Below are 243,793 nucleotides of genomic sequence, written 5' to 3' on the forward strand. Positions count from 1 at the left end.
GGGATGACATTCTAAGGAAAGTCCTATCCTGTTGAAGCAATTGTGTCCCATAGAATTACAGTACTTGAGGGGGAAAACTTTCTGAAGTCTTCTCAGTTCCTCTTTTAACTTCACTTACTATGAAGGAATAGTTTCAAATGAATTAACCTAAACACAGAAAATAATCATTCTAATTCTATGTAAGATTTTAAGATTTCCTAGTTCCCTGTCTTCTTTATCACATATGCTTTTGCTTCCCAATCTATATTAAAATAGAAAAAGTGAAAACAATGTAGTGAGGTGGTTTTTTTTTTTTTTTTCATAAAGATCTGCTCTTTAGTTTGAGATTATTTCCTATTTATTATTTTGGTGTTCAAACACCCTTCCTTTTTTGAAGTTATGGGTGCAATAGATGGAAGGGTTTTGTTTATTGCCCTCACTTGACAAAATGAAAAACTGACTCTTCCATATTGGGCCCAAAATTTAAGTGTAAAATTTTACTTTTTAAGGAAACTCAAAACTCCTGAAATCAGCACTATGCCTTTTAGACTTCACGACAGAGCACTGCTAAATGCCTCAATTTGGGGCTGCAATAAGCCAGACCACGAAGGGATGGCTGCTGGAGACTTAGCTGTTATAACTTTAGAAATAGATTAGGTGACTGTTGCTGGTATCCCAGGGGTCATAATTCTTCCTCAGATATTTCAAAAGGATAAGGTAATTAAGTTAATAATCCCTGTTGTTACAAATACTAGTTGTGGCATTGTTCATTTATTGCCTTCTTACAGCCATGATATCGATTTACACAAGAATTACTTGGGGGAAGTCCTGGTATTGAAGACTCCAGAAAGAAACTAGGATCAAAGACTCCTAGATTAAAGGGTTGATTTAGGATAAATGTTAAAAGGCATAATGTGAACAACACACTTATTACAAACAAGAAATCCCAGTCTTACCTACTGTTCTATATGGTGACAGGCATTTCACTTCCTGTGAAAATAAAGCAAAAATGGAAACATAAATGAGTGAAGTAAATTGTTACTTGGGCAATTAACATAAAAGCACTTGTATTTAGATACCTTTAATTTGCATTTCAAATGAAGTTTAGTAGTTAAAGTAGGTAAGGCCACACAGGAAGAAAAATTTGACTTCTAAATATGTACATATTTGAATAGTATATAAAATAAATGTGTACATAGGTTTTTTACAAGCCCAAAAAGTTCATGTATCTGTCTGTTGTATTTTGAGATCATAATATTTAGAGTTTTTATCTGGCCTCTTTTAAGAAACTCAGAATGCACAATTTAAATAGCTAGATGATCCCACTTCATAAACCACAGACATCCAATTTAGCATAGTCTCATAGGCTCAAAGAGATAAATCAGTGTGTGGTAAAAGAAGAATTTTAATAAAACGTGAAAATACAACCTATACCAACTATTCAGTATTTCTGCAGACTACTGCTTCTCAGTATCATCTCCTGCATGACAACTACTCTGGCCAAGGGCTGGTGAAAAAACTTTGGGGAAAAACTCAAAACCTATGCAAAATGGTAGCATTTCAAATCTATCTGCCAAGTTGACCAGAAAGACCATTTCATAGAAAATTTGCGTAAATTAAGTTTGGTTTTCCCACTTACATTGTACTCCTGGGCAATCTGCCAGGCTACTACCTGTTTTCAGAAGCCCTGGGTAGGATTTTTTGTTCACCATCTGGTGATCAAGAAGGATATATCCTCATACCTCTGTGGTTCACCTTGCCCTCTTAGGTAAATAACACTCTCTTCTTTTCCACATTCAACTTTTTTTTTTCTGGCCATTCGTTTCACATATGATATTTTACATGTTTCAGTGCCATTCTCCCATATCATCCCTCTCTTGCCCTCTCCCACAGAGACCAAAAGACTGTTCAATACATCTGTGTCTCTTTTGCTGTCTCGCATACAGGGTTATCATTACCTTCTTTCTAAATTCCATATATATGCATTAGTATACTGCATTGGTGTTTTTCTTTCTGGCTTACTTCACTCTGTATAATAGGCTCCAGTTTCATCCACCTCATTAGAACTGATTCAGATGTATTCTTTGTAATGGCTGAGTAATATTCTATTGTGTTTTTGTACTACAGCTTTCTTATTCATTAATCTGCTGATGGACATCTAGGTTGCTTCCATGTCCTGGCTATTATAAACAGTGCTGCGATGAACATTGGGGTACACATATCTCTTTTGATTCTGGTTTCCTCGGTGTGTATGCCCACCAGTGGGATTGCTGGGTCATATGGCAGTTCTATTTCCTGTTTTTTAAGGAATCTTCACACTGTTCTCCATAGCGGCTGTACTAGTTTGCATTCCCACCAACAGTGGAAGAGGGTTCCCTTTTCTCCACACCCTCTCCATCATTTATTGCTTGTAGACTTTTGGATTGCAGCCATTCTGACTGGCGTGAAATGGTACCTCATAGTGGTTTTGATTTGCATTTCTCTGATAATGAGTGATGCTGAGCATCTTTTCATGTGTTTGTTAGCCATCTGTATGTCTTCTTTGGAGAAATGTCTGTTTATTTCTTTGGCCCACTTTTTGATTGGGTCTTTTATTTTTCTGGAATTGAGCTGCAGGAGTTGCTTGTATATTTATGAAATCAATTCTTTGTGAGTTGCTTCGTTTGCTATTATTTTCTCCCATTCTGAAGGCTGTCTTTTCACCTTGCTTATTTTTTCTTTGTTGTGAAGAAGCTTTTAATTTTAATTAGGTCCCAATTGTTTATTTTTGCTTTTATTTCCAAAATTCTAGGAAGTGGGTCATAGAGGATCCTGCTGTGGTTTATGTCAGAGAGTGTTTTGCCTATGTTTTCCTCTAGGAGTTTAATAGTTTCTGGTCTTACATTTAGATCTTTAATCCATTCTGAGTTTAATTTTGTGTATGGTGTTAGAAAGTGTTCTAGTTTCATTCTTTTACAAGTGGTTGACCAGTTTCCCCAGCACCACTTGTTAAAGAGATTGTCTTTAATCCATTGTATATTCTTGCCTCCTTTGTCAAAGATAAGGTGTCCATATGTGCGTGGATTTATCTCTGGGCTTTCTATTTTGTTCCATTGATCTATATTTCTGTCCTTGTGCCAGTACCATACTGTCTTGATGACTGCAGCTTTGTAGTAGAGCCTGAAGTCAGGCAGGTTGATTCCTCCAGTTCCATTCTTCTTTCTCAAGATAGCTTTGGCTATTCGAGGTTTTTTGTATTTCCATACAAATTGTGAAATTATTTGTTCTAGTTCTCTGAAAAATGCCATTGGTAGCTTGATAGGTATTGACTATGCCAAAGCCTGACTGTATGGATCACAATAAACTGTGGAAAATTCTGAAAGAGATGGGAATACCTCCAGACCACCTGGCCTGCCTCTTGAGAAACCTATATACAGGTCAGGAAAGCAACAGTTAGAACTGGACATGGAACAATAGACTGGTTCCAAATAGGAAAAGGAGTATGTCAAGGCTGTATATTGTCACCCTGCTTATTTAACTTACATGCAGAGTACATCATGAGAAACGCAGGACTGGAAGAAACACAAGCTGGAATCAAGATTGCTGGGAGAAATATCAATAACCTCAGATATGCAGATGACACCACCCTTATGGCAGAAAGTGAGGAGGAACTAAAAAGCCTCTTGATGAAAGTGAAAGAAGAGAGTGAAAAAGTTGGCTTAAAGCTCAACATGCAGAAAACAAAGATCATGGCATCTGGTCCCATCACTTCATGGGAAATATATGGGAAACAGTGTCAGACTTTATTTTTATGGGCTCCAAAATCACTGCAGATGGTGATTGCAGCCATGAAATTAAAAAATGCTTACTAGGGTGGGATGATTTGGGAGAATGGCATTGAAACATGTATAATATCATATATGAAATGAATCACCAGTCCAGGTTCCATGCATGATATGGGATGCTTGGGGCTGGTGCACTGGGATGACCCAGAGAGATGGTATAGGGAGGGAGGTGGGAGGGGGGTTCAGGATGGGGAACACGTATATACCCGTGGTGCATTCATGTTGATGTATGGCAAAACCAATACAATATTGTAAAGTAATTAACCTCTGATTAAAATAAAGAAATTTATATTAAAAATAATATTAATAAATAAAAGACGCTTACTCCTTGGAAGGAAAGTTATGACCAACCTAGATAGCATATTCAAAAGCAGAGACATTACTTTGCCAACAAAGGTCCATCTAGTCAAGGCTATGGTTTTTCCAGGAGTCATATATGGATGTGGGAGTTGGACTGTGAAGACTTCTGAGTACCGAAGAACTGATACTTTTGAACTGTGGTGTTGGATAAGACTCTTGAGAGTCTCTTGGACTGCAAGGAGATCCAGTCAGTCCATTCTAAAGGAGATCAGCCCTGGGATTTCTTTGGAGGGAATGATGCTAAAGCTGAAACTCCAGTACTTTGGCCACCTCATGCGAAGAGTTGACTCATTGGAAAAGACTCTGATGCTGGGAGGGATTGGGGGCAGGAGGAGAAGGGGACAAAAGAGGATAAGATGGCTGTATGGCATCACCAACTCGATGGACGTGAGTTTGAGTGAACTCCAGGAGTTGGTGATGGACAGGGAGGCCTAGCGTGCTGCAATTCATGGGGTCACAAAGAGTTGGACACAACTGAGTGACTGAACTGACTGAACTGAGCTTGATAGGGATTGCATTGAATCTATAGATTGCTTTGGGTAGTATACTCATTCTCACTATATTGATTCTTCTGATTCACGAACATGGTATATTTCTCAACTTTTATTTTTGATTCATTAACATGTAAGGTTTGTCCAAACGGGGTCACAGACTATAGCTCATGGGCCAAATCAGTCTCTCACCTGATTTAATATATAAGGTTTTATGGGGCCACATCCATGGCCATTTGTTTTGAACTGTCTATGGATGCCACAACAGTTGAATGGCTGCTACAGATATGGCATGGACCACAAAGCTTAAAATATTTACTATCTGGCCCTTTCATAGAAAATGTTTGCTGACTCTGGTCTTGTATGAGGGGATTATCAATCCATATGGGTTTGGGTGCTAATTCTCTATCTTGGAAACATTTCAAAAGAATTTTTTTATTTAAAGTCATTGCTTTCAACTTACTAAGGAAAAAAATTGTCTGCAAAGATAATTTGCAGATATCTTTCAGGTTTAACAGATATACCTGCCCACTTTTCCTACCATTTTGGTTTTTATTTTGGTCTTCATATAGATTCATAGTATTTGCTGAGAGAAGGGGAATTATTTGAGGGCAAGTGTGATCAATACTGAAACAGGCAGGCTTTGGCAAAATTCAAGGAAGGAGAAGCTACCCTTGCCTTTCCACCATCCCTTCTCTCCGGCCCTGTCCTCTATTTCTTTTCTTCCTTGCTCTGCTTTAGATCATTCCCAGATTCCTGCTTTATTTGAGTCAGCCCTCAAGTAAGTTCTTCTGGACTCTATTTTTTAAAATTTATTTATATTTATCTGGCCAGGCTGGGTCTTATTAATAGTTGCAGCACAAGGGATCCTTTAGTTTTGGCATACAGGATCTATTTCCCTTATCTGGGGTTGAACCCAGGTCCCCTGCATTGGGAACTTACCCACTGGACCACCAGGGAAGTCCCCTCCACTTGACTTTTAACTGATAGTGACATTAGTGCTACTTTTCCAAATATAAACATCTTCACCATTTATATTTTAAGGTGAATCTCTGAAGCTGAGAAATTATAGCAAAATCAGAGCTTGCCAATAAGGGGGCTGAGTGTATGGATTACTTTCATGTCAAGGTTTGGGTCTCCATTCCAAACATTCTGGGCCAGTTTCTTTCCGATGGCCAGTAGCGACTCAAGAGGCAAGAAGCTTCCCCTAGGGTGATATACCAACATTGTGTTTTTCTATTATGTCACGAATTGAAAAAGATTGGAAATCACTCAACCCTAGGAACAAATCAGTATGTGCTTCACTTGTCCCAAAAGGGGAACAAATCTTGAGAAATCAGAGTTAATGATGATCACTTTATGGTTCCTGGAGAGTTACAAGTTATAAGACTCTGCTTGTAAGTGAATTAGTAATCTTACTTAGATAAAATTATATGAAGTCCAAATTTAGATCAATCTCAAACAAGAACAAAATCAAGCTTTACAAATTAGCTAATTAGGATTGTATTACTGGTTACAAGGATGTAAAATACATCTCTTTCCTCTTTCTCTGCCTCCTTATTACTTCTCCAATGCCTGGTCCATAGGAGCCCAAAATTCTAGTTGTGCTACCTTTAGTGTGATCCATAGACCTGTAGTATTGTCATAACCTGAGAACTTGTTAGATGTGCAGAGTCTCAGCCTACACCAATCTCCTGAACCAGACTGTGCTCTTTAACAAAATTCACCAAATGATTCATATGCACTAAAGTTTGAGAAGCACTGGGTAAGATACCAAGGGAGATGAGAAATATGGTTATACCATCTAAAATTTGGAAGATTTGGAGTTAAAAATAAGTATTTCAGGAAAGATGGAAAATAATATAATGCAAAGGAAAAATGTGTTTTCTCTTAAATAAAAATCCATGAGTGGAGAATGCCATTTTATAAACTCAGTCAGCCCTGGAACTGGACTTCCTTTACCACAAAACAGTCCAGCCCACAGAGGATTAAGCAGAAGTCCTGATGTGTGGTCCCCAACTTCTACCATTTCTTTTAACCTGCTGTGGAGGAGTGAAACTCTGATGTGTTGAGCTTAGTCTAGACTCCTTTTTTCCTAGAAGGAAATCCCATCAGCTTCTTGTTCACATGGAGAGCTCTGGGCTCATAGCGGAAAGGCTCACCAGGACACGGAGCTGATTTAATGGGCCGTGCAAATCTCCAAACTGGAGCCTATTCCCAGAATAGAAACAAGCACCTGGGATTCTTGGAGTGCATTGTCATGGAGTGAGAAAGAAGGAGATTTGGGGATGCTTTCTGTTGGGCCACTCTGACTTCTAGAAGAAGGAATTCAAAAAGCCATAACACAGCCAAAATGGAAAGTGGACTTGCCTAATATTTGGGGGAAAAGAATCATATTGGCAAATCTATATAGAACAGGAGATATAACGACATGCTTGGCTTTGATCCCTGGTTCTCAGTTTAGTCACTCAGTCGTGTCCTACTCCTTGTGACCCCATAGACTGCAACATGCCAGGCTTCCCTGTCCATCACCAACTCCTGGAGTTTACTTAAACTCATGTCCATTGAGTCGGTGATGCCATCCAACCATCTCATCCTCTGTCATCCCCTTCTCCTCCTGCCTTCAATCTTTCCCAGCATCAGAATCTTTTCCAATGAGTCAGTTCTTCACATCAGATGGCCAAAATATTGGAGCTTCAGCTTCAGCATCATTCCTTCCAATGAATATTCAGGACTGGTTTCCTTTGGGATTGACTGATTTGATCACCTTGCAGTCCAAGGGATTCTCAAGTCTTCTCCAACACCACAGTTCAAAAGCATGAATTCTTTGGCACTCAGCTTTCTTTATAGTCCAACTCTCACATCCATACATGACTACTAGAAAAACCATAGCTTTGACTAGATGGACCTTTGTTGTCAAAGTAATGTCTCTGCTTTTTAATATGCTGTCTAGGTTGGTCATGGCTTTTCTTCTAAGGAGCAAGTGTCTTTTAATTTCATGGCTACAGACACCATCTGCAGTGATTTTAGTGCCCCCCAAAATAAAATCTCTCACTATTTCCATTGTTTCCCCATCTATTTGCCATGAAGTGATGGGACCAGATGCCATGATCTTAGTTTTCTGAATGTTGAGTTTTAAGCCAACTTTTTCACTCTCCTCTTTCACTTTAGTTCTTCTTCACTTTCTGCCATAAGGGTGGTGTCATTTGCATATCTGAGGTTGATATTTCTCCCGGGAATCTTGATTCCAACATGTGCTTCATCCAGACCAGCATTTTGCGTTATGTACTCTGCACATAAGTTAAATAACCAGTGTGTTATGACCAGCGTGTTCTCTTGGCAAAACTTTGTTAGCCTTTGCCCTGCTTCATTCTGTACTCCAAGGCCAGATTTGCCTGTTACTCCAGGTATCTCTTGACTTCCTACTTTTTCATTTCAGTCCCCTATAATGAAAAGGACATCTTTTTTGGACATCTTATCCTCCTTAGCAAGGCACTTCACAGCCTGTCCTTAACCTTCCTGTCCAGCATGGATGTGTACTGTGTTTTTTCCGGATACAAATCTTCCTCCTGCAATTTCCTCTCTGATACTTTCTCTTCCCAGTACAGGGAACAAAAGGTCAACTTTCAAGACTCAGCTCTCACAATTTTTCCTAACAGATATCTTCCCACTCCTGTCATGGACAAAAAGGTGGTTTTTAACACCTGTCCACTGGGTTCTTATAGCACTTGTTATATATTTCTGCTTTAGAATTTACTGCATAGTTTTTAATTTCTTATTTATAACCCCAGCACACCATTGTGGTGCTCCGAAGGGGACATTGTGTCTTTCTCATTCATTTCACATCCTTTATTCTTGGCAGTAAAACATGGCACAAAGCAGGCAGTCAGTATTTGTCAAATTTGAACAAAATTCTCATTTCATTCTCTCAGCCCTTTTGAACTTTTTTTTTTGGTAAGATGAGAGTGATATATCTAGTGTAGAATTATTTGAAAAACTCATTTGGAAAAGCATGAAGTGAATTAATGGGCAAAGTCCATCTCAAGTCCTTCCTTTTCTGTAAGTTTTTTGCTCACCCTGGTTGGTCCCTAATGCAATCTCCTTTATCCACAAGCCCGTTGAAATGATATAGAGACACCAAAGTGTGTTGTCTTTTATTGCTCTTTAATTGTTTCATATCTATAAATCTTATCTCCCCAGATACACTGTAGTCCAATTCAAACAGCTTCAAATCAGCAAATGGTTATTGGGTGACCAATGCATGTGAGGATCTGTGCTACTTGAACACTGGCCCCAGTTCTGGCTTTAACTTTACTTGTTTTTATTCTTTCAACACATTTATTGAGCATCTACTTACACATATGATCACTGCTCTGAGACAGATTATATTTCCTTCTAGAACTCTGTGTTTCCAAGAAAATTACCAGTACTGCACAAAGTCGAGGGCAAACTGACCAGGCTGTGGTGAGTGATTCTGGATGGAGCAGCCAATGGTCCCAAGCTCAGAGTAATCCACATGGTTGTTCACATGAGATTCAGGGAACCCTTGGCATCAGAGATCTCACACAGGGGATAAAACCTGGCAGAAAGGAACTCTGAACTCCAGTCCAAGTCAGGAGTCACATGGCCCATCAGTTATAGGACTCCTGCTCTGGAGGAAGGGAATAAAGTGGCCTCAATCTTTTTTTTTTTTTTTTTTAATGGTCTCAATCTTGAAGAACACCTAGAAAGTACTAAGGAGGGTAACTTAGTCAACACTTGGGACTTTTAACTAAACCTTCTTAGACTCTATGAACCTCTGATGAAATTGCTGGCAACAAGCCACCTCATACCTAAAACCCCAGTATCCCAGAACCCCAGAACTTATACCTTCTAGGCTACAAAGGAGGCTTAGGAGCCCAGGAGTAACAACTGAGTCACTGAGTTTCAGATCTGGGGAATAGAACTCAATTATAAACTCTTGCAGATGGTGACCTGAGGCTGCTGACCTCCCATCCTCCCTTCTGCCTTCACTCAGGGTGGGAGTGAGCCTGCTAGCAAAGGACTCAGAGGACCCAGCATCAGCTGAACAGGGGAGAGACAAAGGGGACCAGCTGGGGGCAGTAGCAGGAAGCATTGAAAGGACTCTGGATTGTGAATTTAACTACCAGGTATTATATACAGATCCTTGTGTCACTGCACTGATTACCCTGCATTTAAATTGACTTTTTCTTTGTTCATCTCCTCCACTAGGCACCAAGGGAAGAGCCTGGGTCTTGTCTTGTTCACTATTTTATTCTTAGCACAAAACACAATGCCTGCCATAAAGTGGGCTCTCAATCTATTTGTCTAATAAAGGAAAAAGTGAATTTGTGTCAGCCTTCGGGTTGAGTAAAGTCAGTCAAGTGAAGAAAAGTCAGCACGCTGAAGGCAAAGATGGACTGTGGGATAGGCAAACGAGGGGGGTCAAGTTGAGAAGCCAACTGAAGCACTATTGAAGAGCAGTTACATGTCCGGGCTTTGGGGTCAATCCTGGCTTTGAATTCTGGCTCTGGCTCTGCTAGTTTCTTCTTTGTGAGCTTGGGCAAGTTGTTAAACTGCTCTGAACCTCAGTTTCTACTCCATGTAATAGCAACTTATGAAAGTGAAAGTTGCTCAGTCACGTCTGACTCTTTGTGACCTCATGGACTATACAGTCCATGGAATTCTCTAGGCCAGAATATTGGAGTGGATAGCCTTTCCCTTCTCCAGGGGATCTTCCCAACCCAGGGATCTAACCCAGGTCTCCCACACTGCAAGAGGATTTTTTAGCAGCTGAGTCACAAGGGAAGCCCAAGAATACTGGAGTCGTAGCCTATCCCTTCTCCAGAGGATCTTCCCAACTCAGGAATCAAACCAGGGTCTCCTGCACTGCAGGGAGATGCTTTACCAACTGAGCTATCAGGGAAGCCCTATAGCAACTTATACTACAAGTTAATTGTGAGGATTTAATAAAGGAGACCCTGGTTCAATTCCTGGGTTGAGAAGATCCCCTGGAGAAGGCATAGGCTATCCACTCCAGTATTCTTGGGCTTCCCTGGTGGCTCAGAAGGTAAAGAATCAACCTGCAATGCAGGACCTGGGTTCAATCCCTTGGTTGGGAAGATCCCCTGGAGGAGGGTATGGAAACCCACTCCAGTATTCTTACCTGGAGAATCCGCATGGACAGAGGATTCTAGCAGGCTACAGTCCATGGTATCACAAAGAGTCAGACATGATTGAGTGACTAAGTACAGCACACAGATTAAAAAGATCAACTCAATGCTAGATCCTGTACTCAACAGACAGGAAGAAGCAAATCTTGTCCTTCCAGTAGCTAATAAGCCTCATCCAGAGTTTGGTATTGGAGCCCAGAGATAAATACTCTAGTATCTGAGACTAAACAAATAAACAGGGAGGGACTCAAATGGAGACTAAACACACAGGCTGGAGATTGAGGTAATAAGGAACAAGATCCAGGCAAGGGATTTTTTTTTTTCATTTTTATATTGCAGGAACATGAGTTGTTTTAATATTAGTTAATCCATTAATGGCTTCCTAGATGGCACTAGTGGTAAAGAATCTGCCCACCAATGCAGGAGATGTAAGAGATGTGGGTTTGATCTTTGGGTGGGGAAGATCCCCTGGAGGAGGAAATGGAAACCCATTCCAGTATTTTTGCCTGGAGTATCCCATGGATTAAAAAGCCTGGTGGGCTACAGACCATAGGGTCTCAAAGAGTCAGACACAACTGAAGCAACTTAGCATGCACACATGAATCCCTTAGTATCATATGCCATATTAATAAGTGTAGGAGAAAGGTCATATGGCTGTATTTAGAGATACTTAACAAGATTTTCGGAGAAGGCAATGGCACCCCACTCCAGTACTCTTGCCTGGAAAATCCCATGGATGGAGGAGCCTGGTAGGCTACAGTCCATGGGGTCGCTAACAGTCGGATATCACTGAGTGATTTCACTTTCACTTTTCATTTTCATGCATTGGAGAAGGAAATGGCAACCCACTCCAGTGTTCTTGCCTGGAAAGTCCCAGGGACGGGAAAGCCTGGTGGGCTGCTGTCTATGGGGTCACACAGAGTTGGACACGACTGAAGTGACTTAGCAGCAGCAGCAGCAACAAGACTTTGACCAAATTCAATATCCATTATGATCAAAATATTCAAGAAAATTGGACATGGGGAACATGAGAAATACTTAATATGATAGCTAGTGTATCAGTTCAGTTCAATCGCTCAGTCATGTCTGACTCTTTGCGACCCCATGGACTGCAGAACACCAGGCCTCCCTGTCCATCACCAACTCCCAGAGTTTACTCAAACTCATGTCCACTGAGACAGTGATGCCATCCAAACATCTCATCCTCTGTCATCCCCTTCTTCTCCTGCCTTCAATCTTTCCCGGAATCAGGGTCTTTTCAAATGAGTCAGCTCTTCGAATCAGGTGGCCAAACTATGGGAGTTTCCGTTTCATCAGTCCTTTCAATGAACACTCAGGACTGATCTCCTTTAGGATGGACTGGTTGGATTTCCTTGCAGTTCAAGGCACTCTCAAGAGTCTTCTCTAACACCACAGTTCAAAAACAACAATTCTTCAGCACTCAGCTTTCTTTATAGTCCAACTCTCACATCCATACCTGACTACTGGAAAAACCATAGCCTTGACTAGACAGACTTTGTTGGCAAATAATGTCTCTGCTTTCTAATATGCTGTCTAGGATGGTCATAACTTTCCTTCTAAGGAGTAAGCATCTTTTAATTTCATGGCTGCAGTCACCATCTGGAATGATTTTGGAGCCCAAAAAATTAAAGTCTGACACTGTTTCCCCATCTATTTGCCATGAAGTGATGGAATCAGATGCCATGATCTTAGTTTTCTGAATGTTGAGCTTTAAGCCAACTTTTTCACTATCCTCTTTCACTTTCATCAAGAGGCTTTTCTGTTCTTCTTCACTTTCTGCCAGAAGGGTGGTGTCATCTGATTATCTTAGGTTTTTTATATTTCTCATGGAAATCTTGATTCCAGCTGTGTTTCATCCAGCCCAGCATTTCTCATGGTGTACTCTGCATATAAGTTAAATAATCAGGGTGACAATATACAGCCTTGACATACTCCTTTTCCTATTTGGAACCAGTCTGTTGTTCCATGTCCAGTTCTAACTGTTGCTTCCTGACCTACATACAGATTTCTCAAGAGGCAGGTCAGGTGGTCTGGTATTCCCATCTCTTGAAGACTTTTCCACAGTTTATTGTGATCCACACAGTCAAAGGCTTTGGCATAGTCAATAAAGCAGAAGTAGATGTTTCTCTGGAAATCTCTTGCTTTTCTGATGATCTAGCAGATGTTGGCAATTTGATCTCTGGTTCCTCTGCCTTTTCTAAAACCAGCTTGAACATCTGGAAGTTCACGGCTTCACATGTTGAAGCCTGGCGTGGAGAATTTTGAGCATTACTTTGCTAGCATGTGAGATGAGTGTAATTGTGCAGTAATTTGAGTATTCTTCGGCATTTCCTTTCTTTGGGATTGAAATGAAAACTGACATTTTCCAGTCCTGTGGCCACTGCTGAGTATTCCAAATTTGCTGGCACATTGAGTGCAGCATTTTCACAGCATCATCTTTTAGGATTTGAAATAGCTCAATTGGAATTCCATCACCTCTACTAGCTTTGTTCATAGTGATGCTTCTTCCTAAGACCCACTTAACTTCACATTCCAGGATGTCTGGCTCTAGGTGAGTAATCACACCATCATGATTATCTGGGTCATGAAGATCTTTTCTGTACAGTTCTTCTGTGTATCTTGCCACCTCTTCTTAATATCTTCTGCTTCTGTTAGGTCCATACCATTTCTGTCCTTTATTGAGCCCATCTTTGCATGAAATGTTCCCTTGGTATCTCTAATTTTCTTGATGAGATCTCTATTCTTTCCCATTCTATTGTTTTCCTCTATTTCTTTGCACTGATCACTGTCCATAAGTGCATAAGCTTCTTTATAAGTATATTAAGTGCACAAGCTAGTGTATATTAACCTAGTGTATAAGTGTGTATATATATATATATATAAGAAGAAATGTAGGCAGCTTCTTAATAATTGTAAAACACTGGAAGCATCAGGTAAAGGATCTTATCTATCAGGTGTTGAGGGAGGAGAGGAAAGGGTGTAGCTTGAACCTGCTCTAACAGCGTTCTAAGGCCAGGGATCCTTCTATGTCTTAGAGCAGGGCTGGTCACAGCAAGTGGGCAGGTATGAGCTCATCAGAGAAGCTCTTGAGTGTATTTGGCAAGAGCAGGGATGACAAAGGGCATGAAGTCAGGCAGTTCATGACAGCCAGGTACAGAGAAGATGGTCACTGTGTAGTTGCTGATGATTTACTTTCATCATTAGCACAACTATTCCAAAGGTGGGGTGCATAAGTCCTCATTTTGACTGTGAAACTCCCAAACTAGGCCAAGTGAAGAATCTTATTTGCAAAAATTCTGGTGAAAATGATGTTTTCTAAACAATCCCCACTGTTCCATTTGTGAAATTTCTGGTGTATTTTATGGGATGTTCGGCCATTTGTCAGTTATCTACGTCTGACAATAGAGGAAGCATCACCTCTGCCAGCAAGGAAACAAGATTTCTTGGCTGAAATGTAAGTGAAACAAAATGAGGGCTGTTAGAAGGGATCTGGCACATTTACCACTCTCTCTCCAGCCACCCTCTCTTGCTAAAGTTATGTTATGATTTTGCTTACAGAGACAGTTGTGATTTTGAAATTCTCCAGCTTCTTCAAGCTCTTCCTCAAGCATGTGGCCTTTGGGGGTTGGTTAGGGCCATTTTTTTTCTACATAATGAATCTGTTTCTGAGCATAAGAGCAACAAGCATCACACAGAATGCAAAGTTTTCTTGTAAAAATGTCAGTTGCAATCAAAGGAATCTGGAGCCAGCCTGGCAGCCTGGGAGTTGTTACAAGATGAAGTCAGAGCTTCAGCTTGTGTCTACATGACACCAAACATCTAGTGAAAAAGTGAAAAACTTAAGCAGTCATCCAGATGTTTTGTCTGCTTGATGCCAAACATCCTGATGTTTTCAGCTATACAGATGTTTGGAATCAGGCAGACTTACATCCAAAATCTGGATATAGCTAGGTGTTTGCTTTCTTATAGACATAGCCTTGGACCACTGGGCAAGGAAAACAGAACCTGAGTGTTATTTATCCTGACAGTGAGTAGGAACTGGGAATCTTGTAAGACCTTCATGAGGTTAAGGCGATTCAGTTTAAAAAGTGAAAAGAGCCTGAGTCAAACAGAGTTTTAATAGGGCTTTGCCAGAGGAATTGCTTCAAAGAAAAGCACAATACAGCTCACTGCAGTTCAAGTGACTCTGCAAGCTCTTACCAGTCAGTGGACCTCGTTATATGGAAATGGGTTGCGGGGAGCTGAGTTCTGAAGGAAGTCAATGTTTGAATCTAGTCTTATATTGATATCAGACATTGTCTGTTAAACTGAACTCTCTCTTTCCCAAAAGTGAATCTGATCTTCTAGACTGACTTCAGAACTCTTTCTATGACCAGCCTGGTCATGCTGAAGTTATTTAACATTTCAGTTCAGTTCAGTCGCTCAGTCGTGTCCGACTCTTTGCGACTCCATGAATCGCAGCACGCCAGGCCTCCCTGTCCATCACCAACTCCTGGAGTTCACCCAAACTCATGTCCATCGAGTCAGTGATGCCATCCAGCCATCTCATCCTCTGTTGTCCCCTTCTCCTCCTGCCCCCAATCCCTCCCAGCATCAGAGTCTTTTCCAATGAGTCAACTCTTCACATGAGGTGGCCAAAGTATTGGAGTTTCAGCTTCAGCATCAGTCCTTCCAATGAACACCCAGGACTGGTCTCATTTAACATTTAAGTTGACCTGTATCTAAATATCCCCTTACTATGAATCTAAATATGGACGGAATTGGCTTCTAAGGAGACAGAATCAACTGAGCGTTGGCAGGACGTCATCCATCCTCTTTTTAGACAGCCACTCTTCACTTCACCCTCCTCCTCTTGACTCCAGCTCATAGTCTATGCCTAACTCTCCTCTCCCTCCTTTCCCAATAATCCTGATAAGAGAAAAGCAGAAGAAAAGAAGAAAGAGAAGAGGGCAGGGAGAAGAATGAAGGAAAGGAAGAAAGAGAGAAAGAAAGGAATCTAAAGGTCCTGAGGACAACATGTGCAGGAGAGTTTAAAAACAACAACATAAAAGGAACAATAAGAGCAAGCTAATAAAAGGATGAAACACAGTCATGCGACAGAGAAGAGGATCTGAACATCTGCACTTTTTCTTATTTATAACCATGTCAGGAAAACAGGAAAAACAATGTGCAAAACCTCAAGCGGAATTTTCTCTCACTCCCAATTTTGCTAGTATAACCCACTAGGAAGAAAGTAACCATTTTGATTGTCCTCTATAGGTTTGAAATATACAATTCATCATTGTCTCATGCATCCTATGATTGTGAGTTAACCGTTATTACTCATTGTTATGTGGGGGAATTCCTCTCCTACCCACATCTGGACTTTTGCTGTAATAGCAAAGGCTGGAAGCAGAGTCCATCTGACCCTTTCTCATTTCTGGATGCGAGGCATCCTCTTCTCCTTTCGGGTGGCTCCTCAGCTATTGCTTCGTTGTCTCTGTCATTTGTTACTAGTTGGTTGAATCAATTTTTAAATTTTATTGTGACAATGGTAACAGCAATGATTGTACTCAGCCCAAACTAGTTCATCAATGCCATCATTGTTAAGTCAATCAGGAGATTAGCAATTGCTAATATACACACAGTTTGGGATCTGTAAAAGAGACAGACATCTGTTTTCCTTGGCAGCAGTCTGTTTCCAGGCCCTTACTTGATACCATGTGCGTGCCTAACTCCTGTTCACAACAATAGCTTTTATCCTTAGGGTTTGGTAATATACTTAATTGATGCCTTTATCTTTTCATGAGACATGCCAGCTCACATCAAAAAAAAAAAAAGAGAGAGAGGAAAGAAATAAAACGAAAACACACTACAAAAGCTTGGCTTTATATCTGGTGGAAATAGTGAACCTCAAAGCTGGACTGAGAGAAAAATAAAGATTGCTTTCATCCATGTTGCTGAAAAATTTGCCTGTGTCCTCTAATTTGTCCTGCCCTTATTGAGAATTCAATGAATATTCAGGTCTGAATATTAAAATCTGGTTTTTGCCTTTGAGAATCACAAGTGTCAGTCAGAGTAGAACAGAGGAGGCATAAGGTATGTGTTTTCTGGTTGGAAGCCAGTGATGTTAAACAATATGGAGGGACCGTTTCTCCTTGTGCTGGGAGGGTGACTAGGAGGCAGCTGGAAGGATGTATTTTAGAAACTCTGGAATAAATGATCAGGTTGTTTGGTTGGTTCATCGTAGTGGTTCTCCTGGGATACCTGTGTATTGGGAAAAGAAGTCTCCTATCCTACTCCCTGGAGAAAAATCCAATTTTTTAGTAGGTAAATAATTCTGCTGTGCTCTGAGGAGTGCCTAGGATACTTACACAAGAGAAATCAATACATTAAAATTATAATTATATATTCATCACCTCAAGGAGCAGTTATTGAGTAAGGAAAGCAGAGTGCTGTTGACTGGAAGGATTCAGGCTGAAAACTGGATGATCAGGGTTTAGTTCAGTTCTATTAGGAGGATAAGCATATGAATTCAGTTCTATGAACATTTAAAAGAAAATAAAAAATAGTACACAGTTGTATTAATAGATATTTGATAAACTAAAATTTAACTAAAGGAAAATAATGCTTTACGCTTCCATGATGTAGAGTAAAAAATGCTTTTCAAAATGTGTCATCTTAATTATTTTCAGTACTATTCATTATAAGTGGTGATACTTAGCCTCAAAATCTAATCCAGGTATTTTTCTTATGTGAACACAAAGACAAGCATCAAGACTTAGGTTCTGAGAGAGAACTCCATTTGGAAAATGTACATGCACCCCAATGTTCATAGCAGTACTATTTACAATAGCCAAGACATGAAAGCAGCCTAAGTGTCCATCAACAGATGGACAGATAAAGAAGATGTGCTGTATATATGTATGTGTATGTGTATATATACACACACACACATATACCCAATGGAATACTACTCAGCCATAAAAAAGAATGAGCTAATGCCGTTTGCAGCAACATGGACGGACCTAGAGATTGTCATACTGAGCAAAATAAGTCAGAATTAGTAAGACAAAAGCCATATGACACCACTTTTTTGTGAAACCTAAAATGTGCTACAAATAAACTTATTTACAAAATAGAAGCAGACTCACTCACAAACATAGAAAACAAATGAACTTATTTACAAAACAGACTCTCTGACATAGAAAACAAGCATATGGTTACCAAAGGGGAAAGGGGTGGGAAAGGAATAAACTAGCAGTTTTGAATTAACAGATACAAACTACTATATATAAAATACATAAACACCAGAGTCCTACTATATAGCACAGGGAACTATATTCAATATCTTGTAATAAACTATAGTAAAAAAGATATATATACATGTATACATGAAAAAATGTATTTTGTATATATATATATATATATATATATATAAAAATAAAACAATCACTTTGCTATACACCAGAAACTAACATGATTTTAGTTGAGTAAAAAAAAAATTTTTTTAAGACAGGTTTTAGCCATTTCACTCGTAGCTTAAATTATCTGCTTTCTTTCAAATCCAGCTGTTAATATTTACAGGTATATTTTAATTCAGTTCAGTTCAGTCGCTCAGTAGTGTCCGACTCTTTGCAACCCCATGGACTGCAGCACACCAGGCCTCCCTGTCCATCACCAACTCCCGGAGTTCACTCAAACTCATGTCCATCAAGTTGGTGATGCCATCCAGCCATCTCATCCTCTGTCGTCCCCTTCTCCTCCTGCCAGCATCAGAGTCTTTTCCAATGAGTCAACTCTTCGCATGAGGTGGCCAAAGCACTGGAGTTTCAGCTTTAGCATCATTCCTTCCAAAGAAATCCCAGGGCTGATCTCCTTCAGAATGGACTGGTTGGATCTCCTTGCAGTCCAAGGGACTCTCAAGAGTCTTCTCTAACACCACAATTCAGAAGCATCAATTCTTCGGCACTCAGCTTTCTTCACAGTCCAACTCTCACATCCATACATGAACACTGGAAAAACTATAGCTTTGACTAGACAGACCTTTGTTGGCAAAGTAATGTCTCTGCTTTTGAATATGCTATCTAGGTTGGTCATAACTTTCCTTCCAAGGAGTAAGCGTCTTTTAATTTCATGGCTGCAGTCACCATCTGCAGTGATTTTGGAGCCCAGAAAAATAAAGTCTGACGATGTTTCCACTGTTTCCGCTGTTTGCCCATCTATTTCCCATAAAGTGATAGGACCAGATGCCATGATCTTAGTTTCTGAATGTTTAGCTTTAAGCCAACTTTTTCATTCTCCTCTTTCACTTTCATCAAGTGGCTTTTTAGTTCTTTTTCACTTTCTGCCATAAGGGTGGTGTCATCTGCATATCTGAGGTTATTGATGTTTCTCCCGGCAATCTTGATTCCAGCTTGTGCTTCATCCAGCCCAGCATTCCTCATGATTTAATAGTCATGTTTTATTTTCTTATTAATTAATACAAGCATACAAAAAAATAGACTATTAATAAGCACTGGTGTATATATCCAGCTTTGTTAAATCTTAATATTTTGCCTGTTTTCTTTCAAATCCTTTGTAAGGAAAAAAAAAAAAGACATTCTATATTCAGTTTAAGTTCCTTATATACCCATCTCCTAATTCTACTCCCTTCCCTTCACCCCTCCTAGAGTTAACCACTATTCTGAATTCAACATTTCCCATGCATGTTGTTATATGTTTACATTATATATTCATACCCATAACCTATATGTTACATGTTTTAACTTTATCTTACAGGTATTATACTATATTATGATTATACAATTTTTTTTTCACTGAATATAATGTTTTTAAGATTTGTCCATGTTGCTATTTGTATAGTTGTAGCTCACTAATCTTAATGGTTGTATATAAATATACTATATTTATTTATTCCTTCTATTCATAGGCACTTGTGTTGCTTCAAATTTTGTTATGAGAAACAATGTTCCCATGAATATTCTTGAACAAGCCTCTTAGTACATATTTGTTTAGAGTCAGAATTTCTGGATCATACAATATATGCATTTTTACTTTCCTAGCTCTTTTCTAATCATTCTCCAAAGAGGCTGTCCTGATGAATATACCTATGACGCGTACAGGAGAATTTCTATGTAACCACATCCTTGACAATGCTTGGTATTTCTGGTGTACATTTGAATAAAGTATTACCACTCTTTCTACACTCAAAATGCTTGAAATATTACCAAGAATAAACATACAAGTGCTGCAAATAACATACCACTGATGCCATAAAAGAATCTCCAATGTGTACAAAGTTTCCCACTGGCAAAAAGTTAGCAATAGCCAAAGATTCTGTCTCTTCCTGGGATTTTTCAGTGTCTTCATCCAAGTCATGATCAAATTTTAGAACTAGAAAACACTAGAAACCATTTTGTCCAGCAGCTTCATTTAAATTTAAAGAGTTATGCCCAAAATCACACAACTGTGATAATGATCATTTTATTACAATTTATTTAGAACCTACTTTGTGTCAGGTACTATTCTGGGTGCTTCACACATACTCTTAATTCTCATGACAGTAGCCAGATGGTATTACAAAGAGTTTATTCTCCAAAACACAGCTATTCTCACATGGCAACTGAGAGCAGGACACCATGCAGTTTAATCTGAGTGGAACAAAATTGAACCAGACAGTCTGGCATTCAATCTGGGAGGAAAGGTAAAACCACAGTATAAACTAGGATAGGAGGAAAGCTGGGTAAAGGCTCAGACCAAGACAGCCTACTGCAAAAGAATCGTTTTTCCCACCAGGATCATTTAGGAATACATCCTAAAGTCACTGGTATGGGAATCAGGCTTTGGAGAACAGGTAGACCTTGGTTGGGCACCATCTCACCTTGAATGTGCTAAGTGGGTATTGCCCACTTAATGCCCATGAGCAATGAGTGGAATTAAAGAGTCTGTAACCATACACTGCCATCAAAGAAGGGCCCATCTGGGGTCAGGGAGAAGGTCAGCCTAACAAACAGTATAGAAGATTTGGAGAGCCAGGCAACTAATAAACCTACCTCTCAAGAACATGGAAACACGGCCTCTATGCTTTGGCCTCTGCTCAGCTCCTTTGTTATCACTCTCCTCTCCTTCGCTCTGCTCTGTTGGTTTCTGTTCTGTTTTTGGAGCACACTAGGCTGATGGCCCCTGTAGGGTCTTTCATCTGCAGTCTTCTCTGTTTGGAACACATTCTCCAATTTTACACACAGATGGCTCCTTCTTATCATTCAAGCCTTGCCTGAAACACTTTCCCTGCACATCTCATCTAAGCCAGGCTTCTCCCTCCCCCTCCTCCAGCTCAGCAGCCCATTTTATTTTCTTCATCATCTTTCTCAGTCTGAAATTATCTTGCCTCTTCATTTAATCACTGACAGAGTGAGCACCATGAGGACAGGATATTGTCATTCTTGTTATGCGTTGTGTAGCCAGTACACAGAAGAGCTTCAGTAAACCGTTAATGGTTATTGAACAAACAAACCATGGTATTCTAGCTTCCAAAGAGGAAGGTGGGCTATCAGGAAGTACAACGTCTTGGGGGAAGTTGGTTCTCACAGGGGTGGGGTTTAGAGGCATGGCTATATTAAGGGGACAGTGAGTTAGATTCACGGAGTAGGAGGTTAATAAAAAGGACTCAGAAAACAGTAATGTGGCGTAAATTCAGGAGCCGAGGCTGAGCATGAAGGTATTAAAATCAAAGCAGAAACTGGGGAGGGTGAACAGGCTAAATGACCACAAAGGGACTTTCTACCACAGTCCAAGTGCTGGGCTAGAGCTCCTTGCATGTGTGTTTGCTAAGTTGCTTCAATCGTGTGCCACCCTATGGACTGTAGCCCACCAGGCTCCGTTGCCATGCCCTCCTCCAGGGAATCTTCCTGACCCAGGGATTGAATTTATGTCTCTTATGTCTCCTGCATTGGCAGGTGGTTTCTTTATCCCCAGCACCATCTGGAAAGCCCAGAGCTCTTTAAATTCAACCTACATCAGGTCAAGGGAAAGCGATGTGGATACAAAGATCTCAGTCACTGGCAGTGGCTGCTAAAAGCAGAAATACTGGAGAGGGGGAGAATGAGGATGGATATTTCAAGCAGAAAGGACCACAAGTACAAGGCAGAGAGGTGATATGTCTCTAGTTTAGAACAGTGCCTGGAACAGCATAGAGTACAAAAAACTTTTGTTAGAGGATTGACTCCCAGTGACTATCTTGAGGACAGAAAGCCTGAACATGGGCAAATTGGTGGAAATTTATCCCCAAATCTGGTTTTAGAAGCTTGGTTCATTGCAGTAGAGCTCGGTATGGACAGATAGGGCAAAGAGAATCCACAGGACTTGATGACAAATTGATTGTGCACTCTCAGAGGGGGTTGAGGCAGGAGACACTATAGGAAAGAGGGAAATAAAACTTACCTTGAGTTTCAGAGTCTTAGCGACTGGGTAATACTATTACAGAGAGAGAAAAGTCCAACTGAAGAGTTGTTTAGGGAGAGTCTGGAAAATTCAGTGTAGATATTTGAGGTGCCTGAAGACATGCACTCAGCAGGGATATTTAGAAGGTGGTTGAAACAAGGTTGGAGTCCTGTTGAGCCTGGAATAAGGATATACATGTGTGTGTAAGCTACTTCAATCATTTTCAGAAAGAGTTAAGTTGGGAATAAAACTAAAAGAATTGCAAGAGCATAGCAGGACTCAACTTGTCTGGTCTTATTATTCAGCAGCAGAATGTTATCAGGATTCATCAAAAACTAAACATTCTGTGCTTCTTTGGACCAAATATCAACTTCTATTCACCATCAATCCCTAACATCATTTAACCTAGGCAATTTACTTTTCTTGGGAAGCAATTCTGTTAAGTAGTTAAGAGTATGGAAATGACATGACTAGGCCACTCACTAGCCATGTGGCTTGAGGCATATTGCTTAACCTCTCTGTTTCCTTATCTGTACAGTAAGAATAAGAGTACCTATGCTCATAATATTGTTGTGAAGATCAAATGAACTCATGCATGTAATGCACGTTGCCTAGAAGCTGGTACACAATAAATGCTCACTGACGATCCCTGAAATGTTGTGTTGAGGACTGGAATATGAACTCTTATTTTCACTTATGATCAGAGTTTGCCTTAGCCTGAGTGTCCTTTAATTCCTGGAAAATTGTAGAATGTTTTCAGCAAAATAGGAAAAAATAAAAACTTGCAATATTCATCCAGCAAAGGAGGCCACCACAAAAATACAGCATTTGGGCACATTGCCACTCTCTCGAGTCCTCTGCCTCACCACTATGCAGCCATTCAGGTGCTCTAAGTTCTCACAATTGAAACAGCCCTGGGAGAATTTCAATGCTATTGTTTTGGAGACTTCCTTTCATCCTGCTTTGAATTTGTCCCAGTTCCAGTTTTAGACAATAAATTATAAGCCTTTAAAAAGGGAATTTCATTCACTATTGAAAAAAGGGAAAATGAATCCCTGAACTGGATAACTGGATGTCAGTTACCAGTCCCTGACTCTGGCAAAGTTTGACCTCTTCAGCTCAGTAAATTCAACTGTAAGGTGTTTTTTCTTTTTTTGTTTTCCTTTTTTGCCGGGGGGTGGGGGTGCTGTTTGTCTGTTTAGTATATTATTTGAAGCAAGAAGATTTGTTTAAAATGAGCCTATCTTTCTGTTTTGTTCTTAGTTGTTAGACCATCACGAGCAATGAGGCTGAGGAATTTATGTGAATTGCCAGTCTTCACTACCTTTACAAAATGAAACCTGACAATAGTAACTTTTACAAGGATAATCTACCAGCAAACATCAGTAGGCCAGACATACTGGCAGCCCCTAGTCAATCTGTAACTGAAAATTAAAAGTGTAGCAGGAAACCCTAATAATGAAACTTGCAGGGTTATAGAGCTGATGAAGCAGAAAACAAAAAGTAGGTGATAACTGCTAAGAAGTGCAACCTTGACAGTTGTCGTGTCTTTGAGGATTTTCTTAAAGTGTGGGCAGATCTTCATCTATATTTGAATTCCCTTTAACCATCCAAAACAACTCTCGGCTCTGAGTTCTTTTCCATCTTCTTCCCAGATAACACCTCCTAGCTATCATCAACAGAGCTATTCCAACTAGCATTTTTGCTCAGTAGTCTTTCCCAAGTTAATAGAGTGTTCAGGTTATCATATCTTAGTGTCATGTGGTACTAAATCACACTTCAAGGAGAGATAACAAGGCTACCCAAGGTGGGGTGGGTGTGGTGGGTGTGGACTATGTCCCATCTAAGGTCCTTTTCTCTCCAGAAGGGCTAAAGGTGTCAAGATTAAGTGTTGAGAAGAAATATCATAGCTGGTTGGGGGTGGGGTGTAATTGTTGGGTTGGGTGGGAGTATGGAAGGCTCTACCATTGGCTCAGAGCATTACTGAGCCCATCTGGATCCCACAGTCAGAAACCAGGTGAGTTATTTTGTTTTGTCAGTGGATCATAAAGGGGCCGTGAGTGGTCACAACCTCCCCAAGTGTCCCAGGCTTGTCTCCTCTAAGATAGATGCCTTTATGCGATCTGCTACGTGTAGTGTCAGGGGATTTGTCAGGAAGGCTCAATCTCCATGGTGTTCATACCAAGTCTATTTGCTGGTTTTCTGCAGTGGGTCGGTGGGACCCCTGTTCACCTCCCCTGGTCACAGGCTCCCAGGTTTGGCATTTGGCCCCATGTAGGCTCTGGCTGCAGAATCAAAAAGTCAAATAGAGACTGGACCACAACACACTCCCTACATCTGCTAACTTACCCTGTGTTGCCCTCACCTCACCTCACACTGACTGCTGCCCATGGGCCTGGAGACCCTACTGGTCTCTTACTCACCAAAACCACCCAGAGACCATGACTTCGAACAACAATTCCTCTAAGCCCCCTTTGGGAACATAGAAGGCAGCCGACTTATCTACAGCACCTTCTAAAGGCCAAAGAGAATCCAGCTGATGATTCAGTGAAGACTCTCAATTCAGTAAAGACGCTACAGGGACCAAACACAAAATAGCTCTTTTAAAAGAATATGAACTCATTTATGTACAATAAGAATCTACTCTCACCCACTTGCCCGCCATGTACACATTTGAAGTTGCGTAAATGTGGCAATAATTTTTTGAAAATATTTCTAAGATCACAAACTATTTTATTGTTATATCTTATTCAATATACAGAGCTTTGTAGTCATTGAATTAAGAATATGGTATGTAAGAAGACAGAAATCAGAGCCTAGAAAATGCCTTTGCAGCCTCTTGACATTGTCACCTCCCAGAGAAAGGTAAGCACACCTTTTGACTGAGAGAAAAACTCATTTAAAAATAGACTGTAATGGTGATGCAGTCTATCAGGACTCGGACTACTCTCTACTGCTCAGGCTTCTGACAGTTGTAAGGCAAAACCAGTATATGCACTTGATACATGGAAATCCATCCCATCTTTAGCGCCCATAGCATCTGGGACCCTGCGGCTGTCATGGAGCCAAGTCATATTTCCTCTCTATTGGGGTTCAGGTTAACCCTGGAGGCAAGCCAAAAAGAATCACTGGTTCGGCCTCCAAGCACCACCAGCTGGACTCCTAAGGGTCCCTTCAGATGAGCCAATTGGCCTTGTTTACTACAACTTAGAGAAATCTGAAAGTCTGCCAGAATATTTACTATATTCATTCATGTAGGGAAAACCCTCTCAAGTAAGCTGTTTACCTCTGGTCTTCTCTTGAAATAAAGACCTGGAATTCAGAACATCATATGAAACATATTTGAGCTTCTCCATGGCTCAGTGGTAAAGAATCTGCCTTCCAGTACAGGAGACACGAGTTCGATCCCTGAGTTGGAAGATGTTTTGGAGTAGGAAATTCGGCAACCCACTCTAGTAATCTTGCCTGGAAAATTCCATGGACAAAAGAGATTGGTGGGCTGCAATTCATTCAGTCACAAAGAGTCAGACACAACTGAACGACTGAGTACACAGACACATACACACACGAAACATATTAGAAAGCACTGCTATCTGTAGTACCTACATACACAATGCAAAATATATCATATTCTCCAACCTAATTTACATTTTTGTTCATGTGATTTGAATGATTTTTAAGTATTCTAAGTAATGTTATTCTATATCTGTTTTTTTTCCCTTCCCACCACATGCATTTATTTGTGGGGTTCCCCTGCTTAGAAGATAAATTTCACATTGAACATCATGTCATTACTCATTTTATGTCTTTCTCTAAACTCTGTTGAAGATACCATGTAATTCTGGAATACGTGCTTCACTTACACTTGTCAGCAGATCATTTCATAAAAGCCTGTTACAGAAGATAATCCAAAGCAGGACTTGATTCTTCAGATCATCAAAAGGTTAAACCTTGGTTTCTTTAGTAACACTTATGCCTACAATACTGTCTCTGAAACCAATGGGGGGAAAATTATTCTTTTGATGTCCCTAATGTGCTAGTGTTAATTGAAACTCTGCACATTAGCCCACTGGGTGCACCTTGATGTATGTTTAGATTATACTAAGAATGTGACCATTTGTCCAGTCAGAGAAGAGAGTCTACTTTGGCCTTTCAAAAGGTAGGCACGCTCATAGTGACTAGAGTGAGTAAATGATTGTTATAAAGGACATTTCGGAATAGCTATTTATGGTCTTGATTCACAAATCAGCTATGTTAATATATGGTTCAGAAAAGTCTCATGGTCATTCATCTGTCTACCCTCAGTAGCAGGATCTTTATAATCAACTATATTTCTCTGCATGTGACCTCTACATATGTATGTGTATTTGTATATGCGTGTGTGTGTATATATTTATGTGTGTGTGTGTCCAGTTGCTCAGTTGTGTCTGACTCTGCAACCTCACAGACTGTAGTCCACCAGGCTCCTCTGTCCATGGGATTTCCCAGGCGAGAATACTGGAGTGGTTGCCATTTCCTCTTACAGGAGATCTTCCCCACTGAGGGATCAAACCCATGTCTCCTGCATTGGCAGGTGGATTCTTTACCACTGAGCCACCTGGTAATCATACATACGTACATAGGGATACAAACAACATGTGCCTGACTTGATCCATGTGTTAGACATAATCCAGCCTCAGTATGACATAATTTCAGGAGCACTTGGATGACGTTTTGCTCCAAGCAAAAGTATCATAAGTTCCACCATTGGTATCATAAGTTCCACCATTAGAGACTCATTCCTTTACTGTAAATTTCTTCTGTTATGATACAAATAATCCTGAATGGTGGTGGTTTAGATGCTAAGTCATGTCCAACTCTTGTGACCCCATGGACTATAGCCCTTCAGATTTCTCTGTCCATGGGATTCTCCAGGCAAGAATACTGGAGTGGGTTGCTATTTCCTTCTCCAGGGGATCTTCCCAACCCAAGAATGGAACCCCGGTGTCCTGCACTGTAGGCAGATTCTTTACTGACTGAGCTACAAGGGAAGCCTGGAATGGTGGAAGTATTTAAAGTCATACCCCAAGTACAATTAAGTTATCTGATTCTCATACAAGAGTTGGGTTTGATTACTAGAAAAACAGAAAGGATAGATGACCCTGATTGTCCCAGGGAACCCAAAGTGAAGGGAACCCAAAGTGAAGACAACCCAAGCTGTCCTAGCAGGGAGGATGAGGTTGCTTCAAGATATTCTTCACAATTATCCCTAGGGTCAGAATGGTAAACATGTTCAAAACAGAGATGAATTAAGTAGTGAAATTTAAAGAGGCCTTTAGCCTCAGAAACAAGAGAGAAGGAAAAAAGAAATAGAAATATCAGTAAACCAAGGAAAGTTACACGTCTCTTTTAAGGAACCTGCCCCATCCCTTTAAAAGACTTCTGTGTTTCTCTGATTTATTCTTGTTGGTGAGTCCCCAGAAAGATCTGGTTGCCTTTTAACCCTTCAGATTAGGAAAAGGAACTAATCCCTGATTGCCAAACATTTATAAACAAATTACTTTAGAGTTACTTTTCAAAACAAACTTTTGTGACAATTATAGATGATCAAGATGGTAAAAGTGAAACCAAACAAGGCAGGGAGAATAACAGGGTGGAATAGAGGTCAAGCCTCTAGACCTTAGCCACAGGTCCTAGAATACTGGTTACCAAAGAGAAAACACTGATGTGCCATGCCTAGATCTGGCTGAAGCTTCACCACAGAATGACAAATCTCGTCATATGCAGGGTTGATGAGAATGAAGGTGATCTCAGTGTCTCCTTTTATAGCTTAAGGAGTTGGGCAAAATCACTTGATGTATCATATCCTGGCCTCTCAGAATCCTTTTCAAGCCCTAGTGAGAGACAGACCAGAAGGTTTTAGATGTAAAAGTTGGATAGACAATGCTGCGTCCAGGAAAAGCTGGCTACTGTGGGCCCATTGTTGTCATGAGGACCATTCTTCTTCCACCAACATCTTTCATTGCCTCTCCATGTTTTCGTGAGACAAAAGACCCAGCTGAGACTTCAACAAAGGAGAATGCAGGGAAAGGGGAGAGAATACCTTGAGCAAGAATAGCTTGGAAGGAGCCAAAAGTGGAAAAGGAAGTCTAATTCTGTCCTAGTCCGGGGGAAAAAAAGTTTTTTGAGAAATGTAAACAAATCAGGAAATCCTGGCACTTACTCCAGTTCCGATCCAGGGAAAAGCACCGGTCCTTTCCCTAGGACTGGGCTGCTGTTTGTGAATGAAATCCAGACTAAATTATTCATTGAGTCCTGCCAGCCCCGCAGTCTCCAGCTTTCTTTTTGCCTATGGCACAGCTTAAACCTTAAAATAATAATAATAAAAAAAAAACATATGCATGTTGTTAACTATCCATATTCAAATGGAAATTCAATGCTATCATAAATCTCTCTTTTCTAATGTAAATTCCTTTCCCTAGCGTGAAGCTGCAGGAAAGCCATTGTATCTGAGCAATCTAAACTTAAAAGAGAATTTTTGTTAAACCAGTTATGATAGGGGAAACATGTTTTTCACTGAGTCGAAAGATTAAAGTTGGTTGTAAAAAGGGGTGGGGGACTGAGGGAGAATTATTGGTTGCTCAGCTAATGATTAGATACAGAACTTCAAGGACAAATTAAGAGGCACAAAAGAAAGAGTCACGCAGATAAGTGAAAACAGTTCCCGTGATATTAAAGAATAGACACACTGTTTATCTAATCTCCATTTCCATATTCATCTCCATCTCGGCAGCCCCCTCCACCCCATTAGCCGCCCCCCAGTGAATTCCAAACTCCACTGAAAGGCACATCTGCAGATCAGAGTACCTCTAGGATCCAGGGTTCTCTTTCTCGCTTCCAGATCCACCCTCTCTCTTTCCTTAGTTGTCTGGGTGCCTCTTTTAATGAGGCTTTGACCGAGAAGAATGTGGGCATGAGATGAAGAGAATGAGTCTCTTTATTTTTAATTTATTTTTTGGAAACATGTTGTCAATCCTTTGGGTGACTTCAAAAAATTCTTACTAAATACCACACCTCCCTTTTTTCAGATCGACTGCACTAGTTTGTTCTGATTTGTCACCCTTTCCCCATCCTGCCACTCCTCTTTCTCCTCTCATGTCCACAAACCTGGCTTGTCATTTCAGAAGTTTTTCTCTCTCTTGTAAACTTGGTCTGGACAGGCAGCAACAAATATACATCCGTTTATTACAGAGCTGTAAGGAGCAAGTGTAACGGGCTTCCTTAAGCGGTGAAGTCGGTAAGAGCTCACAGACAAGGAACAGATTCCTCTTGGATGGAGGAGCTAGTGAAGCTGAGAAGGACATAGGCCCTGTACCGGCCTCTCCTCCACCTAGGGCCCTGGCCCCCTCACTGTGTGTTTTTGCAGGGGAACCTCCAAAGTGGTGTGGCTACAGGGTTTCCTTCTTCAATGCAAAAGCTTTCTCCATTGACTCCTAGGAACACAGTACAAAGATATACAAAGAAAATAGATCCCTCTGTATAAACACAAAGTGTGAACTCTGACCCAAAAGGGCATTCATGCATGACAATAAGTAACACTGTAATTGGAAATAAAAATATTAACAGCAGGAAGGAACTTAACCCATAGGATTTGAATACACATGCCTGTAGCCAATTTGTTACTAATATTTAGAACTGAAATGATATAACTTAGACTCAGCTTAATAAAAATACCAGAGCCAGCTTCTCAGGCAAGCAGTGTTAGAGCAAAGTCACATCCCCACAAGGACCAGTTTCTCCCTGATCTCTTATCTGATGATCCACATTCAAGATAGAAAACTAAATGTTCTTTCTGGACTGTTCAGAAATTGATGGCACTTATAAAAATATTCATTAAATCTGAGGCTGCACATGGCTTTTGGCATCATGTTATCAGAACCATAAAAATCATCACCCTCTTGTCCGTGGCCAGCCTTGTCTGTCTAGATAATATAATCCAGAGAAAAATTAAGCTGCCGCTGAGTGTCTGTTTCTAGTAAATGTTGTTGTCAAGCGTGTGTGTTGAGAGGATGCTGCTGTCAGATTAGAGAGGGGAAGAACACAAATCAGGCTATATGTGTTTGAGGACTTAGAGGGAGAATTTCATGAAGCTATTTCTAGGGCAACTCATTTGATCTGTTAAGAGGATGCTGTGGTATTTTCATCCTTTTCTTCAGCCTGGTTCTCTGGCCTCTGTTACCCAGAAGCGGTGGTCTCTGGAGTGTAGACAGAGAAGGGAAGCAGGTGCTTCAACTCCCAGCATCTGGTTTAGATGACCACAATGCCAGCACACCTGCAGCCTGCATTGCAGCCAAGTCTGGCCTCCCATTGTATTCGATTGGACTTTCTGCCTTGAGCAAGAAAAAAAGCATTGTTTATCAGATTTGCCAAAGGATCTCCGGGGAGGTGGAGAGAGACAGGATAAACAAACCTAAAACAAAACGCAAGTGTAAGCAAAGTGCTGGGAGACCTTGATTGTATGTGACTACCCAAGGTAATCTTTCAACCTGACACAAAGTAATTAAAACTGATTGAGAGCAACAAACCTAGAGTTAGCACAGACCAAGACAGTTTCCTCAAGGTCTTCCCAAGGAACTGATGCTACATGATGTTATCCAAACTCTGGTTCTTAGGCAGAGGCAGAAATCAGACCACTTTTATTAAGGGTCTAATTTGTGCCAGACTTTGTGCCATGTGGGTTAAAAGATGAGTGGTTACTTCCCTGTCCTAGAAAAAACTTACAAAGATGATCTTGCTACTTATGAACCCAATGTTCCAAATGTTATGGATGTCATAATTTCACATTTTGTAATAGTTTTTGCACTGGGTGAACTGGATTCCTACGAATCATACCGAAAGCAGTAAACTAGCCTTCTCTAACCAAAGAAAGCAAGGCAAGCACAACTGATCCAACAATACATCAACACAACTTCATGATCAATACATTGGACAGCAATAAAATTAATGAGCATCTTTCCAGAGACTCGGATAGTAGTTTAGAGATATCATATAAAATGTTTTGTTAGTATTAATGAATAATTCTGGAGGCCCTTTTTTCCCTTTCCTTTGTACAGAGCCCCAACTAGTGGAAAACTGGAGAACTGCACTTAAAGAGAAACTAAAAAGACAACCACTGGTCTTCCCACAGGTAAGAGTCCGTAGGGTCTTACAGATGCTGCTCTTTTGGGGGTGTGGAGATAAGGATAAGGTGTGAAAAGGAAAGAGAGGTGTGAAACTGGCTTAGACTTAGCTTTTTCAAGGGGTAAAGGGCAAACTGGGACTGATGAAAACATGTACGATCTCTTAACATTTGAAATGACTCAATGCACTGTTTATCTATAGCTAACTTGAGAAAGGAAAATATTTCTTGGGTTCAGAACTTATTCTTCTTGAAGAAGTCTTTTCAAAAGAAAGGGGAAGATACTCTGTGACACAAAGTTGCATACATAGGAGGAAAAAGACCTGGTTTCACAAATAAAATGAGTTACGGTTGTGTCACACTAGTTCAGAACAGAACAGATAAGAATGTGTCCACACTAGGGTGGGGGGCGGGGAGCAGAGGAGAAGAGAGGGCGGAGGCACAAAGGGAAGGAAAAGATGGGAGTTGAATCTTTGGTGGTGTTGGATTTTTAGTTTTGTTTGTTACCTCTCCATTTCAAGGAATCTTATTTTTGTGTTGACATGTAAAGGAGTTTTGGCTCCCTTACCAAAACATACTAATAAAACGCAGGCAACCCTGAAAGATTATAAAAACGCAAGATGAATTCATCAATCAGAGTGTAGTCTGTGCAACAGAGGTTTGTGGACAAGCTTTAGGGATTTCATGGAACTCCCTAACAGGATATGCAACTTCTTTGTGTGTGTGTGTGTGTCCATGTGTGTGTGTTCTCTGGATTTTATAGCCTTTACTGATTCTCAAAGGGGTCCATAAGGCAAAGGAGAATAAGGAACATCACTATTCAGCTATCTGCACATCCACAAAAACAGTCATATTTTAATGGATGCCCTTCAGAGTGATCTCAGCCTTCATAAAAGTCTGTTCTTAAGAGAGGCCAAACAGAGAGAATGAAATCCTCTAGTATATCTCAAGAGCAGGCTGCAGCCTTCTTGTTTTTCATGCACTGACTCTGACAGAAAGTGACAAGAAGTTTCCTATTGTATTTTGAACTGGTGTGATGGCAGAGGGTACCTCCTCAAACCTCAACGTGACGTGCGTCCTCGAGCAGTTTCTGAGATGCTTGATTTCTGCTAACCAGCTTATTTCAGTTTGCATTAAGCAACATGGTTTACACTTGAAAATCTAAAAACAGTAGCAACCATTTTTTTCAGTAGATTAAGTGGTGGAAAGTAAGTGGGGGGAGGGAGGTGAATGTTTCAGTTTAGGACTTGGAGGCTTACTCAGCACATTGTTATCAAAATTAAGTCAAGAAAGCAGAATTTTTATACCACTTACTTAATGTTTGTGGTGGTTATTAAATAAACTCTCCAGTCCTTGATTTCGTTTGAAAAGGGATTTGCTGAAATAACGACTTATTTGAAGATCATTAAGTCTCCAGAGGTCAAGGATAACAAGGGTAATAACACCAGGGTAATGCTATCTAACTTCTTTTATGGCATCAGCTTTCCCATAGATTTTATTTAACTAATGACTTAGTTGTGAAGAAAAGTGATTGTATTAATGTGTCTGTCCCAGCCTTCACCTCTCAATCAGACAGTTAATCGTACCAGGGGAGTCTCAGGGATAACTCCAAACACATATCATCTACAAGTAATCCCCTCCCTCATCAAGTGGCATGTGGTCCTAGGTTACTAAGGTTTTCCTTCTGAGCTAAGTCATTCCCCTGTTCTTTCCACCTTGGGCAGGCATAGTTGTGTTTCTAAAATTTATGAAAACCCAGATGAACAGCTCACCTAAAAAATAATGCAAAACTTGCCCACTTTTTTTTTTTTTTTGGCTTTTATTGCTTCTGAGACTCTAAGAAACTTGCATAATTGATTTAAGTTTTTGTGTCCTTATTGGAACAATTAGGCAGAGGTCTTCAGGAAAAAAGTTTTCAAAAATTGAGGTTTGGTGGTTTTTGTTTTTTTTTTTTTTACTTCTTTACCCTCTTACCAAGATCATTTTAAAAGGTTATTTAAAATATTATAACCACAAACTGTTCAACCAGACGAAAATGAAAGTAGGCCACTTAGAGGTTTTTGTCTAAAGCAAAATGTCTGAAGCTAATAATTTAACCATTGGGAGTTCACTGGCTACTAAAAGCAGTTACTTTGAAATTAAGAAGGAAGTATTTTCAATATTATATCTGAATTTGTAATTTTTCTCTCACAGGATATACAGAGTATAGTATTTTCTTTTCCTTCCCCTTAGGACTAAACTGACCTTCCTGCCAGAGCAGTGAAACCCCAGACTTGGACTTGAGCCAGCTGCCTTTCAGCACCAAGTCATTAAGAACTCTTGGAGGTGCTGTTTAAATGTGAATTTTTCCAGGACTGCTTCACTGGACAGATAGGCAATGCTAATTCAGTCAGGGCATGTTGAACACATCCAATTTTAAAATGGAAGAGAAGGGGGAAAGCTTTCAAAACTAGGGATATCAAAGTGAAAGTTAGTAAAAATGAGGCCACTCATATTATGTAGGGGTGTCAAAGAGTCAGACAGCCATACACCTTAAATGGCTTCCTAAATTAAAGCAAATCTGTGAGTCAGTTTCAAGAAGGATGAACAAGGCTGCAAATAAAGAAGTTTTCATGCTTTTTCCAGAAGGCAAGCAGCCCGGAAATAAAAGGAAGGCACTCATATTCCCAGAGTTTTAAGGACTTAGGATACCCTCATGCATTGTCAAGATCCAGTGTGAAGACTAGATAATCCAAAGAGATGATAGTTCACATGCACCCAAAAAACACAAGGAAAGAAATAGTGGAGGGCGCGGAGAGAAAGGAAAAAAGAAAAGTCTATACTTCCTTTTGGTTGATAGTCACATTTTAAGATCAAGAGAGGTTAAGACATGCAGGTGAAGATAGCGATGTCAGCTCAAAGAGGGATTTTGGAGGTGAACCATCCGGCTAGAGGAGGCCAAGCTGCACAAACGCCAGCAAGCCTAGACTTCATCAAATAATATCATCTCCCCACTGTTGTAACTTGTGTCAACTGAATATCCAGCCAGAAAAATAAAGCCAAAGCAGCCAGATAATCTACAGATTTCTCCCTCATCTCCAGAACTGCCTCAACATGTATAAAAGCACAAGTGTCTGAGCACATACATGTCCACGGTCAGTTCTCGGTCGCCGGCAATTCTGTTCTCACTGCCACTGATAACCCACAGGAATTTCTAGTTGATTGTGGAGTGCATTTCAAATGGCTATACTTTCTGATATGTGTTTAGTTTAATCTCATAATACTATTTTAGCATGCTCTGGTAGGATCTGGGGACTAAATGATAATGAATGATAATGCTGAAAAAGTGGCCTGAAATGTTTAATTTACCAATTAGATGCTCAATACGAAGATAAGGAGACCTTGTAAACATTTTCTTTTTACTGTCTTCTTTAGTTTTAATTAATTTCTTCCTAATGACTGTTTAAACTTATTCGCAATTTCAAATAGCTTTCCACTGTGATTTTTCTTATTGATTTCCGCAATGACTAAATGTGCTAAGTATTCATTCTTAATTTCTCTTGTGGCAGAAATATGTACCTTGGGAGTATTATTATTTCTTTTTAAATAAAACCAGGGTTGAAATGATGACAATTTTGAAAGAAATTGATTTTTCACATAGTACAAGTTGTCTTAATTCATCTTTTCAATATAGTTGGCCCTTGAGACGTTGGTGACAGACAGGGAGGCCTGGCACGCTGCAATTCATGGGGTCGCAAAGAGTCAGACACGACTGAGCGACTGAACTGAACTGAACTGAGACTTCTTAAATATATGTATCCATACTTATTAGAATTAGTAAGATAATTTGTAGTCCTCTCTTGCAACATGTATAAAATCTAGAAAGAAAATAAAAGTTGGCTCTGAAAACAAGTCCCATCACCTGAAGTTGAGTTTTAGCTGGACTCTTTTGTCAGTAGCTGTCTTTTAGCAAATCAATTCCAGCATACAAAGAAAATATACAATTGGTTTACACAAGTTATCAAAAGTACAAGTATAGAAGTACAAGTTTCATCTCCAAAAATACATTTATCTTGGGCTTTGTAAGTTTCTGTGTCAAGCTCACAGCAGGTAGAAATAGCAGTAATGTTTTGCTAAAGTCAAAGTTCCAGCTCATGAATGTTTGCCACCTGTCCTGTATCTCTTATACCTATTTTTAAAGGAATATTGCCATTATTATCTGGCCCACAGGCTACATATTTTTTCAATTTAAATGTTTATGATGTAATTTTTTTATAATATCCTTGGGAAGGATACCAAACATTAACATTGGTATCAATTAAAAAAAAAATGAACCCTTTAAAGGAAAGAGTGAGAGAAAAGAAGGAAGAGAAATTATTTCATGTTTATAACCACATTATTGTGATCATTAAGCAAAGTTACATTAATAGAAAAAAGAATGGTTTTCATGTGTATCTAGTCACATTTACCTCCAAAAATATGCCAAATCTCCATTTTCAATTTCATGTTATTTATTATTTTGAAGCCATCTAAAATTGCTTCTTACTTGAGGTTTTTGAATTACATATATTAGACAATGTAATCTGAGTAGTGGGCATTTATTTGTTTAATATAGAATTTTCAGCTATTAGTAGTTATAATTTCTTACAATTTTCACTAAAATCTATAAAGTTTGATATTTTTCTGTAACCATAGAATTAGGCTCTATGTCAATTGTAATGTGAGGAATTCTTTAAAATAATTTTTTTTATTACTGAAGTCTTTCTTATACTTTGAGAGCCATTTAAATATGTATTGGGCTGAAATTGGTTTGACAAAGACCAGTCTCGTATTTTTTACAGACTTTTATGTTATAAAGGTGAATAGAGTTCCCAAAGAAAATAAGTAGTCATTAGAAATCTACTCCATATTCCTTCAAATAATATTGAAAAGAAATATTATTGTGGGAACTGAGCAAGAGGAACTCTTCTATTCATCTACTTCTCCAATTTCTAGAGTCAGAAAAAAGTTGTTAATAATATCAATCTTTCATTTGAGTACTGGTAAACCAATGTCAGGAGAAGGCAATGGCACCCGACTCCAGTACTCTTGCCTGGAAAATCCCATGGATGGAGAAGCCTGGTAGGCTGCAGTCCATGGGGTGGTGAAGAGTTGAACACAACTGAGCAACTTCACTTTCACTTTTCACTTTCATGCATTGAAGAAGGAAATGGGAACCCACTCCAGTGTTCTTGCCTGGAGAATCCCAGGGACGGGGGAGCCTGGTGGGCTGCCGTCTATGGGTCACACAGAGTCGGACATGACTGATGTGACTTAGTAGTAGTAGTAAACCATTGTCAAGTGCATATGCCAGCAGATTTTTACAAAGTACCAAAAACCAGGAGGCCTAAAACATCAGAAATGTATTCTCTTGTAATTCTGAAAGCTGAAGTCAAGGTGTCATCCGTGTCATGTTCTCACTGGCAGCCCTAAGGCAGGTGCAATCTTTGACATTCCTGGTCTTGTAGCTGCATCACTGCAGTCGCCTGGCCGTCTTCTCTCTGTGTGTCATCACACTGTCTTCCTTCCATGCTTGTCTCATGTCCAAATTTCCCCTTTTCATAAGGCCACCAGCCATACTAAATTGGGTCCATGCTAATGACCCCATTTTAATTTGATGATTTCTGTAAAGACTATTTCCAAATTCATATTCTAAGGTACTAGAAGTTAGGACATGAACATTTCTCTTGTTTATGGCAGTGGTGGAGGGCACAGCTCAGTCCCTAACAACTGACATATTTCAGTCAAACAGCTAGCTTGTTTGTCTGAGGGAGAGTTTCATCAAGATACAGATAAAAATAGAATCCATTTATAAAGATTATGATGAGAAGAAGAACCCAGAATTTGAAGTTTAAAAATTATAAAATTTCCTTTAAAAAGTACATTGTGTTAGGTTGAACTATATGAAATTACTAAAAAGTTCAACCACTTTTACCTTTACCTTTTAAAAAATGCTAAGTTCATATGTCCCAAATTAATAAATTATTGAATGAAAAGAGAATAAAGAAGTATCCAAAAAAAAGCTGGAGAACAAAGAAAAGATAGGTGACAAAACTATATAGGAGCTAGACTTAAAGAGAAAATAAAATTTTAAGTGCAACAAGTTCCTTGTTAACATTATTATTTTAATTTTTAGAATTTGTTAATAATATAGTGATAACATCTAAAGGCATTTTTATCACAAGAGAATTATGCTATCATTTGTTCTTATTCATTTGATTTTTAAATCATCCTATCTACTAAAATATTTAGACATAAGAAATCATATTTGTTTTTTTTTTAAAGAAAAACAGTATTGCAAGCCTACTGCAGATTTGTTTGAAAAGATCCTTGTTAACCACCATTGAGAGGGAGGCAAAATAAATCTTTCATTTAAGGATAAATTCAAAAGTTCAAAATTTCATATTCTTACAAGGAAAATAAATCTTTCAGGTCATATCTCTGTTGCTAAAAGCTAATCTAATATTAAGCAACAAATAATAAGCAAGAAAATAGATTAAAATTTTATATAACTTTATTCTAAAAACTCATCATTTGTATAAATATTATATCCTAATCCTCACAGGAGTGTCCATGGATAGATACAGATGTATTTTTACTTTTTCTCAGCTTGAATTTTGCAGCAGGAATGCATCCAATACTTTTATATCCAATATACCTGATAAAGAAATGGGAGCTGCTTAAATAAACATTGTAATCATTTTCCCACAGAGGCAAACTATGTGTTTACATATGAATAAAGAAAAGGTTTTCAGGAACAAATAAATGGCTTTTATATTTTTAGACATGCTAACAATAGCAAATGGAGAAGGAAATGGCAACCCACTTCAGTATTCTTGCCTAGGAAATCCCATGGACAGAGGAGCCTGGCAGGCTACAGTCCATGGGGTCGCAAAACAGCCCGACATGACTTAACGACTAAACAACAACAATAGGCAAAAGTTCCACACCCTTGATTTCTGAAAGAGTACTAGAAAGTGCTTAAATTCAAGGACTTGGTACTTAATCAATACAAGTACCACACTCTCACAGGTATCATTAAACCTTTGGATTTGAACAATATCTGAACTTTCAGTATCATTATAATGCTATCATCATAACAATTATTATCCCTTTAGTTTCCAGAGACAAAAACCCAAATCAAGAGCACTAAACTAGGGGATTTAGTGCCTTATGTCACTAAACCATCCAGAAAGACTCAATTCAGGACTCAAACTATGTCACCAGGAACCAGTTTTTCATTTCCCAGTAAATCCATGTCTCAGTTTTGGCTCTATTCTTTAGGTCACAAATGGCCACAAATTACTGATAGCAGGTTCCAGGACTATATTCTTCTGGGTTTAAATCTATCTAAAGGAGCCAACATATTTGTCCCAGCATTCCTAGCAAAACTCCAAAATGTTCTCTACCTGATCCATTTTAGAGCATAGATTCACCCCGAACCAATAGTCATTGGAATAAAATTTAAATACATGAATAAAATTAAAAGGAATTTAAAGTTTTTTAAAGGAATAAATTTTAAATCTGGCTAATCCCATGGACAGAGGAGCCTGGCAGGCTACAGTCCATGCGGTCACAAAGAATTGGACACAATTTAGCAACAAAACCACCTCCACCAATATGCTCTACTTTTAGGACCCTACCACACAACTGAGAGAGAAGTATTCTAAACCGGAAAGACTGTATGTTGCCAGAAGAACAAAATGCAGTGTGGTGAGGTAAAGCTTAGACTATTGATTTATTTGAACTACTAATCAAATGTGTTGAAATTATAAGACTATCTATCAGAAAGAGAAATTGTGTTCAAATCAGTTTGATTCTTTTCACCTAGATAGTACTTTGACTTTGCTTTTGATTGTGAAGATGGTTTAAAAAAAAAAATCAGTCAAAATTGAAGTGGGCTATTTTGGAAATCCTAAAGATTACATTCTCAAACTATGTTGGAGCTGTTGCATAGACATAGTTCTGTCATATCCAAGATACCATTTGAATGCATAATGTACACAGCCTTCCAGCGCCTTTGGACTACATGGGAAGAGGTTTATAACATAGCCAGGGCCTTAGGAGAACCCATAAATGAGGCTATTGATGCAAAGCTGTATGGATTAAGTTCAACACCTTGAATTACATGGGAAATGAACAGGAGCTGGGGGGCAGCTAAGGGAACACAGGTGTGGCACGTTCAGGGGCGCCCACATTCTTAAGTCAACAGGCAGCCATATTCTATTCAAGCTGTGTTCCCCGGGTGGTCCAGCTAACAAAGCTTCCTGTCATAAAGTTATCGCTCAGTACAAGGCAAGTGTATTGTGAATGCCAGGTTCAAAACAGCTCATTGAAAACTTCTTGGTTAAGTAATTAAAGCAGGCTGAGCTTTGGGAAATCCTCCAAGAGGGAGCTCATTTTGAGAACAGCTTTCCAATTCACATGTTTCATAAGCCAAGGGTAAGCTGAGTTCATATGAATAACACACACACATATACACACTCCACAAATTGTGGGATTAAAATGTAGAGTTGAGGTCAGGGCTAGACCACAGCAGAAGTGAACTGGTTTAAAGAAAACTAGATATTTTGTCTCCAAAACCATCTGTTTATTGGATTGCTATGCTTGATTGCTACTACTTTGTATCTTCAGATTCCAATCTGTATCAGAAAGATTGCAGGTGAAGTTGCCTGCCTATCAGCCACACAGCTCACCTTTTTTCTTCTTTGGGTAAAAACCAAATAATAAGTTATATATGCTTCACATGCATAAAAGGCAAACAGAATTTTATCTTCTTCCAGTCTGGAAAAAAAAAACAAAATATAGTTATTGTTCCTAGAGATCATTAAAAATGCTATGGAGAAACATCCACCATCTATCCTGAAGACAATCTTTTGCCTCAGGCGAGGTGATCTGAAAGGATAATTTTTTAGTCTCTTCAGTGTGTATGTCAAGCGTGTGGTATATGTTTTCCTTTCTTCAGTCTGTAGAAATTGCCACTGTGTACTTATATCAGTCTCGTATGATTCTGCTGTAACAAAGTAGCACAGATTTACTCTTTCGAAGTTGTGGAGGCCAGAAGCCGAAAATAATTTTACTAGGCTAACGTCAAGGTGTTGGAAGGGTTGATATCTTCTAGAGGCTCTGAAGGATAAATCTGTTTCCTTGCCTTTTTCAGCTTCTCTGGGCACCACCTCCCTCCATCTGTAAAGCACATCACTCTTCTCCAGGTTTCCATTATCACATCCTCTTCTCTTCTGTCTCTGACTTCTCTTGTCTCTGATCCCTCTTGTAAGGACTGTTACGATTACAGTGGACCTACCTGCATGACCCAAGTCAAGACCCTTAATCCTATCAGCAAAGTTCCTTTTAGACATGTTTGGAATTCCATGCCTCAGCCTACCATAGTACTTCTTCAAAAAATTGTGTTGATGTCATTCTATGAGATTATTCTGTGTTTGCAATTTTTCAAAAAGCCTATGTGTGCTAAATACTGCTAGCAACTATACTATCTTCGAAATAGTGTATGCCCTTGAGGAACTTTAATCAAGTTGGGAGACATACTCATCAGCCCATTAGACAAGTTTTAAATAATAAATAGTGTGATACCCAATGTTATCAAGCCCTCACTATGTGTCTATAGTGGGGATTTGATATTCAGGAACTATATCAGATGCTAGGATGAAAAGATGAACAAGTTATGGTCCTTACCCTGATTGAACAGGGGTCCAGAGTAGAGAGAGAACATATAGGAGAAAAGTTTATGTTTATAAATACTAGAGTTTCACACACAGAAATTATAGACTGGGACGGTCCAAAAATCTGGATTTTCCAATATCTTGGCAAAAAATTAGTTATATATCCTTGGGAAGTTCAGGTTGCTTCTCTAATTGCTCTGAGTTTTAGCAGCTTGCTAATTTTATTAGTCTGTGAGTTTTCTGAATATCTTTCAGAATCTTAATGAAAACCTGTTGTCAGTACCAGAATTGATGGAAAATACAGCCCAAGAAATTAAAGGATTGAAGACTATTCCAAAAAATAATAAAAAAAAAATAATAAAGGAAGACAATGAGAACTGACGGGGGAGCCTGTTGGGCTGCCGTCTATGGGGTTGCACAGAGTCGGACACGACTGAAGCGACTTAGCAGCAGCAGTAAAGAGCTACTACGGAAAGAACTGCTAGTCCCTAGGAAAGGACTTCCCTTTTTAGAATGACCAGCATATAAATATGTCCAGTTTGGCTTTGCATGGCTGCTGTCATAATCCACAGTGCAAGACTTAATCTTTATTAATTCAGCACCCTCAATTGTTAAGCTAACTAAAGAACATAAGAAGCCAGTTGCTCCCTGGAGGTAAAAGTTAACTCCTGCCTAAAACCTGCGACTTTCTGGCACTAGGTACAAAGTTTTCTAGCTAAAACCTGCATATGCCAGAACACTGATGAGAAAAAAAAATCATTTCAATTTATATACTTGAATTTCTTTCAAAACTAGTCTCTCAAGAGGGCTGTGGGAAAATATATCTTGATCTATTCTGACGTGAAAAGCTTTCACTTGGTGTTGCCAGTGCTTATTGTACAATTTGATATTTTTTAAATTTTCTGATAGCCCAACTTTAAGATGTTCCTGAGCCCTGAAATAAGGTTAGGGGTGAATATCAGTGAATGGCCCTAAAAGTAAAAACAGAAAATCCTTTCTCACAGACAGCCTGAGGTGAAACCTGTTGGCTGCCACCGCTGCAGAGTTGTGGCTGGCCCTTTTGAGTCTTGCTTTCTGAGTCTGAAAAGCGCTCTTGTTGGTTGGTAGTATTACTGTGCTTCAGGAGGAAAATAAACAGCTTTCTACTGAAATGTTGATATTTATTGAAAAGTGGAGTGGCCTTCTTCTCAGCCCCTAGAGTGAAAAAGGAGAAAAAAAATGACACATTGGAGGGAAATGATATAACTTGTAAAAGGTGTTTTCAGGAAGTTTCTGAGGTGGCCAACAGACTTGGTATGTCAACTTACAATTTTTTTTATCCCAGTGGTAGAAATTAAGAAAGTACAAATTTTACTGGAAAAATAAATAAAAGTTTAATTGTAATGGCTGACCTGGGGAACGTGTCTTTTTCCATTCCTCTCCTGAGAACAAACTGCTAGGCATTAGGTGAGATATAAACACAAAGCTGCCCAGTTCCCAGTGTAAAGAGAGGCGGAATAAGCACACAGACAATTTGCTGGTTTCTTATAATGCCTATTGCAAACCTGGAATCGACGATCCTTAAACACAAGGCTATTTTTTGTTGTCGCACAGTTGAGGTCTGTTTAAAAACAGCCTTGGAGTACGATAAATTCCCCCTACTTTCCCTAATGATTTATTCTCCTTTAAATTCTTTATGTAAGAAACGTTACACCATTTGAACCTATGACATGAAACTGTTGAAGAGATTTTTTTTCACTTCGCAGGTTAATTCCTGAAAGTGTGGGTCTAATTGTTGCATTTGGCAAGTGGAAATACAACATTTGGACAGCTACTCATTTCCTTTCTCAACAGCAGGTTAAAGCAGATTGAGATTTTGTAACCCCACGTTTCATTTCATGAGATTTACACCCTGTTCCTAGAGCAATCAACAGCCTGTGATTGATGGTGGTGCCAATTAATTCAAGTAATCTTTTCCCATGAGCTCATGGAAAGTATCATTACTGTGTATACAATTTACATTTACACTGTGGACTTTTTTCCTTCATTTCTTTCATTGATATATCTTAAGGTATTTCTAAGGCTGCTGCTGCTGCTAAGTCGCTTCAGTCATGTCCAACTCTGCGCGACCCCATAGACGGAAGCCCACCAGGCTCCCCCGTGCCTGGGATTCTCCAGGCAAGAACACTGGAGTGGGTTGCCATTTCCTTCTCCAGTACGTGAAAGTGAAAAGTGAAAGTGAAGTCGCTCAGTCTTGTCCAACTCTTAGGACCCTGTCGACTGCAGCCTACCAGGCTCCGCCGTCCATGGGATTTTCCAGGCATACAAATGGGACTTCCCCTTGCTACCCTTAGATGGTTAGTAAAATTGACATTGTCTTGCTTATATACACTAAAAAGATAATCTATTTCACTATTCTTATGCATATTCTACTTCAAAACTACTAGAGCCACAAAAAGGTTTTAAAGGGGCACTTTTAGTTATCCTGGATTCCAAAGATCTGTATACATCAACAAATATTTATTATTCTAAAGTGCAATGAGGCATTTTTCATGTTTATAATGATCTTTACCATTTGTAAAGCAGTTTTGTATCCATTATGTCATTTGATACTAACAACTACCCTGAAAATTGGAAAGGGAAATTATGATTATCCTCATTTTATCAGTGGAAAAGGATAGAGGTTAAATGTCTTTTTCAAGGTTGAACAATTTAGGACTAGCAGGACCAAATCTCCAACATAAGTCTTCTGGTTCCCAGGTCAGAGTCCTCCCACTCCACCAGGGTTGTTCAAATTATGTCCTAAGGAAACTTCTCTGTGGCCTCCTAAAAGAAGCATTGCAGAAGAGCAAAAGAGGAATGCCAAACCTCATTCAGAATTCCCTCAGAAAAAAACAAAATCCTTGCTTTTTTTTTTTCTTTCTGTTTTATGTGTTGAGAAACTGGTACATTTCTATTTGAACAAGATTGATAGGGAAAAAAAAAAAGAAAACCACTACAGTTACCCTACACACAACATTGCCTTAAAATGGTTAGTCAACATTGGTGTGGTGATAATATTAGTTCACTATTTTTTTCCAGTACTAATAACTGATTTCAGAGAGGGCGATGGCACCCCACTCCAGTACTCTTGCCTAGAAAATCCCATGGATGGAGGAGCCTGGTAGGCTGCAGTCCATGGGGTCGCACAGAGTCGGACACGACTGAAGTGACTTACCTTACCTTAATAACTGATTTAATCAGTTTGAGAAGAAGAAAGGCCAATTATAGCAAACAAAAATATCATTATCATCCTTAAAGCATTAAGAACCAGGTTGTCTGTTAATAACATAGTAGATAATTTTTAAATAATTCTATGTGGACCTTCTAGATACCTGTCAATTAATAATAGCAAAATGGTGATTTGAGTGAATACAGAAATCTGGCAGTAGACATGAGTAGCTGGATGAAGGCAAGCAGGACTGGATGAACCTCCACCTTTGTCTTTGTTTAGGGTACCATACTGGCCACCAATCACCCAGGCCAGTGCTGTTCCTCTTTAACAGGCTGGATCCTAAAGACTTGTGAATAGTTTGCTTCCCTTTCCATAAGAGAGATGGGTCGTGATGCATATTCAGTCAGCTGACAGATGAGATTTAAGAGATGATACTTCTATGGGGGCCTCCCCAGGCATGAAGGAGAAGGAATTTGAGAGTGGGGCTGCTGCTGATAGCTCTGCCTCTCTCTCTCATCTCTCTCTCCCCTCACCCGTCCCAACACAAACACAGAGAAAAGCTCTCTTTAAAAGGAGAAAACAGAACCTGAATAGAGAAAGCAGTGACAGCCTAGGTTGGCAGCCTCCTCTCCCTAGTTCCCATTGCCAATGTTTCCAAAACAGCTCTGGATTCTGCAGACCTTCCTATTCTTTCCTGATTCTTCCAATAAAAACCTTCTTTTAGCCCAAGCTAGATGAAGTTGTTTTTCATCACCTGTGCTTGAAAAAACAAACAAACAAAATCTGTTCAGAGTGATGGAAAGAGCAAAGACCTGAGAAGCAAACAGCTCTGAACTTGAATCATGATGATTCCAGCCATACAAACTTGCTGCTGCCGCTGCTAAGTCGCTTCAGTCATGTCCGACTCTGTGCGACCCCATACACGGCAGCCCACCAGGCTCTGCTGTCCCTGGGATTCTCCAGGCAAACTTAGGCATTACTTAATTTCTCGAAGCTTCTGGTTCTTCCAATGTTACGTGGTAACATTAATAATACCTCAGTCACAGAATCATAGTGATGACTCAATGAAATTACGTGTGCAAAAGTGTTCAGCCACTTTTTCCTAATGCTGTCTTCAATGGTTAGGAGTATTTCCAAGCCCCCTGTGTATTAGTCATTCATTCGACACGTATTTGTTAGTCAAGCACCAACTGTGGCCTAGTATTATACCTAGTGTCAAGGTAAGAAAGTTAGAAACAAAAAAAAAAATAGAGTCTTTGACTTCAAGAAGTTTGTGGTTCAGTTAGAGAAACATATAAATTATGCGGTGAATTGATGTCACTAAAGTTTTTGGCACAAATATGAATCAGTACCACAAAAGGGAGTGACCAGGGAGGGGTACAATGTGTCAGGGAAGTTTCTTAGGGGGAAGTAGAATCTGAGCCAAGGTTTGATGAAACAGATTGCCAGAGACATTCTTTTAAAATGAAATGATCTTCCTTATCTGTCAAAATTTTAGGTTCTTGATCCTTTTGAATGAAAATTTAATCAAATGGTGATCTTAAATTGTGTTTGACGACAGTCCCCAGGGAGTTAGTTATCTGACCATGCAAGGAAAATTGAATTCATACCCAAGCACTTATATGGTTTTTATTTTCTGTTCTAAATTTCTCCACAGTTCCTTACTTTCTAAAAATATCTTGCCTGGGTTAAATAAAAACATTTGTCTCAGGGAAATACAAACAAAAGTGTTGTTTAGAAGACTACAAGGAGAAGCTGTACTTTTATTTTATCTCTGTGATAATAGTAATTTTTAAAGGGTAGATATATACTAAGTACAAAATATTTTTTTCAGATTTCCTCTAACAGCACTTGGGCACAACTTTTCTTTCTATTGGTTCTATCAGACTATTTATTGTTATTGATACAGTGAAATCTTTGTTTATACTTGTAAGTTTTAAGTATACAATCTTATAATGTGACCTCTGTATACACCAAAAACTGATCACCCCCAAAAGTCTAGTTATGATCCATCATCATACAATTGAATCCCTTCACTTCTTTTACCCAGCCCCCAGTGCTTTTCCCACTGGTAACAAACCGTCTGTGGTCTGTATCTGAGTTTGCTTTTGTTTTTCTTAATTACACTTATGGGTAAAATCATATGATGTTTATCTTTTTCCTTCTGACATTTCATTTAGCATAATTCCTTCCAGGTCTATCCATACTGTCTCATATGACAACATTTCATTCTTTTTATGGCTGAGTAGTATTTCTTTTTTATATTGTTCATGGGGTTTTCGTGTTAAGAATATTGGAGTGGTCTGCCATGTCCTCCTCCATTGGACCACGTTTAGTCAGAACTCTGCACCGCGACCCGTCCATCTTGGGTGGCCTTTCATGGCATGGCTCATAGCTTCATTGAGTTAGGCAAGCCCCTTTGCCACAAGGTCGTGATCCATTTGTGTGATTTGTGTGTATAGATCACATCTTTTTTATTCTTTCACCCATCAGTGGACACTTAGGTTGTCTCTATGTCTTGGCTATTGTAAATAATTCCTCAGTGAACATATGGGTGCATATATATTTTCAAATTAGCGTTTTTGTTTTCTTCAGATAATACCCAGAAGTGGAATAGTTGGATTATAAGCTAGTTCTATTAATGTTTTGAGGAATCACCATACCGTTTTCCATCATAGTTTCCATCATAGACCAGTTTACAATCCCACAAACTGGATGAGGGTTTCCTTTTCTCCACATCCTCACCAGAACTTATTTCTTGTCCTTTTGATAATAGTCATTCTAACAGTTGTGAAGTGATAACTCAATGTGTTTTTGATTTGCATCTTCCTAATAATTAGTAATGTTGACCATCTTTTCATGTGTCTGTTGGCCATTTGCAGTCTTCTTTGGAAATATGGCTATTCAGACACTCTGTCCATTTTCTAATCAGGTTGTTTTGTTGTTGTTGTTGAGTTGTTTGAGTTCTTTATATATTTTTTATGTTAACCCGTTATCAGATATGTATGTGCTCAGTCTCTCAGTCATGTCCAACTCTTTGTGACCCTATGGACTGTAGCTTGCTAGGCTCCTCTTCTCATGGAATTTTCCAGGCAAGAATACTGAGTGGGTTGCCATTTCCTCCTCTAGGGGATCTTCCCAACCCAGGGATCAAACCCACATCTCTTATATTTCCGTATTGGCAGGCAGATTCTTTACCACTGCCCACATGGGAAGCCCTTATCAAATCTGATATGATTGGCAAGTATATTCTCCCATTCAGCAAGTTGCTCTTTTTATTTTTGTATGATGGTTTCCTTCGCTATGCGGAAGTTTTTCAATTTAGTCTAGTCCCATTTGTTTATTTTTGCTTTTGTTTTCCTTGCCTTTGAAGTCAGATCAACAAAAAGACCAATGTCGATAAGGTTATAACCAATGTTTTCTTCTAGAAACTTTATGGTTTCAGGTCTTATATTCAAGTCCTTAATCCATTTTGAGTTAATTTTTTTGTGTATGGTGTAATATAATGGTCTATTTTCATTCTTTGGAATGTGGCTGTCCAGTTTTCCCAGCACCATTTACTGAAAAGATTGTCCTTTCTCCATTGTATGTTCTTTGCACATTTGTCATAAATTAATTGTCCATATGTGTGTGTTTATTTCTGGACTTTTGATTCTGTTCCACTTGATCTGTTTGTCTTTCTCTCAGTATCATACTGTTTTGATTACTATAACTTTGTAGTTTGAAATCAAGGAGCATGATATCTCCACCTTTGTCCTCCTATCTCAGATTGTTTTTTTGACTATTCAGGATATTTTGTGGTTCTATACAGACTTTAGAATTATTTGTTCTAGTTCTATGAAATATGCTATTGGAATTTTGATAGTGATTGCACTGAATCCATAGATTGTTTTGTGTTACTACATTGTGAACATTTTAACAATAATTCTTCCAATCTGTGAGTGTGATATATCTTTCCATTTATGTCTTCCTTAATTGCTTTCATTAATGTCTCATAGTTTTCAATGTACAGGTCTTTCACTTATTTGGTTAAATTTATTACTAATTATTTTGTTCTTTTTAATGCAATTTTAAACAGGATTGTTTTAATTTTTCTTTCAGATAGTTCTTTTTAAAATTTTTTAAATAATTTTATTAAAATTTTTGGTCTGTGCTGGGTCTTTGCTGCTGCCCAGGCTTTTCTCTGGTTGCAGCACGTGAGGGCTACTCTCTAGTTGTGGTATGCAGGCTTTTCGTTGCAGTGGCTTCTATTGTTGCTGGGCATAGACTAGGCTGGGAATGCAGTAGTTGTGATTCACAGGCTTTAGAGCACAGGCTCTGTAATTGCGGCATACAGACTTGGTTGTTCCACAGCATGTGGGATCTTCCCAGACCAGGGATCAAACCTGTGACTCCTGCACCGGCAGGCAAATTCTTTACCAGTGAGCCAGCGACCAGGGAAGTCCTCTGATAATTCTTTATTTGTGTATAGGAATGCCACAAATTTCTGTAATTTGGGCTTGTATCCTGCAGATTTGCTGAATTTACTTGTTAGCTCCAACAGAGTTTTGATGGAGATCTCAGGGTTTTCTAAACCCTGAGGCACAGTTTGTATGCATGTATGTGAGGTGGGGGTATTTTTGTTACTCCCAGAGTCCCTTCTAATTTGGTTCAAACTCCATGAAGTTTGAACTAATAAGGAAGTAATGTCAGCTGCTCATAAAGCAAATTTTATCTAAAGAAATAATACCACATGATCAATATGCATAAACACTTTCTTAAGAAGCAGAATTAAACTTATAAGAATTTTTATAGCACATTATTCTACATGAAACTCACATATTTGCTAGAAATAGAAATTAGATTAAAAGTATGGCTTCAGTGTCAAGTGAACTCTGGGTAACCTCTGTGCCTCAGTTTCCTCATCTGTGAAAAAGAGGTAATAATAGATGTCTCATAGAATTCGGTGAGTATGAAGTAAAGGAATATGAGTAAAGATTTAGAATAATTCTTGGTACATCTTGTGGTAGGTACTTCTTTTTGTTGTTATTATTATTTTTTATTTTGTTGAAGTAAAATGGATTTATAATGTTGTATTTAATTTCTGCTGTACAGAAAAGTGACTCAGTTATACATGTGTATATATGTATCCTTTTTCATATTCTTTTCCATTATGGTTTATCACAGGGTATTGAATATAGTCCCCTGTGCTATACAGTAGGACCTTGTTGTTTATCCTTCTTATGTATAATAGTTTGCCTCTGTTAATCCCAAACTCCCATTCTTCCCTCCCCACCTTCTTCCCCAGCAACCGCAAGTCTGTTCTCTATATCTGTGAGTCTGTTTTTGTTTCCTAGATATGTTCATTTGTATTTTAGATTCTACATATAGGTGATACCACAAAGTATTTATCTTTCCCTTTCTGACTTGCTTCGCTTAGTATGATAACCTCTAGGTCCATCCATGTTTCTGCAAATGGCATTATTTCATTCTTTTTAAGGACTAATAGTCCATTGTGTGTGTGTGTGTGTGTGTGTGTGTGTGTGTGTGTTTATCTAACATCTTTATCCATTCATCTGTCAGTGGACATCCAACATTTTATACTAAGGTGACGTTTTTGTCTTGTGTTATGTGAACCATCCACCCATGCTAACTTGTTCCTTATCGTTGACTAAAGCTCTTATTACCTTTGCCCAATTTAAAAAATTTAAGGTATAAAACATGTTCATTACAGACAACCCAGTACATATAATTACAGAAGAAAAGAAATTAAAATGCTTAGAATCACATTCATCCAAATCAAGTCTCACACATTGTTAAATACTGTTTCTCTTCTAATTGTAGATATTTTCTTTTTTAAAGTATAAAAATTGGGGAAACATCCATGCCGCAGGTGTCACCAGCTCTAAAATTTTTATTCATTCAAGAAATATCTGCTGAATATTTACTAAGTGCTAGCTACTCTTCTTGACAATGGAACAACTATGAATAAAAAAGAGACAAATCCCAGCTCTCATGGAGCTTGCCTTTCGTAGAGGTAGGAAGTGAGATCTCAACTATTCTACATACAAATCGTATAATTTCTATAGAGAAAGATAAAGCAGGAAATGAGGACAAAGCCAGGGATGTTTGAGCAACTTCAGAAAAAAAAAAATCTAGAAAAGCATCACTGAAAGTGTGTTTTTAAGTATAGAAAGAGATTAGAGGGCAGGCATCAGAATATTTAGGAGAAAAGCATTCAAGCAGAAGCTAGTATAAAAGTCCTGTCACCTGCTTGGAGTTTCTGAGAAATTCACAGTGGCTCATGTGGAGCCAGAAAGGGGAGAGATGAGGTCAGAGAGGTGGGGTATGGGATGGAGTGCAGATTTTTTTAGGTCCCTGTAAGAACTCTGACTTTGAGTGAGATCGAAGATATTGGAGGCTTTGAGTGATGGAGTGACATGGTCTGACTCACATTTTAACAGGGTCACTTCAGATACTGTATTGAGAAAGGACTATAGGAAAATAAGAAGACCAGTTAGGAAGCTGTTGCACCAATCCATCAAGAGATGATGGCTTGATATGCAAACTATTACATATAGGATGATAACCAACAGATCCTACTGTATAGCACAGGGAACCATATTCAATATCCTGTGATAAACCATAATGGAAAAGAATATGAAAAGAATATACATATATATTCAATTTTATATATAAGAATATGAGTTTATTTTTGTGTATGGTATTAGAAAGTGTTCTAGTTTCATTCTTTTACAAGTGGTTGACCAGTTTTCCCATCAACACTTGTTAAAGAGATTGTCTTTAATCCATTGTTTATTCTTGCCTCCTTTGTCAAAGATAAGGTGTCCGTAGGTGCATGGATTTTCTATTTTGTTCCATTGATCTATATTTCTGTCTTTGTGCCAGTACCATACTGTCTTGATGACTGTGGCTTTGTAGTAGAGCCTGAAGTCAGGTAGGTTGATTCCTCCAGTTCCATTCTTCTTTCTCAAGATTGCTTTGGCTATTCGAGGTTTTTTGTATTTCCGTACAAATTGTGAAATTATTTGTTCTAGCTCTGTGAAAAATACCATTGGTAGCTTGATAGGGATGGCATTGAATCTATAGATTGCTTTGGGTAGTATACTCATTTTCACTATATTGATTCTTCCAATCCATGAACATGGTATATTTCTCCATCAGTGTTCTCTTTGATTTCTTTCACCAGTGTTTTATAGTTTTCTATATATAGGTCTTTAGTTTCTTTAAGCAGATATATTCCCAAGTATTTTATTCATTTTGTTGCAATGGTGAATGGAATTGTTTCCTTAATTTCTCTTTCTGTTTTCTCATTATTAGTGTATAGGAATGCAAGGGATTTCTGTGTGTTGATTTTATATCCTGCAACTTTACTATATTCATTGATTAGCTCTAGTAATTTTCTGGTGGAGTCTTTAGGTGAAGTAAGCCAGAAAGAAAAACACCAATACAGTATACAAACACATATATATGGAATTTAGAAAGATGGTAATGATAACCCTGTATGCAAGAGAGCAAAAGAGACACAGATGTATAGAACAGTCTTTTGGACTCTGTGGGAGAGAGAGAGGGTGGGATGATTTGGGAGAATGGCATTGAAACATGTATAATATCATATATGAAACGGATCACCAGTCCAAGTTTGATGCATGATACAGGATGCTTGGGGCTGGTGCACTGGGACGACCCAGAGGGATGGTATGGGGAGGGAGGAGGGAGGGGGGTTCGGGATGGGGAACATGTGTACACCCGTGGTGGATTCATGTTGATGTATGGCAAAACCAATACAATATTGTAAAGTAATTAACCTCCAATTAAAATAAATAAATTTATATTTAAAAAAAATATGGAAAAGAATATATGTGTGTGTGTGTGTATATATATATAACTGAATCACTTTGCTTTACCCCAGAAACGAATACAACGTTGTAAAACAACTATGTTGTTGTTGTCGCTGTTTAGTCACTAAGTTGTGTCTGACTCTTTGCGACCCCATGGGCTGTAGCCCACCAGGCTCCTCTGTCCATGGGATTTCCCAGGCAAGAATTCCAGAGTGGGTTGCCATTTCCTTTTCCAAGCAATCTTCCCGACTCAGGGATTGAACCCACATCATTTTGAACCCAAAATCAGCTGAAAACCCAAATTCAGCTATAATTTTTAAAAAATTAATAACTGCATCTAATTACAAGGGAAAGTTGAGCATTAATAATGTTTACAGATTTTTTTAAAATAACAGTAAGTGATTGCAAAGGAGAACTTTGGCAACACTGAAAATGATTGAGTGGACTAGACACAACATTTTTGAAAAGGTGGCTTGTATAATTACTGATTACATTTGATCTCATTTCTATCCAGTTGAAGGAAGAGAGACAGGCAGTCCTGAGACTGGTCAGAGGTAACCTCACTCTTCTAGGCAAAGGGCAACCAGTGCCTAGATTTGAGTGATGGCAGTGGGGATAGGAGGAAAAGAATAGAGCTCATAAAAGTTAGGAAGGAAGTGGATAAGACCTACTGATTCATTAGCATAAAGAACAATGGCAGAGAAAAGCCAAAGTGTGATGTAATAGAAAAAAACATTAATTATCTTCTTGGTTTTGCCATGACCCAGATATGGATCCTCAAGACAGTCATTTAAAGTTCTCTTGGCTTCATTTTTCTCATCCCTACAATAAATGTGTAGTTATAACTTCTGAGATCCCTTCCAGATCTAATATCTTGAGGCTGCATGACCAGATTAATAACAGTAGTATGAACAGAGACACCAGGAATTTCATTCCAAAGGCTAGGATTTAGATTCTGAGGTTGCCACTGTTGTATGACCTTGAACAAATGACTTAACCCCTCCATGCATCACTTTCTGCTATAAAATGCAAATAATAATAAAGAAAAAAAAACTAAGTCACTTCAGTCGTGTCCGACTCTGTGTGACCCCGTAGACGGCAGCCCACCAGGCTCCCCCGTCCCTGGGATTCTCCAGGCAAGAACACTGGAGTGGGTTGCCATTTCCTTCTCCAATGCATGAAAGTGAAAAGTGAAAGTGAAGTCTCTCAGTCGTGTCCGACCCTTAGCGACCCCATGGACTGAAGCCCACCAGGCTCCTCCGTCCATGGGATTTTCCAGGCAAGAGTACTGGAGTGGGGTGCCATTGCCTTCTCTGAAATGCAAATAATAATAGTGCCTAAATCACAGAGCTATTCCACATAAACCTAAAGTGCCTGGCGTATAATGTTTCAATAAAGCTGAGAAATTAACAACAGTGCCATCCATACTTATCTACAGAATTGATCACAAGTGTGGCTCATGAGCCCAGCACTGGGTCTCTTTGGACACCAAGACTTTTGCCATCAAATTCAACTTTTATTATGTCTATAACCACGTAATATATTATGGCGGGGGGGAATATCGGGTGTTTTTATAGGACTGTGCCACGTAGGTACCTGGGCATTGGGTGGCTGAGTCATCAGGCTTGAAGAGTTATAGCCTTCAGATGCTACTTCCCGAAAGTGAATGCTAGTTGTCACGTCCACTCTTTCTAGCCCTGCACCATCATGTTCTAATATTTGTCATAGGTATTACCCTAAAGCAACAGAACATAAAGATCTGAGTCATTTAGAAAAAAAAATAAGTGTTGATCCAGCAGCTGAAACTGTCAGAAGCAAACCACTCTGAGAACACTGGGTGCCCATGCACCAGATGGAGCAAGTGTGCCTGATCTTCCGGGTCTCAAGGGTGGATAAAGTAAGAACAGGACGAGATGGTGAATGTATACACACCCACTGATTCCCTCCTGCCCAAGCCTGCCTTCACCTGAGTCTTAGTATAAGGATGGCAGTTCAGATAATGTCCGTCAACTGAAAAACAAATAATTAAGATTTGCCTAGGACGGTAGGAGGAAAACCAAGTACAAGAGGGCCAAATTTTGCAGAAGGTCCCAGTGAGGAAACCATATTGGTACATATGCCTTAATAGTAAAATCATAGAAGACACCTAAATTTTTAAAAAGCAGAGAAAATTTGCATTCTCATTTAAAATTCAATCTCTGAAAAAAAAAGATTCAATTTTCTGGATTTTGTAAAATGAGTTATTTCAGAGCCAACTTTCAATTTCAGCTTATGTGAGGCTGCACGCATCAGGAACTCTAAGCCACCATCTATAACAGGACTAAGGGTACTTTCCAGTCTCAAGTCCAGGTAATTATCTTGAAGTTCCCTCAAACTTCACTTTAAAGGCCACCCAAAAAAAAATAAATAAATAAAGGCCACCCAAATTGCTGTTTTGGAAATTTATAATGTATAGGAGAAATGGTAGTAAAATAATTCTTTCTTTGTTTTTCTCCCTAGTGCCAAAGAATATTTTTGTTTTATCTCTGTTTCTAAAATTGTTTTCATTATTCTTAAAATTATGCACTGGATAGTCAGAATGATTATATCACACTTGATAGTCTCTCATTAAAAAAATTCATAAATGAAGACAATGACTCTGTCTTCCCAACCACCCAGAACACCCAATCTTACAATCAGGCTCAGGGAGGAAAAACCAACCATCACAAGCATGGCCCCTGTGGCCCCTGAACACTTGCTGTTAGTAACTAACACATTGAAATTTCTTACCGGCTATCTTTTTCTTTACAAATGTTAGTGGACATGGGTCTGTAGTTGTGATTTTTTTTCCTGCTGACAAGCAAAGCTGTCAACAGGAGACGGGTGTTGAAGAGTCTGCTGATGTAGAAGCAGTGTGCTCTTGAGCTCAGCCATTTCAGTGGTCACCTCCAGCCCTTCTAGCAATTTTTGAAGAGCCTATTTCTCTGTATTAAACCTTTCTTCTTTATATATCTGGAGGTATTTCTATTTCCAGCTCTGAACTTGGACTGATAATTAATATAACTTGTCTAGGACAGACGACCTCTAGGGATAGTACCAATATAGCATTACAAAATTAATTTTTTCTGATGTATAAAGATACATGTCAGAATTGGTTTTCTGGCTGCTTTACTTTTTCTAAGTGGAGTTATTTTTATTGGTGCTTCCATTATTCCGGTTTTCCTAATTATTAAAATAGCAGTGGAATAAACATAAGCCGCACAGTCAGGAATTCTTGACTCAAGAAATGGAATTTTTCTTTCTGTTCATTTTCTTGGCTACTCAGTACTTGAAAGGAGATGACATTTGTGAATCTTGGTAGGATTATGGAAATATTTAGCTGAGAGCTGTAAAGTCAATGGTCAAATGTTTCTTAATAATGAATAACTTACATAGCTGTTACAGACTACATGTTGTCACTTCTGTCTTATAATGTTGGTTTTAAATATGAGAAAACTGGGACTCAGAAAACTTTAGTCAAAGTAAACATCAAGTGGCCAAGCCAGGACTCAAACCTGGGATATTCTAGTTCCAGACACCATGCCCTATCCTAGAGCAGTTTTCTATCCCACACTGCTCTCCTTGCTTTAGAGATCAGGCCTAAAAAATTTAAGTATATATATAGGGGTGTGTGTGTGTGTGTGTGTGTGTGTGTGTGTGTGTGTAGGTGTGTGTGTATAGCAAGTGATACAAATCTCTTATCCTTAATCATGCAAGGTCCTTACTTTTTCAGCTGTATTCTTTGCTATTCAATTTTTTAAAAATCAGGGTATATTTTAATCTTGATCCTTTACAATGCTTTATATATGTTTATGATGTTATTAACTATAACATTATAATTATATAACGTTTAATTTATGTATAAAACATTATTTATCTATGCATCTACAAGTGTGTATGTATGTGTTTCTTGATTAACCCCTGTGGTTTTATTAAATACTGACCTTCACTTTTAGAAGTTTCAAGGAGGAAGGGGCATATTGGAGCTTCATGTGCCAATTCTATTTTCTATCTTTAGATCATCTACATATAAATCGAACCACTTTAAGCCTGATGCTTGTCTGGTGGTTCACAGTTCTCTTTATAGGTCTCTCTCCTCTTTGAGAAATCGGTTTCTTCTTTCTCCGTTCTTGTCTATCCTGCACTTGGGCAGTGTTCTCTGGTATCAGGTGGTATCAAAAGTCTTCCTGAAATAATGCAAGTAAACTTTTTCTTCCTTCAGGGTATCTCAAATCTCTTGATAGTCTTCATTTTCTGTATAGTATTGTCATCCTTAATCATTTGGAAGATCTCCTAACAGCCTTTGGTGAATTTCTTGTACTTTTCTGTTTTACTGTATCTGCAGATTTAGTACAGACGTGAACAACGACTGGAAGCAGAGCCAGAGGTGGAGGCTGGGGAGGCAGATTACTAAATTCAGTGTGCCTTAAACATGAGAGAAAGTGGATGAACAACTCTTGTTCCTTTATTTCTCTTCTGCTACTTGAGAATCTTTACTCTGTAATGGAAGACCAGCTATGGGGATTGGGTTCTATTGTTTTAACTTGCTACATGTGTTTAAAAAATGATTAAAGAAGACAACTTAGGTGGTACAAACATGCTTTTACTTAACACTTCCTGAAGCAGATAGTCTGCTTCACCAGAACCACAAAATAGGGCAGAAGGCAGGAAGCTTTAAAAGGATAAAGAATAAAGATTAAGGAAGACAAAAATAGAAAATATCTGATTGGCTGGGGCCACATAGTCACCCTTGTTTGGGGTGAGAAGGCCCAGAGGTGGCTTGGCCTTTGGGGACTGGCCACCCAGATAGACTGTGTCTATAGCCAAGTGGAGGATTTGCAGGGACAGAAAAGCCATCCCACTTTCAGTTTGCTGATGTGGCACCCGAGGCAGGAGTAGCTCCATCTGTGGCCTAGAAAGTTATTTCAACACATGTAATTTTTAGAAAATCATTAAATGACATTTTAGAATAATTTTTAACCACATGGCACTCTGTTACACAGAGCCAACTGTCTCCCACTTGGTTTGAACATGGAAAAAGGTAGGAAAATGCTGTCCAGAAGTCAGTCGGCAAATCAGAAACATACAGACCTGGAAAAAACAACGAAGTTGGCTGGGTGATAGACCCTGCACCAGAAACATCACAGCAGGCTTGATGAGGTGATGAGGTGATGAGGTGAGGATAGTAACAGTTCAGGATAGAGCCGCTGCTGAGGCTGGAAGAGGCTAACATCCGCTGAGTATCTTCTTGGTATTGTGTCCTCCCCAGCGTGCTTTTTGCTTGAGTCATCTTGTAAATGACAGTCAAATCACACCCTTGGAGTAGAATTTTACCTAGTGGGGTAGGATAATGCAAGGTTAATGAGGACGGCGCTGGGTGGAGCTGACCGTATTCTGTGTTCATTCACATTGAGTGGGTGCATCATCTTTGAGTTTTATTGTGCATGTTTACAGATGCAGGCTTTTGGTTTTCAGTAAGCTTGGTGCTGCTGAGGTGCTGTGTATGTAGAACTATAGCATCTAGAACTGATAAGATGAAAACTGCTGCTTCTGCTGAGAACACAGGGGGTGTACTGCTTCAAGTTCTAAAGTGAAAGAAGGGCAAACTGAACCACCTCCAGAACAGAATTCAGTTGCCTTCTCGTTGGGGTGTAAGTTCTAAAGTCACCACACTATAAATCACATGGAGTCAACTTTATCTTTGGAAATTCCTTAAGTAGATTTTTATTTTGCCACTAGAAAGCTCAAAAGCTACAAATGATGTCCTTTTGTTTCTCTGTGTATGCTCCCTATAGGTTCCCCTTCCTGGGTTCACTGTGAATCCTGTGGGAATGGTGAGCGTAAATAAGGAGGATAGCATAAAGGGATTTCTTGCCAATGCTTTTGTCATTGTTGTTTGGTGTAACACAGATATCATTGAATTGCTGTATGTTAAATGAGCTTTTGATGCAGCTCTTCTATTACCAGGAGAGTAAAGGAGGCTCAAATCTATGTCATATATCTCAGAACTTAGAGATACTCAGCCTTAGAGTGACACACTCACTGTGTAGACCTCATAGCCACCATAAAATATTTGGAGGAATGTTCAGTGAAAGAGGAATTGGAACAAAATTGGCCATTTTCAAACAACTGGTAATGGCTGTCTGGAGTACTGTATTAAAAAGAATGTCAGGCAACATCCAAGGTTAGTGGAGAAGAATTCTGCTTAACAATGAGCTCAGAGGCCAGTGTCCAGGTGTTACACATGTTGGAACCGAATGGATCCAGTTGGAATATACTGAGCACTTCAAAATGGAGTTCTTGTGGGACTGGGAATGCTGTTTTCTGTCATGTACGCTGAGGAGTCAAAAAAGTCAGTCTATAACATGGTGTCTTAGGTCAATTACACTTCAACAAAACAAAAAAATTTTAAAGTCAGCCTGGAAAAAGAGGAAAATCAGAGAGAGAGAATAGAGCAATCTTTCAGAAATGAGAGAACTAACCACCCTAAAGAGCATTCTCCTTCATTCCTGATGAGTTTCTGCTTTCAGGCATTCTCTCAAAGAATTCCTCATATCCTCCCAATGAATTCCCTTTTTATTTTTATTTTTTTTACTTTAGCTGGTCATTTAGGTTTCTGACTTTTGCAACCAAATAATCCCTAAGAAGTCTGTACCTCAGTGGGGGCATTTTTCAATCCATTTAATTCAGTTTAACCAATATTTACTGAATGTTTTTCATGCTTCTTACATATACTCATTTGGGTCCAGTTGTGAGCCTGACCTATGACTGGAGTCTATGGATGATTCAAAGAGAACAGCAGGCATAGATGATGAGGAAACATAAATAAATGAAACAAGACAGACCATAATGTGAGTCCTTAGTTCTTCCCAGCCAGGTCATATGTTCTGAGCAGTCTTTGACATTCCTTACAATGGGTGCTAGTGGGTAGGAGGTGTGGGTGGCGGTGGCGAGACCCGGCCCTTCTAATTGTCATAAGCGCAAACCTGAGGGATGAGGGGGAAGTTTGACACAGGAAATAGCAGCCAGAAGCACATCTCTCTGATGATGAAGAACACAATCCAGTGAAGCTCTCTAATTAATCAGATCTTTTTTTAAAAATTTCTTCAGAAACTTCTGCCTTAATCTCTGAAGATAATAAACCTCACTTGAAGTCTTGAATTGACTCACTGTCCGTAATGACTGAGATACAAGTAGAGCTTTTATCCCACAAAAACCATTACCAAGACACAACCAATTAAAAAGCTAACCAAAATCTCTGTCCCAAGTTAGAGCACTTAGCTCTAGGAAAAACCTGAGGAGAATAATAAACACACAGTTTCTTTGTGTATTCTGACTGCAAGGTCAAAAGCAAAGGAAACCCAAACCAAGTCAAAAATTGGAAAGTAAGCTCTTTTATGATATGTGTGTATATGTATGTATGTTGTTGTTTAGTTGCTAAATCATGTCTGACTCTTTTGTGACCCCATGGACCGTAGCTCGCCAGGCTCCTCTGTCAATGGGATTTCCCAGGCAAGAATGTTGAAGTGGGTTGCCATTTCCTTCTCGAGAGGATCTTCCTGACCCAGGGATCAAAACTGCATCTCCTGCATTGGCAGGCATATTCTTTACCACTGAGCCATCTGGGAAACCTGTGTGTATGTATATGTTTGTTCAAATATATAGCCTGTATATTCCCAAAATATGTGACTTGTTTAGGAGGAATGATTACAAAGATGGGATGCTTAGTTTACATGTGAATTCTTTAGAAAAAAAAATCTTCCTGTAATCTTTCAATGGACCCTAGCCAAGAAAACTGATGAGTTTTCCATCCAAAGGGGAAGGAAAAAATGCACCTTGCTTAGATAAAGCTAATAGCAAAAGGAAGTTTCACAGCATCACAGGGAGGACATGATTCTGGGCGAATGGGAGAGTGGGAAGTTTCAGAGTTAAGGAGAGTGAGAATGAGAGGAACTATCAAAGGACAGAAGACACAGCTTCTAGCCCTGACTGTACTGTAATTGTCTGTGAATCTGTCCAGTACCCTCATTAGGTGGAACATCCATCTTCCATTCATTCATTACTTTAGTGATGTCTACTAAGCACCAATCATGTACCAGATGCAGTAGGAAGCACTAAAAACACATCTATGAAGGAAGCAACAGAAGGTGTATAAAGAAAATTAAAGCAGGGAAAGGAGATAATGAGTGACAGAAGTGTTCTCAGATAAGACAATGAGGGAGGCTTTCTGAGGAGGGGAAATCTGAACAGAGACCTGAGTGAAGTGAGGAGGGAGCCCTGCAGGTCTGTATCTGGGAGTGCCAGGCAGTCGGAGTATTTGGGACAAAGGCTGTGAGCAAGGCTGACTTGCAAAGTTACAGGAACAGAGACGAGACCAGTGTTGTGGGAGTGCAGCAAATCAGGAGGAAAGTCAATGAAGATGTGGCAGAGAGGGAGGTGGAGCCTGGATGACAACAGCCTTGGACGTTACAGTGAAGGACCCGGCTTCCATGCTCTCAGAGTAGTTCCCGGTTCCTGACCCAGGGCTTGGGTCTCACTCACCCCAAGGTCCTGGCAGTGCTTTCACACTGTAGACACTATGCAAAGACACTAGTTAATAACTGTGATTAGGTGCCCCAGCCATGCCAAATACCTGTGTCAGGTTTACTTAGAGATGTTGGCCAATTCTCTGCACAAATGACCTTGTCTTTGGCAATCAGCTAGTCACATTTGCTACAGTAACATATTAATCATTTTTATTTCCACATAATTGCTGATCTTGGAGCTTGGCAGGTAACTGCTCGAGATAATAAATGCCTGAAATGTCGAGAGACCTGGAGCCACAGTGGCACACGTTTTAGTCATCATTTTGGCAGACTCCTTAGAAGTATTTGTTGAATAATCTGCTTTCATATTTTAGAAAAACTGAGTCTTGAGCCAATGACCCAAGAAATGCAAAGGAACGCTGCTGGCATGACAGATTCTATGAGTTGATAGAAACATTTTTCACTCCAGGATTCTCTTAGGAAATTATGAAATGACATTGCTTCATATAGAAATTTTCTTCAGTATATATTCATTTAGCATTTAGTTTAAAACTACATCCTCTTCTTTTTTAAGGAAGACACAATTAGGGAATTTTCTTTTCTTTTTTTGAAGCAAGAATGGCCTTTGACTCCAGGTTAGATGAAGATACCCCACACAGGACACTAAGGGCTTTGTGATGGCAACAGGAAAAGCCCAGGAAAAAAGAGAACCTTGCTGAAGGACACATGCCCGAAAGGGAAGGGTGGGTGCTGCCGGGGGAAGGGGGAGGAAGGCAAAGAGCTAAGAAGATGAAGGAGACAGGGAAGTGACTGCTATTTCAGGAGATGCCCTGATAAGCTTATTGCAGAGTGTGGAGCACAGTCAGTGACCTTTAACTGGACTCAGATTACATTCGCTGTCAATGTTCAGTCGTCACAGAAATGGTCCCATACTTTTGAAAGAACATACAAAGTAGAGCTAGACTGAAACCCCATCTGTAATGCTGTTAGGTTTTCCCCAGTTCTGGTGTGACATCCACATAGATACTGAAAGCCACTCTACATTCTCGACACTGACCACTTACTAAGCCATGTAGGGTGCTGTGGTCCCAGTCTCAGCATAAGAATGATGGGAGTTCAGATAGTGTGATTGTTGCAGGAGGTGGGGGAGGCCATCCAAGGGGGGAAAGAGAAGGGATCTATGTGGGATGGTTTTAATTTTATTGAGACCATTTCTTGGAGACTTTATTATCTTTAAATAAGTTTTTATGGTAGTCTGCAATATGTATTCTTGAATAGTTCTATTTTTAATAGTTTCTTCATTTTGTTTTCCCTTCTTCCACAGAAGAGATGCCATCTCTTATATTTAAATCTCTTTTAAAGGATTTAATTTTATAGTGCTATTAAGACCAAAAATATGTCAATTTAGTGAGGGAAGAGATTTAATTGCTTCAGAACATCCACATTTTGAAATATAAACATGTTTCTTTTTCTCTTTGGTCAATTTGGCAGCATGAAGTCACTTATTTGTGGCTGTTATTTGTCTCCACAATTTCCCTTAATAGTAGGTTTCACAGTCTCTATATTCATGAAGCATTTCCTTATGTCTGGACCAAATCCCTTTTTGCTCTAATTTGAGGCCAGAGACTCTGTGGAGCGGCTCACAATTGTCTATTGAATAGACAAACACTGGAGTTTGTTTTGAAAACTCACTTCTCTTTACCAGGGTAGAAAATCCTGATCTCACAGGCATCCTCAATGGCAGTATAATGCCTTCATAATAATGTGCTCACATATAAAACTGGTCCATAGTTCTGCAGTCTCAGGACTAATTCAGGAAATGTAACACAAAATTTATTTGACAATATTACTTGATAATACTATTATCCATACTATTAGCCCTCATATTGGAATGGTCCTTTAATTTACAAAATACTTTTATAAGCAAGAGCTCATTTTATCTCGATCACAAATCTGTGAAATAAATATGACTTTTTTTCTTTTCTTTTAGCTTCTTATTTACAGATGAGGTCGCTGAATCTCCAGCCACACTACTAGTAAGGGGAAAAGCAGATTCAAGCCTGGCTCTTCTGAGACAAAGACCAGGGGCATTTCCACTCTCCAGCTGCTGCCTACTATGTGCAAAGCCCTGAGCTGAATGTTGCAAAGGATACAACGATGGTTACTCATCTCCTGCAGATCTGCTTGTGAGGTAAGGAGAAAGGTCTTAGGGAGGAAACTGAAAGATTTGGGCTCTGACTGTTAAGTAGGGTATGGGCAGGTGGAGAAGAAAGTTAGAAATACTCCTGGTATGAGGGGACCTGCCTATATGAATGTATGTTGTGCAAAATCATTGCATGTTAAGCCTATCTCATGTAAAGTGCATCCTTCAAGGCATGATAAAGTTCCATGATTAAGAACTAGGGCTATGAATTCCCAGAGATCTGATCCACCAAGTACTAACTGTACCCTTCTTGGCAATTTTCTTCATCATTTTTTGTTTCATTTTTCTCATCTTTAATACAAGAGGATTAAATGTAACTATTTGTGTAAACACACTATAAACATTAGCTATCAAAGCACCAAAAAATGCTAAAGAGACAAAAACTATGCAGCATTTAGTAAGAATAAAGGATGGACGGGGATATTCCTGACTCATATCTCAGTTTCTTACTTCCCAAAGACATAATTCAAAACCATTCATAGCCTCACCGACAGTTCCTAGTGCTAAAGCATAAGATTGTTCTAATGTCACTCTAATTTTATGGAAAGGAAACTGAGTAATAATTTGGTGGATAAACCCCTTATCCCTTCCATAGAGATAACTTTTAGTTCTCACTGTTAACTATTAGTGAGTTCAAGGAACCTAAACTGCTCGCATACAAACTAGTACGAGAATAAATCATCTTCTTAATTGGCCTCAACTGCCATTTACTTTCTGTCTTAAAATGCAGGTTTGGGGTATTTGTTGTGCATGATTTGTATTTTGTTTAAATTAGAATAGCTGTTTCTGTAAAACTCACTTCTTACTCTGTCCCCAATCCTGAATTAAACATAAGGAATATGACCGGATTTGCCATGCACTTACAGGGACTTGAGCTTAACTCTGAGTATCCCCAGCAAAATATATTGTTTGTGAAAACTTGGGACAAAAAGAAAGATGAAATCATGATTTAAGGGACAGTGAGGAGGGCTTTTGCTGGAGAGATGAGAGAGGGGAGCATATCGTGCTATGAGGTTGATCAGTGTTTCTATTTTGCAAGGGAGAATAGAGCATCACAAATAGGTCTTCATGGCCATGCATGAGTGGTACATGAGTACAAGCCACTAACTAACCGTGGTTCTGGTTTTCTTCCTTCTAAGAACTGCTTCGTAAGATGGGAGGAATGTCATTGGGAATTTCAGCATAGGTGTATTAGTTTGTTATGGCTGCAGTAACAAATTACCACTAGCTTAGTGGCTTGAAACAATGCAAATCTGATTATTTTGCTCTTCTGTAGAGTGGAAGTCCAACATGGGTCTCATTGGGGCTTAATCAAGATGTTGGCAGGGCTGCATCCCTTGGTGAAAGCTCTAGGGCAACACTCAATTCCTTGCCTTTTCAGCATCTAAAGACTGCCCACATTGTTGGCTTTGGTCCTCTGCCTCTCTCCACAGTGCCAGCAAAAGTAGGTTCAGTCGGTCTCATACCACATCCCTCTTACCTATTCTACTGCTTGTCTCTTCCGTTTATAAGAACCCAGCTGGATAATCTCTCTAATTTAAGGTCAGCAGATTAGCAGCCTCAATTTACCTTTGTCATGTAAGATAACATATTCATAGGATTTGGTGATTAGGACAAGGACATCTTTGGGGGACCATAATCCTGCCTACCAGAGTAGACAGTGGTGCCAAAAGACATCTTCAAAACTATTTGTTCAACAGATCCATTGAGTAGTTAGGTTATATGCCTCTTTTTAAAATTGTTTTAAATTTATTTTTAATCAGAGGATAATTGTTTTACAATATTGTGTTGGCTTCTGCCATACAACAATGTCAATCAGTCATAAGTACACATGTCCCCTTCCTCTTGAACCTCCCCTCAACCTTCACTTCACCCCTGCCCTCTGAGTGTCCCAGGGTACCAGTTGAGGTGCCTGTGTTATGCAATAGCTTCCCATTAGTTATCTGTTTTGCATGTGGTGTGTATATGTTTCAATGCTGCTCTCTCGATTTGTCCCACCCTCTCCTTCCCCCATTGTGCCCAGAGTCTGTTGTTTGTCTTCATCTCTCTTCCTGCCCTGCAATTATGTTCCTCAGTACCATTTTTCTTGATTCTTTATACAAATATATATACACGTTAATATACGATATTTGTTTTTCTCTTTCTGACTTACTTCACTCTATATAACAGGCTCTAGGTTCATCAACACCACTAGAATTGACTCCAATAAGCCTCCTTTTTGTCCAAAGATATCTACTAAAATTGCTAAGCCTACCCGACATGGGACCGTGGGATTGGTACTTATCGGTACAGCATCTTGCCTGCTAAGTTGGAGAGGGGCAAGGAAGGAAGACAAAGAGAGTCAAGATGTTAGGTCCTAAGCTCAGTTCCTATCACCCAACCTCTGTTCTTTGTCTTTACTACATGCACTGAGGGCTTCCCCTGCTCAGCAGGACCATCATCTCACACTTCAATGATCACACACCAGGAGCTTCTGTACAAAGTTCTATAGAGCTCTACTGTATCCATCTGCCATCTGCCTACTCAGCTAAAGTGGGTAATAATAACCCCAGGTTCATCTCTTGTTGGCCTTCCCTCCTTCCTAGGTATTGAACTTTCATTTCCAGATGCCTCAGGGCAACAGAACTCCAACTCCGATCTGATTAAAAGAAAAGACATATATTCAGTTGTACTTTTAAAGTTCAGGTCGTAACATGACTCAGTCTATCCAGTTGAGCTTGGATCATCAGAAAGGAGTAGTTAAAAGAAGGTATTAGGAATATTTAAGGGAAATTAAATTTAATTTTGAAGTTACACATTATAATATTTTTAAAGTTTCAAGAGATCATGAATGATTTTTCTTCATTCATTTCTCTTTTGTACCAGAGTAAGGATAGAACCACTTACATCAAAGAAAATGATCTTGTGTTGTTTTTAAGATCTTCCTTCCATCAGAGGATACAACTCCACAAATTTTCTCAGCAGTATATTAAAGTTTAACAGTTTTTCTATCCAGTATGTATTCCTGGTCTAGCTTACTTTAAAATGACTTATTTTTATATTCTTAGTGGAAGTGTAAAAAATCTGGTTTTCAACTTTATGTAGAAAATATTTAGATACTTAAAGACCCTTATCAATGTTCATCCTTGCCAGGTTTACCAGGTTTAAAGCTGGAGAATATGGTACATATTTTGACAAGACTTATGCTAACACTGTGCTGTCTAATCTGGACTGAAACATCGTGTATGTAATGTATGTGAATAACTTGTATGTGTTGTATGTGTATTGTGTGTGTTCTTTCAAAAACAGAATTACCAGAAAACCCCAGACATATGGGACATCTGGAAACCCTACCAAATCCCCCTTTTTTCCAGATCAACTAATGTCAATCCCATTTAATTTTATTCAAATATTCAAATGTATAAATATTTAAATAAGCCATTAAAGGAAGCAGGAACCACACTGTAGCTAAACATCTAGGATGGCTTAAAGCCAAGCTTTCCTAGAAGCAAGAGAATAGCTAAGTGACTTTTTCACTTATTCCCTTTTAGCATAAAAAATCTTTGAAACAAAACCACATATCTCAACAGATATTTGAGTGTCCGGTAGATGTTCTGCACTGACATAGGCTCTGTGAACCAGATAAGTAATGTGACTCTTGTGACCTGTTTGGATTATGCTCACACAGGACCCATTACAGGGCAGCCAGGGGAGTCCTTGACATGCAACTAACTCAGCCTGTTCATTCACCCAGGGCTTCAAATGTGTACTTTGGGTTCCTCCTCCCTAAGGGAGGTCTTTGATTGACTGAAGATGTTTATCATTCAAATTTAAGCTTCTGTCCCATTACTAGTACACTTCAAATTAAATATTATTTATAAATCCTGTAATTATCTTATGAAAAGCCCAGTTATACTGCACTGTTCTTGTATGAATAGCATTAATTTATTAATCATAAATATTTAGAATATGCCACAATTATTTATAATCCTGTTAAAAAATTGAGAAGTAGCTTCTCTCAACCTCTGGGGGGCCCTGTGCATATAAAATCCTGTCTTTGTGTCTGAGCCTTCCAGTAATAACCCATAGGCTTCCAAGTGTGGCACTATGCCAATATCCTCAAAAACAGGATCTACCTTTATTGGCCTGATGCTTTGATGGCCTTTGATCAGGCCATTGTACCAGAGCAGCCAAGATACAGGGCAAGATGTGGCCTTTTGGTAACCTTCCTTCTTTGTGTGAGAGTAAGACAAGTTAATTGGGCTTGACAGTACAGATGACCCTTTCAAGTCAGGTAAAATGAGACTGTTGTGCTTATCACAGGTAGGTAACCATTAATATTGCTTGTACTGTCTAGGGAAGAGAAAGGGGCTTGTTTGTTTTAAATGTTTTTCAAGGAAGGCAACAAAGATTCCCCGGGGGGCAGAAGGTTCTCTGGCTAACTCCTCCTAAGGAAACAATGGTACCATTTGAAGGGTTCAGGACACAATGAAAGGTAGAGAACACACTCCCATTGATAAATTATTATTATCGATAACCCTTTCTTTGTCCTTTATTTTGCATAATTGTCAAAGTTCAGACTGTAGGATGCAGTGTTCACTTCAGAACTCCCTTCAGAAAGCTGCATCTGAAAAGGAAGCGTTCTTGTATTTTAGTAGCAAAGGAGTGTCCCAGGCAATCTGAGCCTATATTGTTGATACTTTATTAAGAAATTTGTTTTGTTTACCATATATTCTGGAACTTCATTTTTCCTTTTGTATTAGTTTGATTCTCTCTGTGAGCAACACTGATGATTGTACATGTTCCCTTGAGGGAGAGGGAGATCAAATGGGAGATGTCCCAGGAGAGCATCATTCATTCTGGTCACTAAGCAAGGTTTCCAGGGTTAGAAGATGGCACCACTGTCCTCTTTCTGCAGAAAAACCCCAATCTACAGGCTACTCTCAAGGAGTCAGAGACTGTTTGAGGTCGTGTGACTTTGGTGCTCACTATTCTAGTTCATTTGTGTTGGTCCCATTCCCATGTCAGCAGTTCAGAATCTAGTTTAGGAAGAAAGAAAGAATGAGAGGCAGAGAGAGAGAGAGGGGGAAACAGGCCCAGTCTCAGTGGAGATGCTCAGGTGGCCTAGAGTAGGGCTCTACTCTCTGTGAACAGTCCTGAGTTAGGAGCATGATCAATTGATGTCTGTGTCTCTCTTTACATTAGTAAAGAGAGATTTCCAAAGAACCCCAAGATTTACTGGTAAAGTCAGAAATAAATTTGAGTTTTATTAATTAGTGGTGGCTCAGTGGTAAAGAATCTGTCTGCAGTACAGGAGACCCAGATTTGATCCCTGGGTCAGGAAGATCCCCTGGAGAAGGAAATGGCAACCCACCCCAGTATATTTGCCTGGAGAATTCCATGGACAGAGGAGCCTGGTGGGCTACAATCCATGGGGTTGCAAGAGTTGGACACAACTGAGCACATAGCACAGTGGGATTTTATTTTTATAGTATTGGCAGGGCTGCAGAAAGGAATTGTGTACATTTATTGTTTTAGACTTTGTGAGTAGATAGCATTTGTTTTGGAGAACAACTTGACAAGGCATATCAAATGCCAGACAATATATTATCCTATTTTTGGAAACAAATCTTAAAAAAACAATTTAAGAGGAGAAAAGCATATTAATGGAAAGTATCGCTAACTACAGAAATATGCTTAGAACAGCATTACATATACAATCCCAAACTGGAAAGACTTTAAATTTCTAACTAAAGAGGCTAAATAACAAAATATCAATACTGTGGATATTAGCCAACCATGAAAATAATAAGTGTGATGGACAGGCATGGAACAATACGTATGAAACAAAGAGTAAAAACTAATGTAAAATCCTATGCATACAAAAGACAACAATTATGAAATAAATTTTTTATATGTTAAAAGGGTCTGTAAATGGATGGAAATTAATTCTATGGGATTTTTTTTTTTTTTTTTGGCTTTTAGAATTTCCTGATGTAATACTTCAAAGCTGATTTAATCAACAATTACATTTTATTACAGTACCATACATTTTAATATAATATTTTGATAAAATAAGATTAATTTGTGTTTAGTGAATTTAACTATTGCCAGGAATGCATTTTCTTACATCATTATAGACAAGGGGCTATTAAGAGATTAGTTACTGTTGAAGTTCATAGAAATTCTTTTGTCATCAAAAGTTTTAAGTGTGGTGTATACAATATGCTTGAAAAGAGTAAAATGTTGGATTCATCATCCTCCCTTCATGGCATGATCAGTGGAAAATATAATTTCTCATTGTCTTAAAAAAATAAAAAGCAAACAGAATTACTCCATATAGTTACAGGAAAACAGTGAAAGTGTCTTTATAGTTGAACAGAATCAATTCTCACCCATTTTTAAAATTAGCTCAAGGGCTTTTAATAATGTTCCATATTCAACAAACTAAATAAATATATTTTAAGTAGAGCATGACTTTATTAACAAAGCAAAACTTAGTTTCTTAAAGTTCTCTGTGTGACAAATGTGCTTACATGAAGACATTTGTTGACTTCTTTGTTGATTTTGGAAGTCTGCCCCTCTCTCTTGGTTGGAAGTAACTTTAAGGATAGATAATTTCTTTTCACATCATTTATACCCCCACAGACGTGTTAGCACCTTGTACGTGATTGGTGTTCAATAAATACTTGCTTCCCCTTCATGGATCACAGCCTTGTCATGGAGAAGGGGTTGCATAACTCAGTGAAGCTATGAGCCTTGCCACGTAGGGCCACCCAAGACAAATGGGACATAGTGAAGAGTTCTGATAAAATGTGGTCCACTGGAGTAGGAAAAGGCAACCCACTCCAATATTCTTGCCTGGAGAACCCATATACAGTATGAAAGGCAAAAAGATATGATACCAGAAGATGAACCCCTGTAGGTCAAAGTGTCCAATATGCTATGGGGGAAGAGCAGAGGACAATTACAAATAGCTCCAGAAAGAATGAAATAGCTGGGTCAAAACAGAAACAATGTTCAGCAGTGGATGTATTTGGTGGTGAAAGTAAAGTCTGATGCTGTAAAAACAGTGCTGCATAGAAACCTGAAATATTGGGTCTGTGTATGAAGATAAGTTGAATGTGGTCAGACAGGAGATGCTTAGAAATGTCGTGTTGGAGAAGGCTCTTGAGAGTCCCTTGAACAGCAACAAGACCAAACCAGTCAATCCTAAAGGAGATCAGTCCTGAATATTCATTGGAAGGTCTGATGCAGAAGCTGAAGCTCCAATACTTTAGCCACCTGATGTGGAGAACTGACTCATTGGAAAAAACCCTGATGCCGGGAAAAATTGAAGGCAGAAGAAGGGGGCAACAGAGGATAGTTGGATGGCATCACTGACTCAATGTACATAAATTTGAGCAAATTTCAGGAGATGGTAAAAGATAGGGAAGCCTGGTGTGCTGCAGTCCATAGAGTTGCAAAGAGTTGGACACCACTTAGCAACTGAACAACAAGCAGGAGATGGCAAGATTGAACATTGACGTTTTAGGAATCAGTGAACTAAAATGGACAGAAATGGGTGAATTTAATTCAGATGACCATTATATCTACTATTGTGGGCAAGAATCCCCTTAGAAGAAACGGAGTAGCCCTCATAGTCAACAAAACACTCCAAATTGTACTACTTGGGTGCGATCTCAAAAATGACTTCTGTTTGTTTCCAGGCAAACCATTCAACATCACAATAATCCAAGTCTATGCCCCAACCACTGATGCTGAAGAGGCTGAAGTTGACAGGTTCTATGAAGACTACAACACCCAAAAAAAGATGTTCTTTTCTTCATAGGGGATTAGAATGCAAAAGTAGGAAGTCAAGAGATACCAGAATAACAAGCAAATTTGGCCTTGAAGTATAAAATGAAGCAAGGCAAAGGTTAACAGAGTTTTGTCAAGAGAACACATTGGTCATAGCAAATACCCTTTCCCAGCAACCCAAGAGATAACTCTACACACAGACATCAGCAGGGACTCAATACTGAAATCAGACTGATTATATTCTTTGCAGCCAAAGATGGAGAAGCTCTATACAGTCAGCAAAAACAAGACCTGGAGATGACTATGGCTCAGATCATGAACTCCGTGTCACAAAATTCAGGCTTAAATTGAAGAAAGTAGGGAAAACCACTGGGCCACTCAGGTATGACCTAAATCAAATCCCTTATGATTATACAGAGGAGGTGATGAATAGATTCAAGGGATTAGATCTGGTACACAAAGTACCTGAAGAACTATGGATGGAGGTTGGTAACATTGTACAAGAGGCAGTGACAAAAACTATCCCCAAGAAAAAGAAATGCAAGAAGGCAAAGTGGTTGTCTGAGGAGGCTTTAAAAATAGCTGAGAAAAGAAGAGAAGCAAAAGGTAAAGGACAAGATAAACCCAACTAAATACAAAGTTCCAGAGAATAGCAAGGAGAGATAAGAAGGCTTTCTTAAGTGAACACTTCAAAGAAATAGAGGAAAACAATAGAATGGGAAAGACTAAAGATCTCTTTTAGAAAAGTGAAGATGCCAAGGGAACATTTCATGCAAGGATGGGCATGATAAAGGACAGAAACAGTTTAATCTCTTTCAACAGAAGCAGAGGAGATTAAGAAGAGATGGCAAGAATACACAGAAAAGCTATACAAAAAAGGTCTTAATGACCTGGATAACCATGATGGTGTGGTCACTCACCTAGACCCAGACATCCTAGTGTGTAAAGTCAAGTGAGCCTTAGGAACCATCACTGTGAACAAAGCTAGTGGAGGTGATGGAATTCCAGCTGAGCTATTTCAAGTCCTAAAAGATGATGCTATCCAAGTCCTGCACTCAGTATGCCAGCAAATTTGAAAAACTCAGCAGTGGCCACAGGTCTAGATAACATCAGTTTTTATTCCAGTCTGCAAGAAGAGCAATGCCAAAGAATATTCAAACTACTGTACAGTTGAGCTCGTTTCACATGCCAGCAAGGTTATGCTCAAAAATCCTTCAAGCTAGGCTTCAGCAGTATGTGAACCAAGAACTTCTAGATGTACAAGCTGTGTTTCAAAGAGGCAGAAGAGAGATCAAATTTCTAATATTCATTGGATCATAGAGAAAGCAAAGGAGTTCCAGAAAAATATCTACCTCTGCTTCATTGACCACACTAAAACCTTTAACTGTGTGTATTAGTCATTCGGTTGTGTCCAGCTCTTTGTGATCCCATGGACTGTAGCCCCCCAGGCTCCTCTGACCATGGAATTTTCCAGGCAAGAATACTGGAGCAACTTGCCATTTCTTTCTCCAGGGGATCTTCCCAACCCAGGTATTGAACCCAGGTCTCCTGCATTGCAGGCAGATTCTTTACTGTCTGAGTTACCAGGGAAGCCCAAGAATACTGAAGTGAGTAGCCTATGCCTTCTCCAGGGGATCTTCCTGACCCAGGAATTGAACTGGGGTCTCCTGAGTTGCATGCAGATTCTTTGCTATCTGAGCTACCAGGGAAGCCCCCTTTTAACTGTCTGGATCACAACAAACTGTAGAAAATTCTTAAAGAGGTGGGAGTACTAGACCACCTTACCTGTCTCCTGAAAAACCTGTATGCATATTAAGAAGAAACAGTTAGAACTGGACATGGAAAAATGGACTGGTCCAAACTTGGGAAAGGAGTACATCAAAGCTGTATATTGTCACCCTGCTTATTTAACTTCTATGCCGAGTACATCGTGCTAAATGCCAGACTGGCTGAATAACAAGCTGGAATCAAGATTGCTAGGAAAAATATCAACAACCTCAGATATGCAGATGATACCACTCTAATGGCAGAAAGTGAAGAGGATCTGAAGAGCTTCTTGATGAAAGTGAAAGAGGAGAATAAAAAAGCTGACTTGGAACTCAGCATTAAAAAATCTAAGATCATGGCATCCAGTCCCATCACTGCATGGCAAATAGAAGGGGAAAAAGTAGAAGTAATGACAGATTTCAATTTCTTGGTCCCCAAAGTCACTGTGAACAGTGACTGCAGCCTACAAAAATGCTTGCTCCCTGGAAGAAAAGCTATGACAAAACTAGATAGTGTATTAAAAAGCAGAGACGTCACTTTGATGAAAAAAGCCCACATAGTCAAAGCTATGGTTTTTCCAGTAGTCATGTACAGGTGTGAGAGTTGGACCATAAGGAAGGTTGAGCACTGAAGAATTGATGCTTTTGAATTGTGCTGCTGGAGAAGACACCTGAGAGTCCCTTGGACTGCAAGGAGATCAAACCAGGCAATCCTAAAGGAAATCAGTCCTGAATATTCATTGGAAGGTCTGTTGCTGAAGCTCCAACACTTTGGCCACCTGATGTGAGAAGCTGACTCATTGGAAAAGACCCTGTTCCTGGGAAAGATTGAAAGCAAAAGGAGAAGGAAGTGGCAGAGGATGAGATGGTTAGATAGCATCACCGACTCAATGGGCATGAATTAGAGCAAACTCCAGAAGATAGTGAAGGACAGGGAAGCCTGGCACGCTTGGGGTCGTAAGTCCATAGGGTTGCAAAAAGTCGGACATGGCTTAGCGACTGAACAACAACAACTAATTCTTGCTTAAATAAGTAACAAAAGAACAGGCCAAGCCAAATTTTAAACAAAGCTTTTTCCTCGTTTGTCTATATACTGTTTGATTGTAGGCTTTATATAATAAAAAAGTACCAACATATTTGATTAAAAGCCAAAAAGAATTCAAATTTATTAATAGAATAAATTCTACCATATGCAAATTCCAGGACCTCTACTTTTATATTTTATATATCTCTGAATTGTTTTAATTTTTTATTAAGAAAAACATATATTACTTCTGTAACATAAAAAATGGTAGGCTGAAAATGTTTGGTTTGGGCATGGACATTCACACTTCAAGAATTTGTTATTCCTGAAGGGGTGGGGACAAAAGGAAGTATCAAAGCCACTGAAGCACAGACACTCTTCATTGTCAGTGTTAAGATTCGTACAGCTAGACCTTGGAAGAATGTTGCTCACCCAGATCTCCCCAATCCTTTGGTAAAGCAATGAAAAAGAAGTATTTTTTCCTCCACCTTTAAAGTGATATTTTTTTTTCACTAGACCTTGTTGGGGAAGGAGGCAGGAACCGTGTTGTTTTGCAATTCTTGAGAGTGAGTACAACTTCCTTTAGGAGAAGGGAGAAAAAAATATTAAAGGACAAGTCCTAGCCCTTCTCTCTGCACCACCCCCCAATAGTTCTGTTCAGGGTTCGTAAAAACTTACCAAACCGTTGGCTATGAAACATCATCTCAGAACTCTGGCTAAACATTGAGGAGATTTTTCTCTAAAATTCAGTTTATGATGACTTGAAACTGAGTTAAATCCTGTTACTTGTGGGCTGAGCAAAGTGATTTTCTTCTAAAGAGTTTGGAATGGATGGCGAAAAAGACTAACTTTATAATCGAGACATCCTGCAAACATTACCTCACCAAGGTGATCAAGGTCAATAGCAACTATAAGTCTGTGGTCCTTCTCCCTATAACCCCAAATTCCAATCTTTTTCTTTTTTCTTTTTTTTTTGCTGTAACTGCACAGCATGCAGGATCTTACTTCTCTGACCAGTAATCGAACCCCTGCCTCCTTGCAGTGGAAGCAAGGATTCTTAACAACTGGGCCACCAGGGCAGGCCTCCTTAATTCCAGACTAATCAGGAGAAAACATCAGACAAGTCTCAGTTTAGGAACATTCTACAAAATATTTCACTAGTACTTCACAAATTTGTCAAGATTATTAGAAGCAAGGAAAGTCTAAGAAACTTACAACCAAGAGTTGCCAAAGGAGACATGACAACTAAATGTAATGTATTTAGTATCCTGGATTGGATCTTTCCTAGAAAAGAGAAAGTCATTAGGTAAAAGCTAAGGAAATCTGAATATGATATGAGCTTTAGTGAACGGCAATATAGTAAAACTGGCTCATTAGTTATGACAAATATAAGATGGTAACAATAGGGGAAAGTACATGGGCTCTCTCTGTAGTATCTTCACAACTTTTCTATAAATTTAAAACTATTCTAAAATAAAATATTTAATTTTGAAAATAAATGAAATAGAGATAAGGAAGAAACAATTTAATATACCAATGTTAGAAATTAAAGATGTCTTCAAACACGAAAGTTCTGATTGTCTGAGATATATATATGGCAGTCTTTGTGGGTTAGCATTAATCTAAAAATGTTCTTTGATGACATACTCGTTCAATGTATTTGAATAAAACAAAAAAGATTTATATCTGAAAGTTGGAAAAGATCTTGGAAATATTCTCACCCATACTCTTTTATGAATTAGCTAGTACAGATCTAAGAGTCAGAAGGTAAACCCAGAAGGCAAGTGCCCTAACTCCAAGCCCCCAAATTTTGAAGACTTACTGCAACAAAATGCCAACTGAATACAAGTGTTCTGATCTGCTCCCAATCAGCTCCTGCCGTTGATCAGTTAGTTCCTATGGAAAGATTAGGAATTTCAGACTCACAGGCTGAAATCTGGTATAACCCCCCAATATTTCCCAATAACTTAAAATTTAAAGTGATCTAGATATTGGTATACCTGAATATAGTACTTTAAAAATCACTGGTATTTCTTGATTCTTTGCTTTAAAGCTGCTTTATAGCCCTGGAGTGTTAGAGCTGGTGTATTCAGACTTCTGCTAGCTCAAAGTCTGAGCAGGTTTTCCACTTACACCCGAAAACATCCCAGGGAGAGAAAGAACTTACCATACCTTTCAGCCACGTATGCCCCACCTCAGTGACCCCATAGGGATGTGAGACACTAGAGTCAGGAAAAAAAAAAAAATGCTCTTCTGTATTCTCCTATCATCTCTTGGAGTGGCTGAGGATCTCTCATATGTAACTAAAATGCATTCATCGAGGCCACTTGTTATGATTGTATAGATTGTCCACTGTACAATGAGCACAGTCACACATGATTCCCCTGCTTAGGACTGACATCAAGCCAATCAGAGTTGATATTTCAAATGAGAAGTCAAGGTTTTTATATTTTCTTTAACTCTTACGATGGCTAAAGCTCTTTTTCAATATGTAGTTAACACTCTGTTAGATGGTGATTGTTTTTATACGTTTATTATTATTTGAAAAAATACAGGCAGGAAGTATGCTTTAATATTCCTTCTTTATTTTGAATGTCCAGCAAGCTTTTAAACCCCTCCTGCTTTCCCAAACGAAGGAGCTTGGGTATCCTGGTGCATAGGCTAGGTTACTTGATTTAATAGCACCTCAGCCTGAGAGTCCAGTGAATCCACGCTAGAGATAAGTCAGATTTCTTGATTCCCCATCCAGTATCCTAGATACTAAATTGTAATAATTTAGAATTGATGGGATCTATTTTTATTATTTAATATAATGCTGGAAACGAATTATACAGCCAGCCATTGTGAGTTGTCATTTAAAAATACATACAGTGTCAAGTACTGGATTCAAAGATTCTCTCTGAATATGCTCACCATGAACTATATCTGAAATAGTAGAACTATTCTGCCTTCCAGTAAAAATGTATTCATCCTTACTGAGAGCCTCTCTCTGAGTTATTTTCACCTGGAGAAGGGGGACAATACTGTTCTGAAGTATTCTAAAATATCATGCCAACCCAAAATAACATGGTAGATACTTCTAGGGGAGAGAACACTTCAATTTAACAGTTTCCACAACCCCAGGTCTCAAAGGAGGATAAGTAGCTGTTTGAGTTGGCCATCTTAGCACAACTCTTCTTTTTTTTTAAATTTCTTTTATTGAAGTATAGTTGATTTATAATGTTGTGGTACTTTCTTCTGTACGGCAAAGTGATTCATATATATATATGAATATTTATTTATATATATATATATGCATTCTTTTTTGTGTTCTTTTCCATTATAGTTTATCACAGGATATTGAATATAGTTCCCTGTGCTATACAATAGGTCCTTGTTGTTTATGCATCCTGTGTATAATAGCTTGCATCTGCTAGTCCCAGTTCATTCCCCTCCCACCCCCTCCCCCTTGGCAACCACAAGTCTGTTCCCTATAACACAATTATTCTAAAGTAGAATAAGCAGTCACATTGATAAGATTCACTCATAGATCAAGAACTAGATTATCACAGCATCTGCTGTAATTAAATGTCCTGGGCTTGCACTTCTGAAATGCAGACAGCCAAGACAGTCCCAGATGAAGTGGGTCAAAGAGCAATATATTCAACTACTGCCTAACTTTTCTATTTGGTGGCACAACTGTTCAGTAACCGCTAGATAGATAGAGTTTACCAGATCCAAAAGAGAAGACCTTCTAGATAGAAGGAAAAAAATCTCCTATCTTAGATAATGTAAACTTCCTTAGAAGAGGATTTCATTCAGGGACATTTACTTTCAAAAATGTCATGATATTTTATTTCTTGTGACACACTCCAGTCAAGCAATAATTAACATCAACTTTTGAGGAGAGGAATTTCCAAGCAAGTATGTCATTTCCTTTCAAGATATACTTCATATTCTGCCAATTGTAAATGTTGAGCATTGTATACAGGAAAGATGGCACCTACGCAGGTAGAGGATCACAGTTTCCCATTCTAGATCGGTGCTGTCCAGCAGAGCTTTCTGTACTGATGGAAACATACTCTAGTTGTTCTATATTGTCCAATCTGGTAACCACTAGCCAGATATGGATACTGGGCACTTATAATGTGGCTGGTGTGACTGAGGAACTCAATTTTAATTGTACTTAATTTACATAAAGTATCCACATGTACCTAGAGGGTACCTCATTGGGCAATGCAGCAACAGACACCACGTTATATCCTCTCTCGAAGAAGGGAGAATATCATATCACATGGATCAAAGTAAGCACTAGTGTTTGAAGCGTATGGGGCTTTGTGCCCATCATTTCTTCATTAAGTCTCTCCAGCTGTAAGACAGAAACTTATGACTCATCAGAGAAGGATGAGTTTCAATAGAAGTTTGAGTATTTTTCAGAATTTTATGTGAATCATGTATTCGTAATCCTACAAATTTCTGTATTTATGCCATTTGATTCCATTTCATTTAATGTTAATAAAACAATGACATATGGAACTGGGTAAAATGCTATGGAAAAAAACTCTTGAAAATAGAGGCTAGGAGGTAGACAGTCTCTTAAAGGAATTTATAATTTTAATAATATGAATGTTTAGATAGTATGTTACTCTTTGAAAATTAAAGAGAAGATATACAAGCTATAGTCTTCAGCACTTTCTGAATTATAGACTTGTTCATTCAGCTGCCCACTTGACACCTCTTCTTAGGCTTAGGATGGACAAAAGAGAATTTTATGTGACCATGTAACTTCAAGTGACTTAGTTTATCAGGTATACCTTGATTTGGAGATTTAATTACATTATATATTAGCAGTATTTGAATCTTTATAAAATTCTCTATATTAAAAGAATATATTAGTTTTAATTAACCATCATCAAGTTGATCATCAAGATTACAGGGCAACCAATAGAGGAAGACTGAAAAAAATATATAGGGTACAATCCTTGTTGGGATTAGGAATTTTTGATTCATATAAAATTCTGAAAAAATTCTAACTTTTGTTGAAATCCATCCTTCTCTGATGTATAAATTTATAGCTGAAGAAATTTAATGGTGACATTATGACACAAAGCCCCATGCTCTCCAAACATCACATTTACTTTTTTATTCTTACCCTGGTGCTTACCCTGATCCAATCACTTTGAATGGTTAAGATCAGCAAAATTTTAATAAATAAATAAGGCTTTACATTTTTAATAGTTCTTTGGGATACATTTTAATGAGATCTGAGCTACGATAAAATGTAAAATGTAATGACATTGCATATTGTCATGTATATTAACTTTCTTCCAAAACATTTAATACAAAAATGCCAAACTTGTATAACATGCAAAAAAAACCTCCTAAAGATGTTACTCCATGCTTCTGTATCTAAGTTTAAAATAAAGATATGAAAGACCCATCTGAATATTACTTTACATGGCAGTTTAGTATCCTAAGACCTTTAGCCACAGCCAGATTCAAAATGACTGGAAGAAAATGCTAAATTCAATTGTTTATAAGACATACTCATTTTTAAAGCCTTACTTTTCAGTTCCTGTTACATACATATTTTCTTTCTATCCCAGAGTCTTTTAATGTGAAGCTTTAGTTTTCTCATCAGGTTTAAAATGATCAAAACCAACCAAATGTTCTCTGAAATTCTAAGTCAAAGGCAGTTCGCTTTCTCTTCACTTACTAAAGATTGGATTTTTGCTGCCACCTGTTGACAATAATTGTGAATAATAAATCTTGTCACCACAAATCACAAACTTGGATAGTTGAATAGCTCATTGGAAATCCATCCCTATTATTTCTTTTATTTTATGAATGATAAAGGCTTCCCTGATGGCTTAGCAGATAAAGAATCTGCCTGCAGTGCAGGAGATGCAAAAGAGGAGGGTTCAATCCCTGGCCGGAAGGAGGAAATGGTAACCCACTCCAGTATTCTTGCTTGAGAAATCCCATGAGCAGAGGAGCCTGGTGGGTTACAGTCCACAGAGTCACAAAGAATCAGACATGACTGAGTGACTGAAAACACAAGTGAACAGTAAAAGGATTCAGAAGGGCTAAGTGACTTTCCCAAGGTTACTCAAAAGGGGCAAACCTAAGAGCAGACTGCAGGTCTGGGCCTGGGAGTAGAGTGTTGATTTTCCTGTATCAGTTCTTCTCACTTGTAGAGATAGCAGAACACCTGAAATGCATGGTGCTCTGTGCGAATCCAGAGATACTGATGTTTCAATCCATTACATTAACTAGTTGTATTTTTGCCATATGGAAGACCAAGTCTATGCCTCTCTAAATATTGCAGCAAGTAGGTCTACTTGGTCTGATGTTCAAGCCAAAACAAACGTGTCTGAGTGGGGTGGGAAGGTGTCCACAGGAGTGACTGAAGGGCCTTCTGGGAAAGAGTTCTTCTTTCTGAGAGATGAGAGCTGAGGTTCACAAGTCTGACCAAAGAGGACCTGAGACCCTGGGTGTGACATGAAGTGGCTAAAGGCTTTATGTGAGTCTGAAAGAGAAAGAGCTTAAAATAAAAGAGTCGGTAAAACCTGAGAGTGCTTCACACTGTGGGCCCTGGCTTCCTCAGCAAAAGGAGACAGCTCCTCTGAGGCTTTAGCCCATTTCACAGGCACCATCCCTTCTTGGGGGTGAGGGAGGGAGAGGTCCATATCCTTCAACTTGGGCATCATGTGCTTGCAGGAGGCACACAGAGAGTCAGAGCAAAGGCAGAGGACTGCATGATGTCCCTGCCTGACCAGATTGATTAGCAACTCCTAGAATTAGTTGAGAGAGGAGCTCTGCAGGACTTGGAGTTCTCTTGATTACTGCCAGTAGCATGGCTAGAGAGATGTTGTTTGGCTTCTTGTACTTTGAGCACCCTCATATCCTCAGGGCTTCGCTGATAGCTAGGTTGGTAAAGAATCCTCCCGCAGTGCAGGAGACCCTGGTTCAATTCCTGGGTCTAGAAGATCTGCCAGAGAAGGGATAGGCTACCCACTCCAGTAGTCTTGGGCTTCCCTTGTGGCTCAGCTGGTAAAGAATCCGCTTGGAATGTGGGAGACCTAGGTTCAATCCCTGGGTTGGGAAGATCCTCTGGAGGGGGGAACAGCTACCTGCTCCAGTATTCTGGGCTGGAGAATTCAATGGTTGCAAAGAGGCAGATACAACTAAGCAACGTTCACTTCACTTCACTTCACTTCACTCTGAACACCAGGTTGGTGCCATAGCACCGGTATTTGTTCATTCACACATTACAAATATAATGTTGAAAAATTGTGGATAATTAATTAAAAAAAGAAAACCTAGCAATCATGATAATCTAAAGAAAAGTTGTTAGATCTTAATTTAATCTCTCTAAGCCTTGGTTTCCTCATATGTAAAATGAAAACGTTTTTAACATACCCTTTCTACCTGCCTGAGATATTTGAGAAAGTGCCTTAAAGTTGTAAGACTTACTCAGAAGTTTTAAAAGCCAGTGTTTGTTTCACTACATTTTTATCACCCTAACATGATGACTGGAGAAGGCAATGGCACCCCACTCCAGTACTCTTGCCTGGAAAATCCCATGGACAGAGGAGCCTGGTGGGCTGCAGACCACGGGGTCGAGAGGAGTCGGAAACGACAGAGCGACTTCACTTTCACTTTTCACTTTCATGCATTGGAGAAGGAAATGGCAACCCACTCCAGTGTTCTTGCCTGGAGAGTCCCAGGGACGGGGGAGCCTGGTGGGCTGCCGTCTATGGGGTCGCACAGAGTCGGACATGACTGATGTGACTTAGAAGCAGCAGCAGCAGCAACATAATGACTAGGGAACACGTTAGGATGGAGCCTCTGTCAATGTGGATGGCGTCCATGAGTATCTACACATGAACAGAGCCCCCTACTGGTCTATACTGGACATGGCGTGAGAGCAAGAAAACATCTGATGATTTAAACCACTGAGATTTAGGGATTATTACCTTAACAGGTGCACAGTGGTAAAGAGTCTACCTGCCAGTGTAGGAGGCATAAGAGATACGGGTTCAATCCCTGGGTCAGGAAGATTCCCTGAAGGAGGAAATGGCAATACTCCAGTATTCTTGCCTGGAGAATTCCACAGACAGCAGAGCCTGGTGGGCTGCAATCCATGGTGTCACAAAAAGTAGTACACAGCTGAGCACACACACACCTCAACATTACCTGGGCATCCTTACTGATCCACCATCCTAGCCACATCTGGGATACAGATGTAAAATACAGAGAAACAATACCAGTCAAGTGGAAGTGATTGAAGGAGAGCTTCTTGGAAGAGATGGTTTAGGGAAAGGTTTTTTTAAAAAAGTCTGAAAGAGTAAGAGATGAGCATTACTAATGAAAGAATTATTATGTGCATATGGCTAGCTTAATTTGAAATAAAGATAAGAATCAAAAAAACTTAAGAATCAGATGATCAATAATAACTATGTGATGTTTTTAGACAATATCCCATACTAATCTCTGATACAATATCATACCTAAAAAACTGGCTTTTTTGTTATTGTTTAGTCACTCGGTTGTGTCCAACTCTGTGACATTATGGACTATAGCCCACCAGACTCCTCTGTCCATGGTATTTTTCAGGTAAGAATACTGGAGTAGGTTGCCATTTTGTTCTCCAGAAACTGGCTTTAAGGAGAATCAATTCTTTGCCTGCATTTCTATGAGGCTTCTATATTAAATGAAAAGAAAAATTAAAAGCCCAACATGCAGACATCCCTTTGCTTGGTGGTTGTTGTTGGGCAGTCGCTAAGTCACGTCTGACTCTTTGTGACCCCATGGACTGCAGCAAGCCAGGCCTCCCTGTCCCTCACTATCTCCCAGAGTTTGCCCAAGTTCATGACCATTGAGTCAGTGATACTATCCAACCACCTCATCCTCTGTCACCCCCTCCTCCTTTTGCCTTCAATCTTTCCCAGCATTAGGGTCTTCTAGGTAGTACCTTGCTTATTTATCATGCCAGTGGAGGTCTCTATGAATAAAAACACAGATTTTTCAATATCTGAATTTGGACAAAAATGGAGACAGATCCAAGGACATAAACAGATAAAAAATTCTTCATGAACAAAATTTCCATCCCTGGTTTTCTCTGCTGATGTCAACTTTAAACTCTCGGTGGGGACAGGTATCTCCAAATCTCTGTTTTGCCACTTTGACCCACACCTTCGCAGTGTTATGAAAATGACCCAGAAGACATCTATCGCTGAGTGAAAGGATACTTTACCAGGATGACACAAGTGAAAGAAAGAACCCAACAATGAGACTTTTGATGGAGAGCCCGAGGGTTTCCTAATAGCAAATAGGACTAATCAGTGGTTATGAAAGCAGCAACTCCTACTCCCATTAAATCAACACACACACCTCTTTCTCTGCCTCCCTAAGGAACCACAGGGAGAGCAGTGCACCGCGTTCTCCAAACCAGACAGGTCGAACTTCTCTGCCCTCCCTGAGCACAAGAGGAAGAAAGCCTCCACACAAAAGAAATGTTTTTATTGGCTGTCAGTTCAGAGCATGTTGACATCCCTGTTTGTATGAATTCACCGGTCAGTCTGGGTGTGGTTGCTCCTTTTGAAAGCTGAGTCTTGAGGAAGAAGGTCAAATGAGCCACTGCTGTTGTGCTCTTCTGAGCGTGATTGCATCCTTGCCCTCATTGCGTGTGTGGCCTTGGAATTGGTGTCTTGCTAACCCAGAGCACCACCTACTGATTCACCAACCAGCATTTCTGGTTACCCCCACTGACCAGCAGGGCCAGACTCTTTCCTTAAAACAGATGGAGTTGGGCAAGCAAATGGCCAACCATGCTGAGAGTCAGAGGCGATTGATCAAAGGATGGGATATAGTTGAGGAAAGACTGGTGGTGAGCAATGACATAAATAGTCCAAGGGGACCTATATACAACCGCAGGAGGGAATTAGGGAATGAAAGAAGACAAGGACTGTGAGATAATCAGAGGCAAGCAGACAAAGGGCTTTGAGGGAAAGTGTGAGCAATTTTGGTTCTGATTCACAGTCCACCAGCTTGTCCCCCCAGATCCTCAAATCCTCTTCTTACCTGCATGTCACTGAGCTCCACGGTTTCCCAGTTCCTTGCCTTTGGTGTAGCCATGTGACTGGGCTCTGATTAATGGCAGGTAAGAGGAAGTACCATAAAAGCCACCTGTTCACTCTTCCCATGTCCCCTTCTCACTGGCTGTGGTGGTGACGTTGGAAACCATGTGTCAGTAACAGATCGCTGCCATCAGCCTGGATCTCTGCCAGGAAGAGAGCCCACTGTCTCTTTCCTACCTGTAACTGCTAATCTGAAACCTCTCCATTCTATAAAGTGAGAGAGAGAGAAACTTCTCGTTCTCTAAGCCACTGACTATTTAGGGTTTCTTTGTACTGCAGCAAAACTTACCCTGGCTCTTATCATTCTTTATCACATCCCTGACATTGCCTGACTCACAAACTATCATTTACTATCAGTCTAGTGCATGACTCTCCTAGTTCCCTATTACAGTGAATATAGGTGACCTGTCTGGCTTGACCAGTTTCCTTCTCCAGCTTCATCTGTCCTTGCTACCCTCATAGTCATACGCACTCCAAATGTACCGAACATTTGTGCTTCCTCACACGCATCTTGGCCCCTCAGCTCTCGGCATTTCCAGAGGATGCTCCCTGAGACACTCCCCTTCCCCTCCCACTTCACTTCCTCCCTCCTGATCTGTACCTGGTTAAGTCCTACCCAATCTTCCAGTTGCAACTTGGCCATTGCTACCCTGGAGAACTCTTCTCTACCCCTCCAGGACTGACTTAAGTGACCTCTTCACACTCATAGCACCTGATCCTATAGGTCCTACTGCACTCATTTCCCTCCAGAATCTAGGATCCAGGAGCACATGAACTGTATAATATTCATTTCTGAATCTCCAGATTCTTGCATGGTGCCCAGAATGTGGCATGCAGTCAACAACTATTTATCAAATGAAAAACTTGTGAAGTGGCCATCAAAATCCTAATGTACAATCTGAAATAATGTTTGAGAATAAGACAACATATTTGATAATTTTTATAATTCCATTGCTTAATTCAGTTGCCTGCACATATCTAACTGATTATCTTATTTGAGAAAGGTTTATGTTTTATTATTTGAGGGAGAAATGTCAGCAGAAATTTGATGCCTGACCCAATATTTGCATTTTATCCTAAAAGTGACTTTTATCCATTTTCCTAGTTGTACTTCTGTATGCGTAAGAAGTAAAATTTTTCCTAAGTGATAACTGGAAAAATTCCAGCAAGATCGATGCAAAAATGGAAACAAATATGTGTGAGGAATGGATGTCCCTAATAACTGACACAAACACAAAAGAAATACTTTAATTAAATATAGCAACAAGTTTAGAATTGTGGCTAAGGTGTTAATTTGAAACATGGAAGATTTTAGTGGCTTGTCAAATCCTATAGACTGACAAATAAAAATCTGATCAGGAATTCTTAGACTTGTGAAAATCTGTTAGAAGCTGATTTCAGTGATGGAATGGGTATATACACACACAAACACACACACACACGCACACACACACACACACACTCAAATATTTCAAGAGAATGGATTCTGAAGAGCTAAGGATAGGAAACAAACAAAAAAATCCTGTTAAGGTTTTTTATTATTACGGCAAATCTTGAGTTTCCAGGTAAACTTTCAGAAACACACCATGTGTTTGCACATATTGTGACATGAGATAGTCTTATAATGTTGTGCTGTGCTTAGTTGCTCGGTCATGGCGAACTCCTTGTGATCCCATGGACTGTAGCCTGCCAGGCTCCTCTGTCCATGGGAATTCTCTAGGCAAGAATACTGGAGTGGGTTGCCATGCCCTCCTCCAGGGGATCTTCCCAACCCAGGGATTGAACCTGGGTCTCCCGCATTGCACTCACTCCAGCGTTCTTGCCTGGAGAATCCCAGGGACTGGGGAGCCTGGTGGGCTGCCGTCTATGGGGTCGCACAGAGTCAGACACGACTGATGTGACTTAGCAGCAGCAGCAGCAGCTCCCGCATTGCAGATGGATTCTTTACTGTCTGAGCCACAAGGGAAGCCCAAGAATACTAGAATGGGTAGCCTAGCCCTTCTCCAAGGAATCTTCCCAACCTAGGGATCAAACTGGGGTCTCCTGCATTGCAGGCAGATTCTTTACCAGCTGAGCTACCTAGGAAGCCCAGTCTTATACTAAATAATATATTTTTTTAAATAGTTGTACATTCTTTCTAGAGCAGATTGCAGGTGGGCAGTCCTGGGCTAGATACACAGGATGAATGATGAGTGCTCTTGGCAGTTGTGGGTGGTATGCACATGCATTTTCATGGAAATCGTCTTAATCAGGATAGACCTGAAGCAATTGGTATCACTGCAAACTTCCAGGGTTTAGTACGTCAGGGAAGGGACATCTAACTTCACTTGAGGATCCGGGTAAAACTATTGGACAATGTACTTGAGAATCAAGCGGGGATCGATAGCTTAAAATATAGTCTCAGAAGTTGGCCTTAGAAGAAAATGTCCCCAGAGGGTTTTAACCCACGAGCAAGTGAGCAGATTTAAGAAGGGAAATATCCCAAGAGCCTCATGCAACATTTTTAGAGACTGTACCATAGTATAAGCATTTCCAAGTTCTCTATGAATTGGAAACGTCCCCAGATAATGCTTACTCTTAAGAGCTTGAAAAGCAGAGCTACCAATTCTGAGTCAGGCCAGCAGAGGGCAGAGTAGTGAACTTTGAAACACCGGTGGCTGAGGCTTAGGAGAGTTTCGTAGATAGTATGAATCAGAGCCTGTTTGTGAATAAGGAGTAGGGGATTGCCGGTGAAATCGGGGCTACCTTGATGAGGTAAAGAAACCATCAGGATTGAGTCCAGACTACTGATGAGTAGACTGTAGAGTGTGACAATTAGAATTGGTCTCTACTTAAAGAATATGGACAGTTAGCTCGTTTCTAATGCCAGAGACAGGAGAAAAGGACAGCAAATGGTGCCCAGACATCCTTCCAAGAATCTGCAACTGGCACCCCAGGTCCTTCTGGCCCAAGTGAGAATCTGACACTCTGCTCTCTCCTGCACATTCCTTCTAGACATAGGCATGGCAGGAGATTGGTCTTGGACCTGAGAAAACCCTTAGCCATCGCTTACTGCCAGCCACCTGGATGGGAGAATATCCTCCCTTGCCCCAAGCTGGGAAGAGATATTGCTTCCTTCTTTACCCACTGGATTCCATATCATTAGGCTTCTACCCAAAAGAAGTTCATGCGTTACCAGAGATTCATGTGGTTTGAGCCCCCATAGGTAGATTGGAAAGGGAAGACAAGTGAGCTCTATGTACTATGAAAGCTTATTTTTGAGCTCGGTACGCAGTCTAAGATGTGAAAAGAGGTCCTGGGAGCATCCAGACTTGCTGTCATTGGACTCCGTGGATAGAAAGCTTTGAGAGGGGCCACAGGACCTCCAGCATAAACTCAGAAGCTTCCCTGGACTGCTACTAGCTCTTAAAAAGAAATGCAGAAAGATATCCTGAGGCTCTGAGCCACTGCTCCATAGCTTTCCTACTGACTGCTTACTGAATACTGTTTATAAAAATCTGCAATCAGCGTGCTTACTAGTGCTTCACCCTTGAACTTTTACATCTTGTGGAGACATCCCTGCCCTACTTTCTTGCTGGCCCTTAAATAAACCACACAGCTGGTTGTGAATTCTCCAGGTGCCATGAGCAGTGATCCATCATGCAGGAACTTCTTCAAGGCCCTCCTGCCCCTCTTTATCCTCTTCTAACAGTTCAGACTCAGACAAGCTCTGATTTCCCTGGCCCCAGACTCTGGGTGTCTGTTGCTGTGCACAGCCCTCACTTTGATGTCTGCCTTTAGATCGCTCAGACTTGGCAGGCTTCAAATTCAAAACCTACTGTTGGATCTTGATCCCATAGAGTGGCTTTGCAGTTTGAGCACCACTCAATCCCACCTGAGGGGTACCTACTGGCCCAGAGGAGGGCTCCACTCCTTCTCTGTGCTTACGTGACAGTCAGGTCAGTCTCTGGTCCCCAAAGCTCAACAAAGGAAACTGAGCTGGCAGCAGCTTAGCAGGCTATCTGGTGAAGAGATTCCCTCTGCTGACAAGAAAGTTGACAAAACAACCTCAAAGAGTGGCCTTGGGCCATTTGTGTCTTTGATGCCAGGGTTATGCCAGGAAATTCAAGATCAGTTAACTATGAGTTTAAAACCATCAGTTTCCATCGTGACTTTCAGTTGAATGGATGGAGAATAAAAAAATCAATAAATATTGTCTGAGATTTACTCTTGCAATTAAGAACACACATGTGCGTGTGTGTAATGTCTCTTTAGTCATGTCCGACTCTTTGTGACCTCATGGACTGTAGCCGACCAGACTCCTCTGTCCGCTGGATTCTCCAGGAAAGAATACCAGAGTGGATTGCCATTTCCTCCTCCAGGGGATCTTCCCAACCCAGGGATTGAACCCAGGTCTCTTACGTCTCCTGCATTGACGACAGGCAGATTCTTTACCACTGACTCACCAAGGAAGCCCCCCACCCTTACCCCCGCCACACACACACTCTATAAAAGGCTATGGCATCTTGATTTTTCAAAGTGCAATGGGTTATTTATTCAAATATTGCCACTACAAAAGTGATAGGAAAGGAAATGTGCAGGTCCTTTCATTTTTTTTATATTACCCCCTTAATTTCAAAGGGCTCTTTGAGAACTAATACCTCTCATTTTAAAGAAATGTCTACCTGTGTTCCCACAATCCCATCAGTTTTACTTCAACTTTTTTCCTTTTGTGAAAGTCAAATATTAATTTTTTAAAATTTAATTTTATTTTACTTTTGGCTACGCTGAGTCTTTGTTCCTGAAGGTGGGCTTTTCTCCAGTTGTAGCAAGTGGGGGCTACTCTCTAGTTGTGGTGTTAAATTTATTTTAAAATAATATTATATAAGCCACTGTATGTGTACACCAAAGTTTATTCAATCTATTGGTAATGGACATATTATGCTCAAATACCACTATAAACATTCTTATACATGTATCCTGGTATATATGTATACATTTCTCTAAAGAATGGAGAACATTATTGGAAATTTAATGGAATCGCCAGTGGTAGTGCATTTGTGTGTTCACCTTTACCAGGAAAAGCAGGACTGTTTTCCAAAATGTTTTTATAAATCTGTGCTCTGCCCCGCCACCACCCCCAACCCCTCTATGGTATCAGTAGTACCTGAGCGGCATTTCCTTTGCTCTTCATTCTCTCTCATAGTTGATAATTTCAGAATTAATTTTTCTAATCTATTGGGCTTTTCATAGTTATTTGCATTTATGTGATTACTAGTAAAGCACCATTCCATGTGTTAATAGGTGATTTGGCTTTCTTCCTTTATGAAGGGCCTATTTAAATCTTTTGCCCATTTTCCACTGAGCTGATAAATGAGCTCTTGTTGATTTGTCAGAATTTTAAAAATATATTCAGCATGCTAGATGTTGATAGTTGCATGTGATATAGATATGATTGTCTTTAATGTAGACTTTTCCTTTCACTCTGTTTATGATGTATTTTGATGAATGAGGTTCTTAATGTAGCTAGAATTATCATTCTTTTCCTTTATGGTTTCTGTTTAAGAAATCCATCTCCATTCTAAAACTCCCAAGAGGATTTTTTTCCCCTGTTCTGTCTTAAAAGTTTACTGCTCTTTCTTTGTGGTAGCTTTTTAATCTACCTGGCTTACCTGGTAGCTCAGCTAGTAAAGAATCTGCCTACATACAGGAGACCTCCGGTTCAGATTTCAGGGTTGGGAAGATCTCCGGAAAAGGGATAGGCTACCCACTCCATCATTCTTGTGCTTCTCTGGTTGCTCAGATGGTAAAGAAGCCGCCTGCATTGTAGGACACCTGGGTTCGATCCCTGGGTTGGAAAGATCCCCTGGAAAAGGGAATGGCTACCTGCTCCAATACCTTGCCTAGAGAATTCCATGAACAGAGGAGCCTAGCGGGCTACAGTCCACAGCATCACAGAGTCAGATACAACTGAGTGACCTACTTCCTTTAATCTACCTGCAATTTATTTCTATGTTCAATATGAGCTATACGTCCACATTAAACATTTCTATATTGACATAATTTTTGTTGTTGTTATTCAGTCACTCAGTTGTGTCTGACTCATTGTGACCCCATGGACTGCAGCATGCCAGGCTTCCCTGTCCTTCTCTATCTCCCAGAGTTTGCTCAAACTCATGTCCATTGAGTCAATGGTGCCACCCAATCATTTCATCCTCTGTCACCTCTTCTCTTCCTGTCCTCAATCTTTCCCAGCATCAGGGTCTTTTCCAATGAGTCAGTTCTTTGCATCAGGTGACCAAATTATTGGAGCTTCAGCTTCAGCATTAGTCCTTCCAGTGAATATTTAGGGTTGGTTTCCTTTAGGATGGACTGGTTAGATCTCCTTGCAGTCCAAGGGACTCCCAAGAGTCTTCTCCAGCACCACAATTCAAAAGCATCAATTCTTTGGTGCTCTGCCTTCTTTATGGTTCAACTCTCACATCTGCATATGACTACTGCAAAAACCATAGCTTTAACTATATAGACCACTGTTGGCAAAGTGATGTCTCTGCTTTTTAATATGCTATCTAGCTTTGTCATAGCTTTTCTTTCAAGGAGTAAGTGTCTTTGAATTTCATGGCTGCAGTCACTGTCCACAGTGATTTTGAAGCCCAAGAAAATAAAGTCTGTCACTGTTTCCATTTTCTCCCCATCCGTTTGCCATGAAGTGATTGGGACTGGATGCCATGGTCTTAGTTTTTTGAATGTTGAGTTTTAAACCAGTTTTTTCACCCTCCTCTTCACCTTCATCAAGAGGCTCTTTAGTTCCTCTTCTCTTTATGTCATTAGAGTGGTGTCATCTGCATATCTGAGGTTGTTGATATTTCTCCCAGCAATCTTGCTTCCAGTATGTGATACAACCAGCCCAGCATTTCATATGATGTACTCTGCATACAAATTAAATAAGCAGGATGACAATATTCACTCTTGTCATACTCCTTTCTCAATTTGGAACCAGTCTGTTATTCCATGTCTGGTTCTAACTATTGCTTCTTGACCCGCATACAGGTTTCTCAGGAGGCAGGTTAGGTGGTCTCGTATTCCTATTTCTTTAAAAATTTTCCACAGTTTGTTGTGATCCACACAGTCAAAGGGTTTAGTGTAGTCACTGAAGCAGAAGTAAATGTTTTTTCTGGTATTCTCTTGTTTTTTCTATCATCCAACAGATGTTGGCAATTTGATCCCTGGTTCCTATGGCTTTTCTAAATTGAGCTTGAACGTCTGGAAGTTCTCAGTTCACATACTGTTGAAGCCTAATTTGAAGGATTTTGAGCATTACCTTGCTAGCATGTGAAGTGAGTGCAATTGTGCAGTAGTTTGAACATTCTTTGGCACTGCCCTTCTTTGGGATTGGAATGAAAACTGACCTTTTCCAGTCCTGTGGCCACTGCTGAATTTTCCAAATTTGCTGGCATATTGAGTGCAGCACTTGAACAGCATCATCTTTTAGGATTTGAAATAGCTCAACTAGAATTCCATCACCTTCACTAGCTTTGTTTGTAGTAATGCTTCCTAAGGCCCTCTTGACTTCATTTATAAAGTCAAGTTTTGAACTTCATTCCTTAAATGCTGTTTTAGCAGCATTTACTATGCTTCATGTTCTAGCACCATTTATTATATAAAAGGGCTTCCCAGGTAACTCAGTAATAAAAAAGTTCATCTGCCATTGCAGTAGACACAGGTTCCATCTTTGGGTCAGAAAGATCCCCTGGAGAAGGAAACAGCAACCCACTCTCATTTTCTTGCCTCGGAAATCCCATGGACAGAGGAACCTGGTGGGCTACAGTCAATGGGATCACAAAGAGTCAGATAGAGCTGAGCAACTAAACAACAACAACAAATATATACAAAAATCTATCTGTTCCTCTGTATCATATAATTTCCTGTTGATTCCTTCTAGTATATTTTTAATTTCAGTTATTGTATTCTTCAGCTCTTCTTTGTATTTTCTAACTCTGTTAAACTTCTCACTGTATTTATCCTTTCTTATCCCAAGTTCATTGAGCAGCTTTATGATCATTACCTTGAACTCTTTATTGTGTAAATTGCTCATCTCCACTTCACTTAGTTCTTCATCTGGTTTTATCTTGCTTCTTAATTTAGAATATATTCCTCTGTCTCCTCATTTTGCCTAACTCTGTTTTTATTTCTGTGTATTACGTAGGTTGGTTATGTTTCCCAATCTTGGGGTAGTGGCCTTATATAGATGTCCTGCAAGGACCATCAGCACACTCCTTTCTACCCCACCAGAGCTCCATGCTATAGGGCTTTCCCCTACGTGGGCTACATGGGCTCTTCTGTTGTGATGGGGCTGTCTGCTGTGGGTATGCTGGAAGGTGGGATTGGCCACTTGGCTGCCAGGTTCTGCTTCATGCAAAGGCTACCAGCATCCTGGCAGGCAGGGGTGGGTCCTTGGACATTGCTTGGCTGGGGCAGAGGGAGCCCAGTGCTGGTACTGGTCCACTGGTGTGTGGGATGGGTCCCCACACAACTGGCTGCTTGACTTGAGGCATCCCAGAACTGATGCTGATTGGCTAGTTGGGCAAGTAATCCCCCAGGGCTAATAGGCTCTCAAAGGACTGAAAATTCATCATTACTGATTAATTTCCACTGAGTATAAAATTTACATTCTGGAGAAAAGCAGTATGTCAGGTGTGTTAATCATTGTGTTCAATTCTTTTGTGCTTTACTTACTCTGCTTACTAATTACTAAGAAATTTTTTAAAAATTCCTGTCTTGATTGTGAATTTGTTCCTGTTCATAATGCTATTACTGTTTGCTTTATACTTTATGGTAATATGAGGTTTTTATTATGTGGGCATTCCACCAGCATTGCTTAAGAATTGACATAGACTTCTATATTTAGTACTGTCACAATTCTTATATTTTGATAATTGCTGCTAAGTCACTTCAGTCGTGTCCGACTCTGTGTGACCCCAGATACGGCAGCCCACCAGGCTCCCCCGTCCCTGGGATTCTCCAGGCAAGAACACTGGAGTGGGTTGCCATTTCCTTCTCCAACGCATGAAAGTGAAAAGTGAAAGTGAAGTCACTCAGTCATGTCTGACTCGTAACGACCCCGTGGACTGCAGCTTACCAGGCTCCTCCACCCATGGGATTTTCCAGGCAAGAGTACTGGAGTGGCTTGCCATTGCCTTCGGGTGTAAAATGAGACTTCATTGTGGATTTCTATTTCTCTGATTATTAATGTTATTGTTCAGCTCGGGTGTTTATTGACTGAGTGTGTTTCCATTCAGTCCCTAATCTTCTGACTTTTGTCTTTTATCCTTTCTTCTGTTGGGTTGTTTGTTCATTTTTCAGTCCAAGAGGAAGTTATTTTTATGTATAGCAAATATCTTTTCTCTGTTTGTGTCTTGGTTTTTCACTCTCTTCAGAGAGTCCTTTGATGTCAAGAAGCTTTTTATTTTAACACAGTCAAATTAATGACTGTGTCCTTTATGATGACCTTTTAGTGTGCCATCTTTAAGAAAACGTTTTCTGGCCCCAGTTAAGAAAGAAATTAATTTGTGTATTTGTTTATAAGTCTTAACATTTTACTTTTGAAATCTAAGTTTTAATCCTTTTGGAGTTTATTTTGGGGTGCTTTTATTGTTTGGTTTATTTTTGGAGTTTATTTTGGTATGATATGGGGTAGGAAGGCAATTTTATTTTTTCCTCACAGATAAACATTTATTCTGACTCTCTTTATTACATACAGTTGACCCTTGAACAACATAAAGGCTATGGACATTGATCCCCAAGAATAAAAAATCCACATATAACTTTTGACCCCCCAAATCTTTACTAACATCCCACTGCTGATGAAGGAGAAGGCAATGGCACCCCACTCCAGTACTCTTGCCTGGAAAATCCCATGGATGGAGGAGCCTGGTGGGCTGAAGTCCATGGGGTCACTAAGAGGTCGGACATGACTGAGTGACTTCACTTTCACTCTTCACTTTCATGCATTGGAGAAGGAAATGGCAACCCACTCCAGTGTTCTTGCCTTGAGAATCCCAGGAATGGGGGAGCCTGATGAGCTGCCGTCTATGGGGTCGCACAGAATCGGACACGACTGAAGCGACTTAGCAGCAGCAGCAGCAGCAGCTAGCTGATGAAACCTTACAATTAATAGATAGTTGATTAACACATATTTTGTGTTATATGTATGATATACTGTATTCTTACAATGAAGTTAGAGCAAAGAAAATGTTATTAAGAAAATCATAAGGAAGAGGAAATACATTTACAGTACTGTAGTGTATTTATACCAATAAATTTGCATCATCTGTTTGCAAGATGAATTACCTGTTCGTCAGTACCTACATCAATATTGTCTTATAGAATACAAAATACTGTAAATAGTATAAGTACTACTAATACTAGACATTACAAATGAAAAGATAATGTGATAAAGAAATTCATACTTATTTACAGGTATAATAATTTATGCACCACTAATAAAAAAGCTGCAATGTGGCAGCCTAGTATAAGCAGTAAGATTGCTTGAAGGTAGCCTAGCCTATACATTAATGAATGAATATTTATAAAAGTTTTATGGCTTATGGTATTGCAGTCATATTAATAATAGAGTGTTGGAAACATGGTTTCATCTTTTAAAAAACCACTTACTTGTGATAATAGACTGACAGGAAGTTTCTCCAGCTATGACACAACAAGAGGCATACTAAACGGTAATGTAATTCTTTGAAAGCAAAGTTAAAAAACGGTAAGAAAACTAACACATTATTAATATTATTTTAAATATTACCTTATGCCTATGTAAAGATAGAATACTACCTGCAATATTTTATGAATTCATGACATACTTTTTAATTTTTTTTTAATATTTTTAGGCTATATGGTTCATCTGGAAGTTTTTCCAAAATGTCACAAATATCCCACATTTTTTCCAATATGTTTACTGAAAAACATTCAAATATAAGTGAACCTGTGCAGGGCACAACCATGTCATTCAGGGGTCGATGTAGTTCCTCCATTCTCGGCTAATGTACACTAACAATAGCACCAGGGTCAGTTCAGTTCAGTCGCGCAGTCGTGTCCGAATCTTTGCAACCCCCTGAATCGCAGCACGCCAGGCCTCCCTGTCCATCACCAACTCCCGGAGTTCACTCAGACTCACGTCCATCGAGTCAGTAATGCCATCCAGCCATCTCATCCTCTGTCATCCCCTTCTCCTCCTGCCCCCCCAATCCCTCCCAGCATCACAGTATTTTCCAATGAGTCAACTCTTCGCATAAGGTGGCCAAAGTATTGGAGTTTCAGCTTTAGCATCAGTCCTTCCAAAGAAATCCCAGGGCTGATCTCCTTGCAGTCCAAGGGACTCTCAAGAATCTTCTCCAACACCACAGTTCAAAAGCATCAATTCTTCGGTACTCAGCTTTCTTCACAGTCCAACTCTCACATCCATACATGACCATTGGAAAAACCATAGCCTTGACTAGATGGACCTCTGTTGGCAAAGTAATGTCTCTGCTTTTGAATATGCTATCTAGGTTGGTCATAACTTTCCTTCCAAGGAGTAAGCGTCTTTTAATTTCATGGCTGAAGTCACCATCTGCGGTGATTTTGGAGCCCAAAAAAATAAAGTCTGACACTGTTTCCACTCTTTCCCCACCTATTTCCCATGAAGTGATAGAACCAGATGCCATGATCTTCGTTTTCTGAATGTTGAGCTTTAAGCCAACTTTTTCACTCTCCTCTTTCACTCTCATCAAGAGGCTTTTGAGTTCCTCTTCCCATAAGGGAAGTTCTGCCATAACGGTGGTGTCATCTGCATATCTGAGGTTATTGATATTTCTCCCGGCAATCTTGATTCCAGCTTGTGCTTCTTCCAGCCCAGCGTTTCTCATGATGTATTCTGCATATAACTTAAATAAGCAGGGTGACAATATACAGCCTCGACGTACTCCTTTTCCTATTTGGAACCAGTCTGTTGTTCCATGTCCAGTTCTAACTGTTGCTTCCTGACCTACATACAGGTTTCTGAAGAGGCAGGTCAGGTGGTCTGGTATTCCCATCTCTTTCATAATTTTCCACAATTTATTGTGATCCACACAGTCAAAGGCTTTGGCATAGTCAATAAAGCAGAAATAGATGTTTTTCTGGAACTCTCTTGCTTTTTCCATGATCCAGCAGATGTTGGCAATTTGATCTCTGGTTCCTGTGCCTTTTCTAAATCCAGCTTGAACATCTGGAAGTTCACGGTTCACGTACTGCTGAAGCCTGGCTTGGAGAATTTTGAGCATTACTTTACTGGCGTGTGAGATGAGTGCAATTGTGCGGTAGTTTGAGCATTCTTTGGCATTGCCTTTCTTTGGGATTGGAATGAAAATTGACCTTTTCCAGTCCTGTGGCCACTGCTGAGTTTTCCAAATTTGCTGGCATATTGAGTGCAGCACTTTCACAGCATCATCTTTCAGGATTTGAAATAGCTCAACTGGAATTCCATCACCTCCACTAGCTTTGTTCGTAGTGATGCTTTCTAAGGCCCACTTGACTTCACATTCCAGGATGTCTGGCTCTAGGTGAGTGATCACACCATTGTGATTATCTGGGTCGTGAAGATCTTTTTTGTACAGTTCTTCTGTGTATTCTTGCGACCTCTTCTTAATATCTACTGCTTCTGTTAGGTCCATACCATTTCTGTCCTTTATCGAGCCCATCTTTGCATGAAATGTTCCCTTGGTATCTCTAATTTTCTTGAAGAGATCTCTAGTCTTTACCATTCTGTTGTTTTCCTCTATTTCTAACATATCACAGTTCCCTGTATTTGTCAACTAACACCCAAAAAAGATGTCCTTTTCATTATAGGGGACTGGAATGCAAAAGTAGGAAGTCAAGAAACACTGGGAGTAACAGGCAAATTTGGCCTTGGAGTACAGAATGAAGCAGGGCAAAGGCTAATAGAGTTTTGCCAAGAGAATGTACTGGTCATAGCAAACACTGTCTTCCAACAACATAAGAGAAGACTCTACACATGGACATCACCAGATGGTCAACACCGAAATCAGATTGATTATATTCTTTGCAGCCAAAGATGGAGAAGCTCTATACAGTCAGGAAAAACAAGACCGGGAGCTGATTGTGGCTCAGATCCTGATCTCCTTTTTGCCAAATTCAGACTTAAATTGAAGAGAGTAGGGAAAACCACTAGACCATTCAGTTATGACCTAAAACGAATCCTTCTGATTATACAGTGGGAGTGAGAAATAGATTTAAGGGACTAGATCTGATAGACAGAGTGCCTGATGAACTATGGACGGAGGTTCATGACATTGTAAAGGAGACAGGGATCAAGACCATCCACATGGAAAAGAAATACAAAAAAGCAAAATGGCTGACTGAGGAGGCCTTACAAATAGCTATGGAAAAAAGAGAAGTGAAAAGAAAAGGAGAAAAGGAAAGATATAAGTATCTGAATGCAGAGTTCCAAAGAATAGCTAAGAGAGATAAGAAAGCCTTCCACAGCAATCAATGCAAAGAAATAGAGGAAAACAACAGAATGGGAAAGTGTTCCTGAGTGTTCATTGGAAGGACTGATGCTAAAGCTGAAACTCCAATACTTTGGCCACCTCATGCGAACAGTTGACCCATTGGAAAAGACCCTGATGCTGGGAGGCATTGGGGGCAGGAGGAGAAAGGGACGACAGAGGATGAGATGGCTGGATGGCATCACTGACTTGATGGACATGAGTTTGGGCAGACTCCAGGAGTTGGTGATGGACAGGGAGGCCTGGCGTGCTGTGATTCATGGGGTCACAAAGAGCTGGACACGACTAAGCTACTGAACTGAAGTGAACATATCACAGTTCCCAGTATTTGTGCAATTATTTCTGGCTATTCTACTCTATTCCATTTTTCTATCCCTGTTCATATACCATACCATCTCACTTTGTTGCTGTTCAATTACTCAGTCATGTTCAACTCTTTGCGAGCCCATAGACTGCAGCATGCCAGGCTTTCCTGTCCTTCATCATCTCCCAGAGCTTGCTCAAACTCATGGTCATTGAGTGGTGATGCCATCCAACCATCCCATCCTCTGCTGCCCTCTTTTCCACCTGCCTTCAGTCTTTCCCAGCATCAGGGTGTTTTCTAATGAATCGGCTCTTTGCATCAGGTGGTCAAAGTATTGGAGCTTCAGCTTCAGCATCAGTGTTGGCAATGAATATTCAGGATTGATTTCCTTAGGATGGACTGGTTTGATCTCCTTTCAGTCCAAGGGATTCTTAAGACTACAGTTCAAAAGCATCAATTCTTCAGTGCTCAGCCTTCTTTATGGTCCAACTCTTACATCCATATATGACTACTGGAAAAATCATAGCTTTGAGTACGTGGACCTTTGCTGGCAAAGTGATGTCTCTGCTTTTCAACATGCTGTCTAGGTTTGTCATAGCTTTTCTTCCAAAGAGCAAGTGTCTTTTAATTTCATGTCTGCAGTCACCATCTGCAGTGATTTTGGAGCCCAAGAAAAATAAAATCTGTCACTGTTTGCATTTTCTCCCCATCCATTTGCCATGAAGTGATTGGGACCAGATGCCACGGTCTTAGTTTTTTGAATGTTGAGTTTTAACCCAGCCTTTTCACTTTCCTCTTTCACTTTCGAGAGTCTCTTTAGTTCCTCTTCACTTTTTGCCATAAGGGTGGTGTCATCTGCATATCTTAGGTTATTGATATTTCTCCCAGCAATCTTGATTCCAGCTTGTGTTTCATCCAGCCCAGCATTTCACATGATGTACTCTGCATATAAGTTAAATAAGCAGGGTGACAATGTACATCCTTGATGTACTCCTTTCCCAATTTGGAACCAGTCTGTTGTTCCATGTCCAGTTCTAACTGTTGCTTCTTGGCCTGCATACAGATTTCTTAGGAGTCAGGTAAGATGGTCTGGTATTGCCATCTCTAAGAATTTTCCAGTTTGTTGTTATTCACACAAAGACTTTAGCATAGTCAACGAAGCAGAAGTAAATGGTTTTCTGGAATTCTCGTGCTTTTTTGACGATCCATGGATGTTGGCAATTTGATCTCTTTGTCCTCTGTATTTTCCAAATCCAGATTGAACATTTAGAAGTTATTGGTTCATGTACTGTTGAAGCCTAGCTTGGAGAATTTTGATCATTTCTTTGCTAGCCTATAAGATGAAAGCAATTGTGCAGTAGTTTGAACATTCTTTGGCACTGCCCTTCTTTGGGATTGGAATGAAAACTGACCTTTTCCAGTCCTGTGGCCACTGCTGAGTTTTCCAAATTTGCTGGCATACTGAGTGCAGCACTTGAACAGCATCCTCTTTAAAGACTTGAAATAACTCAGCTGAAATGCCATCACCTCCACCAGCTTTGTTCATAGTGATGCTTCCTAAGACCCACTTAACTTCACACTCCAGGATGTCTGGCTCTAGGTGAGTGACCACACCATCATGGTTATCCAGGTCATTAAGACCTTTATTGTATAGTTCTTCTGTGTATTCTTGCAACCTCTTCTTAATATCTTCTGCTTCTATTAAGTCCATACCATTTCTGTCCTTTATTTTGCACATCTTTGCATGAAATGTTCCCTTGGAATCTCTAATTTTCTTGAAGAGATCTCTAATTTTTCCCAATTCTATTGCTTTCCTCTATTTCTTTGCATTGTTCACTTAGGAAGGCTTTCTTATCTCTCCTTGCTATTCTTTAGAACTCTGCATTCCAAAGATGGATATATCTGTCTTCTCTTCTTTTCTTAGCTATTTGAAGCCCTCCTCAGACAACCATTTTGCCTTTTTGCCTTTCTTTTTCTTGGGGATGGTTTTGATCACTGCCTTCTGTACAGTGTTACAAACCTCTGTCCACAGATCTTCAAGCACTCTGTCTATCTGATCTAATCCCTTAAATCTATTTCTCACCTCCACTGTATAATTGTAAGGGATTTGATTTAGGTCATACCTGAATGGCCTAGTGGTTTTCACTACTTTCTTCAATTTAAGTCTGAATTTGCCAATGAGAAAGTCATGATCTGAGCCACAGTCAGATCCTGGTCCTGTTTTTGGTGACTGTATAGAGTTTCTCCATCTTCAGTTGCAAAGAATATAATCAATCTGATTTTGGTATTGACCATCTCACTTACTATAGCTTTATATTAGTTTTCATAGGAAAAGCTCTCCTTACTTCCTCAGAAGTGTTTTGACATTTCTTACCTTTTTCACTCTTCTCTTTACACTATAAAACCAGCTTGTCAGGTTCCACCAAGATATAAATAAGTATTGAGATTTTAACTACAGTTGCATTGTATCTACAAATCAACATGAAGAAAGTTGACATCTTTTCAGTATTAAATGTAGCAAGCCATGAACATGAGATATTTCTCCATTTATTTAGGTTTTCTCTCCTGTCTTTCCTAAAGAAAGTATTCTAATTTTCTATGGTCCAAACTTACACATCTCTTTTCAGATTTATTCCCAGCTACTTTATACTTTCTGTTGCTAGTGTGAGTCTTGCTTTTTTAAAAAAAAAAGAAAAAGAAAATTATTTATTTGGCTGTGTTGTGTCTTAATTGCAGTGCAAGGGACCAGTAGCTGTGCAGCATGTGGATGTCAATTCCTTCACCAGGGATCAAACCCGTATCCCCTGCATTGCAAGGCAGATTCCCAACCACTGGACCACCAGGGAAATGCCCTAGCGTGAGTCTTTTTAAAACTAATTTTTCCATTTGTTTGTTCACGTATCTAGAAACACAGTTGACTCTGGCACATGGGTCATATATCCAGCCACAGTGAGCAACTCTCTTATTATTTTAAATAATTTCTTGGCAGAATTTTTGTTGTCTAAGAAGCAATTATATCATGTAAAAAGGAAGTAAACAATTATATCGTGTAAAAAGGACAGTTGTGTTTTCTCTTCTCTAATTCCCTAGTGCAATGCAGGATAGAAGTGGTGATTGTAACATGTTTACCCTTGTTTTGAGATTATACAGGGAATGATTCTAACGCTTCCATATTTTAAATGATTGTAGCTTAGGGGGTTAGAGAAGGCAATGGCACCCCACTCCAGCACTCTTGCCTGGAAAATCCCAGGGACCGAGAAGCCTGGTAGGCTGTAGTCCATGGGCTCGCAAAGAGTCGGACACGACTGAAGTGACTTAGCAGCAGCAGCAGCAGCAGCAGCTTGGGGGGTTGGGGTTTTGGGTTTCTTTTTATTTTTTATAGTTACTGAAATCTGCTTATGGCCATTCTCTTCTATGCCTACTTTTCCTTGATCTTTTTTCATGAATGAGTATGGAATTTTGTTCTCTTAACACATAAAGATCAAATGGCTTTTCTTCTTTCTCTATATTTAATATTTGTCCTTTTCTTTCATATTTTCTACCTCTTTGTCTCTCTGTGTTGCATTCAGTGTCATTTCTTCAGAACTACCTTTCAGTTCATTAACTCTCTAATTCGATATTTAGTATATGTCTTTTTAATTTCACCAAATCATTTTTAATTTCTGTAAGTTATATTTTATTTTTTCCAAATCCAGTTGGTCATTTTAATATTTGCTTACAACTTACTATTCCAGGGATGGCATTTTTTTTTCTGGAAGCACTTCATATCTTGGCATTCTATATTATGTATTTGATCTTTCCAACACCTAAAACCCTCAGAGTCTAAACATCACTTGTTAATTATTCTTACACTTCATTTAAAAAATGTCTAGGTAGAAAAAATAAATCATGCTAGATACTTCAAATGGGGAGTTTAATACAAGCAATTTGTTATACAAGTAGGTTGGGCCTGGAAGATTGAAAAGGAAAGGTGGTGTTACCTAGAGATTAATCACTGTCCTGAGCCACTCTTTCTCCTAAGGTTGGCGGAACAAAGGGTGAAGTGGTGGCAGACCCCATGATGCTACCTATACCAGCCATACCAGCACCCACCCTTCCACTCCTCCATAGGAAGCCCACAGCCTGCACTCCTACAGATGACACAGAGCCTGGAGTCCACAGTGTGTTTGAAATAAACAAATTTGCTGCCGACCCTTTAGGTGAAGGTTCCCTTCCTCAGATCCAACTGTGCTGTGGCTGTGACCTGCAGGTGCCTGCTGTTGCCAGCATCTAGATAAAAAGAGAAAAGTAGTCCCTCCCCTTCTACCTCTTTAGAACCTAGCCAGAACCAGTTGACAAGGACATTTTGGAAATATAGTTTTTAGACTCACAGCCTCTCGCAATGCAGAGGATTTCAGAGGAGTGTGAAAATGTTCCAGAATGCTAACAGATTAAACCCAATATTGTTTCCTTGCATGATCTGTGATTGTGCATTAAGCTGTGGTTAGATTAATCAGTAGAAAACCTCTGGGCCTACATTAGGATGTTGTTGTTAGTTGCCAACTAACTTGGCACCAAGTCATGTCTGACTCATTTGAGACCCCATGGACTGTAGCCTGCCAGGCTCCTCTGTCCGCAGGATTTCTCAGGCAAGAACACTGGAGTAGGTTGCCATTTGCTGTTTCCTCTTCCAGGGGATCTTTCCAACCCATGGATCAAACCTGAGTCTCCGGCATTGGCAGGTAGACTCTTTACCACTGAGCCACCTTGGAAGCCCCTACATTAGGATGCTTTCCTTCAAAGATGACCCGTTGTAACAGACAACTCAGATATAGTTATCGGTTTTGAGGGCAGTCTTCCTGGAGTGTGTACATGGAAACTAAGTTGCACAAATCCAGAGGGTAACATATACACAGAATGCAATGTACATGATGCCCCTTGGAGGTCTTTATCCTGGTGACTCTATTGCTTCTCACTCTCCTGATTTCACTTGTATTTTTTTTTTTTAACATCCAGTCTGTTTGGAGGGAGTGAGCAAAGTTTCCCTAGGAGCCTGGCAATGCATTCACAATTTTTTGTTTAGCAGAAACTATTTAGTCTGCCTTATGGTTCAAGCTGGAAGTTTCCATGTAGTACTTCTATAAAAACAATGAAGTGTTTCCTTTCCCCCTCCTCCCCACAAGAAAGGAGGAAAATGGTAAGGCTAGCACAGAGTCAGAAATTCTGTTAGCTACCTTTCAATGGAATGTGAGCTATCAGGAAGACAGGGCTTCAAGACCTTAGACTGTTTTAGGGGATGAGGCAACACCTGAACCAGCTGGGTACCAAACTCTTTAGGTTATAGGACCCTGAATCTCCAAAGGTGCAGAGTTATGAGCTGAAGACTATGTTTTCCAGCACTAATTCTTTAAAAAAAAAAAAAAAAATATATATATATATTTTAATTTTTACAATGTTGTGTTGGTTTCTGCCATACAACAACACAAGTATCTATCATATGACCTAATAACCCCACTTATGGGCATATACCCTGAAAAAACCATAATAGAAAAAGACATATGTACCCCAATGTTCATCACAGCACTGATTACAATAGCCAGGACATGGAAGCAACCTAGGTGTCCGTCGGCAGATGAATGGATAAAGAAGATATGGTATATATATACAATGAAATATTATTCAGCCATAAAAGAGAATGAATTTGAAACAATTCTAGTGAAGTGGATGAACCTAGTGCCTGTTATACAGAGTGAAGTAACTCAGCATTAATTCTTTATTAGAGGCCATAACACTATGCTACAGCCTACAATGAAATTGTTAAACTATAAATGTCAAGTAAGACTAGCGCAGTGAACTTGAATGTAGATTTAATTCTTCAGAATTAACTAATTTAAGGTCACACCTGTAAGGAGTACCTGAAAGAAGAAGTAGTAAATGGAAAAATAGTCTGGTTGCCACTCAGTAAGCCCAGAGAGGCTCAAAGATGCTGAACAGGGCGGACAACCTCTTGTGGGTAGGTCAGATACACTGCTTATTGTCAATTAATGATAAAAACACTAGCGGGTCCATCATTACTACTCGAGATTTGTGAAAGTTCCAAGAAAACTTAAGATTTTGAACATTAATGTTCTAAATGCCATGTAATGAGGTTTCTTCTGTGCAAGATTGTGTCCAGTGCTAGTTTTCCACAGGTGTTGCCATGTGTTTATTGTGTCTCCATATTATCTTTTTGTGCCTTTTTTTTTTTTTTTTTTTACCTTTCTTGATCACATCAAATGCGGGATGCTGTCTCTCCATCCTGCTTTGTCTATCTCATTTTCTTTTCCTCTCTGTTCTTCCCTAATCTATCTCTAATTTTACAGTCAAGAATCTGGAACAGTCACATTTTTTTGTAATGCATATTATGTATTTGCTAAAAGATATTAAGTTCTAAATTTAAAACAGATGAATAGATCATTTCATATTTTCTTACTTAAATGAAACAAGTTCATTTTACATGTAGGGGCCACACCTGTTTTTTCTCCTAATAACAGAAGAGGAAAAAATATTTCTCTCTCCTGACTTGGAAACTCACCTAACTTGGGAACCTCATTAGAAATGGTATAAATAAGTTCCATAAGCTGAAGTGGAAAAATGAATCAAAAATTCATTCTTGATCCACTCTCTCTGCCCCAATTTTTAATCTGGATTTAATTCAGCCCTGTCCTCCCATTCTGGTATTTAATTCGGTTAGGCATTAGGCTGAGAAGGGGAGGAGGGAGCAGACTTCACAGCTGTAATTCCAGACACCTCACATAACCTATTAAACACACAGCTATATCGAGAGAAGGGTATTGGGAGGGAACAGCTACAGTTCCTAAAAAAGATCAGATCTATGAATGTAGTAAGAACCTCAGGCCCAGCAATGGACTCTCAGCCAAATCTGTGCCGGCGGATGGTTTGAAAACAGAAGAAAGCTACAGAGAAAGCCCTTTCAATAGACCAACAATTACTGTCTCGCCTCCTACTCTCACCTCCATCTGTCCACAAGGTATGGACAGCACTCTCCAGTGAATGGCAATTTCATTCTTAATTCTAGGGTTAGTTTTGAGGCTCCTACAACTTCACTTGAGTTCCTGATTAGAATTAAAGAATCTCAGAATTCTTTGAAACCACATGATCCAGTTCTCTCCTGTTGTAACTTAAAAATAGTGGTGATGTAAGGTCTCATTCAAAGCCAGTGAAACAGTTAGTGGCAGGGCCAAGAAGAGAACCTCACTCTTATTCTAGGTGCTATTAATATTGTACACTTTATGAAGCTTTGTGGAGATTAGATACACACAGGAATATAAGACTTTCATTAAAAGTCACACTGGAAAACATAACATAAATCTTTGGGGGAAAGTAGTTGGAAATCACTGACTGCACTTCCATCAGTCAGTAAGTTAGTTACCTGGAAACCAGAGTCAAATTAAAGGATGGGTTATCTGGGCAAACGCCAGAGGCATCAGTCTTAACAGATTCTGGACAGAGGAGCCTGGCAGGCTACTTATTCCCACAGCACAAGGCCTCTGAGGGATGGGGACCTCCAGTGAAGCCATCAGCCTCTGATAACTAGAGCTGTAAAGCTTCTTCCTGATAGTTCAGAAAGCAAGGCCAGAACACATATCACTAGCCTAAGGATGAATAAATATAACTGTTAAACTATCATTGGTTTGAGGTCAAGCATCTAATACCTCCTGCCCTGCCCCCACCCCCAAAATAAAAGATGCTTAATAAACAAACACATTGGCAGAAAAGACATGCCGATAAAAGAACCAGAAGGATGAACAAAAAAACCCTAGATGATTTTCAATCCTCCCACCTTGGTCCCTTCTCAACTGGTAAATTTGAGACGTGTGCTGCTCAGTCGCATTGGATTCTTTACGACCCCCATGGGCTGTAGCCTGCCAGGTTCCTCTGTCCATGGGATTTTCCAGGCAAGAATACTGGAGTGGGTTGCCATTTCCTTGCCCAAGGGATCTTTCCAACCCAGGGATTGAACCTGCCTCTTCTGCATTGATAGGCGGGTTCTTTACCACTGAGACACCTGGGGAGCCCAAGGACTCATCAGTTGTCCTACTCACACCTCATAGCACCTAAATAATCCAGCTGCTCAATCACACAGCGCCCACCAGGGGTGTTGAGGATACGGGTAGTGTTTCCTTCTTAGTCCTCACGATCCATTATTACTGCCCTTCCAAGTCCAGGGTCACAGGCGGTGGAAATTAGGTCACCTCAAGAACCTCCGCTCTCAAGGCTGGGGAGGCCAGGTCTCTCTTCGCCGCCCCTACCCAGTCCTAGAACAGGAATTTTCAATTCGATGAGAGAACCGAATAAGCAAACCCCGCGATTCGTTCGGCTTGAGGGAGGTACGGCGAGCGCTGCAATGGCGAAGCGGCCAGCAGGGGGCCTTCGGGGAGGGCGGGAGGGGCCAGGAGGCGTGGTGGCCCCGCAGGCGTGATCGCACGTGTCCCCGGCGCGCGGGCCAGGGCCCGCGTGTTGGGCGTGTCCCCGGCCCGCGCGGGCCCCTTTCCGGCGCGTGCCGGGCGCCCTGGCCCAGCTGGCGTGGCGGGGGCCCTCGGCTCGGTGGTCCAGGCGTGGGCCCGGGCGGCGGCGCGGGCGCGGCCGGTGCTCCTGCAGAGGGAGCTGTGCGCCCGGCCTGGCGCACGCACGGCGCCGCCCGCTCCCTCTTGCTGCCGCCGCCGCCGCTGGGCCCGCCCGCCGGGGAGGGGCTCCGGGCCTCGCCGACAGCTGCTTCCTGCTTCCCGCACGTCCTCGCCGCCGCGCAGCGGGTCCGGTCCTGAGTCCCGGCCGAGAGTCCCGGTAGAGAGCAGCCCGTCGCCGCCGTCGCCTTCCCGGCACCCGCCTCACCCCGCGGCCCGCTCACGCCCGCCCCAGAACCCACGCCGCCCCTGCGCGTCCCCGGCCATGCTGTCCTTCCAGTACCCCGACGTGTACCGCGACGAAACCGCTGTGAGTACCCAGCTGCGCCTGGCCCACGACCCGCCGCCCGCGGCCCTTCACCCCCTGCGGTCCCTCACCCCCTCCTCTCCCCTCCCCCACGGCCTTTGTTTGCGAGACCCGGCTGGGGGCGCCCGGCCCCTCCCGAGGCGCGGGGGCCCTGGTGGCCGTCACCCTCCGCCCGCTGGCGGCGGAGCCGGTGGTCAGCCGCCGCTAGACCACTTCCCAAGATATCGGGGTCAAGGGCGAACACTCAGGTGGGCATGGGCGTCTTAAGAGAGTGGGAAGACAGAACGTGTCACTGCATTTTTGCTTGGAAGAGGCTCTTGCTTAAATATGGTGGTAGGAGAAAGTGTGGATGTGTGTAGATGATGTCCAATTATAAGACAAAAGCAAACTTTTTCAACTCACAAATTGAAAATACTTAGAGTTGAAGTTCATTCATTCGATTTTTAAAACGTGTGTGGAGCGCTTCCCTCTGCCGGGTGCTGGCGGCGGGCGCTGGGGATTCAGGGCGGAGATAGAGTCCGTGGAAGGTGGGGCAGGGCCCCGTGGTGTGACAGTGCTGATCCGCGTGTTCCCAAACCAGAGCAGAGTCGGCGGGGGCCAGAGGAGGCCTCAGAAGAGGACAGGGTGGCCTTTTGCAGAATCAAGTTTTGACTAGTGTTTTGCCTAGTGCAGGGCTTAGCCACCATTTCCCTCAGTTTGTAGATAACCTCAGAGTCACTGTGGAGATCCCGTGGGTGGAATTCTGGGCAGACACCTTTTTTTTTTTTTTTTTTGAGTGTAAAAATTAGTTTGGCATCTTAAGAACTGGAGTAAATCCAAATGTTGTGGGCATAATTCTGGTAGGAATAGCCAAATTCCTCGGATGACTTAAAATAGAGTTGGAATAAAAAGATTTTTGTATAATACACTTCTAGTTTTTTTCTGCTTGCTTTGACTCGATTTGTGCCTGAAGTCTGTACTTTAGAGCACTTCTCATTTTTGGGGTAAAGGGTTCTGGGGCTTTAGAGCAAAGGATGTAAGGGTTGTTTTAAATTAAGACTTCCAAGTGGTACTAAGGCATTCATGGTTTCTTTGACCTGTGGCCATCTGGTAACCATGTTTTCTCCGTCTGTTCAGCTGCTTGCTTATTAAATTTACTCACCCAAGAAGCCCTTGGTTCAAGAGTTGTTTCCTTTGTGCAACAGGAGTAACGTGATCCAGCAGGAATGGAAAGGGGACAGACCAAGTAAGAAGACCTGAGCGCTAGTTGTGGCGTTGTCCCTCCCTCCCTGGATGCCCTTTGGCCGATCCCTTGCCTGTTACAGGCCTTCTCTTCCCTGAATGAACTATTAGGGCTGGCTTGGCTAACAACAGCACTTACTTGCTTCTGTAGTAAGAGTATCAATCGTTTGTTCATTCAGGTGATGCCCTGGCCATGCAGTGTGCCAGACATGAGCAATGGGAAGGCATAAATATCTTGGTTTGATTTTTGAGGATCTTTGAGTTTTCAGGAGAGATAAAATTATAGCATTTGATAAGTACTGTTTTAGATTTGTTTTATTTAAATGGGGGAGGGGTGTTTCTTCCTTAACTTTTCACTTTTGGGGTTACCAAAACGCTGCAGTTCACCTAATCTGTGTTTAACAGTTCTTGAAAGGGTTAAGTGAGGATTTTATGAAGATGTCAGAAAGATTATGAACAATTAACTTAAAAGAGTATACTATGGATTTTAATAATCTCCAGTTCTTTTGCATCAGAGGAGTCATGATCAGCTTCAAGGCCGAGGAAATGTAGCGCTTGGTCCAGCTTGGACCCTGCTCTGTAGATCACACAGGTTACTCATCCCAGCCCTGACAGCCTGTGGGCAGTGTCTTTTTCCTGTGACAGAGTCCTGATTACTAACGCAGGCTTGACTTATGCATTTACTCAAATTGTAGCCTTGATCTAGGATAGGTTTATTTCTCTCCAGCAGGTGCTACCCATTGCTGTATCTCTCTGTCTCTCTCCCTTGAGCGTCTTCCAGCCATGCACTGAGCAGTCTCCTGCTGAACTGTGGGGTTGGAGCTTGCAATCCCATTGGATGGATTTCTGCATTAGCTATCAGATTTTTGGAAACCATGCTGTTCCAGTGTGATACTGTGGCCCATCCCCCAAGAGTGTTGCCCTCAGGGAACTCAGGCCTGCAGCGGCAGGGTGTGCAGGGTGAGTAGAAAACACAGAGGAGAATGGCATTAATTTGCTTCAGGAGGTGGAGACAGTATGAGAATTGAGGCTGGAAGTTGGTCAGTTGGTTAAGGTTGAAAGGACATTCCTAGTCATGTGACTTAAAGTCATAGTTATGTAGGGCTGGACAGTCATGGAATTGCGTTTGTTTTGGATGGCAGGAAGGCCATTGTGACCAGAACATCTGGGGTGTAAGCTTGGACGGCAGCTGGAAAGGGAAGATAAAATGGGGCCAGGTTTGGTGGGCTCTGCCTGCTGTGTGTACAAATATGCACTTAGTCCCAGAGGCAGCAGGCAAACTATTGACCAAACAAGTGAAATATTAATAGTGATAGCGTCTTATCAGAACTCTCTTTTTAAAGCCTCTTTGGAAAATATGGAATGGTTTACGAACTTAAATCAGATGGGAGAATCAGGTACTATATAGCTTGAGTTCAGGGGATGTGGTCTATGAGATCACCCTATTTGTAGGAAAATGTCTTATGAAAGAAAAACGTAGGGGCCAGGTGGATGAGGGGAGGGCGCATGGCTCCTGGGATTGTCCTGGAGAGAATCTGTTTCTTGTCCTGGTTAGAAATGTCTACTCAGTAACTGACTTCAGTCTGCTTTAGATTATAAGGCAGGTACTGGGGAGTTGAGGCTGTTTGCTCAGAGGTGAACATCATCAGTAGGCAGTCCAGTAGGGTACACTGGGTTCTGAGTAAAGGTCCATCTGTGCACCTGCCAATTCACAACTGGTCTGCTTCATTAGCAAAAGGTCAAGTCCTCAGGCTTTGGAGTCTGCTCAAGGTGGGATCACTATTCTACCTCCTGCTTGTTAACCATCTGACCCTTGTCAGCTGCTTTAACTATGTCCAGCTTCAGTTTCCTCATCTGGAAAAATGAGTTGGTAGTAGCCTTACAGTGAGGACCAGATCAGATAAATGTGACTATGGCACAGTGTTTAGCTCACAGCAGATCTACAGTCTTCACCCTTCCAATCTCTGTGAATTGCATTCTGCAGCTGTAAAATGGGAATATAATCAGCTCTCTTACAAAGGTGCTTTAAAACATCAGGCACAACAGTATGGATATTCAGCAGACGTTCATTGCTTTGGGTCTAGCATGTGGCAGCACTTTCACTTAGCCATAAAACTAAGATTTGATGTTAATCTTTCCCCCTCTGTGAAAAGTTAAGTTTCTGGATATGTCTGAGTTTTAGTAGCATCAGCATATTTGGAAAACTCAGCAGTGGCCACAGGACTGGAAAAGGTCAGTTTTCATTCCAATCCCAAAGAAAGGCAATGCCAAAGAATGCTCAAACTACCGCACAATTGTACTCATCTCACATGCTAGTAAAGTAATGCTCAAAATTCTTCAAGCCAGGCTTCAACAGTACATGAACCATGAACTTCCAGATGTTCAAGCTGGATTTAGAAAAGGAAGAGAAACCAGAGATCAAATTGCCAACATCTACTGGATCATCAAAAAACCAAGAGAGTTCCAGAAAAATATCTACTTCTGCTTTATTGACTATGCCAAAGCCTTTGACTGTGTGGACCACAACAAACTCGGGAAAATTCTTCAAGAGATGGGAATACCAGACCACCTGACCTGCCTCTTGAGAAACCTGTATGCAGGTCAGGAAGCAACAGTTAGAACTGGACATGGAACAACAGACTGGTTCCCAATAGGGAAAGGAAAGGTGCTGCTGTTGCTGCTGCTAAGTCGCTTCAGTTGTGTCCGACTCTGTGCGACCCCATAGATGGCAGCCCACCAGGCTCCGCCGTCCCTGGGATTCTCCAGGCAAGAACACTGGAGTGGGTTGCCATTGCCTTCCTTCATGATGCAGAATACATCGTGAGAAACGCTAGGCTGGATGAAGCACAAGCTGGAATCAAGATTGCCAGGAGAAATATCAATAACCTCAGATATGTAGATAACACCACCCTTATGGCAGAACGTGAAGAAGAACTAAAGAGCCTCTTGATGAAAGTGAAAGAGGAGAGTGAAAAAGTTGGCTTAAAACTCAGCATTCAGAAAACTAAGATCATGGCATCTGGTTCCATCGCTTCATGGCAAATAGCTGGGAAAACAGTAAAGACAGTGACAGACTATTTTTGGGGGCTCCAAAATCACTGCAGATGGTGACTGCAGCCATGAAATTAAAAGACGTTGTTCCTTGGAAGGAAAGTTATGACCAACCTAGACAGCATACTAAAAAGCAGAGATATTACACTGCCAACAACAGTTCGTCTAGTCAAAGCTATGGTTTTTCCAGTAGTCATGTATGGATGTGAGAGTTGGACTATAAAGAAAGCTGAGCGCCGAAGAATTGATGAGTCTTCTTGAGAGTCCCTTGGACTGCAAAGAGATCCAGCCATTCCAACCTGAAGGAAATCAGTCCTGAATATTCATTGGAAGGTCTGATGCTGAAACTCCAATAGTTTGGCCACCTGATGGGAAGAACTGGCTCATCTGAAAAGACCCTGATGCTGCTGGGAAAGATTGAGGGCAGGAGGAGAAGGGGACAACAGAGGATGAGATGGTTGGATGGCATCAGCAACTCAATGGACATGAGTTTGAGTAAACTCCGGAAGCCTCGCATACTGCAGTCCACAGGGTCACAAAGAGTCTGACGTGACTGAGTGACTGAACTGAACTGAATTGAGGAACATTTTTAAAGTGTCTGGTCTGTCCCTTCCGAGGAGTGTTTGGGGGAAAGCTGTTTGCAGATTGTTTTGAGTCTCAGCTCTGATTCTGAACTCTGTGTGGCCCTGGGCATGTTGCCATCTTGTGCGTGACATTGCTCCTAAAAATACTGGGTTGGAAGATCTTGCACAACTTTACATTTTTTGGATTCCTATTGTCAGAGAAAAGGTGGTTGTTACTGTAAGCATGTTTTGCAACCATTTCAAGGTGTGTAAAATATAAGAGACTTGCAGATGAGAAAATAGGGCAGAAAACCTTTTCTTCAGTGGTGATAATCAGCTAAAATTTAGAGAGGTTTTTGGTAAGGATTGAAAATTGATAATTTTAGGAAGACTCATCAGGAAGGCTTTCATCTGGTTTTATGTGCCTTGCACTTGTTGGTCATTATATGCTGAGCAGTTCTTATGTTCCATCTCAGTTGCCTATTCTTCTAGGTGTGCATGTCTCCAGGTACTCTCTCCCCAGCACCAGATGAGGACAGATGCTGACCCCTTGCAGAAAGCCAGGGGTCTGAGGCTTGGGAGAGAGTCTCAGTTGACCAACAGCCACAGTAGAATTTTGATAAACAGTAGAAACAGCAGGGTTTCCTTTTCCAGGAGAGTGTTTGCCTTCCTTAGGGAATAGCCCTTACCTTCTGGTATTACAGAACAAAACCAAGGAGACAGGTATGAAATATCTGAGACACTGGTTGTCTTCCAGACAACTGCACACAGGAAGCCTCAAATGGAATGTTGTTCAGTTGTTGAGAGAGACTTGATTCGAAAGATGTTGTCCATGTGGTTTCATTTGATTAGATTAATCACAGTACTGTGTTATTGGGGTATTTATCTGTCAGTAGTTTCTTTAGACATAATCACATGGGGAGTGGTGACTTCCAGTTGGTCTTCCAAACTCAGTCAGTCTCTGAGACCAGGCCCACCCAGAAATTTGGTTTTCCAAAAGTTCCCACGAGGGGGCTTCCAAAGGCATCCCCTCAGCCAGGCTCTCCTGGCACTCAGCAGTTTTATCTCATCAAGTATCAGGGTAGTCTGAATGCATGATACCTTTGTGCCTCCTTTCTTACACAGTGAAAGAAAGCATTTCGTAACAATACATTGAACAGAATAGAAGCTTCAGTTGTAGAAATGTTCTTTCATTGCATGAAAGTCAGATTTCTCTGACGTCAGTGAGCATCATTGCACATTAGTTAACTTGCTTTTTGGTAGTTTAGACTTAAAGGCAAAACTGATCATATTGTACCCCGTTGGGAGATCTCCTAAGCATCTGTAAGCTTAGCAAGAACAGGGCAGTGCACCCGTGTGTGATGGCTCCCTCCCAAGCGGGCCCTTCCGGTGTCCCCACTGCATTGTGTCATTCAGCGCTTGGCCACCAACAACATGTTTTCAAGTTTCTTTAACGCAGTGGCAGGCCTTTGTTTTGTGTTGTACAGACAGAGCTGTTCCTATTCTGACCTTGCATCTCTCTTCCCGCTCCAGCTAAAATGTTCTTTTCATTAAGGGTGGTTTGACACCTTTGAGAACCTGCCAACTTCGGTTCATGTGGTAATTTGGGCAGACACGTGGCCAGTGAGCCAACTGGGCTGTTTCAGACTGCCCCTTTCCTAGCTCCGTCACATTCAAAAAGTAGTGATGTCGTTGGGGTTAGACACTAGTTATCTAATACCACACTTTGTCTTTTGCAGGTACAGGATTATCATGGGCATAAAATCTGTGACCCTTATGCTTGGCTTGAAGACCCAGACAGCGAGCAGACGAAGGTAAATGAGGGCTTATGATGGAAGAGAAGGTGGTCTTCATAGCTCAGACCAAACCGTAAACATCAGTAACCATGGCTTTTCCCTCCTGGTATTATCCTGTGTTGTCTGCACTGGGATGATGAATAGACGTTTTATACTACCACTCTCTGTGAAATGATTCATGAGAAAAGGTGAAAGTGTTTCTAGTCCCATAGAAGATCACATAGCTGTTTTGAATAGTGTTTATGGACTGTAGGGTCACTGATGAACCAACTATTTGAAATGGAAGTATTTGAAAAAAGAAAAACAAATTTCTACCAAAGAAAAATAAAAACCTAGAGAATAATTATGTGAAGAAAAAAATTGCCTAATACATTTTTTCCAAAAAGGAAAGAAAATGATATTGAAGAAGTAGTACCAAGTCTTGAAAACTGAATGCTGGTCTTAGATTACTTTTAATGCAACAACCATACAACAACTAAATTATAAGTAAACTGAATTTTCAGTATCTTTTTATATTTTATAAGGGGATGAAGGGGAGAATTTTCTACTCTGTCTAAAAATATGAAATTTTCCTATTCTTTTGGAGAAACGTGTAGTATTTTGAGGTGAAGTCTCGTTTTGTTAATGAAGCTTACCCCTAAGTGTGATGTCCGATGGATACTATTTTCCTTCTTGGAGTGCCCAGGACTTGTCATTTGAGATTCATTATTTACATATGCTGAATGTGGTTAAATTTGCTTGGATGAGGGAATAGTGTTTCTCCAATCCACTCCAGGTTCTTTGACTTTTTTATTTATAGCCATATCAACTTAGTATATAAAAATATCTATACAATTTCTAATATCCTCAGCACTCCAGAAGTTTATTTGAGCTTCTTTAGAATCCCAGAGTACATTTCCCATTAAAAAAAAAAAAAAAGAAAAAAGTTAATGCCTGCTGAGTGGTTTTCTAGGCCAGCTTCTAAAAGCCTATGTCTTAGCTGTTCTTGTATCTTGTGGTCCCTTGCCACTGTATATATCAGTGTTCTCTGGAGAACTGAACTCAGATTTCCAAGACAATTCAGATTTCCAAGAAGGCACTCCTTCCTGATGTGGACCTGGCTCGTGGGATTGGGGTGCTTTCCTTGCCCACACCCACCCCCCACTCCCGGTCCCGTACTCCTCCTGCAGCTCTTTCATGCTCCCTGGTCAGTGGGTTGCAGACTCCACTGCCTTCATGTCCTTAGGGAAAAGCTTCACCAGGGATGGAGTGGAGTGAAGGGCTTAGCCAGGCACGATGTTACATGGAAGAGGAGACAACAGAAGCAGAAAGAGGTTGCTCCTGCTGGAGTAAATCCCATGTCAACTTGTTTTTCTTCCTTCATTCCCAAGGCACCAGCTTGCCTGCTTCTCTTTCTGCTGTTCATCATGGCAAGCGTTTCTCTTCTCCTCTGCCCACTGCAGAAACTCTTAAAACTTCTTCCCTGTCCTTTGTCCTTGAAGTAAGCACACCAGCATTTTGAGGTTTTCTCGTGGTTTTTACTTGTATCTGTACTCTCTTATTCTCACCCTTTCCCCATTCCCTTCAAGAAAGACAGAGATCTCATGGGTGAGAATGACTGATGTTTGGATTTTTATTTTTCCTTGGTGAAGCAGTGAGTTTTAGAGGTTGGTGGGTAGCAAATGAGAAACAAATGGGTAACTGGAGAAGCGGGCAGAGGCTCCAGCTCTGCATGTGAGGCTAGGAGGAGCAGGGAGCAGAGGCAGGGCTGCGACCTCTCCTCAACCCTGCCACAGACAGCCTTGGTCCTCCAACTTTGGACTGGCCTGAGACGGATTGAGCCTGGAAACAGAGGGTCACAGGCAGCCACATAGCCTGAAGTGGATGGAGAGCAGGAGGGAAGGAGATGAACTTCCTGTGCGTCTCTGGAAAACTGCCCCCAAGGACTGTCCCTATGCTGATTCCTTTGTCTAAGGAATTGGGTACAACCTGGACTTCTGCAGCCTTTGATGGGGATTGAGTGATGCAGCTATGTTAGTGACCCAGTTTTTGTTTATGTGTTAATGCGTGCACATTTTGCCATGCCTTCCTTATTTGATGATGTCTGGCCCTGTGGTTGACAAGCCACTTAACTAGTAGGTGAAACTTTGCTAATTAGTGATCATCTAGTCAGCATTGGATAGGTGCTAATGACATTGGTATATACACTGTTATTTTCATGGTATGTATTTCATAACAGATGTTTACTGTGTGCTGGGCACTTCAGTGGTAGCTTTGCATACCCTGTCTCATTCAGTTCGTAAATCCTGAAATAGATCTTTTTCTTTTCCCCATTTCACAGATGAAGAAATTGAGTTTGAATGATTAAATAACGTGTCCAAGGTCACTCAGCTTATTAGTGGTATCAGGTGGTCCAGGTGGTTATCAACTTCACATTAAAGAAATGATAAAAAAAAATCAAAGACTCTGGGTGTAGTAGCTTTGGGAATGCACGCTGTAGGAGTAGAGTCATGTGTTTGCTCGCTGTGGGACTTTATGGGTCCTCCTACAAGCACGCTGGGTGACCCCTCCATGCCTGCTCTCACGCTAACCTGTCCAGGCAGTGCTCCTCAGGTGTCAGGCCTGTGCAGCCAGTGCCTCCCCTGCATCCTCCTCTCGAAGCAACCTCGTTATTGACAGGAGCTGGTTGTCATCTGAGATCTGATAAGTGAAATTTTTGTCTCAGACTGAAAAGATAGGGTGTGTTTTTCTAATAAGCAGAAGAGCAGCAGGAACATTTTCTACTCAGTGTTAGAGACATGTACACAGAAGTGGGTGTATTAGCCATACCTCAGTGTAAAGAGGAAAATCTTCATGTAGCCTTTAAAACAAAGAAAAGCCACTTGTTAAATTTTCAATAAAAACCAGCCCGGAAGTGAGGAACATTGATAGCTCAAGATCTGAAATGCTATCAGTAAGTTTTTGATTTAATCTCATGTTTAATAGAGCTTATCCAATTCTGACAGTTCCTAGCATTTGAGGCTTTATCCTTTATTAAAGAAATATCAGCAGACTTGTAACTTGAAAATTCTCAAAGATGGTGGTGGGGGGGACTTGAATCTGGATGAATCCTTTCAAGCTGTCAAAGCCCACATAACCCTATTTTATAGCAAATGTACCAGTTTGTAGAATATCCTGTGCAGCTTAGTTGTTTCTTTGAGATCTGTTCAGCCTTAATTTAAAAACTCAGGAGAACTACTTTGCAAAGAGGAAACAGTAGACCAGCACTGCCTGGTAGATATGTAATGTAAACCACATATATAATTCAAATTTTTCTAGTAGCCACATTAAAAAAGTAAAAAGAAACAGGAAATTAATTAATGTACTTTATTATATTCAAAGTACTAACATCTCAACATGTAATCAATGTAAAATATTATTAAGGTATCTGCATTCTTTTAGACTAAATTTTCAAAATCCAATGTGTATTTTACACTTATTGCTGCTGCTGCTAAGTCGCTTCAGTCGTGTCCAATTCTGTGCGACCCCATAGGAAGCAGCCCACCAGGTTTCCCCATCCCTGGGATTCTCCAGGCAAGAACACTGGGGTGGGTTGCCATTTCCTTCTCCAGTGCATGAAAGTGAAAAGTCAAAGTGAAGACACTCAGTCGTGTCCGACTCTTAGCGACCCCATGGACTGCAGCCTACCAGGCTCCTCCATCCATGGGCATTTCCAGGCAAGAGTACTGGAGTGGGGTGCCATCGTGTTCTCCGATTTTACACTTACAGCACATATCAATTCAGAGCAGCCACATATTGGGTGCTCAGTTACCACATGTGGCTAATGGCTGCCAGTATTGGACAGTGAAGATACAGACCAACCTTTCTTGTGAACATCGATGTGAAGACTATAAACAATGATAGCAGGTTAAAAATAAAAAAGCAGAATTTGTCACAGAAATTTAGTTTAATATTATTATATCCGTAGATTAAGTAAACCTATATAACTAATCTAATCTAGGTAATGTTTTAAGAATTTTTTAAAAATCCAAAACTAAACATAGCAATAACTTTAATAATGAGTATTCAAAGCATCCTGAACACTAGACTGGAATAACTGTCACTGCTGTTTTCATATGTTTGCAGAACTTTGACCAGTGCAATAAAACATGAACTAAAATTTGTAGAGGATAAAATAAAATTATCATTAATTATCGATTCAGTGATTATGCATCTAAAAAACCTAAGGGAAACAACTGAAAACAGAATGAATTCAATAAAGCATGTACGTATGGAATAAATATAAAATCAATACCACTCATACGTAACATCAATAACGAGAAATCAACCCACCCGATAGCAGCAACAAAAAGTAAATACTTAAGGAAAAAGAGTTTTCAGGCCTACTGGGAGAGTAATAGTGTCACTTCAGATAGAAAAGGGCCAGTTTCGAGTGTTATTTTTAATAGTGGAAAATTGAAAATCTCCATTTCCGACAATAGTTTAGCATTTAAGCTGAACTTGGTAGATGTGCTTGACGCTGTAGTCCATGCATCTGTTACAGTGTTGGGCTGTAGAGTTTGCTTTGCTAAGTGAAAAGTGCTCCTGGTAGAGCAGGAAGTGGGAGAAGGGTGCACGTGTGCAGCGCTCTTGGGGGTGACAACTTTATAAAGTGCCTTTGTAGGTCTCAGAGACAGTGCTTTGTTGCTCTTTGCTCTCTGTTCCAGAAGAATCTGTATGGAAATACAAACTTAACAGAAGATAAAGGGAAGACTCTGGGTTAAAAGCTCTTTAGACATCTGCTAACTGCGGCGTACTCTGGAGGTAGACGTCTAAACCGTAGTGAAGTCTCACCGGAGTAAGTGGGACACCAGGGAAGCCTTGGAAGGGAGACGTAGAGGGAGAGGTTTTACTCATTGAAAAGGATTTGAAGACAGTGAGGCAGGTCCCGGCAGTGGTGAGCCCATACTTCCCAGTCAGCAGGCTCTCCCAGCTTGTCGTCCGCAGGTCATGGAAGGAAGTGTGTGCGGCAGCCTTGATGTGTGTGTGCAGCCTGATGCTTTGACTCTGAGGGGACTTGAGCCTCCAGACTACTAAGAGTAAGACGCCCGCCCCCCCCACCCACTGACTGTAACGTGCATGTGATTCACTTCCTAATCTAACTTCCTAAATTTCCCGGGACAGACAGACAAGTGAACCCCAAACCCCACACTCCGCCTTAGCTCTCTGTAGCATGTTTCTTCGTCTTGGTGTCTCGGCCCCTTCGGGTGAGCCCTATTCACGTCTCATTTCAGCTCTTATCACGGCCATCTCCTCTCTTCCTGTCCGAGTCTGTGCGCCCTTTCAGGTGGCTCACACCCCTTCTTCCTTTGTCCCATCTGTCATCCATCTTTGTGATCAGCAGTGGCTCCGTTGCCAAACCCAGTGACTTCACCGTCATCCTGTGTTCTTTGTGCAGATGGACCACTCTTCCTGGGGAATTGTAGAAGCTTTGGTGTACACTGGCAGGGGGGCTGCTCTGCCCCCTCCGCCTTGCGCTGCCCCTCAAGCCCTTGAAGTTTGCTTACACTGCTCTTGTCACTGCAGCAGCCATCCTGCTCGCGGGTCCCTGGGAGGATACCAAATACGTATTTCTCCTGGCTTCCCCGCCCATCATGGTGCAGTCAGTCCACAGGGCACCATCTGCTCCCTTTTCTGATAGTAAGAAATCCTCTGCATCTCTGGGCTTGGTTTTGCAGCCCTGAAGTCCAGATAGAGGCAGCATTCTTCTCACCTTTTGAAGAGTCTCCCCATTTCACTCCATCTTGTTGCAGCTTTGACCTCTTGATTGAATTCCAGAACTTGTTACTTAGTGAAGGGGAGATACTTACAAAGAGGAAGAATTTACATCTGTTATTGTAACTAATTGTCAAGTCTAGCTTCCACAGAAGCCCTGTCCTGGGGCTTTGGTCCAGGAGGTAAGCAAATGTAGAATACCAGCTGCAGATATCAAAAGACCAATTTGTTTTTTCCCCTCCCTGAGAACTGCTTTGGGCTAAATGACCATACCAATAGCTCTATTTGCCTTGTGGATTGTGAGAGAAGATCTCTTAATAGGAACTGCTCCCCGCCCCAAAAATGTATGTATATTCCTTCTAAAAAATTATCATCTGTTTCATAGAAGTTCAAAGAAATAGAGATCTTCTTTTCTAAGACATTATTTGCTCCCCACTCCCTATTTGGAGGAATAGTTAGGTATTGCCCGTTATATCTTTTGAGAAGCGGCTATGAAGGTAGTGAGAACAGTCCCTCACTCTTACAGGTAAGGAAGCTGGAAACATCCCCTTTCTCCTCCCCTGTGTATACTCCTCCCTTCCTCTGCAGGAAAGATTTAAATCTCAAAAGACTTCTGATCAGTCTAGGGTGTTAAATAGCCTAGGATTTCTCTGTAGGTATTTTAATGTCACAGAGGTTCAGTGGAGAACAACATTTAGGGCAGTCAGCTCCTTTCCCTGGAATCCTAACTATTCTGACTATTCTGATACGTGGTTTTCTGCTCACTTTTGTTGTTGTTTTTTAAGATTGACCCTAAAAGGATGTAGCATGAAGAGCTGCCCGCTCTGTACTGATATCAGCCTGGCCTAGATTTCCCTGTGTGGTGTGGTCTCCCTAGCGTGGGACGTAGCCAGCATGGGCAAGAACTGATGAGGGGCTGGGCGAGCTGAGATCCTATTGTCCACTTGCATCTCCCCCTCAGGCTGTCAGGCAGCAGAGCCTAGATAGCAGAAGCTTGCTCCCAGGATGTACACTCACGTGAAGGGCTAGTTCAGTGTCTCTAAGCCAGCAGACAGCAGATGAAGCTGACTGCAAGCGGAGGAATACTGGATATAATTCATAGCATAGAAGACTTCTTTTGGTTTGCAGTGTTCTTTTGTAGGCTTTAGGACAAACTGTGAACATCCTTTTTGTACTGTGAGTTTCCAGACATTGCTGGTGTCACTTCTGTTGGGACACTGGGCGGAGGAACAGAGTGTTTGCCAGATGGGACTGGAAGTCATAGCCTTTAGTCTTCCATTTTTTGACCTGTGAGTACAGCCAGGTGTCTTACCTGGGATTTCTTTTCTTCATCTATAAAATGAATATAGTCACACTCAGTTCATCTAGGTCCAAGCTTTTAGCAACACCCAGCTGAGAAAATGCATGTAACAGTTCATTTTCCATGCTCAGCAGAGCTCTGTACAAAGGTGGTACGGCTTAGGTGCTGCTGCTTCAATGTATTGAAATGTAGACCTTCAGACTCCAGTCTTCTTATTTGCTTACTCAGAATGTTGAACATTAGAGACATCTGTGTCTTTTTATTTTCATCTACAAAAGTAGGCAGCATTTTCCTTTTGGAATTTTAGTGTCTTAGAAAAAGATACCTATATTTTGAGCATTGAATCTCCACCTCTGCCAGTGGTTGGAATTATGACTTGTAAGTGTGGTTTTATTGTTCTAAAGCTCAATGATTAAACTAGGCCAAGATTACCTTGAAGCTGTTAGGAAAACACCTCTTTTAATTGGTGTTTATGAACCTACCGTGAAATGCCCTGCCCTCCATTATTAATGTTTCATGTAAGGACCTGGTTTGAGAATTTCTACTATGTCGTTCCTTCTCTACTAGAAACAGGAAGTGCTTTAGGTAAATATATTACCAGTTATTATCTCAATCTCCAAGACTTCTAAGGTCTTAAAATGTTTCATCACCTCCTACAGAAATGTTTAGCCTTAGTATGGTTCATAAAAATACTTCTTGTAAATCCACAGTTGAAATGTGTATTTAGGGAACCATGTCCTTTTGATCTGTGCTTGGGGTAATTGTCAAAAGTATGATAGAGTTTGCTGTTACTGGGCCATCCTCTTTTCTAAGCAGTCCTTTTGTCTTTTTCTTGCTTTCTGCAATGGGGTTTTTGAGGCAAGCAGCCGAAATGAATTCTGGCCACGTTTGGCAAGTAAGGAATTCATAGCAAGGACAATGAGGCCAGCTTCTGGGTGGACTGGAAAGCTAGGCTTGGAGCAGGCAGGAACCAGGTAGTTCTAGAGCTCCATGGTGGGAATTTCCACGTTTCGGGCAGCACTGCTAATGGCATCCGTGATTACAGTCCTTGAGCCCTCTGCCCCTTGTTCAGTGACTGCATCCCAGGAGAGGGAGTTTTATTTGGCCAGCCTCCAGACATGTTTGTGCTCATCCCTTGGCTGTACTGTGGCAATGAAAAAAGATTTGATAGAAACCTTGGGGACCTTCTTTTGCTTCCGGAGTGACAAGACAGCTATGTGGAGTTCTCTCACTAAGCAGGGAGAACCCTGGGGAGGAAAATGGATCCTGGCAGCCCAAATGCCACAGGTCCACTGGTTTCGTTCCCATTCCTCCTCCAAGGGAGGGTGCTCATACCCTCCCTTTCCTCCCCTGTCCTGTGTTTACTTGTGTGTCCACTAATCGGAACATTAGATTACATGGGGGTGAGGAGGATGAGCTGTCATGAGCAAGAGAAACGTGGGCCATGCCAGCTTGGAATCACATGCCATCCTAGGCAGACCAGAGATTGGAGATGGTGAGCCCCTTAACCTTTGAGCTGCTGGAGGTGAGTGCCAAAAGGAGGCTGAGCCACACCTTGAGTAGAGGCTGGGAGTCTTGCCCAATTTGTTCACCACCAGGGAAAGCAGCCCCCAAACCATTGATGAAATTCTTAAGCTGCTTGAGTACATTTAACATTAATATTTTCCCCATAAGCACTACTCAGCTTTGGTTCCAATAATCTACATTTCCTCTGTGACAAATGTTGACATCAGACATGATATCTTTGGGAAAACAGTTATTAAAGAACCAACAACTAAGGAACGAAGATAACTGACTTCTCTGAGCCGTCTTCTTTTCTCTTAGATGTCTGCCATGTCCAGGGGGAAAGCACTCAGTCATAAAAATCACCTGTGCATGAGTGCATGTGTGCTTGGTCGCTTCAGTCGTGTCCAACTCTTTGTGACCATGTGGACTGCAGCTCACCAGGCCCCTCAGTCCATGGGATTCTCCAGGCAAGAACAGTGGAGTGGGTTGCCATGCCCTCCTTCAGGGGATCTTCCCAACCCAAGGGTTGAACCCTCCTGCTTTGCAGGTGGATTCTTTACCCACTGAGCCACCTGAAAAGCCCCAAAATCACCTGGGTACTTGTTAAAAATAGACATGCCCACGATCTACTTTTAGAGTATCGGATAGGAGTAGAAATCTGTTTCCCAAGCACCTCATCTGGTAATTCTTAAGATCCAGAAAGCTTGGAAAAACTGCCTTAGAGAATGCTTAGACATGATTAGAGAACAGTAATACTTGTGCTTTTAGAGATGATTAGAGAATAATAATAGTTTTGCTTTATAGAGGGCACTTTCAAGGAGCTAAAATTCTCATAGATGCCTCACTTGCTCAGAGTATCTTTGTAAACTGGAGGGACTTTATTTGTGATTCTGATTTTTCTCACTGGGGGAAATCAAGGCGTATGTCATAATAAAGACTTCAAGAACTCTCCTGTATAGCACTGGATGGCACTCTGACCATTTGGACCAGCTGTGTATATAATCATGCACACGATACTCTGAACCTCCAGTTGCCTCTGTAAAATCTCATACCCTTCTTGTTTTTATCCCTGCTGGCACTGCCTAGTTCAGGCATGCATTGCCACCGAGCTAGACATTCAGTAGCATCCTAATGTCTCCCTTCTTCCAGAACTTCTTTTCTACCCTGTTCTTCCCAGCAGCAGATGAGAACTCTTTCAAGATCTTGGAACCTGTTTATTCACGGGAAAGCAACAATGTATAGTTGTTTAATGAATAGCTTTAGAGGTAGGCAGGTTTGAATTTTAACTCCACAATTTTACCAGAGGTATGACATTGATCATGCTTATCAACCTCTCTAAACTTCAGTTCTCTAATTTATAATTTGGAGAAAACTACTAGATCAGATCAGATCAGATCAGATCAGTCGCTCAGTCGTGTCCGACTCTTTGCGACCCCATGAATCATAGCACGCCAGGCCTCCCTGTCCATCACCCACTCCCGGAGTTCACTGAGACTCACGTCCAACGAGTCAGTGATGCCATCCAGCCATCTCATCCTCTGTCGTCCCCTTCTCCTCTTGCCCCCAATCCCTCCCAGCATCAGAGTCTTTTCCAATGAGTCAACTCTTCGCGTGAGGTGGCCCAAGTACTGGAGTTTCAGCTTTAGCATCATTCCTTCCAAGAAATCCCAGGGTTGATCTCCTTCAGAATGGACTGGTTGGATCTCCTTGCAGTTCAAGGAACTCTGAAGAGTCTTCTCCAATACTACAGTTCAAAAGCATCAATTCTTCAGCGCTCAGCCTTCTTCACACCACAGGAAAAACCATAGCCTTGACTAAACTACTATATATGGTAGTGGTAAAAACTGAGTCATAATGTTTGTGAAGCATGTAGCAGAGTGGTAGGCACAAGTGCTTAATAAATGGTTGTTATTGCATTTATTATTAACTGGCTTAAATAGCACAGGGATTATCTGCTTGATCATTTAAAGCTTTAGAGCTATCTAGGACAAATTCTTTTATTGCAGTCAATTCTTGTGCTCTGTTCATATCTCCTTTCATTTGGGTCCATTTTAGTGGTTTGTATTTCCTAGAAAATTGTCCATGTCATTGAGATTTTAAAACTTACTAGCATGGGGTTATGTGAAATATTTCTTACAATGACTTTATTCTCCATGTTTGTGTGTCTTTCTTTATCATTTCAAATTTCCAGTATCTGTAACTTCTTTCCTCTTTATAATTAGTTTAGCCAGAACTTTGGTTGAATATGATGGTGGGGGGATTGTTTGTTTTTAGAAAGGAATGGTTCTAGAACTTTTAAGTTGTATCCTTTAATTTTCTAACTCATTGATTTATTTTTATTTTATTTTTTTGTTACCTTAAAGATTTTTGATTAGAATGTTTAATTAATATTTCACTCTTTCTCCTTTACTGATGATCACTTTTTCCAGGCTTCTGCATCAAGCTTCTGGTGGATTCATCCTCTTCCAGCCTGGGGTGCTTGAGCTGAGGGGCTCTTGAAAGAGCTGTATCAGTCAGGACTCGTGATGAACAGCACCTTTATATATATATGTTTAAAAAGAGCTGAGAAGTTCACGTAATTGAAGATCAGTACATGCCGTAAGGCACAGCTTGATCTAGGACTGCTTGTGATATTTCTGTAAACCTGTCTGCCTCTGTCTCTTAGGTGATCTACTTTTCTCTGGTTGTTTTGTTTTCCAGTAGCCTCTCCCACGTGATAGACAAAGATGGTCCTTGCCCCTTCAGGTTTTACACAGCCCTGACAATCCCAGATCTCATGAGATAGCCTCTCCTTCTATTGTTCACCTCGGTTCCTAAAAAAGGATTCTGGTTGCTTGTCCTGGGTTCATAACTACTTTATTGACTGTTACATGTCAAGGAGAATTGATGGAAGAGTCGGCCTATGAAAGTGAATAGGATTAACTTATGTGAAGAATGTAGAAAGGAGTTAACATAATTAGAATATAGACAGGGATATCACTGACATTTTATGACATTTAGTGTAAGCTGCTGGCACCCAGAAATGGTAAAATCTGATCAAGAGAGGGTGAACCCCAGACTTCCTGAGGGTGTGACTCATTTTCCAGACCTAGTCTTGTATCTCGGAGAAGGCAATGGCACCCCACTCCAGTACTCTTGCCTGGAAAATCCCATGGATGGAGGAGCCTGCTAGGCTGCAGTCCATGGGGTCGCTAAAAGTCGGACACGACTGAGCAACTTCACTTTCACTTTTCACTTTTCTGCATTGGAGAAGGAAATGGCAACCCACTCCAGTGTTCTTGCCTGGAGAATCCCAGGGACGGCGGAGCCTGATGGATTGCCGTCTCTGGGGTCGCACAGAGTCGGACTCGACTGAAGCGACTTAGCAGCAGCAGCAGCCTTGTATCTGGGTGTAGAGCATCTTCCCTGGGCCACGTGTACTTCATCCATCACAGTGTGGGCACTGCCCTTCAGCACATGGCACACCCAGTCCCCAACTGTCCCCCGAGCCTGTTCCAGGTACACTCCTGAATCTGTGCTGTGGACTCAATCAGGTCAGCTGCCTTGATGTGTGTGAGTCATTAAACAAACCCCTGGACCAGCCCTGAGCCTCCTTCTGAATGGGTGTCCTGCCCAGCCCTGGATGAATCCCTGGATCTCAGGGAGGGGAGTTCTGATGGCTAGCAGAGGTCACACCTCACCCCCAACCCCAACTCCAGTCTATCAGTGGGGCATCCTAAGATACTGAAAAGAAACAGATGTCAGCTTCAGGTGTTTTTGTCACATTCTAAGAACTTTAATGGCAAAAGGAGAGGAGGACGACAGAGGATGAGATGGTTGGATGGCATCACGGACTCAGTGGACTTGAACTTGAGCAAACTCAGGGAGATAGTGAAGGACAGGGAGGCCTGGCGTGCTGCAGTCCATGGTGTAGCAGAGTCAGACACGACTGAGCAACTAAACAACAACAAGAACTTTAATTCCTGATAGTTTTGGTTTTCTTATTTTTGAAATAGTCTTGTTATCGTTTGGATTTCCTCAGTGATACAAGAGTTATTCAAGAAAGGATATGCATGTGTTTAACTTCCTCCTGGGTGGGTTTTTAGTTAGATTTGGACTTGATGTGCAGATCGCCTCTGTCCTTGCCAGGCTCCTGGTCAGTAGTAGTATGTACACTGAAGAACAGAGCCAGGTCAGGTTAGTGTTCCAGCTTCAAATGAGCTCCCTGGTAATGGCGAGATTTGAGACCAAGGCTTGAGTCTAAGGTCATAGCGAGACTTTCTGCTTCCTTCCCCTTTGATTGGCATAACTCGCCCAGTGGGGGAACAAGTTGATTTGCCCTCCTGGGGACAGGCAGAGAAGGTGGAAAGAGACCTGGAAGGGCTTTTGGAAGGCTCCACCTGGTCTGTCACCCACATGCAGCAGGAAGCTCAATGGGGCCCTTCCTACCCTGAGAGCAGAGAGGGACCCACTTTTAATTTTTATTCTTTATTTTTTGGCAGAATTAAATTTGGGGCAGTTTATTTTCAAAAAAAATTTTAAAAACCTATTCAGTTGCTTATTCAGTTAATTTGTTATGTTTTAGATTCCAGTATTTTCATATTTCAGACATTTTTGGTGTGTTTAAAACTACCTTGAAACATTTTGGTCCTGTGTAACATTTTCAAATTATGAAAGCAAAAAATTTCAATAGCTCAGAGAGTGAAAGAATCTACTAGCTAAAAAGTATCTGATGAACTCACCAAACAAGAAGGAAAAGTGAATCCATCTCTTGATGCCCTTTACTTCCTCTGTAGTCACACTGGGCTTTTAATGTTAAAAGATAAGCCTTATGGATTTGGGGATCTCACCAATTGGATTTGACATTTCTCGCCCTTGGGGTTTGTAGGGGTTTGTGGGACCAGGAAGAGAAAGGCACCTCCCTGGGTCAGTATAACGGCATTGTAGTTACAAACATGACCCAAACAAGCTTTTCTTGGAATTTAATGTTTCCTTTTTGGTCTGATCTGATGTACTGGTAATGTTTGTAAATGTTCAGAGAACACTGCAAAATATGGGGCACTTTTTTCTTTCATTTGTGGGGTGTCAGTTCCTAAGTGTGTCCTGTAAAGTACGTGCCTCCATTCTTCTATAGTCTCAATTTCTAGACCTGTTTCCTGGAGCAGCTGCCTCTCACTGTATTTGGCACGACCTGCCTCTAGTTTTTCATGTGATCACCCAGCCCTCTTGGCCCTGGGTCCTGCAGCCTCCCAGATGAACTTTGCCACCTCTTGTCGTCTTTTTTAGGGGTGTGTCCTTGCACCTGGGGAGTCATTTCTGAATTCTGCTACACTTCCAGCAAAGAGAGGGGTCCGGGTGCTTCCCCTTCTGACCTCCAGGATGCTCTCAGCTCCTTACACAGGACTGTACAGAAAACACTGCCAGTCCGTGCTGTGACACCAACCACTTGCCTTGATCATAGTTGCTTTAACCAGCACACTCATATATATATATGAGTGTTAGTGTTATCCGCACATGTTTGTGTGCATATGTATATGTACACATATGTATGTATACACATACATGTACACACACACACCTACATATATACCTCCTCGTGTATGTATAATTTGCAGCTAAAATTCCTCCAGGTTTGTGGGATGTAGGTAGCACTCTCCCTGGTTTCACTCGAATGGTACCCGTGCCACAGTCTCCCAGCTGGAAGTCCCTCTGTCATTGGACTGCCTGCCTGCCCCATTCTCTGAGGCCCACTCCACCCTATCCTGGGAGTGGCTTTCCCTCTATTTGTTCTCCTAGAGCTTTTATCTTTATGCATGTGATTCATCTTTTTAATCCTGTATTGCCCATCGTGATGTTCTGTGTTGTTTTTCAGTCGCTCAGTCGCGTCTGACTCTTTTGTGACCTTCCCATGGACTGTAGCCTACCAGGTTCCACTGTCCATGGGATTTTCCAGGCAAGAATACTGGAGTGATTGCCATTTCCTTCTCCAGGGGATCTTCCACGTCTCCTGCTTTGGCAGGTGTATTCTTTACCACTGAGCCACCACAGAAGCCCTATGTTCGTTATATACTTTATCTATTTAATAAGTAACTTATGCATCCTCTTTATTCATATACGTAAGACTAGTGCTTGTGAAAGGACTTGAGATAGTTAGTGGATTGATGTGAGGACAACTTGAAAAAAATTCTGGAAACAGTCAAGGTAAAGGCATCTCCAGCTCCCAAACTGAGCAACACTTTGCCAGGTAGCTGTGTTTTCTTTTTATTAAATTATGGTAAGAACATTTAACACGAATTCTGATCTCTTAATGGCATTTAATGTGTATAATATAGTATTGTTAACACAGTGTTGTACAGCAGGATTTAGTTGTCTTGCATAACTGAAACTTCCCTTTCAAGGTTTCTAATAGTTAAGGCAAAATGAAATGTGAATTGGATTTCTTAGCTTTGAGCAACTATTCTTAGAAAAATGTGTTCAGACTCATCCATAGCTATAAAATCTAAACTCGTGATCCTCTTTAAAAAGCTCAGCTGCTGGTGTCATTTCATGGGCTTTTGAGTTTCAGTGATTTTAATAATACCCTGGAGTATGAGTTTGGATACTGAGACTCCTGCCGGACAAGAGTAATTTAATTCTCCTCACCCTGCTTCTTTATCATCATACAATTGCTCAAGTTTTTCTTTTCATTATCCTTATACCTCTTCTTCCTTTCCCCCAAATGTGTTCTAATTTTCAGACCAAGAAGTCAGACTGTTAAATCCATAAATGACCAAGAAGTCATTATTGGTATTCTTTGGGACCCTAAATTTCACAAACCCCTTAACAGAAGTTTTACCTGCACCTTCATGAAGAGGACCTGCTCATATTATAAAGATGCACATTATGATAGAACTTAGACTGTTAAGAACTTGAACATTGTTTGCATCTGGATATTGGAAGGGTGTCGTCTTTAAATATTGCTCTAGTTAAAGTAATTGACTAACATTTGTGGGTGACATATTGGATATAATGAGCCTGGTTATTTGGTAGCGTTGTTATGACTGTTCTGATGGTTTTCCGAACATTTCATATGAGAAAAGCCAGTGTGCCTGCTTTGGTGTGAGATGGATTCTGTGGCAGCAGTTGTGATTGTACCGAGAGATGCCAAGCAGCATAGAATCCACGGGTGAGCACAGTTTACCTTTGCAGGGAAAATTGACTAAGGATCTATGACTCCTGGATCCACTGTGGTCCTCCTAGAGCCAGGGTCAGGCCTAGGTGCAGCCTCATCCAAACACAAATCAGAAGGACTAGGGGAATGAAGGCTGCAGGGCTTCTTCCCCAGAGGACCCCCAGTAGAAAGGGCCCTTCTAGGACTCTCAGTCTGCTGGGTCTCAGGGTGGGAGCCCTCAGAAGCTTGAACGTTCTGCTGAGACCCTTCTAGTAACCAACCATCTGACCAAGATGTGAGCGTGGGCTTACCCATCTTCTCTCTCCCCACTCCCATTCCTCCCCTCTGTCCCAGCCCTGCTCCTTTTTGAGACAGGCCATTCTACATGGACTTGTCTCTCACCAGACTACTGCCTGAGCCTCCTAACCAGCTTCCCTGTTTCCACTTTAGCTCCCCCATTGTCTGTTCTCCACCCAGAGCAAGAGGAGCCCTTTAAAAAGGTAAACGAGGGCCAGGAGTCAGCCTCGGGCACTGTTACAGTGACTGAAAGAACATAACTCTGGCTTCAGTGCTGTTGCTAACTCACTGAGTGACCTTGGCCAGGTGACCTTATTACCACCTGCCTCCACTTTCGTGTCTGTAAGACTGCACACCCAGGGTGACATGGAGCCAGCAGTAAATGGGGCTTGAGATGCTCAGGCTCCCACCTCCCACAGAGATGGTGGGGACAGACATTGCCGACAGGTGACCCAGCAGAGACAAAGACTGGGAGAGGAGCTCAGTGGACTGAGGCCAGGGACAGGAGGGAAGGTCATGTCAAAAGGTCCAGTTTACTTCACCCATGAAATCAGGTAATGCTTTTGCCTCCCTGGTGGCTCAGACGATAAAGAATCCGTCTGCGATGCAGGAGACCTGGGTTTGATCCCTGGGTCTGTAAGATCCCTGGAGAAGGAAATGGCAACCCACTCCAGTATTCTTGCTTGGAAAATCCCATGGACAGGGGAGCCTGGTGGGCTACAGTCCATGGGGTTGCAAAGAGTCAGACATGACTGAGTGACTAACACACCCACCCACCCCTCAACTCCCCCCCACCCTCAGAATGCTACACACACACTACACCCCCCGCAGAGTACCAACACACACACACACACACACCACCGCACCACACCACACCCCCACTCCCACCCCACCCCGGAGTGCTGCCCCTCCTGGCTTTGCAGCTGTCCATCGATTTTGTAACTAAAAAGCAAAAAGTATCTTTGTGGACACTTCCTAATGAGATAGAGTGGGGTCAGCAAACTTCCTGTAAAGGGCCACGTAGGAAATATTTTAGATGATGTGAGTCACCCAGGTCACTGTTAGGTTTTCCACCCTTGCCTGCACCCAGCTGTTAAAAATATAAAACCTATTCTAGGCTCGAGTACCATAGGAAAGCAGGCCATGGTGAGGTTTGCCAATCCCTCATGATAGGTGGTTGGAGTTGTATTTCTGTGGGACTCAGTTTTATTTTCTGTTTGAATGAAATGAGAAATGTGACGTGTAACCGTTTTATTTCTCCTGAATTGATCCTCTTGCAAAACTCTTGTTAATCACTGTAGTCATACCTCATACTCTTTCCCGCTTGTTTTCAAGCACATTATAAACCTTGAGTTTTAGAGCAGCTTTCTCGCAGCACAGAATCGTGGTTCTCCAGCATGGGGTCATTGCTTTGTGTAGGAGAGCCCATTTAAAGACCATTTTGAGCTGGGTGGGCCTTTAAGTCTGCATGGACTCTAGCAATAATGCGTCTTTTGTGTGCCATTCCGAATATAGTAAGGTGTTCATTTCCTGAAGTTTTCTCCTATCAAAACGGTTTGCCTTTGCATAGACATTTGATTCAACCTTCAGTTGGGCTGATACATTTATTCATGCTTCATTTCTAATAGCCAGATGTGAATTATTATGAAGCCCGGATTTTATAGTATTATAAACTTTCTGACTGCTTAGTTATAAACAGGCTAAGCTTGGATACAACTGATCTGTTGTAGAAACTGTCACTTCCTCTGCCAGCATCTCCTGACCTCCTGAGGCTACCTCTTGCTTTTCTTCCAAACCATTATTGTCAATAAACTTACTCAGTGCCACCCACTTTCCAATTTTTTTTTTTTTAATACTCTATAGTTTCAACATTTAGCAAAGTTCTCAAGTTGACAAGAGTAGTAGGTCTTGGAAAAATTGTCAAAAACAAAATTGATAAGCTGGTGCCTGGGTATCTCTGGCTTGGTTAGATAGTACCTGGGTATCTCTAGCTTGTATCTCTAGCTTGGTTTCTTTATATCTGATATTTGGGGATCACTGGCTGCTGAGAAGCCAGGAGCCTTGGCCTGGGGTGAGTGCCCTTTCTTGACAGCATGTGATCTGAGCAGTGGAATAGTGTGTTCATTGAGAACAGATTCAAGAACTGGCTCTGCCACTTTCCAGCTGCGCAATGTTCGTCACCTTTTGAACTACTCTAAGACTTGGGCACCTGATGTGAAGAGCTGACTCATTTGAAAAGACCTGACACTGGGAAAGATTGAGGGCAGGAGGAGAAGGGGACGACAGAGGATGAGGTGGTTGGGTGGCATCACCGACTCAATGGACATGGCTTTGGGTGGACTCCGGGAGTTGGTGATGGACAGGGAGGCCTGGCCTGCTGCGGTTCATGGGGTCGCAAAGAGTCGGACACGACTGAACTGAACTGAAGACTCAGTCTCCCCATCCAGAAAGTTGGGCTGAAAAAGAACCTTCTCCATTGAATATGAGTTCTAAATGAGTTAATACTTGGTTGGTACAGAGTGCCGTGTGAGTATTACTGTTATTTATTGAGGGAAAGTATGCTTTTGCTGATACATTTTTTCCAAAATCTTTTTTCCTGCTTTTATTGAGATACAGTTGATGTACAGCACTGTGTAAGTTTAAGGTGTACAGCATAATGATTTGATCTGCTTGTATCTTAGTTGACATCCATCAACTCATTCAGATAGGAAAAGAAAGAAGAAAAAAGTTTTTTTTCCTTGGGATGAGAATTCAGGATTTTATTCTAACAACATTTATATCTTTTAAAGCAATGTCAGTTATAGTCATCATGTTGTACATGACATACCTAGTAGTTATCTTATAACTGGAAGTTTGTGCATTTTGACCACCTTCATTCAGTTCCCACTTGCCTTATCTCCTTCCTGCCTCTAGTAACCACAAATCTGATTTTTCTATGAGTTTGTGGATTTTGGTTTTGTTTTACATTAGTCCACATATGAGTGAGATCATGCAGTATTTGTCTTTCTCCGTTAGACTTAATGTCCTCAAGTTCCATCCGTGTTATCACAAATGGCAGGATATCCCACTTTTCTTATGACTGGATTACACTTGTCTGTATGTCGTCCACATTTTCTTTATTCATTCGTCTGTCAGGGGACACTTTGGCCATTTCCATGTTGTGACTGTTGTAAATAATGCTGCTGTCAACTTGAGGGTGCAGATGCCTCCTCAACACAATGTTTTTGTCTCCTCAGGATATAGTCCCAGGAGTGAAATTGCTGAACCTTGCTGGTAATATTAATGGATAACACTGCATGTGGAAAATCTTATATCTGACATGCTTTGTTCATTTAAATTTTCTCTCCAGGCTTTCGTGGAGGCCCAGAACAAGATTACCGTGCCGTTTCTTGAGCAGTGTCCTATTAGAGGTTTATACAAAGAGAGAATGACTGAATTGTATGACTATCCCAAGTATAGCTGCCACTTCAAGAAAGGGAAAAGGTATGTGAACTTGCTTTCATTTCATTTTCTTTTTGCTTTCCTTAAATTTTACAGTACAAATTCCAAACAACTTACCAGTTTATAAACATTATAAAATCAATTCATTTCTATGCTTGACTATGAAAATAGTATTTTTTTTTTGGTCTGTTGTCCACATTCTTAAAAGAAGGACTAAGAAATTTGGCAGAGATGTGTCCTAGGATGAAACTAGACTGTAGGAAGTAGTTGTTATCTTGTGGCTAGTAATTGGTGAGATAGCATGATTCATAGACAGCAGTGGGGATTTATTTGCCTCTAAAATTAATCCTCTTTGGCTTATGCTACATGAAAAGACTTTATTAGATGCCTTTCTTCCATCCAAGAATGGCAGTAGGCCAAGAGGGAGCACCCATTAATTCACCTCTCTTGTTCCTCTCCTTCTGACACTCACTTAAAACATAGCCTCTTGTTCGCCTTTTAAGTCTTTTTGGAACCACTACCACAGATTCACTTTAGAAATTATTAGACTCCCCCGACACAGAAATCAGCAAAGTATGCTCTGCATGCCAAGCCTCGCCCACCTCCTACTTTGCAAATGAAGTTTAAATGGCACACAGCCATGGTCATTTGCTTGTGTGTTATTCATGGCTGCTTTATACCACAACTGCAGGATTGAGTCTGTATGGTGCCCAAAGCCTAAATAATTTGCAGTCTTGCTCATTACAGAAAAAGTTTGCCCGCCCCTTGCCCTAGGAGCATGACTAAGGAAGGGAACTGGTACATTTTAGCAAATCTGCTGTCTTCTCCATTGAAAAGAAAAAGTTACTGCTTTACTGAATATCGGTTTTCATTTTAGCATATAAAGCAGCCTTTATTTAGCTGATGTGCAGAATCACAGTGAATTGTTTTAATACCTAAAGCAATTCAAGTAACAAATTCTAGGTACAGGGAGCTGGTGGGACCTTCCACTGTAGTCCCCTGGCACAGCCTATGTGCAATTGTAGCTTTGTATGTTGTTTTTCCTTTTGTTTTTATGTGTTTGGTTTTACTCCACAACTAAATAAAGACCGTCTCTGTCCCCCAGGTATTTCTATTTTTACAATACAGGTTTGCAGAACCAACGAGTATTATATGTACAGGATTCTTTAGAGGGTGAAGCCAGAGTGTTCCTCGACCCCAACACACTCTCCGATGATGGCACAGTGGCACTCCGAGGTGAGGGCTCCGTAGCCAGGCCTGCGGGAGTCCTGGGGCCCGCGCTGACAGCTCTGATGTGGGTGCAGTCGTCCCACCCTTGAGAGACCAGACAGAGTGTGAACCATATTGTGAAACAGAAGCACATGCAATGTCGGGAAAGCTGATTTCGGCACAGTATATTTAGAACACACGAGTGGTCACACCTTCTGACAGCATGAAGCAGAACTAGAGAATAATTCACACTGTACCTAAATTAGCTTCTAGGGCTTCTGGGATCTTGAAGTATCACCACCACTTTCTGTAGCATCTCTGCGACCTACCTGTATTTGGAAAAAAAATTAATTCTCTTCCTAAAGAAATTTAAGTTGTACAAAGAATGTTTTAACTGTACATGTAAAACAGGAAAGAATATGAAGTCTACTTCCTTGATAAGAAAAACTGATGAGTTTTAAAATTTAGTTGATTGTTATGATGTTAGGATTAAAAGTATAAAACACAATCTTGTAGAAATTAGACAACTTGATCCTTTGTCCCCTGAGGATGAATAAGTTTTGCTATATGCAAAAATATGTATTCAGCTGCTGTATGTCTCCTAAGTAACTTCCCCCAAAATAAACTCCAGAGTCAATAAGATTACTCCAGTTTTGTGCCATAAACACCCAACTTTAGGGTAAGAATATTGTCTATACACTGTATCTATCTATGATTTACAAATTGCACACTCTGAGAATCATCACTGACTAGTATTCTAGATGTTTAGTTGAGTTGGCTCAGCATATTCTATTTTTGAAAAAGCACAAGTGTAGATTCAGCCCTACAAAATTGAGCAGTTGGAACTCTGAAGTCCTGTAATCGATTAGATGGAAATTAAAGAGCCCTGTTTCAGCAGATGTGTGCAAAGACCCCTTTATAAAGTCAGTTAGTCATTTAGTGCTTCCTCTTCCTCTCCCCGACTAGGCTGTATATGTAAATGATGATCCTTAGTCTAATTAGTACTGAGAGTAATCATAATCAGTATTGGAAATAAGACGCCAGCAAGTTTATTGTGAGTATTCTTTGTTAAATTTGATCTTAGAGTTGTGAAAGAATTTAATACACTGATACTGTGCAGTAATATACTCTAAATAGAAACTCACTTCATTTTAACCAAAGTCTATCTTGCAACTCACCCAGAAGGACTTCATTATAACAGGCTCTTGTTTCTCACTTCAATAATACATTCCAAAAACTTTTTTCTGTAATGTTTGTCACATACAGGCCCCGATGGATAACATGGTAAATTAGACATGGAACTTGGTCTCAGTCTTTGAGTTTTCTGAAGACCATATTATTGGAGAAGGAAATGGCAACCCACTCCAGTATTCTTGCCTGGAGAATTCCATGGACAGAGGGGCCTGGCAAGTACAGTCCATGGGGTTGCAAAGAGTTGGACACGACTGAGCTGAAACTCCAGTACTTTGGCCACCTCATGCGAAGAGTTGACTTATTGGAAAAGACTCTGATGCTGGGAGGGATTGGGGGCAGGAGGAGAAGGGAACGACAGAGGATGAGATGGCTGGATGGCATCACTGACTTGAAGGATGTGTGTTTGAGTGAACTCCGGGAGTTGGTGATGGACAGGGAGGCCTGGCATGCTGCAATTCATGGGGTCGCAAAGAGTTGGACACGACTGAGCAACTGAACTGAACTGAGCAACTAACACAACAACAGACATTCAGATTCTTTTTATAGTGTATGATTTTTTTAAAATATACATTTTAAAGTCAAAATATTTTATTTGCATTTTCCCTGAAATTTTTTAAATTATATATAACTTATGCAGACAAAAAGAAATGAATATTTACTCCATTACTTTCTTGACCCTTTTCTGTATTTATATACATATGAGCCTGGATGCTTTATAGGAATTATAAATGATTAATAAATAGGTTTTATGAAATTTTAACTTTATTTTTCACTCATAGAAGTTCCTTTCAAAATAGTAGGAAACCTCTGAAAGTAGTTTGGTTTCTTAGGATGATTTTCAGCCTCCAGTGAAGGTTAGCAGACATCATAAGAGGATATCTCTGGTGCCTGGTGCCAAATATTACACATTCTTTATGATCATAAAAGCCAATGGAAACATAAATATTGGTCAGGAAGCATCCCACAGTGGTTAGGACGTTCAGTCTGTGACAGCCCCAGAGAGTGGGGCGTGGTGCGCTCGTTCATCTGCGGTGTTGCTTGCCTTATTTTTCACTGTCACTTTTGAAATATGCACTGCGTGAGTCTTCACTGCAAACCCTCGGGCTTCATTTACCTGGGCTTTTGGTTGTCAGATGGTGTGAATGTTAATCCTTGCGTGCTAGCAATTCTCAGAAAATGAGGTCGGAAGGAGTGATTTCAAGTAGTTTGGAATCCATTCCAAAAATTAGATAATGGTTCTAGTTTAGTTCTGTTACATTCAGTCATTACTCTAGAAGCAGTTTCCTTCCTCCCTTTCCCCTCCCTCTGAATATAAATAAAATATGCTGAAATCCCAGATGAGCTCTGCTTTTAAATGAGCTACTTATTGAATTATAGAAAATTTTAAATGGAAGCATCCTAGTGGTCATATTTGGAAAGGTTAGAGAATTTGTCCAAGGTCATAAGACAAATTCCTGCAAGTCCTGGGTGAGCCCCAGGATTCTCATTACCAGTTTCCTGCTCCTCCTGTTGCCGCTTTCTGCCTCCATATGTGATGGGAAAACCCTTGTCAGCATGGCGGACAGTGGGCAAGGCTGGGAGTTGAGTTCCCATGTTCACTGACAATTTCTCATGTGTCCCTTAGGCTATGCATTCAGTGAGGATGGTGAATATTTTGCCTATGGTCTGAGTGCCAGCGGCTCCGACTGGGTGACCATCAAGTTCATGAAAGTCGATGGTGCCAAAGAGCTTCCAGATGTGCTTGAAAGAGTCAAGTTCAGTTGTATGGCCTGGACCCATGACGGGAAGGGGATGTTCTACAACGCATACCCGCAGCAGGATGGGAAAAGTGATGGTAGGTTGCGACTTGAGATGAAGCACCTTTTTCATGAAATGAAGTGTGTCTCCACATAACTTAGAGAAGAAGCTAGACCCTGCATAGAGGTTGCTTGGTCTAGAACCATGTTTCCTTGAAGGATGTTGTATCTGTTACCATTGTTGTGTAACAGATCTGCCAAAACTTTGTGGTTCACAATAATGACCATTTATTTTTGCTCGTGAGTCTGCAAATTGGCCAGGCAGTTCTGGGTGTAGCTGAATTCTGTCATGTACCTGTGATTAGCTGCCAGTCAGTTGAACATGTCTGGGGCCTCCATGATGCTCCATGTGGTCTCATCCTCTAGCAGGCCAGCCCGGGCTTGTGTGCACAACAGCTCTTCAAGAGAGAGCCGAAAGGCACGACCTCCTTGATGCCTGGGCTTGCTCCTGGAACATCACTTCACTGCTTTCTTTTGGCCAAAGCAAGCCACAGGGCCATTCAAGGGTAGGGAGACAAATACAGGGAATTGTGAAAAATTGGAGCCATTTTTATTGCAGTGTCTATTCTTCACAGATGTAGTCTCTCTCCCAAGAGGGTCATGGAGAAAATGGATTTTTTTAAAAAATAAAACCGACTTATTTAATGAGGTTTAATGAGTGATGATAAAGTTTTACAGTAATCACATCTCTTCCTCTCAGAAGTTGCAGGTCATCTGTTGGTCACATTTGTCTTGACACTTTTGTCCTTGTTAACTTCCGGGGCATGTGTTCTCCTTTTGAGTTGCACAGAGATCCTGTTATGTGCAACTGGTCCCCTTTTTTCCCTTCACCTCTCACCTTCCTAGGTAGGAAGGACACTATAGCTTGTACCTTACTGGTACAAGCTGTCAGCATCATCTTCTTTATGCTACTCCTTATTTCCATGTGGTGTAAAGCATTTTCATGTTGTCTTGGTTGGTCTTTACAGGTGGGTTTTACCATCTGTTTGCTGAAGATTTGGAGCTGGGGTGCAGGGTCTCAGTTACTTTTTGCAGTGTGTGGGCTAGCAGGAAGCAAGGCTAGTCCAGTGCTTTCTCCTGCACGTGCTGTCCCCTTGCCATGAATTGCTATATCGTTGGGGATACATGTTCTTTTCTCTTTTCCCCCAAGATGAGTTGGGAGTGAGTCTATTATGCTTTTCATTTTTTTCAGCTACAGTTAGCTTTTGCTGCCTTTGATTAGATTACTGTAGTACCTTTTTCTTGGTTCAACCAATGAACTACAGGAGGAATTAAGAGTAGGCTTTTTATTCAAGGATGCTGGCTAAAGAAAGCTCTCTGTGCTCTGTGTACTGAATTAGCTGCCTGTGTTAAGAGTGCTACTGAGTTAGAAAAGGGTTGTTTCCAAGTCCCAGGAGACCAAAAAAGTTTATCACTAGCTGTTTCTTGTTAGAGGACAGTGTTACTAAGTTAACTTCTGGAAAAGCATGAAAATTATTATTTAACCTCAACTTCCATTGGCAGAAATAGTTATAATTAGTAACCGTGGTTGATTTAAGAAAACCAACATCTCCCAGCTGTAATTTTGCTGTCCTCTTGTCTGGAAGACCTCAACAGCCTCTCAGCTTGTGTGGTAGAGGACTTATTGAGTGAGGCTAAGCAATTCTGGTCCTGTGTTTCTTACTAGTGTTCCTAGAAAGCCCATGGAGAATCACCAAGTACTGTAAAACTTTTTTTTTTTTTCATGTGATGGTATCCTTTTTCTTTTTTCCTTCAACATTTTATCAACCTTCAACATTTTATCAAACATCCAAAATCAGCAAATATGTGTGATTATTTCTAGGGTGATAATCAACTGATACTTAACCCTCTGTTTTTTTTTAAATAGACTTAATCTTTTGTTGTTGTTGTTATTCAGTATTTTTATGCATTATAAAAATAATCATCATCATAAGTCATTACCATCTGTCACCATACAAAGTTATTACAAATTGTTGACTAAATTCCCTGTGCTGTACATTGTATTCTTGTGACATTTATTTGGGAATGGGAAGTTTGCACCTCTAATCCTGTTTACCTATATTGCCCATCCTCCCACCCCTCTCCCCTCTGGCAACCACCCGTTTGTTCTCTGTAGCTATGAGTAGGCTTCATCTTTTAGAGCAGATTTAGATTACACCAGAATTGAGTAGAAGGTACCAAGATTTCCCATATACCCTCTGTTCCTTATCCATGCATAGCCTCCCCCATTATCAACATCCCCACCAGAGGCTACAATAGATGAGCCTACATGGACACATCATAATCACCCCAAATCCATAGTTGACATCAGAGTTCACTCTCGGTTTGGGCAAATGTATAATGATATGCATCCAGCATTGTAGCATTTTCACTGCCTTCATAATCCTCTGTGTTCCACCTGTGCATCCTTCCTTCCTCTGCCAGTCCCTGGCAACCACTGATATTTTTACTGTCCCTATAACTTTGCCTTTTCCAGAGTGTCATATACTTGGAATCATATAGTATGTAGCCTTTCAGGTTGACTTCTTTCACTTACTAATGTGTATTTAAGTTTCGCCATATGTTTTTGTGGCTTGGTAGCTCAGTTCTTTTTAGCACTGAATAACATTCCATTGTCTAGATGTACTGTAGTTTGTTTATCCATTCACCTCTGAAGTACATCTTGGTTGCTTCCAAGTTTTGGCATTTATGAATAAAGTTGCTGTTAACCCCTGTGTACAGATTTTTGTGTTGATTTAAGTTTGCAGCTCATTTGGATAAATACCAGTGAACATAGTTTCTGCATCTTTTATGTTTAGTTTTGTAAGAAACCGCCAGACTATGTCCTGAAGTGGCTGTACAATTACATTTCCACCAGCAATGAATGAGAATTCCTGTTATTCCACATCTTGGCCAGCATTTGGTGGTGTGATGTTTTCTGGGTTTTGGCCATTCTAATAGGTATGTAGTAGCATCTCCTTGTTTTAATTTGCAATTCCTTGACGCATGCTGCAGAGCATCTTTTCATATGCTTATTTTCCTGTATCTTCTTTGGGAGGCTAAGGTCTGTTAAGGTCTTTGGCCCTTTTTAAAATCTGTTTTCTTATTTTGGTCTTTGTTTTCCTATTGTTGAGTTTTTAAAATTCTTCGTATATTTTGGATAACAGTCCTTTATCAGATGTGTCTTTTGCAAATATTTTCTCCCAATCTGTGGCTTGTCTTTTCATTCTCTTAACAGTGTCTTTCATGGAGCAGAAGGTTTTAATTTTAATGAAGTCTGACTTATCAGTATTTCTTTCATGCCTTTGGTGTTGTATCTAAAAAGTCATCACCAGACCCAAGGTCATCTAGGTTTTCTTCTGCGTTATCTTTTAGAAGTTTTGGGGGAGTTTTTTTAATTTTTTGGACCACACAGCATGTGGGATCTCAGTCCACCAACCAGGGATCAAACCCCATGCCCACTGCAGTGGAAGCATGAAGTCTTAACCACTAGGCCACCAGGGAGGTCTCTCTTATAGGAGTTTCTTGATTGCATTTGCATTATAAAGCCTGCAATCCATTTTGGGTTAATTTTTGCAAAGTGTGTAAGGCCTCTGTCTTGATTCATTTTTTGCACGGGGATGCCCAGTTGTTACAGCACCATTTGTTGAAGGGACTGTCTTTTCTTCACTGTATTGCCTTTTTTCTTTATCAAAGATCCATTGACTTTTTTTATGTGGGGCTCTCTACTCTGTTCTCTTGATCTGTTTGTTCTTTTGCTAATACCACCCTGTCTGGATTCCATGTAATAAATCTTGAAGTTGGGTAGTGAAGGTGCTCCAACTTTGTTCTCTTCTTTGAATATTGTGTTGGCTCTTCCAGGTCTTTTGCCTCTCCACGTAAACTTTAGGATCAGTTTGTCCATGTCCACGAAATAACTTGCTGAGATTCTGACTGGGATTGCACTGAATCTGTAGATCAAGTTGAAAAGAATTGACATCTTGACAATATTGAGTGTCTTCCATAAGATATTGAGTATATCTTTCTGTTGATTTATTCTTTGATTTCTTTCATCAGTTGTGTAATTTTTGTCCTATATATCTTATACATATTTTCTTAGATTTATACCTAAGCATTCCATTTGGGGAACTGCTAATGTAAATGGTATTGTGTTTTTAATTTCAAATTCCACTTTTTCATTGCTAGTATATAGAAAAGTGATTAACTATGGTATATTGACTTTGTATTGGATAATCCTATAACCAGATACTTAGCTTTTTAGATGCTTCTAGCATTGTCTACTGTGGGAAGAATAGATTTTCTTAAAATTGTCAGCTGCGTTTCAGTGTACATTTTTAACCCCTTCAGGCACAGAAACATCCACCAATCTCCACCAAAAGCTCTGCTACCATGTGTTGGGGACTGATCAGTCAGAAGATATTTTGTGTGCTGAGTTTCCTGATGAGCCTAAGTGGATGGGTGGAGCTGAGGTATTGTACTACCATGAAATTTTATCCACAAATAGCATCTGTCATGGATTGTGTATATAAATATTCTCTTTACATGGTGATCCTTATGGATAGTGGGAAAGAAGTTGAATATTCTTTTGTTAAAAATATTAGACCTCAAGTGTACTCTTAATAGCGAAGGTGATAAATCTTTTAAAGGTAATCTCAACATAAAAATCTCAGTACTAAAAGTAATACATGCTTATGGTAAAAATGTAAAAGTACAAAGTAATGCAAAGTAGAACATGAATATTTCAAAACTTGATCCTAATCTCAGAGATGAAGAGAGTTTTCGTCCAGAAGTCTCTTTTTACACAAGTGAGAGTGAGGGCGAAGAGTGTTTGCTTTTCTTTTTTATACAGCGGTGCTCTTCATGCTTCTTGTTTACTTGTTTTTACATTCAAAAGTGTGTCTTTTGGATGTTTACGCATCTCACAGATGGTTCATACCTTCCTGGTCTTGAAAAGAAAGAGCCTCTGGTGAAGTGATACATCTTTGTAGTTACTCTCTCAGATTTTATTCTGCATCTTGAGAATCAGCTGTTAAAAAAACTTAAAAATGCTTAGAATAAGAATTAGGCTTTTGTCAGCTCATTTATATATATATATATATATATATATATATATATATGAAATATATATTTTTTTAAGATATAAAAGCATTCTCAATGTTTTCATATAGGAGAGCTATCACCCCATTCTTACTGGGAGTGAGCGATTCACTAGAAACTTTTTAGTCCATTGAGCCTCTTATGTCTTCTCTGGGATATAGTTAGAACTTTGGTATGAAAGGGCATTTTAGATGTGAACTTCTGAACATGGGTCTGATTCACTGGGGGATGGAATAGGAATCCACGGTATTTCAGTCCTCATTCATTAATCCACTTTATTCCACATTGTCCTTTTATTTATTTTGTTTCTCTAGAACCATAGTTGGCAAACTGTTGCCCACAACTGAAATCTGGCCTGCTGCCAGCTTTTGTAAATAAAGTTTTCTTGGAACACAGCCACACCCGTTTGTTTACTTACTCTCTGTGGCTGCTTTCAGGCTATAATAGCAGAGTTGACTTGTTGCCACAGAAGGCCACATGGCCCAAAAAGCTGAAAATACTTTCTTGCCCTTACTAGAAAAAGTTTGCCAGACTTTAACACAGTGTGTTTACAGTGAATTTATAGGACTTATATATTATCACCTGAAGTTATGCCCTTCTTTCATGCTTTGTCTTCCCCACCTAACTTCCCATCCTACAAGCTTTTCTTGTATAGTTACTGTTGTCATTTTTCTCACATATTTGTTTCTGTGGTTTTTCTGACTCTTTGTAGATTATTATACTAAGTTTTCATCTTGGTCCAGCTTCTCCTCACACCTAAGGCTTCTGCATTCTGCAGATAGTAGGTGTTTGTTTATAAAATGATATAAATTTGTATCTTCATTTGAGTGAAACAATTAGGAAGGTAAATATACTACCCCAGAAAATGTCATGTTAGTTCATGTGTTTCTTTTCACCTTTTGTGGGGAGAGATGTTGATGGAGAAACATTATAGCAGATGTATTTTAATAAAGGTAAAATTATTTTATTGATACAATGAAATGCAACTAAAAGTAAGTTCCAGAATACTGATCTTAACAAATTAGTCTGAAAGAAAACAATCTTCACTGCAGAATACACATGTAACTCCTTGCTCACATCTCTTTACTAGCATTTAATTGAAGCAGCTAGTTTTTTTTGTTTGTTTTTGTTTTTAAAAATCATGGTAAAGTATAGTTAACATAAAATTTATCAGTTTAATCATCAACTAAATTTATCAGCTTAATCATTTATAGAGTACAATTACACTAAGTGTGTTCACATTATTGCACATCCGTTACCCCTGTCTGTCTCTAGAACTTCTTCATCTTGTGAAACTGAAGCTCTGTATGCATTAAATGATAACTCTTCATCCCCTCTTCTGCCCAGGCCCTGGTAACCACCATTCTACTTTCTGTCTCTTTATATATTTGACTGCTCGAGGTACCTTGTGTAAATGTCATTATATAGAATTTATCCATTTGTGATGGAGACCTGGGTTTGATCCCTGGGTTGGGAAGATCTCCTGGAGGAGGGCATGGCAACCCACTCCAGTATTATTGCCTGTAGAATCCCCATGGACAGAGGAGCCTGGCGGGCTGTCGTCCATGAGGTCGCAAAGAGTCGGAAACGACTGAAGCAACCGAGCACAGACTTGGCATAAGAGCTTCAGGGTTTATTTAGATGTTATAGCATGTGTCAGAGTTTCCATCATTTTAAAAAGTGAATAATATTCGATTGTGTACATGTACTACACTTTGCTTATCCAGTCATCTGTAAGTACACTTGAGGTGTTTCCACAGCACGATTGTGAATAATGCTGCTATTAGTAGCCAGTTTTTAAAAATAACAGTTGAAACATATCGTATTTGCATTTAACATATATATTTATATTCAATTCTGTGGCTAGGCAACTGAAAGGAAAAGCAAATTTAAATAGTTTGAGTGATCCTTCTATCATTCACTCAGTAGGTATTCACTCTGTGTAGTTCATCTAGTATAATCTTTACCATAACCTTTAGAGAACAGTGATCATTTCATTGCATAGACAAAATAAAATACCTGCGAGTATGATTAGCTTGCAAATCTATGATTGGAATTGCCTGCTGGGTATGTTAGACCCACAGCCTGTATCTTCTTAATCAGCATGCCCTCTGCCTCCCTTGACAAAAGGTAAGAGGTCATGTGAAAACAGCAGGAATGACCATTTAAAGAATGGTAGTAAACGGAGAAGGCAATGACACCCCACTCCAGCACTCTTGCCTGGAAAATCCCATGGACGGAGGAGCCTGGTGGGCTGCAGTCCACGGGGTCGCTAAGAGGCGGACATGACTGAGCGACTTCACTTTCACTTTTCACTTTCATGCATTGGAGAAGGAATGGCAAGCCACTCCAGTGTTCTTGCCTGGAGAATCCCAGGGACACAGGAGCCTGGTGGGCTGCCATCTCTGGGATCGCACAGAGTCGGACACGACTGAAGCGACTTAGCAGCAGCAGCAGTAATTGGAGAGCTGCATCTGTATTGCACAGAAGCAATAAATGAAGTTGTTAAATAGAAAAACAGAAATTCATGAGATGTGTCCAGTGAGTCCTGAGGAACTTTATACTGGATGAGCGCCCTGATGAGCGAATTGTGCAGAGGAAGTCGTAAGCAAACCGGTAGGCTTAGTAGACACAAACTGCGTGTAGATTTCATTAAGCTGTATTCCAGCTGCTTGAGGGATTTTGTTAGATGTCACCCTTTCAGTGGCCGGAGTGAGTTGGGCAGGTCCTGCTGAGAGGAACTTCTGGCTACATGAAAGAATACCTTCGTCCCTTAAACACGGATGCTATAGTTCTGAGCCTACAGAAGCCTGGGTCTACCCTGAATTGATGATTCAGTTCCAGGTCAGAAAAATCTAGGTTGTGCAAAAAGTCTCAATGTGGGAGTTTCTTGTACCTGTCAATGACGTGTGATAAATCCCAAGACAGTCCAAGAAACAGGTGTGCTATAGGCTGGCTGGACCAGAAGTACCATGCCTGGTGCAGAGCTTGCTCAGGGTGTTCACTGCACATGAAGCAGATGGTTTCCTAACAACCCCACCCCCAACTCCTTTTTTTAAAAATTTTTTTTTTTTGCTGCACTTTGTGACATATGGGATCTTTTAGTATCCTGACCAAGGATTGAACCTGTACCCTTGCAGTGGAGGCATGGAGTCTTAACCACAGGGCCACCAGGAAGTCTTCTAACAGTGTTTGTTTAGTGACCTGCACCTTAGAGGAAAGCAGTAGTCCCAATCATATCCACACTCCAAATGCACGTGCTGTGGTTGTTACTTTTATTTTTCAATAGTTGCCTTTTGTGTTAGTTACTCAGTCATGTCCAACTCTTGATGACACCATGGACTATAGCCCGCCAGACTCCTCTGTCCAAGGAATTCTTCAGCCAAGAATACTGGAGTGAGTTGCCATTCCCTTCTCCAGGGGATCTTCTGGAACCAGGGATTGAACCTCAGTCTCCTGCATTACAGGCAGATTCTTTACCATCTGAGCCACTGGGGATTGTCATTTTGAATCTAGTATTTTGTGAATACACCTAACAGCATCTCTCATTGGAGGATCCGTCACTCTAGTGACAGGGGTGGACTGGAGCACAAATCAGGAGATTTTAATTTTAGTCCTGTCTGTGTGGCCTTGGGCAGGTCACATCAGCTCTCCAAGTATGTTTTCATGGTGCTTTAGATTCTCCAGTGGCCAACGGGGGAGGAGTTAGAGAAGGGGAAGGGAACTTTTACTCCTCTGGAGCTGTTTGTCCCTGTCTCCTCGTGGCTCTCAGTCATGACTGGTGCCTGGCACCAGCTCTTTGTGGCCTCCTTTTGCAGTGAGATCCCCTCAATTCTGGGAACCTCTGGACTTTGGAACCACGCATTCCCTCGTGTGAACCTTAAATTCTGGCTGACCTTGGCCATCATCTTCCCTTCCCCCAAACCTTCTCCTCTCAGCAAAATTCCCTTGAGGTTCCTGCCTCTCTGCCGCCCCTGCTTTCCATCCTTTTTCAGCAGGGACCTTTCCAGGTGCCTGGAGCTACCTACCAGCTGCCCTCCTGGTGCCTCTTGTTCCAGGAGAACCCATGTCCACCGGTCCCTCCATCCTGGATGTGCAGGCAGTGTTCAGCACTGCCCTCCTCACCTGCCAGCCCAGGCCTTCTGCCCTTGGTCCCTGCACACCTCCAGCTGCTGGGATCACAGAACTGCAGCTGCCTTATGCCTCCTGGGTGTAACATGAAACATACCTGGCATCTGGCTTGGAGGGACAGTGATGTCAGTTATTATGTAAGGTAGACTGTGAGGTTTCTGTTGGAGGGCAGGGTTGTGGGAGGGTAAGAAAAACCATGTTTTAGAAGATTCTTTTGGACACCCTCCACTCCACCGCCCCACGCCACCCCAAATCTATTTTAAAGTGATTTGTAGAGCGTTAAAAACACACATGCACACAAAGCAAGCATTTTGAGACACTTCTCCCAGCAGAGGGTGCTCTGGAGTATAGATTCTGAAAACACATCACATCCCTTTAGCAGGGACTAAAGAGAAAATGCCCAGCCTCTTTGTGATATACAGCTGAATCCTACACTGAGGACCTAATTCTGTTGTACCTAATTCTTGGGGGAAGTTAGGAACGGGGGAGGTTTGTTTTTTAACAAAGGTAATCCCTTGGGCTTCTCTGGTGGCTCAGTGGTAAAAAATCCTACCAAGCAGGAGATACAAGTTTAATCCCTGGGTTGGGAAGATCTTCTGGAGAAGGAAATGTCTACCCACTCCAATATTCTTGCCTGGAGAATTCTATGGACAGAGGGGCCTGGTGGGCTACAGTTCATGGGATCACAAAGAGTCGAACATGACTGAGCCACTAAACAACAAATACTGATCTTAATGTTTATCACATGTCTGCATAAACCATCTTCATATGTTCACTGTGATCCCTAGTAATTAAGATATGCACATACAGCTGACTCTTGAACAGTGTGGGGGTTAAGGGTCCTAATAACTTAATCAGATTATTAAGTTAGTATCCTAATAACTTAAGAACTTTGTATATGTTGTTCCTCCATGTCCACTATTTACATCCACAGATTCAACCAATCCTGGTCTTTGTCGCACTGTAGTATTTACTGTTGAAAAAAATCCGTGTGTAAGTAGAGTCATCTTACTCAAGGGTCAACTGTGTTTGTGTACATGTTTGTATATGTTACACATATGTCAACGTGTAAAATCGTTACCTAATGCTTAACTCTTTGTGGGCATTCAGGATGTACATTTCTGTACTCCCTCTTCTGCTGCTGAGGTTCATGCACATAAAGATCCTGTAGACACTGGTGTGCCCAGCATAGCCCTATAGGGCAAGCGCAGTCGAGTCCAGTGTTCCTCAGGAAACTCTGCCTCACCTGCCCCTTTCTTTTGGATAGTTTTGGCCCTGAGCATTAACTGTTCGGCAGCTCTCTTCCTGGTCAACACAGTTCACGTATTTACTCCCCAAATACCTAGAAGCCCTTACCCTAGGTCCACCACTGTGCCAGGGTCAGGTGGTACATAGGAGCAGAGATGGGCAGGCTCTGGCCCTGATGGAGGATGTTTGTCTGTAGTAAACTACACTAAATAAACATTTTTAAGTTGACAGAGAGGCTTCGGGCGGGGGGTGATCCATGACGGACTTCCCATCATGTTCAGTTTGTGTGCCATTTTAAGGACACCTTTGTCCTCTTGACCTTAACTTTGGTGCTTGAACCTGAGGCTGCCAGCATATGTGCTGGTGGGTGACCCTTCACCCCTTGTGCTATCCCAGGGGGTGTACTTTCCCTGGCTCCTGAAGACGGATTCCGTCTGTTCATCTCAGGAGAAGCGGTCCTTGTTTCAGTCCTGGGGGTACTCCTGATCGGACCGTGTGTGTCCAAGGCTCACCACTCTCGTCCTCTCTTTCACTGGCATTGCACGAAGCAATAAGCTCCGTCATGCTGCTGGACACGCAGGGCAGAGCGTGGTGGGGAAGGCAGAAAGCCAGGAAGCCAAACTAAAGACCTGGATGTGAGAAAGGCTGCAGGGGGCACTGCTCTGAATTCATGAAACAGCTTCTGATGGGGGAGAATTGTTTTTGCCTTAGAAAATTGGATTTGTTGATCATCACTTTTCTCAGCTTCTCAGCTGCCCCCAACCAACCACCCTACAACTCAGTAGGGGAGAAAAGAGAACAGTCAATTCTTATATAACCAGGCTCATGTGCCAGAGAAACAATCAGGTAGATGAGAAAGAGTGACTATAACATGTTGAGACCTCCGTTGCCCATTTTACTTTGAATGTGTTTTCTTCTCTTAGAATGTTCTTATATATCTGTTTCTGGCATACGCAACAACATATTCTAGAGTGCTGGGGTTTCTTTCTTTTCTCCCTCCTTGCTGTGGTAGCACCCAGTATTGGGAAAGCTGATTTCAGGACTACCCATTAGAAATGTTTATGTCAGTGCTTATCACACTGCTTATAAATGACCACCCGGTGTGTCTGCTGCTGATACTGTCTCCTGTTTTTATAACAAATCCATAATGAGTCCCATAAATGAAAAGCTGTCCCTTTAGGTGATTAGTTTGACATTTGAAAGTTTTCCTAGATTATGTTTTGGAAACATACATAATATTAAAGATAAGTTGCTATGATTCACAACTACTATGAAAAGAATCCAAAAGAGTCTATGAAATAAAATTGATAGTTTTTTGCTCTGAGAGGAACATGGTTAGCTCTCAAATGCTATTAAAATCCATTGTCACTCCTTTTGTTAACTTCCCAGGCAATTTTAAGTCTCGCTGCTTTTCAGTGTACTTTTCTTATACATGCAATTAATTCTTTGTGGTAATATATAAAAGACTTTTCTCACTTTGAAAAAGTGCATGTACTTTCAAGTTATGAAAAAACTTCCTCCACCCTCTTCTTGTTGGTTTCTAAGTAGAAAAAATGATACATATTAAAGAAATGTCATGTCCGTGAAGATTTGGTTATTAACACAAGACTATGTAACCATGGAGTCCAGAAGCTCTAGCATAAAACAGTTAAGAGCTTTTTTTTTGAAAAGGATAATAAGTTTGATGAAAGTCCACATATTCTGTATATATGTAAATATTAGTTATGTGTCTTGATGTTTTGGAAGACAGTTTTGGAGGAAATTTAAAACATTAAGGTTGAGAGTTTAAAACATTAAGAAGTGATCGTCTGTCAATTTTCTCTTAATAAGAGGTGCATGAAGAAAAGCTGGCTTATTCAGGTCATCTGGAAAGCCCAGCTGTTTTTTTTTTACTATATTGAGACTAAAAATAACCAGATTCATCTACTTCAGGATTTTTATGCTAGTAATAAGTTTATTGTTTAAAATACAAAGATCCTGTTCTCTAGAGAAATTGCTATTGTCAGTGTATTAGTTTAATTTAACACTTATTTTGGTTGATTTCCTATTTTTTTAAAAAAGCCTCAAATGAGCGAGTGGTAGAAATGCTGACTGCTTGTGAACACAGAGCAGCCTGACCCAGACTCTGGTCTGAATGGATCGCGGTGACACCTCCGTGAGGTGTTCACTCAAGAAATTCCGTAAAAACCTATTATTTGGGGCTAGATTCCCTGAGGTTTGTCCTGGTTCCTGCTTATCTCTAAATTTCATGTTTGCTGGCAGCTGACTGTAGGGATTGTATTCCCAAATGTGCTGAGTCATGTGTGTGTTGGAACAGCACATGTGAATCTAACAGAATAAAGTATAAAATACATACACCATTGAATAGTTTGTGTGATGTTTGTGTGATGTCTGTCAAAGGTTTCCTTGGTAAATATACTGTCTCAGTGAGGCTCCATACCACAGTACACACAGTTAAATTTTCTCAGTGAATTAATGTGGCTTCTTTAACGAAAGTATAAAGTCTGATAACCCCATATTTTATGCCCTTCCTTTTGATAACTGGAAATGCACATGGCAGCTATTATTGACTGGGTGTCCCTCTTCAAAACCAGAAGCCTCACTTTAGAAGGTTTCCTTTGAATAGTATAAAATATGTCAGGATGAGAAACCAGGTGAGATAATGCCTTGCATGGTGTCACAGGTCAGGTTTAGTGGGAGTGCTTTTAAAACATCTGCCTATGCTGGGGACAGAGAAGCCTGGCCTGCCGCAGTCCGTGAGGTTGCCAAGAGTTGGACACGACTGAGTGACTGAACTGACTGATGGTGGGGAGTGAAGGTAGAAGGGGAGAAGTTGAGTAAGTCATGACAGGGGTTTCGGCCAACCCTACAGGGAGCTCCTATGAGCTAGGTTATTAGCACTTCAGCATTTGCCTAACTAGGAGTGAGGGATTGGGGCTTTTGTACCTCTGCATGTGGGATGAGCCCAAAAGAATATGTCCTTGGGAGGACAAGGCCCTGAGGTTCTCAGCTGAGTGCTGTCTGCTCCAGCGCCCTGCAGCTAGGGGAACGAGTGCTTCAGCAGACTGCCGCGTCCCTACAAATGCTGCTGTCTGTGAGGTGTGTACTTAAGAATGAGTATGTTAGGTATAGCTCTCTGGAACCGGTACTGTGTCATCATAGCAGTTGTGAGAATGGGAAAAGTCAAGCAACCATTTTTAGAGGAATTCTGCTTTTCTTTAAAGAACTAGTTAGAGACCATTCCTTCCCCCAGACCTTTTCCGATCTCACTCTTCTTTCCAGCGCCCCTCCCTGTGAGATTTCTCAGTATTAATGTTTAGAGTATTACTTTATATCTGTGCGTGAATGTGTGTGTCTGACTTTCCCACCTGAGCCCTCGATTTCAAAGCCCTGTCCTGCTCTGATCTGTGTGTTCTAGAGCCTGGCTCAGCTGCAGGAGACTGTCAGTAAATGTTGCTTGAATAAACAGCCTCAGCTCTGACTCCCCTAAATAGTAGATGCCTGTGGTTGGTGGCACATGTTAAATTGTGTCTTCGGTAAAGGAGATGGAAAGTTACCTGGCAGCGGATTCTCCTGTTAAAACCAGCTACCATTTATGACAGTTTTATCTTCAACCTCATCTACCCCAGAGCAAGGGAGGATGGCTTTTGGCTTTGTTTTTTTATCTTTCAAGGTCATCTGGTTATGGATAATGAATAGCTAAGTACCAGCAGATTGCCAAATATTTTGTACCTTCCCTAGTGGCTTAGATGGTAAAGAATGTGCCTGCAGTGTGGGAGACCTAGGCTCAACCCTAGGTCGGGAGGATCCCCTGGAGAAGGAAATGGCAACACACTCCAGTTATTCTTGCCTGGAGAATTCCATGGACGGAGGAGCCTGGTGGGCTGCAGTTCATGGGATCACAAAGGGTTGGACATAATTGAATGACCAACACACTTTCTGTGAATACCACATTCTTTATACATTTGAATTTTTCTTTTTCCAGATACTTTTATCAACAAATATTATTAGATATTAATAATATCAAAGATATTATTCCTGTCTTTCTTAATTAGCATTTTCTAAAGAGGCCTGGTGTGCTGGGATTCATGGGGTCGCAAAGAGTCGGACATGACTAAGCGACTGATCTGATCGGATCTGAAAGATATTTAACCAAATTCAGCATATGACCTCATACAGTTAGGTTGTCAAGGTAACTTGTGTCTAAAGGGAAATACACTTTTTTAAAAAAGAATTGTCAGTAGTAAGAATGGTAAAGAGTTTTAGCTTTCATCCTGTTAGTGTTGTTTGAAATATAATCAGTGGACTTAGTATCAACAAATGTAAATATTTTATTTACATTTCTTAGAATTTTGTTTTTGTTAAAATTTATTTATATAAGAGGCAGATTTTCATGAAACAAAATCATTTTGACTTAAGGAAAATTTGCTTAACATTATATGGACATAAAGTGAAAGGAAGCTGTGACTTAAGAATTACGTATTTCATAATCGGTCAGGCTAGCATTGTTGCACCCCTGTTGGAAAAAGTCAGTGGTTTTGAATGAGATTAAGTGATTCCAGAGACCACGGTTTTTCTTCTGATGTCATATTGTTTAAAGGAAAACAGTGTTCTGTGAACTGGAGTTTATACTGTTCATGAAGGCCTGATGGGACCCTTGGCTCGTCTGCTTTTCTGTTTTCCTTTTATCTGGATTTCAGCAAATTCGCTTTCTGCTCTCGAGATTCGAGGTCTCCTCCACAATCAACAGTATTTTTGTCTTCCCCTTCTAGTGATTCCCAAAATTCAGTTTTTTAAACTGTCTTGAAATAGTCTGAATGTGAGGCGGTGGTTGAATATGCATTGTTACTGATTACATTTTGGTGTAAGAAGGTATTTCCTAATGTACATATTTTGGGGGCAACAGTGACTTACAAATGCATGAGCATTTGAAAATTCAGAGTTGTTTGCAGTTGAGCATATTTGTTTAGTGGCTATGAAATATCTGAGTTGTAAGGAAGAGAGACTGACTTAATTGGCATCCCAACAGCAATTCCCTTGGAACTTCCTGCCTTAGATTAAATATAAACTGCTGCAGCCATTTAGTGCAGCCAGAAATACCGAGAAAAACTCATTAGATGTGCTTGAGACAGCTGTCATCGAAGGTTTGGTGTGGTTCTTGCAGTGAGTTTTACTGCCCTGTCATTCTGTTGGCTGAATCACTGCCGCTGAATTAGCCATCATTTATGATTGATGTAGCATGACTCTAAGCACTAAGCTATAAGAGTCTGTCTTTGTTTAAAGGACAAAAGAACAAAAGTATGAAGTATTATTAATGAGACTGCTTTCTGTTACGTTTAATAAAGTGACAATTGTGATGTTGCTAATGATATTCTTAATAATATAGGACAGTTTAAAAATAAGGTGAAACTGAATTTCTGGACACTGGTTTATTGGCTATGTATATGAAAAACTTAAGGAAAATGTATAAAAGACTAGAAACAAGAGTATTTAACTCACAGAGCAGTCAATGAAGAGGAAGTTTATGAAGAAGTTTATCTTAATTAAAAGTTTATATTAGTACAGTATAAAAAGGAAATAAGGGAAAAGCAAGTTAACTAGAATGTTAAAAGTAAGATGTAGAAGCAATAACAATTAGAAAGACAAAATACAGGTTCTTAGATTGAGTTTTCAACTCAGTCAACTCAGATATTCATTTTCAAGAAACCCACTTAAAACGTAATGACAAGTAATTTGGATGGAGGATGGAGAAAAGAATTCATGGAAATCATAAACGTATACGTAGTTTTTCCAAAACCATTTGACGATCGTTGAAAATACTATAAGAAGCCTAGACAGAGATGGAGAGAGTGTACCTGAATCATTTGGCCTCTTGTGTAGCTTGTGACCAAAACTCATACAAGAAAATGTGATTCAGTTTCTTGGAAAGGAGACTACTTCAGAACTTAGACAGAATGTCACAAAGAAAGAACAGCCACATTAAACAGTTTTCTAGAATCTTTGATCAAACTATACTTACTTGGAATCCCACTTCTGTTTTACAAGTACTGATTACCTCTGTGCTTTAAAATAGTTTTTTTTTTTTCCTGAGAAAAAGATGTTTAACATACAGTGTGCTTAAAAATGCTGGATGTTTTAGACACACATAGCTATTTTGATTAATTTATAAATGCAGAAGAGACCTAATTGACATACACTTGGTTTACAAACCTGCTGATAGAAAGTGGATGGACATTTCCAGAGAGCAGGAATCTAATTCCTCCAAGTCTAAAAGCTTGATACTCCTAATAAGTAAAACCCTAAATTATCCTACTGTGTAATAAGATAAAAACTATGTCATTATTAGGTTTTTTTATGAATCATAAATATTTTCTTTTTAATTAGTTCTCAATTACGCATTCTTAATTTTTATATCTGTGTATTTTAAACATACGATAATATACCCTAAAAATGTATCCAATAAAGAATTAAAAATGAGTTAAATAAAAACATAATGACAAGTTTGCTTCTGGCCATAAGTGTAACTGGTATTGGGCTAGCCCTGCTACCATAAACAGGTAGAAAATTATACAAAATGGAAAAAACATCTTTTGGAGCTGTTGATCTACAGGTATCATAGGACTGTAATCTGTGAGAGAGATGTTCTCCTACAATAGCCCCAGGTTTCTGCCTGGAGGAATCTTCTGATTCTGGCACAAGGAAGAAGAACCCCCAGGATACTGCAGCCTCACTGGACTAGGGGTCCAAAGATCCGCATTCAGGAAGAGTGAGGCCACTGGAACTTGCAGGCACAAAACCAAAGCGGGGGAACCACCCATTAAGAGTCCTGGGGATCTTCTTGGTGTCCCCTTGAATCTTAGACTGACTATTAAGCCATACATGCATAGACGGAGGCTCCACGATTCAAGCTGTGAACAACCACCAGGAACTTGTAAGCTGACAACTAACTACTAGAGATTTAACAAGTGGGAGATTTTCACATTCTAACCAGTTAAAGTGGAAAGGACTCATGAACAACCAGGGTATTCAGCAAAAACCCCAGAATGGCCATTCATGCTTTTGCAGTATGACTGGAGACCTGCCCCAACAAAGCTTGAAAATAAGCCTTGAATGGATTAAGCTGATCTATTAAAATGAACAGCCTCAAAACTTTTTAAAGAAGGACTCCCCCCCCCCAAAAAAATCCAGATGGCATTCAGAATGTTCAAAATCCAACTTTAAAAAATTACTAGATGTGTAAAGAAGCAAGAAAATGTGACTTACCAGGAGAGAAGTTAGTTAATAAAACAGATCTAGAAATGACAGTAGTAGAATTAACAGATACGGACTTTTCAAAAGCAATTATGAAAATAAATTTAAAAGGATTTTAGCAAATGTTAATGTAAATAACAAAGAAACAGAAAATATGAAAATAACCAAGTATTTTTCTAAAAGTGAAAATAATCTGAATCAAAAAATTCTCTACATGGGCTTAATAATAGATTAGATACTATAAAAGAAAATATCAGTGAATTTGAAGACAGCATGTTGAAGCTAAGCCATGGAGAGGGGAAAAAAAAATTGAAACAAAAACAAACGCAGTCTCATTCAACTGTAGAACTACACTAAGTGACCTAACATGATGTATTTGAAGTCTTAGGGTAGGGGTGAGGGGATACAAAAATTATATGAGGAAAAAGCAGCCAAAAATGTTATGAATTTGATAAAATAGACAAATCCAAATATTCAAGAAGCTCCACAAATATGAAGTAGTGACTCCAGTTAAAGTAAATTATTACCAATTTGCAGAAAACCAAAGACAGTAAGGAAATCTTAAAAGCAGCCAGATACGAAAACATATTATACATAGGGAGAAAAATATAAGGAGTGACTTCATCTGAAACAGTGACAGTCAGAAGACAGTGGAAAGACATCTTCTTATGAAGTCTACCTTGACTGCCATATTTAAAACCACAGTCCCTCCCCACACACCTGCCTCCCTTACCCAGGCCTGTTATATGTTCTGTATGACATTTACCATTTTATAATACATTGCATTGTTGTTGTTGTTTAGTGGCTAAGCATGTCCAACTCTTTTGCGACCCCATGAACTATAGCCCTCTAGGCTGCTCCTGTCCTTGGGATTTCCCAAGAAAGAGTTCTGGAGTGGGTAGTTACACTCTTCTCCAGGGGCTCTTCCCAACCCAGAGATCGAACCCGCATCTCCTATGTCTTCTGCATTGGCAAGCAGCTTCTTTACCAGTTCGCCACCTGGGAAGCCCCAATTTATCTTTAGCACTTAGGAAAATGTCTTGTGCATAATAGTTGCTTAGCAAATATTTATTTTATGAATAAATGAAAGGATAGCTGTTGTTGGTAAGTGCATTAGTTAGAGTTCTCCAGAGAAACAGAACCAAGATATTTGATATATCTTATATATATAATATATATAATTACATATATATAACATATAACATATATTAACATACAATATAATTATATATATTATAATATATTTTATATATATATAAGATATACAAATATCCTGTTGGTTTGTATATTATATATATATATAGGGGCTTCACCAGTGGCTTAGTGGTAAAGAATCTGCCTGCAACTCAGGAGATACGGGTTCAGTCCCTGGGTCAGGAAGATCCCCTGGAGAAGAGCATGGCAACTCTCTGCAGTATTCTTGCTGGGAAAAACCCATGGACAGAGGAGCCTGGCGGGCTGAAGCCCATAGGCTTGCAAAGAGTTGGACACAAGTGAGCACACAATATATATGCAGAGACAGAGAAATTTTTTTAAGGAATTGGCTAACATGATTATGGAGGCTTGACACTTCCAAAATCTACAGGGTAGGCTGGCAGGCTGGAAACCCAGGAAAGTTTCAGTTCAGAATCTAGAGGCCACCTGTTGGCAGAATTCCTGCTGGCTGGGGGAGGTCGGGCTTTTCTGCTAAGGCCTTTGACTGATTGGTTGAGGCACATCATATTATGGAGGGTAATCAGCTGTACTCAGAGTTCACCAGTTTAAATGTCAATCTCATTCAGAAAAGCACTTTCACAGAAACATCTAGAATAATGTTTGATCAAATATCTAGGTACCATGGCCTAGCGAAGATGGCACATATAATTCACCTTCAGAATAGGATGTGGAAAATAACTGAAATGTGAGTGTAAGTCAGTAAAACCACTTAGGAAGATAATTTGGCAACATCTGGTGAAGTAGAGTATGTGCATATTGTATCGCTGAGCAGTTTTACTTGCAGTTATGTACCCCAGGAAACATGTAATGAAGGCACAAGTGTTGCTTGTAAGAAGGACGAAAACCACAAATGAAGAAAATGCAAATAATCCAAATGCGCATGTGGTAGGAAGATCAATCAATTATAGTGTTTTCCTAGAGTGGAATATTTTACCTCAGTTATAACCGGTGAAGCAAATATACATGTATCAACATAGATTAATTTTTTAAATATTGAATGAAAAAATTAGTTGCAAAAGGATATATATAGTCTGATACTACTTATATCAATTTTGACAACTCAAAACAGTGTTATTTGTTGCATTAGTATTTATCAAGATTCTTTTTGCTACGAAGATTCTTCTGTTTAGTATTCTAAAAGATAGCTGCTGAAGCACAGCCTTTTATTTCTTCTGCCTTGTGTAGAGGGGACTAAAGATCCGTGTAAAAAGTTGTTCATTTGTTCAATAGAAACTTGTTAACGTGAACATTATGAACCACAAATGAACTTTTGTGTATTCACACCCATTTTGCTAATTCTTACGTATTTAGTACAGCTTTTAAAACGTATAACCCATGACAAAAATTCAAATTTAGGATATTAATATTGAGAATGACAGATTGCATGTATTTTTCAGTTAAAGGATAGACTTTATTTTTTTAAACTTTTAAAAAAGCACAGTTGGCATAGAATATTACATTAGTTTTAGGTGTACGACATAGTGATCCAACAATCAAATATATTACAATAAATGATCACCATGGCAAGTCCCATAACCATCTGTCACCATACAAAATTATTACAGTATTATTGACTATAAAGAATAGGTGCTAAGTAAAAGTCATTTTGAATCATGACATTCAGTTATATATACTGATATTTTCAACTTAAATATTTCACTATGTTTTGTTAAAGTGATTAATTGCAAGATAAGTTAAAATTGATGTTATCTTTTTTTCTTTCTTATCCAGTCATAGGTTTGCTGTAAAGATACACCAGTGAATTTTTTTTTTAACTTAATGTGTAACAGTGTCCTCACAAAAAATATATTCTACTAAGTTCCCTGTGCTGTTGTTGTTTCCTTTGTAGTTATCTGATGATGGTCGCTACGTCTTATTGTCGATAAGGGAGGGATGTGACCCTGTAAACCGACTCTGGTACTGTGACCTCCATCAGGAGCCCAATGGCATCACTGGTAAGCTGTCTTTCAAACACAGATGATTATTCCAGAGAGCCCCATTAAAAAGCAATTATGTTGGTCTTCTAATTGATTTCCCAGGAAACCTTCTTCCATTTAATCACGTCATCTCAGGTCTTATGATCTTTTCTTTTGATGTTATTTCTTAAAATGAAAAAAAATTTGAATGAAGCTCTTGTTGGCTTTAGCATTTTTTCTGTAGATCAAGGCTAACCATATTTTTTGTATGTTTCTCCATGTGAAAGTATCCTGTCTGTATTGCAGATGAAGATTGTTCAGGAGAAGCTGCCCCTTTGATCTGTAAAGTATTATTACTGCCTAGACGTGATGGTGCAGACTGTCACGGGAAAGAGATCGAACACCAGTGACAATTTATCAGGCTAATATGTGATCATAAGACAGCTTCTCAGTGCTGGACACATGTGCAGTATTAGCTTAACTTGCTGCCTAAAACTGTAGGTATCAAGATAGGACCAGCCAGTCACGAATTCTGGAGATGGCTTATTTAATTTATTTTTTTATTTTATAAAATTGCTCCCCATTATATTTTATTTATTTTTTAATATAAATTTATTTATTTTAATTGGAGGCTAATTACTTTACAATATTGTATTGGTTTTGCCATACATCAATATGAATCCACCACGGGTGTACACATGTTCCCCATCCCGAACCCACCTCCCACCTTCTTCCCCATACCATCCCTCTGGGTCATCCCAGTGCACCAGCCCCAAGCATCCTGTATCATGCATCGAACCTGGACTGGCGATTCGTTTCATATATGATATTATACATGTTTCAATGCCATTCTCCCAAATCATCCCACCTTCTCCCTCTCCCACAGAGTCCAAAAGACTGTTCTATACATCAGTGTCTCTTTTGCTCTCTTGCATACAGGGTTATTATTACCATCTTTCTAAATTCCATATATATGCGTTAGTATACTGTATTGGTGTTTTTCTTTCTGGCTTACTTCACTCTGTATAATAGGCTCCAGTTTCATCCACTTCATTAGAACTGATTCAGATGTATTCTTCTTAATGGTTGAGTAATACTCCATTGTGTATATGTACCACAGCTTTCTTATCCATTCATCTGCTGATGGACATCTAGGTTGCTTCCATGTCCTGGCTATTATAAACAGTGCTGCAGTGAACATTGGGGTACACGTGTCTCTTTCAATTCTGGTTTCCTCGGTGTGTATGGCCTGCAGTGGGATTGCTGGGTCATAAGGCAGTTGTATTTCCAGTTTTTTAAGGAATCTCTACACTGTTTTCCATAGTGGCTGTACTAGTTTGCATTCCCACCAACAGTGGAAGAGGGTTCCCTTTTCTCCACACCCTCTCCAGCATTTATTGCTTGTAGACTTTTGGATAGCAGCCATTCTGACTGGTGTGAAATGGTACCTCATAGTGGTTTTGATTTGCATTTCTCTGATAATGAGTGATGTTGAGCATCTTTTCATGTGTTTGTTAGCCAAGATGGCTTATTTTAAATGTTGTTTTCCTCCAACATTTATATCATATCAGCACCATCATCAAGCATTAAAGCTTTTCAACAGCATTATTTACTGTGCTGGGAATTCCCAGACCCCAAAACTATCAGGGATATTAGCACCTGGTGCTCGAGCTCATGCTTAGATGTGTCAGTCCTGTCCGACTCTTTGGGACCCCATGGACTATAGCCTGCCAGGCTCCTCTGTCCATGATATTCTCCAGGGAAGAATACTGGAGTGGGTTGCTATACCCTCCTCCAGGGGATCTTCCCCACCCCAAAATCGAATCTGTGTCTTCCTGTGTTACAGGCAGATTTTTTACCACTGAGGCAGTGGGGAAGCCCTTAGCACCCAGATAATGGCACAATTACCCCATATTCTGGTTAATATGAAATAAATACATTTTAGAGATGTGTATGTTCAGTCTCTCAGTTGTTTACGACTCTTTGTGACCTTATGGTCTATAGCCCACCAAGGCCTTCTGTCAGTGGGAATCTTCAGGCAAAAATACTGGAATGGGTTGCCATTTCCTACTCGAGGGGATCTTCCTAACCTAGAGATTGAATCCACTTCTCTTGCGTCTCCTGTATTGGCAGATGGACTCTTTATCACTAGTGCCACATAGGAAGCACCATATTTCAGAGATAGTTGACACAAATTTTTAAAATATACAATATTGTTTCATGTCTAATTGTTGATTAGATTCCCTCATTATTAGTATTTTATCTATGTTATGATCAGAAAATATATACCATTTTATATTATTAATTGGGTACTGCATCATTTTTAAACTTCTTTGAACAAGATCTGCAAAACAAAAAGATATATCCATTTTGATCTCATGAATACTACATCCACCTTGGTTTTCACATTCTCTGAAAGATGCACAACACCACTCAAGAATCACTCACCTGAGTTGCAAGTCTAGCTCTGCACAGAGCTGAGCATGGAAAGTCGAATCTTATACAAGATGACAGATATTACTGTGCTGTAGTCCTGCCCACTTTCCTGCTTGGGCCTAGGATGGTGGAAGGGACTTTGCCTTTCTCCAGTTTATCAAAAATTTCAGTTACAGTGTCTTCCTCCAGAGAGCACTGCTTTCATTTTCTATTTATTACTCCATTATATCTTTAAATTATTAGTAGGCCTGTTATTAAAAGATACACACATTGCTTAATTGACTCCAAATGCAGAGAAAAAATTTCATCGACACTTTAACACTCTGAACTATTTCTGTGTCCACTTTCATAATAAACAGTACTACTTTGAGTGAGACTTAGCAAATGCCAGTGCCTCTGTTTTCTTCCTGACCGCTTAGGGTCCTTACCTTTTTTCCCCCACTACCTCTCTCTGCCCCATGTTTTTAGCATTTATGAGAAATTAACAAGGAGGATATGATACGCAGAGATTGGGATTCCAGGAGGAAGGCGGCGTAGAGGTGCACTGCTGCTGCTGCTGTTGCTGCTATGTCACTTCAGTCGTGTCCGAGAGGTGCCCTGGGCCCTCATAAATAAGATTCTAGTCCTTGCAGCCATGAATGAACATGAGGAATGAAAGAGGGAGGCATTTAAAAAAATCCTGAAGGCTATGTTCAAGTTGGAAGATACTTAGAGAATATGCCAGGTCCTGGCTTCCCTTCCTGACGTAATCTTTCCTTGACTTATGAGACCATTGTCTTTGTTTTCTAGGTGATTTTTGTGTAGCTTAGGTGAAAAACCCAGCACAGAATAATCACTCAGTAAATTTAGCAATTATTGTTTTCCAAATTGTTCTCTCTCTTTTTAAAAAAAAATTCTTCTAGAGGAACTTTAAGATTATTTTGCCTTGATCTGAACAAAACCCAGCTATATGTTTGACTAGGACTACGTGTAAATCTTCACATTTATTTGGGACTGTACCTCTGAGTTATATAGGAAACTACATATATCTTACTAAAGTTATTGCTAGGTGTTTTATATTTGTGAAATATCAATGGTTAGTGAATGTGTCTGTCAAGGTTTAACAAGAGAAGCAGAACCAGTAGGAGATATATATTAAGAGATTTATTGCAAGGGATTGGCTTACAAGATTAGAGGCCTGGCCAGCTAGGAAAGTCTGAAACCAGTAGGGCAGGCCATCAGGAGGGACAGGCTGAAACGGTCAGGCATAGGTTGAAGCTGCTGTCCACAAGTGGAATTTCTTCTTGTTCAGGGAAGCCTCAACTCTGCTGGAAGGCTCAGGCCTACCCAGACTGTCTAGGATAATCTCCTTTACTTAAAGTCAACTGATTATGGTCTTTAATCATATCTATAAAATACCTTCACAGTAACACCTAGATTAGTGTTTGATCGGTTAATTCAGTACATCAGTTTAGACAAGTGGATGTATCAAAAAGACCTTCCCAGTGAGCTCATGGAAAACCACATGGAAAAGAACAGAGCAAACAAGTCTTACAATAACCTCATACTGTTTTTAAAAATGAGAATACTAAACTGACCAGTGTGTGGAATTCATTGATTCAAAAGTATAGAATATCCTGTAAACAAGAAAACACAATGTACATGAATAAGATAGATGGATTTTAAGCTGTTGAGTTGCACACAGACAAATTGGGAGCAATTTGTAGAGTGTTCTCCAGTGATAGCTGCTAAATTCTGGGTATAGTTCTGGGCCTATCTTTTTTTTTTTTTTTTCTCTTGACTAGCATTAAACCTATGAATATCATAAGCCTCAGAGGAGTTCTTTTGAATGGCAGTCCTAGGATTCTGAAAGCTCTCAACAGTTGCAGTGATTGACCAGTACTAAGAAAATGAAATCAGTTCCCACTCTTGCGTTCAAAAGTCAATTAATTGTGTAGGTCAGGATTAAAAGATCTTTGTGTGTGTGTGTGTGTGTGTGTGTGTGTGTGTGGCTGGGGGCGGGGGTGGTGGTAGTGTGTGTATGTGTTTTTTTTTTAATTGACTGCTGATTCATTATGAGTTAATTATATGATTGGGGCTTCCTACGTGGCTCAGTGGTAAAGAATCCACCTGCCATTGCACAAGGCACAGGTTCGATTCCTGGATCTGGAAGATCCCCCGGAGTAGGAGTCTACCCAATGCGGTATTCTTGCCTGGGAAAATCCCACGGATAGAGGAGCCTGGCAGGCTACAGTCCATGGGATTGCAAGCAGTCAGACACATCTGGGCGACTGAGCACACACGCACTATTACATGATTATGACTGGTTAGAAAAAACAAGTACCGTGGGTGAGTTTAAATGTTGAAGACACTGAGTGTATTTGGTTTATAACAGGAGAGACATAGAAGATTGATATTGTGATTATTAAAATTTTTAAAATAGTTCCTCTTCATTACAGTTGGGTATATTGAGACAGTAAGCCTTTAAAATCTCAACTGTACCACTAAATAATTGGTGACCCTGGAAAAGTCATCCCTTCTGTCTTCATATTTGCACAAATACAAATGAGGCAGTGGTACCTACTTCGTAATACCTGCTTAGCAATAGGTAAGTGATACCTACTTAGCAATGGTGAAGAGTAATGAAAATGCACAGAAAAGGGCTTAGCAGGGTTCCTGGCATAGAGTGGATTCTCACGTATGCCTTCTTTCTTTATCCGTTTGTTTTTTGACTGAAAGGGGAATATTTGGAGTCATCACACCATGGTTTTAGGAAGTAGATTAAATATATTAAAGATGCCCTAAAAATAATGTATCTTTAGTCTCAAAGCTGCTCTAAACACAGATCTTGGTATTATTTTATGTAAAACTCGATTCATAATCAGCAGAGTCCTTATATGGAAGAAAACTTGAAGAGGTGTGCCTCTCGTGGGGGCACGTTTAATTTTTCAGGTTGATAACTGAAAATTCCAGAGAGCATATACCCAGTTGGGGACCGTGACTGCCACCCAGAATCTTTTTCATGCCGTTCCCTTACTGCTCCCGCATTTTTGTTGACCTGTTTAAACTAAAGGAAATAATAATATTTAAGTTAAATGCTAAATGTGCTAGTTAACTGAAATAGTAGGTGAGTTAAACTGAATAGCTGGTGACTGAAAACTAAATCCAGTGTTATGAAATCATCAACATTATACTGCATAAATTGATACCCCTTGTGATAACCTCAGGCCATTCTGTTACCATTTTAATCATGTTTACCTTAACGGCAGGGAGATTTACCAGCATTGCCCTATACATTAATTCTTTATTTATTAGGGCATCACTAAATATCCTGTCTGGAGAACTAAATGATTTCACTGAGGAAGCTCTTTTGTAACATTTCTGTCATTTTTGTTTTCCAAGAAAACCTTCCGCCTGTGTGCATTTTGAAATGAGAAGCACCAAAAAATGGCCAGTGGCTGCTTAATACCACAGAAGAGGATAACACATACTACATAAATATAGAATGGAAAAAATCTTAAACTCTTGAGAGTTAAAAGTATGCTCTCTGAGTGATTTACATTTATGCCAGTTTGATTTTCCGTTCAAGGACTAGCTGACCTTGCTCTGAGCTACTCTGTGAGCAGGATCTTTTCTTTTACCCTTGCCTCTCTTACGTTTGCAGTATTTTTACTTAGTAGTAACATGACCACATTTCTTGCAAACTGTGGGCCGTGGCTGCTCACAGGAACTGCAGTTCATGCTGTAGCTGCTCCTGTCCTTACTTTTCTGAACACTTCGCTCATCACTGGATGGAAACTGCACTTGGCCTCTTGTCTGGGCCTTAGAAGCCTCTATAATTTTCCAAGTGTTCAAAATAGCTAAGCAGGCCCCCTCCAAGGAATATTGCACCGTCTTCTGCTCTGGCTGCTGGAGACGTGTCCCGAGTCACTGTCTGCTTTCTCTGGGGAAAGAGGCACTTCTGCCCTAGAAGTTAACATGCTTCCTGTTGCTTTTGTGATACCTTTCCTGCTTCTGGCCCTTCTGCCCCTTCCCCTGTTCTGGTTTCTTTTTTCTCTTCATACAAAAACCTTGTGTGTGTGATTCCTTTTGAGCTGCACAAGGTTAAGGACCTTGTCTGTCTCATTGCCATAGGGTCCCTAGCACCTAGAACAGTGCCTGACAACAATAGAGATTCTCTCCTTGACCAGACTTGAGTCAGGCTCCTCTGAGCCTCTTCTCGGTTAGGCTTCAGTCTTAGTTCCTTGTCCCCCCGCTCAACTTTCTGGGTCCACAGAGCCCCAGTTGTAGTGAGAATCCTGCTAGGTCAGTTTAAAGACAGTCCTGTACCCTTGGTATGGATCCAATTCCCCTTCCCCCAGCTATCCCTCATGTGCTTAACCTGCTTTCACCAAAAATCCCCCTACCCTGATGTCTTCTCTTAGTAATTTTTGATCTACCAACCCTCTCATTCTGCACTTTGGCTATAAACCTCCAGCTATCTTTTCTGTATTTGAGTTCTGTGTGATCTCTCTCCCTTATTGCAGTAGTCTTGAGTAGTCTTCATTACCATCTTAACAAGTGTCGGATAACTTTTCTTTAACACAGACTCATAGTAGATGGGTACCAGCTTGTCTCCGATAACTTCACTTGCCCCTTTAGAGATCCTGTGCTCAGATGGCCCTGCTTGAGAAGCCACCTTGTTCATTTACTTGTGAGTAATCTTTACCCTTCTGGGCTGTTTAACTTTTTTGAATTAATTTTTTTGTTTTCTATTAAATCCTGAGAACGATGAAAGAAAGTATAGACCGTTTCTCTCCTGTCCTGTATATTATGTGAGCGGAAGGTTTCTGCTTCTCTTGTTTATAATTGAAAGTATAGAGGTGCGAAGGTATCACTTAGGACACCAGGCAGCATGACATTTTATTAGTTCTGCAGTGGGAAAGGCAGCCGAGTCTTGACCCCTGCAGTTCTTAGTGTGATTCATGCCTGTGGAGTAGCTGAAATTAATCATCTGGAACCTTGCAGGAGTATGATTTGTGTCTGGATTTTCTTCTATTTCTGTACCTTTCTAAATCAAGACTACTGTTTCTTTTGAAATATATATATATATACACACACTTATTTATGCATGTATATACTTTGTTTCCTAAATTTGCTATAAATATTATGGATACATAAAGTTGTTTCATATTGACTAAATTTAGAGTAAATGTTCACATATTTTCTGCATTACAATTAAATGTCAGACCTCAGAGTTTTCCTTTTTCTTGCCAGTATGTGAACTTTTAAGATATTTTCATGAAAATTTATACCCTAAAGATACAAAAGATGATTTTCAACATGCTTTTATACATGTGTAACTTTGTGTATTGTATTTCTAAATGTTCTCATTGGGAAAGTGAAAGAAACTGCTAACTTCTTTTAAATTTGGTTACTTCTCTTGTCTTTACCTTATCGAGAAATGTATATAAGGCTCAGTCTGAAACAGGATAATGTGAATGTTATATTTAGTCACGAAGCAGACATGTATCTGTGCTGCACTTTGTGCCGGGCGCTGTGCCGGGTGACGGCAGTGATGACAGCCTGTCCCTGCCGGATGTGCGCTCCCCGCCAGTTGGACGGAGGCCACGAGACGGCCAGTGCACAGCGTCAGGGTTATCACCGGTGCTGTCACCACGCACACATGTCCAGGCCCAAGTTAGGACCTGTCTGAGGTTTGGAAACTCTAAATCCCCTCTCCTGTCTGCTGTCTGTCTTTTGTTTGTTCCCCTTTCTTTTGGGTTCTTTCATTTTTCTGTAGCAGGTCAGTTACTTTTTTCCCCTATTTAATAGGATAATCAGCAGCAAAACACCATTTGGCCCTATTCTGAATAAACATACAATAAGAAGTTTTTAAATAGGATCCATAAGAAGTAATTGTTAGATGCAAAGAACTCTGAATGTCTAAAATCTTTGTTGTTGGTAACTTAACATCATTGTGCTTCATCATCTTTAAAATGGACCTGAAGTGGTCTTTGCTTATGACACAGCATTTGGGGACGAAATTAAAAGATGCTCGCTCCTTTGAAGAAAAGCTATGACAAACCTAGACAGCATATTAAAAAGCAGAGACATCATTTGCCAACAAAAGTTTGTACAGTCATAGCTATGGTTTTTCCAGTAGTCATGTATGAGACCCTAATATGCGAGAATTGGACCATAAAGAAGGCTGAGCACTGAAAAATTGATGCTTTCAAATTGTGGTGCTGGAGAAGACTCTTGAGAGTTCCTTGGACAACAGGGAGATCAAACCAGTCAATCTTAAAGGAAATCAACCCTGAATACTCATTGGAAGGACTGATGCTGAAGCTCCAATACTTTGGCCACCTGATACAAAGAGCCAACTTATTAGAAAAGACCCTGATGCTGGGAAGATTGAGGGCAGGAGGAAAAGAGGGCAACAGAGGATGAGATGGCATCACCAACTTTCAGCAAACTCAGGGAGATAACAAAGAACGGGGAAGCTTAGGGTGCTGCAGTCCATAGGCTTGCAGAGTCGGACATGACTGAGCAACTGAGCAACAGCATTGGAGGAAAAGATGAGTGATGCTGACATGCTGATTTTTGTAAGGAAATAGAAGCTTATCTTAAGCTTCATCCAGACTTTTACTAACCTGTCTCTCAGCTTTTTACCTTTTTTTGCAGAAAGTTTGATCATTTTAGATAAAATTTTTAGCACATACCATGCCTTCCTTTTAATGCTTTCATGTCAGGAAAGAAAACTAGCTTTCACCTGCATTAGAAATCAATCTACACTACATGCTAACATAGTACTACAAAAGGAAGCTTAGTGTTTGTCAGACACTTAAATTATTCACTCAGCTGTCTCTGCAATGCAGGGCAGGTGACCTGTTGTGTCTGGGTATCTGGGACAATTTTGACTCCCATGTTCATGCCTGGTGGGGCTGGCCGTCTTTTGGAAGTGGAGAGGAAAGGTGCGGTGGGGGGGAATAAACATTCAAGGAACTTGAAACAGATGAGTCGTCTCAAGTTGAGCAAAGTCATCAGAGCATTAAAAAGTCAGACTAAGGAGGAGGGCTTCTGTGAGAGACAGGGAGTTATCAGAAAATAAGTTTGTGTTTCTGAGTGGGAATGCCAGCAACCCAAAAGAATTGGAACATCAAAAGACAATATAAAAGTAAGAAAAAAAACCATTAATTTTGAAGTAAAATATGAAGTACTAGCAACAAAATCCCATGGATGGAAGAGCCTGGAAGGCTGCAGTCCATGGGGTCGCTGAGGGTCGGACACAACTGAGTGACTTCACTTTTACTTTTCACTTTCATGCATTGGAGAAGGAAATGGCAACCCACTCCAGTGTTCTTGCCTGGAGAATCCCAGGGACGGCGGAGCCTGGTGGGCTGCCGTCTATGGGGTCGCACAGAGTCGGACACAACTGAAGTGAGTTAACAGCAACAGTGACAAAATTAATAATTTTACCAATTTTTAAATTAGTGATTATAAAGGTGTTTTCCTAGGAAAATGGTCTTGTGCCCTGAGAGATGGAAATTAGATTTTTATAAGTTCACTTTTAGCAAATAAATAGTGCTGTTCTGAAGCCACATTCTGCTTATTTTTGTCACTTGAGAAATGCTGGGGTGATAACCAGCATTGGGGTGGTAGTGAATATTTTCTTAGCATTTCCTCTGTGCCAAGTTCTAGATATCCCATTGTCTTTTCACCAACCTCTAAGGAGCCTGTGTTGTTACCTGGAGGAAACTGAGAAGGGTGAGGCCAGTTAGCTTTTCTGATGCCGTTGAAAGATTCACACCCAGGTCAGTTGGATTCCATGCCCATGTTTTAGCCATCACCGTGTGGCAGGTGTGACAGAATGAAGGCATCAGGCCAGAGAGAACAGCGGCCTTCTGCTCCCCTCAGTCCTGGAGCGTGACCCGTGTCTGCTGTGCATTTGTTAACCGTTGTCAGAGGCCAAGGCCACCGTGTTCTGTCAGTGTAAGTGCACTTTTTAGCTCCTGTTATGAGAGAGCTTATAAAACATTTTCTGTGGAATATACTTAATAACATTGATTTTCAAAGAAAGCAATACAAGTAATGAATTGCTCTAGAGAAAGTTTTAGATATTTTAAGCTCACCTTCACTCAGTAAACTCATCTTTCCCCCACCAAGAAACAGATTTATAAAAAGTAATTTCAACTTCAGTGTAGAGAAGTTTGGGAATCGAATTCTGTTGACTTCAAAAGGAAGAACCACTTACACACAAAAATACCTCAGAAGAGGTGGGCAAAAGTGAGATGGTTTGAGAGTTTAGCCACATCTCTCTTTTTTTTTTTTTTAAGTAACTCCATTTTTTAAAAAAATTAAATCAGTAGTGTTTTAACTTGTGAATAACAAAATGGAATGAGTCCCATTGTTCAACTGGAATACCATTTCTCTTGAATTATCTTGTGGCCAAAGCCTGAGGAGCATCGGTTCCCAGAGAGCCAAAGATTTTATGAGCCCTTGTTTTAAACATGCTGCCCTGTTAGCCTGTACTTTGAACAGCTTTTCATATTATAGTTGGATTTGTATAAATCCAGCCACATTCCTAAGTCTGACTTGTGTGCATTTATGACTAATGTCAGTGTTTCAGAAATTGGTGGCAGATAATGACCACAAACTTTTTTAAATTGTTTAAGCGTGTTTGGAGCTTGATTATTTAAAACAAGTGCATGGCATCTTCAGGTTCACCTGACTATGCAGACGTACTAAAGGAAATTTATGCTATGTGTTGTCTTTAGTGGACATTTCAGTGACTTTTTTACAGGCGGGGGAAAGTAGGGTCATAGTAAATACCACTGCAATGGCTGTAAGGCCTTTTCAGTCAGAAACCGGAAGATGGTTACTTTGAGAAGTAAAGGTTTCACATCAGGAAATGTTTTATTGTCAGAGGAACATTTAAGGAATCTGACATTTCCCTGAACTAAGACTTTGTGTTTACAAATGTCACAGTCCAGAAAATTGTTTCATCATTCTTATAATAAACAAATATAACCTTCTGACGCTGTAAATTTTGCATTGCCAACTAATTTTTTAACTTTGTCTTATAAGGAATAATAGTCTTTGGGTTTCTTTTCGTTTTAGTGTTGTTTTACGTAAACTGAGATGCATTTGTCTTTGAATGGATCACCTGCTTCGGGGGTCAGCAGTTTGTCACTGGAAAAAGAAAAATATTTGACTCAGATTTGGAACTTAATTATTTATGACAATTAATTGTAAGGACTTTAGTTTGTGGGAATGTAGCAGGTGATATAATAATCTACTTGAATAGTCTAATTGAAACAACAAAAATGTTGTAAAAAGTTAATAAATCATCTACTAAATATATTGCTAATTGGCACAAAAGAAGAGAAATCATAGAGACCAAAGACAAAATGAAAGCAGGAATCCTGGGATGTGAGCTGGTTTGTCTCAGAATGTTTCTGCTGGGGTTTGAGTCTGAGCTTCCCTTTGGTGGTGGTGTATGGATTACTGAGAAATAGACCTGCCAATGGTAGAGAGGGAAGTTGGGGAGAGGCAGGGTATGTAGTAAGGAAACCTGCCTGTCTCTATCTTGGAGGCAGGATTTGGATTCTCCTAAAACAGAAGGACTGACATTCACATGTGTTCACATTGACTTGATTCTCTCTATGGGGTCCAAAAATCTCCATGCCTAGAATTTAAAGTGCTCCCAGGTTGGTTGCCTCCCAAGAAGCAAACAGAAGCCAGATACAAATCTTATCTGAAATAATGTCATTTCAACCCAGGCCTCCAAGAATTCTCAAAGATAGCATATCAAGGGAAATCAGTTCATAATCAGAAATCACAGATTAGATGAAAGAAGTTCACCACCATGAGAAGTAGAGCCAGCAGATTCACACCAGAGTGGAATTATCAGATTCCTAATGGTGTTGAACTGAATGGTGTTGAAACTGAAACTGCAATATTTTGGCCACCTGATATGAAGAACTGACTCATTGGAAAAGACCCTGATGCTAGGAAAGATTGAAGGCAGGAGGAGAAGGCGACAACAGAGGATAAAATGGTTGGATGGCATCACCGACTCAATGGACATGAGTCTGGGTAAACTCCAGGAATTGGTGATTGACAGGGAGGCCTGGCATGCTGCAGTCCATGGGGTCGCAAAGAGTTGGACATGACTGAGCAACTGAACTGAACTGAACTGAATATAAAATAATTGTGTAAATGCACTTTTAAAAACAGTGATGCTGCTTTTAAAAAAATAAATGAGAAGCTTGGAAACATAAGCAAGAAACAAAATATTATAAATAATGACCAAACATTTGGAAGAGGACTAAATAGAACTTCTAAAATTAGAAGTATAATTAATGTTAAAAGTTAGGTTATTAGGTTAAAGAAGAGATGAGACATAGCTGAAGAGAGAATTTGTGAAAGTGAATATAAAAAGAAATTACATAGAATACAACCCACAAAGAGATGGAAAGCATTTGAGTGGTTAGGAGACATGGAGAAGAACATATTGGGACCATCCATTTTTCAGAAGACAACTGGCCAAATTTGTTAAAATGAAAATGATGTAGCTGTCTTAATATTGGAGTAGACTTTAAAGTAACATACATTACTTGAGATAAAACTTCATAATCATAGAAAGTTCAATACAGTTTTATTTAGATATAATAATTCTAATTGTGTATGTATCTAACAGTGTACTTTCAAAATACAGAAAATAAAAATTAACAGAAATACAACTAATGACAGACAAATCTGCAATCAGAAGCATTTTAACAGACCTTTTAACTGATAGAAAAAATGGCCCCTTAAGCCAATAAATATTTAGATTCAAACAAAAGATTTATAAATTACTTAATAGATAGGTAAGGTGGTCTGGTACTCCCATCTCTTTAAGTATTTCCCACAGTTTATTGTGATCCACACAGTCTTGAGCACAGTCTTTAAATCCACGAAGGCTTTAGCATAGTCAATGAAGCAGAAATAGAATTCCCTTGCTTTTCCCGTAATCCAGTGAATGATGGCAATTTGATCTCTTCTCTGCCTTTTCTAAATCCAGCTTTTGTACATCTGGAAGTTCTCAGTTCATGTACTGCTGAAGCCTAGCTTGAAAGATTTTGAGTGTAACCTTGCTAACATGTGAAATGAGCATAATCATACAGTAGTTTGAACAATCTTTGGCATTGCCTTTCTTTGGGATTGGAAACAAAACTGATCTTTTCCAGTCCTGTGGCTACTGCTGAGTTTTCCAAATTTACTAACGTATTCAGTGGAGCACTTAAACAGCATCATCTTTTAGGATTTTAAATAGCTCAGCTGGAATTCCACTAACCTCTGCTAGCTTTGTTCCTAGTAGTGCTTCCTAAGGCCCACTTGACTTCACATTGCAGGATGTCCGGCTCTATATGAGTGACACACTATCGTGGTTATCCAGGTCATTAAGACCTTTTTTGTACAGTTCTGTGTGTTCTTGCCACCTCTTCTTAATATCTTCTGCTTCTGTTAGATCCTTACCATTTCTGTCCTTTATCATGCCCATCCTTGCATGAAATGTTTCCTTGATATCTCCAGGTTCCTGAAGAGATCTCTGATCTTTCCCATTGTGTTGTTTTCCTCTATTTATTTGCATTGTTTATTAAAGAAGGCCTTCTTTTTCCTTCTTGCTGTTTTCTAGAACTCTGCATTCCTTTGGGCATATCTTTCCCTTTTCCCCTTGCCTTTCACTTCTCTTCTTCCCTGAGCTATTTGTGAAGCTTCCTCAGGCAACCACTTTTCAGTCTTGCATTTCTTTTTCTTTGGGATGGTTTTGGTCACCACCTCCTGTTCAGTGTTACAAACTTCCATCCATAGTTCTTCAGGTACTCTCTCTACCAGATCTAATCCATTGAATATCAGTCACTTCCACTGTATAGTCATAAGGGATTTGATTTAGGTTGTTCTTGAATGACCCAGTGGTTTCCTCTGCTTTCTTCAATTTAAGTGTAAATTTTGCAATAAGGAGCTCATGATCTGAGCCATAGTCAGCTCCTGGTCTTGTTTTTACTGACTGTGTAGAACTTCTCCATCTTTGGCTGCAAAGAGCATAATCAGTCTGATTTTGGTATTGACCACCTGGTGATGCCCCTATGTAGAGCCATCTCTTGGGTTGTTGGAAAAGTGGGTTTGGTCTGACCAAGTGCATTCTCTTGACAAGACTCTGTTAGCTTTTGCCCTGCTTCATTTTGTAAACAGCAACAGCAACTTAGCATATCACAGCAAAAATCTGAAAAATATACATTCTTTTCAGTCATATAAACATTCTAAAGTCACTTAAGAAAAATTAGGCCACAAATTTTTGTCAACAATTTTAAAAAGATTGAAATCATAGAGTGTGTTCTTTGTATACAGTAGGATTTAACCAGAAGTCAATAATGATAACCAGAGGATAAATAATCTTTCAAAGACACTGTCAGATCAGACACCAAAAATAGAAAGAAATCAGACTCAAAAAATCCATGTTGTATGGTTTCATTATATTAGAAATGTAAAAATGAGGCAAAATTAGACTATAGTGTTCATGGCTGCGTGTTAAGGCAAAAAGTGAACAAAGACAAATAAGAAACTGATTACCATAAAAGGATAATAATTACCTTCAAGCAGTAGAGGGCTTGCTCAGGCCATCATAGTACAAGAAGTTCTTTCTTGTTTTGTCATTAAAAATATATCCATTGTACTTAAGTGCTTATTCTTCCAGATGAACTTTAAACAGTATTGTCAAATCCCCTAAGAAGCATTTGGAATTGTGTTAAGTTTATAGATTTCTTCTGGAATTATTTGCATCTTTGAAATAGTAAGTCTTCCCATCAAGGAATATGGTATATGTTTCCAGTCACTAGGTTTTGTTTTATTGTTTTTTAAGATTCTTCAGAAAAATTTTAGAGTTTTTCTCATAGAGTCCACGTTTCTTGTTAAGTACATTCCTAAGTATTTCATTAATTTTGCTTCTAATGTAAATGAGGTCCCCCGCTGCCCCCACTGTTTTCCAGCAGGTATTACTGATATGTGGGAAAGCTAACTTTTTTTTTAAGCCTATCTTATTATTTTTAATTCCCATAGTTTATTTTAAAATAATATTTGTTGTGGGGTGAGTATTACTAGTTACTTTATAATAACTTTCTCATTTGCTTACTGTTTCTCAATAGTTGAGAATGTGAGGCTCAGCAAAGGATAAAGAGTTTGTTCAAGGTCATGCGGCTAAATACTGGTTGGAGCTGGGGTTTTAATCCTGTTATGTGTAACTGAAACACTACCATGGGATTATATTTTCCCTGATTAATTTAATTCAACAACAAATTATATAAAGATGTTGTGTTATGGAGATGAATTAGATAATGAATGTAAAATCGCCAGGAATGTAAATGAACTATCCAAATTAATGTAGCAGTTTCACTGTGAAATTAAAGGTAGGAGATTCATTGGAGAATAGTTAAGGTCTGGCTTGCCTTTGAGCAGTTTAGAAGTCATAGAGCTTTCTCATTTATAAAATCTTTGAGCTGTCCTCTGAATATTTATGTCTGATATGTTATGAACCAGATGTCTTCCCAGTGGATTTTTTTTATATTAAAGTGGCATTTAGTAAGCCATTTAAATGATGATGATGGTGGATGCATTTAAGATTTCTTTGCAGTGATGACCTTTCAGCAGACTAGTTCTTACAACAGAAGGATTGGAAAGTGTCCCCCTTGCGTTCAACACCAGTTTTATTTTGTACCTTTGAAGGTGCCATTCTATTTGGGTGCTGAATATCTAACAGTGAATAAAAAAAAAAAAAGACAAATTATAAACAAGCATATTAGGTACAGTTGACCCTTGAGCCACGTGGAAGTTATAGTCAGCCCCCTGGATACATGATCCCTCTGCATCCATGAATTCAGTCAACCACAGATCCTGTGTTAAGTACTGCAGTATTTACCTTTGGAAAAAACCCTCCTTTAAATGAACCCATGCAGTTCGAGCCAGTGTTGCTCAAGGGTCAGCTGTGTATATCTTGAGAGAAGTGCTGTGAAGAAATGATTTGTGAGTGGGTCTGGCAGGCAAGGCAGTGTTCAATAGGCTCTGAGGTGAAGCATGTCGTAAGGAGCCTGCCAAAGGCCAGTGTTGCCGGAGGACCAGGTGAGGCACAAGTTGAAGCATCTGAGGTTGGCTCAGTGGCAAGGCGTCTAACATGCAGGACCATGGAGACCATAAGAAGGAATTTGGATTTTATTCAGAGAGCCATGGGGAGATTTCTAAGAAGGGTACCAACTGGGACCAGTGTAAGATATTAAGACATTGTGGTGGGAATACCAGGCAGAAAGCTGATGCTGCAGACCAGGATTTCCCAGCTATGCACGCTTGACATTCAGGGATGGCTGACTCTTTGTCCAGGCCGCTATTCTGTATCTTGAAACAACATCTCTGGCCTCTACCCACTAGATAGAGGCAGAGAGTAGCGGCCGTCCTGTCACTTTCCAAGTTGTAACCACCGCAGGGTCTGCAGACACTTCCAGGAGTCCCTTGGGGGGATGCAGTATTCCTCAGTTGTGAGCTCGTAACCAGAGGGAAGGAAAACTTGGGGTGGAGTGATGGCAGTGGGGGTAGAAAGACGTGCTTAGATTTGAGACCCACTTAGAAGAGGATGTTCTGGATTACAGGGATTCAGACAGATTCCTTGGACAGAGAATCCGCCACTCATCTTCATTGCCAGGCTTTTCCGGAAAAGCTTCCTTTGAGGTTTTTGGAAACCTTAAAATTCACCCACAGTCATCCTCGCTCTGTCTCGTGCCTTAGATCTTCCAAACATTGTTTCTGCCTTGTGTTTTGTAGACAGAAAAGATCTGTCCCCTCCCTACACACAAACCACACCACTTCAAACCCCAGAGAGGTGACGGAGGTGCTTGGTCTCTCACCAGGAATCCTGAAGTGGGTGAAGCTGATCGACAACTTCGAAGGAGAGTATGACTACGTGACCAACGAGGGCACGGTTTTCACGTTCAAGACAAATCGCCATTCTCCTAACTACCGCCTGATCAACATTGACTTCACGGACCCCGAGGAGTCCAGGTGGAAGGTGCTGGTTCCTGAGCACGAGAAAGATGTCTTAGGTAAGAGTACGTGCTGCTTGAAGGTTGCGCTTTTGTTTCTGGTAAGAATGTCATGACATCGGTGTATCTCTCATTCTCTGGTAACCGGTTACAAGGTAAAAAACCTTCAACTTATGATCCTGAAAAGTCTTAATGGAGCAGCCAAGTGTTTTATAATTAGCACAGTATTGTATGGGATCTTCATAAAAATTGTGGAAGTATGAATCCAGACCTTCAAAGGCGGAGCTTTATTATTAAGTATCGGCTGTCTTTGTGTAGCTATTATCTGATAATAAGTGCTAATGTTTAAATTTTTTTAAACTACTTGGATTCAGAATCCGTAGTTTTTAGCTTTGGAATAACGTTGGCTGTTCATTTTATATCTATTTTAGGTCTTAGGCTGGATTTATAGAAGAGAAGAGAGATTATTGTCAGATTTAATTGAGATCCATTGCTCTTGCTGCTGTGTGCACTGTGCTACAATAACGTCTTAAGAGCATCACTTCTGAGTCCATCATGTTTCACAACCCCTTTAAATTCCCGTTTATTCATTTTCTCAGTGATTTTCCAAAGACCATATACTGCTTTATAAGTTACTTATTGCCTGAAAGCTGGATTTGACTTAAAATGAAACTCACTAATTTTGCTACAGTTTTTGACACAAAAGGGGAGTCGAATACCTCAAGCTAAGGAAGAGTTTGCTTGTGGAGGTGAACTTTTGATGGGTTGAATAGGAATAAAATCTAGGGCCATTCCAAGTGAAGGTATAAGGTGTATAATCAGGAAAATAATTCTTTGTGAAAACAGCAGAGTGGCCCTGTGTCAGACGAAGCCGTCCTGACATGGGTTTTTCAGTGACTCGAAGCACATATACTGGAGTCAGATCCAGGTGCTCATCCTGGAAAAGTAAGGACCCTTCCTCCCTGGTTCAAGGCAGCATGCTCTGTGCCTGTATATAGTTCCACCTGGCCTGGCTTGTAGAGCAGGAGGTGGGCACACAATTACAGCTGAGTCTCAGGAAGTGCTTCACTCACGCGCTCCCCTGTGCCCCTGGACACCTGCCTCACCCATCCACCCGCTTCTGTATGGAGGCCTACACCTTGGGCAGTCCTATCAGACGGGACCCAAGACAGCCCTGTCCGTGCCCTTATCTACTCAGCCCCTATCTGCAGCCCAGGACCGCAGCTCATCCCAGGCTCTTCTCTGTCCATAGCTGCTTTTCAGCTTGGATTAGGCATCAGTGCTCTATCTCTCTCAGCTGAGTTCTCCTGGTGGGGAGGGTACTTAACAACAGGACAGGGGTTCTTTCCAAGGAAGCCTGTTCATCTGTCTCCTCAAAACCTTCTGTTCAGTCTCTGAACCTCATATGTTGGATGAAGGACCCGAGAATCTTAGAACAGGTTTCCTGCCCTCTCCGTTAACATCTTCATGTGAGGAAACCGGTTTGCAGCGACTTTGGCTTCTGTGCAAACTGAGACAGAATATCCCCTCCAGAGGTGGTAAGATCCAGCTCTTGGTGCGCACTTCTTAATTGCCACCAGAGGGCCCCTCGGGCCTTGGTGGGTCCAAAGGAGACGGTGGCACAAGTCTTTGTGAAGAGTGCTCTGGGCGCTTTTCAGGTGAAGGTCAGGTTGGAGCAGTGATTCTCTTGTATGGAACCATCAGAAATGCAAATATTTCCCAAGACATGTGAATTTTCTGCTTTTTAAAGCCCACCCACCCACCCACCAAAGCAGTTTTAACTATACCTTAAGGTGACAATCCTGTCTCACCTGCAGATCTAATGAAATGCAAATCAATGCTCGGAGATTTGTGGGAGCGGTGATGTATTTTTATAACCTTCCCTCTGAAAGGTTATAAGTTCTTTACACTGGAAAGGGGGAACCTTCAATATTCACTAGAACTCGTCAATTCAAAGAGAAGCACAGGTAAATTTGCAATATATCATTAGCACAGAATGCCCTACTGAGAATAAAAACTAGAGATGAATCATAAAGTACAGCTGTTAAGTCAGAGCTTTTATTTAACGACAGTCTACAAATCACCTTGTCCTTTTTTTATTCCCTTTGTCTGTTTTAGAATCCTGATGTACTCGTAGTTAACACAGATTGATTATTTTTTTGACAGAAATAATTTACTTCCTCCCCCCCCCTTTCTTTGAAACATTAAAGCCACATGAAATGCATTGCTTGATTGAAGTACTGTAAAAAAATCATACTGGCAGATGAGCAAATGACTTTTAGGTGTAATAGTTGTTTTTTATATCCTGACTTGATAAGTTTGCAGTAGGAACCTAAAGAACCTGATGAGACTGGGGTCCCTGGTGGCCCTCAGAGCTCCCTCTGGCCCGTGTCTTGTTGAGCATTGATAATGTCATATGTGTGAGCTGCTAGTTTCCTGGGTTATAAACATAAGCAGCATTAAAAGCCCCTTGCCCTGCTCCATACCATGAAAACCAGGAAAGGCTCATCTTTTCCACATTCCTGAGCTGCTCCCAACAGCCCTGTGCTGGCTTGCATTTACCACAGCCTGTCTCTCTGGATGGCCTGTTCTTGTCGCTGGCCGATCTTGTCCAGAGCACGGTGGCTTGTGCTCAGGCCTGCCCCCTCCACTTCCTCCTCTGCTCCTCTGCTCGCTTACCTCCGCTCTCCCAGCTCCATCACTGACAACACAACACTGAAGCTGCAGCCTGGGCACCGGAAGGGAGGGGCGGAACTCCCGTCTCTGCCTCACTCTCAGATTCCGCCTCCTCACCGAGGCCTGGTGACTCTTCCTGGAGATGCCCTTCGTTTCTTGGCTACCCTTCTCCAGACTTTAGCCCCAGCTCCATGTGGGGCTCTGCTTGGCTTCTTGGGGTTCCGGGCTCTTCTCCACCCTCCACGTACTCCGTGGTTCTCTGGTCAGCCATGGGATACATGCATCCATCACTGCTGTCACCCTTTTGTCCAACAGTAGCTCCGCAGTAATGACCGAGTCAGAACTAAAGTTCCCCCACCCAGCTCACCAGACCCCCATCAGACCTCCCACCACCAACCCCACTCACCCCCAAAAGGGACAATGGTTTTCTTCTTGAAAATGGGCTTCTCACTCATTTTCCTTCCCAGTCTTCCTCCCTTCCTGCTTCACTCCTGGTTCATTCGCCCTTCCTGGTTCATTCATATTCCTTTTCTCTCTTCTTATCCCCAGTCTCACCTTCGTTCCTTGAGTTGTGTTTTCCCACCTTCACGCCCGACAGAGAGCTGCCTTGTCCCCAACACCACCCAGGCACCCCCACCTTCACTGTCCCCCAGATGTAACTCAGCACTTGCTCAAGGGCTCCCACTTGTTTTGAATCTCAGTCACTCACTCACCTTTGTTTACACATTACTACTTATATTTTTACGTGATTGTGTCTCAAGGGCAGAAGTGACCTCATCTCCTTGCTGGTCTGTCCAGCCCTTGCAGGGTGCCAAGCACATGTCAAGCAAGGGTTTGGTACATTCTTATTGAATAAACAATCTTGGCAGATGAGGAGCATGACTCAGGTTTTGTTGTTTTCCATCTGCACCTCCTGTAACATGATACTGGACACAAAATAGGGCAGCAGGGTCATTTGTATTACACACGTTATTGAGATCATCAAAGGTTCCTGGTCCCAGGTGGAGAATGTGTCAGCACCTCTGGACCTGACATTGGCAGTGATTTATTAGAGGGATGTGCCGAAAATGCAGCGAATGATTAAAGCCAATGATAAAATCACTCGGCCAGTCTCAGTGCTGCAGAGCACAGTGTAGAGCCCCAGAACTGTCGTTCGGCTAAATGAGTGTGTTTTTGGCTAATTTTCAAAGCCACATTAGGTTTTATGTGTCCTTATCTTTTCAGAGTGGGTGGCTTGCGTCAGGTCCAACTTCTTGGTGCTGTGCTACCTGCACGACGTAAAGAACACCCTGCAGCTTCACGACCTGGCCACTGGTGCTCTCCTCAAGACCTTCCCGCTGGAGGTCGGCAGCGTCGTGGGCTACAGCGGTCAGAAGAAGGACACCGAGATCTTCTATCAGTTTACTTCCTTTTTATCTCCAGGTGAGAGTCTTTTCACCAACATGGTCCAGTTTAAAAATCACACTCCCGTTTGGGTTTCTTTTGATAAACTGAAATATGACGCCGTGTTATATTGAAAATCACATGGGCTGTGTTACAGCCAGAATTACTTAATATAAACAGGTAAAACGGACACTCAGAACAAAGGGAAACATGAACACCTAAAACTGCACTCTCATTAATCGTATATCCTGAGTCTCTCTTCTGGGGACAGGACCAACTGTTGTTTTAGGTTGATTTGAAAAATCGGTATGAACGAGTAAAATGGTAGATTCAGCCTTTAGTCTATATATATCAAAACACACACAGCACAGATAACTAAAAGTGTTAAAAAAAAAATCTGTAGTCACATCTGACATTTAAAAGCTGTTTTAAAACTGAGACTACATTCCGCTTTTGTTAAGCTGGATTAAATTAAAATTCTAAAAGTATAATCTTACATCATATGGAGGGGGGGGGGGAAAAACTTGTTACTTGGTTCTAGTAGAAAAGGAAGAAAACATTTGCAATTTTGTGGCATCAGTTAATTTTCCCCAAAGTAAACATAACTCTTTTCATACTTTTTTTTTTTTTTTTAGGCTTTTTCACACTCACTTTGCTTATTTGGGTTTTTTCCTGTTTCTGCACTTGGCTGCATTCAGCATTTCTGTTATAGCCAAAGCTCTAACACCCTGATTTGTCCCAGGAGCCTGGCCAGTTGGCAATTTGCAGTTGACTGGGCAGACCTTATCCTGAAAGCAATCTGGCTGAAGAAATGTCTGCACGTTCCTTATTTGTTTTTCAAGCTCCTTCATCATCCTTTTTGTCCTAGCCAGTTTTGTTGCGGTCGTTTGATTCTTGGCAAATAAAGCAGATGTAGGGGAGAGCCGAGCAAGAGTAGAAATGACTTTGTCCTCCTCCCAGGGTTTGGCAGATGACAGTGATGGCTGATCCACTTCTTTGTGTGTACCTCAGAGTCACAGAACAGGCAGTCTTTAAGGAATCTTAACCGTCACGGCAGGTTGCTGTCGGGGTTATTAAATCAAAAGAATAATGTTCTGTACATAGGTCTGATGGTCCATCTGGGACACCTAGGAATCTTTACTCACCCACGCACCTTTCAGAGGATCTCACAAAGATGGGAAACCAGGGCCAGGAGCCCTGCACTGACAGGTCAGGAGCCTCGCGTCAGGGTGTGCTGCTCCTCACCGCTCCTCCCCAGAGCCTGGAGCACAGTGGCAGCCAGTGGACAGGAACCAAGGAAAATTGCTTTCCTCCTCTCAGCCCAGTGCTGCGGGGTCTGCACTGCTTTCCTCAACTTACACTGGTTCCAGAAATTGAACTTTGGAAAACCTCATAGCCTTTAAACAGTTTTAATGGATAATGAGCAACAAGGAGAACAGAGCAAGGCTGACTCACCTGCTCTTCATAAAAGCCAGAGTCTCCAGAGGCCTGTAAACCACCTTCAGTGACCCGTGTGGCCATTTATTTCAGGGACAAGTTCATCATTACCCGAAGATGAAAGGGCTCATTGTCCTAGCACAGAACGATGGGCCCTGTGCCAAGCACTGAAATATTGTCTGTGACTCTGGCTGTGAAGTCTGGAACGAGAAGTGTGTTCCTGATTCTGTACCAGCAGGCAGCTCCTGAGCTAGCTTTATCTGTCTCTGCAATGCTTTCTTCTTCTCCTCCGTCTTTTCCTAATTTGTTTTGCCTCCAGCCTTGTCTTTTCTTTCCTTAATGTAATCTGATACCTAAAATCAGAGAACAGGGCTTCTAGGCTCAGACCTTCTGAACCAAATGTAAAAATAAATAATTAAACTAGATTCCCTGAAAGCAGGAAATGGTCAGTGTGTACATATGTACACATCCGTGTACATGCATGTCTGCTTTTCAAAGGCTGTCTTGCACTGGTCTCCGAAGGTTGACTGTCCACTGCTGCAGTAAACGACAGACACTAAATTATAAATCAAGCTCCAGGGCCGAAAGCACCTGCTGCGCCGACTGCTGTGGACACCTGTACATCTGGCAGGTGTACACCTGCTGACTCTGCTTCCCATGGGAATACATGGTGAAGACATGTCTTGAGCAAAGCCATTTGGAAGAAAACAGGCCCACGTTGTAAGGTGAATTCTTACAGCCTAATAATGTTTTGTGTCCTTGTCTCAATTGGTTTGCTAAGTATAAGAATCGGGTATCAGATTGGAGAAAACATCCTAGAGTCATTAATCAGAGAGGATTGGATAGGTGATCTCTAGGGAATAATTTCAGAGTTTAAGGGCAAAAGAAAACCGAATTCGGAAGTTCCTTAAGACCCGAGGAGATGTCTTGGACTTGAGAAGATGGGTCTCCTAATGAAAACAGTGCTTTAACAAGGCTATTCTAGCAAAAGGAAAGAGGGAGGGGCAGTCAGTTCAGATATTCCTGCTATAATTGGAAATAAATGTAAGGAGGTGAAAGAGATGGGAGTTAAAAGGAAGGGGCAATTCTAGGAGAGTTGTGACTGCACTTGGAGGGAAACAGGCAACCAAGGCAGTTTGGAGCACAATGCACTTATTCCCTGTGGCTCAAACCATTTAGTGGTTGAGCCGAGTGATGCTGTATTCATGGGACCTGAGAGGGTTGTCTAAGGCTCACTTCAGACTTCTGTGTGTTGTAGCAATCCAGTACAGCCATCCCAGTTGCATGGTTCTGAGAAACAGGGAGAAGAAATAAAAGAAGCTTTCCCAGACTCTTTGGGAAAAGCATAAAAATGTTGTAAGAGCAGATTTAGGTCCGTAGCAATGTTGAAGGAAGGGGACAGAGATTTCCTGTGTACTCCCTGTCCCTACACATGCACTGCCTCCCCTGTTATCAACATCCCCTACTCCAGTGATACAGTTGCTACCGTTGATGGACCTGCATTGACACATCACAATTGCTCAAAGTCCATAACTTACCTTAGGACTCACTCTTGGCGTTGTACATTCTGAGTGTGGAGAAATGAATGATGACCTATATCCATCAGTATGTGCTTTTATGGTGTCATGCAGAGTAATTTCAGTACCCTAAAAAGTCTGTGCACTCTGCCCTTTTCATCCCTTCTCCCCCTAGCCCCTGGCAACCACTGATCTTTTTACTGTCTCCATAGCTTTGTCTTTTCCAGAATGACCTATAATTGGAATCATATTAATAGATTATATAGACTTTTCAGATTGGCTCCTTAGCTTAGTAATATGCATTTAAGGTTGTTGCATGGCTTAATGGCTTATTTATTTTTTGCTATTACTATTTGGTTATTTATTTTTTGTAATACTCCATTGTTTGGATGTTCCACCATTTACTTACGCATTCACCTTCTGAAGGGCATCTTGGTTGCCTCCAACTTTTGGCAGTCATGGATAAAACTGCTCTGAATATCTGTGTACAGGTTCTTGTGTGGACACATTTTCAACTCCTTTGGATAAATGATCAAAGAGGGCAAAAACATTTGAAGAGACTTGTTTTTGTTTGTGTTTTTTTAATTTTAATATCCTTAAAACCCGACCTGTAATTGGATGAAACAGTGTCTACATGGGTCATCTTTGCCAAGTTCTTTTGCCTTTTCTTTGCATATATAGATTTCCAGATTCCTCTGTTGATCCTTTTGCAGTTTCTCCTAGAATTGTCCCTTCCTTTTAACTCTCATCTCTTTCATCTCCTTACATTTATTTCCAATTATAGCAGGAATATCTGAACTGATTACCCCTCCCTCTTTCCTTTTGCTAGAATAGCCTTGTTAAAGCACTGTTTTCATCAGGAGACCCATCTCCTCAAGTCCAAGACATCTCCTCCGGTCTTAAAGAACTTCCGAATTCGGTTCTCTTTTGCCCTTAAACTTTGAAATTATTCCCTAGAGATCACCTAACCAATCCTCTCTGGTTCATGACTCTAGGATGTTTTCTCCAATCTGATACTGGATTGTTATACTTAGCAAACCAATTGAGACAGGACACAAAACATCATTAGGCTATAGGGATTCACGTTACAACGTGATTCTGCAGTGGGCTCACCTGGACTGACCCAGATGGATCTGAAAATAGAAAATGTCCATCAAGTAAAGTAAGCACTGGTACCTTTAGGTGTAACCCAGCCTCCTCCAAAGTGCCACTTCTGCCCCAAACAGAAGAACAGAGATCAGGCACTTGGCACCCTTTCTCCCAACAGGAGCCAGCCCATGTTGTATAATTTCATCCTTCTACTAGAGGCTTTGATGTCTTGATATTTCTAGATAAACAGGCATTTAGAGTGTGTTTCCTACTCACTGTCTTTCACTTGAGAAATTTCATTCTAGTACTTTGGTGACTTATCTCAGGGCACTGCCCCAGGAACTGGTTGGTGGTTAGAGCTGGGAATCCTGGCTCCCCATCCTTTGTGATTCACTATAGCTCAGGTAACAGTGATGCTGGGGTGAGTCCAGGGCTTAAATGGTTCATGCTTGTTCTGCAGTCCCGTTGTCATTGTCGGGTGGTTTGGATTTTTTTTTTTTTTTTTTTTTTTGAGGAGATGCTTTTGGTGTTTTGAGGAAGTGGGGCAGGTACTAATGAAGCTTTTCAAAAATTAACATATATGTGAAGATAGCCTTTGCCCTCAAGACTACATTTATCTGGGCAAGTACAGTACTCAGTGTGTCTGGTAATTTAGAATGTATGCCCGGATATGTAGTCTGAAAATATTTTATGTATAAGGATATATTCCAACAAATATCCAAATACAGCTTCGACTAAGAAAGCCAGTACTTCAGTCCTGTGAGGCATCTCCCCACTGTCAGTGTTAATCATACATTGTATGATTATATTATAAACCTTAAAATAATTTGTAAGCATGGGAATTGTGATAACATTCATGGGGATTAACAGTCTTTTTGTTAAAGTATCTAAACATATTGCTCTTTGCCAGTGGGGAGCAGAGTGCTGTTTCGCAGCTGTGAGTGAAGTTCATACACAGAGGAGTTACAAAGAAAGCACGCTGCCATTTTATCGCATGATCAATCCGTTTGAATGTACCCTGTGGGAGTAACTGCTTAGTTTCTGGTTTTGCAGCAAGAATCAGGATCTCTAAATTGATTTTTCATATACTGACAGCGTATGTTTAAAGTATTATGTGGGAGGGCTGTTTCCACAGCAGCCACTCTGGATGACTAATTCTGTTTCATAAACGATAGCAGTGTTGTTGTTTTCAAACAGTAATGATTTATCTTACTTATTGTTTCTTTGGTTTAGTTCTTTTTTGTTGTTCAGTTTTACTTATTTTATTTTGGGGACTGTGATGGGTCTTCGTTGCTGCCCCTGGGCTTCCTCTCATTATGGAGAATGGGGGCTGCTCTCTAGTTGCAGTACGCAGGCTTCTTACTGCAGAGCACAGGCTCTGGGGCGTGCAGGCTTCAGTAGCTGTAGTGTGGGAGCTCAGTAGTTGTGGTGCACAGGCTTAGTTGCTCCACGCCATGTGGGATCCTCCTGGACCAGGGATCAAACCTATGTCCCTGGCATTGCAAGGCAAATTTTTATCTACTGGACCACCAGGGAAGTCCCTTTGATTTAGATATTAAATATTAGAATGTAGTAGCATTAAATTCAGAGAAGGCAATGGCACCCCACTCCAGTACTCTTGCCTGGAAAATCCCATGGATGGAGGAGCCTGGTAGGCTGCAGTCCATGGGGTCGGGAACAACTGAGTGACTTCACTTTCACTTTTCACTCTCATGCATTGGAGGAAGAAAAGGCAACCCACTCCAGTATCCTTGCCTGGAAAATCCCAGGGACAGGGGAGCCTGGTGGGCTGCCCTCTATGGGGTCGCACAGAGTCGGACACGACTGAAGCGACTTAGCAGCAGCAGCAGCAGCATTAAATTAAGGAAATGGAATTTTAATTAGTGGTTAAAATAGCTAAAAGTTTATTGTGTATTCATCAATGTGTAATGTGCACTTGGATAGTCAGAACTTTAAAGGCAACTCTGAAAGACTCCCCTGAAAGGCTGTCTTTGGTCCCTGATTGCACCTGTGTGTCCACAGAGGGGTGGGTGTGAGGAAGCAATAGTCCCAGAGTTACCATCAAGAGACCTCGATTGGCTGTTGACTTTGGGCACATCATTTGAGTTTTCCGTCTTCATCCCTGCTCAGGTGAAATAACCCTACATGAAGTGTCCCATCTTCTTTGACCTGTACTCCTAAGTGACCTGGTGTCGGGAAAGACCTGTTATGTTTCTGCAGTTAGGTTTTACCTGTGCTCTTAGTCCTGGAATGCATTAGAATCTTCTAAAATGATACAGAGGTGACTGTTGTAAAAAAGAAGACCACATGTGATGGCGATGATGAAGTGTGAACACTTACGCAGCATTACACAGTCCACATGCCAGGCTGTTGTGCAGTCTCTTTCTGCAGTGACTGTGCTTTGTGATCCTTGCCCCTCTTGTATCTAGTGAGTTTATGGACTGAACTAAGACTTCCATTTCCTTCTAGGTATCATTTATCACTGTGATCTGACCAAAGAGGAACTGGAGCCCAGAGTCTTCCGAGAGGTGACTGTGAAAGGAATTGACGCTTCCGATTACCAGACAGTCCAGGTAGGGGGTTTTTTATCTTGACAACGTGAGTTTAAGAATCTGACTTTCAGGCCAGGCTGCGCACACCCCAGTTTGTCAGCAGCTATAGAGGTAACCCACAGCAACACCGGCCACAAATACTTGGAAACACCTGCTGCTTCTGGGCATTGAGCCCGGCGAGGTCCCTGCCCTCTTGGAGTTTACAGATTCTGCCACTCTTCCGCCAGAGTCCCTTGTCTGGGGGATCAAAGAAACACAGTTTGTCTGCTTACTTCAAAGTGGATTGTTTTCTGGCTCAGGTCTCGTGGTGTGATAAGTAATAACAGATTTTCTCTACATGAAGTATTCACTCAAGTGCTAGAAGGCAGTCTTTGCAGTCTGAAGTTCATCCGTATGTCTGCCTGGCACAGGGTGAGCGCTCAATAAAATATTAGAATGGATGAATTAATTGTTTAATTGTCATGCACGGCAAGCTCAGTCTCTGGTCACCAGCCTTTCAGGTTAAGAATCTCCATTTTTTTTGTTTTCTCAGTGGCCCACAGGTACTGAGTCTCCCAGAAACCAAATCACTCATTGACAAATGATGCAAAATGACTCTGTTCCTTTGCAATGACCAGTCACCTGTCAGGTACCAGGTGTTTCATCAGGACTCTCCTACCAGGGGGCCTGGACTACAGAGACCCAGGTTAGGATTCAGAGTGTTGTTTCCAAAGGAAAATTAGGGGAAAAAAAAAAAAAAAAAGAGCACTGGATACCCTGAGAACGTTTCTGTGAAACTAGAGCATCATTTTAACAGGGTGAATTGCCCTTCACCCGTCTAAGAGAAGTCTAGATGATGGACTAGATCTAGATCAAAGATAAAACTGTTTGGCCAGCTGAATCTGGCCCAGGGCTGCGGATTGCCAGCCCCTCTTCTATATCAGGAGTCAACATACTGGCCTCTGGGTTTTTGGAGAATAGCCGTGTTTGTTCACATAGTGTCTGTGGCTGCCTTAATGCTTTAACAGTGCAGCAGAGACTGTGGCCCACGAAGGCTAACGTGCTTAGTACTTGGCCCTCCAGGACAAAGTTTGCTAATCCTTGATCTATATAAATAGTACTTATAAAGTCAGAGAGCATTCTCAATAGAGGTCTAGGGCCTTTGTCTTCAAGCTCTGTCAGCTCGAAGCCTGAAGTCTGCATGTATTGATTGATACATCTTGGTTGACATAGGATGAGTCATTTAACTTTTTTGCCAGTTTTTTCAGCTGTAAAACAGATAGTACCCATTTTGCAGGATTCCTGCAGGATTATGATATGATAAAATTCTGCAGGATATGTGAGATGATATATAAAGGCATACCTCGTTTTATTGTTCTTTGCTTCATTGTGCTTTGCAGATACCGTGTTTCTTTTTTTTTTTTTTTTACAAATTGAAGGTTTGTGGCAGTTCTGCATCGAGCATATCTATTGGTGCCATTTTTCCAACAGTATTTGACTATTTCATGTGTCTGTGTCACATTTTGGTAATTCTTGTAGAATTTCAAACTATTTCATTATTGCTATATTTGTTATGATCTGTGCTCTTCATGTTGTTATTGCAAGAAAGATTGTGACTCACAGAAGGCTCAAATGATGGTTAGCATTTTCTAGCAATTAAATATTCTTTAAGGTATGTACAGTGTTGTTTTAGACTTAATGTTGTTGCACACTGAATATTGTTGTTGTTTAGTTGTGCAGTCATGTCCAGCTCTCTGTGACCCCCTGAACTACAGCATGCCAGGCCTCCCTGTCCCTCACCATCTCCTAGAGATTGCCTAAGTTCATGTTCATTGCATCAGTGATGCCATCCAGCCATCTCATCCTCTGACCCCCTCTTCTCCTTCTGCCCTCGATCTTTCCCAGCATCAGGAACTTTTCCAGTAAGTCGTCTGTGTGCATCAGATGACCAAAATACTGGAGCTTCAGCTTCAGCATCAGTCCTTCCAGTGAATATTCAGGGTCGATCGCCATTAAAATTGACTGGTTTGATTTCCTTGCTGTCCAAGGAACTTTCAGAAGTCTTCTCCAGCACGACAGTTTGAAGGCATCAGTTCTTTGGCATTCTGCCTTCTTTACAGTCCAGCTTTCTCAACCGTACATGACACTGAATAGATGACAGTATGTGCAAATGTAACTTTTCTATGCACAGGGAAAACAGAAAATTCATCTGACTCGCTTTATTTTGACACTTGCTTTACTGTGGGAGTCTGGAACTGAATCTACCGTGTCTCCAAGGTCTGCCCATATTAAGGGTCTGGCACATAGGGCTCAGTCAGTAAAGAATCTGCCTGTAATGCAGGAGACCTGGATTTCATCCCTGGGTAGGGAAGATCCCCTGGAGAAGGGCATGGCAACCCACTCCAGTATTCTAGCCTAGAGAATCCCATGGACAGAGGAACCTGGTGAGCTCTAGTCCATAGGGTTACAAAAAGTCAGACATGACTGAGAGACTTAGCACTTTCATGTAGAATGTAATCAGGTTTTTTTTTTTCAAAAAGTGTTAGAAGTAATATGGCAGACTTTTAGGTTTCCATAGCTTGTTTGGCTTCTTTCATTTTCAAGGTGAGCCGTTGCCTGGAGAGAGATCTTTTAGGGGCCGATAGCCCCAGTCTAGTGCTTGTATGGTTCATTAATTCACCCTAGTCCTGCATTAGACTTTTAACATCACTTTTAGGCTGTCATGCCTTGCTGTTTTTCATTTTCTCTGTGTGTGGAAATTGCGTGCCTGTCAGCTGTAACATTTGGCCTTCTCAGGAACTGCTTCTAGTCCTTGCCTGGACATCCTCAGGGCAGTGGAGGGGGGAGGGTCTGTGTGTGTGTGTGTGTGTGTGTGTGTGTGGTGCAAGACAGCGCCTCTCCCATCAGTAATGCAAAGGATTCCCGGGCAGCAAGAAGTGACTGTCCCCTCGTGCCTGCTCTAGGATTGGGCACTGTTGCCCATGAGACATCCCTCGCCTCAGCCCTCATCTTCTCTTCATCTCTGCTGTGAAGCCCCTCAGGTCTGTATTTTTTTTTTTAATTTCTCTTTTCTGCTCCCCACAACTCATGCCAAAGTGAGTAATTGTGGAGTTTGTGGCAGGCAGGAGGGACCTGTGATCATGACAGCTGCCTCGAAGGCAGCTTCTTATAGGAAAGTGGCTCTTGCTTCTCAGGGAGGATGGTTGGAGTTGTTTTTCCTCTCAAGTAGCTGTTTTTTTCTATTCTTTACAGATGGTACACAAAGAAACTAGTTACAACCTAATATGTGTTGTTTTCAGATATAAAGGAAAAGATAAAACTTTACAGCCAAGCACATGCTTGTGTGGAGTAGAAATCCCTCAGCCCTGGGCACAGCAACCTGAGATTTCCAGATTAAACTGGGGAGGAAGTATGCTCGGGAGATGCTGGTCGGGTGCCATTGGAAAAGGCACCAAAGTCCTCTGTGTGCGGCTTTCCACATCACAAAATTCCCCTAACGTTAAGCTACTGAAATACTTAGAAGCTTTTATTTGTACAAGTGCAGTAGGGGGAAAAAAGATGAAAAGATTCGTGGGATGTATTTAAGGGGATAGTAACTGAGTAATTAGAGAGAACACATTGCTTTTATAATTTTTATGAAGGTATAATCTCTCTAGTATAATGCCATCAGGAGACTTTAATTTGTTGATTATACACATCATATATATTGCACTGAGTTATTTAAATAGATTTCTTTTTTTGGGTAAAGGTGGCTTTGGAATGTACTATGATATCTCACAGTACCATAGACTGAAAGTTCATTTTGCAGTGGCTTAGCCCAGGTATACACAGCAGAGCTTTGACAGGAAATGTGAGTGTGACATCTGTGCTTACATTGTGATCAGGCTCTCAGCAGAGTTGCCAACAATGACCAGCCTGTAAAAGCAGGCTCTAGAGAAGGGTTTGTGCATGAGTGGGAAAAATCCTCATAGTGTATAATAGAAACCACAGCATTTGGGGGTGTAGGGAAAAGATTCATTTTTTGTTTTCAATTACTTCCGGGTAGTGCTGCTTTTGATTTTGCATGACCCTGGTGTTTGTATTTATTCTGTATGTGATTTTAAAAGAAAATTCCCTGGGCTCATTGCTACTCCTTCTTACATTTTATGTACATTATCATTTTGAAGCAAATGCTGCCCAGATTCCCCTGCATGGTTAGTCAGTGCGGTTAATGGTGGTCACAGACGTGCATGTTCACTGGTGGTGTAGCTTGTAAGATGTACTAAGTGAAGGAGAGAGAAAAAGGAGCGTCAGAGAAACACATGGCTAAACCAGCCACAGGGCTGTTCTTTGTGTGATGTGCTTTCATTCAGGACCAGAGATCTTGAATGGTGGTGGGGGGATGTAGGATGGGAGTGTCCTGTTTTGCTGACATACACAGAACATAGCTACTATATAGTCTTTACCCGGGCCTGACCACAGCGGTGGGAGAAATTTCATCTGTATAGAAAATACAATTGTGAAAATCAGATCCTGGAAAAACTTTCTCTTCCAGTCTGTGGTACATATAAAAATTAAGTTTTAGATAGGTTTATCATAGCTGCTGACTAGATCTTTTTTCCTCTTTTTATTATGAATGACATGACCACTATCTAATATTGGTTAGAACATCTGTTCACATGTCTTTAAAAAGGAAATACTGAGCATTAGAAATTACATTAATAACAAAGGTTTGGATATGAAAAGAATCTTGTCTATATTTATGATTAGTAGTATGCTTCATTTTAAACTGAAGGGAAGAAATAGGAACATTTAGTCTGTCAATAAATACTTATGTGATGTGCAATGCCAGGTGGTACTGTTGAATCCAGAGAAGTTCCAGACACAGGCACTGTCCCTGGAAAGTTTGCAGTCAGGCTGGAAAGCTGAGACACAGAGCTCTGAAAGGTCAGATGCCCCAAGATGTTATCAGAGCGATCAGGGGAAAGGTGAAAGTTTCTGTCGGTACTCTGATATCCTGGCCGGGATGCCCAGGGATTCTTCCTGGGAGAGGTGGAACCTGGGTTGGGCCTTGAGAGATGGCTGCTTTTGTAAGCCCCAGGCCCCTACTGGGCCTCCTGAACAATTTCACCACAGTTCTTCATTCAGAGAGCCTCTACCTTTTCGTAGCAGTTTAATTTCATAATTTCACAGTAAGTTCAAGAAGAAAGGAGTCCTGCCCTCAGCATCCTGTGCAGTAGGGCTGCCTCTGACAGCTCTTTTTTGTGGATAAAATAGTGTTTGCACTGTGGCTGAACATGGCATGACAAAGGATGCAGTGTAGCAAAAATGCACTTTTTGGTTTCTCAGTGTCTCGTTTTTGTTCAGCCAAAAATTTTTGACAGCTGAAAGAGTGTCTTTTCTCCTTCTAAAGTGAAAGTCAAAATTTGTAGACCTGAAAAAGAACAGTGAACTCAGTATTCTCTGAATCAACTCCGTTGACAACAGTTTCCACATGTTATAAAAATAAATTAGAAGGAAGATTCCATTTTATGGGGCAATAGCAAACCTAAATCAACAGAGTACAGAAATAGTAAGGATTACAAGTATTTAACACAGATTGTATTACCTTGAGTCCTGTCCTCTTAAACTGAGGAATTTTATGCTTCTGAGGTTTACCTACAATACTGCATGTGAAACATCAAGAACATCCCAAAGGTGATTTGCTTTATAACTGACCAGAAGCTGATTTTTAAAATTAGATGAAAAATTAGATGATTAGAAAATTAAAATTAGATGATTCTTTGGGTTTACCAAGATGTCTTGGGGTAGAAGGAGTGGAGTTATTTTTCTTTAGTCTAGATTTTTGTAACCTTGATAGTAATTTATAGTTCAGTTCAGTCGCTCAGTTGTGTCTGACTCTTTGAGACCCCATGAACTGCAGCACCCCAGGCCTCCCTGTCCATCACCAACTCCCAGAATTCACTCAAACTCATGTCCATTGAGTCGGTGATGCCATCCAGCCATCTCATCCTCTGTCGTCCCCTTCTCTTGTCCCCAATCCCTCCCAGCATCAGAGTCTTTTCCAGTGAGTCAACTCTTCGCATGAGGTGGCCAAAGTATTGGAGTTTCAGCTTTAGCATCATTCCTTCCAAAGAAATCCCAGGGCTGATCTCCTTCAGAATGGACTGGTTGGATCTCCTTGCAGTCCAAGGGACTCTCAAGAGTCTTCTCCAACACCACAGTTCAAAAGCAACAATTCTTCAGCACTCAGCTTTCTTCACAGTCCAACTCTCACATCCATACATGACCACTGGAAAAACCATAGCCTTGACTAGACGGACCTTTGTTGGCAAAGTAAGTTACTGGTCTACAGTTCAGTCACTCAGTCGTGTCTGACTCTTTGCGATCCCATGGACTGCAGCACACCAGACTTCTCTGTCCATCACCAACTCCTGGAGTTTGCTGGGAAAGATTGAAGGCAGGAGGAGAAGGGGACGACAGGGTGAGATGGTTGGGTGGCATCACTGACTCAACAGATGTGAGTTTGAGCAAGTTCCAAGAGATAGTGAAGGATAGGGAAGCCTGGCCTGGAAGCAGTTCATGGGGTTGCAAAGAGTTGGACATGACTGAGCCACTGAACAACTGGCCTACAGGCCTTGCCATTCAATAAACATGAATCCTCAGAACATTAATTAGTGTTTTAATTTAGCTCATTGACTTCTGTGCTGAGTGCACAGCACGTGCAGTTTTTGACTCATCCACATCCTTGGGCTGCTGACGGCTGAACTAATGGTAACGTTTTTCTATATTGCTGTGTTCTCACAGTTAAGGATAGGTCGGAAATCTTCAGAACGTGTTAAGAGTGAATGGGGGAATATTTTCTAAAAGAACCTTTTGAGAGAATATGGTGCTTGCATATGATTAGGAAATCGCTTTAAATTGAGTCAGTTTTCTTGGCAATTTTGTGCCTAAAGCTTTCATGTTATTTTTTTATATTACACTTCACAGAGACATATTCTTGCATAAACAGATTCCTGTGTTTCTTTAGAATTCTCTTTGTCTCACAGCCATTCTAGATTAAGATCATAATATTCATATGCAGAGGGCATATGTTTGTATCTGTTTCATCTTTAGATAGCAGCTGTGTTAAAATAGTTTAACTGTAAAAGATGATAAGAGCTTTTGTTCTCTTGCTATCTTAAAACAGAGAAATAGGTTATAGGGCCCCAGTGTGTGGTTGCTGCAGTCTCCAGACCACTTGTAAAGAAGTGTTCTTCCATGTTTTGAAGAAGAACATTGTTTTGCAGCAGCCTGAGAATATGTAGTCCACTTAGAGTAAAAATCACAAGGTGGCCTTGAGAATTCAGTGACCAGACAGGCCTGGAGAGATCCCTTGAGCCTCCTGCAGGGCCTCCTTTGGCAAGGTGTAAAACAGCTCGAGGCAACCCAGACCTCTGCCCACCTTCCTCAGTTTCTCTGAACTTTGCTTGGAGGAAATAGGCCTGCGATGAGATAAGAACTGGGAAAGCAGCTAAACCCCTGCCTGGTGATTGACAGCCTGGGAAGGGAGGCTTTGGCTCTCCTGGGGATGCTGCGGTGACTTGACATGGAAATTTTTTCACCTTATTTTGATGAGATGTTAATGAGTTAAACAGGTGTTGGAAAATCACAAGGTGATTTTAATTTTTGTGTCTTAGATTCATTTCTAGATGATGGACTAAGTTTATTATTCTTTAATAATATCACTGCAATTGAAGCCATAATTGTCAGAGATTACGGTGTCCATAAACTCATCACCATAGGTGACAACTGTACTCAGTGGAGATTTGTTCATTATCTATAGATCTGAGTTTGCTATTGTAGTTAATAAAGCCATTTAAATAGATTAAAATTTGTTTAAATTGTTCCAAGAGTCATGACTTTTGAGATCCGTAAAAGCTGCAAGTTGCTGAGCTTTGCTGCTACTGATTTCAAGTTACTCACAGCTAACAGTTAGCTCTAACCCCTTGCTAGAAAACTATCTTGGGAAAAGAATGTTGTTATATTTCATTATCCTTTAAAAACAAGGTAGAAAGTCACTTCATTCTTATTAGAACTGTATCAGTAGTTTAGTTCTCATCTCTGAATAGTATGTGTGCTAATGGTGCTTATCTTAGGCTAGTTTAATAATTAGTTCTGTTTTTAGAAATGAATCTGAATGAATCTCAAGGTGTGTTACTCAAACTGTATTCAGCTGTGAACAAAAGGAGAAAAAGTAAAAAATAACCATGGCTTAAAGGAGAGAGATGTTTATTTTTCCCTCTCACATAAAGGAAGTGCAGGGGAAATGAGTCCAGGAATGACTTGGTGTCTAAGGTGTACGGAGTCCAAGCTCTTTTTGTCTTGCTGCTGTATCATGGCTTCTTCCCCGCCATCTCCTCATGGTCCTAGAAGGCTGCAGGGGTTCCAGCCATGTTGCATCCACTTTCCAGCCAGCATGAAGGCAGCAATAGGGAAGAAGAAGGATGATCAGGAGGAGAGTATCTTATAAGCATGTTTGCCAGAATGTCCACTTTCATTTTATTGGTGAAAACATACTCCTAGCACAAGGAGGTTTAAAGATGTAGTTTTATTCCCAGAAAAGGTGTGCCAGGTAAAAATTTGGGCCTTATTATCAAGGAAGTGGGAGGAATGGATATTCGAGGACACCTAGCAATGTGCCACAGAAGGCAAAACAGGCCTTCAGCAGAAACTTGGTTTGGACCCTGAGACCAAGGAGTCCACACACCACCTGGTGGCCAGGTATCTAAATTTCAGGATCCCATTGAAAAAACTAAGACCCCACAAAAGTTGAATTTTCAAATACTATCATTGTGAACAGTAGAAATCACACACTTCAGACACAGAAGCACCTTCTCAAGAGGCTTTTCTCTCCCATAAAGAAAGGCATTTAATATTGCCTCTAGAACGTATTTGCCATTCCTGAAAACTTGTCCTAACTTTAGCAGAAGTGATAGAAAGGTTGGGTGAGACTATCTGAGCATTAAATGAAGATGAACTGCGAGACTGTCTCTGAAATGATAAGGCTAAGTAAGTGTACAGCTGGCTCTCCGGGTGTTTTGTTCTGTGCTAGAGTCATCTTTCTACCCGCACCACTCTTGCAAAGGACATGGACACAGGCCATCCTCAGAGGCCTGCTCTTTGAAACGGAAGCACGGCACGAATCAGCCTTGGGGAGGTATTAGGTCCCAAATCTCACAGCTTCTCTTGCTTTTTCCTAGGTGCTCTGTTTTTCCACTACTGCTTTTGGGCTCTGGACAAATTGCACATACATTAGGGTTCATCTATATGAACCCTCTCATTTTAAAGATGAGGAAGCTAAGGGGGCTTCTCTGGGGGTCCAGTAGTTAAGACTCTGTGCTTCCACTGTTAAGGGGGCGCATGTTCGATCCCTGGTCAGAAACTAAAATCCCACATGCTACACGGTATGCCAAATAATAATAATAATAAAGATGAGGAAACTGAAGCTCAGTCTGCTAAATGTTTCAGCAAAGGTCACACTATCAGTAATTGACAGCCAAGACTAGAACACAGAACTCCAAAGCTGTGCTAATCCTGTGCATTTTGTTACGAGAATAAGTTGTTTTTGCTCTCTCTATACTTGGTTGGAGTTTGTTTTTCACCTTTAAAATAAACAAATTATCCTAAAAGCCCTCTAAATCCCTAAGCTTTCTTACATCTAAAAGTATGTTTCTACATCATGTGACGATCTAGTGAGCACTTTGTAGACCTTTATGGGGCCTATTAAATGATAAAAATACTCTGTGTGAAAGCAGAGGCAAAAAGAGTGCTGACTCGATGTAAGAAGTGGATTGGAAGTGTTGTCATCGTGATAAACGCGATGATAAAGTATTGTGAAGTGGAAGGCATCGTGAGCTATTAGGCAAGGATGCATACGCAGGTTCCTGGTCAGTGTCAAGCGTGAGCTCCTCTCCCAACTCTTGGTGCCCGCCTTCATCCGGCTCACAGAGGCACAACCTCCCCACCCCGAGTCCCCGCACCACTCAGGCTCACTTCCCAAACAACCCTGACCACCATTCTCAAACTTGCTTCTGTCTGGCTCTCCTCCTCTGTGCTCCATTCTGGTGCCACTTACTTTCCTTTTTAAACTCTGTTCTCAGAAACTCTACACATTTTCAGTATTCACCCAAGTCCCAACTCCTCCATAGCAGCTTCCTTGCTTTTGGGGACTCAGTCAAAAGCAAAACGCAGGGAGAGGGGATGGATATTCAGCTGGTGCTTGAACACACAGCATGGGTGTGCGCACACAACGTGCCCATCTCCATTCCAGGGTTCTCTGTGCATCATCTCACTTCTTTAGAGAAGAACCATCCTTGGAGATAGATGCCATCATGATCTCAGTTTTCTGGATGAGCAGCCTGTGGTATAGGGAAGTTAGATGCGTTGTTCCAAGTCACCCGGTGGCATAACTGGTGCTTAAGCCAGGTCTCCGATTCTGCAGTGCTCTTGAGCCTCTGAGCAGCTGCGTCCACCTGTCTGATCAGGATGCCACAACTCAGCAGTTGATTGCCCTCAGGTCAGTAGTTCTAGGTCTTCATGTAGAAATTGATGTAAAACATTGTGGCTTTATTAAGAGCCTAGAAAAATCTAATCATTGACCTTGGCTCATGTCTCAAAAGAAAGAGTAGATACTCAGGCTGTATTGATAAATGCAGCCCATGTTCTTATGCATTTAAAAATCATCTGCTAGTTGAATCTGCTAAGTAATGGTTAATGCCTTGTTCCTCCTTGCCTCCAGCTGCCTTCATTTGTGTACATATGTATGTAAATATAGATGTTAAGATGAATACAGACATGTTTTTAAGCAGAGAATATACTCTTTGATCCCGGTTAAGGTAGTGGGTAATTCTGAAATGAAATCTCAAACAGAAAACCCTGTGGGGTTAAGTAAAAACCATTATGTACATGCTGCTTACATCTAGACCCTCAGCTTCTCTGTTTTGCACAGCATGTCTAGTTCAGCTCTAGAATTTAATGTGAATATAGTTAATTTAAATATTTGGAAAAGATTAGAGAAAAGTATAAATACTCTAAACGGTGGCTGGTATGTTTGAGAATCTGCAGATCTGGCTGTGTTGGAAGCACCGACTTTGATCCGTGACTCAGACTCTTCAGAATAAGGAAGGACAGGGAGTGTTAAGGGGTTTTGCCAGAACTGCTTCCACTCACTCGTCTAGACTTTTACACCTTTACAAGTTCATATACGACTCAGCAGGTCTCCTCCTCACCTTGCATCAGAAATTCTTGGTCTGCATTGATTGGTAGAGGTAGGGTAGGGAAGAACCATGTGCATTTATGCAGTTGCTGTACATATTAAGGATTTACTGTGTGCCTCACATTGGGCTAAACACTGAGGATGTGGCAGCGAGCTGCAGAGATGTGGTCTTCACTCGTATCTGGAAAAAGGGCAAAAGAAAGTAAACAGAAAATAAATGTGAATATTGCAAGTTGGAACAAGGGCTGTGAATGAAATAAACAGTGAGTTGCTGGGAATGACAGACGTTCCCAGTGTGAATTGAATCATCAACAATAGTTCCCTTGAGTTTTATTTAAGTGGGAACGTAAAAGCTAAGAGGGAACTAATCACATGAAAATGAGAGAAGAGCCCAGCATGTTAAAGCAAAGGGTCTGAGTAAAAATCAGTTGCCTTCAAAGAGGACCTAAGAGAAGGCTGGGCTGGGGTGAGTGGAGGAGAATGGGTGATGGGTGTGAGGGAGGGCAGGGCTTTGTGGCCATGTTAGAAGTTTGTTTGGGATCCCAAGTGTGGTGGGAGTCTCTATAGGGTTTTTTTTTTAACTGGAAAGTGATATGTTCTGATTTAAGAAAACCATGTTATGTTTTATGGAGAATAGATTCAAAGAGCAGTTGTGGACATAGAGAGAGCTGATAGACAGTTGTAAATGGCTCAGACAGTAAAGAATCTGCCTGCAATGCAGGAGACCCAGGGTTGAACTTGAGTCAGGATGATTCCCCTGGAGAAGAGATGGCACCCTACTCCAGTATTCTTGCCTGGAGAATTTCACAAACAGAAGAGTCTGGTGGGCTACAGTCCCTGGGATTGCAAAGAGTTGGACATGACTGAGCAACTAACACACACACACAACAATAGACCAGGTAGGAGACAAGGTGGCCTGGACTAAAGTGTAGACTTTGGACATGGGGAAAGTGTGTTTGGAATACACCTGGGAAGTAGACTGAACAAGACACAGGGATTGCATGTGTAGGGGAGAGAGTAAGGGACACATCGAGGATGACTCTGAAATTTCAAATCTGTGCAGCTGGAATCATGTATCAAGTTGTTGGCAGTGGGTTGGGGAGGACGTGTTTGAAAGGAAAACTGTTTGGGGCCTGTCGTTACCTTTTCATCCGGGTGATGATGTCAGGTATGGTGTTAGATACTTGGGTCTTATGGTCAAAGGCTCGGAGTGATAAATATGGGCACCTTCAGCATTAGTATGCTGGTTAAATCCAGGGCAGGAACTGGATCACATGAAAGAACATGTCAAGAGTGGAGAAGGCTCACAGCTGAGCCCTGAGGAGCCCCACATCTAGGGATTAATTAGAGGAGGAAGAGCCAGCGAAGAGCTGGAGAAGAAGCAGCCAGAGGTGCAGGAAAGCTAGCAGACTGTGGACCAGGTAGACCAGGAAGCCAAGGAGAGAAGATGGAAAGGTGGGGGTGGCGGGCAACATGGTGTGCTTAGTTGGTCAATAAGGAAGAAAGAGGAGTTCTTGGATTTGACGAGCTGGGTTCACTAATAATCCTGACAGGAGCACTTGCAGTGAGCAGTGGGTTCAGAATAGTGGCTGGTGAGGGTGTATTGAGAAAGAGGAGACAGGACATATATGGTGTTCATATGCAGGTGGTCCCCGACTTGCGATGGTTTGACTAGATGATGCTGTGAAAGTGATACACATTCGGTAGAAACTGTATTTTTAATTTTGAGCTTTTCCTGGGCTAGTGATGTGCAGTAGGATATTCCCATGTGATGCTGGGCAGAGGCAGAGAGCCTCAGCTCCAGGCAGTTGGGTGATCATGGGCTAAACAACCAATGCACTTACAACCATGCTGTACCCATACAGCCATTCTGATTTCTACTTTCAGTATAGTACTCAATATATTATATGAGGTATTCAGCCCTATTGTAAAATAGACTTTGTGGTAGATGATTTTGCCCAACTGTAGGCTAATGTATAAGTTAAGCATGTTTTAGGTAGGTTGGGCTAATGTATGATGTTTGGTAGGCTAGGTATATTAAATGCATTTCAGTTTACAATGTTTTCAGTTTATGATGGGTTTATCAGGATATAGCCCCATTGTAAATTGAAGAAGACTTAGTATTGATTTCTTAGGGGGTGGGTGTTATTGAGGGATTGGGGGATTAGTTCTGTTGTCATGTTACTTTGTATTGCATTACTTTCTTAATTGCAACAATCCTTACATTTTAAATGTCTAAAATATAATGCTTTAAAAGTTTAAATGTTTAAAAAGTTTTTTTGGGAAAAATAATCCCTGATAGGCTAACTGAACATCTCTGACTTTTAATAGCCGTGGTTCATATCTTTCCACTCTCTTTCTCCTTCTCTAGTCTACTTTTTCAAATTTGTCATTTTCTTTCTGTAGAATAACTTGTACTGCTGTGCTTAAAAAGCAAATCAATCAAAAAAATTAGCTTTTAATTTTTTAAGACATTTGCAAACAGAGCCTGTTGAGGCAGTCCAAGCACAGGTTGGAAACTAATTTCCAGACACAGAGTATTGCAGAAAGGAGTGAGTTTATTAAGAACAAAGAGCAGAGATAAAGTGGGCACTGCAAGTGCAGCAGACCGACAACTCCTGACAGGCCAGGGAGAGTCAACAGTTTTTGTGGGTTAATAGCCAATTTTTATAGCCTCAAGACAAAGGAAATTCCTGCTGGAAGGTTGGTGTTAGGTGATTGCTTGGGGTGCTGTAGAGTGCTTACTGAAGTGGGCGTCTTTGTCTAATTGGGAGTCAAGAAGCTTGTTAGTGATTATCAGAGTGATTATTGAGGCAACGGTTACAAAGGGGCTCAGTCAGCCTCAGAGATGTCCCTGATTCTGGACTCCACCTCTGTGGCCCTGGGGACAGGACTCAACAGAGCCTTGTATAGTTTTCATGGCAGTGAATTAAGGACCAGGGAGAAGGTATGAGAGGAGAGGAAATGCAGAACCATGTGTATATGGTCTTGAGAAGTCCAGTGGCTTGAGGTGGTGGTCAGTGACATGTTATTAAGGTGGGAGAAACCAGACTATTCTGGTGTGTCGATGGGTTGGCTCCAGTAGGAAGGGAACCACCAAAGGAGCCGAGTTCTTGAGGAGGTGAGGTGATCCCAAGCCCTGGTGGGGGACTGGCCTTCCCAGAAGGAGAGAGGTTTCCTCTGTTCCACCAGGAGGCAAGGATGAGAGCGCATGTGTGAGAGTGCCTGGGGGCTTTAGAATGGCGACTCCCAGTACCAGCTCCCCACTTTCCTTCTGTGAGACCCCCTTAGGCCCCAAATTCCACATCTTCTCACCTTTTTCTTTTTTTCTAAACAATTTTTGAGTTTCAACTCAAAAAAGTAGTTTTAAAATTTTGAAAAATGTGCATTTTTTATATATTCAGTTTAGGAGTGGAAAGACTCACATACCGTGTGTTAGGATTTTCTACCAATGACGAATGTATTCCTTCCTAATTGCTCCTTTCTCTATCAACAGGGATAGGCTAGACCATTGCAGGGAACAGGGCCCTCCAGAATCTCAGGAAATCTCCTGCTGTCAACTGACAGCCTGGGCTCCCTGCAGACCCTGCCTGGAGAGCCTCCCCACCCAAAGCATGGCTGTCCCTGTGGCACAGAGGGGACGTGTATCACACACATGCTGGGCCATGCTGTAATGGCCAGATTGCTTTTGTCTACTAGCGTTACCTCCCACTCCAGCCACAGACTGTTGGCCAGCACCATGTCCTGAGGACAGACCAACCTCAGAGTGGCAGACAGCCAAGGCTACCTTCTGTGTGCTGTGAGGAGAAAGAATAGAGCAGGGGACTCATCCTGCAGAGGACACCACACTTTCCTCCCCAGCGAGGGCAGAGCAGGCCTCCATGCATCCAGCCTCATCCTTTGACTACACACCTAACGTGCTATCAACTAGAAATCCATTCTGTTATTTTTAAGTTTTCCTTTTTCCCAAATATTTTCTTCAGAAATCCAAACAACTCTGGAAAACCTAGTGATTGGTCACCTTTTTTTCCTCTAAGGACCTTTACTGTTTTCTCTGCTGGACTCAAAATTGTAGGAGAGATTGTATCCTGAGCACACTGTTTTATTATTTTAAGATTTTTAAAATGTGGACCATTTTTAAAGTCTTTATTGAATTTGTTACAATATTGCTTCTGTTTTCTATTTTGGCTTTTTGGCTCCCTGACCAGGGATCAAACCCACCCCCCTTGCATTGGAAGGTGAAGTGCTAACCATTGAACTGCCCAGAGAAGTTCCACACTGTTTTTAAAGTAATGTTTATTTTCCTACTTTACTTAATAAAGAACATATAGAACTTCCAATCCAAGCTTCTCCATGGCCTGAGCTGCTGGTAACTGCAGTCCGAGCTGTGCAGCCTTATCTCACTAGTCTCTGCTTCCCATTGGGCCTCTCACAATTCTGCCTGTAGCTCCTGGGTCTCCATTGCTCCTCTGTGGACTCATTTATATCCAGGAACTTGGATTGGGCCCACAGTTCTCGGATGCCAGGGTCTCTGAGAGGAGGGCAGGATGACACTGGGCCCAGGCAGGGAAGCAGACAGGGGCTGGTGGCAACTCGTGACCCCCTCAGTTGCCTTGCAGCGTCACCAGGCACTGGCCTGTCCTCTTTCTCCTTAATTTTTCATTCCATTCACTCCAGCCCTTCTTTGCCCCCTGCCTTTTTGTCCTAACCTCAGGCCTCTTCCTTCTCCCTGCCCACCCACCCCGAGAGCTGGAGCCCCTCCGTGGCTGTTCTCTCCACAGCGGCCACTGGGCTGGCCAGTGGCAGGGGGCATCTGTGGGAGACGAAACTCTGCTGGATTGCCCCTAACATGGCACCTTTCATCAGTGGGAGAATGCAAGTGTAATCTAGCCAGAGTCTTCCCTTGAGGTGAACATGTTACCCAACAGGATTGAGTGTTCGGGGTGGTATCAGCTTGGCTGAATGACTGATGCTATTACTGGTACCACTTTGAGCAGAATTCCTGGCTGGGGTCAGTGTGAGCAGGCAGGGCAGCCAGTGCTGCAATCAGTGGTCAAGAAAGGTGACTCTTTGCTATTGTTACACAGGTTAACATAGTTTCTTATTAAATATGTCCCTTATGATTATAATGCCCACAGACCCCCACGGCACGGCCTCTGCTCTCTCCTCTTCGTCCGCTCAGATGCTGTCAGACCAGCCCCTCGCTTGGCTTGTGTGTGTATGCATTCCCATCCCGGCCCCCAACGCTCCTCCCCTCCCCAGTCCCTCATTCAGCCTCACAGAACTGATGAGAGACCCCATCCACCTCCATCCCATGTAAGACAGCGGCTCTCCTTCTCCTGGTCCCAGGTCTGGCCTGTTCCTTCTCCACTGCACTGCCCCCCAGCTGACGTGATCTTTTCATCTGTTCCTGTGTTCATTTCTCTTAAGAAAGTGGTTTTCCCCACTGCTGTGTCCACAGAGCCCAGAGTAGATACATATAAATACTTGACAAATGAATGAGAGAGGCCACGATAGATGAAGCAGTGTTCAGTTATCTAGTTATCACGGCCAGAAACCTACACAATTGGAACGTTTCCTTTGTGTAAAGTTTCTGTGTTGGACCGTCCTGCTCTCCTCTCCTATGATAATTGGTTCTCTCCATTCAGAACCAATAAATAATGTCAGAAAATGAATATTTACTACCATTTGTACTGCTGTGAAATTTTCTGCCTGAGCTAATCTTTAAGAATATTTCAGGTCATAATCTGCGACAAAGCAGGAAATATCACTGCCTCTCCCTCTTAGAGCATCAAAGTAAATTTTTCTTTATATTTTCCTAGCACACATTTATTGTGTTGTTGTTGCCTGCTTACAAATGTCTGTGAATCTTTTAGACAAGTTGGGCAATAAAGAAAGCAATTCCACCAACGTGTAAATTCACTTGACCCATTCCTTGTTGTTTTATGAGGGTTTGTGATTACTTTGGATTTCTTTTTAATTACCTTTCCAGATTTTGGAAGCTAAATTTTCTTTAAGTGGTTTTGGCTCTTTTAGCTTGTTTTCTGAAGCAGCCTCTTATTTCATGCATTCAGTTTACCTTTCCTTTTTCACTTCTCAGCATTTTTATTGACTCGTGTATGTGGTTTCTATAAGGTCTTTCCATCCTGTGTTAGTCTATTCGAGGTCCCAGAAGACCCTGTGCCTCAGAGAAAAGCCGAAGGATGCTTAAGACAATTTTACTAATGCTGACTTAAATAAAACAGAATTTTCTAGTGAAGAATTGTAGTGAATATCTAGGAGTGATTAAGTGAATAGTTTGCTTCAGTAAATAAAAATAATTGTTCCCCAAACATTTATTAAGCAACTATCATGTATCCGGCAGTGCTGGGAATATAAGGAAAGACAGTTTACTAGAGAAATGGGGATGTATTCAAAGAGTTTTAGCAGTCTGATTTCAGTTGATTGCAGGTGCAGTGGCAGCCCAGAGGGGGAGCATTGAAACTGTTCCTGGGAAGAAGGCTTCCTGGAAAGGAACTGTGGGCAGAGGAGAAGGGTGCTGGAGGGAGGAGAGCTCATCCACAGCACAGGTGTCTTCAGCACCACAGCTGGAGCCCAGACACACGAGATGAGCCTGGAAAAAGAGATGGGCCCAAACCCTTCAGGGTCTGGTGTGCACCCACATGGGTGAGGTTTTTATCCTGGGGAGCCTTTCACAGGGCCTGTGCCAGATGTACATGGGGCATCTGCCAGCTGCTCAGAGAATTAGCGTCAGGAGTCAGGCAGAGGCACAAGGGCCAGCGTGGGGTGGTGGATGAACCCATGGACTCAGCTTGAGCACCCCAGCAGTGTGCCTAGAAGGGACAAGAGGAGCAAAGTTTCAAGGGCGCTTTAAGGTTTATCGGACAGGAGGTGGGGGAGGTAGGGAAGAGGAGCCAGGAAAGCTTGCATCACGGTGGAAAAGTTCCCAAGAAAACGATGTGGTCTTGTAGGAAAGCAGAGTGGCCATGGGTTGGGCAGTGTCGGGATGGCCCGTGAGCATCTGGTGGTGAGAGCAGGCAGCCGCAGTCAGGTAGCAGTGGCCCGGAGAGGCTGTGAGTGGAGCCTGTAAGCGCCGCGGCTTCCAGAGGAGTGAGGGGTCTCTGAAGAGTTTTGGGCTTTGTGTGTTAATTACTAGGCAGTAGAGACATTACATAGAGCTCACTAAATTTTTACACTCAGCAGGCAGGCTTCATAACCAACTTTTCTGCACACACAGCCCTGATGCTTCGTAACCATCAAATGTTCCCCATCCAGCATCCTACCTGGCATCTGCCATCAGTACAACATGATGTTCTTTTCTAGATCTTCCATGAATATGATTCAGTTATCCATCTTAAGCTTTCCTTTTTGTTAGACTTCGATTTTCATGGCCTTGATAATGGGTGATAATGAAAAGGTGTATGTGTGTTTGTGTGTGTAATCAAAGGTATATCATTTCCACATTTTAAAATGAATAGACAAGATCATTCTTCCATGGTAGTGCTGGGGTATATAAGGTAGTGAGAAGCATTTCATAGCCATCAAGAAAAAAAAAAAATTATAGACAGTTTCACTGATACAGATTTTTGCTGTTGTGCTGCACAGATACAAAACAGTTCATACGGCCACGTTTAGAACCGAAAGCAAAGAAGAATTGGTGCTTGTCTCTTCACAGTAGGATTTCTGAACTTTGTGATTTGCCTTCGTTTTTCTTCCTTCCTCGTTTCTGGCCCCTGGTGAGAGTAGCTGTTTGTCATGCTCCTCTAAACCTCTGATCTGTTCCTTCTAATTGACCGTCTCTTTACAGCCCGCCCAGGCCAGCGCGAGTCTACTGCTGACCCCACACGTCCCAGTGGGGGAGTGAAATGCACTGTGCTCTGAGCTTCCTAATGATTGTTTTTTAGGCAACACGAAATCATCCATGATGGTTTGTTTGTTTGTTTTTTGCCTCTTACTCACCTGAGGGGCCTGTTTTGGTGATCTACATTTGTATTGTCTGAGAGACTCGAGGAAGAAGTAGATCAGAGTGTAATAGCAGTATTGGATGTATCCAACAGAAACTTGCATAAATGTCTTTGTGCTCGTGGATTTTACTTCCAAATTCACCTTTTCAGTATTCCGGTCATTCATTTTTCTGCAACAGAGTTATTTTGTGTGCATTTGTTCTTCACAGTGTTGTGCTGTATCTCAGTTTCTCCCGGGATGTACAAACGAAAAATGATAATTGGGCTGTTGTGCCAGCTTCCTGGTTCTGGGGCTTCTGCCAACGCTGTCCTTGATTGAGGACCACCCTTGGCTTTGTGCAGGTTATTCCATCCCCCACCCCACATCCACCCCTGCCTCTGCAAACTGCTTGACTGCAAAAACAACACTCCCTTTTCTCCTCTTTAACATCTATCTCTCTTTAATATTAATAGTTCACACTTTTAAGGATGCATAACTGCCAGCCACAAATTGTTAAGCTATGCAGTTCTTTTCTGCTCTATTACTGAACAGTCTGGCGGGAGTTTGCCTTTTCAACATTGGTTATTAATTTTATTTTTCTAGTGCAATAAAATAAATAAGTGGTCTGCTGTAGGTGTGAGTTAATGAGGATTTGAAATGGATTTCAAGCATTCTTGTTGAGTGCTTATGATGCAGGTGTGATCTCATGAGTCAATTACCAGAACCAAACAGTTCAAGAGCCATAAAGCTCACCCACCATGGCATTACTAAATTAATAGATTAACAGCTACAAATAGGAAAATGTCAGATGTTAAATATTTTTCATCAGTAATCAGTTGGAAGTTTGGGGTCCCTTATCTATGCTTATACAGTCTCTAAAGTACCTCAGCCAGAGTTAATTTCTGTTTTATTACTTCTCAGCTTATAAGCATTTTAATGCCAGATTGCTATTTGTTTGTTTTTTAAATTTGTATTCAATTTATTTAAAAGCAAAACAAAATAGTTCACCCATTTCTCCCACCCCCCACCTCTGGCAACCACCAGTCTGTTCTCTGAAGCTGTGAGCTTAATTTTTATTTTCTTAGATCTCTTTGATAACAGATCATATGGTATTTGTCTTTCTCTGTATGAGTTATTTCACTTAGCATACTGTCCTCAAGGTCCATACATGTTGTGGCAAGATTCGTTCCTTTTTATAGTTGAATCATATTCCCCCTGTGTGTGTATGTGTGTGTGTGTGTATCTCACAATTTCTTTGTTCATTTATCTGTTGATGGACACTTAGGCTGTTTCCATATCTTGGCATAGGGGTACATATATCTTTTTAAATTAGTATTTTCACTTTCTTCAGATAAATACTCAGAAGTGGAATTGCTACATGATATGGTAGTTCTATTTTCAATTTTTTGAGGAACTTCCATATCATTTTCCATAATGGTTGCACCAGTTTATATTTCTACCAACAGTACACAAGAGTTCCCTTTCTCCACATCCTTGCCAACACTTGTTATTTCTTGTGTTTTTGATAATAGCCATTCTAACAAGTAAAGTGATATCCCATTGTTTTGATTTTCATTTCCCTGACAGTTAATGGTGTTAAGCATCTTTTCACGTACCTGTTGGCCATCTGTATGTCTTCTTTGAAACAAAAAAAATGTCTATCCAGATCTTCTTCCCATTTTTTAATTGGATTATTTGGGTTTTGCTATTGAGTTGTATGAGTTTTTTACATATTTTGGAGAGTAGCCCCTTATCATGTACATGATTTACAGTTATTTTCCCTCATTCAGTAGGTTGCTTTTCCCTTTGTTGAAGGTTCCCTTTGCTGTGCAGAAGCTTTTGGGCTTGATGTAGTCCCACTTACTTATTTTCACTTTTGTTCCTTTTGCTTTTGGTGTCATATTAAAAAAAATCGTCATCAAGAGTCATGTCAAGAAACTTACATCTATGTTTTCTTCTGGAAGCTTTATGGCTTCAGGTATGATGGTCAAGTGTTTATTTTGAATTAATTCTGGTTTAGAGTGTAAGATAGTAGTCCATTTTCATTTTCTTCTGCATGTGGCTGTCCAGTGTTCCCAAACCATTTATTGAAGAGACTGTCCTTTATTGTATATTCTTGGCTCCTTTGTTATAAAGTAGTTGACTATATGAGCATGAATTTATTTCTGGGTTCTCTGTTCTGTTACACTGATCTATGTGTATTTTTAGGCCAGTTCCATACTGTTTTGATTACTATAGCTATATAATATAGTTTGAGATCTGGACATATGATTGCCTCCAGCTTTGTTCTTTCTCAAGATTGCTTTAGCTGTTTAGGTCTTTTGTAGCTCCATACAAATTTTGGATTTTTTTTTTTCCATTTCTGTGAAAAAAATACCATTGGGTTGTTTTTTTTTTTTTTTTAATAGGATTGCATTGAATCTGTATACTGCTTTGGGAAATACAGATATTTTAACAATATTCTTTCAATTCATAGACATAGAATGTCTTTCCATTTGTGTGTTCTTAATTTCTGTTTCTCACAGTTCATTATTAGTGTAAAGAAACATAACAGATTTTTGTGTACTGGTTTTATATCATGCCACTTTACTTCTGAATTAGTTCTAATAGTGTTTTGGTGGCATCTTTAGGGGGTTTGTATATATGATATAGTGTCATCTGCAAACAGTGACAGTTTTACTTCTTCCTTTCCAATATGGATACTTCTTTTTCTTGCCTAATTGCTCTGGCTAGGACTTCCAATATTATGGTGAATAATAGTGCCAAGAATGGGTATCCTTGTCTTGATCCTGACCTTAGAGCTTTCAGCTTTTTCCTATTGAGTATGATGTTAGCTGCGGGCTTGTTGTATATATAGCCTTTATTATGTTGAGGTTTGTTCCCTCTATACCTGCTTTGTTGAGAGTTTTTATTATAAATAAATACTGATTTTTTTCAAATGCTTTTTCTTTATAAGATTTTTATCCTTCATTTTGTTAATCACACGGACTGATTTGTGAGTAGTGAATCATCTTTGCATCCCTAGAATAAATTCCACTGGATTGTGATATATGGTCTGTTCAGTATATTGTTGATCTCAGTTTGCTAATATCTTTTAATGAACTGGCACTTAAAATACTTTTTCTTGTATTTTATTGAAGCATAGAGTCCAGTGTGAGCATTCACTTGTGCATTTATCCAGCCTTTGTTTCAAAGAGCCTACTGTACTCTGGGCACAGATGTTAGGTATAGATGTAAACTGGTGCACAGCCTCAGAAGGGAGATGCATGAGGGCACAGTCGTTGTGCCCTTTGAGGATTCAGGAGGAGCTGTTGCAGAAGGGTCAGAGGATTTGCTAATTCCTTGTTTAGAGTAGCTAGGAGCATGGAGTCTGTAGTCAGACAGCCCCGGTTCAAATCCCGATTCCATCACTTATGAGATATATGACTTAGACTAGTTACTTCTCTGTGACTTCCCTAAAAAATATCAGTATTCATGATACAGACTTAATGTCTGAATTAAAATCAGGAAATATTTATAAAGTCCTTAGAGTAATGCTTGGTACATGGGGAAAACATTATATATATATGTGTTTTAAACAAATCAAGTAAAATATATAATGTATATTTTGACCAAAGTAAAGACTAAAGAAAAGTATTGTGAAAAGTATAGAAACTGGCAAGCATTTTAATATTTGTTCTTAAATGTATGGAAAGTTTAGTTTATAGTTAGCTTGTATAGGAGTTTACTATTACTGGGTTCTATCTCCAGAAACTTGAACATCTATCCCCTGCATTTTCAGCTATTTTGACTTTCTCAGGTAGAGAAGTTTCTAAATGAAATGATCTGCCATATGTGCTGTTGTCTTTTCTCATTATTGGACATACCCAACAAAGGTTGAACCTTCATGAGATGTAGCTTTGGGGATGCCTGCATTGGGTAGGAGTGTGGATGGGGGTAAAACAAGTGAATTCCTAAGAGCCAATGATTTTTTTTTTTAAGTCATACTTTAGTCCATATGAGCTTCCCTGGTGGCTCAGATGGTAAAGCGTCTGCCTACAATGTGGGAGACCTGGGTTTGATCTCTGGGTTGGGAAGATCTCCTGGAGAAGGAAATGGCAATGCACTCCAGTATTCTTGGCTGGAGAATCCCAAGGACAGAGGAGCCTGGTGGGCTACAGTTCATGCTTGGGGTCGCAAAGAGTTGGACACAACTGAGCGACTTCACTTTCACTTTCACTTAGTCCATGGATGTGACATTGAGGGCAGGGGCCTGGAGAAATGGCAGTTTCTTTGGAGAAGATAGCTGGAAATGATTCACAAAGGTTGAAAGGAGAAAGTAGACAGTTTCAGTTGCTGGTCTCAAACGTGGGCTCCATTTTGTAGACAGTGGAGAGTCATTGCATGTTTTCAGTAGGGGAGTGACCTGGATTAAGAGGAGCATTAGTTTTGATCTTGAGGAGATTAATATGGGAACAGGTATCCAAAGACTGGAAACAGGAGTCCTGTTGAGAGACAAGGCCGCCACGTGGATAGGCGGGGATAGGTGAGATGATGTGTGAGAGGCACCCAAGATGACTTTGAACCTCTGAAACCGAGGCAGGCTGGCAGGATCAGAGTGTTTAATATGCAGTTCTAGCTCATTTAGTCATTCAACAAATGCTTATTGAACATACCCACTGCAGTGCTTGTAAGCCCCCGAGGATGACTGATCATGCTGCTTTCATGAAGAATGAAACACACATGCCTCCTGCATGCAGCCTAAAGACCATTGTGGTGAGCCTCATTATAGGGCACTGTATGCATTCTGTGAGAGGACTGTGGGAACAATGCCGGTTAGAAAAACAGAAGCTGCTTTCTCTGAACCATTCAGTTAGAAGGTCCTTCACCGTCAGACATTTTATGAAAATGTTTGTGTGTTTGCCCTGACCACAAGGAGATCAGGGCAGTGGAACTGAAGGTAGGTTTTATGTTCTGCAAACAAGTCATAGCTCCTGTCTTTTCACCTTAAAATACCTGACTACCTCTAAACTGGGGCTCCCCAGGTGGCTCAGTGTAAAGAATCCACCTGCCAGTGCTGGAGATGCAGGTTTGATCCCCTGGAGTAGGAAATGGCAACCCACCCCAGTATTCGTGCCTAGGAAATCCCATGGGCAGAGGAACCTGGCAGGCTGCAGTCCATGGGGTCACGAAGAGTCGGACACGCCTGAGCACACATGCACTTACCTCTAAACTGTAAGCACTCATCAAAGTGTCATGTTCCACTCGTGACTCCACTGCTGTCTGTCTGTCCTCAGGTTTAGAACCTTCCACTTTCTATTTCACTTCTTGCTGCAGTTTGAGACTGGGAATAGGTCTCTTGCTCCAAGGAATAGGTGGCCAAGCCTTTGAGAGCTGGTATGTTTCTGCAGAAATCATGTGTGTAGCACTTAGCAAGAAATGTCCCCAAAATTATAATAGATCTTTAAATAGAACGATTTTGCGATCACTGAGGTGCTCTATGGAAGGTTTTAAAATCTCCAGTGTCATAAAAATGTCCACCCATCCTTTGGAAAGCAGAGTAAAGAAATGTGGAATAAACACTTCCCCTAATATTTCCTGCCCGAAGGTGATTCAGACTCCTCCCCACTCCTCCAAAGTTAAAAGTCTGGAGAAGAGATAGGATTACATGCTTCGAATGTCAGGTTAGTATTTTTAACCCGAGCCCAGCACAGAAATGTGCAGCACCTTCCAAAGTCCTTTGTATACTTGCTTTACAAGCTAGTCCAGGCAGAAAGGTTGCCTTCTGCCCAGTTCTTTGAGTGTGTCTTGCTTCCTGTTCGTGTTGAGCGTGGAATTTCTGAGCAGCTCTGCTGCTCATCACATGTATTTGCCACACTTAGCACAGGCACACAAGTGGCCTCTGTCAAGTCTGATGAAAAGGGAAGCTCAGCACCCTTTTATGAACATTCTCCTTTCAACCTGTCAGGCTCTAAAATTAGATAGGAGTTGCTATCACCAGACGTTCTTCTCTGTGGAGGGCTTGCCCTTTACAGTTTTCCTTCATCTTCTGTGGATGAGCACATTCCATTACCAGTGATAATGAGCGTCCTGGTGTTTGGCTCACAGAGCACCGAGTCTGCACCAGGTTCACTGTGGGGGTGAAGATTGTGTGGGGAACTTAAATGGCTGCACATGTTTGAATATGTTAGTAAAACTGATCTTACTACTAACTGTATTATCTCCAGAAAAGTAATCATTTCAGCACAGAGAGCTGATCTTTTCATTCTCTTGAAGAACAGTAATGTTCCCTTCATTTGTTATGTTCACTTGCTCCTCCTTTTCCTTTAAAGGAAGATGTTTCTATTTATCTATTATATGAAACCAGATCCATGTGTGAAGGCACCTGTGGTCCAGGGTAAAACCACCTTCTATCTGGCAATGCCTCTGCCCAGTCACTCTGACAGTAGAGATGGGTCATTTCTGACATTTCCTCTCCTTTCCTCAAGAGTTTTTTAATTTAAAAGATTCAGCTCAAGATCTGTGAGCTCTCTGTTAAACAATCATTCCCTAGAATAATGGTTTTTAATATGCAAAATTAGAAGCTGCTTTAAATTGATTACTTAGCAGTAGGGTTTTCTTATGGTTCTCTCAAGCATTGTTTCCTTTCTGAAGTGAATTTGCCTTTTACTATTGAAACTGAGTTTTTTAGTAGACATAGTGAGATTTATATTATTGTGTAAATAATCTGTCCTCAAGGTTGTACACTGATGATTGTTTTGAGAAAGATCATCTTTCCAAGCAGACTTATTCTGCTTAAAACAGACATAATAAACAATAACCCCTATAACTGGAATAAGGCTTTTGACATGCTTCAGTGAGTCTCCTTTTCAAGAGGGTAACAAAAACAAAAAAGCAATAGAAAGCACAATACCTTTGCCAGAATATTTGTCCCTTGGATTCCCTGCTGCTGCTGCTAAGTCGCTTTAGTCATGTCCGACTCTATGCGACCCCAGAGATGGCAGCCTACCAGGCTCCCCTGTCCCTGGGATTCTCCAGGCAAGAACACTGGAGTGGGTTGCCATTTCCTTCTCCAATGCATGAAAGTGAAAAGTGAAAGTGAAGTCGCTCAGTCGTGTCCGACTCCTAGCGACCCATGGACTGCAGCCTACCAGGCTCCTCCATCCATGGGATTTTCCAGGCAAGAGTACTGGAGTGGGGTGCCATTGCCTTCTCCATTGGATTCCCTAGAGTCTAGTAATCATTGTCCTGGGGGTGGGAAGAATCTATGACAAAGTTTCTAATAGTTGCAAAATTGGGGGTAATTACTTACAATGAAGTAATAGCTTGAAGTGAATTACTTTGTAACAGAGTAGAAGAAACTCTGGACCAGGGACTTGGTGGTAATTTTATATAAACTGGCAGTGTTACCTTGGCTGGTACTTGATGGATCTTGGGTTTGTCCTTTGTAAAATAAGATAGGGTGTCCCACTAGATGAGGTCCCAGAATGACAGTCTCTCCTTGTATCTGAAACAGTTTGAATCCCCAGAATTTGGGGTGATCACCTTGATCACCCAGGGCTGAGAAAAAGCTGACACCAACTTTCTTTCCCAGGCAGCACAGTGTTGTGACTACTTGAAAATACCCATCTCTGTCCTCTATCAAGAAATAGCTTGGACTTCCCAGAGAATGTGATTCCTTATTGCTCGGTTGTGCACATGTTCTTGGTTTCAAATGTAGACTAACACCATTATGTTGCTGTGAGAGTCTCCAAAATGAAGTATATAAATTTTAAAGGAGAGGAACTCAGAATTTAGGAAGGAAGCTTTCTAAAGTCAGTGTCTGATCAATCTTTGGTCGGCTTACTAATGTCTAGAACTAACTGTGGCTTTAACTGCTGTCATGATGTTTCTTTTTCATCTGTGGGGTCCCTGATGAAGGTGTGTATCAAAATGCCTCGTCCCTCTTAGTGGTCTCATGGGTGCTTCCAACGACATTCTTAGATTCTTCAGTGGTGCTAGTGTCTGTAAAGGTGGACAGGTGTGCCAGGGGAAAGACCTGGTGCTAACGTTGGTGTCACAGGCTCCTGGTTGAACTGGATCTGTCGCATGAACCATTTGCTCTGCTGCTGACGGGAACGGGGAAGACCCATCACGTGATGAGCTGTGGGCCCTGGATGACAGACAGACCTTTTCTGTTACTCAAGTGGATGTCTGCTGGATCCTCTGTGAGCACTTTGTTGTCCTATCCGTTAAGGGTTCCTTTATGGCTTTGGCATTCCATCAAAGGGCTGTGCCCACAGTGGACAGAAAGAATGGATGTGGGTTGTCAGCTTGCTCTCATTTGGTTACAGTTATGAGGGGAAAAAGTAAGTCTCTTTGCTTTTTAGCTTGAACCTGGGTGTTGTTGCAGCAATAAACTACCGAAAATAGCCTATGGGTTCAAGCTTCAGCAGTTGCCTCCTCATCAAGCGCTAATGGCTTTTGTAGCACATAAATATATAAAGTGCAGTATGGTCGTTGTATGTTACTAATAGTAGTTCGAGGTTTGTACTGCTCCTACCATAGCTTCACTGTAGCTAGTGAGAGGAGCCAGGAATACCAGGTGGGTTTGAGGCTAGTGTGGCAGAGGTTCTGAGCAGGGTCACCATGGCGAGGAGGGACCTGAGAAGAGAAAGGACTGAGTGCCTGCCTGGGTGTGGGGTTCTTGGTACAAGATTGTGATTCTGAGAGCTGGCAGTCGGGTGGCTGAGGAGACGGTGAATGAAGAGACGGCTGCTCCCAGCTGAAATGAGAGAGCCCTGAAGAGGTACCTGAACAAGCTACACCTAGAGCACGTGGCCTCGGAGACGTAGACAGGCCGAGGCCACGTGAGGTCTCAGCCCTCAGCGGGGTGCACCCTGAGGGCCTTTCTGATCACGGGGACCTGCAGATGGGGAGGTGGAGGTCCCTAGCACAGCAGTTTACTGGAGCTCTCTGAGATGGCACGTGGGGGGTTTGCAGAGAGAAAAGAACACCACATATAGAAAAGTGCAAAACAGCAGCATTTGGCAGCAGGAAGAAGAGCTAGTAATGGATCAGTTAGAAAGGTTGAAAAAGAATTAGATACTCCACACAGGAAGCCAAAGAAGTAGTTGCCAGATAGGAATCAAAACAGATAAGGCCTGGGAAGATCCCAATTTGAACATGGCATTTCTAAACAATGGGAAAAAGAACTACTCTTTATTAAATGGTGTATAATAGTTGACTATTTGGGGAAAAGTAGTTAGATACCAGACTATATGTAAAAACAAACTTCATTTGGATTATAACTATAAATGTAAAAAATTCACAATGAAAATATAGTTGGGATGATGGAGTCCTATCTATACATGTGCTATCTGTCTATATTCAAGATACCACAAAGAAACTTTAAAAACCAGCTATAGAGTGAGAGGAAATACAAACAAAATATATGGCAGGAAAAAAGGTAAATACCCTTAATGTAAGAAGAGTGTCTGTTAATTGATCAGAAAAGAAAGCACACTAAAAGGGTAGGCATACTTTGTTCTCTGAGGAAGAGATATAAAATGACCAATAAACAGACGAAAATGTTTGCTAACTTAAAAACTGAATCTTAAAACAATGATAGGATAATGTTTGCCTACTAGGCCAACAAAAATTAAAATCCATCTTAACATCAACTACTAATAAGAAATTGACACTGTCATTAGGAGCTTAAGCTGACACACCAGCTTTAGAGAATTAGTTGCCAGAATCTATTGAGTTTTTTTAAATTGGAATATAGTTGATTTACAATGTTGTGTTTCTTCCTGCTGTATGGCACAATGAATCAGTTATACATATACATGCAGCCACTCTTTGGGTCATATAAGTCATTACATAGTATTAAGTAGAAGCAGAGTAGGTCCTTATTAGTTATCTATTTTATATATAGTGTATGTATATGTCAGTCCCAGTCTCCCAAGTTATCCCTTCGCCCTTTTTCCCTCTGGTAATCAGAAGATTGTTTTCCACATCTATAACTACTTCTAATCTGTAAATGAGTCTATTTGTCTCTCTCTTTTTTTTTTTTAGATTCCGCATATAAGCAGCATCATACAATATTTGTCTTTCTCTGACTTACTTCACTCAGTATGACAGCCTCTGCTGCTGCTACTGCTGCTGCTGCTGCAGCTTCATTCAGTATGACAGTCTCTAGGGTCATCCATGTTGCTGCAAATGGCTTTTCGTTCTGTTTTATGGCTGAGTAGTATTCCGTTGTGTTTATGTACCATGTCTTCTTTATTCATTCCTCTTTTGATGGACATTTTGGTTATTTTCATGTTTCGCTATTGGAAATAGCGGTGCAGTGAACATTGGAGTGCACCTTCTTTTTGAATTCTCGTTTTCTCCAGACAGATGCCCAGGAGTGGGATTGCTGGATCATATGGTAGTTCTGTTTTTAGTTTCTTAGGAAACCTCCATACTGTTCTCCATGGTGACTGTACCAATTTACATTCCCACCATGAGTGCAGGAGGTTCCCTTTCTCTATACCCTCTCTAGCATTCATTGTTTATAGATTTTGTTGACATGGCCATTCTGACTGCTGTGAGGCAATACCTTATTGTAGTTTTCATTTGCATTTCTCTAGTAATTCATGATGTTGAGCATCTTTTCATGTGCTTTTTCAGCCACCTGTATGGCACAGACCACCCGTGGGGGTCTTACTCTGTTCTCCCTGCCACTGACCAGTTGCTGCTCTCTCCTCCAAAGCTCCCTGTGTGTCCCAGCTGGTCTCCCCGCTGGTGAGGAGGCTTCTCTGAGTGTGGGAACCTCTCCTCTCCTCCAGTTCCCCATCCAGGGGTGCAGGGTCTGTCTCACTCCCTTTTTTTCTTTCTTTCATCCTACCTGGTTGTGCAGGAATTTTTCTTGTCCTTTTAGCTATCTGAGGTCCTCTGCTAGTGTTCAGCAGGTGCTCTGTGAGAACTGTCTCATTTGTAGATGTATTCTTGATGTACTTTTGGGAGAGGCGAACTCCACATCTTCGTATTCTGCCACCTTGACTCTAATTTCTCTGTTAAATTTTTTAATGCATGTACACTTTGATCTAGCAATCTCATGTCTAAGAATATATCCTACAGAAGTCATAATATGAGTATATAATCCCTTTTATGTAAAAGGGATTTATTCCATCATTGCTAACAACAGAAAAAAAAATAGTCTGAATAGCTTTTAGTGAGCAAAATGGTTAAATAAGCTTGTTAAATGGTTGAATACAATGAAGTTTTTTTTTAGTGAAGTTTTAAGTCTATCTTATAAGGAAATGGCAGCCCAGTCCAGTACTCTTGCCTGGAGAATCCCATGGACGGAGGAGCCTGGTAGGCTGCATTCCATGGGGTCGCGAAGAGTCAGACACGACTGAAGCGACTTAGTAGTAGTAGTAGTATCTTAAAGCAGAGACATTACTTTGCCAACAAAGGTTCGTCTAGTCAAGGCTATGGTTTTTCCTGTGGTCATGTATGGATGCTTTTGAACTGTGGTGTTGGAGAAGACTCTTGAGAGTCCCTTGGACTGCAAGGAGATCAGCCCTGGGATTTCTTTGGAAGGAATGATGCTAAAGCTGAAACTCCAGTACTTTGGCCACCTCATGTGAAGAGTTGACTCATTGGAAAAGACTCTGATGCTGGGAGGGATTGGGGGCAAGAGGAGAAGGGGACGACAGAGGATGAGATGGCTGGATGGCATCACTGACTCGATGGACATGAATCTCAGTGAACTCGGGGCGTTGGTGATGGACAGGGAGGCCTGGCGTGCTGCGATTCATGGGGTCGCAAAGAGTGGGACACGAGTGAGCGACTGATCTGATCTGATCTTAACCTGGAAATAATTCCATAATATATAGCTGACTAGGAAGAATCAGAATAAGTTTTATCCCAACATTCACCTGATTTTATTATGTACCACCATTTAATAATAACCTGTGTATGTGAATATGTGTAAATAGATACGTCTCTATAAGCATGTGAAAACATTCAGAAGGATCTACACCACTAGGGTGGAGGTACGGATGGAGAGGCAAAGGCAGAAACATTCACTGATGCCCTTTGAAAGGGCAGTGGTGGGGACAGTCCTGAAGGAGGCAGGCAGGTATGAGCTGTGGGTGTAGGTTACCATGGATATATTTGATCCGGAAGGAAGCAGGAGATAGAAATTTAGCTTGGGGGGCAGACAGGGTGGTGCAAAAGACTTGGGGCTTTGTTGTTGTTTTATAGGACAGAAGAAATTTGAATTTGTTTGTATGCCAAGGAAAAGGAGACAATACAAAAAGAAAAAATTGTGGTGATCAGAAAAGTGCAGTAGTAGTGAACTCTTCTGGGGTTCAGAGGGTGCATGAAGGTGGCAGAAGGTTTTTCAAGAATTCCAGCAGATGACTCCCATGAAGATAGGCAAAGCCAGATCCAAAGAGCAGCAGATGCAAATGGGTGGTGCTTGGAATGGAGGAAAATGGAAAACACTGGAAACAGCTACTCTGGAATTGATTAGAAAAAAGTGTAAGAAAGACATTTGGGAACGATATAGCAAGGACAAGTCAAGAAAAAAACACAAGTAATTCATTTATGTGGAAAGAAAAAAAGGCATAAGGTCAGAGCCCATGAGTTCAACTATTATTAATCTGTAATTAAGTGAATTGGCACTTCCTGAGTGCCCAGCAGCCCAGAGGAGGAAAAGGAACCCAGTTGGTTAGGTTAGAATTAGAGGATTTCAGGCATTAGTGATACTTTAAGGGTGACAAGGGTCACCCTAAGGGTCACAAGCTGAGCAAGAAAACCCAAGGCAGGCTGACAGAGCCAGAGAGATATAAGGGACTAAATGTTGTAATGAAAGTTTTTTTGTTTTTTTTTTAATTGAAGGATAATTGCTTTACAGAATATGGTTGTTTTCTGTCAAACCTCAACATGAATCAGCCACAGGTATGGGTATATATATATAGCCCCTCCCTTTTGAACCTTCTTCCCATCTCCCTCCCCTTCCCACCCCTCTAGGTTGATATAGAGCCCCTGTTTGAGTTTCGTAATGAAAGTTTTTTTTAAAAGGAAAGAAAAAAGGCAGATACCTCAGGAGTAAGGAAGAGAAGGTAGAACAAGAACAAGTTGCAGTCACGGGGGAAATGAGTTCCTTTCAGAAGCGCTCCAGGTTCTCAGGGCCAAGGGATGGGTGTTTGCAGTACCTGTCGACTTGACTCTGGAGATGTTAAGTCCATGACAGAAGGAATTAACCAGGTCGTATTCATCTGTATGTCTCAGCACAGTGCTGGGCACATAATGGACATGCAGCAGGTATTTGAAAGAACAAGTGGATAGGGTGTGGTGGCAGCAGAGATCAAGCCTATAAGGCATCCAGGCAGGACAGGCGCACCAGTCACTGAAAGAAAATCACTAGTCACTAAAGAAAATCACAGGGGAACTGGGCCAAGAGAAGTAGAGTCTCAGATTGAATTGTCAAGGACTGTGGGAAAATACCTCATTGTGGTTGATGTAACTGAGGAGGCTAGAGGGGATGATACAAGTCAACAGCGTGACTAGTTTTTTGAGCCTAGATCCACCTGCATCAGGAGAGCCAGCAGATGTGCTAAATCTGCAGATTTGGGCATCCACCCCACACCGTGGGGTCTGAATTCCTGGGAATGATGCCTAGGAAACAGCATTTTTAACATGTTTATGCCAGATGCTTGAGTGATTGAAGTCGCTCAGTCGTGTCCAACTCTTTGCGACCCCATGAACCGTAGCCTACCAGGATCCTCCATCCATGGGATTTTCCAAGCAAGAATACTGGAGTGGGTTGCCATTTCCTTCTCCAGGGGATCTTCCCGACTCAGGGATCAAACCTGGGTCTCCCACATTGTAGGCAGACACTCTACCATCTGAGCCACCAGATGCTTAGGTCTAACCGATAAAGTTCAGGAACCACGAGTGTAGATTCTGAGGTGGTGCTTTTTGATTGGGCCGGGTTTGGAAAGAGCAAGGAAATGAGGAGCTTCTCCTCATTACTGAGCAGATCTACAAAGAAAATACCCACAAAGCCTCTGAAAGAAAAGTTTTGAATGAAGTGGCTTCAGGAGGAATCACTTGCCATTCCATAGATTCCATAGATGGAAATGGCATAAAATACTGCTCTGTGTCTATATAGAGAAATTTGAAAAAACCTATATACATATATATTAAGTATGTATGTTCCAGTCTGAACTAACCTTCTTTTAAGGAGTTGTCTTGAAGATGATATTGTTGTAACCATCCTCGAAGTGCTCTTTCACTTTGGGACAGTGTTTACAATGTTGTTATTTTAACATGTGAACCACAGCAGCTTAAAGCTTCGGTATATTCTTTGCAGCTACAGGCATAAGGGAGCCTTTGTGCTTTGGATTGTGTTCCTTTGTCCTGGAAACAGATGGAAACAGACCAGTTCAGGCACTGGAAATCCTCCTGCAGGTGGTAGCAAAGAGGAGGGTCTGAGAGCTTAGTGGGGACAGAGGTGCACCAGTCCAGCTGACTGGTGCAGAGGGGCTGTGGCCTGAAGAGAGCTCAGTTGGACCAAAGAGGGAATAGGTGCGGGGCTGGGGTTGGAGGGTAGGTGGGAAGTTGGGAGGCAGCCGTATTCGTTAAGGTAGAATCACTTGAGACCGTTCGCTCCCTGATGCGGCTGCCTCTGTGCTTAGTTTACTCCTGATCGAGGGCCCTGTGTGTTAGAGCGTTACCCCAGTCCATCCCTTGTTCCTCTGCCGCTGCATTTACTTGTCCTGCCCACACAGGTACTTTCTATTAGGGGCTGCTGACTGGCACTCAGTAACTTTACATAAGACTCTGTCCTGTTGAATGATTTTGAACTCTGCAGTGTTTTCTCCATGATTCCTTAATGACCAAATTTACGTATTCTCTCAGTATTTCTCTCCAAAGTCGGAAGCAAATGCTTGTTATACTATTTCTTGGCAGGTTCTAAACAAACAACCAGACTTGCAAGCATTAATTGTGAGCCTGTAGTGCCTTTCTCCAAATCTGCCTCGACTTCCCCCTCTCCCCTGCCCACCCCTCACTGTTTGGCACCTTTCTACAGTAGAACCGCTACCTTAAAAAGCTTTGGATAGACTACGGCTCCAAGTTACAGTGACTGCAGACATATGTGTCTTTGTGTCTTACTGTTTGAATAGCATTTCACGTTCTCTTGCTAACCTTTTTCTCTTATTCCTTTTACCCAAAATGTAATGAATCTAGAAATGTTAACTGAACTTGCCTGAGTATGTCCAGATTCAAGAAGGTTTGATGAGCCTTCATTATCAATACTGGAGAAAGTGTCATTGTTTAATCAAAACAATAGGATTTCTGTGTTGTTCCTCATCTACTCTATAAAGCTCACACGCATTTTGTTGTTGCTAACATTTATTTAGTAGTTGAACATAGAAAAATGAAGAAGAGTTGAGTGTCTTAACATTGAAAGAGGAGGTTGAATATAAACTGTCTCTCCTAGAGAAATTGTCTTCCTCAATTGGACTGTTTGGCAGAAGAGCCAAATCTGACTTTCCAGCGCTGGGGGGGATGCTCACGAGCAGAGAACTGAACGCCTCTTCTCTTAGTTGGGCCTCGTGGAGACCCTAAGAGGTGGGCATGACAGCCACATTTTAGGGATAAAGAAATAAGGCTGAGAACAGACAACTTGCCTGGGGTCACCTAGCTTTTGATAGTGAATAAGAATTCAAAGTCAAGTCTGCCTGAGTTCACTACTCCACACTGTCTCCATAAAAACTGAAATAGATTTGTCATCACCTAGCCCTTTAGTGGTACTGGATTTTCACTGTGCCACTCTGCGTCTTAAAGAATTTACTACCTACTTTTCCCATGTAAAAGTATTCAAGTGCTTACTCAGGAATGTGAAATCTAACTACTCTGCTTTCTTTTGTTCTAGATTTTCTACCCTAGCAAGGATGGTACAAAGATTCCAATGTTCATTGTGCATAAAAAGGGCATAAAATTGGATGGTTCTCACCCTGCTTTCCTATACGGCTACGGTGGCTTCAACATATCTATCACACCCAACTACAGGTAAGCGTGGCACCTCTGTGTATCTAATCTTCTGCAAACAGTAGGAGAAGCCAGAGGCTGGTCTAGACTGTGTCTGCACCTGAACCCCCTTCCCTTGGTCTTTGTTCATTGTGTGTATTTATTAGGCCTGTTCTGTGTTGGGAGTTGAGATGAGTGAGGAAGTGTACTTACACGTTTTCTTTTCTGAGCCAGTGGATATGCTGGTAGTTTCAGCAGAGACCATCCAAGGTGTAGGAAAAATGTTGAAGGAAAGACCGCATGAGTGTCTGGTCTGATCACCTACCTCAGCTCTCCTTCCTGTGATCTTCAGCATCCAGAAAGTTAGCACCCAGACCATCCAGAGCCTCTGGCTGCCGAAGCCTGTCATTTCCCCAGTTACTGAAAGAAAGAATGATAAATTTCAGAAATAGTTTCAAAGAAAAACTAATTTCAGTTACAGCAAGCAGAGAAATAACCTCAGTACTAATACAGTTAGGGTCAGTGGAAAGAGAAGGAGAAAAACATAAAATCTAAATTTTGTAAAGAAGCTTTGTGCTATAGTTTCTTCTGTTTGTTTCTAGAAAACATCCTCCAGCCCTGGGCACTCCATTCTTATTTTCTGGTCTGTGTCCTTGATCTCTTCTCTCTCTCACATGCCTAGTTTAACATGTAAATCTCTGAGAAACCCGTGTAAAATTCATACTTCAGAAAGAGCTTTCTTTTTTCCAACTTAATTTGGAGAAAGATACTGGAAAAAATGGTGTAGCAGGAGCGAGTACTGGGTGCTCACACGAGGGCTGTGTCAGGTGGCTTGGCAGCGTTTTGTTTGCCAAGACAGTTGTTCAAAGCGAGGTATACTGAATGCTCGTGAAAATGTCTGAGCTTTGCAGTTAATCAGTCAGAAGTTTTACATGACTTAAGTGAAATATGTACGCACTGGGCTCCCGTTCAGATGATACCACGTGTGGAGTGTCTTCAGGGTTGCGTGTGTGGTGGAGGCAGCCAGTGCGATCCTCGCCGGGCACTTCGTGGCAGTTAACCCTTTTACCGTCTCGCAGTGTGTCCAGGCTCATCTTCGTGAGACACATGGGTGGTGTCCTTGCAGTGGCCAACATCAGAGGAGGTGGCGAATACGGAGAGACGTGGCATAAAGGTGAGGCGTGTTCTCTGCAGAAACACAAATATGGCGCAGTCTGAGCTGAGGGGTTAGGAGCAGAAGAGATAAGACAGATGAAAAATAAGGATGCTTCCAGACACACTGCTGGCAGTACCCCCGCCTTTCTAAATTGAAACTGTAGTTTCAGTGTCTGTTTAAATTAACAGCTCAGGCTTTTCACATTTTCCTTTGCAGTCTATTTTAATGAAGTACATATTTTTCAGAAGCATCCCCTTCATACCATAATCAATTTTTTTAGCAATATATGGGGTACATTTTTATCTATCACTGTCAGAAGTGAGTCTGGGGGATAACTTTTGGTATTTATTGTGTCCTCTGTTAGCCAGATAATGCTAAACAGTGAAAGCCATGCTCTCTTAAAACAGACTGCAAAACCAGGTTATTTTCTCTTAAGAGAAAAGATCTCTCTAAAATAGAGCTTTCCTAGTCCGTTTGGGCATCTTTTGCTTGTTTTCTCCAAGTTCCCAACACTGCTAACAGATAGCATCCCCCCTAGCATCACTGCTGGGACTCTATCATGTGCAGTTTTTATTAAACTCAACGTAGCGCAGTTGTTAATTCTTTTCTGGTTTTAATGACTCAGTCTCTGGCCTCCTGAAGCATGTATTCTAGTTGCTTGAGGAAATTAAAAACATTATGGCAGTCTTTATTTTTAAAGCCCTGTCTTTTCCTTTTCTCTCTATATGGAGCATGCCCTGTCTCCCAGGCTTGTGTGTATCTGAAATGTATAGACAAATCAATAACTTGCAGAAGATGCTCTTCCCTTACCTGATGCCTGTGTTTGGGGGAGGCACCTTCACTCCCCTCTTGACATCAGCCATCATGTAGAAGACAGTCTGCAGGCCTGAGGGCGGACCCCAGTGCCTGGGCTTGATGGGGCAGCACCAGGCAAGGGGACCCTTCTTCCACAGGAAGAGCATCCAAGACCACCCTTCAGATCCATAAACCCACTGTTCTTCTCTGCCTCCTGAGGCCAGAGGCTCTGGTGTGCTGCATCAAATCAGATCAACAAAGATGAGGGTAGATCTGTAAAGAGAATTCTTCCTAAGTAACTATTAGGTGTCAGGAGGCAGGAAAGGCCCAGAACTGACCACTAGGTCTTCAGCGAGCACCCCCAAGGATCAATGTTAGACAGCAAACTATTTGAGCATCTTAGCAAGAGTGAATGTACCCAGTGAACACATGGGCCCCCAGCAGGTGGGCCAACTGCTGCCAGGTGTCATCCCTGAAGGCTTTATTGATTGTCATTGTATTTGAAACAGCATAGAATTTATTGTATAAGTTTGACTTGGACCTGATATTAGAGTTTAATTACACTAAAATCATACTGTGAAACTGTGATATTAAGAGATGACTAAGAAAAGGAGAATAAAAATAAAATCTCAACGTACCATATGTTTGATTTATATCCCAAACCAATATGCTAAGTCTGGAGCCCTTGATTCACCCGATTTTCTGGTTTAAAACTTTTCATGTACACACTTAAACACCTACCTGCATGGACTCCTGACACTGTTGCCTTCTCAAAGGACCCAAGTTCTTCACCGTAAAATTCTTCTGTTCCTTAGGTGGTCCATGGAGCTCTGTTAGGGAAGAGTGCCTCCCCTGGTCTTCGTCAACTTTCTTATCTCTGTATTAAATATAACCAAGTTATTTTCCAAAAGCCTTGTGGGGGGGGATGTTTGCAGCTTGACTGAAGCTGAAAGTTGCTTACCTGTGTTTAGATTGATCATAGACTTTCTCCCAATTTAGGCAGTGAAAGGACCCCAAATGGACCTTTTCAGTTAGACCCTATCATATTGAACATTGATAAATCTAGATTCCATTCTGTTAATTGAGTTTTAAAATTTAATGCCCTTTAAAAAATATAGTCATATATCCAAAAGTATATTATTCCTGGAAACTAAGTTATCCTAGCCATTCTAATTCACTGATAATTTCTTATTAAAATCTTAATAACATTTGTTTTGATATGAAAAAATTTCTTCAGTAGCACTGCTTCATCCTTAATTGAATTTCTGCAAAAATGGTTATATTTAATCTCAAATATCTAATCAGATCTATGTCTGCTTTTTGTTCATTTCATAGGCAGTTATTTCAGGTATCCATTCCTTTGAAAGCATGACTTCAAGTTTTGGCCTTTATTTTTAGATATTCTAAGACCTTACAGATGTTCCTCTCTTAATGGGTTCATTTGGCTACGAGAAAGCTGAGATTCTCTGGGGAGATGTTTGAGATCCTCTTCATTCAAGACTAGAGAGAAAAAAAAAACTAGAGAAACTAGGGATTTCCCTGGTGGTCCAATGGTTAAGACTCTGCAGTTCTGCTGAAGCAGGGCATGAGTTCAGTCCTTGGCAGGGGAAGACCCTGCATGCTGCAGGGCCGACAAAGACTAAAACTAATAAGCTACTTTGTGCAGCAACATTCCCCCACCTAATCACCGAATTCCTACTTGTGTTTGTAAGTCACTCAGTCGTGTCCGACTCTGCGACCCTATGGAGTATAGCCCTCCAGGCTCTTCTCTACATGGGGTTCTCCAGGCAAGAATACTGGAGTGGGTTGCCATTCCCTTCTCCAAATTCCTACTTAAGTACTTGAATAAATAGCCGAGAGCAAAATTGGAGAGCTTTAGTTCTCAAAATCACTTACCCATCTCAAAGTTCTGCAGAGAGGAGAGGTAAGACATGAGCCTGTCTGTGCAGAGCACTTTCATCTTCCCAGGGAAGAGGCAGTGAGCTCACCTCCATCGTCACATACTCTGTGGAGCCCATGGAGGACTCAGTTCTGCTCCAAGTCGTGTGTCAGTGAGTCCAGCTCCTCCCAGAACACAAGTTCGTGTTGATGACATGCTTTCTCGTTTTTATTCTCATGGTTGTCTGACATCATAACAGATCATCTGTTCCCATCTGTTCCCTTTGGGGCATTTGCCTTTTAAGTTCTAAGAGATTTTAGAAAAATACAAAGGCACCGTATGGATTAGCAGTTGTGGTACTGATGATGGATTTCCATAGTGCATAAATTGAGGCATTTTTCTAAATGTAGTGTGAGCTCATTGTGTTTAAGTTGATCAGTAGTTGAAACTATGCCTTATCATCATTTGAATTCCTCATCCTTGAATTCCTTTTGCTGATTTTTCTTTTTTTTTTTTTTTTTTAGTATTTTGTTAATTAACTTATCTTTCACTTTGGCACATTATAGGTGGTATCTTGGCCAACAAACAAAACTGCTTTGATGACTTTCAGTGTGCTGCTGAATATCTTATCAAGGAAGGTTACACGTCTCCCAAGAGGCTGACTATTAATGGAGGTTCAAATGGAGGCCTCTTAGTAGGTGAGAACTGGGTGTATTCATTGTACTTTACTAGTTAACTCTTGGAGTTTTCAAGAGTTTGGGCTTTACTTACTTTGGGCTCGTGGATGGTAGCAGTGGTACAGAAAAAGCAAAACCTGTTTGTATTTGGGTATCTAATAAATGACAGTATGAAGACGCAACTACTGACTCAGCTCATCAGAGCCTGAAAAGCCATTCCTCCTCCCTGTTCTGAGCTCTTCTGGACCACAGTTCTCACCCTCCCCTGGGTGGGACTCCCTTCCCACAGACCAAGCCCACAAGTCTCTAGAGTTAAGGCAGCACAGGACTGAATCAAATACCACCCCTCTGACTATGCTACCCACCTGTGATCATTAGGTATAAATGCCAGTTGAATACCTAATGCCATGGGATGCTAAACGCTGTGGGTGCAGAGAAAGAAGTCATAAAGGAAAATGAGGTCCATGCAAAGACAGATCCACAGCTTAAAAATAATGAAATAGCCACATAGTTTACCCTTGCTGAGCACCTTGTGTGCCAGGCCCAGTGCTGAGCCCTTGACGTGCATGCAGCCTGGGAGATGGGCTCTGAGAGGCAGAGTAGCTTGCTAGTGTGGTGGTGATGCTGGGGTTGATGATTAGCACCATGGTTTTAGATTCTGCTCTTTTAACCTCTATGTGGCACTGCCTCTAAGTAGATTTTCCAATTTTTTGGTAGTTAATGAAATTTCACTTTGCTTTTGTCTCTCAGCAGTACTTAACTCTGCAGTGGACATTTATAGTGGGCCTGACCTCTGCTTGCTGGGTCCTACCTCCAATGTCACTAGGAGATGAGGAGTCATTTTACAAATGTAGATCAGCTTAAAGAGACTCAACCTAAAAAGCACATGTGACAGTTTTCAGCTTTCAATTCTGTTCTCAGGGGATTTTGACATTCACTGTTTCCTTGTCTTTGAAATATACTGATTCGTGTTAAAACCTGAATTCCTGCCCTTACTTTTCTACCCCAATATAATATAGACTTGGAAAAAAACATTTTCCCATGGAGGTAAAATGTATATGTCCAAAATAATTTGTTTAAATTTGAAAAGGGTAGAGATGTGGCCAAGATGGCGAGCCTTTGAGCCATGGGCACACCAAAATTAACAACTATTTACAGAACAACTACGAGAACAACCTGAAGACTAACAGACTAACATTTTCTACAACTGAGGATACAAAGAAGGAACCACAATGAGATGGGTAAGGAGGGGCAGATGCGTAGTACAGTCAAGACCTACAACCTCAGGCAGGCAGCCCACAAATGGGAGGATAATCACAACTGCAGGATAATCCTTCCCAAAGAGAGAGAGGTTCAAGACCCACAGAAGGTTCCGCAGTCTAGAGACCCCTCACCAGGAAGACAAGCCCCCAGAACATCTGGCTATGATCTTCCTTTCAGGAGAGCCAGAGGGCTGTGGGAGATAGAGACTCCACTCTTAGAGTGCACACAAAATCTCACATGCTCTGAGCCCCGGCATATGGGCAGTGATTTGAAAGGAGCCTGGTCAAATTTCCTTGCTAATCTGGGAGAGCCTCCCAGAGGGGCAGGAGGCAACTGGGACTCCTAGTGGGGACACAGATGCTGGGGGTAGCCATTTGGGGGAACTTATTTGACCACAAGGACACTGGTGCTGAGAAGCACCATTTTGGAGTTCCCCCCCTGGCTACCATCAGCACTCTACCCACCAGCAGACTGGCACCAGCTCTGCTCATGCACATACCAGGCCTTGCCTGCCAGCATACCGAAAGTAGTTGGCCCTGCCACCACAGAAGGCCACACAGCCTACAGAAGAGGCACCCTACACCATGTGACGGGTCACCACATGGGAGTCTGCTGCTCTTGTGGAACATCAGCTACATGGGGGTACTTGGCCAAGCTCAGTACACATAACCAACCCACCTCATACACAGAGACAAACAGAGAATTAGGTGAAATGAAAAGACAGAACTATGTTCTAAACTAAGGAGGCAAGATAAAACCCCTAGAAGAAGAACTAAGCAAAGTGGAGATAAGCAGTCTTATCCAATAAAGAGCTCAAGGTAATGATCATAAAGATGCTCCACAAACTCAGGAGAAGAATGGATGAACATGGTGAGAAGTCTAACAGTTAGAAAATAAAAAGAAGAGCCAAAAAGAGGTGAAGACTACAATAACTGAAATTAAAAATGTATATATGTATACTAGCAGGAATCAACAGCAGAGAAGGCAATGGCACCCCACTCCAGTACTCTTGCCTGGAGAATCCCAGGGACGGGGGAGCCTGGTAGGTTGCCATCTGTGGGGTCGCACAGAGTCGGACACGACTGAAGCGACTTAGCAGCAGCAGCAGCAGGAATCAACAATAGATTAGATGATACAGAGGAATGGATCAGAGACATGGAAAACAGAATAATGAAAATCATACAAGCTGAACAGAAAAAAACAGTTCTAAAAAAAATGAGAACTTCAAAAACAAACTTAACAGTTATTAGAGGAAAAAGGGGAGGCAGGGATAAGTTAGGAGTGTGGGATTAACAAAGACACACTACTATATATAAGTAATCAGCAAGGACCTACTGTATAGCACAGGGAACATATGTTCTATAATAACCTATGTGGAAAAGAATCTGAAAAAGAATGGATATGTGTATATGTATATGTGAATCACTTTGCTGTACACCTAAAATACACACAACATTGTAAATTAACTATAGTATAAAATAAAATGTTAAAAAACATACTTATGCACCCAACATAGAAGTATCTAAATGTATAAGGCAAATATTGATGACATAAAGGGAGAAACCAAAGAGTAAAACAATAACAGGAGGCTTTAGTATTCCATTTACTTCGATGGATAGACATTCCAGACAGAAAATCATTAAGGAAATACTGACTTTAAAGATACATTAGTTTAGATAGAATAAATGGATTAAGAACATTCTATCCAAAAGCATCAGAATACACATTCTTTTCAAGTGCACATGGATCATTCTCCAGGATAGATCATATGCTATGCCACTAAATACATCTGAATAAATTTAAGAAGGTTGAAATTACATCAAGCATCTTTTCCAACCACAACAGTGTGAGATTAGACATCAACTACAAGGAAAAACTGCAAAAGACAAACAGAGACTAAACAATATGGTACTGAGCAACCAGTGGGTCACTGATAAAGAGAAAATTAAGAAGTACTTAGAGACAAATGAAAATGGAATCTAACCTAACACCTAAAGTGACTACAATAATAAAAATTAGAGCAGTAAAAGAGACAAAAACAGTACAAAAGATCGATAAAACTAAGAGCTGTTTCTTTGAGACGATGAAAAAATTTTATTAGACTTTTACCAGACTCATCAAGAAAAACAGAGAGGGCCCAAAGAAAATCAGAGATGAAAGAGAAATCACATCCAACACCATAAAAATGCAAAGGATACTAAGATACTATGAATAATTAGTCACAATAAAGTGGACAACCTAGAAGAAATGGATAAGTTCCTAGAAACTTACAATCTCCCAAGACTGAATCAGGAAAAAAATATCAACAGACCAATTACCAGTAATGAAGTTGAATCAGTAAATTAAATTAAAAAGAAAACTCCCAGCAAACAAAGAGTCCAGGACCAGATGTCTTCACGGGTGAATTCTATGAAACATTTAGAGAAAAGTTAACACCTGTCTTCTCAAACTGTTCCAGAAAACTGAAGAGGAAGGAGCACTTCTGAACTCATTTTACAAGGTCAGCATCACCCTGATATTAAAACCAAAGATACCACACACAAAAAAAGAAAATTGCAGGCCAATATCATTGATAAACACAGATATACACACTATGATCAAGTAGGATTTATCTCAGGGATGTAAGGATGGTTCAATATCTTTTGACAAAATTCTACATCCATTCGTGATTAAGAACTCTTAACAAAATGGGTATAGAGGAACACATCTCAACATAATAAAGGCCATGTATGACAAGTGCTAATGTCATACTCAACAGTGAAAAGCCAAAAGCATTTCCTCTAAGGTGAGGAACAAGAAAAGGGTCTTATTGAGACAAGAGAGTCACTCACCACTCCTGTTAACATTATATGGGAAGTCCTATCCACAACAGACAGGAAAAATAAACAAAAGTAATCCAAATTAGGAAAGGAGTCAAACTGCCACTGTTGGCAGGTGATATGGTACTGTATGCAGGGAATCCTAAAGACACCATCATAGAACTAAGTACGTTGCACAATATAAAATCAATATATAGAAATCTGTTGCATTTCTATACCTTAATAAATTGTCAGGAGAAATTAAGAAAACAGTCCCATTTAAAATTGCATCAAAAAGAATAAAATACCTAGTAATAAATCTAAACAAAGAGGTGAAAGACCTGTACACTGAAAATTGTTAAGACATGATGAAACTGAAGGTGACACAAACCAATTAAAAGATGTACTATGCTCATAGATTTGAAAGAGTTAATATTGTTAAAATCACCCTGCTGCCCTGCAATGTACAGAATCAGTGCAAATCCTATCAAAATATCGATGGCAATTTTGCAGAACTAAAATAAGAAACACAAAAGACCCCAAATAGCCAAAACAATATTGAAAAAGAAGAACAAAGCTAGAGGTATCATGTTCATTGATTTCAAACTGTACTGCAAAACTCTAGTTACCAAAACAGTATGGTACTGGCATAGAAACAGACATAAAGGTCAATGGAACAAAATAGAGAACCCCAAAATAAACCCACATATATAGTCAATCTACAACAAAGGAAGGAAGAATATACAGTGGGAAAAAGATAGCCTTGTCTATAAATGGTGTTGGGAAAACTAGACAGTTTCATGCAAAAGAGTCAAACTGGACTACTTTCTTGCATCGTATATGAAAATAAACTCAAAATATTTATAAAAACTGAAGCCATAAAACCCGTTGAAGAAACCATAAGCAGTACACTGAATTGGTCTTCATGAAATTGTTTTGGATATGTCTCCTCAGGCAAGGGAAACAAAAGCAGAACAAACAAATGGGACTGTAGCAACCTAATAAGCTTTTGCACAGTGAAGAAAACTACCAACAAAATGAAAAGGCAGCCTACTGAACCTGAGAAGGTATTTACAGACAATATGTCTGCTAAGAGCTTAATGTCCCCAATAGCCTAAGAACCCATAGAACTCAACACCAAAAACAGTTAACAATGAGCGGAGGGCCTAAGTAGACATTTTTCCAGAGAAGATACACTTACGGCCAATAGACACATGAAGATATGCTCAGTGTTATTAATCATCAAGGAAATGCAAATCAAAACCACAATGAGACACCGCCTCACATCTACCAGTAGGACTAGTATCCAAAGGACAACAAATAATCAGCGTTGACAAGGATGCAGCGAAAGGGAACCCTCACACACTGGTGGGAATGTAACTGTTCTCCACTATACGGAACAGGATGAAGGCTCCTTAAAAAGTAAAAATAGAGCAGCTGTATGATTCAGCAGTTCCACTTCTGGGCAGTTTTTTTCAAAGAAGTCAAAACCACTAATTCAAAAAGATATGTACCCTGATGTTCATTGTAGTATTATTCACAATGGCTAAGATATGAAAGCAACCTAAGTGTCCACTGATAAATTAATGGACAAAGAAGATTTATATGTATAATATACACACAGTGGAATATTACTCAGCCATAGAAAAGAATGAAATCATGCTATTTGCAACAACGTGAGTGGACCTAGAGGGTATCACGCTAAGTAAAATAAGTCAGAGAAAGACAGTTACCGTGTGATTTCACTTACATGAGAAATGTAAAAACACAGTTGAGCAAACAGACTAATAATAGATACAGAAAAATTATTGGCTGCCAGAGTGGAGTGGGATGGAAAGATGAGTGAAATAAATGAGGGCAATTGAGAGGTACAAACTCTGTGATAAAATATCTCAGAGATATACTATACAGACAGGGAATATAGTCAGTATTTAAAACCTTTGTGTGATGAGATGGTAACTAGGCTTATGGTGATCATTTTGTGATGCATAAAAATACCAAATCGCTGTTTTACACCTGAGACTAATACACTTTATGTCAGTTATACTATAATTTAAAGAAAAAATAAATTGAGAAAGGATGTGGATAATATTCTTAAATACCAAATAACCACAAATTTATCTATTCAACAAATATGTACTGAGCAAGTGCTGGGCATTTTTTCAGATACTGGAAATATGTCGGCAAATGAAACAGACAACACCTTCATGGAGCTTTCATTCTAGTTGGTTGAGGCAGGCGACATGACATGCCTAAGGCCAGCATGCGGCCCAGAGACCCGTGTCTGCGGCTAGGCACAGCGAGCAAGGGCGAGTGATGGGAGAAGTCAGGGATGGTGGGAACCTACACCAGGCAGGACCTCACTGCTGTCAGAGAGAACACAGTTTACTCTGAAATGAGAAGCCTTTTGTGAGTTTTGAGCAGAGAAGTGGCATATAACTTGACATGTTTTAAAGTCAGGATCATGGATTGATCCATTGCTATGTCAGGGTAGGCAGAAGAGGCAAGGACAGAAAAGCAGGAGACCAGCTAGGTGGCTTCTGTCTCAGTGAGAGAAGATGCTGGCACGGACCTGGGTGTGATGATGGAAGTAATAAGTGATCTGATTCTTAGTATATTTTGAATTTGAGCCAACTAAGTTTTCATATGAATTAAACAAGTATTAATATAAAAGAAAGAACAACTTAGGGTGATCTAAACTATTTAATGGGATGTTGAAAGTTGTTGATTTTACTAGTGGGAGAATTGTGTTGTAATTTACTGGTTCATCCAATAAGTCCATTTTTGGAGTTGTATTTTCAGGAATTGGTTTATGCCTTTTAATAAACCAGGTCCTTTATGGGACCTTCAGAGATAGAGTTTGTCCATCAAGATGCTAAAGTGCTTCTTTAAAAGAACATCTTCCTGCCCCTCCCATCTCTGAGTGGGGAGGAGAAGATCTAGGACTCAGAACTTGGTATCTGAATAAGCACTGACATCTAAACTGCAGTGGGAACTCATTCTTGCCAGAGGCAGGAAAAGTTCACATCTCTTGACTAACTCCTAGTCATGCCGGCTTCGACGTTGCTTCCTCCCAGAGCCTCCCCAACTTCATTATGCTGGCCTACACCCTTCTTCTGTAGTGCCCGCACTTTCTCAACGAAGTGAATGCCACACTGTAATTGCCCATTCACTTCTTTTATCTTTCCCACTAAATTATTCACGGACATATCCCCAGGCCCCATGCCTAGTACAAGGCACATGGCAGATGTTCAATAAACATTTATTGAATTACCAAAAAAATAATTTTTTTTAAGTATACAAAGAAGAGCATTTTTAAAACAGGACAAGAAAATATGTCAGTATCTGACAGAGCTCGGAACGGGGTCTTAGGCTCTGTTCTGCTTCGAGCTATACCTGTATCAACTGTTGCTGTTTACAACACTTCTGATGCCAAATGCAGGAAGGGGTTGGGGGGTGGGTCCCACACCAACCAATACTCCCAGCTCTCCAGACACCAACTGGGTGTCGCACAATTCAGTTCCATTCTGACACTACCCAGAGTTAGCACAGACCCATAGGACAGTCCCCACTGCAGACACCAATCACAAGTCCTGGACTTCTCATATTACTGATTGATTGCTATAAATTGGGGTTTCCCAGGTCCCCCTCCTCGAGTTAAATAATTTGATAGAACTCAGGAACATTCTTAGGGCTTCCCTGATAGCTCAGGTGGTAAAGAATCTGCCTGCAATGCAGGAGATCCCAGTTCAATTCCTGGGTCAGGAAGATCCACTGGAGAAGGGATAGGCTACCCACTCCAGTATTCTTGGGCTTCCCTTGTGGCTTAGCTGGTAAAGAATCTGCCCTCAATGCAGGAGACCTGGGTTCAATCCCTGGGTTAGGAAGATCCCTTGGAGAAGGGAAAGGCTACCCACTCCAGTATTCTAGCCTGGAGAACTCCATGGACTGTATAGTCCATGGCGTCACAAAGAGATGGACATGACTAAGTGACTTTCACTTTCAGGACCACTCTTATATTTACCAGTTTGTTATAAAGGATAAAACTTGGGAACAAGTCAGAGGAGCTGTATAGCTGGGGCAGGTGCGTGCCAAGCCTCCATGCCCTGCTAGTGCACCACGGTCCCAGCACCTCCATGTGTTCACCAACCCAGGAGCTCTCAAACTCCATTGGTTTTTATGAAGGTTCTGTTATACAGGCTAGATTGATTAAATCAGTAGCCATGAATCACTATCTCCAGCCCCGCTGCTCTCCCCAGACGTCAGGGGTGGAACCCAAAGATCCAATCCTCCTATCACATGGTTGGTTCCTTGGTCAACCAGCCCCCATCCTGAAGCTGTCTAGGAACCCAGAAAGAGCTGCCTCATTAGCATGAACTCAGATATGGTTGAGAGGCATTAGTTATGAATTATGAAAAATACTGCTCTCACCTTGTCACTCAGGAAACTCGCAAGGGTTTTAGATCTGTTCTGGGAACCAGGGACGAAGATTAAATAGGTATTTCTTACTCTGTCACAATATCACAGGCTAGTTTTGAGATCCCACATAAGTTTGTTAATATCCTGCATCACCTGTGAAAGCAGCTAGGGATGGGAGCAGCACAGATTTTACAGAACGTCCAAGAGGTTTTCATGAAGAGTTACGTGTCCACTACTGATGAAAATATTCCACCCCTCGGATATATACTAGAAGCTGGGGAAAGCTTGTAGACTCTTGGGCAAGTGATTTCTGATAGTTTCTTCCTGTGCTATTGGGAAAAAAGACCATCAGGATTCAGAAAACATTTAAGTGTTGTTTTGTTCTCTTTCGGTTTTGTTTATGACAGATGTTTAACGATGGGCGACCTGCTTTTTCTATCTTGATTTTTAGCTACCTGTGCCAATCAGCGTCCTGACCTCTTTGGTTGTGTTATTGCCCAAGTTGGAGTAATGGACATGCTGAAGTTCCATAAGTATACCATTGGCCACGCCTGGACGACTGATTATGGGTGCTCAGACAACAAACAACATTTTGAATGGCTTATCAAGTAAGGTTTTGATTCATATTGATGTATTTGTGTTGCTAACGATTTGATGTCAGAATACTGAACATAGTCAAAAGGGAATGTTTGACTGTCCCCTTCAGTATCTCATGTTTACAAGGAATTCACTGCAAAAGTAGGCTACGTGGTGGGGATACTTATCTGTCTTCCTAGTTCTGATCTGGTCTTGAACAAAAATAACAAGGATGTGATGGCAGAATTCTAAAGACAGTCCCCCAGGATTCCTGTCCCCCCTGGTTCTTCAGTGGTTGACTGATCTATGGACCGCTCTGCAGGGACTTTGCAGATTAAATGAAGATTACTAATCAGCTGACCAGAATGGAAAAATTGTCCTGGATTATCAAGAGGGCCTAATCTAATGACAAACCCTTAAAGGCAGGACACTGTCTCTGGCGAGAAGAGTCAGGGATGCAGCAGAAAAGATGAGAGAAACTGGAAGCACGAGGAGACCCAGACCCACCATTGCTGGCTTTGAAAATGGAGGAAGGGGGCCTTTACAAGCTGATATCACCCCCAACCAACAGCTGGCAAAGAAATGAGGACCTCAGTCCTACAGCCTTGTGGAGCTGAATTCTGCCAACAACTGAAATGAGTCCAGAAGTAGATTTTTCCCTAGAACTTCTTAATAAGTGCCCAGCTAGCCAACAACTTAACTTCAACCTTGAGACAGCCAGAGAACCCAGGCAAACCAACTCAGACTTCTGACTTATTATGAGATGAGAAATCTGTGTGGTTTTTGTTGAGCCAGCAATTAAAAACTAATTTTTAAAAAGGTATCATTATAACATTATATATATATGTGTATATATAGGCTTCTTTTTCTCAATTAAAAAATAAGGAAATAGGACTATATGCAATTACTACTGCTGCTGCTAAGTTGCGTCAGTCGTGTCTGACTCTGTGCGACCCCATAGACGGCAGCCCACCAGGCTCCCCTGTCCCCGGGACTCTCCAGGCAAGAACACTGGAGTGGGTTGCCATTTCCTTCTCCAGTGCATGAAAGTGAAAAGTGAAAGTGAAGTCGCTCAGTCATGTCTGACTCTTAGCGACCCCATGGACTGCAGCCCACCAGGCTCCTCCATCCATGGGATTTTCCAGGCAAAAATACTAGAGTGGGGTGCCATTTCCTTCTCCAGGGAATTTCCCTGACCCAGTGTTGGAACCCACATCTCCTGCCTTGGTAAGTGGATTCTTTCCCACTGAGCCACCTGAGAAGCCCATATTTGAAACTACTGCATTATTGAAATATTTATATCCCTCAACCACTTCGGCGATAACGGTGAGAAAATGGCAAACATCTAGATTCTCAAGACTGTAAGCTGCATTCTTCTTTGGCTCTTGATTCTGTTTACTTCCCGCAGCAGGGATCTGGGGAGTTTTACCAGCGGTATTAAGGGACTGCCCTTGGAATAGCATCAGGAGCCTGTGTCCCCTGTCCCAGTCTTCTCAGTCAACTATAGATTTTGATACAGTAACTTCATTTCTCAAGTCAGGTTTTTTTTCCTTCATTTGATGTGCTTTGTATGGCTAGTTCTCCACTTAGATATTTGGCTAAAATGACTTGGATTTTTTTTAATTGAATACTTTCAAACTACTAAATTCTGTTCTGTAGGAGGGGGAAAAGTTTAACTTTAAAAATATACAAGTAACCCCACTGACACATCCTGGTGAAAGCTGAATATCTGAAGGAGTCATAGTTCAAATTAACTTAGAGAAAATAGGCACTTCGGGAGTGAGGTCCCATTTGTACTCAGTTGAAAAGACTGAATTAATTGTATGTTGAAGGCAACAAAATAGTCACTGGATCCCAATACTTCTAAAATTAATTTGAAAGCAATAAAAGAGAGTTCTTAATATTTTTTCTGTCAAGACATCAGTGATACTCCTATTTCAGACCTTAATTTTTCCAGCCTAGTACTCACAGGGCTGCATGTCCTCTCATCTGCATCCAGGTGAGCAGAGAACTGAATCCACTATACTGGAGGGGATCCCCCCGAAAAAAGATCTAGATTTCGAAGTTTGTCAATAGCTGGGATAAATAAAGCCTAACAGACTTTTTTTTTTCCTACAGAACTTCTCAGAATCTTTAATACATAGATGTGGTATGTGAATCTTGAGGTAGAGAGAGGTGTTATTCGTAAAAAGACTTTCAAGCTTGTTTTCCCACAGAACTAATCCTTATCTGGAGGACCAGGGTTGATCCAAAAATCCTCTGAAGTGAGATCAGAAAACAGATCCATTGTCACCCCCATCTTACCTGTTAGGAGACTAAACCCCAGAAGATTTTAGTCTTGACCTGGTTAACTGAGCAGAAATTTTACTATTTTTGCCTTTTCACTCTACAAAATAAAACTCTACTAAAATAGTTTATCCATTAATACTGAACACTGCAAAATAAGACAGCCTTATTCACTAAAAAGTAAAGAAGAAATACTCAAGAGATTTCTTTCACTTTACTTAATTAGCATCAAGCATTTAATCTGACTGTACTTAGTTTTTAAAAACCTTTTGTTAACTGCAAATTTATCTTGTGCTTCAGAAGGTTCCTCCAACACTAACTTTCTCACCATTGGCCAAGGTCAGTTTCTGCTGGACTGTGAGCCAGCAGGTCAGCGGCCCAGCTCAGGTTCTCTGTTTTCAGACAGAAACTAGGCCCGGGGCGGGGGACCTGTGTTCTTCCTAAGTCTATCAAGCTGAGATCAGAATAAAGATTTTATAGATACCAAACAGGCAGAAAGCTGCCGGACACTGTGGACTTCAAATTCTTCAACAAAAGAAAGGCTTGCACCTATTATATCCATAGTTAGTGATTTAAAAGAACAATCAGCAAGATGGGAGTCAGGAACTAAGAGATACAAACTACTGTGTATAAAATGAATAAGCTGCAAGGATGTGCTGTACAGCACAGGCAATAAAGCCATTATTTTATAACTTTAATTGAAGTATAATCTCTAAGAATATATTGAATTACCTGAAACTAATATTGTAAATCAACTATGAGTGAGTGAATTTGCCCAGTCGTGTCTGACTCTTTGCAACCCCATGGACTGTAGCCTACCAGGCTCCTCCATCCATGTGATTTTCCAGGCAAGAATACTGGAGTGGGTTGCCATTTCCTTCTCCAGAAGATCTTCCCAACCCAGGGATTGAACCCAGGTCTCCCACATTGTAGGCAGACGCTTTACCGTCTGAGCCACCAGGGAAGTCAGTATCAACTATACTTCAATTTAAAATGTTTTCTCATGTAATAATAAAGGGACAACCAGTCCACTTTGTTGCAGTGAAAAATTCAGCCTGAAGAATATGAAAATATTCACCTCAAGACAATCAGTTTGCATATAGTTTGGGTTGTTCCAGCAGCCCTGTGAGTTTCTTTCTTACACAGTCTTCCAAAGTGGGGACCAGATAAATAACAGGGCTCCCCAGCCTCCAATAGCCCTGGCCAGTCACAGCCCACCAATGTCTGCAGTGGTCACCTGGTCACCCAGGGACCAGCTGGTCACAGTCCTCACTGCTGATGAACGACACAGGTATCTGTGCCCACCAGTCCCGTGACTAACCTAGTGGAAACGCACAGCTCTCATTTTGATACCTGGCCTCACGGAATGCCTTTGCCTTTCAGATATTCTCCACTGCACAACGTGAAGCTGCCAGAGGCAGACGACATCCAGTACCCGTCCATGCTTCTCCTCACCGCAGACCATGATGACCGCGTGGTCCCGCTTCACTCCCTCAAGTTCATCGCCACCCTTCAGCACCTCGTGGGCCGCAGCCGGAAGCAGAACAACCCCCTGCTTATCCATGTGGACACCAAGGCGGGCCATGGGGCCGGGAAGCCCACAGCCAAAGTGATAGAAGAAGTCTCAGACATGTTTGCATTCATAGCACGCTGCCTGAACATCGACTGGATTCAGTAAATGGCATCTCTTTCTTCCTCCTCCGCCGCAGAAAACCTCAAGGGCTCTCACACCATTAAACCGAGAAACCACTGGGCGCAGCGCCTCCCCACATAAACACTATTCTGCACCCACGGGCTGCAGTTGACCAGAACTGCTGCAGGAATTTTATCTTTTCTAGGCTTCTCCTTTTTAGCAGGCCCTTGGCATTTCTTTCTCCACCCTGTGCAGGCACATGTTTTAAAAGGGGGGGGAAAAAGGCATGTTTGGATACATAGCTAATGGCAGCGAACACATTGTGAACATTAGATTGCTGAACTCAGAGTCGTAGTCGGGCATACTTCATATAGAGCACCTCAATGAAATTTGCTTCTATAACCATAACCAGTGTACCTTTAAATAAATGTGAGAATTGTTCTCATAAAAAGAGACTTCTTTCCAACAATAATAAATGTTATTTAAGAATGGGAGGTTTTTCTCTGGTTCCTTTGTATTGAGTGGCGACCCCAGAACTGCCATCCTTCTGCATGCATCATGTCACTTCTCTTTGGGAATAAGCAGTGAAGTCAGACTGTCAGCCCTGTGCTGAGGCTGAGTGCGTCCACCCAGCTCCCTCGTTTGTGCTGAGGAGGCTGTTAGAGGCAGCTCGCTGGCTTACGTGTTACCCCCTCAGACAGCTGATCCAGGCTCATCTGGTTTGGATGCCCCCTAAAAATCATTGGACCTAGGATTATTCACCTATTTGTCTGTCAGTTTGGTTACAGAGTATTCCTGGGAATCATAGTATAGAGGTTCATAAACAAAGAGACCACATGAGTGAATGGTCCAAACATATGTTATAATCAGAAATCTCAGCAACTGCCAAGCACTTCTTACCCCATAGACTACTTCCTGGAAATAAAACCAGTAATACTTTTTTAAAAGTTTTGGTGTCTCCCCAACCTTAAATCTTCAAGAGAAAGATAGACCATTCTTCAAACTTGTCCACATAAGGCATTTTGGGGAATATTTCATGAAATACCATTCCTTTGGGTATCATTTTGGGAAGCAGTAATCTAATTTATGAAAAAAAAAAAAAAAAACAGCTTCTTTGTCTTGCTTCATCTAATATCACAAAAGTTAATTACTATTTGTATAAAATAACCTTAAAAGATTACTTCATTGATAGCTTGTTCTTTCTCAGGTAAGTGCTATCTTCCAAAGTATACATATGTGTGCTTCTCCTGAGATCTCTACCTCTCAAACTGGTCTATGCCTGTCATTACATACAAGTACAGTTGAAATGTGGCTACATGTTTCGGCTTTTCTGGAGTCATGTTTTCTATTATTATTTGTTTAAATAAGCACTGCATATAATGCAGCTGTCACTGACAATATGATTATAAGCCACCCCCACCGCCCCACCCATCGCCAGAGAAGAAGGGTGCCAGTAGCCAGCAATGCATGCAGGGCCTGAGAGCAGCAGCAGCTACCTGCAGGGATGCTAACACTAGCTGACTGCCATGTTACCGTGTAACTGCGACCAATGTGACAGAAAAAAAAAAAAAAAGTATAGATTAGCTAAAGCAGCCTTTATCCTAGACCAGCCGGGTCATTTGAGGTGCAGGCAGCCAAGATGTACCCATTCAAGTTCAGAGCATTTTCAAGTTTGCCCAGAATCCACTTTCCCACTGAGGTTTTCTTCTTAACAGCAGAAACGGGAAGTATAATGTGTAGAGTCTTAGCTTCAGAAGAAATCAGGCCCAGGTTCAAATCCCAACTGTCCTTTAGTAACTGGTGATTATGAGGAATAAACAAGCTAATACAAGTGCCTAGCATATAACTGGACTCCATTTGGGAGTTCTCTTTCCCAAGCTGATTTTCATTTCTAGAGTTTAGCTGGGCAGCTGAGCCCACAAACTGAAGGTAGCTTTTTAAAACCTAAAATGCTGGATGACTTAGAGGCTGGGCTCCTCTCTGGGTCTCAGGGTGTCTTCCCTATTAGACATCACCTCTATATCCTATATTCTGTCCCTCTGCTCTGTCTTATGTTGTTCTATGGTGTTTTGAGGAAAAAGTCACATACATTGTCCAGGCAGTCTGCCTCGTCCCAGGGCCTTGAAAACACTCCAAGGGCATTTGCTACCTTAGTAAGATAAAGTCACATTTATGATGTTTATTATGTATGCACTTAGAATATTGTAAAACTTTGCAATTAGTCATGTTTCTTAATGCTCCCACTAAAGCTTAGGCAGTTACACAAAAATGGTGGAGCTGCTAGTATGAAAACTTACATTTCAACTAAGAAAGTGTCACCAATCACTCCATGTTTATCAGATAATTTTACCAGCCTTGGGGATTTCCCCGGGAAGACCACAGAGCTGATGCCCAGAAAGCTTACAGAGCCTCAGAGATGAGTTACCTTGAGGCCGGGAAGCTGTCAGAAGGCCACAGGTCGGACTGCAAGAAGGTCGGCAGCCAGGCCAATAGGAATGAGGACTGAGACCAATGAGTAAGAATACTGAGCTGTGTTTGCATCCATTCAAATTCTAGAGGCTGGGAGTGCAAAGAAAAAAAGTCCTGCCCTGACGAAGCTGACACTTCAGTGGGAGGAGACAGATGATAAACTGCCTCATTTAATCCCCTGTGCTCAAAGCATTCCAGGTGTGCAGAGATGTTTGTCCTCAAACATAAAACCACATACTACCATTACCCCCACTTAGCAAAGGTCCAGCTTCCCCAGACAGGAAGTAAGCGGCAGAGCAGTGAACCCTGGCAGCAGGACAATGGAGACAGCACTCTTACCCACTAGCCTAGTAAGAAAATAGAAAAGCATGAGGGGTCCCATTCAAGACGGTGACTAGAAGGTCCTGAACTTACCTCCTCCCACAGACACATGTAATCGACAGTTACATACAGAACAATGTGTTTTGAAAGAAATCCAATAACTAGATGAGCAACCCCAACACATCAGATGAACGAGAAGAAACGCACATCAAACCAGGTAGGAGAGGCAGAGACAGTCTTTCTATACACCCCACCCCTGACATGGCCACCCACAGTCAGGAGGAAACCCACCACTCCAAGCTTCTCCATGACGAGAAAATGGTTTGGACCATTTATCAGGCACTCCAGCTTTTAAGACTTGCATCTAAGAGATAAGCCTCCAAAATATTTAGCTTTGAAAGCCAATGGGACTTGCATCCATGAGACCCACCAAGATATAGCAAACAAGAAAACATTTTAAAATTTTCTCTTGGTTTTTGCCCTCTACGCATTATTTTTAATTTGAAAGATAAAAAGCCCTAACAGAATTTTATTAAATGTCTTTTTAAAATGTCTCACACCAGTCAGGATGGCCATCATCGAAAAGTCTACAAAATAAAAGCTAGAGAGGATATAGAGAAAGGGTACCCTCCCACACTGTTGGTGGGAATGTAAATCGATACAGTTTACATTGGTACTCTGGAAAACAATATGGAGGTTCCTTAAAAAGCTAAAAATAGTTACCATTTGATCCTACAGTCCCAATCCTGGGTACATATCCAGAAAAGACAAAAACTCTAATTTGAAAAGAAACATGCACCCCAATATTCACAGAAGCACTATTTACAATAGCCAAAATACGGAAGCAACCTAAATGTTCATTGACAGATGAATGGATAGAGAGTCCCCAAGGACTCCACACAAAAAGATCTAATAAATGAATTTAGCAAATATGAGATTAACTCTCAGAAACTGATTGCATTCACACTAACAATAAAATATCAGAAAAGGAATGTAAAAAAGAAACAATACTCAACATTGCATCAAAAAAAATATATATATGAATAAACCTGACCAAGTTTTATTTTATAGTTAAGAACTATAAAATATTAATAAAGGAAATAAAAGATGATTCAAAGAAAAGATATCCCATGCTCTTGGACTGAAATAATGTTGCTAAAATGGCAATACTACCCAAAGTAATCTACAGATTTAATTCAATCCCTATCAAATTGACCATGACATTTTTCACAGAACTAGATCAAATAATCCAAAAATTTATATGGAACCATAAAAGAACCAGAAATGCCGGAGCAATCCTGAGAAAAGAGACAAAGCAGGAGGGCAGGCATAAGCCTTTAGACTTCAGACAATCCAGCAAAGCCACAGTAATCAGAATAGGGTAGTACTGGTATAAAATAGACATATGGATCAATGGAACAGAATAGAGAGTCCAAAAATAAACTCACACACCTATGGTCAATTAATCTTTGACAAAGGAGCAAGAATATAAAATGGGAAAAAGTCTCTTCAGCAAGTGGTGCTGGGAAAGTTGGATGGCTGCAAGTAAATCAATCAAGTTAGAACACGCCCTCAGACCATGCACAAAAAATAAAATGAAAATGGCTTTTAAAGACTTAAATATAAGACATAACACCATAAGGCTCCTAGAAGACTATATAGGCAAAACATTCTCTGACATAAATTGTACCAATGTTTCTTAGGTCACTCTCCCAAGACGATAGAAATAATAACTAAAACATACAAATGGGACCTAATCAAACATCTAAGCTTTTGCACAGCACAGGAAACTATTTTTAAAAAAATGAAAATCTACGGAATGGGAGAAAATAGTTGCAAATGATGCAACAGACAAGGGCTTAATCTCCAAAATATACAAACAGCCCATACAACTCAACAACAACAAAACAACCCAACTGAAAAATGCGCAGAAGACCTTAACAGGCCTTTCTCCAAAAAAGACATACAGATGGCCAAACACGTGAAAAGATGCTAAACATCACTAATTATTACAGAAACGCAAATCAAAACCTACAATGAGGTACCACCTTACACAGGTCAGAATGGCCTTCATTAGAAAATCTACAAATATTAAAAGCTGGAGAGGATGTGGAGTAGAGGGAACCCTCCTACACTGTTGGTAGAAATGTACATTGGTACAGCAACTATGGAAAATAGGATGAAGGTTATCCTCAGAAAACTAAAATTAGAATTACCATATCATTCAGCAATCTCACTCGTGGGGGTATACCCGGTCAAAACTGTAATTCAAAAATATACATGTACCCCTGTGTTCACAGAAACGTGCTCAGTTGCTCAGTAGTGCCTGACTCTCTGTGACTCCATAGACTGTAACCTGCCAGGCTCCTCTTTCTGTGGGATTTCCCAGGCAAGAATACTGGAGTGGGTTGCCATTCATTCTCTTCTCCAGGGAACCTTCCTGACCAAGGATCAAATCTGCATCTCCTGTAATGGCAGGCAGATTTTTCACCATTGAGCCAGCTGAGAAGCCCTAAAAACCAGGGTAGCTACACCTGCAAATAACTCGTGAAGAAACAGTTTTGTAGGCTTGTTGTTGTTTTCTCTTACGTTAGAGTGTGTGCTCAGTTGCTCAGTCGTGTCTGATTCTTTGCAACCCCATGGATTGTAGCCCACCAGGTTCCTCTGTCCATGGAATTTTCCAGGCAAGAATACTGGAGTGGGTTGCCATTTCTACTCCAGGAGATCTTCATTCACCATAGCCAAAATGTGAAAATAACCTAATGTCCAGCAACAGA

General features: G+C 40.9%; 1 protein-coding gene and 1 long non-coding RNA gene across 2 annotated transcripts; both read left to right on the forward strand.

Moving 5' to 3' along the window:
- The first annotated feature begins 31,274 nt into the window (after positions 1-31,274).
- On the forward strand, positions 31,275-100,320 carry LOC139184820 (uncharacterized). Its single transcript, XR_011568335.1, has 3 exons — positions 31,275-31,435; positions 62,692-62,892; positions 100,170-100,320. It is a non-coding gene; the product is annotated as an uncharacterized lncRNA (long non-coding RNA).
- A 5,829-nt stretch (positions 100,321-106,149) lies between these two features.
- PREP (prolyl endopeptidase) lies at positions 106,150-238,720 on the forward strand. The gene is made up of 15 exons (XM_019967296.2): positions 106,150-106,406; positions 112,978-113,052; positions 132,349-132,482; positions 133,546-133,676; positions 136,468-136,677; positions 140,966-141,087; positions 157,410-157,515; positions 174,810-175,001; positions 178,842-179,039; positions 185,513-185,616; positions 220,650-220,786; positions 221,824-221,918; positions 225,141-225,272; positions 234,183-234,339; positions 237,977-238,720. Exons 1-15 carry the CDS (start codon positions 106,362-106,364, stop codon positions 238,269-238,271), a joined length of 2,133 nt encoding a protein of 710 aa, XP_019822855.1. The 5' UTR covers positions 106,150-106,361; the 3' UTR covers positions 238,272-238,720.
- Positions 238,721-243,793: the final 5,073 nt, after the last annotated feature.

The sequence above is a fragment of the Bos indicus genome, chromosome 9 (genome assembly GCF_029378745.1).
Source record: "Bos indicus isolate NIAB-ARS_2022 breed Sahiwal x Tharparkar chromosome 9, NIAB-ARS_B.indTharparkar_mat_pri_1.0, whole genome shotgun sequence".
NCBI classification, from domain to species: Eukaryota; Metazoa; Chordata; class Mammalia; order Artiodactyla; family Bovidae; genus Bos; species Bos indicus.

Bases quoted from the DNA above. Each gene is read 5' to 3' on its own strand.
- PREP (XM_019967296.2), top strand. From the start codon at position 106,362: ATGCTGTCCTTCCAGTACCCCGACGTGTACCGCGACGAAACCGCT. The intron at 175,002-178,841 runs GTAAGAGTACGT...TTATCTTTTCAG, and splicing joins GCACGAGAAAGATGTCTTAG to AGTGGGTGGCTTGCGTCAGG. The intron at 179,040-185,512 runs GTGAGAGTCTTT...ATTTCCTTCTAG, and splicing joins TACTTCCTTTTTATCTCCAG to GTATCATTTATCACTGTGAT.